The 288,358-nt window shown below is 37.8% G+C and overlaps 3 long non-coding RNA genes across 6 annotated transcripts; 1 reads left to right on the forward strand and 2 right to left on the reverse strand.

Annotated features, from left to right (window-relative positions):
- Window positions 1-49,628: 49,628 nt before the first annotated feature.
- Window positions 49,629-224,278, reverse strand: LOC309861294. Of its 2 annotated transcripts, XR_014309847.1 has the most exons (4): window positions 224,206-224,278; window positions 52,738-52,857; window positions 51,096-51,221; window positions 49,629-49,925 (listed from the first exon to the last, which is right to left on the reverse strand). It is a non-coding gene; the product is annotated as an uncharacterized lncRNA (long non-coding RNA). The 2 variants fall into 2 exon arrangements; XR_014309846.1 differs by lacking the exon at window positions 51,096-51,221.
- LOC309861297 lies at window positions 206,973-212,803 on the forward strand. Of its 3 annotated transcripts, XR_014309851.1 has the most exons (4): window positions 206,973-207,036; window positions 209,411-209,530; window positions 211,039-211,164; window positions 212,333-212,803. It is a non-coding gene; the product is annotated as an uncharacterized lncRNA (long non-coding RNA). The 3 variants fall into 3 exon arrangements; XR_014309852.1 differs by lacking the exon at window positions 206,973-207,036 and having other exon boundaries at window positions 209,391-209,530; XR_014309853.1 differs by lacking the exon at window positions 206,973-207,036 and having other exon boundaries at window positions 209,391-209,530; window positions 211,051-211,164.
- Window positions 224,279-260,861: 36,583 nt separating the features above from the next.
- Window positions 260,862-265,815, reverse strand: LOC309861293. Its single transcript, XR_014309845.1, has 2 exons — window positions 265,731-265,815; window positions 260,862-261,929 (listed from the first exon to the last, which is right to left on the reverse strand). It is a non-coding gene; the product is annotated as an uncharacterized lncRNA (long non-coding RNA).
- Window positions 265,816-288,358: the final 22,543 nt, after the last annotated feature.

Here is a 288,358-nt window from a genome sequence, read left to right on the forward strand (position 1 = left end):
CAAAACATGGCAGAAGTATTGTCCTAAGATATTATTTTTTTCCATATGCTCCTGATTCCAGACATGACAAGTTATTTTTTAAAATTTTTTTTATAAAAGATTTTATTTATTTATTTGACAGACATTACAAGTAGGCAGAGTCAGACAGAAAAAGAGAGAGGAGGAAGCAGGCTCCCTGCTGAGCTGAAAGCCCGATGTGGGACTCGATCCAAGGATCCTGGGATCATGACCTGAGCCGAAGGCAGAGGCTTTAACACACTGAGCCACCCAGGCGCCCCCATGACAAGTTATTTTTGATAGATATATATACAATGTATTTTCCAGTTATAAGAAAAATGGTTCTGCTATTTTTAACCTTTTTTATTAATTACATAATATTTTTAATTAAAATTTTATTTTTTAATGTTTTACTTTTCTTTTCTTTTATAAAGATTTTATTTATTTATTTGACAGACAGAGATCACAAGTAAGCAGAGAGGCAGGCAGAGAGAGAGAGAGAGAGAGAGAGGGAAGCAGGCTCCCTGTGGAGCAGAGAGCCCAATGCAGGGCTCAATCCCAGGACCCTGAGATCATGACCCGAGGGGAAGGCAGCAGCCCAACCCACTGAGCCACCCAGTTTAACCATTTAAAAAACGGTAATTTTCTCATTGTGTCTTCCCCTCACATTGCTTTATTTTGAATAAAAAATTTCACAATAAACATAACTGATGCTTTCCTTCTGATGGTCCCTCTGTTGGTCATATTGTATATGAGCCATGACAATTAGTTTTACAAAATTTATTGATGTTTGTTGATATGTTTTATCATAACTAATTTTCCCTCCCTTATCTAGATTCCCCAGGTTTCAGACAGGTGGACCTTTCAATAAAACATACCCAAGGGATGTATCAAGTACTTCTTAGACATTCTCTCAGATCCTTGAGGTCTCAATTTGCCTAGGGATTTGCAATAGGTTCTGCCAGAGGCACCACTGTGACAACTGATGTCCATGGTCAAGAGGTCACTGGTTTCCAAGTTTATCTATACAATTAATGCATTCCAGCAAGTTCTTTTTTTTTTAATATTAACAAACTTATTTTAAAGTTTATATGCAGAGGCAAAGACTCACAATAGTCAACATAGTGTTGAAGGAGAACAAAGACTGAAAACTGACTTCAAAGTTTAGCATAACAATGGGGCGCCTGGGTGGCTCAGTGGGTTAAGCCTCTGCCTTTGGCTCAGGTCATGATCCCAGGGGCCTGGGATCTAGTCCCGCATTGGGCTCTCTGCTCAGCAGGAAGCCTGCTTCTCCTCATCTCTCTCTATGTCTATCTCTCTGCCTATTTGTGATCTCTCTCTATGTCAAATAAATAAATAAAATCTTAAAAAAAGTTTACCATAACAATAATTGTACACAAGATATTGTAATACCACAGAAAGACTAGATTAAAGCAACAGAATATATATTAGCAATTATATTTTATATTTAATAAAAAAGCAAAAGCAATACGAGAGAGCAAATTCCAATCTTTGAAACAAATGGTTCTTGAGTAATGGTGAAGCTAAATGTAAAAACATAAAATAAAATTAAATAAAATAATGAAATAAAATAAATCCAGGCAGATATCATACACTCTTCACAAAAATTATCTCAGATTGGATTATAAACCTAAACATGAAACATGTAGAAGATAATATGCAAGAAAATTTAAATGACCTTGGTTTTTGCAGTAACCTTAGCTACAAAAGCACAAGCACTGAATTTAAAAATGTCTACTCTGTGAAACACAATTCCAGGAGAATGAAAAGGCAAAGCACAGACTATGAGTAAAAATTTGCAAAATACACATCTGGCAAAGGACTGTTGATCAAAAATACACAAAGACCCCTTAAAACTCAACAATGGGGGAAAAACCTGATTAAAAATGAGCCAAAGACCTTAGCAGATACCTCACAAAAGTAAATATTACAGATGGCAAATAAGCATATAAAAAGATGCTTCACATCATATGTCATCAGGAAAATGTAAATTAAAACAAAAAAGAGACACCAGTACATACCCAGAATCCAGAGCACTGACAACAGAACATGAAATGTTGGTGAGGATGTGGAGCAACAGGAATGTTCTTCCATGTCTATTGAGAATAAAGAATGGAAAACAACTTGGCAGTTTCTTACAAAACTAAACATATTTTTGCCAGATGATTCAGCAGTAGCAGTTCTTGGTATTTATCCAAAGAAGATGAAATCTATACCCACAAAGATGTCTATAGTAGTTTTATTCATAACTGACAAAAGCATGGAAGCAACCAAGATATCCTTCCATAGGTGAAAGGTCAAATAAAGTGTAGTACATGCAAACAATGGAATATTATTTAATGCTAGAGAAATGAATTACCAAGCCATGAAAAGATATGGATATAACTATTTAATAAATATTTGATTTTAGGCTTCTACCAGTCTATCAATAGTATTAGTATATTTTAACAGTGAATGCTCAGCATTCATGAATTTACCTAATAAAATATTTTGGGTTCAATATTTTAAATACTTCATCCTCTATGATTATATTCCCAATAATTTGAATTGGGGTAAATAAACCTTAATTTTTTGTAACTTGTTTCTTATTGCAAAAGAGCTCAATGAAATTTTAGAAAATAAAAATTTACAAAAAAAAAGTTTAGTTAACTATTGCCAAATAATTTAAAACTTTATCTTATATTCAAATACATATATTTTTCTAAATTGATTTATATGCTACTAAAACCAAAAACTTTTAGTGATACTAGATTTCATATCATGCAATCAATGCCAGAAATCCATCTGGCAATGATTTGTCTTAAATAGAGTTAAGATGGGTGTTATTACAATGCAAGATGGAAACAAAGATAGTATAACAATTGGTGTTACATAACTTTGCCATTTTGATCAAGTTACTAATCTACAAAAGGCTTTTATCAGTGACAGACTTGGGAATTTAACAAAACTTTTAAACTAGCATGTGCGACTCATTCCTAGAAAACAACACAATCAATAACACTTTATTTAGATTAAATCATGACTATTTCTGCATTTGAATAAAAAAGGTAGCAACCCCAATAAGTTAATTGAACATGAAAAGTTGAAATGCTATAATTATCCTAAGGAATTAAATGATCCAGTCATGCATTACAAAAAAAAGGATATAAATTACCAATATGTTTGTATAATTGTAATGTACAACTGCCCATTATCGTTCAATAGTGTAGGATTGTACAGGAACTCTATAAAAGAACTCCACTTCTAAACTGTGAAAAATATGTTCCCTTTCCCCCTATATATAACTATTAAGCCATTCATTTAGCTTTTAAAATATCCACTTAATACAGGGTTTTTTCACATTTGAATAGGCAGCAGGGCCCTATTCTTATGCTTACATCTGAAGGATAGACTTCTAGCATAAGAGGTAAAGCCCATAAAAAAGCCCAATAATAACAACAAAATACAGTTTAGTGAGCCCTTACAATCTGCCAGCTACCTTTCTGAGAATACTTCAATTAATAAAACATATAAAATACCTGACCACAAAGAGCTTACATTCTTTTGAAATATAATAGTGAAATAAACCAATAATAGAGGGGTACCTCGGTGGCTCAGTCCATTGAGTGACTGCCTTTGGCTTGGGTCATGATCTCAGGGTCCTGGGATGTAACTCCCCAGCAGGATTTCTAGGCAGTGGGGTGTTTTCTTCTTCCTCTGCGCACTCTCCCAATTCTCTCTCTCTATGTCTCAAATAAGAAAATAAACCAGTAATAGAATAATGATTGATGGTTGATGGTGATAAGTGTTACAAAGAAATACAAGAAAGGTAAAAGCCATTGGAAAATGCTGGGATGAAAGTTAATTTTATTTTGTGTTGGGTGGTTATATCTCATTTATGAGATGTTATTTGCACCAAGACCCAGGAAGTGAAGGAAAGTGTTATACAAATATTAAAGGAAAAGTTTGCTCTAGGCAGAGCAAGTAAGTATATAGGCTTTGTGTGAACAGCTTGTCTGTTACTTTTGAGGAAATGCAAGGAGGCCAATGAGGAGTTCATAGTGGTGGGAAGAGGAAGAACGTATTGATGTATGACCTTCTAGTACATTGAAACGCCTTCAGTTTTTATTTAATATGAAAAGGGAAGATACCAAAAGACTTTCAACAGCAGAATAAAATCATCTGACTTGATTTTTAGGTTAAATTGCTGTACCAAAATAAATTTGCAGGGAGAATGGAGTGCAGTATGTGTGGAAGTGGGGTTATCAATCAAGTCAATAATTCAGGAACATATGATGGTGTTTTTAGCATGCTGGGTGGTAATAGAAGTGGTGAGGTATGGTTTTCATTTTGTATATACTTTGATGGTGAATATTCTGGTGAACAGGATGAGGTATGTGCAGGACAGACATTATCAACATTTATTTTACCTGCACAAACAGAAGGGTGGAGTCTTCATTCCCTGATATGGAGAGAATTCTGAGTTCAAATGTTCTTTCTCATTAAATGGCATAGTGATGATGAGGATTTAGTCAGACAGTGAAAGAGAGCAGTAAGCATAGTGTTAAGCGGTAAGACAATATAATACATTTGAACATCAAAAAACGTTGTGTTGGATCATCTGTTTATGTGAGTAAATAAATAAATAAAGCTTCCTGGGGTTCGGATAGAGGTAAAGAAGACTGCTATATGATCCAAAGGGGCACGTGCTCCAAATGTTTATCCAAATGTTTATAGCAGTTATATCCACAATAGCCAAACTATGGAAAGAACCTAGATGTCCATCAACAAATGATATATATATATTGGAATACTATATATATATATATATATATATATATTGGAATACTATGCTGCCATCAAAAGAAATGAAATCTTGCCATTTGCGTTGACATGGATGGAACTACAGGGTATTATGCTTAGCAAAATAAGTCATCCGGAGAAAGACACTATCATATAATCTCCCTGATATGAGGAAATGGAGGTGTAATGTGGGGGTTTGGGGGGACAGGAAAAGAGTAAATGAAACAAGATGGGATCGGGAGGGAGACAAACCATAAGAGACTCTTAATCTCACAAAACAAAGTGAGAGTTGCTGGGGGGGGGTGGAGGGTAGGGAGAGGGTGGTGGGGTTATGAACATTGGGGAGGGTATGTGCTGTGGCGAGTGCTGTGAAATGTGTAAAACTGGGCGATTCACAGACCTGTACCCCTGGTGCAAATAATACATTATATGTTAATTTAAAAAAAAAGAAGAAGAAGAAGACTACTATAAATCAAATGCTATGGTTTTCAGTGAAGAGTGTGTAATCAGGCTTATTTTATTAAAATAACCAAGTAAAATGATGGTCGAAAATTGGAATAACAGAAAACATAAAAATCAGAGATTTTATAAAGAGATATGGGACAGTGTAGAGAATATAGTCAATGATATTATAATAGTGTTATATGGTGACAGATGGTGGCTATATTTGTAGTGATCATAGAATAATGTATGGAGATATTGAAAACCTGAAACCAATGTAACACTGAATATCTACTATACTCAAATAAAAAAATAGTAAAAATAAAACATTTTAATTTAAAAAGATAAAAAGAGGGACAAGAATTTGAAAAGTGAATTTCAAAAAGAGTAAAGATGAGGCTAAGACATACTCTGAACTTTGAGGAAAACACCATTTTGAAAATTCTTCCCATTTTGAGAAAACTCAAATGAATCAATACCATGAAAGAACCCATTTTAACTGAGAGATGTAATGAATGCTCAAGAAATAATTTTATGGCAGGATAATTCTTCCCTATGAAACAGCATACAGAAACCAGGGGAAATACCTGGAAGCAAAATAAACTATACTGAAAATAAGAATTAGGAAAAAGATAAGTGATGAAAGATAAGAAAATTAGACCTGCGACAGAGACCTAGTGAAGAGAATTTTTAGCTTGTGGTTTAATGTTTTTGAGGATAATCTAGAGTTCATAACTGCTTTGAGGGAGGCTGGATGTAGGCAGTTTAGGCAGACCCCTAAGACAGGCCTACTTTGGGCAGGTGGTGTTGGAGGAGGCCATTGGGCTGGACAAAGACAAATCCAACCATTTGACTAAAGTGTCTGTGAAGATGTTGAAGTCAGATGCAACAGAGAAAGACCTGTCAAACCTAATCTCAGAAATGGAGATGATGAAGATGATTGGACAGCAAAAGGACCCCATCAACCTGCCGGGTCCTGCACACAGGACGGTCCCTCGTACACTATCATGGAATATGCCTCCGAAGACAACATACAGGAGTACCTGCAGGTGCAGAGGCCTCCTGACCTGGAGTACTGTTACAATATCAGCCACAATGCAGCAGAGCAACTCTCCTCCAAGGACCTGGTATCCTGTGCCTACCAGGTAGCCTGAGGCATGGAGTACCTTGCCTCCAAGAAGTGCATACACCAAGACCTGGCCACCAGGGAAGTGCTGGTGACAAAGGACAACATGATGAAGATTTCAGACTTCAGCCTTGCCAGAGATATCAGCACATCAGTTACTATAAAAAGACAACCAACAGTGGACTGCCTGTGAAGTGGATGGTCCCTAAGGCCATGTTTGACCAGATCTACATCCACCAGAGTGACTTCTGGTCTTTTGGAGTGATCCTGTGCAAAATTTTCACTCTGCAAGCCTCCCATATCCTGGAGTGCCTGTGGAGGTGGTTTTCAAGCTGCTGAAGGAGTCATTTGATGGATAAGCCAATAATTGCACCAGAGAGTTATACACAATAATGAGGGGTGGCTGGCATGTGGTACCTTCAAGCTGCTGGTAGAAGACCTGGATCATACTGTGGCCTTGACCTCCAACCAGGAGTACCCGGACCTGTCCTTGGCCCTGGAAAAATACTGTCTATGCTTTCCCAACACCCAAAGCTCCACCTGCTCCTCAGAGAAGAATTCCACCTTCTCTCATGTGCCGTTGCCCAGGGAGGCCTATCTGCCCTGACACCCAGCCCAGCTTGCCAATGGTGGACTCAAATGACTAGTATCCCTATTACTCCTGTCCAGATTCCGTCATAAGCTGTAACCCTTACCCCCCACACTCCCTCAAGACTCACTGCCTTCTCCTTTGTCCCTTTCCTACTGGCAGGAGCCAGCTGCCTACCTGAGGCCTTCACCCCTTGAAGTTCACCTCTCTTCCCCTTCTTCTTCTTCCTCCTTACAACCTGCTCATGAAAGAAAGGAACAGAGAGGCAGGTACCTGCTCGTGGCTACTTCCATACCTCCCATATGTTGGACCAAGACCCCTCCCTGTCATCTGGTACTGCCTGGACATCGAGGGAGTTGGAGATGAGGCATGCCAGTGAAAGCTGTCAGAGCTTTCCTGTTTTGGTTTTGTCTGCTTAGCATAACATGTAAGACTGAGTTCTGGTGGCAGGGACCTAGCCCTTGGGGCTATAGCACGAGCGAGGGGAGGTCAATTGCTCTAGGCCTTGGCTAAGAGCAACCCCTGCTCCAGAGATATGGTGCCAAGGCCTTATTAATTTTGATACTAATTTGCTTTGCTGACCAAATACCTGGTATCAAAAGATGGGAAGGCAAAGACTGGAAGCAGTGTTGTGACCATGGGGTCCAGCCCCAAACTATGAAGAAAACACAAAGTGTATAAATCTGAGTAAGTATATATTTAAACACCTTTTTAAATAGGTTGTTATCAAAGATTTTATCAATGGGTAATATGCTCCTCGTGGCTGGGAAGCATCAATTACCATATATTAAAAACAAAGAAAAGAGCTGTCTGGGTGGCTTCCTCCATAAGTGTCCCTTCTTTTCAGGTCATGATCCCAGGGTCCTGGGATGGAGCCCCACATCAGGCTCTCTGCTCAGTGGGAAACCTGCTTCTCCTTTTCCCTCTGCCCTGCTTATAGTTCCTCTTCCTGTCTCTCTGTCTTTCAAATAAATAAAATATTAAAAAAAAAAAACAAGAAAGAAACAAAATGTTTTTAAAAGGTCTTTTTTAAAAAATTTTCTAGGGGTGTCTGGATGACTCAGTTGTTTAAGCAGATATTTGCCTTTGGCTGAGGTCATGATTCCAGTGTACAGGGATCCAGCCCTGCATGGGACTACTTACACCCCAAGGAGCTTGCTTCTTCCTCTCCCTTTGCATGTGATTCCCCCTGCTTGTGTGCTCCTTCTTTCTCTCTTTCTCTCTCTCTCTCTCTCTCTCTCTCTCTGTCTCTTGCTGTCAATAAACAAAATAAAATCTTTTACTAAATAAATAAATAAATTTCTAAACCTACTCTCAGTTTAGGTCCCTGAATAAAAATTGCTACTGCTTCATTAAAAAAAAAAAAAAGATAATTTAGCAAGATGCATCCAGAGTTAAAAAGTTGTTTTGTTTCTTTGTCAGGATTAAATATAGAAGTGCTTTAAAAAGTAAAAGAAAAATATGCTATATTAACACAAATCACACTATAACTTTGGTGGTTATATCAAGATAATGAAAAGTGATTTTAAACCAAATTTCATTATCATCAGACATAAAGATCAAGTCAAAATTACAGAAGAGTAAAAGGATGAATTCATCAGGGTGTATAATAATTCTTGACCTTTAGTACTTAATAACAGATTTGGGGGAATATAGGGAAAAATTAAAAACAAAAATCATAACTTCTACCTTAGAAGAGAAATGGAAAAAAATTTCAAAACCCTTATTTTAATATTATATAGACAAGTGGTCATCAAATTGGTATGATATGTAAGACTCGAACAAAATTATCAACTAACTAGATATGCTTGATATTACAGAACACTCCCAACAACCGCAGACTACATATATCTTAAGCCATGATTTTCTTTGCAAAGGTCAACATTGATAATGTTCTAGTCATACCTCCGTGTCCCAGGAAAGAAGTAACAAATTTCTTGAAAGACACAGCTATCAAAGCTCCATTGAGAAACCGTAAAGATGGAGAAGGGATTTGCAAATTATATATCTGATAATGGACATCTACTCTGATTATTAAAAAATGAATAAAAATAAAAAACCTTACTAATAACCAAGCAGAGTATCCAATATTACATGTGAAGAAAATTATTGAAGAGACATGTCACCAAAAGGATATGGATGGCTTATAAGCACATGACAAATTTCTCAACATTTAGACATTAAAGAAATACAAATTAAAATCATAATGAGACATGCTTACATATCTATTAGAATGGCTAAAATTATAAAGGCTAATGGTACATAGTCTGAGCTAGATTGAGATGCAACAAAAAAATCTAAACTGGTGTTGGCCTATATCATGATACCACCACTTTGGAAAATAGTTTGAAAATTTTTTTAAATGCAAAATATGTTGCAGTTACACAAATAGCCATTTTACTTCTAGGCATTTAACCAAGAGAAACAAACCCTATGTTCACACAAGGACTTGTATATGAATTTCATAGCAGCTTTATTTTTAAGAATTGAAAACAGTGGAAATGTTCATCAATGTCCATCAATAGAGCAAAGACAAATTATGATCTATTCATTAAAGAGATTACTATTCAACATCCAAATGAACTATTTACAATTGGAGATTCTCAAAGTAATGATGCTGAGAAAAGAAAAGCCAGGCAATGGATAGTATATACTGTGTGATTCCATGACTATAAAAAATCTAGAAAATACAAATTTATATATAGTCACAGTCATCAAATATATTGGTGTGATTTTAGTGCCTTCTTCTGTGCTCCCATAGCTTCCTACACTTGGATCTCCGAGCATTTGTTACACCATGTGAAAATATGAACTCTTTTTCTTTATTCTGTCTTACTAGAATAAGAATCCTTGAAATTTTATGGACATTTGAACTCTCAGTTATTAGCAGAAATTCTATCACACAGTAAGTTTCCAAATATAAAAGCCAGAGTTTTACAATGACTTCTAAGCTTTTACATGATCTAGCCACTCATTTAACCTCTGTGACCTCTTTCCCTGCTACTCTTCAGTCACTCACAGTGGCCTCCTTGCTATTTCTCAGATATGCCAGGCATGATCCAATCTTATGGCCTTCAAGATAGCCAATTCCTTTGTCTGGAGTGACCTTATTGCTGATAGTTCTGGGCAAATTCATCACCTTTCCATACCTTTGTTCAAATGTCAGCTTCATTGTAACTACCCTGATCTTCCTATTAAAAATTTTAACTCCCCATCCCCTGCCTAGCAACTTTGATTTTTCTCACCCTGATCTAATTTTTCTTTTCCCCCATTGTACTCATCTTTTTTGAATGCACTATGCAATTTTTATTAAGGTTTATAGATTTTAATTGTCTCACCCATTAAAATAAAAGTTCTACAAAGCCAAGTATTTCATTTACCAGTGTAGTCTCATGTAATATCTGCCATATAATAGGTTCAGTAGACAACTGGTAAATTTCAAAATAAATTAATGTTGAGAGTATACTGAATTTCATAATTCCTTTCAATATTTTTTTCCAAAAAATAAACTATGTAAAACATACCTTAAATTTAATTTCAAAATATTTTATAGCATATAATGGACAATATACATAAGCCTTAAAGAAACAATCATATGAATAACCATTTCATACCTACTTAAAAATTGCATAATACCACACTCCTAGATCCTCTCTGAACGCTCTAAAATCACCCTTCAAAGGAAATACATTTTAAAAATAACAGAATTTTTGTCAAGTAATTTAATAAAATAAAAGTTTCATTCATCTATGTAGATCATAATAAATGTTTTTAATAAGCATGATTATAACTCTGAAGTGTGCTAAAATTAAACCACCTGCTAAGGGTGAGAGAACAAAAATAAACATCATTTTTCCAAATAAGAGGAATTTATTACCTTTGAATCAAAGCATGTGGATTTGTTCAAACTGGCAATAAAAAAATATGGAGACACAAACCATAGAAAGTCATATTTTAGATTTCTAAAAGACTTCGAAGTGAAGAGTATACATTTTTTAAATGCTACATAATGCTACATAATGACAAGATGACAGGTTTGACAAATAGCATTTTAAAAGCTCTACTCATAATGGAACAGAAGGTGTCATTTCCCTATAATTTTATATATGTCATTAATTTACTATATCTGGATACAACATATTACCAAACAGATGTTCATCAAAGACTAAATCATTTTTAATGGAACATAATAATTTGAACCTACATCTATTAATCATTTTTTTCGATCTAACATTTATAGTCTCGCTAAACATTTTATCAGTTGTCGACAAAATTAAAAAAAAATAGGATAAAAAGTCGTGTTTGGAAAAGTAGATTTTTTTTCAAATTTGCATTTAAATGAAAATATTTGCTGATATTTTTAAAACTTTAAATGTAATTTTATATATATCTGACCTATCAGATGATATAAAATTTTTGGAGAAAATATGACATATTTTTTGATCTTGGTTGAAGGTATTAATAAAGAGCAACTGTTTGTATTATTTGTATTGTGATATCTTAGTTAATAAACATGAATAACTGGTATAAAATATGTTTTTTTTTAAATTTTATTTATTTACTTGACAGAGATCACAGGAAGACAGAGAGGCAGCCAGAGAGAGAGGAAAGGATGCAGGCTCCCTGGTGAGAAGAGAGCCCACTGTGGGACTCAATCCCAGGAACCTGGAATCATGCCCTGAGCCGAAGGCAGAGATTTTAACCCACTGAGCCACCCAGGCGCCCTAAATTATGTTTTTTTTTTTTTTTTTTTATATATAGAATTATAGTTCTTGCCAAAATATGGAACTAGCTGGAACTGAATGCCTCCTTCAAAGTCAGCTCTGGAGAAATTATGCAAGTGTAATATGGAATTTTTTCAGATATTAACCAAAAACAAAGAAATGATGATAAATTCCTTAAAGACTCAAAGTTGCTCTTGACTGGTGTGTTTCAAGCTCTATTCCTGTTTTGAAGACAGGTTTTAACAGGCCTGTCACTCTAGAAATCAGCTGGATGTCTAGAGGCTATCACAACTGTACAAAAACCTTGAAAGTGTAAAGATATGAAAATTCTTTGGAGAGATTAGCTCCCTAAGGCATTATTCCTCCACACATTTTCCTCCAATCAATTAAGACTGATGGATGAGGGGCACCTGAGTGGCTCTCTCATCACGTGGGTGGTGGGTTAAGCCTCTGCCTTCATCTCAAGTCATGGTCTCTGGGTCCTGGGATCCAGCCCCACATTGGGCTCTGCTCAAAAGGAAGCCTGATTCCCTCCCTGCTTGCCTGCCTCTCTGCTTACTTGTGATCCCTCTCTCTCTCACTTTCTCTCTCTCTGAGTCCAATAAATAAATAAAATCTTAAAAAAAGGCTGATGGATGATAAATTATGAAAAGTGCTCCCTCCAAATGATGCTGCTTCATAAGGATTTAAGAATTTAAAATTGTAAGAATTTAAAATTGAAACTTGATCGTAGGATTTATCTTATAGAATAACATCAAGTGAAGGCAGTTATTAGTTCTGAAGTATTTGTGATTCTGAATTCTTGGCCTCATTAGTAAATTTATTTTTAAATTTTCCCATGGAGTGGTGATTGACCTTCAGTCTTTCATTGATGTACATCATTGCGTCATATGAGATGTGTGTGCCCAGAACTATATATAATCTTCTTTGTATTTCACTGGAGATGGCATTTCTGAGTTTTGTTCAATTGAATTTGGACAGATGTTTTAATAGTCACTTCTAGAGTTGGCCCTGGAGAAATCTTCCTTTTTTTCTCTTCCCGATTCTCTGAAAAACCATGGATAATTCACATTATCACAGTGATATCACAATTCAAGTTTTTCCAAACACTATAGCTGCAAAATAGAAGGAAGCTACTCAGAAGGTAATACTATTCTGAATGATTGAGAAAGAAAACATTATTATAATTAGGCTACCAGGTTTCAATGTATTTTATTGTTGCTTAGAAAATCCTAGCATACCCAGACTTTACAGAGATTTGATGATCCTAAGAGGAGCTAAACTCATGGACCAAAATAACTATGCACATAAAAAGTACAATTACTTACCTAAAAAAGATGATGTGGTTAACTTTATATGGCAATCCAAGTGTTATTGGAACAGGAATTTAAAAAATAGCTTAGGGGCGCCTATGTGGTGCAGAAAATTAAGCCACTGCCTTCAGCTCAGGTCATGATCTCAGGGTCCTGGGATCAAGTCCTGCATCAGGCTCTCTGCTCAGCAGGGAGACTTTCTCTCTCTCTCTCTCTCTCTCTCTCTCTGTCTCTCTCTACCTGCCCTCCATCTACTTGTGATCTCTCTCTGTCAAATAAATAAATAAATAAAATCTTAAAAAAAAAAAAAAGAATGACGGTACTTTTAAAAAATAGCTTAAAAGGGGCGCCTGGGTGGCTCAGTGGGTTAAGCCGCTGCCTTCGGTTCAGGTCATGATCTCAGGGTCCTGGGATCAAGCCCCACATCGGGCTTTCTGCTCACCAGGTTGCCTGCTTCCCTTCCTCTCTCTCTGCCCGCCTCTCTGCCTACTTGTGATCTCTCACTGTCAAATAAATAAATAAAATATTTGTAAAAATAGCTTAAAAGTATATGATAAAATAATTATATACATATACAAAGAAAAGAAAGATACTATACTGTGAATATAAATTAAGTGAAAATTGTTGAAATAAAGAATACAATAAATGGAGTCTAAGATGAATATAGCTGTAAAATGAATAAATGAGTTGGGAAAAACAAACAAACAAACCAATTAATGACTTCTGCCCAAATGCAGCAGAAGAGAAAAAAAAATAAAGAAAATATTTAAATAAGTACTGAGATAAAATTTGGAGAATTAAAGAAAGATAAAAGATACCAGACTTAAAATGATGCCAAACATGAGAAATCAGAAACAAAACAAAACAAAAACCACACACACCAAAAAACACTCATATACATTATGGTGAGTTTTAAGAATATCAAAAACAGAGAAGAGCATAAATGATGCCCAAGAGAAGAACAGATCACCTAAAATGTCCAAGAATAATACTGACAGCAGAATTCTCAATAGTAATAGCATATAAAGGAGACAGCTGGGTGTTTGTAAAGATGGAAGAGATATTTGAAACTAGATATTATACATCAAGCCAAATTATTGATTAAATTTGAGAGCACAGTAAAAATACAATGAAGCATGTTAGGTCTTAGAACATTTATCACACAGAGACACACATTTTAGAAAACTTCCTTGGAGGACAGCTCAATTTAGATAGAGAAAACAGAATTATGTACTCAAAGGCACATTTTGAAAGAAGGATTGAATATAGTCTGCACTGCAAATATTCCTTAATCGTATGTTCTGAATTTCCTAAATTTAAGAAGTATTTGTTGAAATATTTATCTTTAAGCCCTAGGAGACTTTTTCTTGGATTCTGGAAAATCAGTCCATTTGGATACAAATCTTTGTGTCACTGATGGAAATTTTGATAGCCCTTAACTGTGGAATGCCTAATGTATTGTTACAGCAATTGTGATTTGCCAATACATGGGTGATGTGTGTGTGTTGTGTGTGTTTATTTTTATTTTTGATGGTTTTACTCTTCTATGAGATTTTTAAGTAGACCTAATTTTAATAAATTGTGATTTGTTGAAATTTATCTGAGGTTATATATAATAAAATGAAATTTGTGTGAACTAAAGAAATGCGTCTCCATTTTTTAGTTTTAACAGTAGACTGGTCTTTAAAAATTGTCCAAAGAAGTACATTATATTCATTATTAAATTTGATAATATACAATAAAGTATTTATGGTCCTATGGAACCATATCAAATTCTACTATTAATTCATATTAATAATTACCATAAGAAGAGAAAGGGATATTTTTCAAAAGGAAAATTAGCGTATTTTTCAGAATATGATATAGTATTATTCACTGAACAGAGGGAACAAATGTCAAAGTTAAACACAGTTTACAGAATGTTTTAACATAAATTGAAATTTAAATCTGACCAAATTTCACAGTTTTGAGTAAAATGATAGCACTTTATATCCTTGAAAAGTGGTAAGTGACCCAAAACATTGCTTAGAAAAACAAATTTAACACTACACTAGTCTGAGATGGTTAAGTTATGGTACAACTTGCCATTGTGTATCATCAAATGGTATATTTTTTTCTTTTGATCTTGTCATTATATTTTATTTTAGCCATTCTGGTAAGTGTGTAGTGATATCTCAGTGTCATTTTAATTGCATTTCCTTGATGTCTAATTATGTCAAAATATATTATTTTGATGTTTAATGTTCTGAGCTTTCTCAGTTCAAGACCATGAAGCCACTTAGGAAAAATACAATTGCAGATGCACTCATAGACCAACTCTTATTTAGAAATAAGAAGAAACATTACTACCCATTCCAACAAAAAATAGATTTGTTATGCAGTAGGGATTTTATAAATTGCCTGACACAACTTACATATTAAGATGAAATGGGACAGGCGGCTTCTTGCAGCTATATACAACATCATATTAATTTCAATTCTCAGTATAATTTTTCCAAGGTATACACAGAATATATATTTAATGTAAATTGTGAACATTTTAAACTCTGTATATGGAAATTAATCAATTTTAAGTTTATAACAATCAAAATTAACGGAAGTTTATTTTAAATTAGTTAGCTTTCTCTGCATTGCAAGACAGAATAATCAAGAAATGGTAAGAAAAAGATTATCTCTGTAAAACTACCGGGGGTGCATTATAAGGTGTTCAGTAACCGATCAAACTCACAATTTGGATTGAATGGCAAGTGATTTTTAAAATCTAGAACTCATAATCAATTTTTTTTTCTTCATTGTGTCTTAATAAATTACTGTGTTCATTTGCATGGAAGTGAAGAAAAATGCATGACATTTCATCTCAACACTAACAGTTTTAACTGGCAACTCTGAATGTACTTTACAGCAGTGTAACAAAGTAAAGATCAATGATGTTTCATGAAATATTTGTTATAATTCTCAAGGAGATAGGGAGTTTGTGCAAAAATGCAAATCACTTTGTGACTAAACACATTGCTTATTTCAGCTAAATTTAAGAAAATATGCTAAGACTCTCTCAAAAAATGAAGCGATGATTTAGGTTTTCCTTCAAACTCCTTACCTAATCCTGAACCAACAGCACATAGTTCAAAGAGCAAATAATTTGAGCAGCTCCAATTTACACGTGTCCTAACAATGCTTAATTGAGTGGAATTTCTGTCCAATTATGTTAATTAGATGTAGTGAAAGACAAACATTCAAAAAGATCATCCTTAATTTATATAGATTGCCAAACTCTGCATTTTCTGAATGACGCCCAGGAACGTATTTTCAAAATCAAACAAACAATGCCAGAACCACTATTAGGTCATCTCTAGGCAGAAAGTGACTCAGAGCCTACATTACTCTCTCCCTGAAAGTATACTGTAGGCACTGAAACTACTACCCTGAGTCTGTGCTATCAAATTCCTTAAGTTAGAACGTTTTAAAACCTGTCTGTGTGGGAGTATTTCATTTACAGATAGAGATTTGGTTGTTTATACATTTTCATACTTGATTTTTAGGGTGTAATAACTATGTTTTAAAATTCATGGTGGTTTTGAATACTGTTGGATAATTGTTGTAAAATGGTATATCCATTCCTCCTAGGAAACAGAAATTATAGAAGGGTAGTGCTTTTCAGATCTGACATCTTTGAGTCATTGCAGTTTCAGTATAAATGCAATAGGAAAAGTGACATTCATGTTTATGAAATTTTCTATAAATAAATTAGAATGTACTGGAGGCCTGATATAAAGTGGGATGCCTAAACTTCAGTAATATCTTGTTTTCAATTCAAAATAAATTTTATTTTTTATTTTTTTATAATGTCCCTCAATTTCAGATAAGCACCCCCCTAAGGTCCACTCCATTTTTTAAAAGATTTTATTTATTTTATTTGACAGATAGAGATCACAAGTAGGCAGAGAGGCAGGCAGAGAGAGGGAAGAGGAAGCAGGCTCCCTGCTAGGCAGAGAGCTCTATGCGGGGCTCGATCCCAGGACCCTGGGATCATGACCTGAGCCAAAGGCAGAGGCTTTAACCCACTGAGCCACCCAGGCGCCCCCAAAATAAATTTTAAATTGAATTATGCACCTCTAAGTTCAGAGACAATAAACATCAACCAACACAATTAATAAGTTCTAATTCTTGAAATTTCGGGAACATTGATAGTCTTATCTCCTGGAAGAACAACAGATAAAATTTTTGGTCATGGATTCTTGCTAAAATATCACTTTCCCAAAGAAAATTAATGTTATGAATTTTCATTGATTGTTATTGATCATGAAGAATATAACAACCACGATAAAAAGAGTAGGAAAAACATGATATCTCATCTGTAAGGGCATGTGGAAAGTAGGAAATGCTAATAAAAATAACTACCATTATTTCCTAAGTTAACATATAACAGAACAAAAATATTTCAAAACAATATTTTCTAGGCTCATTCTGATAACTCTTTTCTACATTCAAATTTAAAGGTTGAGGCATGTGATATATATTTCACAAAAAACATCCCAAGGAATTCGTTAAAAAAAAAAAAACTCTTAATAAAGGACAAATCCAAAGGAATTTCTTTTCTAATTTAATTAACAAATTATCAATGGACTTCCCTATTTCATCACAGTGTATCAGGCACCAATAATATTTTTTAATCGTCATACCTGATGCAATAGTTACCATCTTTCAGACATACTGATCACGAACAAGCAAAGAAACAAGAGCACCATAGCTTAAGATCTACCTGCATAAATATAGGACTACTTCAGACAATCTCTTCACCACAATATAGCAATGAATAGAAATCATACATGCTCTGTAAAGGACATAGAGATGAGATAGAAGGGGATGGGTGTTAATATATGCAGAATCTTTATTAATTACATTGTAAAACATTATATGGAAAAACAGAATACAATTTTAGAAATACCCAGGTCACCATCATTGTTTTATTTTTATATGTGTAGATAAAGAGTTTAATAAACAATCCATGACTATTCAACTTCTTATATTTTGAAAATTTTAGCAAAATAACAAACCTAGCAACTAGAAAATTGTATCTATCTGCAAAATACAGCTTTGCCAGCATGGTAGAGGAAAAGCAAAACAAAATAAGTAAGAAGAGTTTAACATTTCACAAGAGTTTTACTTTTATTTTTTTATTTATTATTTTTTATTTTTCATTTATTATTTGCTTCTATTTTCTACTTTATTTTAATGAAAATGTCATGACGATAACATAAGAGCAGAATTAAACCAACATGAGAAATTATTTTTTCATAAGTTATAATAAACTAGCTTGGTGATTAATTCAAAAATTATATTACAAACTTAAGTGTTCTTGCAGTAAGTATCACTGCATAAACAAAGGAGTCAGGAGTCATAAACTAATGATGATTCTAAATGTTATTTAGAGAGACATTCTGTTCTTAATATATTTCAAATATTCTACACAAGGCAAAGTGGATCCAAGTAATCTGTAGGCAAAATAAGATTTTAGAGAAGTATATATTTACAACAGTATTAGAAAAATATTACCTTTATGTAAGGCATCATCCTGGACTTTGTGGAAAACACACAAAGGAGTAAGAAGTGGTCCTTCAAGAAACATATACAATATCAAGGTTTAACATGAAGCAGCATGTTTTCTCTAAGTAAAAAAACATTGTACCAACTGACTTTACTGAAACTTTATATTTATTGCTCTCGTTTTAGGTCATAGTGTCCTACTGCATGCAGGCTGCTATAACACACATGATATAGACTGAATAGCTTATAAAGAACAGGAATTTATTTCTCACAGTTCTAGAACTGAGAAGTTCAAGATTAAGGAATGGGCAGATCCAGGGAGAGCCCACTTCCTCATAGATGGCTATCTTCTCACTGTAAACGTACATGATGAATGAATCAAGAGAACTCTCTGGGGTCTCCTTTAAAAGGACTGTAATCCCTGAACCCTCCTACACTGTTGGTGGGAATGCAAGCTGGTGCAACCTCTCTGGAAAACAGCATGGAGGTTCCTCAAAATGTTGAAAATAGAACTGCCCTATGACCCAGCAATTGCACTATTGGGTATTTACCCTAAAGATACAAACGTAGTGATCCAAAGGGGCACGTGTACTCGAATGTTTATAGCAGCAATGTCCACAATAGCCAAACTATGGAAAGAACCTAGATGTCCATCAACAGATGAATGGATCAAGAAGATGTGGTATATATACACAATGGAATACTATGCAGCCATCAAAAGAAATGAAATCTTGCCATTTGCGACAACATGGATGGAACTAGAGCATATCATGCTTAGCGAAATAAGTCAAGCGGAGAAAGACAACTATCATATGATCTCCTTGATATGAGGAAGTGGTGATGCAACATGGGGGCTTAAGTGGGTACGAGAAGAATAAATGAAAGAAGATGGGATTGGGAGGGAGACAAACCATAAGTGACTCTTAATCTCACAAAACAAACTGAGGGTTGCTGGGGGGAGGGGGTTTGGGAGAAGGGGGTGGTATTATGGACATTGGGGAGGGTATGTGTTTTGGTGAGTGCTGTGAAGTGTGTAAACCTGGTGATTCACAGACCTGTACCCCTGGGGATAAAAATATATGTTTATAAAAAATAAAAAATTATATATAAAAAAAAAAAGGACTGTAATCCCACTTATGACCCAATCACCTCCCAAAGGCCCCTATGTTTTAGTACTATCACTTCCAGAGTTAGATTTCATAATATGATTTTGGGAGACATAAACATTCACACCATAGTATATAGAAACAAAAAAAGACACAAAAACAACAAACAACAAAAATTATTTTAACTACCTATTATTTTCAACTACATAAAATTTTAATTTGTTTCTATATAATATTAAATAACTCATTTGAGTGATTCACTTATATCCAATGCATCTGAGTGCATTGGATATAAATTTGCTTACCCAACATATCCAGCAGCATATTTCTTCAGACTATCCCATTCCCCACCTTACAGGATTTACCACAATTAGAAGACAGGGGATAGAGGATAGATAGATAGATGTATACATAAACACACTTGTACATACAATTATGCATATTTTTCCTGTTAATGATACTCATACAAATAAAATTTAAGCTCAAGGAAACCTGTCTTGTGTGTTACTTAATATCCAGTTTTTAGTCAACATCCAAAAACAAATAATCCAATAAAAACATGGATAGAAGACATGAACAAGTGTTTGCCCAAAGAACACATTCAAATGTTCAGTAGATACATGAAAAGATGTCCATCATTATGTATCATCAGGAAATTGCAAAGCAAAACTAGAAAGAGATACAACCTCACACCTGTCAGAATGGCTAAAATCAACACTACAAGAAACAAAAGGTGTTGGAGGGGATGTGAAAAAGTAACACTTGTGGGGGCTGCCTGGGTGGCTCAGTGGGTTAAGCCTCTGCCTTCAGCTCAGGTCATGATCTCAGGGTCCTGGGATCAAGTCCCACATCGGGCTCTCTGCCAGGCATGAAGCCTGCTCCCTCCTCTCTCTCTCTACTTGTGATCTCTCTCTGTCAAATGAATAAAATCTTAAAAAAAAAAAGAAAAAGTAACAATTGTGAACTGTTGGTGGTGATGAAAACTGATACAACCATATTTGAAAACAGGATGGAATTTCCATAAAATTTAAAAATAGAAGTCCTTTGTGATCCAACAATCCTGTTGGTGTGTATTTACCCAATGAATATAAGAAAACTTATTCAAAGGGATGCTAGCACCCCTATGTTTATAGCAGCATTATTTATAAAGCTAAGATATGGAAAGAGCCCAAGTATCCATCAATTGATGAATAAATAAAGAATAAGTGGTATGTATATACGATGGAATATTATTCTGCCATAAAAAAGACTGAAATCTTGCCATTTGCAATAACATGGATGGAACTAGACAGTATAATGCTAAAAGTGAAATAAGTCAGTCAGAGAAAGACAAATACCTTTACTCATATATGGAATAAAAGAAACAAAACAAACAAGCAAAGGGGAAAATAATAAGACATAGAAAGAGAAACAAAGCAAGAAACATACATTTCATTACGGAGAACAAACTGATGGTTACTTGAGGGGATCTGAAAGGAGTGATGGATTAAATAAGTGATGGGGGTTAATTAGAGCACTTGTCATTATGAGCACTGAGTGCTATATGTTATATTGTACACATGAAACTAATACAACCATATATGTTAAGTAACTGGATTTCAAATGAAAACTTTTTTTAAAATCCCAGTTTTTAGCTCACATTCTGGCTTACAAAAGGGATTTAGTCAGGAATTTGAAGATTAGTTAATGAACAAATAAGGGGTGAACAGGCAGTTGTTAGATAAAAATACTATCCTTTCTGGCACGATCTTATACATTTTATCTAGAATTATTTTTAGCACTTTAGACTCTTCCTATTTTATTTTGAGTCATTAAACAAAAATTTCCTCGAAGGACCTTAGACTCCATCCAATTTGAGCAACAGTGTGAGAGAGGAAATGGTGTCCCGGAGGAAAAAAGAAAAAAGATGAAACTACTTTTGTTTACTAGTGAATGCATAGTTCTTCCACAGAAGAAGCTCTAAATGGTCATGGCTCCAGCTTTATATGTGTTCAGTCATATGTTCAGAAGTAGGTAACACTATCAAAAATATAAAGCATCTGAGATTATTTTCCCTTATTTGAAAGCTGGTGTATGAGTCTGCCGTGGTTTCTTGGGTGTTGATAGAAGACGCAGACTCATGGTTAAGAAATAATATAGTTTATTATTCACAGCAATAGAGGTAGCCAGAATATTAACAGTATTTGTGTGTGTGTGTGTGTGTGTGTGTGTGTGTGTGTGTGTGTGTGTGTAGGGGTACGAGTTATATACCAGTTCTGAGCCTCAGTTCCCACAAGAAGAATCAAAACAGAGGCAGATAATATTTGCAAACACAACAGGTCAAGTTAAAAAAAAAGATACTATTTCTGCCTTCCAAGTATATTCAATACAACCATCTTCAAAGAATGGGCTAGAACAAATAATAAATGCAGAAATGTAAGCAACCAATTGAAAAGTGTCTCCCAAGAAACACACTTTGAGAGTCTTCATTTGACAAAAATACTGTAGGATATTACATGGATCAGGTGCATTGAACACTGGAAGGTTAAAATTACAAGGGACAAAATATTTTTAAGCAGTTATGGCATCCAGTAGCGTTCAATTAGGTTTTATAAGATTGAGGAAAGAAGCCATCAAAACCTGGGCCCAGGGGCGCCTGGGTAGCTCAGAGGTTAAGCCTCTGCCTTCGGCTCAGCTAATGATCTCAGGGTCCTGGGATCGAGCTCTGCATCAGGCTCTCTGTTCAGCAGGGAGCCTGCTTCCCCCTCTCTCTCTGCCTCTCTGCCTACTTGTGGTCTCTGTAAAATAAATAAATAAAATCTTAAAACAAAAGAAAACAAAACAAAACAAAAAACCTGGGCCCAATTTTCCCAAAAGTATGATTCTGATTCTAGTCTCTATGATGTTATCCCTTGAAGACAATGTCTCTAATTGAGTTGAATGAGTTTACTAAAGAGCATACCCCTACTTGTTGTAGGAGATGAACAATATGCAAGAGGCAAAATACCACATGGAAGCCACCTTGTCTTCAGTGGAATATAGAATCAGTTCCTTTGGGATGAATTTGTTCCACATTTGACTTCCCGCTTAAGGGAAAATAAGAGTGCCTTCTAATAGATTTTAAAAAGGAAATGACAACGGAAGCTTATACAAGATTATAAAATGGGAAATTTCATTTAGATAAGCAATAATTTCAAAGTCATCTTCTTAATATTACAGACTCGTCACATAATTATAATTTTATTTTGGTATTATATGGTCATTTCAAATATAGTAAATATAAAGAATTTACCTCTGTAATTATAGCGAGTCTGGTCGTAGTTTAATGGCAACAAAACTTCAATTTAGAAGTATGGTCTACCAATTATTAATACATTTGGAAATGGTGTGTCATCTTCACTCCACTTGTCTCACTAAAACAGTGAGCCAAAAAAGTAGGTCCAAGCTGTTTACTATGGTCAAAATGGGTTGCTTTTGCACTTGGTAAAGAAGCAGTCATATTTTAGAAGAAGAAACTGAGGCTATTAATATTTTCAACTTATTTTCAAAAAAGGAAAGAAAGGATAATCTAAGCTAAAGCCAAAATCTTACACAAGGTGGCAGGAGAATGATCTTTTCCCAGATAAAGGGTTTTTCAACTTAGCCATGTTAGGAGGAAGAAGGGATGAGACATTGTGGACTTGACTAACGTTGGTACACTGTTCAAAAAGTTTTCAAAATAATGTGTATTATTTTTCTTCTTTTAGTTGAGACAAAAAACAAACAAACAAACAAACAAAACCACTAAAGAGCTTACTCTTAAAAGGAGGTAAACAAGAACTAGCAAAGATTGAGTGCTAGGTATTGTCCCCCTCATTTTTTTTTAAATTATGTTATGTTAGTTACCATACAATACATCATTAGTTTTTGAAGTAGTGTTCCATGATTCATTGTTTGTGTAAAACACCCAGTGCCCCATGCAATATGTGCCCTCCTTAATACCCATCACCAGGCTCACCCATCCCCACATCCTTCTCATCTTTAAAACCCTCAGTTTGTTTCTTGGGGTCCATAGTTTTTCATGTTTCATTTCCCCCTTCAATCCCCCCACATCATTTTTCCTTTCCTTCTCCTAATGTCCTCCATGATATTCCTTAGGTTCCGCAAATAAGTGAAACCATATGATGATTGACTTTCTCTGCTTGACTTATTTCACTTAACATAATCTCCTCCAGTCCCATCCATGTTGATGCAAAAGTTGGGTATTCATCCTTTCTGATGGCTGAGTGATATTCCATTGTATCCATAGATCACATCTTCTTTATCCGTTTGTTGAAGGGGATCTTGGCTCTTTCAACAGAATGGCTATTGTGGACATTGCTGCTATGAACACTGGAGTGCATATGGCCCTTCTTTCCAGTAAAATAGAGCTAGCCTATGACCCAGCGATTGCACTACTGAGTATTGACCCTAAAGATACAGATGTAGTGAAAAGAATTAGGTATTGTTAAAGCACAAATGCAGGGGATAGAAGTTATGGTACAGAAGAGGGAAGGGCAACCATATGGCAGAGTAGAATAAAGTAGCTCAGGAAGAAATTAGTCATATCCAGATATTGTAAGGCATGTGGGGTTGGCAGGGAGAGCATGAGAAATCATGAGAGAAGAGAGAGAGAATGGAACAGGCAGAAGAGGTTTATAACATTTCAACATCTAAGGTAAGCATATGCAAAGCAGAATAGGGGAAGAAATAAAAGTTTTTATAAAACTCAATACATAAGGAATAACGTGGAGGACACTGGGAGATGGAGAGAAGTGTGCTGGGGGAAATCGGAGGGAGAGACAAACCATGAGAGACTGTGGACTCTGAGAAACAAACTGAGGGTTTTGAAGAGGAGGGGGGCAGGTGGTTGGGTGAGCCCAGTGGTGGGTATTAAGGAGGGAATTTATTACATGAAGCACTGGGTGTGGTGAATAAACAATGAATTCTGGATCACTGAAAATAAATTTAAGAAAAAAAAAGACTGACTACAGACATGGACCTCAGTGTAACACAGATATGGAACTCACTGTAATACCAGCCACTTCCCACCAACACACACAGACTATGATAATAAAAAATAATAATGCAATTAAGAAAATTGCCTGCCAAATAATTTTTCCTCTTTTTTATTTTTATGATTATTATTTTTATTTTATTTTTAAAGTTTTTATTTAAATTCCAGTTAGTTAAAATAAGGTTAATATTAGTTTCAGGTGTACAATATAACGATTCAACACTGCCATACAATGGCTTAAATAAAAAAATGAAAAGAAAATTTTATTAAGGTTTTATTTTTAAAAACCTCTACACCCTAGGTGGATTTCAAATGTACAACCCCAAGATCAAGAGTTACATATTTTACTGACTGATCCAGCCAGGCATCCCAACAAATAAAAATTTTATAAAATTCTTGAGTTTGTGGGAGTCTCATTTGCTCAGTCAGATAAGTGTCTGCCTTTGGCTCAGATCATGATCTCAAGAGTCCTGGGATCGAGCCCCATATTGCTCATGCTCTCTCTCTCTCTGGCTTTTGCTCTTAAATAAATAAATAACATATTTTTTTAAAAAAATTGTTGAGTTTGTTTAACTAGTTTTAAACTAGTAGACAGAGGTGAAGATAAAGTATGATGTCATGGCAGGGAAAAATACAACTTACACGTTTTAAAAATAAAATATGCAATGCAAGTTGCATCACTTCTTTTATCACCACACTGGGACTTTCCCTACTGAGTTGTTGTAATGTAAGGACCTATTTTATATTTTTATATTTTAGCAAGAGGCTTTCATTGAGGTTAACCCTTAAACTGCCCTTGCTCCCCTTCCCCCAGGGGATTCACTTAAAAAAAAGTCCTGGAAATCAGCTCCAGGTAACAAAGCTCATATACAAGGGTGGGTCAGGCCAGGTGGAGACATCAATCAGCGGGATGGGGGGCGGTGTTTGCCTATTGTCTCCCTAGATACTAAGGAGTATGCCCCACTCCTCTGCCCTTTGGGAACCTTTTTGGCACCAATCCTAATCAAGGTGTAATAGGCTGGGTCAAATGTCTATACTAGGGTAAATTGAACCTCAATTGGTCACCTAGCCTCACTGTGGAGTTTCCTGTGTGTGTTAAAATCTCATTGGTCACCTGTGCGTGGCCAGACCTGACTGCATGGCCTTCGCCCTTAAAAGCTAGACTGTGAAACAGCGAAGGGATGCCTTCTGTCATAAGAGGTGTGGCCCCGAACGTTCGGTTAGATTCCTGATGCTTGGCATGAAATAAAGCTTTGCTTGACCTTTGCTTTACATCAGTCTCGCTCCTTTAATCAGAGACCCATTATTGGGGCATAACAGTATTAATCTTATAGTTATAAGTCCACAATGCATCCATCATCCATTCTACCCCTTAACATTCCCCTTTAGACAGACCCATGATCTAGAACAAGCCTTATTTTATAGTGCCTTGTAGGAGATTTTTGCTGCTGCCTAAATTGCCTACTTTCCTCTCACCATTACCACGGAAATTGGGTCCACTGAAACAAAGGGGTAGTGTAAGAAATTAACAACTTTCATAAATCTCTTTAAATAATAAAGAATAAGATAGTGATACCTTTTTTTCTGCCACATAACCAATTCTTGCAAGAATAAGGTCATATAAGAGAATTTACAACACATGCTAGCATTATCCTACTGGACCCAGATCATTTGTATGTTTCTCTGTCTCTGAGAAATGTAGTTATTTACATGACTGAAACCTACAAATTGTTTGATATGACTACTAATATCACCTACATTATTTTAAAGCCTGTTTAAGCCTTCTGAAATACATAGGTTTTGTAAACACTTATTAAGCATCTTGTATATATCAAACACTTTAAAAATCTCTGCTTTAAAAACAAAACACAAAACAACTCTACCTCAATGGAACTTTGAGTCTGAAAAAGATACAGGCAATATACAATGCAACAGATAGAATAATTACATATTTGATTATATACTCCGAGGATGTCACATTAACTTGATATGAAAATGATGAGAAGGATCTGGATTTCTTGTCAAAATTTTTTGCCTTAAAAAGAAATTGATATTTAGGGAAAGTTGTTACTGAAAGAGGTCCTGTATCAACCAAAAATGTTAAACCATGATCTGACTAAATTTTCCAGTTGTGATCATTGCTTTGTTTAGCTGTCTTATATTAAGACTGAATTTAGTAATTCAGTCTCAGATTTCAGTAAGTCTTTTTTTTAAAGATTTTATTTATTTATTAGAGAGAGAGAGGGAGGGGCAGAGGGAGAGGAAGAACCAGACTCCTTGCTGAGCAGGCAGCTGATGCAGGACTGGATCCTAGTACCCTGGCATCATGACCTAAGCTGAAGGAAGACACTTATCCAACTGAGCCACCCAGGCACTCTAGACTGTAAACTTCTTAAAGGTAAAAGAGTTTATTCTTCTAGTAGTTCCACAGACATTTCTAACATCCATAAGAAAGCATGTACTGATATAAAATGCCAGCAAATCAAATTATTTAAAAAAGAAAGAAAGAAAGAAAAGATATATCTGGATAAAGAGAAAAACAGAAAATCTAATAATACATTGAATTATTAGAGCAAAGAGTGGAGGAAGAGAAAATAAATATGAAATAGAGATTTCCACTAAAAGAAAAAAATTGAATAAGGCAGGAGTTTTAGAAAATTATTATGACAGACTTGAGAAAAAAATAAAATAGGAATTTTTAGAAAATAGCAATGAATGAAAAGGTAAATTGTTCCTACCTCTATAATATTAGCTGTTTGTTGTTGTTGTTGTTGCTAATTTACCTATTTAAGCTAATAAACAAAGAAAGGTTTCATTTAGCCATAAGGTTTCTATATATATATATATTTTGTTTTCCATTTAGGGATAAGGTATATATATATATATATATATATATATATATATATTTTAATTGTTAGAAAATGTGTCACAGAAAGTGTTTAAACTTTAAGATACAGATGCAACATGTAACGAACTACATTGTTTGAACGTCTAATTTGTAAATGCTGTTAGAGGAAACTTGGTGGAAATGTCCTTATGTGGTTGTGTTTCTGGAACTAAGTATATTTATTAATAAGAAATAGTTTAAGATTATGAAATGACCAGGAGTGGACAATTTTCCTAATCCTATCAGCTCTTTTCAGCTCTTTTATTAGCCCCCTTCAGGAATATCATCTTTATTTATCTAATTAAATTTTATATTAATGTGCTTTTGACTTTTGGCCTTTCTCTTCCTTCTGTTCTTTTTTTTTCCCCTAAATTACATGTTTCTGTTTAACAGCTACTATCAATTCTTTGATATGAATTCTCAACATCAATTTACTAACTCTGGAGATGAAGCAGCATCAATATTTAGAAGCAAAGAATACAAAGCCTTGGGCATCAGGATGGCTCAGTCCGTTAAGCATCTGCCTTCGGCTCTGGTGGTGATCCCAGGGTCTTGGGATGGAACCCCAGGTTGAACTTTCTGCTCAGCTGGGAGCCTACTTCTCCCTCTCCCTCTGCCTGCAGCTCCCTTTGCTTGCGTTCTCCCTCTCTATGTCAACTAAATAAAATAAAATAAAATAAAATAATGTCAATAATACATTTATTTATTTATTAAAATGCAATTATTACACAATACATAATGTATTGCATAATTATAATAATGATTAAATAATTTATTAAATATTGATATTAAATATATCAATTGAATTAAATAAATACTTTTTAGAATTTAAAATATTTCAAATTTAGATTATTAAATATTAAATCATTAATTTAATAAATAAATATCTAAACATAATTAAATAAAATAATTTATTTATTAAAATGAATAAAATAATGTTGTCCTTATCTGAGCATGTATTCTTAAATAGTCTAAAAAAAACCATCTAATAAAGTCTAAATACATTGAGTTCAGATATTTATACAAGTTAACCCAGACACTCAACCCACAGACAGCTTCCAAACATTTGTTTTTATCTACTACTCAAAATACGATTGTAAAGTATTTATTTATAACTTTGACATAGCAAGGAAACTTGGAGGAAAAGGAGACATTGTCTTTTAATATTTGAAACTTATTTTGTTGATTTAAAAAAAACCTTAACACATGAGCATTTCTTCTTAAATAACACTGTGAAGTTTCTGAGTCGCATTCTATTAAAAGTGCTGATAAAATGGCCTCAGTTACTCATTTAAATTATCAGCTGAATGGGTAACAAATGAAGTAGAGAGCTTTGTAATTATTTATGAATGTATTGCTTGTGGATGGAGTGCCACATAGAGTTACCTCTCTTTTTGGCTTTGTTTTGTGAGCAGCAGTGGAATCTATGAATGAGATTAAACATAAGGACATTCACAGAAATTCTTAATGAACTTCTGGGGAAGGGCAATAAGTGCAAGGAAAAACTGCAGCAAGACTAATTACAAATTTCAAGTGGTCATCGCTTAATTATAGAAGCTTTTAAGTTCAAGTAATAAATCTTTTTTATGAGCCTATCATATTGTATTAATTACCAAGTACTGCACTCTTGGACACTTATCTTTTCACATATTTCTTATTCTTGGTACTTAAAATTACCCTTATGATTGATAAGTAAATGGATTTTACTGACAATGCATTTATTTACATAAATAAATAATGCTGTTTATACATATAAAAACAATTGGATATGTGTATGTGTTCAATGAAATTTTTTTTTCAAATTAACATCTTAATTCTACCACATTGGTTACAAATAGATATAGACTTTATAGATTCATCAAATATTTTATTCTCAAATTTATATCTCCTTTGTGAAGTAAATGAATCTGTATATATTAAATATAATCCTATCACATGTAACAGTTACTAGTGCATCCCAGGACATATATAGGTCAGGGCCTACTCAAGGCATCACGGATAACTGGATTTAACTTTCTATCCTAGGAGTCTTCTGTATATTTCTGTAGCTTTTTTACTACAAAGAGGAGGAAGAATTCTTTTGCTAAAAGCTTCCAAATGACTATGTGAGTAGATTATTTGTAGACCAGTGATATAATATTATAGTTTAATATGTAAAGCATGATAAAATAAAATGCTATTGCCATATTTAATTTGTTCAGTAAAGCATTCATTTAGTTATGAAGCATTAATTTTCTTTTTTTTAAGATTTTATGTATTTATTTGACAGACAGTGATCACAAGTAGACAGAGAGGCAGGCAGAGAGAAAGGAAGGAAAGCAGGGGCCCTGCTGAGCAGAGAGCCTGATGTGGGGCTCTATCCCAGGACTCTGGGATCATGACCTGAGCAGAAGGCAGAGGCTTTAACGCACTGAGCCACCCAGGAGCCCCAAGCATTCATTTTCTTTATATAGAAGAGATAGAACAATATTATATAGTAGAAAATACAGTAAATAATCCAGAAACCTTGATCATTTTGTTTTGGCAATTTTAGAACATAAAATTAGCTAAAGCTCAAGTGCAAGTTATATTTGTATCATAGGAGGAAAAGTTAATTAAAAGTTTGTTTATTACCATAGTTTAACACTTCAACAAAATAACAAGTCAAAAATTAATGAATATATGAACTATACAATAAAAACAATAATCTTGAGTGTAAAGGGAAAGTATCTATAGGGTTTGTTCAGTTCCATGCTCATCAGCTTAATAGGCTTTCTCATATTGCTTCCTTCACCACATTTATTTGTCTAATGAAGTTTTCAAGAGTTAAAGACAGTGATAGGTTCATGGCTGGAGAGAATGTACAGAATCTAAGATAGTTCAGCAGTGCTTATTATTTAAGAGAAAGACAGCATGGGAGGTGAGGGGTGGAAGGAAAGGGATAAGAAGAGAGAATCTTAAGCAACCTCCTCGCCCAGCACAGAGCCTATAGGGGCTTCATATCATCTCCCTGAGATAACAACCTGAGCTGAAATCAAGAGTCAGATGCTTATCTAATTGAGTCACCCAAGTGCACCATTTTTCCCGTGCATCTTTATTTTCATCTCTTTCTGTAACTGAGATTCCCTTCAAAATCAGGACTTGCATACACAACCTAAATAATTATGTTGGGATTTGATCACGTGGAAGAGGAGAGAATGAGAAGAGCTAAGTGGTCCAGGAGAAACATATATGAGTTCAGACTGAGTGGATTATGATTGTGGACAACTGAGCATCAATCCTAATGCACAGAATACATCTCAGAATTATTTTTCTGAAACAAGAAAGAACCTGTTTAACCCACTGGCTTCTGCATCCTATCCACAGTGGTTAAAATTCATCCCAGAAGTAATTAATGTCCCTGACTTTACTATTACTGGGCATGATAGAGGAGCTCGGTGGCCTTGGTCAGTGTCCCACCTAATGAAAGGCAGAGCAGATTCAGGCAAAAAAAATTATTAGTTCTTTCCAAATTAGATTTAATGGGATTCTATTTTTCATTCATGAATTCATTTTACATTTTATATTTTATCCATTTTTCTAAGCTTTGGCCAATATTCACTGCATTTTTGAATAGCTTTTATCTATTATTGTAAATTATTTTTCTGCTACATGTGCTTAGTCATGGTTATCCATTTCTTCTTCCAAGTTTTTCAGATATGTGATATCAATTTCCAAATAAATTATTTAAAATGTTTATTTTTTATACTAAACTTCTATGAAAAACATTGATATATGTATTATGGCATATTGTTCACCTTTAAACTTTTTTTTTAAAATGTGAATGTGCCTTGGCAAATATATATTGTTTCTTTTTATGTTTATGTAGATTCTTCATAATTTTCCCAAGTTCATTGGCTTATGGCTTATATTTTTTTAATAATTTTCCTACTGCCAATTAATAGATTTTTTCCATGACATTGTCTAAGTTGCTATTGCCATTATAAGTACAAAGCATCTGGAAATCTATACCCCTGTCCAGTTTCCTCAAATCACTCATTATTTTCAGGATCTAGTTGGATGTTCTTACAGGTTCCAGGTGGACAAGCTTTTGAACTGGTGCTAATTATGATTTCTGTTTCTGGCTTCCTGCATTTACCAGCTTAGGGATCATTTTTAACAATTATGATAAAATGAGGCATCATATTCTTATTCTCAACTTTATTAATAATGATATTAGTGTAACATGTCCTACAAGACAATAATAGATACATGTAAAATAATTTCATTGACCAAAAATGTGGTGGAAAATGTAAATAAAACACAGTAGCAACCAACTACTCATTTCAAGTTGAGCAATTTTAATCCCCCTTTATCTCCCTGTCTCTTTAATTTCCTGTAGCACATTCCTACAAAGTATTTTAAGGTGTTTTATATGCACATACATAGAGATCATCATGGAGTCTAAATCTAATAATTCTTTGTCAGTTTTAAATATTTTAAGTATTGTTCGTTCCTATGTCAGTTGTCTATTAACTTTTTCTCCACACTGTACTTAATTGCAAGGAAATATTTAATTTTAATATAAATTAATTAATCGCTTTAACAAATATGTTTACCTTATGGATTAATCTTTGATGCTTATTTTTTAATTTTTTTAACTTTTAAAATTTTATTTATTGAGAGAGAGAAAGAGAGAGAACAAGCGCAAGTAGGGGAAGCTGCAGAGGGAGAGGGAAAAGAAGAAGCAGGTTCCCCACCAAGCAGGGAGTCAAGTTCAGTCTCAGGGCCTTGGGATCATGATCTGAGGTGAAGGCAGAGGCTTAGCTGACTGAGCCACTGAGTCTAACTGTTATCTTTGATATTTAAGGAAATACTTTATCATCTCTAATTGATCCCCCTATGTCACAAATACAGCTTTCTCTATGGTGCTATTAATTTTATTGTCTTAAAATTAGACTCTTTTTCTAGAAGCATTTTTAATCAGTCTCTTAGGTCTATAATTTAGTTTTTATACATTTCATTTAGTATTTTATTTTATCTTCATCGTCTCTGAGTATTTCTGACCAGTACTCATTGGTCAAATCTTTCTTATTAATCTATTCCAAAAATTTGTTTGTTTCTATAATATTTTGTTATTACTGCTGTCGTTCTTAGGTTTTGCCTTTATATTCTTTTTGTTTTGTTCTGTTGTTTTATGCTTTGGTGTTTTTGTTGTATTGTTTTGTTTTTCTTTTGAATTAATAAAATTAAACCTTTAGATTTCCTTCATACCTTTAATTATTGTCACTTATTTTCACAAATGATATTACCATAGTACAGTAATTCTAAATATTACTGAATTAGCTGTATTATTTCTTTTTAGGTATCAAGTTAACTTCCAGGTACATGGACTTATATTTTGGTCATTATATTCTAGTTTTATTGCTTTATCATTGGAAAATATAGCCTGATACTTAACTCTAGGGAACGATGTGGGAGAGCTAGGTTCTTGTCTCTTGGAGTCAAAGAAGGAATCTCGTGGGCAATGGAGAGTGAGTAAGTGACAGAAGTTTATCAAGTGAATATATAGAAAAAGCTCTCACAACTAAGAGGGGTCCCCACACAGTTAACAATGAGTGCCTTCCAGGTTTATTTTTTATAAAAAGGTAACCAGGCAACTTTAAACCTTTTAACATCTCTATCAATAACTGCTGCAATGGCTTACCTCCTTTTTAGGGTCTGGTTATTCTTTTTTGGTTACAGGTGTTTATCATAGAGACACCCACCCCACATGACCCACCCCATACACCTAGGGCAGGGTGGTCCTCCATCCCACATGCGTAGATGAAGGTGCTCTTCCCTGGGGTAGGGTGGTCCAATTTATCTCTTTACTCTGGTTTTCCCACACCACATTTTGGGGATTTTCTGAGAGCCTGTTCACAAAGTTCCCTATGGATCTCTTCCTCCCTAGCCCCACCTGTCCGTTACTCATTTTGAGAGTTGATATTACCAAAGTACTGTAATTCTAAAAATTTCTGAATTAGCTGTATTATTTCTTTTTAGGTATGAATTTAACTTCCAATTATATAAATTTAATATTTTGGTCATTGTTTTCTAATTTTATTGCCTTATTCTTCGAAAATAAAGCCTGATATTTAACTCTAGGAATTTATTGGCTTATACTTCTGGCCTAAATAATGGCCTGTTTGTGTAAATGTTCAACTTATGCTTATATACCTACTGAAGACTATTGTTTTGGGGGTCAGGATGGCTACATTTATTAATAGATCAGGACTATTAGATTCTCTAAATTTTGATGTCTCAATTTAATCTAATTAAATTATCAGTTAATGAAAGAAGTTAAATTTTTTATGTACTACTGCATCTAAACTTATGAAAGACTTTTGCTATACTTAGACAAGTATGTCATCCTGTTTTTATACCAAGTCTTACATTACAAAAAATCATACTATCTGAAATATTATTTATTATTATTATTATTATTATTATTATTTTTAAAGATTGTATTCATTGGGGTACCTGAGTGGCTCAGTCAGTTAAGTGTCTATCTATAGCTCAGGTCATAATACCCGGGTCCTGGGATAGAGCCCCGCAGGGGGTTCCCTGCTCAGTGGGGTGCTTCTCCCTCTCCCTCTGTTATTCCCCCTGCTGTGTGCATGTTTTCCTTTTCTCACTCTCTCTCAAATAAATAAGTAAAATTTAAAGATTATCTCTCTCAAATAAATAAGTCAAATTATTTTTCTCAATGGGAGGGAGAAGCAGACTTTCCACTGAGCAGGGAGCCTGATGCAGGGCTCAATACTAGGACCCTGGGATCATGACCTGAGCTGAAGGCAGACACTGGACTAAATCACCCAGGCACTCCAGTTGTTTATTTATTTATTTATTTTTACTATGCATATGTTTTATCTCTCTTTTCTTCAAGTCTTTTTTTCGATCTTTATACTTTTTTCATAAAAACTGAATGATTTCAAGATGACTTGGTCATCCTCTTTTCCCCCATCCCATAGGTCATAGAGTACATTTTAACTGTTAAAATAATATTAGTATTTAAGTGCTGCCTACACAAATTAAGGCAAATTATCGGTGGTCTGTATTCCTGAAAATATTTTTTTATAATGCCTTCCTATTCCAATGACATTTTATAAGGATCTAAATGTTTACATTTGTGATTATTTTTTTCAAGATAATAAAGCTATTACTTCATTCTTTTTTATATCTGATGTTATTTAAAAAAAATTTCTGCCAGTCTGATTCTTGTTTCTTTATTAATGAATTATTTTTTTTCTCTCTAACACTTTTGATTTTTTTTTTTTTTTGTCTTTGGTATGTATGCCCTAGTTTGGGATTCATAGAGTCAACTATAGTTATGAATAATTTCTTTATTTCCTTGTTTTTAAGTTTTAATCCAGTGTCTTGACTATTTTATTCTAGAGAAATAGATGTACATTAATATTCAAATATTTCTTTCCTTTTTCTTCTTTCATTTAATAAAAGTCATTTATTTTTTTTTATTTAAAAAATATTTATTTATTTATTTGGAATAGAGAGAGAGGGTCATGAAGAGTGGCTGATTATATACTTTCAATTTGGGAGGAGGTTAGGGATAGCACAAGCCTCCAAGGTATTTTATAAACAAGGTTTCCAGGACCTTGAGGGGGCTAGCTATTGTTAGGGAAAGGTCATTTATTACTATTTAGTAAAGACTCAGGGAAGAGACTCTTCTGATGTGTATCAGTGGGTATATGCTTGGGAGATGATTGCCAATGTATATCTTGATTGCCAATGTATATCTTGAGGGCAGGGGTGTGGAGTAGAGATAAAGAAGTTTCCAAAGTAATTTTTACATGTGAAAGTAGATTTTCAGTATCCGGGGGGTGGGGGGTGGACTAAGAATGCTTTTTGCCCTGAGTGGATGTGTCCACATGGAAGCAGCTGAGTCCCCAGAGGAACTTCAAGGACTTGTCAACAGGCTATGAGTAGTAAGGAAATCTAATTTTTTCTCTAGCTTTGGTTCCACACACATCACCTACATCTTACACCTCTTTTATATTGATAATTTTAATGCTTTGCTGGTATCCAGATGACTATATTCTTAAGTGACTTCTTATCTCTATTGAATCCATTATGTATTCTATCCATTGTATTCTTAATCCAACTAGATTACATATATTTAATCTATTAGTACCACTAGGTTCTTATTCTTGTTTTTATTTCAAAATCTTTCCTTATTTCCTTACATTATTTATTGGGTATATATTAAATCCCTGATATACTCACTTATTATATTTAAGCTGTCAACCTTATTCTTATTTTGAGGTAGCTATATCTTTTGGGGTTTTAGGACATCATACCAACAATGCCAAATAATTTTCAGACAACAGCAGGATCTCCACGAATTCAACTAAATTCTGACACTATCTACCTGAACATAGCGTAAGATTTCATCAGTTAAGGGATCACTCCTCCAAGACTATCTCCAATCCCACCTCAGATGCCAGTCTCACTGTAGACCCCAGGTTATTACCTGTGCTTGTGACTGAGCAACTATAGGTTGGAGGTCCCAGTGGCCTACTTCTTACGTTCTTTTAATTTGCTACAGGGACTCACAAAACTCAGAAAAGTACTTACTTTATGTTTGCCAGCTTATTAAAAGATATAACAGATAATTTAAATCAATAGATAGAAAAAGAAGTGCACAGGGCAAGGTATAGAGAATGGGCACAGAGCTTCTATTACCTTCTGTAAGACTGCCACTCTTCCTGCCTTCTCATACATTTAACAAACTAAAAGCTTTCTGAACCCAGTCCTTTCAGGTTTTCTGGGGAGACTTCATGACAGAGTCATGACTGACTAAATCAGTGTCATTTGTTGATCTAATCTCCAGCTCCTCTTCCCTCCCCAGATAATCCTGAATTGGGAGGAAGGGGAGGCATTTTGGGCAAAAAGTTATGAAGGCTTCCACCAAGTGATTGGTCCTTCAGGCAAACAGCCCTTGCCTTGAGTGAGGTCTGGAGGTCACCTCATTAACATAACAAAACACACCTCTCTCACCCTGATTTATCACAGGAAATTCCAAGAGTTTTAGGAGCTGTGAGTCAGTAGCCATGGTTGAAAACCAAATATTCAGATGACCAAAATATATTTCTTGTAAACCATTATATTACACTCATGCTTAAGTATTAAATTATGTAATCTTTTAAACTAATATTTTTCTAAGAGTATAAACTGTTCTGTCAGTAATCTGGATTGGGGAGTGATGTATTGCCAAATTTCTGTCGTATCAATCAAGGAAGTCAAAGAGAAACAACAGGAGAGCCCCTTAGGCCAGGAAGTTCAATGTAACAATGTTGACTACTACTCCCTTTTCTTGATTTTCTTTTTAAACAAGCAAATCATCTCTTCAGAGTTGCAGTTTAAAGCCAAGAACATGCGGAATTGGGAGAAAAAAAATAGTTAGATTTGGAGACTTGCAGAGGTAGAATCAGAGTAGTGAAAGCCATTACAGTAACTGAACTAACTGAAGTCAGTCTTTGGTGAATCACAGAAACAGGTGGAGTTGTCAAACAAAGGAATCTTTGTTTACAACATACTAGGAGATCACAGGGAATAAGTTCCAAAGCCTTGACTGTTTGAACAGGAGAGACATTTTTATTTAGTATTTAAGATGAATACTCAGAAGGGAGAGTTTTATTATCCCGTGTATGGTTGGTCATAAGGTTGTGGATGCATGCACATCCACATATGTATTTGTGCAATATGTATTGCATGTTCACCTGAATGAAGCTTGTATTCCACCGAGGGCAGAAACTTCAACGTTAGAATAAAGCAGAGGTAACTGTTGGACAAGGGAAAGGGACTCTGCAGCCTTCAAGAGCAGATATAAACTAGATGGGGTCTTGGGCTCATTTTCTGGGACAAGGAATGCAAGGCCTTGTTTACTTTTGAAATAGCACTAGGAGTTTTACCACTGATTTATTGTCTCAATAGCTTACGCTATTTCCTGGTCTGGTGGTGACTGTTAGTTTTCCCATTGCCTTGTTCCCTCAAAATCCTTAACTAGTGAGGTTTTTGCATTTCTTTGTAAGAACCTCCCAGGAAGTTTTGGAAGAAGTGTGCTTGGGCAAGTACACAGGTGGGGTATAGATCATTGAAAATAGTTGGGGACAAAAATGACTTTTCTTATGTCAGGAAAACTATATCTCATCTTTAATATTCTGGGAACCTCTAACTATTTCTGCTGATGTTACCAGCTGGCATCTGAGATGTTACTGATTTTTCTCTTGAACCTAAGGAAAAGGAAATGTAGAAAGCAAAAGACAAAACTTTAAAATCTATCCTGCAACTCATCAATTCACTGCAACCACCTATCTTTCTTTTTCTCTTTTTCTCTCTTTCTCTTTTACTCTCACTTTCTCTCTCACATACGCACAACACACGCAAATCAAATTAAAAAAATTTTTAATTTTCTCTATTCCATTTTAATATACTTGAGGCATGATCATTTTCTTAAGAAATAAAAGAAAAAAAAATCTAGGATTCCATCATTGTGTGTGATTAAAGTATTGAGGAATTTACTTCCAATAGCACTTATAAAAACATATTTTATTTAAGTAATATTATATAATCAGGTGCCTGCATTTTTCTTATTCTCCAACTAGTTTTATATGGCAATTAATATTTTGTCAATCAATATTCCCCTATATCTGAATATGTGGGCAGTGAGAGATGAGTTAGAGGCAAGGATGGTGAACACTCCCAACAACTGCAGACTCCATATATCTTAAGCCATGATTTTCTTTGCAAAGGTCAACATTGATAATGTTCTAGTCATACCTCAGTGTACCAGGAATGAAGTAGCATATTTCTTGAAAGACACAGCTATCAAAGCTACATTGAGAAACTGTAAAGATGGAGAAGGGATTTGCAAATTATATATCTGATAATGGACATCTACTCTGATTATTAAAAAATGAATAAAAATAAAAAACCTTACTAATAACCAAGCAGAGTATCCAATATTACATGTGAAGAAAATTATTGAAGAGACATGTCACCAAAAGGATATGGATGGCTTATAAGCACATGACAAATTTCTCAACATTTAGACATTAAAGAAATACAAATTAAAATCATAATGAGACATGCTTACATATCTATTAGAATGGCTAAAATTATAAAGGCTAATGGTACATAGTCTGAGCTAGATTGAGATGCAACAAAAAAATCTAAACTGGTGTTGGCCTATATCATGATACCACCACTTTGGAAAATAGTTTGAAAATTTTTTAAATGCAAAATATGTTGCAGTTACACAAATAGCCATTTTACTTCTAGGCATTTAACCAAGAGAAACAAATCCTATGTTCACACAAGGACTTGTATATGAATTTCATAGCAGCTTTATTTTTAAGAATTGAAAACAGTGGAAATGTTCATCAATGTCCATCAATAGAGCAAAGACAAATTATGATCTATTCATTAAAGAGATTACTATTCAACATCCAAATGAACTATTTACAATTGGAGATTCTCAAAGTAATGATGCTGAGAAAAGAAAAGCCAGGCAATGAATAGTATATACTGTGTCATTCCATGACTATAAAAAATCTAGAAAATACAAATTTATATATAGTCACAGTCATCAAATATATTGGTGAGATTTTAGTGCCTTCTTCTGTGCTCCCATAGCTTCCTACACTTGGATCTCCGAGCATTTGTTACACCATGTGAAAATATGAACTCTTTTTCTTTATTCTGTCTTACTAGAACAAGAATCCTTGAAATTTTATGGACATTTGAACTATCAGTTATTAGCAGAAATTCTATCACACAGTAAGTTTCAAAATAGAAAAAGCCAGAGTTTTACAATGACTTCTAAGCTTTTACATGATCTAGCCACTCATTTAACCTCTGTGACCTCTTTCCCTGCTACTCTTCAGTCACGCACAGTGGCCTCCTTGCTATTCCTCAGATATGCCAGGCATGATCCAACCTTATGGCCTTCAAGATAGCCAATTCCTTTGTCTGGAGTGACCTTATTGCTGAAAGTTCTGGGCAAATTCATCACCTTTCCATACCCTTGTTCAATTGTCAGCGTCATTGTAACTACCCTGATCTGGATACTCACAACCTGGAACAGAGGGTCTTGGAGATCCCAGCACATGAGGAATGATGAGAGGGTAAAATGATAGGAGGTGTCCTTTGGAAGGACTGTCTCCTTGACTTTAAAAGGGAGAACTCAAATCGGTAGGTAAAATCTTTTTGGCTACAAAGAGGGCCAAGGCCTCCTAAGGTCAAGGTCTCCTCGTCACTTGCAAAGATGTGGAAGAACATACTCAGACATTTCAAAAATGTCCTCATGTCCATCGGTTCCCACTCTGGAATTCTATCAATAAGGTGAGAGTTCGGGGCGCCTGGGTGCCTCAGTGGGTTAGGCCGCTGCCTTCGGCTCAGGTCATGATCTCAGGGTCCTGGGATCGAGTCCCGCATCGGGCTCTCTGCTCAGCAGGGAGCCTGCTTCCCTTCCTCTCTCTCTGCCTGCCTCTTCATCTACTTGTGATTTCTGTCAAATAAATAAATAAAATATTAAAAAAAATAAGGTGAGAGTTCCTCTATTTGAAAAAAAGATCTAAAAAGACTTCCCTTTCTCATGTAATTTCTGTAACCTCCAGGACACACCCACCTCCCCCTTCCAGCTCTGTAATGAAGCCACAGCTGGTGCCAATTTGTGGAACTCCTTAAAGGCTATTCTCCCTTATATACCCTCGGACCAAGTTCCCATGCTCCCTCACCTAATTTCCTGCACTCACCTCCCACCTGGTGTGTTCACACCTGCAAGTGCCTTTTACCAACCCCTTTGCCAAAAGGCAGCCAGAGTGACCTTTGAAAGACCTACCAGTTCCTGGCATTTGTCTCCATAGAAATCTGCACTGATCTTCTAACAAATTCTCAGTCCTCCAAAGGCACCCATAATCCTCCCATCAGTCTCTTCATACCCATCCAACTGACTGATGCCTGTTCTGCCCTTCAACCACACTGCCTCCCTCTTCCTGTGGAGACCCCTCCTGGCGCCTGCCTCCAAGCACAGGTGATTCCCATTGATGGGAAGACAATCTTCCTCTCCCCCATCTCCCCATTCCAGTTACTCCCACTTATTCTTGAGCTCACAAGCCCCATGGTACACACTCTCCATGCAGCCTGCTCTCTCTTTTCTAGCACTGGCCTCCGTTTCTAGCTGTGGTTGTGTCATGGATGTCCCTCCCCAGCCAGCCTCCAAGCTCTCCTTCCCTTTAGCTCCAACACCTGACACAGTGCCTGGCACGTAGTAAGCCCTGGCTAGCTACTAAGAGCCTCACTGAGGGACTGAAAGCATTTTAAAAATGTCACCACGTAGGCTCCAAACTGTAGGCAGAAAAAGCTTTGCCTGGATTGACATTTTAGACACGTATTTATCAAGTTGGATGTGTTCACTGACTTTACCTTGTAAAATTAAAAAAAAAAAAGGACCTCTGTATCGCTTCACATCTAACGAAGGCACATGTATACTATTAGACCACGTTATGAGCTTAATGGAAGGAGACAAGATGTTTTCGCTAAGAAAATGTATAAGACTGTTGAGGTCAAGTGGGAGGAAACAGTCCGTTTGTTGGAGCATTGCTATCTTACTCTATCACAGCCACTAATAAAAATCTGACACGGGGTGAGTCAGAATTGTCTGTCGGAGATGAGTTAGATCTGGCTCATGTTCCTACAGACATGAAAGCCAGGAACGAAGAAGGAGGCTTTGAAAGCCTGGGTTGAGGAGGCGGTGTGGTTCACTGCGATGAGCTAAGTGCCCAGGGCCACCAGCAGTCACGGGGGCCTGTGTCCTTCCTTTGTTCTGGGGTCCCTCTTGCACCATGTGGTGAGGCTGGTGGCTGGGAGCAGCTCAGGACAGGACCCGGTGGCATCTTACCTCTTCCACCCTCCTGTGGGCTCCAGTGGGCTCCAGTAGGTCCCAGGGGACAGCCTGCCTTCCTTGCAAAGCCCAGTAGCACTGGGAGCAGAAACTGGGACCAAAGAGTGAGCACCCTGTTTGACAAGCTGGACCAGCCACCTCTTCTTCAGATGCAGGGGGAGCCCTGGCATGCTGACTCCTCCCTTCTCCCTTTCCCCTTTCCTGTCTTCCTCCCTCTTCCCTTCCCCTCTCTCCTTCCCTGGTGGTGCCCTTTCCCAATGCCCACTTCATCCCTTTTCCTTTCTACATACCTGTCTTCTAGAGTTTCTTCTCTTTCCTCCCCATTACTTCCCTTCATCTGAATCTCCTCTTTTGTCCCTTTGTCCCAGCTCTCTGCTCCTCCTCCCCTTCCCTGGCCCCTGTTCAGCTCCATCCGGACTGCAGGCAGAGCTGGACTAACATGCTCACTTGGTAGCTCAGCCACCCCCCAGAGCCACCTTCCTGACCCCCTGGTCCCTTCTCCACTTGTTCAGATATTGCTCTGAAGTCTGAGGAGGACAGAGCGGGGCTCCCACAGAATCAGGCCAGAGGAGCAACCAAACCATGTGTCCACACTGTCCCCCAGCACTGCTGCTCTGAGAGCTTTAGGAGTCCACAACAGGGTTAGGATTTAGGGGCTTATTCAGAACCTGGAGTGAAAACAACCATAGGTCAAAAGAAAAGCTATGGCCCCCACACAAAAATAATTATCACAAATGAAAACTATGTTAACTCTGAAGTCCCAAAGTCAAATAATTGCCTTGAATCTGTGACTAGAAAGCACCCAAGAAGCCATTGGGCGGAGAGGGGAAGCAGGCGGCGGGAACAGGACAGAGCGGCCTCGGGGGCTAGGCTGGAGCGTGTGAGCGCACGGGTGGCCAGTCGGGTGTGTCCTGCAGTTCGACTGGGCCGCAGCTCAGCTCCGCGGCACTGCGCGCCCCTCCTCCGCCAGCCCCTCCACCTCCTCCCAGACTCTCCGCCGACACGTACTCCGCAAGCTCACTTCCCGCCTCCGCAATTAGCAAAGCCCTTTCTCGGGCCTCCCCGGCCTCGCCTCCTGCCCCCCTTCCTCCTGAGTGCTCCGCGAGCTCACTTCCCGCTTTGGAAGTTAGCAAAGCCCCTTCTCTGCGCTGCCCCCGCCCCCCTTTCTCCTGTGGCCCCGGCCCGGGCTGGGGTGCAGGGCGAAGCCCTGGCGGGCTGCGAGTGTTGCCAGCACCGGCACTGGGCAGCCTCCTAGCCTGGCTCCCTGAGCTGGTGTCCGCGCGCCGCCTGGCTGCGAAAAGATCATCAGTCCTAAATGCCGGCTGCACTCTTGGGTCAGTTTGCTGGATTCCAGATTGCGCCCAAAGCCAGGAACCAGCTTCCCCAGCACAAGCCTGGGCTGAGATGCCTGCCCGGGATCTGTCTGAGCATTCTCCTTGTCTCCAGGCAGGGATGGCACTTCGACCTGGATGATTGGGTTTTTTGTTTGTTTTTTGGTTTTTGGTTATTACATGACCTCCAGGGTAGGTGCTCCACAAAGTGAGTGAAAACAGGACGTCTGATATATACGCATATGGCCATTCTAGAAAAATAGCATGGGGTTCTCTCGGAAAAGCGGCATTGGTCCTTGCACTATAGTTTAATAGAAAAGGGATTATGCACCAAGTTACTTAAATGAGCATAGGTTGAAATTGTTTACTGAGAGTAAATATTTTTAATAGTTATATTTTAACTAAATCATCAATCATAAATCTATTACACGAATGTTACAGACAATTTAAATGCAAGAGCACTGTCTTCAGGGTTTTAAATAATCCGTGTCTGTCTTGGCACATGAGCATGCAAAGATAAGAAATGGTTTGTCAAAGATCATATAATAGCTTTTACTAATTCTATTTATTTGACAGACAGAGATCACAAGTAGGCAGAGAGGCAGGCAGAGAGAAAGATGGGGAAGCAGGCTTCCCGCCAAGCAGAGAGCCTGATGAAGGGTTAGATCCCAGGACCCTGAGATCATGACCTGAGCCCAAGGCAGAGGCTTAACACGCGGAGCCACCCAGGCGCCCCCAGATGAAATACATTTCTGACTTAGAAACTTCAGATAGAATTTTTTAGTCCATGAAGACAACTGAAGAAAATGTGTCATCCCTAAACCTAACCTTAACCCCTAACAACGCTGAAACCTAAGCTGACCTTAAAGCCCAAACTAGAACCCTGAATCCCAAACCTGAAATGGAACCCAAAGCCTGTACCTGAGCCCTGGATCCAAGCCCTGAGCCACGAACCCAAACCCTAAACCAGACCTCCAAGTCATGAACCCTGAACCCAAATCTCAGCATGAAGCCAAACCCCAAATTTGACCTTGAACTTTATCCCATAAGCCCTGAGTCTTAAAGCCTAAATCATAAACTTAAAGCCCTAAACTATAACTCTGTTTTCTTGTCCTTCACTCTAAATCCTCACCCTAACACTAAACCCAAAGCCTGATCTAGAACTCTGACTAAAACCTGAACCTGAACCCAAATTCAAATCCTTCACCACACTTTGCTTATGTACTTGCCATTGATGGATATTTGCAGTTTCTACCTTTTGATTCTTGTGAACATTGTTTGGGTTGGGGGCTAGGGTTAGGGTCTTGGATTAGGGTAGGGTCCAGGCTTGAGACCAAGTTGAGGTCAGAGTGTGGGTCTGCATCAGGGCCATGTTCAGTGCCACTGTTTGGGTCAAGGACTGTTGTAATTCCACATTGTTTCCAATTCAATGTTCCTTAGCTATTTGGGGGGAAGTTGGGGGGTATTGGGCTTCATGCAGCTTGAATTTCCGGAATGAAATGGCATCAGCTGGACGCCGGGAGGGAGCTGGACCTTCCACTGAAGGGTGAGATCCCACAGTCCTGCACTGCCTTCCACCGCATGCAGAGGGCGCCAGACCCCAGCTCCCGCCCTGAGCCCAGATGCTCAGCCACAGCTGGGACTGGAGCCCCGCCTCTTCAGGACCCACTGTGGAGACTTCTGGAGAATGTGGGGCGCCTCCCACCCTGACAGGACAAGCTGAGGAGGGTGTGGCTCTGCATCTACACTGACCGGACCCATTGTGGAGGACACGCCCACACTGGCAGCAGTCCAACCTCCTAAGGACCAAACGCTGGAGGAGGTGAGGAGAAGCTGCCTGAGTGGACTGTCAAGGGGTTTGTGGTCTCAGGACCCCACAGAGGAAGGGCGCCCTGTGTAGACACTGGGGCTTCCGTCGTTTTGTGTGAGGAGACGTGGCCTCCTGCTGTGCTGTGCGCGGGGCTGTGTGGTCCCCCCTTTCTGGGCTCCGGTGCTCCTCGGTCCTTGTCTGTGTTTGTGTGCTCGCGGATTTGGTTCCTAGGGCACCTCAGATGGTCTGCAGTCAGGGAGCGTCCGCCTGCTTCGGTGCTTGTGTTCCCCCCACCTCAGCCCTGCAGGGTCCTTCCCGTGTCCACACCCACTCCAGGCTTGCGCCGAGTCCAGAAATTCGGGAGCCAGAGTGAGGACTCTGTAGACGGTTTTGGGGAGAGTAGGTATTTTCCCAGTGTGGGTTCTTCCCTGAGCACAGTGCCTCCCCATCTCCGTGTGTCCCCCTCCCTGTCTGTCGTCATTGTTGCAGGGCTGTCAGAGGACAGGTCTGTCACCTTCTTGGTTCAGGGGCCTCCCGGGTATCTTGCTGTCTTGGATGCAGGTGTAAAAGAGATCGTTCTCCGTAGTCTCTTTCTGATGGTTCCTTCCGAGCACGTAGGAGTGCCACTAATTTGTGCATATTGATTTTGTTTCTTGCAAGTTCTTGAATTTATTAGTTCGATTTGCCTTAAACTCAATCTGCCAGTTATTTGACCAGCAGCATGGGTTTATTTGGGAAGAGCAGAGAATGGCAGTCTGGGCTGAGCAAGCTACGGTCCCATCACAGGCAAGTGTGAGAAACAAAGGAGAGGAACATTATTTCACAGAGGAGGAAGAAGTTGGGAAGGGTGCTTGAAGGAAAGTCCCCTGGAGAAAGGCAGGGTGATGGAGAATTCTCACCAGCTGAGCTGCAAAGCTCCTACAAAAAGTCAGGAGATGAACCTCCAGCTTCCCCTGTGTGGCCTGGAATTGGTGAGTCTCTCCTGTGGGGGATTGCAATGTGGGGTCTGTAATAGGCACTGAGCACCAGGCGCCCCCTTCCAGCCTCAACTTCAGGCATCCCCAGTCCACTTTACTGGGGCTTCACTTCCTGCTTTTGCACATTTCTAACCAGCTTGTGGTGGAATGTTGTGGAAAACTGAAATTCCAAATCCACTGCTTCTACTGCACCTGAGATACAGGGGCCCATGATTTAATCCTCCCACGAGTCTCATGCTAACATGTGTCCTCTCCATGTTGGGTGACCTGGATCTGTGAGGGCTTGGCCTCCATCCCAAAGTCTGATGTTCTCTCTGCTTCCGTGTCGTCGTGCTAACATGGATGTTTGGAAGAGTCATTTCCTCTGCGGTGATTTCAAAGTGCAGTCAGCTTGTTATAGCAGCACAAATACGTGCTGTCTCCATACTCATATTCCCCAGCCATCATTTCTTTACCACGTTTGCCACTTCACACGGGATGCTTCAGTGTGTTTGATCCCACACCAGGACAATGTCCTGCAGAACCACCACATAACCTGAAATGAGGAGATCATTACAGAACCCATCCAAGGGTTAGTGTTAGGGACCAGGGACATGGCAGGACTGACCTGAAGACCCCATGGAGAGCTGTCTGGGTGGCTGAGTTGACAGTGTAGGTGAGGGTGAGTGTCTGGCTCTGGCTTTGTGTCCAGGAGTCAGCTCTGGGTGGGTGTGTCCTCAGCTGGGCATGCAGATTTCTGCTCCTCTGAATCCTTTCTGGAGTTCCAAATGGCACAGTTTCGTTCTGGGCGGCAGTCTGAGTCCTCTCGGATTGCCCAGGTGTCCCCAAATTGTAGGGCACCTACTACAAGGCCTTTGGGGTCAGAATCCTGAGAACCAAACCAAAGGTTATGGTTAGGGCCCACCACATGGCAGGCCCGATCTGCCAGCACTCTGTCCATCTTTCTGGGGGAGGGGGCAGTTGAGGGATTTGTTCAGGGTGAGTGTCAAGCTCCAGGTTTGCATCCAGGGGCCTGCTGAATATGGGGGTGTCCAGAGGTAGGAATGCAGATTTCAGTTCCTCTGAATCCTTTCTGGAGTTCCAAATGGCATGGTTCCTTTCAGGGTGGCACGATGAATCCTATGGTGTTCCTCACTGTCCCCAAACTCTGAGGCTTTGGAGCCAGGCCGTCGGGGACAGACCTCTCAGGACAGAATCTAGGCTTAAGAGTTTGTGTCTATGGGCATGGATGCACTGATCTGAAAGCACTGTGGCGAGGATCACAGGGGTCTGAGTTGAGAGCATGGTTCAGGATCAGTATCAAGGTCTGGGTTTGTGTCCAGGGGACCGCTGAATGTGGGAGTGGTCTCAGATGTCCAAGATGATTTCCGCTACTCTAAATCCTTTCCAGCATTCCAAATAGCCTGGTTTCCTTCTGGGTGGCAAGCTGAAATCTCTGGGATTTCTCAGGACTTGCCCTTGCCCTTGCCCTTGCAAGGGCAAGATACTTTTTACAGTAAAAGAATTCACCAGATGAGCTGAACAGCAGAAAAGACACAGCTCAGGAGTAAATCAGTGAACAGGAATATCATGCCAAAAACTTCTTTGAGAACACACTACAGAGCAAGGGAAGATAGGAGAGAAAGCTGAGATATAAAGGACAAACCCTCCAACTTTCCAACATCATTCCCTACTTGTTTATTTCCATTGCTGTCATCTCCTTCCCAGTCAAAAATAAGTCACCTGAGCCATCCTTTTTTCTTCCTGAGTTTGAGGCACTGCAAAGCCCACCAGAGGGGCCAAGGGCACCCCTGTACCTGCTGAGCTGAGCCCATTTGTACCCCAACAGTGTGAAGGTACCTGCCTGGCCCTCTGGTGCTCCATAGTCTGTGGCAGTCCTTCCTTCTGGACCCTGTTTTTCTGCTCTTCCTTTTTTAAACCCTGGTCTCAAACTAGGGTTTGCTTCTGGAGGAGGAACTCACGGAGATGAGGCTCAGGAGGGCCTCTCTGCCTGGCATCTCCGTGTGAGGAGGGCACAGCCAAAAGATTTTGTCCAGGGACTTGCAAAATGCAGAGAGGCAGATTTCTTTTCTCTCTTTCTCTCTCTCTCTAGCCTCATACCAACCAGGAGTTCTTAGAACTTTCTTCAGTGACTTCTAGGTGTAGCTTGGCCACTATTTCCACAGAAAGGCCACTTGAGCATGATCAAACACATGTATAAGCAATTACATTAAAAAAAAAAACAATAAGCCAATGCACACAGACCTTTGACAGCAGCACAGGACGCTCAAGGGACCAGAGTCCCTACCTTGGGCAATAGTGGTAGAGGCCGGGTTCTGCCACGCAGGTCCCTAGACCTTTGGCAGTTTCCACGATTGCAAATCCAGACATGCAGAATCCTGAGGGACAACCTACTAACTGCAAAAGAGCAAAAATTCATCAGGATTCAGAGAGTGGAAATCCATTTGTACTGGAAAAGAAAGAAGTAGGCTTGCTGTGAATCCAGCAGGGAGGACAGGCATAGATAAAGGCTGGTGTATGGGTCACGGAAACTATTGCTTCTCAAGGGTCATGCTGTCTCTGTAAAATGCTATGAGGACTCTCTCTTGGGGAACTCCTGCTTTCCTACCAGTGACGCCCCCAGATTCTGCTTTGCTAGTCCCATGGATTCCTGGGGATACACAGTTGATAAGCTACGCTGTCCTCATGACAACACTTGCTCATGGACTGAATGTTTCTGTCTTGTCCCAATTCAGATGTTGAAGCCCTAACCATCAAGAAGTGCCATCAGGAGGTATGGGCTTTGAGAGGTGATGAGGTCATGAGATTGGAACACTTGTGAATGAGATAAAAGCACTTCTGAGAAAAGACCCGAGAGATTGTTCTGCCAGCTGTCATCCATGCAAGGCCACAACAGAAATATGGGCATCTATAGATAACGAAGCAGTCTCTTGCTAGATATCAGATCTCTCACGATCTTGCTTTTGGACTTCTCAGTCTCTAGAAATGCAAGGAATAGTACATGCTTTGCTGTTTCAGCCACCCAGTCTGTCATCATTTGTTGCAGCAACTTGAACTGAATAAGGCAGAGCCCAAGTCCTGGTTAATCCCTGCTTCTACTCATTTCCCCTCAGAAAGAGCTTCTAATCCAGAATTGACCCCTGCTTTCCATACACGTGCTTCAGACTCCGTCTGTGAGAGCCCAGACTTTGTAAAAGACTCCTCCCTCATGGCAACCAGCATTCTGTGACTCCTGAGGAATGTCCTCCCTGACTGTATTGAGCCAATCAATCTGATTTTGATTCTGGAGTCCCAGGATCAAGGACTGCATCAGGCTCCCAGCTTCATGGGGAGTCCGCTTCTCCCTCTGACCTTCTCCCCTCTCACGCTCTCTCTCTCTCTCTCACTCTCTCTCTCTCTCAAATAAATAAATAAAAATCTTTTAAAAATCTGATTTTAACAAACCATAAGCTTGTTCTTGATGGGCTTTGGAAGATTAGGCATTAGCCCTTTGGAGAAAGTTCTGAATGGCTGCTTCATGAAGGGGTGAACTGTGTCCCCAAAGTCTCTTTTTGCTGCCTTCTAATCACAGATGCTGAGACAAATCCTCCCAGGTGCTGGTTTTTCAAAGCACTTAATGCTTTGGCTTTGAAGTTCCTCACTTGACAGTTCTGCTTTATTCAGTTTGTGACAAAACAGCCAATTGGAGGTGCATGCAAAGTGCACTGATAAAGTTAATATCAGGGAACAATTTTTTGAGTGTCAAGCATGTGCATGTGTGTGCACACACATATCCATGTGCTAAGCATTATGGTAAATGTCTGACAAGAACTAAAACATCAAAAAGTCAGGATACCCCATTAGCTGTTATTTTTATTATTCCTACATCCTAAACTATGAAAAACAGGGTCAGAGAATAAGAAGTGGCAAAAAGAATCAAGATTTGAGGCAGTTCGATTTCACAGCCTGCCTTGATCAATAGGCATGTACACCTGTGTCTAGTTTCAGCTCTGTGTAACCTTGCCATAACCTTGGATAAGCCATTCATCTCTCAAGTTTGGGTTCTTGGTCCAAAGAGGGAAGGGGCACAGGTTGAGTACCTCCAGTGGGACTTCCTGGCAGGCTTGTTCATCCAAGCATTCCTGTTTCAGTTTGAGTAATTGAATCCAGTCTTTGTTTTACCGAAGGCCAAGCTTGTCCATTGTGTCCATGCCACCAGCCAACAGCATTTGTCCATGCCATGTAACACCTGAGCAACATTCATAGGAATGGGGGGAGAAAAAGATGTCCACAGGTGTTGACAGATGTTCTGCATGGAGGGACAGGAGCTGGGGCCATCACCTGCTGTTTCTAGTGGCCTTCTCTGTCGAGTTAAAATAAATGGCAATTATATGCAATGACAGGGATGAAAGTAGAGGGTATTATGCCAAGCGAAATAAGTCAGTCAGAGAAAGACAATTATCATATGATTTCACTCATATGTGGAGTTTAAGAAACAAAACAGAATCATAGGGGAGTAAAGGAAAAAAATAAAACAAGATGAAGTCAAAGAGGGAGACAAACCAGAAGAGACTTTAAAAAAAAGATTTTTATTTACTTATTTGACAAACAGAGATTACAAGTAGGCAGAGAGGCAGGAAGAGAGAGAGAGGAGGATGGAGACTCCCCAGGGAGCAGAGAGCCTGATGTGGGGCTCGATCCCAGGACCCTGAGATCATAACCTGAGTTGAAGGCATAGGTTAACCCACTGAGCCAGTCAGGTACCCCTCAGAAGCGACTCTTAATCACAGTAAACAAACTGAGGGTTCTTGGAGGCGAGGGGGATGGGTGGATGGGGTAAGTGGGTGATGGACATTAAGGAAGGCATGTGATACAGTGAGCACTGGGTGTTATAAAAGACTGATGAATCACTAACCTGTATGTCTGAAACTAGTATTATATGTTAATTAATTGTATTTAGATTAAAATTTTCTTTAAAAATAATTTTAAAATAAAATTAATAACAATCAAATAATGATCAGAGTTTTCCAGCAGGGAGTATCAGATCTAGATGTCAGTTAAATTTAAGGGGCTTGCCGAAGTTTAGGAGAGTCATGCTAGGTCATTTTCCTGTGTGGGGAAGTCTTCAGGGGCAGTTCCAAAGACAAAGAATATTAATATTTCTCCTTCCCCCATTCCTCCTAGAGCCAAAGATGTTTCCTCCACTCACCCACTGGCCCTGTATGTAGGTGTTGCTTTCTCTCTACCAATCAAAAAATCAGTGAGTAACTATAACTTCACCTTTTCCAATATCCCTCTAACCCCGACCTTTTGTCTTTAATGGCCATGGGCAACAGGGACAAAGACATTTTTTAAAAACTTACAGAGATCTATTATGCTCTACTACCTTGGCCCGCATGGGCCACTGCAAAGGGATTCTGTGAACCGTGTACTCAGATGAATGGTCATTATCTTCAAAAAGGCAGGGGCAGTGATAGACACAGGAATCAAAAAAGCAAGAGTTAATGGACCATCAGAATAATGGAGTACCAACACTTTTTTGTCCTTGGCTTGAATCCTCAAGGTCCAGTTTCTCAACAGAATTTTCATTTTGGTCTCATCTGACTCACTTGTCCACCCCTGGGCCAGTTGGCAGTTATACTGAGAACTGGAAATTTTCCTTAGAAGAGAGAAAGAGTATTTGTCAGGTAAACCAAGGAAATGTCCATTATAGGAAGTTAGGCCTTTTGTCATGGTACTCCATTAGCACCCTCCTGACTGTTAAAGAAAAACAAATTTGTGACACCCATTAAAGACTGTAAGGAAGATTTTATTCAAGGGATGCTACTACAATGGGATTTTATGGTATGGGAGAGAAATCTGGCTCAGCTCAGACGAATGGAGATTTACAGCTAAAGAGCATGGTGGGGGTCACTGAATGTAAAATTAAGATGGAACATCAAGGGTAAGGATGAAGGGATTCTGGCTAAACCATCTGGACAGTAATATTGTTGAAGGATGGCTAGGGTCATAAACTATTGAGATCAGGGGATAAAAATTTTTTTTAAAAGACTTATTAATACATTTTAGAGAGAGGGAGCAGGGGTAGGGGTAGAGGGAGAGGGAAAGAGAATTTTAATCAGACTATTCACTGAGCATAGAGCCTTAGGTGAGGCTTAATCTCAGGACCGTGAGATCATGACCAGAGCAGAAACCAAGAGTCAAACGTTCAACCAGCTGCACCAACCAGGTGCCCTGGGAATAAGGGATTTGATCAGATATTAAGCGTTATAGATACTGAAGCACCTGGGTGGCTTAGTTGGTTAAATCTCTGGCTTTGGCTTAGGTCATGATCTGATCCCAGGATCAAGCCTGGCATTGGGCTTCCTGTTCAGTGGGGAGTCTGTTTCTCTCTCTCCCTCTGCTATTCCCCCTGCTCAGGCTCTCTCTCTGTCAAAATAAAGAAATATTTTAAAAAAGTGGTAAGATACCAGGGGTGAGAGATAAGGAATTTGATCTGATATCAAGAGTAAGATAGGAGATTGCTGAAAAATTGACTAAGCAGATTTCTTGCTAAAATTGGGCTAAGTGGGCGGAGCCTGAGGTCAAGGCTGGACAGAAAGAGGACTCAGAAGAACTTGACTCCAGTCTGGTCAAGGAGAAAATCTTCATCATCCATGACCATTGTATTTTCTGCAGTCACACATTTTACTAATTCTTTTATCAGACATTCAGTGAACGAGAAACATGAACACAGCTGCAATAATATAACAAATGTAAGCGCTCTAGCAGAGACAAAGGCAGTATAGGAATCCACCTCATCAGATTTAGAATATGCATGACTCCATGACTGAATTACTACCACTGCTTGACTGTTGAGATTAAGATGTAGTACAGAGGATTAGAGGGAAGGGAGGGAAATCTGAATGGGAGTCATCAGAAAGGGAGACAAACCATGAGGCACCTTTAACTATAGGAAACAAACTGAGAGTTGCTGGGGGGAGAGGGGAGTGGGAGACATGGAGTAACTGGGTGATAGGCATTAAGGAGGACACGTGATGTGATGAGCACCAAGGGTTATCCACAACTGATGAGTTACTAAATTCTCTGAAACCAATGATGTACTATCTAATGGCTATTTGAATTTAAATATCTAAAAAAGACACTCAAAAAAAAAAAGATGTAGCATAACTCACAATATCCTTTGAGTGGAAGAATGTGCGGACTTTCCACACCTCTGCTGTCCAAGTCCCATGGCTAGTAGCCTCATGTGGCTAATGACCACTTAAAAGGTGGCCAGTTCAAAAGGAGAAATGCTGTAAAAGCAGAATAAACACTGGCTTTCAAAGACATATTGTAACCAAAGGTCAGAGAGTATTGCCACCCTCACATCACAAACATCACATGACTTCTACAGCTAATGAGAGTTGGACCCAAGATGGGAGAGGTCAACCTGAAAGTCCATGATGTCAGAAAGAACATGGGGAGGAAAGAGTCACAATCCTGGAGTTGATGGGCTGAGGACTGTCAGAATGCCTTTTTTTTTTTTTTTTTGTGATTCTGTATATAGACAAGGAGAATTCACTGGAGATGACATCTGTATGCCTCACATTTTCAAGGGAAAATTATGAAAACGCATACAGACCCACAGCCGTAGTTTAATTATGTTTGAAATGTGTTCAGAACTACTCCAGTCAGTAAATTGCATATTTTCACATTTAGCTTCTCAATTTTCTCTTCGGCACCTCCCATTCTTGAAATCCCAACACAAATCCCATTTCTTGCCTAAGGACCATAAACTACCTCACTATCAAATGATACAGTTCATTCATTCATTTGATTCATTCAAAGCAACCTAATCTTGAGTGATGTCTTAGGCGCTCTTCTAGGGACTGGTGACACGGTGAACAAAATAGGTAAAGATCTCACTTTCATGGAGCCTATCTGGTATTACGGGAAAATCTTTCCTTATCAACATGAAAAGACTTATTATGGACGTTGCTTAGAATTTCAGTTTTTTTTTTTCTTGACAGTATCTAAGATGATCATCTTTGAGGTGGTTCTCCTGAAAATACCTTTGGGGGTTACTGACTTGACTTTCTGAGTCAGACACATTCCTAAAGACAGGGGTCACAGGAAAAGTGACAACTGTCACTCTTGCAGTAAGAACAGGGATCACAATGCTTGAAACAGAGATATGCTGCTCAGCTGTCAGAAAGTCCACAAGGCTCCAAATGTGTGAGGCCAACTAAGGGAACCTGTAACTCAGAGGTTATCATCCTGAGAGCAATGGGAAATTCCTCTAGTTAAGGACTCTCCTTGACGGAAGCTTGACAATGGCCTTGATTTACTTACTATGATGTTTAGGTAATTATACACATTAAGAAAAGTGCACAAGGCACTTACATTTCCATGATACCATCAAAGATGTTGTTTTATTAAAATGTTACATCTAGAGCTGTAACATATAGAGTAGTTAAGTCAATCACTATGTGGTACAGTTGAGACTATTGTAACAGCCATACTTCCATAAAAAAGAAAAATTTTTTGTGGTTTCTGATCTAGGAATCAGCCAGTGAATAATTCTATATCAGTGTCCAGTTACCGGGCTAAACATGTAATCGATTTATATTTCTGAGGGTAAGCCGAATGGTGATCACTGAGCCAGCTGTGTTCTAGTAACTACTCATTTACCCAACATAACAGATATAAGAAGGTAAAAGGCTTCTAAGGAGACTGGTTACTTATATTTTGAACCACATTTTGGCAGGTATTTCTTGCAACTTGTGCTTAGTGGTAAGATTTCTGATATTTACTTTCTCCTTCCTTTGGCAAGTCAAGTTAGTTAAAAAGTAATTAGAGTTGAGTCCATTGTTTTTCTTAAATGTTTACAGAGATATAGAACTCTCAAGTTTCTTTACTAGACAGGATTAGATCACATTAGTGATAAAGATCAGAATGATTTACATTGCTAAAACGAGAACTTCCTGACAGTTTGGAGAAAGCTCATTTTTATAACCAACATATTGGCTGGGCTAGAGATTAATGAGTGCTATGGGTGGGGTGATGAAAGTGATATATTCAATGACCTGTGGAATTTGTTCTGGAATTTCCCCACTCCTCTGGTCAGCAGAGCGTCTTCTTCAGTACCCAGCACTGCCCATAACTGCATTCAGAAAATCACTCTCCAAAAATGGTTATTTGTTTTGCCTTTTTTATAATTTTTTAAAACATTTTGATTTATTTACTTGTCAGAGAGAGAGAATGACAGAACAATTAGGGGGAGCAGCAGAGGGATGGGGAGAAGCAAGCTTCCTGCTTGGTGGGATTGCACAAGGGCGTAAGAAGACAGAATGGGAAGGGGACAAGGAGAATAGTGGGTTTAAGATTCTTGGGAACAGAGCCCACATCTATTTCTATGTTTATCTCACTTCTCTAAACCCAGGTCACAGCACAGTGCCTGCAGCAGAGTCATGGAAGTGCTCCAGAACTGATAACTATTGCTATTTATACTACTAAAATTCCTCCACAAAGGGCCAAGTGTCATAGCTTCTCCCAGTTACCCACACTGAACGCAATGAAGAATCAAACTATCGGGTATAGGATGGCGAGGGGCATGTAACAGGACCCAGGTCACAGGAGCCATATTGTATTGCAGGACCAGGGGCCTTACCAGTGACTAGGTATTCACTCCTCTTGAGAGGCTAGCTCCTTGGATCTCCCTCTTCAATCCTCTGAACCCATGTCTGGCATCAGTAACAAAAGTAAACATAACGTATCGCCCTCGTTTATTTTTTACTATTATTTGTTACAGAGGAAGAGAGAGATCACAAGCAAGGGAAGCAGCAGGCGGAGGGAAGGCAGGCCCCCCACTAGAGCCTGGTATGGGATCCAATCCCAGGACCCTGGGATCATGACCTGAACCAAAGTTAGATGCTTAACTGAGTAAGCTACCCCGGCGTCCCTTTTTGTCCTTCTTTAAAATTTAATGTATTCTCTCTCCCTCTCTCTTTGTCCCCACTCTGTCACTCATACTCACACAATCACAGAGTCACAGACAATAGCAAGGTATTTCCCATTCTAATTCGCTAAGGCACTATGAGCTTAAGCTCAACAGAATCACTTTGCCAGCTGCTGCTCTACCGTGTCCTGATCCCTTCTCTATCCCCAAGCACGATCTGTAACTCAAGTGTTATGGTGGTGGCTCTTTCTGCCCTCCCTCCACAAGGCTGTCATCAGCACACTCTTCCCCGGCACTGGCTGCCTTTGGTCTACTGGTATGCCCTCTCCTAGAGCTTTTCCACTCTCCCTGAGGGGAAGACAACCCTTACTTCTCCCCTGTGGCTGTCACGTGTCTGCTCTATATTGTGACGATCAGCCCGATTAAGAGATTGGGAACTAAAAGACCAGCTTCTGCTTATGGATAAAACTAACTCTGGGGCTTGGGACACATGACAGCAGCACATGGTGGTAGAACTGGGATTGTTAGGGAGTTAATCTGCATTTTCAGATCTGGTCAGCAGCAGAACAAAGAGGACACCCCAGATCTCCTATCTCCCAGAACAGTACTCTTCAAGTAACTTACAGCACCATCCTTCTCCAGCTTTGGAAGTGGCACTTTTCCAACCCCAAAGTCTTGATTCTAGGCAGCACTCCGAGAGATACTCCCTCGAGAATCACCCCTGGCTGGAAGTAGTGGTTGGCCAAGGCCTCCCAAATATCTTCCCTTCAGAGTTGCGCTTGCATCAAACTCAAAACTGTGGCACGTACGGGACTTTCCTGTCGGCCTCTAGCTCTAATGACCTATTGGACTTCAGAGGTGCTCTTTTATACCCACTTACCTTATAACATCAACATGTGACTCCTCTGGAATTCTCTCCATGGTTTTTTTCCTGTACTAATTGTTATGGACTGAATTGTGTCCCCACAAAAGTCATATGAAGAATTTCTAATCTCCAGTGTGACTGCATCTGGAGATAGGGCCTATCTAGAAGGAGGTACTGAAGGCTTGGTGAGGTCACAGGAGTCCTAATCTGCTAGGACTGGTGTCCTCATAAGGGGGAAACACATGAAAGCACTCCCCCTAACTCCCCTCTGGGGGCCCACAGAGAAGAGGCCATCTGAGAGCACAGTTGAAAAGATAGTGATCTATAGACCAACAAGAAAAGGCTCACTGGAGACAAACCTTGCTGGCACCTTGATCTGGAACTTCTGGCCTCCAGATCTGTGAGAAAATACATTTCTGCCATTTAAGCCCTCCAGCCTGTGTTTGGTATAGCAGCCTGAGTAGACCAAAATATACTAATAAAGCCTACTTTCAAGCTTGGGAAAAACTTTCTATACACTGTGCTCCATGCTTTTGGGTCTAACCCTTCTCTCCATAGCCATTGCTAATATTTGAGCAAGAGAAGTCATAAATACTAGGAATGTTGGAATTGGATAGGGGATCCATAACCATCTAACTCAGTATCCCCAGCTATGAAGAATTAACACACACACACACACACACACACACACACACACACACTACAAACATGGTTATCCCACTTAATTACATTGGTGATTTCTTGATACCCAAGCCCACATGCCAGCTCCCCTTCGGAGTACTAACCTCACTATCTCCCTGTGACCTACCCACCTCCATGCAGACCTAGGACCTTATACCTCAACTCCTGCCAAGCTAAAGACAAAAGTTTATGATTCAGTGACTCATCCTCCTCTTCTTTCTAAAAAACAAAACAAAACAAAACCCACTGCTTCCTGGAAACCTTTCAGATTTTTAAAAATTTTTAAAAATTTTTTACTTCTTTTCAGCGTAACAGTAACCAGTGTTTTTGCACCACACCCAGTGCTCCATGCAATACGTGCCCTCCCCAGTACCCACCACCTCGTTCCCCCTACCTCCCCCCCACCCCTTCTAAATACTCAGATTTTCAGAGTCCATAGTCTCATGTTTCACCTCCCCTTCCAATTTCCATCAACTCCCTTCTCCTCTCCATCTCCCCTTGTCCTCCATGCCATTTGTTATGCTCCACAAATAAGGGAAACCCTATGATCATTGACTCTCTCTGCTTGACTTATTTCACTCAGCATAATCTCTTCCAGTCCCATCCATGTTGCTACAAAAGTTGGGTATTCATCCTTCTTTCAGATGTTTTTTTACCTCTATAATCTACTGGAGGATAACAATGTACCAGAACCCTTGAGTGACCATTAATGCCTATTGGTCACATCGTGTATGCTATGGAGGACCCTATTTTGTGTTCTTAACAATCATGGCTTCGACTCGTAGCTGAAGGTGGGCTTTAACTGGAGTCTATTGTGCAAATACCTGAAGCAGGAAGTCCCCTGCCCAGTGAATGAGGCATGCAGACTTCCAGAGGTCTTGAGGTCCTCTCTTCAAATATACACATTCACTTTGAGAAATCAGGATTCCCACCCAAACGAGAGACAAAAGAAAAGAAAAAAAGTAACAAAAGAAAAGAAGAAGAGAGAGAGAGAGAGACAGGAAAGAAAGGGAAGATGAAAAATAAGGTTCAGCCCAGATGGGCCCCAAGGTAAGATTAATTAAGTAGACAAACAAAAAGAGATAAAAAGACTGATACAAGTATATGACAAGAGAAAAAAAATATATATGCAAATAAAGAAAGAACCTCGTCAAAAAGAACAACAAGTGTAAAATTTATATGCTATCAGGACAAACACAAAAACCACAGAAACACTGGTGGAAGAAGATGGGAGAGTTCTTATAAATTCTCAGTGTGTGCGAGGAAGGTTGTTTTGATTCTTCCTGGATATCTTTGTTAAAGGACTCAACTTTCCTAAGATAAAGGGTATTAAAAATTGGTTTACCTATTGGGGTAGTATTGATTGGGGAAAGGGGATTACTTTGAAGTTTAACTCTATATGAATATTAGAGGATAAAACTAAAAAGGAATAAACTAGACTAAACTAAAATTTAAAAAAAGGAATTCAAAAAATTAAAATGCAAAGAAAAACATAGGTGTATGTATCAAAAAGTTAGGTTAGAAGGGTATTTGGAATTTGATGTACTGTACAACTCACTGTGATGGTAAATATGTTAAAAAAAATACCTATGTGTAAAAAAAAATTTAAAAATGAACCGGAATAGTGGGAACAGGTGAACAATACAAGTTTTCCTATGAAGTAGTGGTTGTTCTCTTGTAGTCCTTTTTTTTTTTCTTTCTTGGTTTGTTTTCTCGGGGAGGGGCCTGCCACGAAGGTTGTCAGTCAATTATGAGTGTCTGCCTTCGGCTCAGGTCATGATCCCAGGATCCTGGGATCGAGTCCATCTTCAGTCTCTGCTCAGCAGAGAGCCTGCTTGTAACTCTCCCTTTGACTGAAGCTCTGCCTACTTGTGCTCTCTCTGTCAAATAAATAAATAAAATTTTTTTTAAAAACTGAAAGAGCTTCTCAGTCACTCTTTCCTACTATCCCCATTTGTACATAAGGAAAGGCAGTGCAAACCTGGAGAAAGGAGCCCAGAATAAAAATGAAAGAAAGAAAGAAAAGAGAGAAAGAAAGAAAGAGAGAAAGAAAGAAAATGAAAGGGGAACTGGCTGAGAGACTATAACCAAAGCTTCACCAAAGTATAGCCTTCCAGGAAGTAGAAAATGGGATGATTGCTTCCAGCTTGGAGAGTAAGGGAGCTTGGGTAAAAGAAACAAGCAAAATCCCAATGATTACGAGGCTCTGGAGGAATGGGGTGGGATACCCAGGTGACCAGTAGGTTACAAACCCTGATTCTACCCATTTTCATTAAAAAGAAAAAAAAATACCCCGCAGTTCATCCTCTTCATGCCCCTCCCTCCTGCAAAGAGACTACAAAGCAGTGACTCTCGAGGTACATAAAAATGAGTGAGACATAAACCAACAATCACAAATGTTTCAGAAAAATCAAGCCACGTAAAAAAAGAACAGCTTTAATATGTTTTATCCTTTCTTTCAAGAGAGAATATATACCTAAGGGGGGGAAAAAGTGTTAGACATTAACATCAATGTAATAAAATTAATCATATGGATAAGACAGAATATCTTATCATGAAATGAGAGCTGGCAGTTATAAAAATAATTAACCGATATCTTGGAAATACAAATAGCAACAGAAGTAAAAAGAAACCTTTCAAAGAGATGGGTTGAATAGCAGAATGAGCACTGCTTAAAACCAAACCAGAGAGATGGAATATCAAGCTAAGGAGTTCCATAAGAAGGCAACCCAAGGAAGAAAAAGAAAAAACCTCTGAGTGACAGGTAAGGAATTACAGAAGACAGACCTAAAAGTTCCAGTAGAAGTCTACAGACATCCCATTGGTTTGTTATCCTTCCTGCTTATCTTCTCAGCCAAAAGTAAAGCACCTCAGCGCCATTGGACTTTTTCCCAGTTATTGTTGGCTTCTGGCTCAGAGGCTCAAAGTTCTGGTTTGAGCCCCAGTTTTCCCCCAGGATTTCCCTACCAGCACCTGTGACTTTTTCAGACAGCCTCCTCAGGAAGCCCAGGACAACCAGCAGCTTCAGCGCTACCCAGTCCCTAGCACTGTGCCTCCTAAGCTAACACTTCGCTACACTCTACCCGTCAAGAGCAGGTCCGAGGCGACACCCCAGGACTCCAATGAGTCCAGCTGCCAGATGCCAATCCAGCGATGAGAAAGCTCCTGAGCTCCAGAAAGCCACATGGGGACGCTGAGCCCCAAGGCCCCTGCATCATGGTTCTGCCCCTCCACGCAGACCCCGCCCCTTTATCAGCCAGGCTCTGTTGGAATGCGGGGCCTTGTGGGAGTTGTGGTCCCCCTAGGTTCTCCAGCCTCCTGCGGGAAGGTGGGGCTGGCAGCTGGAAGAACCCGGGAACCACAGCTGCGAAGGATGCCTCTGCCTCCCTGGAAACTCAGGCTCTATGGTGGCCAATTAGGCAGGACTACCTGAGTCTCCAAAACAAAGAGCAGGAGCAGGCTGGGCGCCTTCCCCTAGGCCCGCCGCCCTCCCGCCCTCCCACTCTCTCACACTCCCTCACTCCCACGAGCACCCTCTCAGTTTTGGAACTTGATGAGGTAGCAGGAAGCTGACTGAGGACAAAGCAAAAGCTGGCACCTTGCACCCCCTCTACACCCGCTCCCCTCTGTAATATGTGTAACATTCCTCAGGCACCCCTGACCCCCATAAACGAGAAACAAAGAGTTAACTTGCAGAGCTCACAATCCTGCAAGACAGGCATCTCCCAACTATCTAGATGTTAATGGCTTGGTAAAAGACAACTCCTCTTTAGCACAGGAAAACTCCCTTGAAACCTCCCTTTCCCTTACCTTCCACCAACCACAGATTACTTAAACTGCAGCTCTTCCTGCCCACATGTTCTGTCCCAATGCCTCAATAAACCACCCTTTTGCAGCAAATATGTCTCAAGAATTCTTTCTTGGTCATCAGCTCCAGACCTCAGCCCACTGAATCTTGACATTAAAGAAATACAAATTAAAATCATAATGTGACATTCTTACATATCTATTAGAATGGCTAAAATTATAAAGGCTAATTGTAATTGGTCTGAGCTAGATTGGGAAGCAACAAAAAATCTAAACTGTTGTTGGCTTATATCATGATACCACCATTTTGGAAAATAGTTTGAAAAATTTTTTAAATGCAAAATATGTTGCAGTTACACAAATAGCCATTTTACTTCTAGGCATTTAACCAAGAGAAACAAACCCTATGTTCATACCAAGACTTGTATATGAATTTCATAGCAGCTTTATTTTTAAGAATTGAAAACAGTGGGGCGCCTGGGTGGCTCAGTGGGTTAAGCCGCTGCCTTCGGTTCAGGTCATGATCTCAGGGTCCTGGGATCAAGTCCCGCATTGGGCTCTCTGCTCAGCAGGGAGCCTGCTTCCCTCTCTCTCTCTCTCTCAGCCTGCCTCTCCATCTACTTGTGATTTCTCTCTGTCAAATAAATAAATAAAATCTTTAAAAAAAAAGAATTGAAAACAGTGGATTGTTCATCAATGTCCATCAATAGAGCAAAGACAAATTATGATCTATTCATTAAAGAGATTACTATTCAACATCAAAATGAACTCTTTACAATTGGAGATTCTCAAAGTAATGATGCTGAGAAATGAAAAGCCAGGTAATGAATAGTATATACTGTGTGATTGCATGACTATAAAAAATCTAGAAAATACAAATTTACATATAGTCACAGTCATCAAATATATTGGTGAGATTTTAGTGCCTTCTTCTGTGCTCCCATAGCTTCCTACACTTGGATCTCCGAGCTTTTGTAACATCATGTAAAAATATGAACTCTTTTTCTTTATTCTTTCTTACTAGAATAAGAATCCTTGAAATTTTATGGACATTTGAACTCTCAGTTATTAGCAGAAATTCTATCACACAGTAAGTTTCCAAATATAAAAGCCAGAGTTTTACAATGAAGATTAAGCTTTTACATGATCTAGCCACTCATTTAACCTCTGTGACCTCTTTCCCTGCTACTCTTCAGTCACGCACAGTGGCCTCCTTGCTATTCCTCAGATATGCCAGGCATGATCCAACCTTATGGCCTTCAAGATAGCCAATTCCTTTGTCTGGAGTGACCTTATTGCTGATAGTTCTGGGCAAATTCATCACCTTTCCATACCTTTGTTCAATTGTCAGCTTCATTGTAACTACCCTGATCTTCCTATTAAAAATTTTAACTCACCAACCTCTGCCTAGCAACCTTGATTTTTCTCACCCTGATCGAATTTTTCTTTATCCCCATTGTACTCATCATTTTTGAATGCACTGTGCAATTTTTATTAAGGTTTATAGCTTTTAATTGTCTCACCCATTAAAATAAAAGTTCTACAAAGCCAAGTATTTCATTTACCAGTGTAGTCTGAAGTAATGTCTGCTATATAATACATTCAATAGACAATTGGTAAATTTCAGAATAAATTAATGTTGAGAGTATACTGAATTTCATAAGTCATTTCAATAATTTTTTCCAAAAAATAAACTATGTAAAACATACCTTAAATTTACTTTCAAAATATTTTATAGCATATAATGGACAATATACATAAGCCTTAAAGAAACAATCATATAAATAACCATTTCAAACCTACTTAAAACTGCATAATATCACACTCCTAGATCCTCTCTGAACGCTCTAAAATAACCCTTCAAAGGAAATACATTTTTAAAAATAACAGATTTTTTTTTCAAGTAATTTAAAAAAATAAAAGTTTAATTCATCTCTGTAGATCATAATAAATGTTTTAAATAAGCATGAAATTATAACTCTGAAGTGTGCTGAAATGAAACCACCTGCTAAGGGTGAGAGAAGAAAAATAAACATCATTTTTCCAAATAAGAGGAATTTATTACCTTTGAATCAAAGCATGTGGATTTGTTCAAACTGGCAATAAAGGAATATGGAGACACAAACCATAAGAAGTCATATTTTAGATTTCTAAAAAGCTTCGAAGTGAAGAGTATATATTCACTTCTCACTTATTGCTCCTACATATTCATGAATTTGAGAGAAAAAATTGGCCCTGTGTGTCTTAGCAACTAATGGGATATATTTTGATATTTACATGCTTACACATATTATGTGTTATAGTCTTCTCTTTTACAAGCTGTAAAAAGGTTAACCCCTTTTCTGCAGAGATCTGAAAATGTGAAACAGTGCCTGAGTATCTGAATTCATCTCATTCGAATTTCTTGCAGGTCTAAGACCTATTGTTTTTCACTTGACTGCCTCCTTTTTCATCTGTCAATTGGTTACAAATTCTGGTACTGAAAAGAATACATTGGGGCTGGTGGCTCAGTGGGTTAAAGCCTCTGCCTTCAGTTCAGGTCATGACCTCAGGATTCTGGGATCGAGCTTCACATCGGGCCATAATGTAAAGACAGAGAGTTTATATGGGAGCCCTTTGGGTACTCTGGTGGATGAATGCTTTCAAATTAGTTTTTCGTGGACATGGGGAGTTAGAGACGAGATGGGAGGTGGGGGAAATTGGAAGGGGAGCTGAACCATGAGAGACTATGGACTCTGAAAAACAATCTGAGGGTTTTGAAGGGGCGGGGGGTTGGGAGGTTGGGGTACCAGGTGGTGGGTATTATAGAGGGCACTGCTTGCATGGAACACTGGGTGTGGTGCAAAAAGAATGAATACTGTCATGCTGAAAATAAATAAAAAATAAATTAAAAAAATATTAGTTTTTTGTAAACTACAAAAAAAAAGAAAAGCGCTCCCATTTATAGCGTATATTTTATGGTTCACAAAGCACATTCCAACAATAAAAATAATGATGGGTTACCGTTACAATTCATAGAAAAAGAGATACAGGGAAATTGAATGAAAGGGAATAACAAAGTAGGTTCATAAGTCAATCTTCCTTGTAAAAAAATTAACCTGAAAGTGCGTTTCTGCCACCTCTCTCCTGTGTGATATGAAAAAGAATGACCACGAAACATGAATTATAGTTCAGGGTTTTGAAAAGCATAATATCTTTATACCAACACTTGAGCTTTTATTTATTTATTTATTGCTAACAAGATAGCTCGATTTGATATGCGGTTCCTGACAACCAACTTCAGAAATAATTCCATCTTCATGAGAAGTCAGAAAGAACCACAAACCAAACCCCAAAATAGATTCAAAGTGAAAATACTCCTTAAAAAATTTCCCTTCCTGAGGCACTGGAGTGGCTCAGTGAGTTAAAGCCTCTGTGTTTGGCTCAGGTCATGATCCTAGGGTCCTGGGATTGAGCCCCATGTCTGGATCTCTGCTCAGTGGGGAGCCTGCTTCCACCACTCTCTCTCTCTCTCTCTCTCTCTCTGTCTGCTCTCTGCCTACTTGTGATCTTTCTGTCAAATAAATAAATAAATAAAATCTTTAAAAAAAATTTCCCTTCCTATAAGAAGCAGACCAAACCACTAACAAATTCCCCAGAAAGCTCATCTAAAAGGTTGTACTTTCTTCAGACACCCAGCAGGACCTTCTTCTCTGGGCCTGGTATTTCTTCAATGGCCTATTCCAGAGAATAAGACACTAAACTACTGAGCGCCATGGGCCTCAGAACCGCGAAAGAGATGATGAGGGGCACAAAGCATGCCTCTGGTCACCAAGAGGGTATGGAAACGTTTGCTGCTTTTCTGCATTTTTCAAAGCTGAGTTTTTAGCTGGAGGTTGCTCCTTTATAATAAATTGCTGATACTGTATAGTAAAAGCTATTATATGATCTTTTAAAAACCATTTCCTATCTTTGCATTCTCATGTGCCAAGACAGACACGGATTATTTAAAACCCTGAAGAGAGTGCTCTTGCATTTAAATTGCCTGCAACCTTTGTGTAATAGATTTACGATTGATGATACATTTAGTTAAAATATAACTATTTAAAATATTTACTCTCAGTAAACGATTTCAACCTATGCTCACTTAAGTAACTTGGTGCATAATCCCTTTTCTATCAACCCATAGTGCAAGGACCAATGCCGTGTTTCCAAGAGAACCCCAAGCTATTTTTCTAGAATGGCAATATGCGTATATATCAGGTGTCTTGTTTTCACTCCCTTTGTGGAGCACCTACCCTGGAGGTCATGTAATAACCAATGACCTAAAAACAATCAAAAAACCCAAACATCCAGGTTGAAGTGCCATCCAAGCCTGGAGACGAAGAGACTGCTCAGACACATCCTGGGCAGGCATCTCAGCCCAGGCCTTTGCTGGGGAAGCTGGTTCCTATCTTTGGGCGTAATCTGGAATCCAGCAAACTGACCCAAGAGTGCAGCCGGTGATTAGGACTGATGATCTTTTCGCAGCCAGGCTGTGCCCAGACACCCGCTCAGGGAGCCAGGCTAGGAGGCTGCCCAGCGCCAGCGCTGGCAATGCTCTGAGCTGGTTGGGGCTTCGCCCGCACCCCAGCCTGGGCCCTGGCTCAGGAGGGAGGGGGGCGGGGGCGGCACAGAGAAGGGGCTTTGCTAATTTGGAGGCGGGAAGTGAGCTCGCGTAGGTCCGGATGGAGAGTTTGGGAGGAAGTGGAGGGGCTGGTAGAGGAGGGGCCCGCAGCGCCAGGGTGCTGTGCTGCGGCCCAGTCGGGACTGCAGGACTCACCTTACTTGATGCCTGTGCGCTCCCGCGCTCCAGCCTAGCCCCCGAGGCCGCGCTGTCCCGATCCCGCCACCTGCTGCCCCTCCCCGCACCTTGGCTACTCCGGAGGATCCTCTGCTCACATGTAAAGTGACACCGCACCACGCCCTTACCTGGAGCAGAAAACGCGGGCCATGAGCAGGGGGTGGGTGGGTGTCGGGGCCCAGCCTCCCGCGAACCCCAGGGCACTGGGACCACCCCGGACGCCGCACCGTACCCAGTCCGCAAGGGCTCCGGCCACGGATGGCGCCGCACGAGGTACCCCCACAAATCCCCCCACCGGGTCAGCGGGCAGGCTAGCCCCCACCGGCACCACCATGCGCGTGTCAGAGCCTCCTGCCATTCCCAGGGCACCCAGAACGCAGAGAGTGAGGCCTTGGGTGCTTTCTAGTGACAGATTCAAGGCAATTCTTCGACTTTGGGACTTCAGAGTTAACAGTTTTCATTTGTGATTATTATTTTTGAGTGGGGGCCATAGCTTTTATTTTGACCTATGGTTCTTTCCTCTCCTGGTTCTGAAGAAGCCCCTAAATCCTAACCCTGTTGAGGACTCCGAAAGCTCTCAGAGCAGCAGTGCTGGGGGACAGTGTGGACACATGGTTTGGTTTCTCCTCTGGCCTGATTCTGTGGCAGCCCCGCTCTGTCCTCCTCAGACTTCAGAGCAATATCTGAACAAGTGGAGAAGGGACCAGGGGGTCAGGAAGGTGGGCACGGAAGAGTGACTTCTCTGGAGGGTGGCTGAGCTACCAAGTGAGCATGTTAGTCCAGCTCTGCCTGCAGTCCGGATGGAGCTGAACAGGGGCCAGGGAAGGGGAGGAGGAGCAGAGAGCTGGGACAAAGGGACCAAAGAGGAGATTCAGATGAAGGGAAGTAATGGGGAGGAAAGAGAAGAAACTCTAGAAGACAGGTATGTAGAAAGGAAAAGGGATGAAGTGGGCATTGGGAAAGGGCACCACCAGGGAAGGAGAGAGGGGAAGGGAAGAGGGAGGAAGACAGGAAAGGGGAAAGGGAGAAGGGAGGAGTCAGCATGCCAGGGCTCCCCCTGCATCTGAAGAAGAGGTGGCTGGTCCAGCTTGTCAAACAGGGTGCTCACTCTTTGGTCCCAGTTTCTGCTCCCAGTGCTACTGGGCTTTGCAAGGAAGGCAGGCTGTCCCCTGGGACCTACTGGAGCCCACTGGAGCCCACAGGAGGGTGGAAGAGGTAAGATGCCACCGGGTCCTGTCCTGAGCTGCTCCCAGCCACCAGCCTCACCACATGGTGCAAGAGGGACCCCAGAACAAAGGAAGGACACAGGCCCCCGTGACTGCCGGTGGCCCTGGGCAATTAGCTCATCGCAGTGAACCACACCGCCTCCTCAACCCAGGCTTTCAAAGCCTCCTTCTTCGTTCCTGGCTTTCATGTCTGTAGGAACATGAGCCAGATCTAACTCATCTCTGACAGACAATTCTGACTCACCCCGTGTCAGATTTTTATTAGTGGCTGTGATAGAGTAAGATAGCAATGCTCCAACAAACGGGCTGTTTCCTCCCACTTGACCTCAACAGTCTTATACATTTTCTTAGCGAAAACATCTTGTCTCCTTCCATTAAGCTCATAACGTGGTCTAATAGTATACATGTGCCTTCGTTAGATGTGAAGCGATACAGAGGTCCTTCTTTTTTTTTTTTTTAATTTTACAAGGTAAAGTCAGTGAACACATCAAACTTGACGAATACGTCTCTAAAATGTCAATCCAGGCAAAGCTTTTTCTGCCTACAGTTTGGAGCCTACGTGGTGACATTTTTAAAATGCTTTCAGTCCCTCAGTGAGGCTCTTAGTAGCTAGCCAGGGCTTACTACGTGCCAGGCACTGTGTCAGGTGTTGGAGCTAAAGGGAAGGAGAGCTTGGAGGCTGGCTGGGGAGGGACATCCATGACACAACCACAGCTAGAAACGGAGGCCAGTGCTAGAAAAGAGAGAGCAGGCTGCATGGAGAGTGTGTACCATGGGGCTTGTGAGATCACGAATAAGTGGGAGTAACTGGAGTGGCGAGATGGGGGAGAGGAAGATTGTCTTCCCATCAATGGGAATCACCTGTGCTTGGAGGCAGGCGCCAGGAGGGGTCTCCACAGGAAGAGGGAGGCAGGGTGTTTGCAGGGCAGAGAGATGGGGCAGAACAGGCATCAGTCAGTTGGAGGGGTATGAAGAGACTGATGGGAGGATTATGGGTGCCTTTGGAGGACTGAGAATTTGTTAGAAGATCAGTGCAGATTTCTATGGAGACAAATGCCAGGAACTGATAGGTCTTTGAAAGGTCACTCTGACTGCCTTTTGGCAAAGGGGTTGGTAAAAGGCACTTGCAGGTGTGAACACACCAGGTGGGAGGTGAGTGCAGGAAATCAGATGAGGGAGCATGGGAACTTGGTCCAGGGGTATATAAGGGATAATAGCCTTTAAGGAGTTCCACAAATTAGCACCAGCTGAGGCTTCATTACAGAGCTGGAAGGGGGAGGTGGGTGTGTCCTGGAGGTTACAGAAATTACATGAGAAAGGGAAGTCTTTTTAGATCCTTTTTTTAACTAGAGGAACTCTCACCTTATTGATAGAATTAGAGAGTGGGAACCGATGGACATGAGGACATCTTTGAAATATATGAATATGTTCTTCCACATCTTTGCAAGTGACGAGGAGACCTTGACCTTAGGAGGCCTCGGCCCTCTTTGTAGCCAAAAAGATTTCACCTACATATTTGGGTTCTCCCTTTTAAAGTCAAGGAGACAGTCCTTCCAAAGGACACCTCCTATCATTTTACCCTCTCATCATTCCTGCTGGGATCTCTGAGCCCCTCTGTTCCAGGTTGTGAGTATCCACTTGGGCCGGGCTGGGCTTGCCAAGAACACCACCACAGGAAATCTAGAGCCTGTAGTGCTATTAATAACATCATCTAAGACTGTATTTGCTGCCCTCATGGCCTCTTCCCACCATGACTCACTGAAGCTTTTTACACATTGTATCCATTAAGCTATAGTTCCCAAAGCTCATCTTCTCTAGTGCCATTAATTTTTAGGGGACCAGGCAAACCTTAAACTTGTCCCCCTTAATTGGATCCCTGTGCCCCCACAATCTCTTTGGATGCCTTTCACCATGATCCTTGAATGAGCTCTGAGACCACTGCTGGTACCTAACACTTCTTGGCACCTTGTCTGTTAGGTTCTTGGTATAGCAGGTGCCTACGGAGGTGAGTGGGGATGGGAGTGGGAGGATTTCTCCCTTCACTTCCCTTTTTGTTTTTTCAAATAATGGGTTTTGAGGGGGAGGGAAAGGTTAACCAGACCATTTATCTTCCATCTCCCATTGATAAAATGTTTACCACTCCCCACTGGAAGAATTTAGATCTTTCGTTTGAATCTCCAGGAAAATCTCCCAAACCCAGACCACCACCATGTGGTTTCAGCCATCTTCTGATTCACCTCCAGATTGTCTCCTCCTAACTGCTCAAGCCACAGGTGAAGGGCGAAATGTTCAATGCCCAAGCAATTAAGTGGGAAACACGTTTATCTAAGCAATTGCATGCAGCTCTGTATCTGCATACAGGGGTTCTCTCCCAAGCCTTTCCAACCTCAGCAAAACAAGACAAAGCCCCAGCGATCAGGGGTATATATCATTCATTCATTCCTGTGTTCAACACTCATGGAACATCCCCACCAAGACAGTGGGAGAGCAAGGACTGGAGAAATCTTGGAAGCTGAAGTCTGAAGAGGATTTCAAATTCAATTCAGAGATGAAAGAAACATCTGGATTCTGTCCTCAGGTACATGCAGTATTCTGAACTGAGGCTAGAACCAGAGACCATTCTAATGAAAGGCCTCTACAGGTGGGCTCTCACAGGTGGGCTCCAACTCAGTTTCGTGTATATTCATTCATGAAATAGCTCTTCGGGTCAACATGCAGAAGAAAACCATTTAATAATCTGACAATGAAGAGAGGAAAGGGAAGCCAGAAGGCATGTGAATGGGGAGAGAGGGAAGATCAAGAGCAGAAAACCAAGAATCCCTCCCTGCCCTCCTTGCTGCCAGGGAGGTCTGAGGGAGTAGTTTCCACCTGGGATCCCAAGTCCAGAACAAAGACAGCGGGGCCAAGGTGGGGGAGGGAAAGGGGTCCTCAGCACGCTAGCGTGGGGGTGCAGAACAATGGGGGCTAGCACGCCCGCTGGCGGGGGGCACCTCGCAAGGCGCTGTCCCCAGCCCGAGCCCATGTGGACCCGGGTTTGGAGCAGCTTCTGGGGTGGTCCCGGTGCCCTGGGGTTCTCGGGAGGCTGGGCCTCGACAACCCCCCTCCCTGCCCCCAGGTCGTGTCCCGCGCTTTCTGCTCCAGGTGAAGGCGCAGCTCAGTGTCACTTTACTGTGCACAGAGGGTGGTCCAGAGAAGCCTTGGGGCGGGGAGGGGCAGCAGGCAGCAGGAGGGGGACAGGGAGGCCTCACGCGGGAACTCCCAGGTGGCGAGTCCGGTGGGTTCTGCAGTCCCGACTGGGCCTCAGCACAGCAAAGGGGCGCTGCGCGCCCCTCCTCCGCCAGCCCCTCCACCTCCTCCAGACTCTCCACCACATTCTCCATGAGCTCACTTCCCACTTCGGCAATTAGCAAAGCCCCTTCTGACAGCCACCCTCGACCCGCCTCCGTCCCCCTCCCTCCTGAGTCCTCCAGGAGCTCAGTTCCCTTTTTGGCTATTAGCAAAGCCCCTTCTCTGCGCCACCCCCACCCCCCTCCCTCCTGAGGCCCAGTCCTGGGCTGGGGCGCAGGGCGAAGCCCTGGGGGGCTGCAAGCATTGCCAGTGCCAGCGCTATTCAGACACCTAGCCTGGCTCCCTGAGCTGGTGTCAGCGCATGGCCTGGATGCGAAAAGATCATCAGTCCTGTTAACACTGGCTGCACTCTGGGATCAGTTTGCTGGCTTCCTGATTGCGCCCAAAGACAAAAACCAGCAAAGGCCTGGGCTGAGATGCCTGACCAGGATTTGTTTGAGCAGTCTACACATCTCCAGGCAGAGATGGCACTTCAACCTGGATGTTTGGGTGTTTTGTTTTTTTTTTTTTTGGTCTTTGGTTATTACATGACCTCCAGGGTAGGTGCTCCTCAAAGGGCGTGAAAACAGGATGCCTGATATATACGCATATGGCCATTCTAGAAAAATAGCTTGGCTTTCTCTCGGAAACACGGGATTGGTCCTTGCACTATGGGTTGATAGAAAAGGGATTATGCACCAAGTTACTTAAGTGAGCATAGGTTGAAATCGTTTACTGAGAGTAAATATTTTAAATAGTTATATTTTAACTAAATCTATCATCAATCATATATCTATTATACAAGGGTTGCAGGCAATTTAAATGCAAGAGCACTCTCTTCAGGGTTTTAAATAATCCGTGTCTGTCTTGGCACATGAGAATGCAAAGATAGGAAATGGTTTGTAAAAGATCAAATAATAGCTTTTTCTATACGGTTATCAGCAATTTATCATAAAGGAGCGGCAACCAGCTAAAAATTCAGCTTTGAAAAATGCAGAAAAGCAGCAAACGTTTCCATACCCTCTTGGTGACCAGAGGCATGCTTTGTGCCCCTCATCATCTCTTTCGCGGTTCTGAGGCCCAAGGCGCTCAGTAGTTTAGTGTCTTATTCTCTGGAATAGGCCATTGAAGAAATACCAGGCCCAGAGAATAAGGTCCTGCTGGGTGTCTGAAGAAAGTACAACCTTTTAGATGAAGCTTTCTGGAAAATTTGTTAGAGGTTTGGTCTGCTCTGAAAGGAAGGGAAATATTTTTTAAAAGATTTTATTTATTGATTTATTTGACAGACAGAGTTCACAAGTAGGCAGAGTGCAGGCAGAGAGAGAGAGGTGGAAGCAGGCTCCCCGCTGAGCAGAGACTCAGACATGGGGCTCAATCCCAGGGCCCTAGGATCATGACTTGAGCCAAACACAGAGGCTTTAACTCACTGAGCCACTCCAGTGCCTCAGGAGAGAAATTTTTTTAAGAGTATTTTCTCTTTGAATCTATTTTGATGTTTGGTTTGTGGTTCTTTCTGACTTCTCATGAAGATGGAATTATTTCTGAGGTTGGTTGTCAGGAACCGCATATCAAATCGAGGATCTTGTTAGCAATAAATAAATCAATAAAAGCTCAAGTGTTGGTATAAAGCTATTGTGCTTTTCAAAACCCCAAACTATAATTCATGTATCGTGGTCATTCTTTATCATATCACACAGGACAGAGGTGGCATAAATGCACTTTCAGGTTAATTTTTTTACAAGGAAGATTGACTTATGAACCTTCTTTGTTATTCCCTTTCATTCAATTTCCCTGTATCTCCTTTTCTATGAATTGTAACGGTAACCAGTCATTATTTTTATTGTTGCCACGTGCTTTGTGAACCATAAAGTGTATGCTATAATGGGAGTGCAATTCTTTTTTTTGTAGTTTACAAAAAACTAATATTTTTTTAATTTATTTTTTATTTATTTTCAGCATGACAGTATTCATTCTTTTTGCACCACACCCAGTGTTCCATGCAAGCAGTGCCCTCTATAATACCCACCACCTGGTACCCCAACCTCCCAACCCCCAGCCCCTTCAAAACCCTCAGATTGTTTTTCTGAGTCCATAGTCTCTCATGGTTCAGCTCCCCTTCCGATTTCCCCCACCTCCCTTCTCCTCTCTAACTCCCATGTCCATGATAAACTAATTTAAAAACATTCATCCACCAGAGTACCCAAAGGATTCCCATGTAAACTTTGTAATTACATTATGTCCCGATGTGGAGCTCGATGCCAGGATCCTGAGATCATGACCTGAACTGAAGGCAGAGGCTTTAACCCACTGAGCCATCAGCCCCAATGTATTCTCTTCAGTACCAGAATTTGTAACCAATTGACAGATGAAAAATGAGACAGTAATGTGAAAAGCAATAGGTCTTAGACCTGCAAGAAATTCGAATGAGATGAATTCAGCTACTCAGGCACTGTTTCACATTTTCAGATCTCTGCAGAAAAGGGGTTAACCTTAATACAGCATGTAAAAGAGAAGACTATAACACATAATATGTGTAAGCATGTAAATATCAAAATATATCCCATTAGTTGCTAAGACACACAGGGCCTATTTTTTTCTCTCAAATTCATGAATATGTAGGAGCAATAAGTGAGAAGTGAATGTATACTCTTCACTTCGAAGTCTTTTAGAAATCTAAAACATGACTTTCTATGGTTTGTGTCTCCATATTCCTTTATTGCCAGTTTGAACAAATCCACATGCTTTGATTCAAAGGTAATAAATTCCTCTTATTTGGAAAAATGATGTTTATTTTTCTTCTCTCACCCTTAGCAGGTGGTTTCATTTCAGCACACTTCAGAGTTATAATTTCATGCTTATTAAAAACATTTATTATGATCTACATAGATGAATGAAACTTTTATTTTATTAAATTATTTGACAAGAAATCTGTTATTTTTAAAAATGTATTTCCTTTGAAGGGTTATTTTAGAGCGTTCAGAGAGGATCTAGGAGTGTGGTATTATGCAGTTTTAAGTAGGTTTGAAATGGTTATTTATATGATTGTTTCTTTAAGGCTTATGTATATTGTCCATTATATGCTATAAAATATTTTGAAAGTAAAATTAAGGTATGTTTTACATAGTTTATTTTTTGGAAAAAATTATTGAAATGACTTATAAAATTCAGTATACTCTCAACATTAATTTATTCTGAAATTTACCAATTGTCTATTGAACCTATTATATGGCAGATATTATTTAAAACTACACTGGTAAATGAAATACTTGGCTTTGTAGAACTTTTATTTTAATGGGTGAGACAATTAAAAGCTATAAACCTTAATAAAAATTGCATAGTGCATTCAAAAATGATGAGTACAATGGGGAAAAAGAAAAATTCGATCAGGGTGAGAAAAATCAACGCTGGTAGGCAGGGGTTGGTGAGTTAAAATTTTTAATAGGAAGAACAGGGTAGTTACAATGAAGCTGACAATTGAACAAAGATATGGAAAGGTGATGAATTTGCCCAGAACTATCAGCAATAAGGTCACTCCAGACAAAGGAATTGGCTATCTTGAAGGCCATAAGGTTGGATCGTGCCTTGCATATCTGAGGAATAGCAAGGAGGCCACTTTGAGTGACTGAAGAGTAGCAGAGAAAGAGGTCACAGAGGTTAAATGAGTGGCTAGATCATGTAAAAGCTTATAATTTTAGCCATTCTAATAGATATGTAAGCATGTCTGATTATGATTTCAATTTGTATTTCTTTAATGGCTAAATGTTGAGAAATTTGTCATGTGCTTATAAGCCATCCATATCCTTTTGGTGGACATGTCTCTTCCATTATTTCCTTCACATGTAAAATTGGACACTCTGTTTGGTTATTAGTAAGGTTTTTTAATTTTTATTCATTTTTTAATAATCAGAGGAGATGTCCATTATCAGATATATAATTTGCAAATCCCTTCTCCATCTTTACGGTTTCTCAATGGAGCTTTGATAGCTGTGCCTTTCAAGAAATATGCTACTTCTTTCCTGGGACACGGAGGTATGACTAGAACATTATCAATGTTGACCTTTGCATAGAAAATCATGGCTTAAGATATATGTAGTCTGCAGTTGTTGGGAGTCTTCATCATCCTTGCCTCTAACTCATCTCTCACTGCCCACACATTCAGATATAGGGGAATATTGATTGACAAAATATTAATTGCCAAATAACACTAGTTGGAGAATAAGAAAAATGCAGGCACCTGATTATATAATATTACTTAAATAAAATATGTTTTTATAAGTTCTATTGGAAGTAAATTCCTCAATACTTTAATCACACAGAATGATGGAATCCTAGATATTTTTTTCTTGTATTTACTAAGAAAATGATCATGCCTCAAGTATATTAAAAGGGAAGAGGGAAAATTAAAAATTGTTTTAAGTTGATTTGCGTGTGTTGTGTGTATGTGAGAGAGAAAGTGAGAGAGAAAGAGAGAGAAAAGGAGAAAGGGAAAAACAGAGAGGTGGCTGCAGTGAATTTATGAGTTGCAGGATAGGTTTTAACGTTTTGTCTTTTGCTTTCTATATTTCGTTTTTCTTAGGTTCAAGAGAACAATCAGTAATATCTCAGATGCCTGCTGGTAATATCAGCAGAAAGTGTTAGAGGTTCCCAGAAAATTAAAGGTGAGATATAGTTTTCCTGACATAAGAAAAGTCATTTTTTGTCCCCAGCTATTTTCAATGATCTATACCCCACCTGTGTACTTGCCCAAGCACACTTCTTCCAAAACTTCCTGGGAGGTTCTTACAAAGAAATGCAAAAACCTCACTAGTTAAGGATTTTGAGGGAACAAGGCAATGGGAAAACTAACAGTCACCACCAGACCAGGAAATAGCCTAAGCTATTGAGACAATAAATCAGTGGTAAAACTCCTAGTGCTATTTCATAAGTAATCAATGCCTTGCATTCCTTGTCCCAAAAAATGAGCCCAAGACCCCATCTAGTTTATATCTGCTCTTGAAGGCTGCAGAGTCCCTTTCCCTTGTCCAACAGTTACCTCTGCTTTATTCTAACGTTGAAATTTCTGCCCTCGGTGGAATACAAGCTTCATTCAGGTGAACATGCAATACATATTGCACAAATACATATGTGGATGTGCATGCATCCACAACCTTATGACCAACCATACACGGGATAATAAAACTCTCCCTTCTGAGTATTCATTTTAAATACGAAATAAAAATGTCTCTCCTGTTCAAACAGTCAAGGCTTTGGAACTTATTCCCTGTGATATCCTTGTATGTTGTAAACAAAGATTCCTTTGTTTGACAACTCCATCTGTTTCTGTGATTCACCAAAGACTGACCTCAGTTAGTTCAGTTACTGTAATGGCTTTCACTACTCTGATTCTACCTCTGCAAGTCTCCAAATCTAACTATTTTTTTCTCCCAATTCTGCATGTTCTTGGCTTTAAACTGCAACTCTGAAGAGGTGATTTGCTTGTTTAAAAAGAAAATCAAGAAAATGGAGTAGTAGTCAACATTGTTACTTTGAACTTCCTGCCCTAAGGGGCTGTCCTGTTGTTACTCTTTGACTTCCTGGATTGAAAGGACAGAAATTTGGCAATACACCACTCCCCAATCCAGATTACTGACAGAACAGTTTATACTCTTAGAAAAATAGTAGTTTAAAAGGTCACATAATTAAATACTTAAGCATGTATTGTAATATAGTGGTTTACAAGAAATATATTTTGGTCATCTGCATATTTGGTTTTCAACCATGGCTACTGACTCACAGCTCCTAAAACTCTTGGAATTTCCTGTGATAAGGGTGAGAGAGGTGTGTTTTGTTATGATAATGAAGTGACCTTCAGACCTCACAAAAGGCAAGGGCTCTTTGCCTGAAGGACCAACCACTTGGTGAAAGCCTTGATAACTTTTTGACCAACATGCCTCCCCTTCCTCCCAATTCAGGATTATCTGGGGAGGGAAGAGGAGCTGGAGATTAGATCAGCAAATGACAATGATTTAGTCAGTCATGACTCTGTCATGAAGCCTGCACATAAAACCTGAGGACTGGGTTCAGAAAGCTTTTAGGTTGATAAATGTATGAAAAGGCAGGAAGAGTGGCAGTCTTACAGAAGGTAATAGATGCTCTGTGCCCATTCACCATACTTTGCCCTGTGCACTTCTTTTTCTATCTATTGATTTAAATCTTCTATTATATCTTTTAATAAGCTGGCAAACATAAAGTAAGTACTTTTCTGAGTTTTGTGAGTCCCTGTAGCAAATTAAAAGAACGTAAGAAGTAGGCCACTGGGACCTCCCACCTGTAGTTTCTCAGTCACAAGCACAGGTAATAACCTGGGGCATAAAGTGAGACTGGCATCTGAGGTGGGGTTGGAGATAGTCTTGGAGGACTGATCCCTTAACTGATGAAATCTTACGCTATGTTCAGGTAGATAGTTTCAGAATTTAGTTGAATTCATGGAGATCCTGCTGTTGTCTGAAAATTATTTGGCATTGTTGGTATGATGTCCTAAAACCCAAAAAGATATAGCTACCTCAAAATAAGAATAAGGTTGACAGCTTATATATAATAAGTGAGTATATCAGGGATTTATAAGATACCCAATAAATAATGTAAGGAAATAAGGAAAGATTTTAAAATAAAAACAAGAATAAGAACCTAGTGGTACTAATAGATTAAATATATGTAATCTAGTTGAATTAAGAATACAATGGATAGAATACATAATGGATTCAATAGAGATAAGAAGTCACTTAAGGATATAGTCATCTGGATACCAGCAAAGCATTAAAATTATCAATATAAAAGAGGTGTAAGATGTAGGTGATGTGTGTGGAACCAAAGCTAGAGAAAAAATTAGATTTCCTTACTACTCATAGCGTGTTGACAAGTCCTTGAAGTTCCTCTGGGAACTCAGCTGCTTCCATGTGGACACATCCACTCAGGGCAAAAAGCATTCTTAGTCCACCCCCCCCCCCCGATACTGAAAATCTACTTTTGAAAGACCCCTGCCCTGGAAAGTCCCCTCCCCTAGAAGATAGGATAACTAACCGCTTGTTTGCTTTTCTGTGAACCGCTGGCTTTTAGGCGTAGATTAGGTTATTAATTGCATGATTAATTGCTCTCTTGCCCTTCTGTAACTGCTTGGCTTATAGAAATAATAGGGACGCCATGATGGCATTCATACCTTCCCCCTTCTTGTTCCCCCTTCCCGCCTCTCTACTCCTGCTCGCGGGCCCTCAGAACCAATCAGCCTGTTCCCCTTCCCGCCTCTCTCTTCGCGTGCGCGGGTCCCCAAAGCCAATCAGCATACTCCATGTATGCCTTTTTCAAAAGTTCTAACTGTCAACCAATCAGTTGCGCCCCACCCAAAACTTGTTTGTACCTGTCTATAAAAACTCGGCACCACCCCAGCCGGGTGTGCTCAGCTAGCAGGAGCTGCTGACCACCCGCAGGCGTGCGCTGACCACCCGCAGGCGCCTGCATAACAATAAAGAACCTCTTGCTGATTGCATCCAGTGGCAGTGTTGGATTCTTGGGTAAGGGGATCCATGGGTCTTTTACTTTCACATATAAAAATTACTTTGGAAACTTCTTTATCTCAACTCCCCACCCCTGCCCTCCAGATATACATTGGCAATCATCTCCCAAGCATATACCCACTGATACACATCAGAAGAGTCTCTTCCTTGAGTTTTTACTAAATAGTAATAAATGACCTTTCCCTAACAATAGCTAGCCCCCTCAAGGTCCTGGAAACCTTGTTTATAAAATACCTTGGAGGCTTGTGCTATCCCTAACCTCCTACCAAATTAAAAGTATATAATCATCCACTCTTCATGACCCTCTCTCTCTACTCCAAATAAATACATATATATTTTTTAAATAAAATAAAATAAATGACTTTTATTAAATGAAAGAAGAGAAAGGAAAGAAATATTTGAATATTAATGTACATCTATTTCTCAAGCATAAAATAGTCAAGACACTGGATTAAAACTTACATACAAGGAAAGAAACAAAATATTCATAACTATAGTTGACTCTATGAATCCCAAACTAGGGCATACATACCAAAGACAAAAAAAAAAAAAAAGTCAAAAGTGTTAGAGAGAAAAAAAATAATTCATTAATAAAGAAACAAGAATCAGACTGACAGAAATTTTTTAAATAACATCAGATATAAAAAAGAATGAAGTAATAGCTTTATTATCTTGAAAAAAATAATCACAAATGTAAACATTTAGATCCTTATAAAATGTCATTGGAATAGGAAGGCATAATAAAAAAAAATATTTTCAGGAATACAGACCACAGATAATTTGCCTTAATTTGTGTAGGCAGCACTTAAATACTAATGTTATTTTAACAGTTAAAATGTACTCTATGACCTATGGGGTGGGGGAAAAGAGGATGACCAAGTCATCTTGAAATAATTCAGTTTTATGAAAAAAGTAAAAAGATCGAAAAAAAGACTTGAAGAAAAGAGAGATAAAACATATGCATAGTAAAAATAAATAAATAAATAAACAACTGGAGTGCCTGCGTGACTTAGTCGGTTCAAGTGTCTGCCTTCAGCTCAGGTGATGATCCCAGGGTCCTGGTATTGAGCCCTGCATCAGGCTCCCTGCTCAGTGGAGAGTCTGCTTCTCCCTCCCATTGAGAAAAATAATTTGACTTATTTATTTGAGAGAGATAATCTTTAAATGTTACTTACTTATTTGAGAGAGAGTTAGAAAAGAAAAACATGCACACAGCAGGGGAAATAACAGAGGGAGAGGGAGAAGCACCCCACTGAGCAGGGAACCGCCTGAGGGGCTCTATCCCAGGACCCAGGTATTATGACCTGAGCTATAGGTAGACACTTAACTGACTGAGCCACTCAGGTAACCCAATGAATACAATCTTTAAAAATAATAATAATAATAATAATAAAAAATAATATTTCAGATAGTATTATTTTTTTAAATGTAAGACTTGGTATAAAAACAGGATGACATACTTGTCTAAGTATAGCAAAAGTCTTTCAGAAGTTTAGATGCAGTAGTACATAAAAAATTTAACTTCTTTCATTAACTGATAATTTAATCGGATTAAATTAAGAGACATCAAAATTTAGAGAATCTAATAGTCCTGATCTATTAATAAATGTAGCCATCCTGACCCCAAAACAATAGTCTTCAGTAAGTATATAAGCATAAGTTGAACATTTACACAAACAGGCCATTATTTAGGCCACAAGTATAAGCCAATAAATTCCTAGAGTTAAATATCAGGCTATATTTTCGAAGAATAAGGCAATAAAATTAGAAAACAATGACCAAAATATTAAATTCATATAATTGGAAGTTAACTTCATACCTAAAAAGAAATAATACAGCTAATTCAGAAATTTTTAGAATTACAGTACTTTGGTAATATCAACTCTCAAAATGAGTAACGGACAGGTGGGCCTAGGGAGGAAGAGATCCATAGGGAATTTTGTGAACAGGCTCTCAGAAATCCCCAAAATGTGGTGTGGGAACACCAGAGTAAAGAGATAAATTGGACCACCCTACCCCAGGGAAGAGCACCCTGATCTAGGCATGTGGGATGGAGGACCACCCTGCCCTAGGTGTATGGGGTGGGTCATGTGGGGTGGGTGTCTCTATGATAAACACCTGTAACCAAAAAAGAATAATCAGACCCTAAAAAGGAGGTAAGCCATTGCAGCAGTTATTGATAGAGATGTTAAAAGGATTAAAGTTGCCTGGTTACCTTTTTATAAAAAATAAACCTGGAAGGCACTCATTGTTAACTGTGTGGGGACCCCTCTTAGTTGTGATAGCTTTTTCTATATATTCACTTGGTAAACTGCTGTCACTTACTCACTCTCCATTGCCCACGAGATTCCTTCTTTGAATCCAAGAGACAAGAACCTAGCTCTCCCACATCATTCCCTATAGTTAAGTATCAGGCTATATTTTCCAATGATAAGGCAATAAAACTAGAATATAATGACCAAAATATTAAGTCCATGCACCTGGAAGTTAACTTGATACCTAAAAATAAATAATACAGCTAATTCAGAAATATTTAGAATTACTGTACTATGGTAATATCATTTGTGAAAATAAGAGACAATAATTAAAGGTATGAAGGAAATCTAAAGGTTTAATTGTATTAATTCAAAAGAAAAACAAAACAATACAACAAAAACACCAAAGCATAAAACAACAAAACAAAACAAAAAGAATATAAAGGCAAAACCTAAGAATGACAGCAGTAATAACAAAATATTATAGAAACAAACACATTTTTGGAATAGATTAATAAGAAAGATTTGACCAATGAGTACTGGTCAGAAATACTCAGAGACGATGAAGATAAAATAAAATACTAAATGAAATGTATAAAAACTAAATTATAGACCTAAGAGACTGATTAAAAATGCTTCTAGAGTCTAATTTTAAGACAATAAAATTAATAGCACCATAGAGAAAACTGTATTTGTGACATAGGGGATCAATTAGAGATGATAAAGTATTTCCTTAAATATCAAAGATAACAATTAGACTCAGTGGCTCAGTCAGCTAAGCCTTTGCCTTCACCTCAGATCATGATCCCAAGGCCCTGAGACTGAGCTTGACTCCATGCTTGGTGAGGAACCTGCTTCTTCTTTTCCCTCTCCCTCTGCAGCTTCCCCTGCTTGCGCTCGTTCTCTCTCTCTCTCTCTGTCTCAATAAATAAAATTTTAAAAGTTAAAAAAAATAAGAAATAAGCATCAAAGATTAATCCATAAGGTAAACATATTTATTAAAGTGATTAATTAATTTATATTAAAATTAAATATTTCCTTGAAATTAAGTACAGTGTGGAGAAAAAGTTAATAGACAACTGACATAGGAATGAACAATACTTAAAATATTTAAAACTGATAAGGAATTATTAGATTTAGACTCCATGATGATCTCTATGTATGTGCATATAAAACACCTTAAAATACTTTGTAGGAATGTGCTACAGGAAATTAAAGAGACAGGGAGATAAAGGGGGAAAAAATTGCTCAACTTGAAATGACTAGTTTGTTGCCACTGTGTTTTATTTACATTTTCCACCACTTTTTTGGTCAATGAAATTATTTTACATGTATCTATTATTGTCTTGTAGGACATGTTACACTAATATCATTATTAATGAAGTTGAGAATAAGAATATGATGCCTCATTTCATCATAATTGTTAAAAATGATCCCTAAGCTGGTAAATGCAGGAAGCCAGAAACAGAAATCATAATTAGCACCAGTTCAAAAGCTTGTCCACCTGGAACCTGTAAGAACATCCAACTAGATCCTGAAAATAATGAGTGATTTGAGGAAACTGGACAGGGGTATAGATTTCCAGATGCTTTTTACTTATAATGGCAATAGCAACTTAGACAATGTAATGGAAAAAAAATCTATTAATCGGCAGTAGGAAAATTATTAAAAAATATAATCCATAAGCCAATGAACTTGGGAAAATTATGAAGAATCTACATAAACATTAAAAGAAACAATATATATTTGCCAAAGCACATTCACATTTAAAAAAATAAGTTAAAAGGGGAACAATATGCCATAATACATATATCAATGTTTTTCATAGAAGTTTAGTATAAAAAATAAACATTTTAAATAATTTATTTGGAAATTGATATCACATATCTGAAAAACTTGGAAGAAGAAATGGATAACCATGACTAAACACATGTAGCAGAAAAAATGATTTAAAATAATAGATAAAAGGTATTCAAAAATGCAGTGAATATTGGCCAAAGCTTAGAAAAATGGATAAAATATAAAATGTAAAATGAATTCATGAATGAAAAATAGAATCCCATTAAATCTAATTTGGAAAGAACTAATAATTGTTTTTTTGCCAGAATCTGCTCTGCCTTTCATTAGGTGGGACACTGACCAAGCCCACTGAGCTCCTCTATCATGCCCAGTAATAGTAAAGTCAGGGACATTAATTACTTCTGGGATGAATTTTAACCACTGTGGATAGGATGCAGAAGCCAGTGGGTTAAACAGATTCTTTCTTGTTTCAGGAAAATAATTCTGAGATGTATTCTGTGCATTAGGATTCATGATCAGTTGTCCACGATCATAATCCACTCAGTCTGAACTCATATATGTTTCTCCTGGACCACTTAGCTCTTCTCATTCTCTCCTCTTCCACGTGATCAAATCCCAAAATAATTATTTCGGTTGTGTATGCAAGCAAGTCCTGACTTTGAAGGGAAACTCAGTTACAGAAAGAGATGAAAATAAAGATACAGGAAAAAAAATCGTGCACTTGGGTGACTCAATTAGATGAGCATCTGACTCTTTATTTCAGCTCAGGTTGTTATCTCAGGGCGATGAGATGAAGCCCCTATAGGCTCTGTGCTGGGCAAGGAGGTTGCTTAAGATTCTCTCTTCTTATCCCTTTCCTTCCACCCCTCACCTCCCATGCTGTCTTTCTCTTAAATAATAAGCACTGCTGAACTATCTTAGATTCTGTACCTTCTCTGCAGCCATGAACCTTTCACTGTCTTTAACTCTTGAAAACTTCATTAGACAAATTAATGTGGTGAAGGAAGCAATATGAGAAAGCCTATTAAGCTGATGAGCATGGAACTGAACAAACCCTATAGATACTTTCCCTTTGATTTCTAGCCTATCAATACCTACAGTGAGTCACATACACTCAAGATTATTGTTTTTATTTATACTTCATATATTCATTAATTTTTGACTCGTTATCATTTTGTTGAAGTGTTAAACTATGGTAATAAACAAACTTTTAATTAACTTTTCCTCCTATGTTACAAATATAACTTGCACTTGAGATTTAGCTAATTTTATGTTCTAAAATTGCCAAAACAAAATGATCAAGGTTTCTAGATTATTTACTGTATTTTCTACTATATAATATTGTTCTATCTCTTCTGTATAAAGAAAATGAATGCTTGGGGCTCCTGGGTGGCTCAGTGCGTTAAAGCCTCTGCCTTCTGCTCAGGTCATGATCCCAGAGTCCTGGGATAGAGCCCCACATCAGGCTCTCTGCTCAGCAGGGACCCTGTTTCCCTTCTTTCTCTCTGCCTGCCTCTCTTTCTACTTGTGATCTCTGTCTGTCAAATAAATACATAAAATCTTTAAAAAAAGAAAATTAATGCTTCATAACTAAATGAATGCTTTACTGAACAAATTAAATATGGCAATAGCATTTTATTTTATCATGCTTTACATATTAAACTATAATATTATATCACTGGTCTACAAGTAATCTACTCACATAGTCATTTGGAAGCTTTTAGCAAAAGAATTCTTCCTCCTGATTTTAGTATAAAAGCCACAGAAATATACAGAAGACTCCTAGGATAGAAAGTTAAATCCAGTTATTCGTGATGCCTTGAGTAGTCCCTGACATATGTATGTCCTGGAATGCACTAGTAACTGTTACATGTGATAGTATTATATTTAATATATACAGTTTCATTTACTTCAAAAAGGAGATATAAATTTGAGAATAAAATATTTGATGAATCTATAAAGTCTATATCTATTTAAAACCAATTTGGTAGAATTAAGATGTTAATTTGAAAAAAAATTTCATTGAACACATACACATATCCAATTGCTTTTATATGTATAAACAGCATTATTTATTTATGTAAATAAATGCATTGTCAGTAAAATCCATTTACTTATCAATCATAAGGGTAATTTTAAGTACCAAGAATAAGAAATATGTGAAAAGATAAGTGTCCAAGAGTGCAGTTCTTGGTAATTAATACAATATGATAGGCTCATAAAAAAGATTACTTGAACTTAAAAGCTTCTATAATTAAGCGATGACCACTTGAAATTTTTAATTAGTCTTGCTGCAGTTTTTCCTTGCACTTATTGCCCTTCTCCAGAAGTTCATTAAGAATTTCTGTGAATGTCCTTATGTTTAACCTCATTCATAGATTCCACTGCTGCTCACAAAACAAAGCCAAAAAGAGAGGTAACTCTATGTGGCACTCCATCCACAAGCAATACATTCATAAATAATTACAAAGCTCTCTACTTCAATTGTTACCCATTCAGCTGATAATTTAAATGAGTAACTGAGGCCATTTTATCAGCACTTTTAATAGAATGCGACTCAGAAACTTCACAGTGTTATTTAAGAAGAAATGCTCATGTGTTAAGGTTTTTTTTTTAAATCAACAAAATAACTTTCAAATATTAAAAGCAAATGTCTCCTTTTCCTTCAAGTTTCCTTGCTATGTCAAAGTTATAAATAAATGCTTTACAATCATATTTTGAGTAGTAGATAAAAACAAATGTTTTGAAACTGTCTGTGGGTTGAGTGTCTGGCTTAACTTGTATAAATATCTGAACTCAATGTCTTTAGACTTTATTAGATGGGTTTTTTTAGACTATTTAAAAATACATGCTCAGATAATGACAACATTATTTTATTCATTTTAATAAATAAATTATTTTATTGAATTATGTTTAGATATTTATTTATTAAATTAATGATTTAATATTTAATAATCTAAATTTGAAATATTTTAAATTCTAAAAAGTTTTTATTTAATTCAATTGATATATTTAATATCAATATTTAATAAATTATTTAATCATTATTATAATTATGCAATACATTATGTATTGTGTAATAATTGCATTTTAATAAATAAATAAATGTATTATTGACATTATTTTATTTTATTTTATTTTATTTAGTTGACAAAGAGAGGGAGAACTCAAGCAAAGGGAGCTGCAGGCAGAGGGAGAGGGAGAAGTAGGCTCCCAGCTGAGCAGAAAGTTCAACCTGGGGTTCCATCCCACGACCCTGGGATCTCCACCAGAGTCGAAGGCAGATGCTTAACGGACTGAGCCATCCTGATACCCAAGGCTTTGTATTCTTTGCTTCTAAATATTGATGCTGCTTCATCTCCAGAGTTAGTAAATTGATGTTGAGAATTCATATCAAAGAATTGATAGTAGCTGTTAAACAGAAACATGTAATTTAGGGGAAAAAAAAAGAACAGAAGGAAGAGAAAGGCCAAAAGTCAAAAGCACATTAATATAAAATTTAATTAGATAAATAAAGATGATATTCCTGAAGGGGGCTAATAAAAGAGCTGAAAAGAGCTGATAGGATTAGGAAAATTGTCCACTCCTGGTCATTTCATAATCTTAAACTATTTCTTATTAATAAATATACTTAGTTCCAGAAACACAACCACATAAGGACATTTCCACCAAGTTTCCTCTAACAGCATTTACAAATTAGACGTTCAAACAATGTAGTTCGTTACATGTTGCATCTGTATCTTAAAGTTTAAACACTTTCTGTGACACATTTTCTAACAATTTAAATTAAAAAAAAAATATATATATATATATACATACCTTATCCCTAAAGGGAAAAGAAAATATATATATTTAGAAACCTTATGGCTAAATGAAACCTTTCTTTGTTTATTAGCTTAAATAGGTAAATTAGCAACAACAACAACAACAAATAGCTAATATTATAGAGGTAGGAACAATTTACCTTTTCATTCATTGCTATTTTCTAAAAATTCCTATTTTATTTTTTTCTCAAGTCTGTCATAATAATTTTCTAAATCTCCTGCCTTATTCAATTTTTTTCTTTTAGTGGAAATCTCTATTTCATATTTATTTTCTCTTCCTCCACTCTTTGCTCTAATAATTCAATGTATTATTAGATTTTCTGTTTTTCTCTTTATCCAGATATATCTTTTCTTTCTTTCTTTCTTTCTTTTTAAATAATTTGATTTGCTGGCATTTTATTTTATTTATTTTTAAAGATTTTATTTATTTGACAGACAGAGATCACAATTAGACGGAGAGGCAGGCAGAGGGAGAGAGAGACAGAGAAGCAGGCTCCCTGCTGAGCAGAGAGACTGATGCAGGACTCGATCCTAGGACCCTGAGATCATGACCTGAGCCGAAGGCAGCGGCCTAACCCACTGAGCCACCCAGGTGCTCCGATTTGCTGGCATTTTACATCAGTACATGCTTTCTTATGGATGTTAGAAATGTCTGTGGAACTACTAGAAGAATAAACTCTTTTACCTTTAAAAAGTTTACAGTCTAGAGTGCCTGGGTGACTCAGTTGGTTAAGTGTCTTCCTTCAGCTTAGGTCATGATGCCAGGGTAATAGGATCTAGTCCTGCATCAGCTGCCTGCTCAGCAAGGAGTCTGGTTCTTCCTCTCCCTCGGCCCCTCCCTCTCTCTCTCTAATAAATAAATAAAATCTTTAAAAAAAAAAAAGGCTTACTGAAATCTGAGACTGAATTACTAAATTCAGTCTTAATAAAAGACAGCTAAACAAAGCAATGATCACAACTGGAAAATTTAGTCAGATCATGGATTAACATTTTTGGTTGATACAGGACCTCTTTCAGTAACAACTTTCCCTAAATATCAATTTCTTTTTAAGGCAAAAAATTTTGACAAGAAATCCAGATCCTTCTCATCATTTTCATATCAAGTTAATGTGACATCCTCGGAGTATATAATCAAATATGTAATTATTCTATCTGTTGCCTTGTATATTGCCTGTATCTTTTTCAGACTCAAAGTTCCATTGAGGTAGAGTTGTTTTGTGTTTTGTTTTTAAAGCAGAGATTTTTAAAGTGTTTGATATATACAAGATGCTTAATAAGTGTTTACAAAACCTATGTATTTCAGAAGGCTTAAACAGGCTTTAAAATAATGTAGGTGATATTAGTAGTCATATCAAACAATTTGTAGGTTTCAGTCATGTAAATAACTACATTTCTCAGAGACAGAGAAACATACAAATGATCTGGGTCCAGTAGGATAAAGCTAGCATGTGTTGTAAATTCTCTTATATGACCTTATTCTTGCAAGAATTAGTTATGTGGCAGAAAAAAAGGTATCACTATCTTATGCTTTATTATTTAAAGAGATTTATGAAAGTTGTTAATTTCTTACACTACCCCTTTGTTTCAGTGGACCCAATTTCCGTGGTAATGGTGAGAGGAAAGTAGGCAATTTAGGCAGCAGCCAAAATCTCCTACAAGGCACTATAAAATAAGGCTTGTTCTAGATCATGGGTCTGTCCAAAGGGGAATGTTAAGGGATAGAATGGATGATGGATGCATTGTGGACTTATAACTATAAGATTAATACTGTTATGCCCCAATAATGGGTCTCTGATTAAAGGAGCGAGACTGATGTAAAGCAAAGGTCAAGCAAAGCTTTATTTCATGCCAAGCATCAGGAATCTAACCGAACATTCGGGGCCACACCTCTTATGACAGAAGGCATCCCTTCGCTGTTTCACAGTCTAGCTTTTAAGGGCGAAGGCCATGCAGTCAGGTCTGGCCACGCACAGGTGACCAATGAGATTTTAACACACACAGGAAACTCCACAGTGAGGCTAGGTGACCAATTGAGGTTCAATTTACCCTAGTATAAACATTTGACCCAGCCTATTACACCTTGATTAGGATTGGTGCCAAAAAGGTTCCCAAAGGGCAGAGGAGTGGGGCATACTCCTTAGTATCTAGGGAGACAATAGGCAAACACCGCCCCCCATCCCGCTGATTGATGTCTCCACCTGGCCTGACCCACCCTTGTATATGGGCTTTGTTACCTGGAGCTGATTTCCAGGACTTGTTTTTAAGTGAATCCCCTGGGGGAAGGGGAGCAAGGGCAGTTTAAGGGTTAACCTCAATAAAAGCCTCTTGCTAAAATATAAAAATATAAAATAGGTCCTTACATTACAACAACTCAGTAGGGAAAGTCCCAGTGTGGTGATAAAAGAAGTGATGTAACTTGCATTGCACATTTTATTTTTAAAACTTGTAAGTTGTATTTTTCCCTGCCATGACATCATACTTTATCTTCATCTCTTTCTACTAGTTTAAAACTAGGTAAACAAACTCAACAATTTTTTAAAAATATATTTTATTCATTTATTTAAGAGCAAAAGCCAGAGAGAGAGAGAGAGAGAGAGAGCATGAGCAATATGGGGCTCGATCCCAGGACTCTTGAGATCATGATCTGAGCCAAAGGCAGACACTTAACTGACTGAGCAAATGAGACTCCCACAAACTCAACAATTTTATAAAATTTTTATTTGTTGGGGTGCCTGGCTGGATCAGTCAGTAAAATATGTAACTCTTGATCTTGGGGTTGTACATTTGAAATCCACCTAGGGTGTAGAGGTTTTTAAAAATAAAACCTTAAAAAAATTTGTTTTTCATTTTTTTATTTAAGCCATTGTATGGCAGTGTTGATCACTATATTGTACACCTGAAACTAATATTAACCTTATTTTAACGAACTGGAATTTAAATAAAAACTTTAAAAATAAAATAAAAATAATAATCATAAAAATAAAAAAGAGGAAAAATTATTTGGCAGGCAATTTTCTCAATTGCATTATTATTTTTTATTATCATAGTCTGTGTGTGTCGGTGGGAAGTGGCTGGTATTACAGTGAGTTCCATATCTGTGTTACACTAAGGTCCATGTCTGTAGTCAGTCTTTTTTTTTCTTTTAATTTATTTTCAGTGATCCAGAATTCATTGTTTATGCACCACACCTAGTGCTTCATGTAATAAATTCCCTCCTTAATACCCACCACTGGGCTCACCCAACCACCTGCCACCCTCCTCTTCAAAACCCTCAGTTTGTTTCTCAGAGTCCACAGTCTCTCAAGATTTGTCACTCCCTCCGATTTCCCCCAGCACACGTCTCTCCATCTCCCAGTGTCCTCCACGTTATTCCTTATGTATTGAGTCTTATAAAAACTTTTATTTCTTCCCCTATTCTGCTTTGCCTATGCTTACCTTAGATGTTAAAATGTTATAAACCTCTCCTGCCTGGTCCATTTTCTCTCTCTTCTCTCATGATTTCTCATGCTCTCCCTGCCAACCCCACATGCCTTACAATATCTGGATATGACTAATTTCTTCCTGAGCTACTTTATTCTACTCTGCCAATGGTTGCCCTTCCCTCTTCTGTACCATAACTTCTATCCCCTGCATTTGTGCTTTAACAATACCTAATTCTTTTCACTACATCTGTATCTTTAGGGTCAATACTCAGTAGTGCAATCGCTGGGTCATAGGCTAGCTCTATTTTACTGGAAAGAAGGGCCATATGCACCCCAGCGTTCATAGCAGCAATGTCCACAATAGCCATTCTGTTGAAAGAGCCAAGATCCCCTTCAACAGACAAACGGATAAAGAAGATGTGATCTATGGATACAATGGAATATCACTCAGCCATCAGAAAGGATGAATACCCAACTTTAGCATCAACATGGATGGGACTGGAGGAGATTATGTTAAGTGAAATAAGTCAAGCAGAGAAAGTCAATCATCATATGGTTTCACTTATTTGCGGAACCTAAGGAATAGCATGGAGGACATTAGGAGAAGGAAAGGAAAAATGAAGTGGGGGGATTGGAGGGGGAAATGAAACATGAAAAAATATGGACCCCAAGAAACAAACTGAGGGTTTTAAAGATGAGAAGGATGTGGGGATGGGTGAGCCTGGTGATGGGTATTAAGGAGGGCACATATTGCATGGGGCACTGGGTGTTTTACACAAACAATGAATAATGGAACACTACTTCAAAAACTAATGATGTATTGTATGGTAACTAACATAACATAATTTTAAAAAAATGAGGGGGACAATACCTAGCACTCAATCTTTGCTAGTTCTTGTTTACCTCCTTTTAAGAGTAAGCTCATTAGTGGTTTTTTGTTTGTTTGTTTGTTTTTTGTCTCAACTAAAAGAAGAAAAATAATACACATTATTTTGAAACCTTTTTCAACAGTGTACAAACGTTAGTCAAGTCCACAATGTCTCATCCCTTCTTCCTCCTAACATGGCTAAGTTGAAAAACCCTTTATCTGGGAAAAGATCATTCTCCTGCCATCTTGTGTAAGATTTTGGCTTTAGCTTAGATTATCCTTTCTTTCCTTTTCTGAAAATAAGTTGAAAATATTAATAGCCTCAATTTCTTCTTCCAAAATATGACTGCTTCTTTACCAAGTGCAAAAGCAACCCATTTTGACCATAGTAAACAGCTTGGACCTACTTTTTTGGCTCACTGTTTTAGTGAGACAAGTGGATTGAAATGACACACCATTTCCAAATGTATTAATAATTGGTACACCATACTTCTAAATTGAAGTTTTGTTGCCATTAAACTACGACCTGACTCGCTATAATTACAGAGGTAAATTCTTTATATTTACTATATTTAAAATGACCATATAATACCAAAATAAAATTATAATTATGTGACGAGTCTGTAATATTAAGAAGATGACTTTGAAATTATTGCTTATCTAAATGAAATTTCCCATTTTATAATTTTGTATAAGCTTCCGTTGTCATTTTCTATTTAAAATTTATCAGAAGGCACTCTTATTTTCCCTTAAGTGGGAAGTCAAATGTGGAACAAATTCAACCCAAAGGAACTGATTATATATTCCACTGAAGACCAGGTGGCTTCCATGTGGCATTTTGCCTCTTGCATATTGTTCATCTCCTACAACAAGTGGGGGTATGCTCTTTAGTAAACTAATTCAACTCAATTAGAGACATTGTCTTCAAGGGATAACATCATAGAGACTAGAATCAGAATCATACTTTTGGGAAAATGGGCCCAGGGTTTTTAGTTTTGTTTTGTTTTAAGATTTTATTTATTTATTTGACAGACAGAGACCACAAGTAGGCAGAGAGGCAGAGAGAGAGGGGGAAGCAGGCTCCCTGCTGAACAGAGAGCCTGATGCAGAGCTTGATCCCAGGACCCTGAGATCATGGCCTGAGCCGAAGGCAGAGGCATAACCCACTGAGCTACCCAGGCGCCCCTGGGCCCAGGTTTTGATGGGTTCTTTCCTCAATCTTATAAAACCTATTTGAACGCTACTGGATGCCAGAACTGCTTAAAAATATTTGGTCCCTTGTAATTTTAACCTTCCAGTATTCAATGCACCTGATCCATGTAATATCCTATAGTATTTTTGTCAAATGAAGACTCTCAAAGTGTGTTTCTTGGGAGACACTTTTCAATTGGTTGCTTACATTTCTGCATTTATTATTTGTTCTAGACCATCCTTTGAAGATGGTTGTATTGAATAGACTTGGAAGACAGAAATAGTATCTTTTTTTTAAACTTAACCTGTCCTACCGCTTAACACTATGCTTACTGCTCTCTTTCACTGTCTGACTAAATCCTCATCATCACTATGCCATTTAATGAGAACGAACATTTGAACTCAGAGTTCTGTCCATATCAGGCAATGAAGACTCCACCCTTCTGTTTGTGCAGGTAAAATAAATGTTGATATTGTCTGTCCTGCACCTACCCCATCCTGTTCACCAGAATATTCACCATCAAAATATATACAAAATGAAAACCATTTCTCACCACTTCTATTACCACCCAGCATGCTAAAAACACCATCATATGTTCCTGAATTATTGACTTGATTGATAACCCCACTTCCAAACATACTGCACTCCTTTCTCCCTGCAAATTTATTTTGGTACAGCAATTTAACCTAAAAATCAAGTCAGATAATTTTATTCTGCTGTTGAAAGTCCTTTGGTATCTTCCCCTTTCATATTAAATAAAACCTGAATGCGTTTCAATGTACTTGAAGGTCATACATCAATACGTTCTTCCTCTCCCCACCACTATGAACTCTTCATTGGCCTCCTTGCATTTCCTCAAAATTAACAGACAAGCTGTTCACACAAAGTCTACTTACTTGCTCTGCATAGAGCAAACTTTTCCTTTAATATTTGTATAACACTCTCCTTCACTTCCTGGGTCTTTGTGCAAATAACATCTCATAAATGAGATATAACCACCCAACACAAAATAAAATTAACTTTCATCCCAGCATTCTCCAATGGCTTTTACCTTTCTTGTATTTCTTTGTAACACTTATCACCATCAACCATCAATCATTATTCTATTACTGGTTTATTTTCTTATTTGAGACAGAGAGAGAGAATTGGGAGGGTGCTCAGAGGAAGAAGAAAACACCCTACTGCCTAGAAAGCCTGCCGGGGAGTTACATCCCAGGACCCTGAGATCATGACCCAAGCCAAAGGCAGTCACTCAATGGACTGAGCCACCGAGGTGCCCCTCTATTATTGGTTTATTTCACTATTATATTTCAAAAGAGTGTAAGCTCTTTGTGGTCAGGTATTTTATATGTTTTATTAATTGAAGTATTCTCAGAAAGGTAGCTGGCAGATTGTAAGGGCTCACTAAATTGTATTTTGTTGTTATTATTGGGCTCCTTTATGGGCTTTACCTCTTATGCTAGAAGTCTATCCTTCTGATGTAAGCAATAAGAATAGGGCTCTGCTGCCTGTTCAAATGTGTAAAAAGACTGTATTAAGTGGATATTTTAAAAGCTAAATGAATGGCTTAATAGTTGTATATAGGGGGAAAGGGAACATATTTTCCACAGTTTAGAAGTGGAGTTCTTTTATAGAGTTCATGTACAAGCCTACACTATTGAACGATAATGGGCAGTGGTACATTACAATTATTCAAACACTTTGGTAATTTATATCCTTTTTTTTTTTAAATTCATGACTGGATCATTTAATTCCTTAGGAGCATTATAGCATTTCAACTTTTCATGTTCAATAAAGTTATTGGGGTTGCAACCTTTTTTATTCAAATGGAGAAATAGTCATGATTTAATCTAAATAAAGTGTTATTGATTGTGTTGTTTTCTAGGAATGAGTCGCACATGCTAGTTTAAAAGTTTTGTTAAATTCCCAAGTCTGTCACTGATAAAAGCCTTTTGTAGATTAGGAACTTGATCAAAACGGAAAAGTTATGTAACACCAATTGTTATACTATCTTTGCTTCCATCTTGCATTGTAATAACACCCATCTTAACTCTATTTAAGAAAAATCATTGCCAGATGGATTTCTGGCATTGATTGCATGATATGAATTCTAGTATAACTAAACGTTTTTGGTTTTAGTAGCATATAAATCAATTTAGTAAAACATATGTATTTGAATATAAGATAAAGTTTTAAATTATTTGGCAATAGTAAACTCAACTTTTCTTTGTAAATTTTTATTTTCTAAAATTTCATTGAGCTCTTTTGCAATAAGAAACAAGTTACAAAAAATTAAGGTTTATTTACCCCAATTCAAAATTCTTAGGAATATAATCATAGCGGTTGAAGTATTTAAAATATTAAATCCAAAATATTTTATTAGGTAAATTCATGAATGCTGAGCATTCACTGTTAAAATATACTAATACTATTGATAGACTGGTAGAAGCCTAAAATCAAATATTTATTAAATAGTTATATCCATACCTTTTCATGGCTTGGTAATTCATTTCTCTAGCATTAAATAATATTCCATTGTTTGCATGTACTACACTTTATTTGACCTTTCACCTATGGAAGGATATCTTGGTTGCTTCCAAGCTTTTGTCAGTTATGAATAAAACTACAATAGACATCTTTGTGGGTATAGATTTCATCTTCTTTGGATAAATACCAAGAACTGCTACTGCTGAATCATCTGGCAAGAATATGTTTAGTTTTGTAAGAAACTGCCAAGTTGTTTTCCATTCTTTATTCTCAATAGACATGGAAGAACATTCCTGTTGCTCCACATCCTCACCAACATTTCGTGTTCTGTTGTCAGTGCTCTGGATTCTGGGTATGTACTGGTGTCTCTTTTTTGTTGTAATTTGCATTTATCTGATGACATATGATGTGAAGCATCTTTTTATATGCTTATTTGCCATCTGTAATATTTACTTTTGTGAGGTAGCTGCTAAGGTCTTTGGCTCATTTTTAATCATGTTTTTCCCCCATTGTAGAGTTTTAAGGGGTCTTTGTGTATTTTTGATTAACAGTCCTTAGCCAGATGTGTATTTTGCAAATATTTTCTCATAGTCTGTGATTTGCCTTTTCATTCTCCTGGAATTGTGTTTCACAGAGTAGACATTTTTAAATTCAGTGCTTGTGCTTTCGTAGCTAAAGTTTTTGCCCAAACCAAGGTCATTAAAATATTCTTTTATATTACCTTCTACATGTTTCATGTTTAGGTTTATAATCCAATCTGAGTTAATTTTTGTGAAGAGTGTATGATATCTGCCTGGATTTATTTTATTTCATTATTTTATTTTATTTTATGTTTTACATTTAGCTTCACCTTTACTCCAGAACCATTTGTGTAAAAGATTGTATTTTGCTCTCTTGTATTGCTTTTGCTTTTATATTGAATATAAAACAATAATTGATAATATATATTCTGTTGCTTTAATCTAGTCTTTCTGTGGTATTACAATATCTTGCTTACAATTATCGTTATGGTAAATTTTTTTAAAGATTTTTCTTATTTATTTGACAGAGAGAGAGATCACAAATAGGCAGAGAGACAGACAGAGAGAGAGATGAGAAGAAACAGGCTCCCTGCTGAGCAGAGAGCCCAATGCGGGACTCAATCCCAGGCCCCTGGGATCATGATCTGAGCTGAAGGCAGAGGCTTAACCCACTGAGCCACCCAGGTGCCATATCGTTATGGTAAACTTTGAAGTCAGTCCTCAGTCTTTGTTCTCCTTCAACACTATGTTGACTATTGTGAGTCTTTGCCTCTCCATATAAATTTTAAAATAAGTTTGTTAATATTAAAAAAAAGAACTTGCTGGAATGCATTAATTGTATAGATAAACTTGTAAACCAGTGACCTCTTGAGCTTAGCAGGAGATAGACCATGGACATCAGTTGTCACAGTGGTGCCTCTGGCAGAACCTATTGCAAATCCCTAGGCAAATTGAGACCTCAAGGATCTGAGAGAATGTCTAAGAACTACTTGATACATCCCTTGGGTATGGTTTATTGAAGGGTCCACCTGTCTGAAAGCTGGGGAATCTAGATAAGGGAGGGAAAATTAGTTATGATAAAACATATCAACAAACATCAATAAATTTTGTAAAACTAATTGTCATGGCTCATATACAATGTGACCAAAGAGGGACCATCAGAAGGAAAGTATCAGTCATGTTTATTGTGAAATTTTTTATTCAAAATAAAGCAATGTGAGGGGAAGACACAATGAGAAAATTACCATTTTTTAAATGGTTAAACTTCTTACAAAATGGAATAGGTTTTATATTCTAAGTAGTATATTGAAAAGTAAAACATTGGGGCGCCTGGGTGGCTCAGTGGGTTGGGCTGCTGCCTTCGGCTCAGGTCATGATCTCAGGGTCCTGGGATTGAGCCCTGCATCGGGCTCTCTGCTCCACAGGGAGCCTGCTTCCCTCACTCTCTCTCTCTCTCTCTGCCTGCGTCTCTGCCTACTTGGATTCTGTCTGTCAAATAAATAAATAAATTCTTTAAAAAAGAAAAGAAAAGTAAAACATTAAAAAATAAAATTTTAATTAAAAACATTATGTAATTTTAAAAAAAGGTTAAAAATAGCAGAACCATTTTTCTTATAACTGGAAAATACATTGTATATATATCTATCAAAAATAACTTGTCATGGGGGCGCCTGGGTGGCTCAGTGTGTTAAACCCCTGCCTTCGGCTCAGGTCATGATCCCCGGGTCCTGGGACCGAGCCCCAAATCAGGCTCTCTGCTCAGCAGGGAGCCTGCTTCCTCCACTCTCTCTGCCTGCCTCTCTGCCTGCTTGTCATCTCTCTCTCAAATAAATAAATAAAATCTTAAAAAAAAGAAATTGAATTGATGTCTGACTATCTTATAGGTTTGCTAAAAATCAGTGACTTTGTGTTCACGTGTGGCTATGCAGGAATTTTTAAGTTTCTCTAAGAAGTTATTAGAGTTGATTATATAATGGCAGTAAAGGATGGGGAAAAGCAAAGTACAAACCCCATAAATACAAAGACAATGAGTATGAGAAAAGAGTAATAGATAAGAAGAATCAATGCATTTGAGGAAAATCAAATTGAAATACACAATAATTGTTGATTTTTTTAGATGGAGAAAACAAAACTAGCTTGCAAGAAGGAAATAACAGAAGGAATGTTGTGATTTGATACAGAATCCTGGAAAAGGCAGTAATGTGGAATAAAGAAGTAGGGAGAGGATATCAGGTAATTTGGATAGGAAGGAGTTAGGAGATAATTGCTTGATAAATTTTATATGGCCCACTTAAATGCACAGATTTCTCTTCTTTAATTTATATGGAGAACAGGGTGTCCTTTCAGAGCAGCAGAGTTGTACTTTTTCAGACTGAAAACCTGAAAATCTCAGGAATCAGTTGCTTAAGCACAGCTGAGAGGACATATTTCAATTAAGATTTACATTTTGCTGTAGGTAGTAGACTTTCAAAAGTGGCTTAATCATATTTTTTCACTTAACAAGAAGACTACAGAGAGTGTTTTCTGGTGTTGGTTCAGAGTCTTAAGAAAGTCAAGTGAAGTATCTTAGAGGTTTTCATGGCTTTTTATTCACAGTTGAAAAAATTGCTGTTGGTGTTCTTACTATTAAGCCCACATTTCTGGCAGAAACACGTAAAAGAGAATGATATCTTGTACGACTGTTACTTTGTCATATGGTTACAATGTAACTAGAAAAGAGACAATAAAATATTTGATGTTGTTTTAAGTTTCCTTGCTGTCAATCCCTCAGTGCTTTCTGATATCAAAGGAAAAAGTAGATAGATATTGACCTGGCAACTATCAACACCTGTCAGTCTCTCTTGGAGAACCAATATTTCTATAATCTCTTCTTCCCAGTAAAAAAAAAAAATAAAATATATTCATAACCCACACTGTGCCACCTCAAGTTACTGCACCAAGATAAAATTACAATGATTTTCAGTTGTTCCAAATGGACAGAATAACCTTCCTTATGATATCATGTCTTATAAGATAGATAATTGGCTTGCTACCAATATACCCAGATGTGACTGTGGAAGAGACAGGAAAAAAATAATAATATTTATTTATTCCTTGGGTTGACCCTGTTTACACAGATGCATTACTATTAGAAAAGGTTGGTTTGGGACATTGGAATGAATTTACTTAATGTGTCTGTATGTAATTGTGTTGGGGGAAACTTTTAATATCTTCAAAAATTATTAAATTCTTTCTTATACTCTTTTGTTAATTTTCACATGTTAACAAAGCCAACGTTTTTGTCTAGCAGACAAGATCTTAAATCCTAACAAAACTCAATTTTTTCCTTTTTCTTTTAAATTTGAGAGCCTCATGTTCTCTCACGCTGCTTTAAATACAACTCAAAAATAAAAAAGGAGCTAAAAGGGCAGTAAGACCAGACTTTTTATTTTATTTTATTTATCTTATTTTTAATTAAAAAGGAAATATTGTATTTATTTATTTGAGAAAGAGAGAGAGCATGATTGGGGCAGGGGGATTGTAGCTGCAGAGAGAGACTGAGAACTATACTCCCTAATGAGCAGGAAGCCCAATATGGGGCTCGATCCCAGGATCCTGACTGAGATCATGACCAGAGACAAAGGCAGATACATGTGCAAAATCCCTTTTTTTCCTGGGAAACAGTACTTTACAGGAGATGTTTGAAAAAGTACTGGGGAATCAACTTTAATCGGAGATACAAAAATTTAATTGAATTTTGTGAACCTACAGGGATCTAAATGATGGGAATCCCAGCCCGTTTAGGTTGTGGACCACAGAGTATTCTTCTCTGTAATATCTTATTTTCTTCCATGTCTACTAACTCTAGTCCAAGTTCACTGATCTCTTTTTAGATAGTGCAAAACATGGCAAAGAATACCAAACAAGTGCCCAATATTCTACATTTATTACATCATTTCTAACATATAGAAGTGTGTTATCAAGGCTGGTTCTGTGAACGAACCTAGTTATGCTAAAGTGTGTTTTGTTCTCCAAGAAATTAAATGCATGATTATCACACAATTATAAAATACTTGTGTCAAGAATTTTTATTCAAAAATTAATAAGAGAAGCAGATATTAAAACTAGTTCACATGGTTATTTGGGATATAAGCACAGTTGTGCAGCAGAGGTGCTCTGGGCCCATAATTTGGGTTATAGAATTTATGTTTTCTAATGAAAAATCACTAACTTGCATTATTGTTAACAAGAATCTTGTGCATTACCATCAGTTTTCTACATTATAACCTCTTGCTCTACAGTTTGTCAATAACTTTGTCAGTAGCAAGCTAATAAACGGGGTGACTCCAATGGATTGAGATAATCTCTAGAGTTTCTGCTACATAATGCACAGGACTCCATTGAAAGGACACCTAAGAATTTATTTTGCCCAAAAATTTGATCATTTTTTTCACTGTCCTTACCTATTTTCCAAACCTAGTCCTTTTGCTTCACCTTTCAGTCTACGGACAACCCTGTATCTGACTGACTTGTTAATTCTGGGAATGTCTTGCAGATTAATTTGCTTGCTAGAGGTGGTTCCTCTAATTGATGTCTAAGAACCCTAATTAGTTAAGAAAACTTTTTTTTAACATTTTCATTGCTATTTATTATTACTATTATTATTGCTAATATCTCTATTATAAATAATTCACAAGGGCATCTTTCTGACAAAAGACAAAGAGCTGGCTACTAGTAGAAAAAGTACATTTGACTCTGTCAGTGAAAGTGGTAAAGGGATTTGAGAAAATAAGGCAAAGCACTGGAATTATGTGTTAAAACTTTAAATATTATAGACACATTTACTTATTTCTAATACTGTTGTTGCTTATAATTAAATCAGATATTTTCCATGAACCACGTATTACAGCAAATATATAGTTTATACAGATTAAATTTTCATCAAAAGGGAAGCCTGGGTGGCTCAGTTGGTTAAGCAGCTGCCTTTGGCTCAGGTCATGATCCCAGTGTCCTGCGATCGAGTCCCGCATCAGGCTCCTTGCTTGGCCAGGAGCCTGCATCTCCCTCTGCCTCTGCCTGCCATTCTGTCTGCCTGTGCTTGCACTCTCGCCCACTCTCTCTGATAAAGAAATAAAATCTTAAAATAAATAAATAAATTTTCATCGAAAAATTGTGAGTGTATTTTATTGTAGGATCATGATTAGCATTTTGCTGATAAGAAAAGTGAAATTTAGAAAAGAATGTCTCTTCTAATCCCTCATACAATATCTGGCCTAGATAGAAATATATACTATCACAATTGAGGAAGATAATTGAGATTTCTTAAAATGATAAACTTTACTGTATAGGGTTTTTTAAAAGTTTGCCACAGATTCAGATTCTTTTAAAATATATATCTATTTTGTGTAAAGAGAATGCACTGAGAAGTAAAAAGAAAGTGATATATCAGTGCTACCAACTAATGGCTATAATGTCATCACCTTATTTATGAACAATGAAACAGTGTGCAAAATTTAAATAAATTTAAATAAATTCCTATTTATTTTATATATTTATATATTTAAATAAATTCCTATTTATTTATTATTAAAGAAATTCCTCTAACAAACAGTATGTTTTGAAGGTTGCTAGCAGGAAAGTGTTGTACTACATGGAAGTAATCAGAAAATGTGATCTAAAATTCTGCTTTCAAGGGCGCCTGGGTGGCTCAGTGGGTTAAAATTCTGCTTTCAAGAAGCTATAACAGTAAGTACTGAGCATTAGCTATTATATGCTATGGATGAATAACTTAAATCTACATTTGAAACTAATGGTACACTATATGTTAACTAATTGAATTTTAAAAAGTTAATTTAAAAAACCACTGTTTTATAAAACAATATTCCCAACAGGCTCTTTTGCTTTAAAATACTCACTTTGTAATGAGTCATTACTTTTGTCTAGCCAATTCTTACATCACTGTTTATCCCTTCCCTGCTTTATCCCATCCCAGTATCAATAAAGGCTCACTTGGGTTACCTAGACGCCATGAGAAAGCTTGTAATAGATCTGGCTGGTTTTCACCAGCAATTTGACCACCATGTGCACAGGGAAGTCTATTGATAAAGGCTTTATTGCAATAAGTTGCAAATACATGGATGATTTTGAATTCTCTTTCTTGAGGTCTTGTTTCGTGATAATAAATTTAGGGTGGCTTATTGGAATGGATGTTATTAACATATCTTCATAGTTATAAGTACATGGAATAGTAAAATAGATTAATGAATGTGGCATTACTGACAACTGTCCTCATTTTGAAATCAAATTACAGTGTACTAAGATGAGGAAGCAAAGCAGATTTAGGATTATGAGTGAACTAATTTAAAAAAGTCTTAGGGGTATGATCAGACTATTGGGTAATTCAGTAGAAAGATGTCAACTGATTGAGATTCTGTTTCCCTGATTTCAGAGATAAGTTAAGATAAATAAGTAACACGAGGAGACTAGGAAAACAAACATAAGTGATAATTTTGTGCCAGGGTGTGTATACATCTGTTTATCTTCTTGCTTTACCACTAAGGTTGCTCCTAGAGGAGAGTTTAAATATGTGTTGGAGCTAATCTCTGTGGATTGCACAAGAAACCACATCCTACAGCTCTCCCTGAAACACCCCTTATGATTTCAATGTAATTTGGTTTTTGCATTTTTAGAAATTACAAAATACTTTGCAAACTCATCTACTTTATTACCACCACACGTGAGTCAGCTGACTTCACATTTTAACACAGTGACAGTCACAGAGGAATGGAGGAATGAGTAGAGTTATCAATATATGTGCATTTAAGAAGTATGACAGGATAGCAGCTATTTCCAGGAACCAAAACATGGGTCAGCAGCTGTGCAGGAAAAGTGATGGAATAAATGACTCATTTCAGAGGAGTTCTATAAAATATTAGTTCTATAATGTATCTTCAGCACCCAATTACCCGCTTCTTTCTCAAAATAAGGATTTACAGTTAAGGTCTCATTTATGATTTGACTGGTGGGGTCTGAATCATGTTTACTATTGTTTTGACTATTACTTGAAACCTATAGTAGTACTTGGGATATATATTGTGTATTCTGTGAACATGTGCTATTTTTAGATTAGATAATTTCTGTCTCAAACCCCTGTTAGTTTGTTTTTGTTTATTTGATAGTGGTTTCAGTAAATGGATATATCTGAAAAATTGCAAAGCCACTATTAAAATAAGTTATTATTATATATAGCATGGAATCGCACATTCCTCCTTTGAATCCGACAGAGCTTCACATTATCCTTAACAATTTGGGGGAAACATGCTATTATTTTTCTTTTTAAAATTTCTCCTGTTAGGCTGTGATGGTCATCATCAGCAGTGACTCCTCTGAAGGCTTTGTCAAAAGAGTTGAAAAAATTGGAAAGGTGTGAATGAAGCTGTTTGCTGAATATAAAGAGCATTGAAGTACAATTCACACTCTTACTTCTCCTTCTATGCTTTCAGAGGTTTGACATTTGATAATTTTGCTTCTAGAAGAGATGCCCTATATAATTCTTACTTTAAGGATCAAGTTGCTTTTATAATTTTTTTATTATTCAACCATTCAAGTATTTCCATTTAAATTAAATTCAATACCATTTAAAAAAAAATCAAAAATGCAGCCTGTATTCAATTCCTGGGATAAGTGATTTTAGAAAGCTTTGTGTTATTGAACTTAAAGGGTTTTTCTGTAGTTTTAACTCTTTCTTTCTGTGATTTTTCCCATTAGTCACGTAAGTGACTGCAATATAACAGACATTGAGGATAAGGAAGGACTGAATAGAACAATCCTTGGCCTCATGAAGTTGAGAATCTAGCAAGGGTGTCAAACAATTCAATCATTCAGAGACAATTTATTGAGTGCCTGGCCTAAGATGAGCACAACAAAACCCCAGCCCAGAGGAATCATTTTAATGGGAGAGATAAATAATTGGTAAGCCAACTTAAAAAAAATCGTACTGGTTTTTCTTTAATAGTGATGCATATTTGAACTAAATAAGCACATTTTAAAAAGAGCAGTGATTGAGAAGAGGTTTTTGAACTGAGTGGTCCGAAAGGGCCTCCATGAGAAAGTCTGTTTTGAACAGATTTCTGAATAATATCAGCTAGGAAGCGGCATAAAAATCTCAGGGATGGGTGATTTTTCCAGCCAAAAAACTGTAAAGGCTCCAAAGTCACAATAGAGCTATATGTTTCTCTAATCAAGTAACTTCTGACAAAGAATGAGAAGAAATAACTAACCCAGGTTTGAAAGAAAAGGGACAGACTTTCTATGGAATCCATATTTTATTAAATCTCTAAAGTACAAAAATACAATAGAGCAAAATTCTTGTCACACTGATATACCTAATGAAAGTTCATAAACAAGGTGTGTGTAGCAAAGATTGTGTGGGAATGTTGGTAAGAACAGTGGGGAAGAGTCATCCCTGAACATGTTTTTAATTGAAGCAATTCTTGGGTTGTTTTAAAGGGTAAATTGGAGTTTGCTTAAGTGATTAGAGAAGGATGCCTCAACTTATGGAAGTTCAAAGCCATAAAGATGTGATAAACTACTGCAGACATTTTTATGTATATTTGTTGTTGCTTCTAGTAATGGTGATCTAAAAACTCCTACTTAAGACAACTAAAAATCCAGACAAAATAGCTTTTAAAATTAAAAAAATCAGAATGATTATAAAAATTAAGTGTGAGATTACTGGGCCAAAATACGAAATACAATGAGAGCCTAGAGATATATGCCCTGAAGCCATTTTAGCTATGAGAGCATTTGAAACTGCTAAAACACACTGAGCTGTGTTGTTAATAGACTCTTGATACTAGAGAAACAAAATTCAAAATCCAGCAGCAATCAAATTTGAGGGCTTTGGTACAACCCAAATTTAAGTTGAGATCCCCAAAGCACAAGGAGAAGCAGAAATAAGACTATAGCCTACCTTGCCTTCTGTGTAAACTGAGAAAGTCAATCACAGAATTTGGAGTATGATTGTCTTGTAAAGTCTCAGATATAAGAGAAAATCCTGCCAAGGTGGACCATACCATTATTATAGCTCTTAATTATCCCTACTCAATAAGAGTTTCAAATATAATGTCTTGAACATAGCAAAATGTAACAGAGCACACAAAGAAAAACCATTAACAAGATTTGATAGACAAAATGAAATTAAGTATGATGTTAAAATGATCAATAAAGATTGTAAAATGTCTTGATTACTCTGCTCAAAGAAATGAGATAGGAAGCAAATTGAACAAAAAAGTGAAACTAAAAATGATATTGAGAAAGGTTTTATAAATGAACCAAATGGATACTCTAGAACTTTAAAAATATGACAGCTAATTTAAGATACCGCAGGGGGGCCTGGGTGGCTCACTTAATTAAACCTCCAATTCTTTTTCCTTTTTTTTTTTTTAACAACTTAATTTTATTTTATTTCTTTTATTTTGGCTCAGGTCATGATGTCAGGGTTGTGAAATAGAGCCCAGAGTTGGACTCTTGCTGAGCCTGGAGCCTGAACAAGATTCTTTTCCCTTCTTTTTCTATCCCTCCCTGCGCTCTCCCTGCTCGCTCTCTCTTGCTTGCAAATAAATAGATAGATAGATAGATACATAATAGACAAAGCAAAATAAAAGCAGCTCATGAAAATAAATATAAAGATTTTGAAATGAAAACAAGTCCAAAATAAAATAGAGAAGACATACACAGCTAAAAGTTCATTCAGAAAATTTACTATTAAAGAAGTCAGTATGACACAATGTTAAGATATCAAAAGATTTGAGCATGAACTTTACAGAAAGGGTAATCCAAATGGCCACTCATATATAAAAACTTTTTATCTCTATTATGATTCTGGAATTAAAATAAATTAAATTAAAAATAAATTAAAACCTAAAATGATATACTATTACACACTTACCATATTGGGCAACAGTAAAATTGTCTTGCAAGAATGTGAAAGAATGAAAGTGCCCATAATAAAAACATTTGAGGTAAGTTGGACAATATTCAGAAAACTTAAAAATAAAAATAAAAATTTGGTCCATTCCTAGAAATACAACATGGAACTAAATGAATATTTTCACCAGGATATTCAAACAGTTGATTATAGCTATTTCATTCATAACAGCAGATCAGTAGTGGTCTATTTGCACAATGTTACATTAAATAAGAGAGAATATTAACAAACTGGGAGGAGGGGCTAGGTTGTTATCATAAACAGATCTTCTATGGTGCTGATTATGTTCTATTTCTCAAAATCTTTAAGTTAAAAAAGTTTTCAAATTTATATCTAGATAGATAGATGATAGATAGATATCCCAGAAGCTGCAATGCTAGGCTAAGACCAGGCTTTAAAGGGCTTTTCTATACTCTACTAAATACTTGAAACCATTCACCATATCATAGCTCAGTGTTCAAATCTCCATTTGTTTCCTCAGTTTCCTAATATTTATCTTAAGGTGACCTGATCCAGACTTTTGATCACCTTTGTCTAAATATTTCCATTTTAACAAAGTCCTTTTGAACACTGAGAGACTAAAACTTAGAAAAATACTCTGATTGTTATCTCACTAGAGTGGAAAATATATAGTTACCCATTAACTAATGATATGCATATCTACATTAGATCCATGACATTTTTAATTCTTGGGAGCTTTTGGTTAAATGAATTTTTTAAGCTTCCTTTAAATGAAGCTTTAAGCCATCACCACATGAATAAAATTAAAGAACTAAATGAAAACAGGCCAAGTATTTACAGAGTAATAGAATGTGCAGTGGAAAGAGTACAATTCTGAAATCATAAAGCCTAAATTAGTGTGATGCATCTTTACTAGCCATGTAATCATAAACCAGTTATCTAAATGTGTTAGCCTCAGTTTTTTCACCCATGAAATGGTGATGATAATACTTATTATGCAGGGTTGTTGTGTGGATGTGATGAAGCATGGAGCATGAGAGACTCATATTCCATGCTAAAATGATAGCTATTTTTATACTTATAATAATTATAGTAATACTAATTAAATTGTTCAAAATGGTAATATTCATTTATATGGAGGCATTGTATTAACTATTCATAGACACATTTACCAAAATAAATTTCATTTTACTTTACCCCCTCTGAGGATATATATTTTCTAATTCAATATGAATCTCATTATGAATAATAATTATCATAATAAATATGCTGATTTTTCTTCTATTTATTTTTAGGGAGGTATCCTTTACTGTTGAACATAAAGAAATTTATGCAAGTCTGTTTTATTCAAAATTTGAATGCTGCTTTCTTATGAAACTAGATTATAGAGTTGTATGAAATAAATTCATGCAGTTAGGACATTTATGTTTGGAAGACTGGGTGGTCAGTTTAGTATTTCAAAAGAAGATTTTAAATTTAAACCTTAAAACTGAGCTCTTTCAGCCTTATTTATAGACCATCCTTCATGCTTCATAAGTACTCCTTCATTGTAAACTAAGTAATAGTTTTAGTCACAGTGTACCTAACGAAAATGGATTTTATATTCTATTATTTCAGAGTTAGTTCCAGTTTCTACTTCCTTACTTCCTTTTTTGAAAAATAGATTCATTCTACAAAATGTTTTTTCCAGGTTTATTGAAAAAAAATCCACATATTATAATTTGTAAATTTAAGATATGATTTCTTATAACATTGCAAACTTTTAACATTGTGTAAATTTTGTACAATTTGATAAATTGGTATATATCTTTATTGCAATATAATCTACATAAAAATGTTAATACATCTACTATCTCGTATAGTTGCCACTGTTATTTATGCATGTATCGTAAGGAATTTTAAGATCTACTCTCTTAGCAACTTTTATGTATATAGTATGGTAGAGATAAACTTCAGAGGTCTTGTGGGTTTTGTTCCAGACTGCCTCAATAAAGTGATTATCTCAATAAACTAAGTCAAATTATTATTATTTTTTTTTTGGTTTCCCAGTGCATATAAAAAATTATGTTTCCCAGTGCATATAAAAAATAAACACTATATTGTACTGTTCAAAAGCATTATGTTTTTTAAAAAAACAATGTATATACCTTAAGTAAACTAGTTCTGAGTTTTCAGTGGATCATTACTGCTCACAGATCACCATAACAAATACAATAATAATGAAAAAACTTGAAATATTGCAAGAATTACCAACATGTGACAGAGAGACACAAAATGATCAAATTTTGTTAGAAAAATGGTGGCAGCAGACCTCTTTTATACAAGATTGCTATAAACTTTCAACTAGTAAGAATGTGATATATGCACAGTTTAATAAAGGGAAGCACAATAAAAAAAGTATGTATATTTTATTAACTATGATCATCATGCTGTACATTAGATCCCAAGAACTTTTTCATATTATAGTTGCAAGTTTGCACCCTTTGACCACCTTAATCCACCCAGGTTCACCCCTTGTCAACTCAACTCTAAGTTTCCATTAGTTTGCCTTTTCCTCAGATTCTGTATGTAAGGGATATCATAATACATAAATTTAAAAAATATATAAAATCTTTGAAATATTTCACTTAGTATAATACCTTCAAGATCCATCCATGCTACAAATCAAAACCACAATGAGATATCACCTCACACCAGTCAGAATGGCTAAAATCAACAAGTCAGGAAATGACAGATGCTGGCGAGGATGTGGAGAAAGGGGAACCCTCCTACACTGTTGGTGGGAATGCAAGCTGGTGAAGCCACTCTGGAAAACAGCATGGAGGTTCCTCAGAATGTTGAAAATAGAACTGCCCTATGACCCAGCAATTGCACTATTGGGTATTTACCCTAAAGATACAAATGTAGTGATCCAAAGGGGCACATGCACCCGAATGTTTATAGCAGCAATGTCCACAATAGCCAAACTATGGAAAGAACCTAGATGTTCATCCACAGATGAATGGCTCAAGAAGATGTGGTATATATACACAATGGAATACTATGCAGCCATCAAAAGAAATGAAATCTTGCCATTTGCGACAACATGGATGGAACTAGAGCGTATCATGGTTAGCAAAATAAGTCAAGCAGAGAAAGACAACTATCATATGATCTCCCTGATATGAGGAAGTGGTGATGCAACATGGAGGCTTAAGTGGGTAGGAGAAGAATAAATGAAACAAGATGGGATTGGGAGGAAGACAAAACATAAGTGACTCTTAATCTCACAAAACAAACTGAGGGTTGCTGGGGGGAGGGGGTTTGGGAGAAGGGGGTGGGATTATGGACATTGGGGAGGGTATGTGCTTTGGTGAGTGCTGTGAAGTGTGTAAACCTGGTGATTCACAGACCTGTACCCCTGGGGATAAAAATATATGTTTATAAAAAATAAAAAGTTAAAAAAAAATAAAAAAATAAAGTGTTTGATGAAGAAAAAAAAAAAAAAAGATCCATCCATGCTGTTGTAAATGGCAGTATTTCTTAAATTTTCATGGTTATGTAATATTCCATAGTATATATTTACCATACTTATTTTATTCATTCATCCATTAATGGATACTGAAGTTATTTACATCTCTTGCTTAGAGTTAATAATTTTATAATAAACATAAGAGTGCTGATATGTCTTTGAACAGTGACTTTGTATCCTTTAGATATGTACCTAGAAGTGGGATTACTGAATCATATGGTAATTTTACTTTTAATAATATGAATAATCTCCATACTGTTTTCCATATAAATGTATATCCCTATCACAGTGCATAAGTTCCCCATTTTCCCCAATATTTACCAAAATTTGTTAGTTTCAATTTTTTGGTAGTATATATTCTAATAGGTAGTAATATCTTGCTGTGTTTTTCAGAGGTAAACAACAACAACAACAACATAATGACTTTGCCCTGAGTTTTTACGTTGAGCACTTTTTAATGCTTCTGTTGGTCATTTATATAATTTTTTAGAAAAAAAAAGTCTATTGAGATCGTTTTGATATTTTTTTATTATATATTCTTTTTTATTTGTATCTGTTGGTTATTAACCTCTTTTCAGATATAAGATTTGTAAGTATTTTCTTACATTCTGTGGATTGTGTTTTCTTTCTCTCTCTCTCTTTTTTTTTGGCAATGCAGAAACTTTAGCTTGATGTAATACCATTTATTTATTTTTGCTTTTTTACTTGTGTTTTTGGTCTGGTATCCAAAAAACTATTGGCAAGACCAATGTCAAGGAGAATTTTTCCTATGTTTTCCTTTAGGAAATTTAGTTTCATGCATCACCTTTAAGTCTTTAATCTATTTCAAGTTAAGTCTTATGAGTGATATAAGGTTCCAGTTTCATACTGTTTATGTGACTATTCAGTTTTAGATATCATTTTTTTTAAAGATTTTATTTATTTATTTGACAGAGAGAGATCACAAGTAGGCAGAGAGGCAGGCAGAGAGAGAGGAGGAAGCAGGTTCCCCGTTGAGCAGAGAGCCTGATGCAGGACCCGATCCCAGGACCCTGAGATCAAGACCTGAGCTGAAGGCAGCGGCTTAACCCACTGAGCCCCCCAGGCGCCCTTAAATATCATTTATGGAACAGACTATCTTTACCCATTACATATGTTGGCCCCTGCCAAATATTAGGTGACTGTATGAAAGGATTTATTTCTAGACTCTCAATTCTGTTCTACTTGTTTATTGATCTGTTTTTATGCCAGTATACTTTATTGTTGGAGCATGAGGGCTTTGTAGTATAGTTTCAAATCAAGAAGTGTAATTTCTCTTCTTCATTCTTTCTCAGAATTGCTTGGATTATTTGTTGTCTTTTATGGTCTCATATAAATTTTAGGATTCTTTACTTACTTCTGTAAAAAATAATATTGGATTTTTTTAAGATTTTTAATTTATTAATTTGACAGAGAGAGATGACAAGCAGGCAGAGAAGCAGGCAGAGAGAGAAGAGGAAGCAGGCTTCCTGCTGAGCAGAGAGCCTGATGTGGGGCTCCATCCCAGGACCCTGGGATCATGACCTGAGCCAAAGGCAGCGGCTTAACCCACTGAGCCACCCAGGCGCCCCTAACATTGGATTTTTGATAGGAAATGGATTTACACATGGTTTTCGGTAGTATGGACATTTTAACAATGTTAATTCTTACCATTCATAAATATGAGCTATCTTTCCATTTGTGTCTCCTTCAATTTCTTTTTCAATGTCATAGTTTATGGAGTACAGATCTTTCATCTTCTTACTTAAATCTATTCCTAAGTATTTTATTATTTTTGATGCTATTGTGAATTAGATTGTTTTCTTTATTTTTTCAGATAGTTCATCATTAGAGTGTTAAAATGCTCCTGTCTTGTGCTTACTTTGGCAGCACATATACTAAAATTGGAATGATGCAGAGAAGATGAGCGTGATTAGTGAACAAGGATGACATGAAAAACTGGGAAGCATTCCATAGTAAAAAAAAATGAAACAAAACAAAATTCTTGTCTTTTATATATTGATCTTGTATATGGCAGCTTTACTAAATTTGTTTATTCAAATTTTATTGTGAAGCTTTTAGGATTTTTTAACATGTAATTTCATGTTATCCAAAAAAAGAAAATTTTACTTCTTCTTCTTCTTCTTCTTCTTTTTTTTTTTTTTTGGAGTCTCTTATTTCTTTGTGTCCCTTGTTTCTATGGCTAGGACATCCAGTACTATGTCAAATGAGACTAGTGAAAGTGGATACACTTGTCTTTTTTCTGATCTTTAAGGGGAAAACTTTCAAACATTTTTGATTGAATATGAGATTAGCTCTGGACTTGCAATATGTGTTTTTTCTTTAACGGAATTTTTAAATTATTTTTTAAAATTTTTTATAAACATATAATGTGTTTTTATCCCTAGGGGTACAGGTCTGTGAATCACCAGGTTTACACATTTCACAGCACTCACCATCACTCACCATAGCACCTGCCCTCCCCAATGTCCATACCCCCACCATCCTCTCCCAACACACCTCCCCCCCAGCAACCCTCAGTCTGTTTTGTGAGATTCAGTCTTTTATGGTTTGTCTCCCTCCCAATCCCATCTTCTTTTATTTTTCTTTTCGTACGCCTGAAACCGCCTATGTTGCATCTCCACTTCATCATATCAGGGAGATCATATGATAGTTGTCTTTCTCAGATTGATTTATTTCGCCAAGCATAATACCCTCTAGTTCCATCCACGTCATCACAAATAGCAGGATTTCATTTCTTTTGATGGCTGCATAGTATTCCATTGTACATATATACCACATCTTATTTATTGATTCATCTGTTGAAGGACATTTAGGTTCTTTCCATGGTTTAACTATTGTGGACATTGCTGCTATAAACATTTGGGTGCATGTGCCCCTTCAGAATGCCACGTTTGTATCTGTAGGGTATATACCCAGTACTACAAGCACTGGGTCATAGGGTAGCTGTATTTTCAGGTTTTTGAGGCACCTCCACGCTGTTTTCCAGAGTGGTTGCACCAGCTTGCATTCCCACGTACAGTGTAGGAGGGTTGCCCTTTCTCCACATCCTCGCCAGCATCTGTCATTGACTGACTTGTTCATTTTAGCCATTCTGAAAGGTGTGAGGTGGTATCTCATTCTGGTTTTGATTTGTATTTTCCTGATGCCGACTGATGTGGAGCATTTTTTCATGTGTCTGTTGGCCATTTGGATGTATTCTTTGCAGAAATGTCTGTTCATGTCCTCTGCCCATTTCTTCATTGGATTATTTGTTCTTAGGGTGTTGAGTTTGATAAGCTCTTTATAGATTTTGGATACTGGCCCTTTATCTGGTATGTCATTTGCAAATATCTTCTCCCAGATAACTTCTGACAGTCCTCTTTTGGCTTTGTTAACTGTTTCCTTTGCTGTGCAAAAGCTTTTTGATCTGATGAAATCCCAATAGTTCATTCTTGCCCTTGCTTCCCTTGCCTTTGGTGATGTTCCTAGGAAGAAGTTGCTGCTGCTGAGGTCAAAGAGGTTGTTACCTGTTCTCTCCTCAAGGATTTTGATGGATTCCTTTCTCACATTATGCTTCATCATCCATTTCCAGTCCACTTTCATGTATGGTGTAAGGAAATGGTCCAATTTCATTTTTCTGCATGTGGCTGTTTATTTTCCAACACCATTTGTTGAAGAGGCTGTCTTTTTTCCTTTGGACATTCCTTCCTGCTTTGTTGAAGATTAGTTGAGGGTGTATTTCTGGGCTCTCTATTCTGTTCCATTGACCTATGTCTGTTTTGGGGACAGTTCCTTACTAACTTGGTGATGACAACTTTGTAATAGAGGTTGAGGTCTGGAATTGTGATGGTAACAACTTTGGCTTTCTTTTTCAATATTCCTCTGGCTATTCGAGGTATTTTCTGGTTCCATATATATTTTAGGATTATTTGTCCCATTTCATTGGAAAAAATGGATGGGATTTTGATAGGGATTGCATTAAATGTGTAGATTGATTTAGGTAGCATAGACATTTTTACAATATTTGTTCTTCCAATACAGGAGCATGGAACATTTTTTCATTTCATTGTGTCTTCTTCAATTTCTTTCATGAGTACTTTAGAGTTTTCTGAGTACAGATTCTTTGTCTCTTTGGTTAGGGTTATTCCTAGGTATCTTAGGGTTTGGGGTGCAATTTTAAATGGGATTCACTCCTTAATTTATATTTCTTCAGTCTTGTTGGCTTAAAAAAATGCAACCTATTTCTTTGCATTGATTTTATATACTGACACTTTACAGAATTCCTATACAAGTTATAGCAGATTTGGAGTGGAGTCCTTTAAGTTTTCCACATACAGTATCATATCATCTGAAAACAGGGATAGTTTGACTTCTCTTTTGCCAATTTGGCAAAATTTGGATGCCTTTAATTCCTTTTTGTTGTCTAATTGCTGAGGCTAGGACTTCTTGTACGATGTTGAATAGCAGTGGTGATAACAGACATCCCTGCCATGTTCCTGACCTCAGCGGAAAAGTATTCAGTTTTTCTCCATTGAGAATGATATTTGCAGTGGGTTTTTCATAGATGGCTTTGATAATATTGATAATATGTGCCCTCTATCCCTACACTTTGAAGAGTTTTAATCAGGAAGGGATACCGCACCTTGTCAAATGCTTTTTCAGCATCTATGGAGAGTATCATATGGTCCTTGTTCTTTCTTTTATTGATGTGTAGTATCACATTGATTGATTTGCAGATGTTGAACCAACCTTGTAGCCCTGGAATAAATCCCACTTGGTCGTTGTGAATAATCCTTTTAATGTACTGTTGAATACTATTGGCTAGTATTTTGGTGAGAATTTTCGCATCTGTGTTCATCAAGGATATTGGTCTGTAGTTCTCTTTTTTGATGGGATCCTTGTCTGGTTTTGGGATCAAGGTGATGCTGGCCTCAGTAAAAAAGAGTTTGGAAGTTTTCCTTCCATTTCTATTTTTTTTTTGGAACTGTATCATGAGAATAGGAATTAATTCTTCTTTAAATGTTTGGTAGAATTCCCCTGGGAAGCCATCTGGCCCGGGGCTTTTGTTTGTTTGGAGATTTTTGATGACTGTTTCAATCTCTGTACTGGTTATGGGTCTGTTCAGGTTTTCTATTTCTTCCTGGTTCAGTTGGGGTAGTTTATATGTCTCTAGGAATGTATCCATTTCTTCCAGATTGTTGAATTTGTTGGCGTAGAGTTGCTCATAGTATGTTCTTATAATTGTTTGTATTTCTTTGTTGTTGGTTGGGATCTCTCCTCTTTCATTCATGATTTTATTTATTTGGGTTCTTTCTCTTTTCTTTTTGATAAGTCTGGAAAGGGGTTTATCAATCTTATTAATTCTTTCAAAGAACCAGCTCCTAGTTTCGTTGATTTGTTCTATTTTTTTGTTGTTGTTTTTGGTTTTTTGTGGTTTTTGTTTCTTTGTTTATTTGTTTCTATTTCATTGATTTCTGCTCTGATCTTTATTATTTCTCTTCTCCTACTGGGTTTAGGCTTTTCTTGTTGTTCTTTCTACAACTCCTTTACCTAAAGGGTAGGGTTATGTTGTGTATTTGAGATCTGAGAGAGAAGTGTGGTTGCACACGTCTGTCCCTGCACTCGGCAGGAGCAAGTCTGGGAAAGGCGCAGCACGCTGCCCCCAGAGAAGAGAAGGAGCCGTTGGCCTTGTGGTGGGGAAAAGGTCGGGAAGCAGGATAGCCTGCCGTGGCAAGAACAGCAGGCCGGTGGCAAGACAAGTGTCACCCGCCCTCTGTGCAGAGAGACGAAGCCTGGCTGCTAAGGAGACATGAGGGGACGACAAGGGCAGGGATGCGTGCTCCACTCTGAGGAAGGAGTCTGGGCAGAATGCAGGCCTGTCCTGTGCCTCTGGTCCCAAGGGGACAGCATCTCCTTGACCACCTGTCCGTAGGGCAGACTTGGGCTTGCTACCAGGTGCCATACCCGGAACTCGCAGAAACAGCTCCCTCGAGAAACGGGCAGTCAGATGCCATCTTCCTCCAAGATGTGAGAGCGTCTTTGGTGGCAGGGGGTTTGCCGAGGAAGGAGTGGGGACAATCCCCCAAAGCTCCCCATTCCAGTGAACGGGCGGTGTTCAGGGATCCTGTCGCCTCTCCTCTCCTGTGGGGAAGGCACTGGCCTTGTCCGCGAGTCCGCCTGAGGGCCAGTGCCTAAGGCCAAGTGTTGCCTACACCTGGAGATGGTAGTGTGTATTGAGTGCCATCCTAGGCCACACACGCTGCTGCAGGGTTGTGGCTGTGTCTGCTTAGTTCAGCCTGGCAGAGTGAACCCAGGGCGCCAAAATGGAGCCTGGGAAAGCAAGGCCCAAGAGGGACCAGCTCTTCCGCAGCTTTTCTTCCCTGCTGCGACAGAGTGAACCCCAAAGCCTTGCTGAGGAAGCAGCAGCGAAGTGCGGTTCGCGCCAAGCTGAAAACCTCTGCGAAAGCATAGCAGTTGCTGGGAAATTAGAGTCGGTTCTGTGGGCTGCTTTTGTTGCTTGCCTTAGCCTACTATTCGCAGCACGATGGGAGAAGCCCGCATAGAGCGAAAGCCTCTTTGCCGGGGCATCCCCTCTGGGAAAGCACAGCATTCTTTGGGAAATCAGAGTCGGGTCTGTGGGATGCTGCCTGCTTCTTGCCGAAGCTAGTCTCCACTGCACGGTGTAATAAACATGCATGGAGTGAAATCCTCTTTGCCTGGGCATCCCCTCTGCCTGAGAGAGAACCGTGGTTTCACCTGTGGAAAGAGCCTTAAGGAAAGGGACATGTCTGCCACTGGGCTCCCCAGGAGCCTGTCTGTGGAAAGTGCAGCACACTGCCCCAAAAGAAGAGAAGGAGCCCTTGGCCTAGTGGTCAGGAAACGGTCGCGAAGCTGGAGAGCCGGCCCAGGCAGGAACAGCGGGCCGGTGGCAAGACAAGTGTCACCCGCTCCCTGTGTAGAGAGAAGGAGCTTGGCTGCTAAGGAGACAGGAGGGGACGATTGGGCAGGGGAGCGTGCCCCAATCTGAGGAAGGAGTCTGGGCAGAAGGAAGGCCTTTCCTGTGCCTCTGGTCCCAAGCGGAAAGCATCTCCTTGGCCACCTGTCCAGAGGGCAGACGTGGGCTTGCCACCAAGCTCCCGGCCCTAAACTCGCAGATACACCTCCTGGAGGAACGTGCATTCAGATGCCATCTTCCTCCAGGATGTGGCAGCATTGGCAGAGGCAGGGGGTGTCCTGGGGAAACGGACAGTTACACATTACTCCCCACGGGCGGAGTGCAGTGATCCTCTCACATCTCCTCAAGGATGTGGAATGCACTGGCCTAGTCCCCTGTCCACCTGAACACCAGAACGAAAGGGCAGGCCTTGCCTACTCTGAGAGATGGCATTGTGAGCAGAGTGCCATCCTAGGCCACGCACGCTGCTGCAGGGTCAAGGCTGTGTCTGCTTATTTCGGCTTGGCAGGATGAACCCAGGATTTGAACTTGGAGCCTGGGATAGCAAGGCCCAAGGGGCACCAGCTCTCACGCAGCTCTTCTTCCCTGACGCAACTGAAGCCTTGCTGAGGAAGCAGCAGTGACGTGATGTTTGCTCCAAGCCAAAGCCTCTGCGAAAGCACAGCATTCACTGAGAAATCAGAGTGGGTTCTGCAGGCTCTGCTGCTGCTTGCCTGAGCCCAGTCTCACAGTGGGAGAAACCCGCATACAGCGAAAGACTCTTTGTCCTGGCATCTCCTCTGGGAAAGCACAGCATTCGTTGGGAAATCAGAATCGGATGTGTGGGATGCTGCAGCTGAATGCCTGAGCTAGTCTCCGCAGCATGGTGGAAGATACCCGCATGGAGCGAAATCCTCTTTGCCTTAGCACCCCTTTGCCTAAGAGAGAAGCATGGTTGCACATCTGAAAGGGCCTTAAGGAAAGGGACACGTCTGTCACCACGCTCCCCAGGAACAAGTCTGGGGAAGGCTCAGCACGCCGCCCCTGGGGAAGAGAAGGAGCCCCTGGCCTTGGGGTCGGGAAACCTTCAGGAAGCAGGAGAGCCTGCCTTGGCAGGAACAGCAGGCCAGTGGCAAGACAATTGTCACCCGCTCCCTGTGCAGAGAGATCAAAGCCTGGCTGCTTAAGAGACATGAGGGGACAACTAGGTCAGGGGCGTGTGCTCCACTCTGAGTAAGGAGTCTGGGCAGAAGGCAGGCCTGTCCTGTGCCTCTGGTCCCAAGGGGACAGCATCTCCATGGCCACCTGTCCCAAGGGCAGACTTGGGCTAGCTACCTGGCGCCATACCCGGAACTCACAGAAACAGCTCACTTGAGAAACGCGCAGTCAGATGCCATCTTCCTCCAAGATGTGACAGCGTTTTCCGTGGCAGGGGGTGTGCCTGGAAAAGAGTAGGGACAATCCCCGAAAGCTCCCCATTCCAGTAACGGGCAGTGTTCAGGGATCCTGTCGCCTCTCCTCTCCTGAGAGGAAGGCACAGACCTAGTCCGCGAGTCCGCCTGAGTGCCAGAGCAAAAGGCAAAGCCTTACCTATGCCAGGAGATGGTAATAGGCATAGAGTGCCATGCTAGGCCACGCACACTGCTGCAGGGTGGAGACTGTGTCTACTTAGTTCCGCTTAGCAAGGTGAACCCCTGGCATGAACTTGGAGCCCGAGAAAGCAAGGCCCAAGAGGAACCAGCTCTCCCGCAGCTCTTCGTCCCTGACGCGACTGAATCCTTGCTGAGGAAGCAGCGGCGAAGTGCTGTTCGCTCTAAGCCAAAGCCTCTGCGAAAGCACAGCATGCGCTGAGAAATGTTGGGCAGGCTGCTGCTGCTTGCCTGAGCCCAGTCTCGCGGTGGGAGAAACCCCGCATACAGCAAAAGCCTCTTTGCCTGGTCATCTCCCCTGGGAAAGCACTGCTTTCCTTGGGAAATCAGAGTTGGGTTTGGGGATGCTGCTGCTTGCCTCAGCTAGTCTCCGTAGCATGGTGGAAGATATCTGCATGGAGCGAAATACTCTTTGCACTAGCATCCCCTCTGCCTGAGAGAGAAGCGTGGTTGCACACTTCTGTCACTGCGCTCCCCAGGAGCAAGTGTGGAGAAGGCACAGCACCCCACCCCTGGAGAAGAGAAGGAGCCATTGGCCTTGGGGTTGGGAAAATTGAACAGCCACATGTAGAAAAATGAAATTGGACCATTTCCTTACACCATACATGAAAAAACACTGGAAATGGATGAAGAAGCATAATGTGAGAAAGGAATCCATCAAAATCCTTGAGGAGAGAACAGGTAGCAACCTCTTTGGCCTCAGCAGCAGCAACTTCTTCCTAGGAACATCGCCAAAGGCAAGGGAAGCAAGTGCAAGAATGAACTATTGGGATTTCATCAGATCAAAAAGGTTTTGCCCAGCAAAGGAAACAGTTAACAAAGCCAAAAGAGGACTGTCAGAAGTTATCTGGGAGAAGATATTTGCAAATGACATACCAGATAAAGGGCCAGTATCCAAAATCTATAAAGAGCTTATCAAACTCAACACCCTAAGAACAAATAATCCAATGAAGAAATGGGCAGAGGACATGAACAGACATTTCTGCAAAGAATACATCCAAATGGCCAACAGACACATGAAAAAATGCTCCACATCAGTCGGCATCAGGAAAATACAAATCAAAACCAGAATGAGATACCACCTCACACCTTTCAGAATGGCTAAAATGAACAAGTCAGTCAATGACAGATGCTGGCGAGGATGTGGAGAAAGGGCAACCCTCCTACACTGTACGTGGGAATGCAAGCTGGTGCAACCACTCTGGAAAACAGCGTGGAGGTGCCTCAAAAACCTGAAAATACAGCTACCCTATGACCCAGTGCTTGTAGTACTGGGTATATACCCTACAGATACAAACGTGGCATTCTGAAGGGGCACATGCACCCAAATGTTTATAGCAGCAATGTCCACAATAGTTAAACCATGGAAAGAACCTAAATGTCCTTCAACAGATGAATCAATAAATAAGATGTGGTATATATGTACAATGGAATACTATGCAGCCATCAAAAGAAATGAAATCCTGCTATTTGTGATGACGTGGATGGAACTAGAGGGTATTATGCTTGGCGAAATAAATCAATCTGAGAAAGACAACTATCATATGATCTCCCTGATATGATGAAGTGGAGATGCAACATAGGCGGTTTCAGGCGTACGAAAAGAAAAATAAAAGAAGATGGGATTGGGAGGGAGACAAACCATAAAAGACTGAATCTCACAAAACAGACTGAGGGTTGCTGGGGGGGAGGTGTGTTGGGAGAGGATGGTGGGGGTATGGACATTGGGGAGGGCAGGTGCTATGGTGAGTGATGGTGAGTGCTGTGAAATGTGTAAACCTGGTGATTCACAGACCTGTACCCCTAGGGATAAAAACACATTATATGTTTATAAAAAATTTCAAAAAATAATTTAAAAAATCCATTAAAGAAAAAACACATATTGCAAGCCCAGAGCTAATCTCATATTCAATCAAAAACGTTTGAAAGTTTTCCCCTTAAAGATCAGAAAAAAGACAAGTGTATCCACTTTCACTAGTCTCATTTGACATAGTACTGGATGTCCTAGCCATAGAAACAAGGGACACAAAGAAATAAGAGACTCCAAAAAAAAAAAAAAAAAAGAAGAAGAAGAAGTAAAATTTTCTTTTTTTGGATAACATGAAATTACATCTTAAAAAATCCTAAAAACTTCACAATAAAATTTGAATAAACAAATTTAGTAAAGCTGCCATATACAAGATCAATATATAAAAGACAAGAATTTTGTTTTGTTTCATTTTTTTTACTATGGAATGCTTCCCAGTTTTTCATGTCATCCTTGTTCACTAATCACGCTCATCTTCTCTGCATCATTCCAATTTTAGTATATGTGCTGCCAAAGTAAGCACAAGACAGGAGCATTTTAACACTCTAATGATGAACTATATGAAAAAATAAAGAAAACAATCTAATTCACAATAGCATCAAAAATAATAAAATACTTAGGAATAGATTTAAGTAAGAAGATGAAAGATCTGTACTCCATAAACTATGACATTGAAAAAGAAATTGAAGGAGACACAAATGGAAAGATAGCTCATATTTATGAATGGTAAGAATTAACATTGTTAAAATGTCCATACTACCGAAAACCATGTGTAAATCCATTTCCTATCAAAAATCCAATGTTAGGGGCGCCTGGGTGGCTCAGTGGGTTAAGCCGCTGCCTTTGGCTCAGGTCATGATCCCAGGGTCCTGGGATGGAGCCCCACATCAGGCTCTCTGCTCAGCAGGAAGCCTGCTTCCTCTTCTCTCTCTGCCTGCCTCTCTGCCTGCTTGTCATCTATCTCTGTCAAATTAATAAATTAAAAATCTTAAAAAAATCCAATATTATTTTTTACAGAAGTAAGTAAAGAATCCTAAAATTTATATGAGACCATAAAAGACAACAAATAATCCAAGCAATTCTGAGAAAGAATGAAGAAGAGAAATTACACTTCTTGATTTGAAACTATACTACAAAGCCCTCATGCTCCAAACAATAAAGTATACTGGCATAAAAACAGACCAATAAACAAGTAGAACAGAATTGCGAGTCCAAAAATATATCCTTTCATACAGTCACTTAATATTTGACAGGGACCAACATATGTAATGGGTAAAGATAGTCTGTTCAATAAATGATATTTAAAACTGAATAGTCACATAAACAGTATGAAACTGGAACCTTATATCACTCATAAGACTTAACTTGATATAGATTAAAGACTTAAAGGTGATGCATGAAACTAAATTTCCTAAAGGAAAACATAGGAAAAATTCTCCTTGACATTGGTCTTGCCAATAGTTTTTTGGATACCAGACCAAAAACACAAGTAAAAAAAGCAAAAATAAATAAATGGTATTACATCAAGCTAAAGTTTCTGCATTGCCAAAAAAAAGAGAGAGAGAGAAAGAAAACACAATCCACAGAATGTAAGAAAATACTTACAAATCTTATATCTGAAAAGAGGTTAATAACCAACAGATACAAATAGAAAATATATATAATTAAAAAATAGCAAAATGATCTCAATAGACGTTTTTTTTTTTTTTCAAAAAAGTTATATAAATGACCAACAGAAGCATTAAAAACTGCTCAACGTAAAAAACTCAGGGCAAAGTCATTATGTTGTTGTTGTTGTTGTTTACCTCTGAAAAACACAGCAAGATATTACTACCTATTAGAATATATACTACCAAAAAATTGAAACTAACAAATTTTGGTAAATATTGGGGAAAATGGGGAACTTATGCACTGTGATAGGGATATAAATTTGTATGGAAAACAGTATGGAGATTATTCATATTATTAAAAGTAAAATTACCATATGATTCAGTAATCCCACCTCTAGGTATATATCTAAAGGAAACAAAGTCACTGTTCAAAGACATATCTGCACTCTTATGTTTATTATAAAATTATTAACTCTAAGCAAGAGATCAAAATAACTTCAGTATCCATTAATGGATGAATGAATAAAATAAGTATGGTAAATATATACTATGGAATACTACTTAACCATGAAAAATTAAGAAATACTGCCATTTACAACAGCATGGATGGATCTTGAAGGCATTATACTAAGTGAAATATTTCAAAGATTTTATATATTTTTTAAATTTATGTATTATGATATCCCTTACATACAGTATCTGAGGAAAAGGCAAACTAATGGAAACTTAGAGTTGAGTTGACAAGGGGTGAACCTGGGGTGGAGTAAGGTGGTCAAAGGGTGCAAACTTGCATCTATAATATGAAAAAGTTCTGGGGATCTAATGTACAGCATGATGATCATAGTTAATAAAATATACATACTTTTTTTTATTGTGCTTCCCTTTATTAAACTGTGCATATATCACATTCTTACTAGTTGAAAGTTTATAGCAATCTTGTATAAAAGAGGTCTGCTGCCACCATTTTTCTAACAACATTTGTTCATTTTGTGTCCCTCTGTCACATGTTGGTAATTCTTACAATATTTCAAGTTTTTTCATTATTATTGTATTTGTTATGGTGATCTGTGAGCAGTAATGATGACCCACTGGAAACTCAGAACTAGTTTACTTAAGGTATATACATTGTTTTTCTTTAAAAACATAATGCTTTTGAACAGTACAGTATAGTGTTTATTTTTTATATGCACTGGGAAACATAATTTTTTATATGCACTGGGAAACCAAAAAAAAAATAATAATAATTTGACTTAGTTTATTGAGATAATCACTTTATTGAGGCAGTCTGGAACAAAACCCACAAGACCTCTGAAGTTTATCTCTACTATACTATATACATAAAAGTTGCTAAGAGAGTAGATCTTAAAATTCCTTACGATACATGCATAAATAACAGTGGCAACTATACGAGATAGTAGATGTATTAACATTTTTATGTAGATTATATTACAATGAAGATGTATACCAATTTATCAAATTGTACAAAATTTACACAATGTTAAAAGTTTGCAATGTTATAAGAAATCATTTCTTAAATTTACAAATTATAATATGTCGATTTTTTTCAATAAAGCTGCAAAAAACTTTTTGTAGAATTAATCTATTTTTCAAAAAAGGAAGTAAGGAAGTAGAAACTGCAACTAACTCTGAAATAATAGAATATAAAATCCGTTTTCATTATATACACTGTGACAAAAACTATTACTTAGTTTACAATGAAGGAGTACTTATGAAGCATGAAGGATGGTCTATAAATAAGGCTGAAAGAGCTCAGTTTTAAGGTTTAAATTTAAAATCTTCTTTTGAAATACTAAACTGACCACCCAGTCTTCCAAACATAAATGTCTTAACTGCATGAATTTATTTCATACAACTCTATAATCTAGTTTCATAAGAAAGCAGCATTCAAATTTTGAATAAAACAGACTTGCATAAATTTCTTTATGTTCAACAGTAAAGGATACCTCCCTAAAAATAAATAAAAGAAAAATCAGCATATTTATTATGATAATTATTATTCATAATGTGATTCATATTGAATTAGGGAATATATATCCTCAGAGGGGGTAAAGTAAAATAAAATTTATTTTGGTAAATGTGTCTATGAATAGTTAATACAATGCCTCCATATAAATGAATATTACCATTTTGAACAATTTAATTAGTATTACTATAATTATTATAAGTATAAAAATAGCTATCATTTTAGCATGGAATATGAGTCTCTCATGCTCCATGCTTCATCACATCCACACAACAACCCTGCATAATAAGTATTATCATCACCATTTCATGGGTGAAAAAACTGAGGCTAACACATTTAGATAACTGGTTTATGATTACATGGCTAGTAAAGATGCATCACACTAATTTAGGCTTTATGATTTCAGAATTGTACTCTTTCCACTGCACATTCTATTACTCTGTAAATACTTGGCCTGTTTTCATTTAGTTCTTTAATTTTATTCATGTGGTGATGGCTTAAAGCTTCATTTAAAGGAAGCTTAAAAAATTCATTTAACCAAAAGCTCCCAAGAATTAAAAATGTCATGGATCTAATGTAGACATGCATATCATTAGTTAATGGGTAACTATATATTTTCCACTCTAGTGAGATAACAATCAGAGTATTTTTCTAAGTTTTAGTCTCTCAGTGTTCAAAAGGACTTTGTTAAAATGGAAATATTTAGACAAAGGTGATCAAAAGTCTGGATCAGGTCACCTTAAGATAAATATTAGGAAACTGAGGAAACAAATGGAGATTTGAACACTGAGCTATGATATGGTGAATGGTTTCAAGTATTTAGTAGAGTATAGAAAAGCCCTTTAAAGCCTGGTCTTAGCCTAGCATTGCAGCTTCTGGGATATCTATCTATCATCTATCTATCTAGATATAAATTTGAAAACTTTTTTAACTTAAAGATTTTGAGAAATAGAACATAATCAGCACCATAGAAGATCTGTTTATGATAACAACCTAGCCCCTCCTCCCAGTTTGTTAATATTCTCTCTTATTTAATGTAACATTGTGCAAATAGACCACTACTGATCTGCTGTTATGAATGAAATAGCTATAATCATCTGTTTGAATATCCTGGTGAAAATATTCATTTAGTTCCATGTTGTATTTCTAAGAATAAACCAAATTTTTATTTTTATTTTTAAGTTTTCTGAATATTGTCCAACTTACCTCAAATGTTTTTATTATGGGCACTTTCATTCTTTCACATCCTTGCAAGACAATTTTATTGTTGCCCATTATGGTAAGTGTGTAATAGTATGTCATTTTAGGTTTCTTTGTAAGAACCTCCCAGGAAGTTTTGGAAGAAGTGTTCTTAGGCAAGTACACAGCCGGGATATAGATCATTGAAAATAGCTGGGGACAAAAAATGACTTTTCTTATGTCAGGAAAACTATATCTCATCTTTAATTTTCTGGGAACCTCTAACTCTTTCTGCTGATGTTACCAGTAGGCATCTGAGATATTCCTGATTGTTCTCTTGAACCTAAGGAAAAGGAAATGTAGAAAGCAAAAGACAAAACTTTAAAATCCATCCTGCAACTCATCAATTCACTGCAGCCACCTCTCTGTCTTTTCCTTTCTCCTTTTCTCTTTCTCTCTCACTTTCTCACATACGCACAATACACGCAAATCATCTTAAAACAATTTTTAATTTTCCCTCTTCCATTTTAATATACTTGAGGCATGATCATTTACTTAGGAAATACAAGAAAAAAATATCAAGGATTCCATCATTCTGTGTGATTAAAGTATTGAGGAATTTACTTCCAATAGCACTTATAAAAACATATTTTATTTAAGTAATATTATATAATCAGGTGCCTGCATTTTTCTTATTCTCCAACTAGTGTTATTTGGCAATTAATATTTTGTCAATCAATATTCCCCTATATCTGAATGTGTGGGCAGTGAGAGATGAGTTAGAGGCAAGGATGGTGAACACTTCCAACAACTGCAGACTACATATATCCTAAGCCATGAATTTCTTTGCAAAGGTCAACATTGATAATGTTCTAGTCATACCTCCGTGTACCAGGAAAGAAGTAGCATATTTCTTGAAAGACACAGCTATCAAAGCTCCATTGAGAAACCGTAAAGATGGAGAAGGGATTTGCAAATTATATATCTGATAATGGACATCTACTCTGATTATTAAAAAATGAATAAAAATAAAAAACCTTACTAATAACCAAACAGAGTATCCAATTTTACATGTGAAGGAAATAATGGAAGAGACATGTCACCAAAAGGATATGGATGGCTTATAAGCACATGACAAATTTCTCAACATTTAGACATTAAAGAAATACAAATTAAAATCATAATGAGACATGCTTACATATCTATTAGAATGGCTAAAATTATAAAGGCTAATTGTACTTGGTCTGAGCTAGATTGAGATGCAACAAAAAAATCTAAACTGGTGTTGGCCTATATCATGATACCACCACTTTGGAAAATAGTCTGAAAATTTTTTTAAATTCAAAATATGTTTCAGTTACACAAATAGCCATTTTACTTCTAGGCATTTAACCAAGAGAAACAAACCCTATGTTCACACAAGGACTTGTATATGAATTTTATAGCAGCTTTATTTTTAAGAATTGAAAACAGTGGAAATGTTCATCAATGTCCATCAATAGAGCAAAGACAAATTATGATCTATTCATTAAAGAGATTACTATTCAACATCAAAATGAACTATTTACAATTGGAGATTCTCAAAGTAATGATGCTGAGAAAAGAAAAGCCAGGCAATGAATAGTATATACTGTGTCATTCCATGACTATAAAAAATCTAGAAAATATAAATTTATATATAGTCACAGTCATCAAATGTATTGGTGAGATTTTAGTGCCTTCTTCTGGGCTCCCATAGCTTCCTACACTTGGATCTCTGAGCTTATGTTACGCCATGTGAAAATATGAACTCTTTTTCTTTATTCTTTCTTACTAGAATAAGAATCCTTGAAATTTTATGGACATTTGAACTCTCAGTTATTAGCAGAAATTCTATCACACAGTAAGTTTCCAAATATAAAAGCCAGAGTTTTACAATGACTCCGAAGCTTTTACATGATCTAGCCACTCATTTAACCTCTGTGACCTCTTTCCCTGCTACTCTTCAGTCACGCACATTGGGCTCCTTGCTATTCCTCAGATATTCCAGGCATGATCCAACCTTATGGCCTACAAGATAGCCAATTCCTTTGTCTGGAGTGACCTTATTGCTGATAGCTCTGGGCAAATTCATCACCTTTCCATACCTTTGTTCAATTGTCAGCTTCATGGTAACTACCCTGATCTTCCTATTAAAAATTTTAACTCCCGAACCCCTGCCTAGCAACCTTGATTTTTCTCACCCTGATCGAATTTTTTTTCCCCATTGTACTCATCATTTTTGAATGCACTGTGCAATTTTTATTAAGGTTTATAGCTTTTAATTGCCTCACCCATTAAAATAAAAGTTCTACAAAGCCAAGTATTTCATTTACCAGTGTAGTCTGAAGTAATATCTGCCATATAGTACGTTCAATAGACAATTGGTAAATTTCTTAATAAATTAATGTTGAGAGTATACTGAATTTCATAAGTCATTTCAATAATTTTTTCCAGAAAATAAACTACGTAAAACATGCCTTAAATTTACTTTCAAAATATTTTATAGCATATTTTCGCAGAGGTTTTCAGCTTGGCGCGAACTGCACTTTGCTGCTGCGTCCTCAGCAAGGCTTTGGTCGTTTGCTCTGTCGCTGCAGTGAAGAAGAGCCGCGGGAGAGCTGGTGCCTCTTGGGCCTTGCTTTCCTGGGCTCCAACTTCACGCCCGGGGTTCACATTGCTAAGCCAAACTAAGCAGACACAGTCACCACCCTGCAGCAGCGTGTGGCCTAGCATGGCACTCATGCCTATTACCATCTCCTGGCATAGGTAAGGCTTTGCCTTTTGCTCTGGCGCTCAGGCAGAATCGGGTTCTAGGCCAGTGCCTTCACCACAGGAGAGAGGAGGCGACAGGATCCCTGCACACGGCCCGTGCACTGGGATGGGGAACTGTAGGGGACTGTCTCCACTGCTTCCCCGGCACACAACCTGCCACCCACAAGCCTGCCACATCTTGGTGGAAGTCGGCATCTGACAGCCAGTTTCTCCATGGGGTTTTTTCTGCGAGTTCCGGGTATGGCACCTGGTGGCAAGCCCAAGTCTGCTCTTGGGAGGCGAGAATTCTACAACTGAACCACCAATGCCAATTCTGCCCTTGGGACAGGTGGCCAAGGAGATGCTGTCCCCCTTGGGACCAGAGGCACAGGACAGGCCTTCTTTCTGCCCAGACTCCTTCCTCACAGTGGAGCTCCCGCCCCTGCCCTAGTTGTCCCCTCATGTCTCCTTAGCAGCCAGGCTTCCATCTCTCTGCACATGGAGTGGGTTACACTTGCCTTGCCACCTTCCTGCTGTTCGTGACATGGCAGGCTATCCTGCTTCCTGAGCGTTTCCCGACCCCAAGGCCAAGGGCTCCTTCTCTTCCCCGGGGGCGACGTGCTTCTTCTTCCCCACACTTGCTCCTGGGGAGCGCAGTGACAGAAGTGTGCAACCATGCTTCTCTCTCAGGCAGAGGGGATGCTAGGGCAAAGAGTATTTCCCTCCATGCGGGTATCTTCCACCGTGCTGCGGAGACTAGCTCAGGCAAGCAGCAGCAGCATTCCCAAACCCAAGTCTGATTTCCCAACAAATGCTGTGCTTTCCCAGGGGAGATGCCCAGGCAAAGAGGCTTTCGCTGTATGCGGGGTTTCTCCCACCGCGAGACTGGGCTCAGGCAAGCAGCAGCAGCCCACAGAACATTTCTCAGCGCATACTGTGCTTTCCCAGAGGCTTTGGCTTGGAGCGAACAGCACTTTGCCGCTGCTTCCTCAGCAAGGCTTCAGTCGCGTCAGGGAAGAAGAGCTGCGGGAGAGCTGGTGCCTCTTGGGCCTTGCTTTCGCGGGCTCAATGTTCGCGTCCTGGCTTCACCCTGCCAGGCCGAACAAAGCAGACACAGCCACAACGTGCAGTAGCGAGCGTAGCCTAAGATGGCACTCTATGCACAATACCATCTCCCGGGGTAGGCATCGCTTGGCCTTTTACTCTGGCGCTCAGGCGGACTCGCGGACTAGGCCAGTGCTTTCCCCACAGGAAAGGAGAGGTGACAGGATCCCTGCACACCGCCCTTGCACTGAAAAGGAGCTTTGGGGGACTGTCCCCACTCCTTCCCCTTAAACCCCGTCCCTCCTCCAAGCTTCCACATCCTGGAGGAAGACGGCATCTGATGGCCAGTATTTTCTGGGAGTTGTTTCTCGAGTTCAGGGTAGGCGCCTGGTGGCAAGCCCATGTCTCCACCATGGACAGGTGGCCAAGGAGCTGCTGTCTCCTTGGGCCCAAAGGCTCAGGATGGGCATTCTTTCTGCCCAGACTTCTTCCTCAGAGTGGAGCCCTTTTCCCTGCCCTAATCTTGCCCTCGTGTCTCCTTAGTAGCCAGGATTCCATCACTCTGCAGTGACAGACGTGTCCCTTTCCTTAAGGCTCTTTCCACAGGCGCCACCGCGGTTCTCTCTCAGGCAGAGGGGATGCCCAGGCAAAGAGGATTTCGCTCCATGCGGATTTATTACACCGTGCAGTGGAGACTAGCTTGGGCAAGCAGCAGGCAGCATCCCACAGACCCGACTCTGATTTCCCAAAGAATGCTGTGCTTTCCCAGAGGGGATGCCCCGGCAAAGAGGCTTTTGCTCTCTGCGGGTTTCTCCCATCGTCCTGCGAATACTAGGCTAAGGCAAGCAACAAAAGCAGTCCACAGAACCGACTCTGATTTCCCAGCGACTGCTATGCTTTCGCAGAGGTTTTCAACTTTGCGCGAACCGCACTTTGCTGCTGCTTCCTCAGCAAGGCTTTGGTCCTTCGCTCTGTCGCGGCAGGGAAGAAGAGCTGCGGGAGAGCTGGTTCCTCTTGGGCCTTGCTTTCCCAGGCTCCAAGTTCGCACCCGGGGTTCACCTTGCTAAGCCGAACTAAGCAGACACAGTCACAACCCTGCAGCAGCGTGCATGGCCTAGCATGGCACTCTATGCCTATTACCATCTCCTGGCATAGGTAAGGCTTTGCCTTTTGCTCTGGCGCTCAGGCAGACTCAGGGCCTAGTCCAGTGCCTTCACCACAGGAGAGAGGAGGCGACAGGATCCCTGCACACGGCCTGTGCACTGGAATGGGGAACTGTAGGGGACTGTCTCCACTCCTTCCCCGGCACACCCCCTGCCACCCACAACGCTGCCACATCTTGGTGGAAGACGGCATATGATTGCTTGTTTCTCCATTGGGTTGTTTCTGCGAGTTCCGGGTATGGCACCTGGTGGCAAGCCCACGTCAGCCCTTGGGAGGCGAGAATTCTACCACTGAACCACCAATGCCCAAGTCTGCCCTTGGGACAGGTGGCCAAGGAGATGCAGTCCCCTTGGGACCAGAGGCACAGGACAGGTCTTCTTTCTGCCCAGACTCCTTCCTCAGAGTGGAGCTTGCGCCCCTGCCCTAGTCGTCCCCTCATATCTCCTTAGCAGCCAGGCTTCCATCTCTCCGCACAGGGAGCAGGTAACATTTGTCTTGCCACTGGCCTGCTATTCGTGCCACTGCAGGCTATCCTGCTTCCCAAGCGTTTGCCAACCCCAAGGCCAACGGCTCCTTCTTTTCTCTGGGGTCATCATGCTGCGCCTTCCCCAGACTTACTCCTGAGGTGTGCAGGGACAGTCTTATGCAACCACGCTTCTCTCTCAGATCTCAAATACACAACATAACCCTACACCTAAACGAGTTGCAGAAAGAACAACAAGGAAAGCCTAAACCCAGCAGGAGAAGAGGAATAATAAAGATCAGAGCAGAAATCAATGAAATAGAAACAAATAAACAAAGAAACAAAAACCACAAAAACCACCACAAACAAAATAAACAATAGAACAAATCAACGAAACTAGGAGCTGGTTCTTTGAAAGAATTAATAAAATTGATAAAACCCTTTCCAGACTTATCAAAAAGAAAAGAGAAAGAACCCAAATAAATAAAATCATGAATGAAAGAGGAGAGATCCCAACCAACAACAAAGAAATACAAACAATTATAAGAACATACTATGAGAAACTCTACGCCAACAAATTCAACAATCTGGAAGAAATGGATACATTCCTAGAGATATATAAACTACCACAACTGAACCAGGAAGAAATAGAAAACCTGAACAGACCCATAACCAGTACGGAGATTGAAACAGTCATCAAAAATCTCCAAACAAACAAAAGCCCCGGGCCAGATGGCTTCCCAGGGGAATTCTACCAAACATTTAAAGAAAAATTAATTCCTATTCTCATGATACTGTTCCAAAAAAATAGAAATAGAAGGAAAACTTCCAAACTCTTTTTTACTGGGGCCAGCATCACCATGATCCCAAAACCAGACAAGGATCCCACCAAAAAAGAGAACTACAGACCAATATCCTTGATGAACACAGATGCGAAAATTCTCACCAAAATACTAGCCAATAGTATTCAACAGTACATTAAAAGGATTATTCACCTCGATCAAGTGGGATTTATTCCAGGGCTACAAGGTTGGTTCAACATCTGCAAATCAATCAATGTGATACTACACATCAATAAAAGAAAGAACAAGGACCATATGATACTCTCCATAGATGCTGAAAAAGCATTTGACAAGGTGCAGTATCCCTTCCTGATTAAAACTCTTCAAAGTGTAGGGATAGAGGGCACATATTATCAATATTATCAAAGCCATCTATGAAAATCCCACTGCAAATATCATTCTCAATGGAGAAAAACTGAATACTTTTCCGCTGAGGTCAGGAACATGGCAGGGATGTCTGTTATCACCACTGCTATTCAACATCGTACACGAAGTCCTAGCCTCAGCAATTATACAACAAAAAGGAATTAAAGGCATCCAAATTTTGCCAAATTGGCAAAAGAGAAGTCAAACTATCCCTGTTTTCAGATGATATGATACTGTATGTGGAAAACTTAAAGGACTCCATTCCAAATCTGCTATAACTTGTATAGGAATTCTGTAAAGTGTCAGGATATAAAATCAATGCACAGAAATTGGTTGCATTTTTTTAAACCAACAAGATTTAAGAAATAGAACTTAAGGAGTGAATCCCATGTACAATTGCACCCCAAACTCTAAGATACCTAGGAATAATCCTAACCAAAGAGACAAAGAATCTATACTCAGAAAACTCTAAAGTACTCATGAAAGAAATTGAAGAAGACACAATGAAATGGAAAAATGTTCCATGCTCCTGTATTGGAAGAACAAATATTGTAAAAATGTCTATGCTACCTAAATCAATCTACACAATTAATGCATTCCCTATCAAAATCCCATCCATTTTTTTCAAAGAAATGGGACAAAAAATCCTAAAATATATATGGAACCAGAAAATACCTCGAATAGCCAGAGGAATATTGAAAAAGAAAGCCAAAGTTGTTACCATCACAATTCCAGACCTCAAACTCTATTACAAAGTTGTCATCATCAAGATAGTAGGGAACTGTCCCCAAAACAGACATAGATCAATGGAACAGAATAGAGAGCCCAGAAATACATCCTCAACTCTATGGTCAACTAATCGTCAACAAAGCAGGAAGGAATGTCCAATGGAAAAAAGACAGCCTCTTCAACAAATGGTGTTGGGAAATTTGAACAGCCACATGCAGAAAAATGAAATTGGACCATTTCCTTACACCATACATGAAAAAAAACTGGAAATGGATGAAGAAGCATAATGTGAGAAAGGAATCCATCAAAATCCTTGAGGAGAGAAAAGGTAGCAACCTCTTTGACCTCAGCAGCAGCAACTTCTTCCTTGGAATATCGCCAAAGGCAAGGGAAGCAAGGGCAAGAATGAACTATTGGGATTTCATCAGATCAAAAAGCTTTTGCACAGCAAAGGAAACAGTTAACAAAGCCAAAAGAGGACTGTCAGAAGTTATCTGGGAGAAGATATTTGCAAATGACATACCAGATAAAGGGCCAGTATCCAAAATCTATAAAGAGCTTATCAAACTCAACACCCTAAGAACAAATAATCCAATGAAGAAATGGGCAGAGGACATGAACAGACATTTCTGCAAAGAATACATCCAAATGGCCAACAGACACATGAAAAAATGCTCCACATCAGTCGGCATCAGGAAAATACAAATCAAAACCAGAATGAGATACCACCTCACACCTTTCAGAATGGCTAAAATGAACAAGTCAGTCAATGACAGATGCTGGTGAGGATGTGGAGAAAGGGCAACCCTCCTACACTGTACGTGGGAATGCAAGCTGGTGCAACCACTCTGGAAAACAGCGTGGAGGTGCCTCAAAAACCTGAAAATACAGCTACCCTATGACCCAGTGCTTGTAGTACTGGGTATATACCCTACAGATACAAACGTGGCATTCCGAAGGGGCACATGCACCCAAATGTTTATAGCAGCAATGTCCACAATAGTTAAACCATGGAAAGAACCTAAATGTCCTCCAACAGATGAATCAATAAAAAAGTTGTGGTATATATGTACAATGGAATACTATGCAGCCATCAAAAGAAATGAAACCCTGCTATTTGTGATGACGTGGATGGAACTAGAGGGTATTATGCTTGGCGAAATAAATCAATCTGAGAAAGACAACTATCATATGATCTCCCTGATATGATGAAGTGGAGATGCAACATAGGCGGTTTCAGGCGTACGAAAAGAAAAATAAAAGAAGATGGGATTGGGAGGGAGAAAAACCATAAAAGACTGAATCTCACAAAACAGACTGAGGGTTGCTGGGGAGGAGGTGTGTTGGGAGAGGATGGTGGGGGTATGGACATTGGGGAGGGCAGGTGCTATGTGAGTGATGGTGAGTGCTGTGAAATGTGTAAACCTGGTGATTCACAGACCTGTACCCCTAAGGATAAAAACATATTATATGTTTATAAAAAATTTTAAAAAATAATTTAAAAAATCCATTAAAGAAAAAACACATATTGCAAGCCCAGAGCTAATCTCATATTCAATCAAAAACGTTTGAAAGTTTTCCCCTTAAAGATCAGAAAAAAGACAAGTGTGTCCACTTTCACTAGTCTCATTTGACATAGTGCTGGATGTCCTAGCCAGAGAAACAAGGAACACAAAGAAATAAGAGACTACAAAAAAAAAAAGAAGAAGTAAAATTTTCTTTTTTTGGATAACATGAAATTATATGTTAAAAAACCAAAAAATTCACAAAAAATTTTGAATAAACAAATTTAGTAAAGCTGCCAAATACAAGATCAATATATAAAAGACAAGAATTTTATTCTGTTTCATTTTTTTTACTATGGAATGCTTCCCAGTTTTTCATGTTATCCTTGTTCAGTGATCACGCTCATCTTCTCTGCATCATTCCAATTTTAGTATATGTGCTGCCAAAGTAAGCACAAGACAGGAGCATTTTAACACTCTAATGATGAACTATATGAAAAAATAAAGAAAACAATCTAATTCACAATAGCATCAAAACTAATAAAATACTTAGGAATAGATTTAAATAAAAAGATGAAATATCTGTACTCCATAAACTATGTCATTGAAAAAGAAATTGAAGGAGACACAAATGGAAAGATAGCTCATATTTATGAATGGTAAGAATTAACATTGTTAAAATGTCCATACTACCGAAAACCATGTGTAAATCCAATTCCTATCAAAAATCCAATGTTAGGGGCGCCTGGGTGGCTCAGTGGGTTAAGCTGCTGCCTTCGGCTCAGGTCATGATCCCAGGGTCCTGGGATGGAGCCCCGCATCAGGCTCTCGGCTCAGCAAGAAGCCTGCTTACTCTTCTCTCTCTACCTGCCTCTCTGCCTGCTTGTCATCTCTCTCTGTCAAATAAATAAATTAAAAATCTTAAAAAAATCCAATATTATTTTTTTACAGAAGTAAGTAAAGAATCCTAAAATTTATATGAGACCATAAAAGACAACAAATAATCCAAGCAATTCTGAGAAAGAATGAAGAAGAGAAATTACACTTCTTGATTTGAAACTATACTACAAAGCCCTCATGCTCCAAACAATAAAGTATACTGGCATAAAAACAGACCAATAAACAAGTAGAACAGAATTGCGAGTCCAAAAATATATCCTTTCATACAGTCACCTAATATTTGACAGGGGCCAACATATGTAATGGGTAAAGATAGTCTGTTCAATAAATGATATTTAAAACTGAATAGTCACATAAACAGTATGAAATTGGAACCTTATATCACTCATAAGACTTAACTTGAAATAGATTAAAGACTTAAAGGTGATGCATGAAACTAAATTTCCTAAAGGAAAACATAGGAAAAATTCTCCTTGACATTGGTCTTGCCAATAGTTTTTTGGATACCAGACCAAAAACACAAGTAAAAAAAGCAAAAATAAATAAATGGTATTACATCAAGCTAAGTTTCTGCATTGCCAAAAAAAGAGAGAGAGAGAGGAAGAAAACACAATCCACAGAATGTAAGAAAATACTTACAAATCTTATATATGAAAAGAGGTTAATAACCAACAGATACAAATAGAAAAAAATATATAATAAAAAAATAGCAAAAGGATCTCAATAGACTTTTTTTTTTCAAAAAAGTTATATAAATGACCAACAGGAGCATTAAAAAGTGCTCAATGTAAAAAACACAGGGCAAAGTCATTATGTTGTTGTTGTTGTTTACCTCTGAAAAACACAGCAAGATATTACTACCTATTAGAATATATACTACCAAAAAAAATAAAACTAACAAATTTTGGTAAATATTGGGGAAAATGGGGAACTTATGCACTGTGATAGGGATATAAATTTGTATGAAAAACAGTATGGAGATTATTCATATTATTAAAAGTAAAATTACCATATGATTCAGTAATCCCACTTCTAGGTATATATCTAAAGGAAACGAAGTCACTGTTCAAAGACATATCTGCACTCTTATGTTTATTATAAAATTATTAACTCTAAGCAAGAGATGGAAATAACTTCAGTATCCATTAATGGATGAATGAATAACATAAGTATGGTAAATATATACTATGGAATACTACTTAACCATGAAAAATTAAGGAATACTGCCATTTACAACAGCATGGATGGATCTTGAAGTTATTATACTAAGTGAAATATTTCAAAGATTTTATATATTTTTTAATTTATGTATTATGATATCTCTTACATACAGAATCTGAGGAAAAGGCAAACTAATCCAAACTTAGAGTTGAGTTGACAAGGTGTGAACCTGGGGTGGAGTAAGGTGGTCAAAGGGTGCAAACTTTTTTTTTTTTTAAAGATTTTATTTATTTGACAGACAGAGATCACAAGTAGGCAGAGGAGGCAGAGATAGAGAGGAGGAAGCAGGCTCCCTGCCGAGCAGAGAGCCCGATGCGGGACTCGATCCCAGGACCCTGAGATCATGACCTGAGCCGAAGGCAGTGGCTTAACCCACTGAGCCACCCAGGTTCCCCAAAAGGTGCAAACTTGCAACTATAATATGAAAATGTTCTGGGGATCTAATGTACAGCATGATGATCATAGTTAATAAAATATACATACTTTTTTTTATTGTGCTTCCCTTTATTAAACTTTGCATATATCACATTCTTACAAGTTGAAAGTTTATAGCAATCTTGTATAAAAGAGGTCTGCTGCCACCATCTTTCTAAGAACATTTGTTCATTTTGTGTCTCTCTGTCACATGTTGGTAATTCTTACAATATTTCAAGTTTTTTCATTATTATTGTATTTGTTATGGTGATCTGTGATCAGTAATTATGACCCACTGGAAACTCAGAACTAGTTTACTTAATGTATATACATTGTTTTTCTTTAAAAACATAATGCTTTTGAAGAGTACAGTATAGTGTTTATTTTTTATATGCACTGGGAAACATAATTTTTTATATGCACTGGGAAACCAAAAAAAAATAATAATATGACTTAGTTTATTGAGATAATCACTTTATTGAGGCACTCTGGAACAAAACCCACAAGACTTCTGAAGTTTATCTCTACTATACTATATACATAAAAGTTACTAAGAGAGTAGATCTTAAAGTTCCTTACAATACATGCATAAATAACAGTGGCAACTATACGAGATAATAGATGTATTAACATTTTTATGTAGATTATATTACAATAAAGATGTATACCAATTTATCAAATTGTACAAAATTTACACAATGTTAAAAGTTTGCAATGTTATAAGAAATCATTTCTTAAATTTACAAATTATAATATGTGGATTTTTTTTCAATAAAGCTGGAAAAAACTTTTTGTAGAATTAATGTATTTTTCAAAAAAGGAAGTAAGGAAGTAGAAACTGCAACTAACTCTGAAATAATAGAATATAAAATCCATTTTCGTTAGGTACACTGTGACTAAAACTATTACTTAGTTTACAATGAAGGAGTACTTATGAAGCATGAAGGATGGTCTATAAATAAGGCTGAAAGAGCTCAGTTTTAAGGTTTAAATTTAAAATCATCTTTTGAAATACTAAACTGACCACCCAGTCTTCCAAACATAAATATCTTAACTGCATGAATTTATTTCATACAACTCTATAATCTAGTTTCCTAAGAAAGCAGCATGCAAATTTTGAATAAGACAGACTTGCTTAAGTTGCTTTATGTTCAAGAGTAAAGGATACCTCCCTAAAAATAAATAGAAGAAAAATCAGCATATTTATTATGATAATTATTATTCATAATGAGATTCATATTGAATTAGAAAATATATATCCTCAGAGGGGGTAAAGTAAAATAAAATTTATTTTGGTAAATGTGTCTATGAATAGTCAATACAATGCCTCCATATAAATGAATATTACCATTTTGAACAATTTAATTACTATTATTAGAATTATTATAAGTATAAAAATAGCTATCATTTTAGCATGGAATATGAGTCTCTCATGCTCCATGCTTCATCACATCCACAAAACAACTCTGCATAATAAGTATATCATCACCATTTCATGGGTGAAAAAACTGAGGCTAACACATTTAGATAACTGGTTTATGATTACATGGCTAGTAAAGATGCATCATACTAATTTAGGATTTATGATTTCGGAATTTTACTCTTTCCACTGAACATTCTATTACTCTGTAAATACTTGGCCTGTTTTCATTTAGTTCTTTAATTTTATTCAAGTGGTGATAGCTTAAAGCTTCATTTAAAGGAAGCTTAAAAAATTCATTTAACCAAAAGCTCCCAAGAATTAAAAAAGTCATGGATCTAATGTAGATATGCATATCATTAGTTAATGGGTAACTATATATTTTCCACTCTAGTGAGATAACAATCAGAGTATTTTTCTAAGTTTTAGTCTCTCAGTGTTCAAAAGGACTTTGTTAAAATAGAAATATTTATACAAAGGTGATCAAAAGTCTGGATCAGGTCACCTTAAGATAAATATTAGGAAACTGAGGAAACAAATGGAAATTTGAAAACTGAGCTATGATATAATGAATGGTTTCAAGTATTTAGTAGAGTATAGAAAAGCCCTTTAAAGCCTGGTCTTAGCTTAGCATTGCAGCTTCTGGGATATCTATCTATCTATCATCTATCTATCTAGATATAAATTTGAAAACTTTTTTAACTTAAAGATTTTGAGAAATAGAACATAATCAGCACCATAGAAGATCTGTTTATGATAACAACCAAGCCCCCCCTCCTAGTTTGTTAATATTCTCTCTTATTTAATGTAACATTGTGCAAACAGACCACTACTGATCTGCCGTTATAAATGAAATGTCTATAATCATCTATTTGTATATCCTGGTAAAAATATTCATTTAGTTCCATGTTGTATTTCTAGGAATGGACCAAATTTTTATTTTTATTTTTAAGTTTTCTGAATATTGTCCAACTTACCTCAAATGTTTTCATTATGGGCACTTTCATTCTTTCACATTCTTGCAAGACAATTTTACTGTTGCCCAAAATGGTAAGTGTGTAATAGTGTTTCATTTTAGGTTTTAATTTATTTTTATTTTCATTTAATTAATTCCAGATTCATAATAAAGATAAACAGTTTTTATATATGAGTGGCCATTTGGATTACTCTTTCTGTAAAGTTCATGCTCAAATCTTTTTATATCTTAACATTGTGTCATACTGACTTCTTTAATAGTAGATTATCTAAATGAACTTTTAGCTGTGTAGGTCTTCTCTATTTTATTTTGAACTTGTTTTCATTTCAAAATCCTTATATTTATTTTCATAATCTACTTTTATTTTGCTTTGTCTATTATCCATCTATCTATCTATCATCTATCTATCTATTTATTTGCAACAAGAGAGAGCGAGCAAGTGAGAGCGCAGGGTGGGATAGAAAAAGAAGGGAAAAGAATCTTGAGCAGGCTCCAGGCTCAGCACAGAGCCCAACTCTGGGCTCTATTTCACAACCCTGACATCATGACCTGAGCCAAAATGAAAGAAATAAAATAAAATTAAGGTTTTAAAAAAAAAAAGGAAAAAGAATTGGAGGTTTAATTAAGTGAGCCACCCAGGCACCCCTGTGGTATTTAAATTAGCTGTCATATCTTTAAAGTTCTAGAGTATCCATTTGGTTCATTTATAAAACCTTTCTCAATATCATTTTTAGTTCCAGTTTTTTGTTCAATTTGCTTCCCCTCTCATTTCTTTGAGCAGAGTAATCAAGCCATTTTACAATCTTTATTGATCATTTTAACATCATACTTAATCCCATTTTGTCTATCAAATCTTGTTAATGGTTTTTCTTTGGGTGCTCTGTTACATTTTGCTATGTTCAAGACATTATATTTGAAACTCTTATTGAGTAGGGATAATTAAGAGCTATAATAATGGTATGGTCCACCTTGGCAGGATTTTCTCTTATATCTGAGACTCTACAAGACAATCATACTCCAAATTCAGTGATTGACTTTCTCAGTTTACACAGAAGGCAAGGTAGGCTATAGTCTTATTTCTGCTTCTCCTTGTGCTTTGGGGATCTCAACTTAAATTTGGGTTGTACCAAAGCCCTCAAATTTGATTGCTGCTGGATTTTGAATTTTGTTTCTCTAGTATCAAGAGTCTATTAACAACACAGCTCAGTGTGTTTTAGCAATTTCAAATGCTCTCATAGCTAAAATGGCTTCAGGGCATATATCTCTAGGCTTTCATTGTATTTTGTATTTTGGCCCAGTAATCCCACATGTAATTTTTATAATCATTCTGATTTTTTTAATTTTAAAAGCTATTTTGTCTGGATTTTTAGTTGTCTTAAGTAGAATTTTTTAGATCACCATTACTAGAAGCAACAACAAATATACATGAAAATATCTGCAGTAGTTTATCACATCTTTATGGCTTTGAACTTCCATAAGCTGAGGCATCCTTCTCTAATCACTTAGGCTAACTCCAATTTACCCTTTAAAACAACACAAGAATTGCTTCATTTAATAACATGTTCAGGGATGACTCTTCCCCACTGTTCTTACCAACATTCCCACACAATCTTTGCTACCCACACCTTGTTATGAACTATCATTAGGTTTATCAGCGTGACCGAAATTTTGCTCTATTGTATTTTTGTCCTTTAGTGCTTTAATTAAATATGAATTGCATAGAAAGGCTGTCCCTTTTCTTTCAAACCTGGGTTAGTTATTTCTTCTCATTCTTTGTCAGAAGTTACTTAATTAGAGAAACTTATAGCTCTATTGTGACTTTGGAGGCTTTAAAGTTTTTTGACTGGAAAAATTACCCATCCCTGAGATTTTTACGCAGCTTCCTAGCTGATATTATTCAGAAATCTGTTCAAAACAGACTTTTTCAGGGAGGCCCTTTTGGACCACTCAGTTCAAAAACCTCTTCTCAATCACTGCTCTTTTTAAAATGTGCTTATTTAGTTCAAATATGCATCACTATTAAAGAAAAACTAGTACAATTTTTTTTTTTTAAAGTGGGCTTGCCTATTATCTACCTCTCCGATTAAAATGATTCCTCTGGGCTGGGGTTTTGTTGTGCTCATCTTAGGCCAGGCACTCAATAAATTGTCTCTGAATGATTGAATTGTTTGACTCCCTTGCTAGATTCTCAACTTCATGAGGGCAAGGATTGTTCTATTCAGTCCTTCTTTATCCTCAATGTCTGTTATATTGCAGTCACTTACGTGACTAATAGGAAAAATCACAAAAAGAAAGAGTTAAAACTACAGAAAAACCCTGTAGGTTCAATAACACAAAGCTTTCTAAAATTATTTAGCCCAGGAATTGAATACTGGCTGCACTTTTGTTTTTTTTTTTAAATGGTATTGAATTTAATTTAAATGGAAATACATGAATGGCAGAATATTAAAAAAATTATAAAATTAAATTGCACCTTAAAGTAAGAATTATATAGGGCATCTCTTCTAGAAGCAAAATTTTCAAATGTCAAACATCTGAAAGCATAGAAGGAGAATAAGAGTGTGAATTGTACTTCAATGCTCTTTTCTTTATATTCAGCAAACAGCTTCATTCACACCTTTCCAATTTTTTCAACTCTTTTGACAAAGCCTTCAGAGGAGTTACTGCTGATGACAACCATCACAGCCTAACAGGAGAAATTTTATAAAGAAACATAATAGCACGTTTTTCCCAAAATTTTAAGGATATGGTGAAGCTCTGTCAGATTCAAAGGAGGAATGTGCAATTCCATGCTATATATAATAATAACTTATTTTAATAGTGGCTTGGAATTTTTTAGATATATCCATTTACTGTGACCACTATCAAATAAACAAAAACAAACAAATTAACAGGGGTTCTAGACAGAAATTATCTAATCTAAAAATAGCACATGTTCACAGAATACACAACATATATCCCAAGTACTACTATAGGTTTCAAGTAATAGTAAAAACAATAGTAAACATGATTCAGACCCTACCAGTCAAATCATAAATGAGACCTTAACTGTAAATCCTTATCTTTAGATCAAAGCGGGTAATTGGGTGCTGAAGATACATTATAAAACTAATATGTTATAGAACTCTTCTGAAATGAGTCATTTATTCCGTCACTTTTCCTGCACAGCTGCTGACCCATGTTTTGGTTCCTGGAAATAGCTGCTACCCTGTCATACTTCTTAAAAGCACATATATTGATAACCCTACTCATTCCTCCATTCCTCTGTGACTGTCACTGTGTTAAAATGTGGAGTTAGCTGACTCACTTGTGGTGGTAATAAAGTAGATGAGTTTGCAAAGTATTTTGTAATTTCTAAAAATGCAAAAACCAAATTACATTGAAATCATAAGGGGTGTTTCAGGGAGAGCTGTAGGATGTGTTTTCTTGTGCAATCCACAGAGATTAGCTCCAACACATATTTAAACTCTCCTCTAGGAGCAACCTTAGTGGTAAAGCAAGAAGATAAACAGATGTATACACACCCTGGCACAAAATTATCACTTATGTTTGGCTTCCTAGTCTCCTCGTGTTACGTATTTATCTTAACTTCTCTCTGAAATCAGGGAACACAGAATCTCAATCAGTTGACTTTTTTCTACTGAATTACCCAATAGTGTGATCATACCCCTAAGACTTTTTAAAATTAGTTCACTCATAATCCCAAATCTGATTTGCTTCCTCATCTTAGTACACTGTAATTTGATTTCAAAATGAGGACAGTTGTCAGTAATGCCACATTCATTAATCTATTTTACAATTCCATGTACTTATAACTATGAAGATATGTTAATAACATCCATTGCAATAAGCCTCGCTAAATTTATTATCATGAAACAAGAAAGAGAATTCAAAATCATCCACGTATTTGCAACTTATTGCTATAAAGCCTTTATTAATAGACTTCCCTGTGCACATGGTGGTCAAATTGCTGGTGAAAACCAGCCAGATCTATTACAAGCTTTCTCATGGCTTCTAGGTAACCCAAGTGAGCCTATATTGATACTGGGAAGGGATAAAGCAGGGAAGGGATAAACAGTGATGTAAGAATTGGCTAGACAAAAGTAATGACTCTCATTACAAAGTGAGTATTTTAAAGCAAAAGAGCCTGTTGGGAATATTGTTTTATAAAATAGTGGTTTTTTAAATTAACTTTTTAAAATTCAATTAGTTAACATATAGTGTACCATTAGTTTCCAATGTAGATTTCAGTTATTCATCCATAGCATATAATAGCTAATGCTCAGTATTTACAGTTATAGCTTCTTGAAAGCAGAATTTTAACCTACTGAGCCACCCAGGCGCCCTTGAAAGCAGAATTTTAGATCATATTTTCTGATTACTTCCATGTAGTACAACACTTTCCTCCTAGCAACCTTCAAAACACACTGTTGTTAGAGGAATTTCTTTAATAATAAATAAATAGGAATTTATTTAAATTTATAAATATATAAAATAAATAGGAATTTATTTAAATTTTGCACACTGTTTTATTGTTCATAAATAAGTTGATGGTATTATAGCCATTAGTTGGTAGCACTGATATATCACTTTCTTTTTACTTCTCAGTGCATTCTCTTTACACAAAATAGATATATATTTTAAAAGAATCTGAATCTGTGGCAAACTTTTAAAAAACCCTATACAGTAAAGTTTATCATTTTAAGTAATCTCAATTATCTTCCTCAATTGTGATAGTATATCCTTCTATCTAGGCCAGATATTGTATGAGGGATTTGAAGAGACATACTTTTCTAAATTTCACTTTTCTCATCTGCAAAATGCTGATCATGATCCTACAATAAAATACACTTACAATTTTTTGATGAAAATTTATTTATTTATTTTAATATTTTATTTCTTTATCAGAGAGAGTGGGCGAGAGAGCAAGCACAGGCAGACAGAATGGCAGGCAGAGCCAGAGGGAGAAGCAGGCTCCCGGCCAAGCAAGGAGCCCGATGCGGGACTTGATCCCAGGACGCTGGGATCATGACCTGAGCCAAAGGCAGCTGTTTAACCAACTGAGCCACCCAGGCGTCCCTTTTGATAAAAATTTAATCTGTATAAACAATATATTTGCTGTAATGCGTGGTTCATGGAAAATATCTTATTTAATTATAAGCAACAACAGTATTAGAAATTAAGTAAATGTGTCTATAATATTTAAAGTTTTAATACATAATTCCCGTGCTTTGCCTTATTTTCTCAAATCCCTTTACCACTTTCTCTTACAGAGTCAAATGTACTTTTTCTACTAGTAGCCAGCTCTTTGTCTTTTGTCAGAAAGATGCCCTTGTTAATTATTTATAATAGAGATATTAGCAATAATAATAATGATAATAATAATAATAAATAGCAATGAAAATGTTAAAAAAAAGTTTTCTTAACTAATTAGGGTTCTTAGACATCTATTAGAGGAACCACATCTGGAAAGCAAATTAATCTGCAAGACATTCTCAGAATTAACAAGTCAGTCAGATACAGGGTTGTCTGCAGACTGAAAGGTGAAGCAAAAGGTCTAGGTTTGGAAAATAGGTAAGGATAGTGAAAAAAATGATCAAATTTTTGGGCAAAATAAATTCATAGGTGTCCTTTCAATGGAGTCCTGGGCATGATGTAGCAGAAATTCTGGAGATTATCTCAATCCATTGGAGTCACCCCGTTTATTAGCTTGCTATTGACAAAGTTATTTACAAACTGTAGAGCAAGAGGTTATAATGTAGAAAACTGATGGTAATGCACAAGATTCTTGTTAACAATAATGCAAGTTAGTGATTTTTCATTAGAAAACATAAATTCTATAACCCAAATTATGGGCCCAGAGCACCTCTGCTGCACAACTGTGCTTATATCCCAAATAACCATGTGAACTAGTTTTAATATCTGCTTCTCTAATTAATTTTTGAATAAAAATTCTTGACACAAGTATTTTATAATTGTGTGATAATCATGCATTTAATTTCTTGGAGAACAAAACACACTTTAGCATAACTAGGTTCGTTCACAGAACCAGCCTTGATAACACACTTCTATATGTTAGAAATGATGTAATAAATGTAGAATATTGGGCACTTGTTTGGTATTCTTTGCCATGATTTGCACTATCTAAAAAGAGATCAGTGAACTTGGACTGGAGTTAGTAGACATGTAAGAAAATAAGATATTACAGAGAAGAATACTCTGTGGTCCACAACCTAAACGGGCTGGGATTCCCATCATTTGGATCCCTGTAGCTTTACAAAAGTCAATTAAATTTTTGTATCTCCGATTAAAGTTGATTCCCCAGTACTTTTTCAAACATCTCTTGTCAAGTATTGTTTCCCAGAAAAAAAGGGATTTTGCACATGTATCTGCCTTTGTCTCTGGTCATGATCTCAGTCAGGATCCTGGGATCGAGCCCCATATTGGGCTTCCTGCTCATTAGGGAGTATAGTTCTCAGTCTCTCTCTGCAGCTACATCCCCCTGCCCCTCTCATGCTCTCTCTCTCTCTCTCAAATAAATAAATACAATCTTTAATTTTTTAATTAAAAATAAGATAAATAAAATAAAATAAAAGTCTGGTCTTACTGCTCCATTTAGCTCCTTTTTTTTTTTTTTGAGTTGTATTTAAAGCAGCATGAGAGAACATGAGGCTCTCAAACTTAAAAAAAAAGGAAAAAATTGAGTTTTGTTAGGATTTAAGATCTTGTCTGCTAGACAAAAATGTTGGCTTTGTTAACATGTGAAAATTAACAAAAGAGAATAATATAGCATTTAATAATTTTTGTAGATATTAAAAATTTTCTCCAACCCAATTACATACCTACCCATTAAGTAAATTCATTCCAATGTCCCAAACTAACCTTTTCTAATAGTAATGCATCTGTGTAAACAGGGTCAACCCAAGGAATAAATAAATATTATTATTTTTTTCCTGTCTCTTCCACAGTCACATCTGGGTATATTGGTAGCAAGCCAATTATCTATCTTATAAGACATGATATCATAAGGAAGGGTATTCTGTCCATTTGGAACAACTGAAAATCATGTAATTTTATCTTGGTGCAGTAACTTGAGATGGCACAGTGTGTGTTATGTATATATTTTATTTTTATTTACTGGGAAAAAGAGATTATAGAAATATTGGTTCTCCAAGAGAGACTGACAGGTGTTGATAGTTGCCATGTCAATATCCATCTATTTTTCCTTTAGCACTGAGGGATTGACAACAAGGAAACTTAAAAAAACATCAAATATATTATTGTCTCTTTTCTAGTTACATTGTAACCATATGACAAAGTATCAGTCTTACAAGATATATCATTCTCTTTTACCTCTATCTTTCTGCCAGAAATGTGGGCTTAATAGTGAGAACTCCAACAGCAATTTTTGCAACTGTGAATAAAAAGCCATGAAAACCTCTAAGATAGTTCACTTCACTTTCTTAAGACTCTGAACCAACACGGGAAAGCACTCTCTGTAGTCTTCTTCTTAAGTGAAAAAATATGATTAAACCATTTTTGACAGTCTACTACCTACAGCATAATGTAAATCTTAATTGAAATATGTCCTCTCAGCTGTGCTTAAGCAACTGAGTCCTGAGCTTTTCAGGTTTTCAGTCTGAAAGAGTACACCTCTGGTGCTCTGAAAGGGAAGAGAAAGGACTCCCTGTTCTCCATATAAATTAAAGAAGAGAAATCTGTGCATTTAAGTGGGCCATATAAAATGTATCAAGCAATTATCTCCTATCTCCTTCCTATCCAAATTACCTGATATGCTCTCCCTACTCCTTTATTCCACGTTACGGCCTTTTCCAGGATTCTGTCTCACATCACAACATGTCTTCTGTTATTTCCTTCTTGCAAGCTAGTTTTGTTTTCTCCATCTAAAAAAATCAACAATCATTGTGTATTTCAATTTCCATTTTCCTCAAATGCATTGATTCTTCTTATCTATTACTCTTTTCTCATACTCAGTGTCTTTGTCTTTATGGGGTTTGTACTTTGCTTTTCCCCATCCTTTACTGCCATTATATAATCAAATCTAATAACTTCTTAGAGAAAGTTAAAAATTCCTGCATAGCCACACGTGAACACAAAGTCACTGATTTTTAGCAAACCTATAAGATAATCAGACATCAATTCAATTTCTTTTTTTTTAAGATTTTATTTATTTATTTGACAGAGAGAGATGACAAGCAGGCAGAGAGGCAGGCAGAGAGAGTGGAGGAAGCAGGCTCCCTGCTGAGCAGAGGGCCTGATTTGGGGCTCGGACCCAGATACCCAGGGATCATGACCTGAGCCGAAGACAGTGGCTTAACCCACTGAGCCACCCAGGCGTCCCTCCATTCAATTTAGTAACTGAGTCTCAAATGCATCCTGAGTTCTAAACTAAACCTAAGTTCTACTTCTTACACGTTGTTATATGACCAAATTCTTTCAGTTCAGTATTTTGTAACATTTAAATATTAATCAATTGATGCTTTGTTTGTGTATTTCTATGAAAATAATTTGAATACTGCAGATTTATTGTTATATTTATAGACTTATAATTAAAGTTTCATCAGTTGAAGTTTTTGGAAATTTCAGATATAATGATTAACCAAAAATGATACTGCCTCAAATCCCTCTGATATCAAGGCCCAACACCTGATTATAGCCAAACCTGTGGTGGATAGTTCCATGGGAAATTGCAGTTACTTAACACTGATAGCATCTCATGTTCTCTCTCTCATTTTAGAATGTCTCCAACACAACCCAAAAGTGTAGGAGAGTTAATGTCCTCTGAGGACAGCTCTCAGTGAAGTGGAAATAAGAACCATAGGTAAAATTGACAATTTTCAGGTTTTCATGAGGATAACGTAAAGAAGTTTCTCAGGACATTTCAGGAAAAGCAAGCCTTCATTTTCTATCCACAAGAATTATACCAACAATGTACCTCTTTGACAAAGTTGCTTCTTCACTGTATCACTTTCCCATTCTTTTCTACCTTGGATAATCTCCCAGATAATCTAACAGTACTGAAATCCTTTGTCCTTTGCTCTCAGGATAAATGGAGCCAAAAGACTTAGATTAATATAAAGTTCTGAATGGGATCCCAGAGCTATTTCTGTCCAGATTTTCATAAACATAGGGACCTTTGAATTATCAGGCTATAAATAAGTTCTAAATGGAGGGGGCAAAAGCAAAAAGTAGAAATTTTTATGTTTGATTTTTAATCATGATTAATTGACTTTATTGATTATTAAAAATACTAACATTCTAAAATTGTGGATCTTTGTAAAACAATGCCATAATGTAAGAAATAAGTTGCATAGTCCTGTTGAGAATATTAAACCAAGTGTTCAGGTGCCATCTAATTTCTTGTTTAATCCAGAACTTTGGTGTGCATTATCTTGAGGAATAGGATTTTGAAGTCCAGACAGACTAACAGAAAACTGATCCAAATGTGTGTGTTTATATTTCTGCTTTTGTTGTAAAAATCAAAGAGTGATTGCTGGTTTAAAATGGTAAAACTAATAATGTTCATGGACTCTATAATAAATTTTCTAATTGTATTGGAAGAATCCAATAAACATAGAATTAATTGATTTGCAAATCCTCAAAGAGCTACAGGATCAGGTAGTGGTATGTTCTGATTCAACAGCATCATAATGCAGCATTTTTTATGTGTGGCTAATGGATATTTTCATGAATGTTTGCTAGCTAGTCAGCCAATACAGAGAAATATTAGGTAGGGTAATTACTCACAGTTGTGTTTAATAAAATGAGAGAAAATTATCAAATGACACTAATAATAATAATCCTATCACAGGCTAAATAATTCAATGATAATTACAAAGTATTAATCTAGCTTTCTTCCCTGATTATGACTCTTCTCTCCTTTATCATAATGGGAGTAGCAGATTGTCTGCAAGGAATTGTGAAAACCCAGCAGTGACTTTGGCAGTTAAGGCCTCCCATCAATTTTGATAGGTTAAAATGATTCTGGTTGGTCTTGAGCAAATGTGTCAATTTTTTTTTTCTGTGTGTGTCATAAAAGAAAGAAGCAATAGTAAATTCTTGCTGTTATTCCATGGAGCCAATAAAATCATACTGGCAACAAGAGGCTGTTGACACCGTAAGTGTAGTTAACTGTCTTGAAATATTAGGTCTGGAAATAAAATTCCAATATTTCACATAACCTCTTTTTTTTAAAGAAAAAAAAAACAAAACAGAACAACTCTACTGCTTACATTTAGGGCCCTGCTATTGTGTAACTATTTTTGAACATGTCTACTGTAAGTGTATATATATATATAAATATTTTCCGTGCAATAAATTCATTTAGAGATAAATTTGGATTGCAAATTATTTGGGGGGAGGCATGGTATTTGTGGCTAGTCTTACAAGTAAAAAGGACTAAAAGAAAGAAGAAAAACATTTTTTATTACAGCATATTTACATCTGTCCAAAGTACTTATTTACTATAATACTGACTAATGTATAATACTGTACACAAAGAAAGAAGTTAAATGAGTTATAATTCAGTCTAAGTATAGCTGGCCATTTTAAAACTTACCACTGAATCTTTCTGGTATGAAATGTGATATCTGGCAATCTGGCCCAGTTCATTACATCAGGTCATTTGTATGTTCTTATTACCATTTTGATAGCATAGCACATTTTATAACCCAGTCATTTTACAATGGAACTATGATGCATGTATTTTCAAAAGTATAGACATACATGAAGCTATGAGGTCAAAAATGATGAATGTTCGTAGTACCATATAGACTCAACAAATAAAAGTGTCCAAGGCTCTGAGTGAGATTGATGAATATTGTATAAGATTAGGCCAACATGTGGTTTTGATATAAATAATCTCTTCTTAAATTAGAATTACAGTCATTGAGTACAGTGTTGAAAATGGCAGATAGATTTTAGCTATCTTTGCTCACTAGGGAAAATGGAAAAATGTTTAGCTTGGTCAGTTTTTCACTTAACTTCTGAAAAATCTTACGTTTGAGAGAACCCTTCTGAAATAAGAATTCTTGAAGACATAACCCCTTTGGCACAAGTTTTCAAGAAACTTGTTTGATGTTGTAGACAATTATATGGCACACGTACTGTTCTAGATTTTTCATGCCAATAATATGTAAGCCATACCAAGGCTACATATACATATGGAGATGTTCCTCAGCTTACAAGGGGGCTATGTACAGAGAAACACATAAAAAATTGAAAATGCATTTAATACCCCTAAAGTATCAAATATCATAGCTTACCTTAAGCTTATTTAAACATACTCAGAACACTTACATTTGCCTGCATTTGGGCAAAATCATCTTAAGCAAAGCCTATTTTATAAGAAAGTATCAAATATCACATGCAATTTATTAAATATTACACTAAAAAAAAGAAGATTGGTTATATATAGAATGCTGGTAAGAATATCAGGTGTTCACCCCTGTAATCTTCTAGCTGTCTGGGAGCTGTGGCTCACTGCCGATGCCCAGCATCACAAGATGGCACCATACCACATGTCACTGGCCCTTTTTATAAAGACCCAAATTCAAAATTCAAAGTACAGTTTCTACTGAATCACTTTCACTTTCACATCATTGCCAAATATATCATAATTTGAATCATTGTAAATCAGGAGCCATCTGATTTGAAAGTTAAATCACAGTCACCCATATACACACAATAAAAGGCCTTCATGTAGGGCCATCTATGGATCTCTAAACAACATAACATGACATATCAACAGCAAAAAATGGATGTGAAGGGGACAATTGCTTTGCGTCAGTATTCTGAGCAGTAACATACATGGCCTCACTCACCTAGCAGAACTCCAGAGCTAGCTGATTGCAAGGAATTTTACAAATGTTTGCTGAACAGCTTAAGCACTATTATTTTTAAATTAGCGTGCATATCTGTTTTCTAAAGATATGTTAATTTATTTTATTGACTTATTACAAAACCAAATAATTTCCTCTTATTTAAGTGGCAGGTAAATAGAATTCTTTTTAATTGAAATCAAATGGCTTTTTAGGGAAAATATACTAAAAATTCTGAAACTTGTATTGCTTATGAATCTTTTATTGGAATCCTTATCAAGTTGTATTTTTCAAGTTTTTCCTAAATAATCTTCAGTGAATTGAAAATATTTTTTGGATTTTATTCAAGGCTATTAACACACAATTTCACTTTGTTAAATATAGTGCTAAAATTTCAACCAAAACGTTGTGTCTTTTTTTTTTCCACTACCACATCCTCCATCTACTGACTGGATTCTCTCCCCAACTAGCACATATATACCATTGTCTATCTTTAGGATAAGTAAGGGTCATCTTTTGTCTTTATTCTATTCCTCGAATGCTTCTAAACTTATTGAATTTTAATATAGTCACACCATAAGCATCACATATTGGATTCCCCTTTAAATAGTAAACAGTGCACAACCAGAGCATACCTTCAAAGCTATCAATATACTTACTCTGATATATTATTTTTGTATTTTTGTAAATTAAAATAATTAAATTATAGAACAAGAGTTTCAGGTGGTAGGTGTTGTAAGTTTTACCCAAACTGACTTTTGTCAAACTCGTTTTTGTCATCATATATGTCAAGTAGTTTTCTCGGGTTTATTTTTAGAATATCCTTGTATAATGAATATTTACACTGATATCTAGTATAAAAATCTTGCAATTTATTTTAGAGACATTAAGATATTGAAAATCAATCTATTTCTTTAATTCATTGAAGACATTTTTGGCTTGTTTCCAGTACTTTCTTACTGGTTAAAAAATGAATTTGAAGTAATCTGAATTTCATTATTATATGGCACTTTCCCTTTGATGAATACAAAGACGATATTCTATATTAGCTATCTGAGAAGAATTTATTTTTGTAATTTTATTTATTTGTGAGAGAGAGTGAGAGAGAGCACAAGCAGGGGGAGCAGCAGGGTGAGGGAGAAGCAAACTCCCGGCTAAGCAGAACTGAGTCCCAGGACCCTAAGATCATGACCTGAGCTAAAGGCTCAGGTGTTTAACTGACTGACCCACCCAGGTGTCCCAATCTGAGAAGAGTTCTGTATGTTATTCCTATTAATATGCAGTTTAAAGTCTAGGTAATTAACTTAATATTTTAGTGGCTGTTGCATAGATAGCACTATGTTCCAGGCAGAGAGTAAGAAAGAAATATTAAATCAACCATATTCTATGCATTCTAAATGAAAATAATTAATCAATCCTAATAAATCCTTCTATTTATGGAATATCAACTTATAAGCTTTCCTCCATATGAACAATGCCAAATACCAGAATAAAGGGTCATCTAATACAAATAAAGGATAGAATTAAAGAATTCTGGTAAGCCATTTAATTTTGAAAAATGGTGTTATATTGTTGCTGAGTTGTGGTTTTCAGTTACATAATATCTGATAAGTGTAAAAGGAACATGAGTGTTACGTGAGATGAGAAATGGTATATAATTAAGATATTTTTAAAAGTACAGATAAATACAAATTTGTAAACATAGCATTATGGAGGAATAAAAATAAATGATATCTACACGCTCTAAAGTGAATAAATCTTGGAAAGCTAATAGAGAAGTAAAACAAGGACAGTGCAAAAAGTATTGTACATTTTTATGAAGTTCAAACAAATTCTGTGAAACCATAGATGGACTTAAAGATACTATTATGTATCAAATATTGTAAAAATTAAGCAAGTAAATAGCAAACATAAAATAACCAAAGCATACAAACTTGGGTAGATACAATAGGTGTGATCATGTTCTACTTCATAAAGAGATGAGTTAATAGATAAATAGAAGTAACTAGACTTTTTAAAAGTTAATAAAACTTTGCCTGTTATTTCTTAGTAATATAAAATATATGGTTTTCTAACAAAAACGTTTATCTTAAAAATATTTAAAAATAAATTTCAGGCTACTCATAAGGTTATATTTACTTTTCCACTGAAGGAAAAGCTGGTTGTTGCAGTTGTAGTTGTTTATTTGTTTTAGTCTCCTCCTAGTTTTTATTATTATAATGTGGAATGGGGAATGTTAGATTGAAAAGTGAATTATTTTATAGACAAACATAATTACTTGATTCATCTCCTGGTACAGCAGATGGAACTCTTGAAAATATGCCCTTTTGCCTTATGGAAGAGTAACAGTTATGCTTACTTCTGAAACATACTTGGTGGTGGCCCTAAATAGTGACACCATAGTAAACATTTTGAATATTTGCAATTAATTTTTATAGTCATAGGGCTCCAAAAGGCACTGCTGGTATCTTAGCAGGTATTTCAATAAAGCTAAAAGTTGCCTGACTGTTTAAATATATTAACAAGGCACAAAACATGGCAGAAGTATTGTCCTAAGATATTATTTTTTTCCATATGCTCCTGATTCCAGACATGACAAGTTATTTTTTAAAATATTTTTTATAAAAGATTTTATTTATTTATTTGACAGAGATCACAAGTAGGCAGAGTCAGGCAGAGAGAAAGAGGAGGAAGCAGGCTCCCTGCTGAGCTGAAAGCCCGATGTGGGACTCGATCCAAGGATCCTGGGATCATGACCTGAGCCGACGGCAGAGGCTTTAACCCACTGAGCGACCCAGGCGCCCCCATGACAAGTTATTTTTGATAGATATATATACAATGTATTTTCCAGTTATAAGAAAAATGGTTCTGCTATTTTTAACCTTTTTTTAAAATTACATAATATTTTTAATTATAATTTTATTTTTTAATGTTTTAATTTTCTTATCTTTTGTAGAGATTTTATTTATTTATTTGACAGACAGAGATCACAGGTAGGCAGAGAGGCAGGCAGAGAGAGAGAAAGAGGGAATCAGGCTCCCTGCGGAGCAGAGAGCCCGATGCGGGGCTCAATACCAGGACCCTGAGATCATGACCCAAGTCGAAAGCAGCAGCCCAACCCACTGAGCCACCCAGGCGCCCCAATGTTTTAATTTTCAATATACTACTTAGAATATAAAACCTATTCCATTTTGTAAGAAGTTTAACCATTTAAAAAATGGTAATTTTCTTATTGTGTCTTCCCCTCACATTGCTTTATTTTGAATAAAAAATTTCACAATAAACATGACTGATACTTTCCTTCTGATGGTTCCTCTGTTGGTCATATTGTATATGAGCCATGACAATTAGTTTTACAAAATTTATTGATGTTTGTTGATATGTTTTATCATAACTAATTTTCCCTTTCTTATCTAGATTCCCCAGCTTTCAGACAGTGGACACTACAATAAACCATACCCAAGGGATGTATCAAGTACTTCTTAGACATTCTCTCAGATACTTGAGGTCTCATTTTGCCTAGGGATTTGCAATAGGTTCTGCCAGAAGCACCACTGTTACAACTGATGTCCATGGTCTATCTCCTGCTAAGCTCAAGAGGTCACTGGTTTCCAAGTTTATCTATACATTTAATGCATTCCAGCAAGTTCTTTTTTTTTAATATTAACAAACTTATTTTGAAGTTTATATGGAGAGGCAAAGACTCACAATAGTCAACATAGTGTTGAAGGAGAACAAAGACTGAGGACTGACTTCAAAGTTTACCATAACGATGGGGCACCTGGTTGGCTCAATGGGTTAAGCCTCTGCCTTTAGCTCAGGTCATGATCCCAGGGGCCTGGATCGAGTCCCGCATTGGGCTCTCTGCTCAGCAGGGAGACTGCTTCTCCTCATCTCTCTCTCTGTCTTTCTGCCTCTTTGTGATCTCTCTCTCTGTCAAATAAATAAATAAAATCTTAAAAAAAAGTTTACCATAACGATAATTGTAAGCAAGATATTGAAATACCACAGAAAGACTAGATTAAAGCAACATAATATATATTATCAATTATATTTTATATATAATATAAAAGCAAAAGCAATACAACGAGCAAAATACAATCTTTTACACAAATGGTTCTGGAGTAATGATGAAGCTAAATGTAAAAATATAAAATAAAATAAAATAAAATAAAATAAAATAATAAAATAAATCCAGGCAGATATCATACACTCTTCACAAAAATTAACTCAGATTGGATTATAAACCTAAACATGAAACATGTAGAAGGTAATATAGAAGAAAATTTAAATGACCTTGGTTTGGGCAATAACTTTAGCTACAAATGCACAAGCACTGAATTTAAAAATGTCTACTCTGTGAAACACAATGCCAAAAGAATGAAAAGGCAAAGCACAGACTATGAGAACAAATTTGCAAAATACACATCTGGCTAAGGACTGTTAATCAAAAATACACAAAGACCCCTTAAAACTCAACAATGGGGGGCAAACCTGATTAAATATGAGCCAAAGACCCTAGCAGATACCTCACAAAAGAAAATGTTACAGATGGCAAATAAGCATATAAAAAGATGCTTCACATCATATGTCATCAGGAAAATGCAAATTAAAACAAAAAAGAGACACCAGTACATACCCAGAATCCAGAGCACTGACAACAGAACACGAAATGTTGGTGAGGATGTGGAGCAAAAGGAATGTTATTCCATGTCTATTGAGAATAAAGAATGGAAAACAACTTGGCAGTTTCTTACAAAACTAAACATATTCTTGCCAGATGATTCAGCAGTAGCAGTTCTTGGTATTTATCCAAAGAAGATGAAATCTATACCCACAAAGATGTCTATAGTAGTTTTAGTCATAACTGACAAAAGCTTGGAAGCAACCAAGATATCCTTCCATAGGTGAAAGGTCAAATAAAGTGTAGTACATGCAAACAATGGAATATTATTTAATGCTAGAGAAATGAATTACCAAGCCATGAAAAGATATGGATATAACTATTTAATAAATATTTGATTTTAGGCTTCTACCAGTCAATCAATGGTATTAGTATATTTTAACAGTGAATGCTCAGCATTCATGAATTTACCTAATAAAATAATTTGGTTTCAATATTTTAAATAATTCAACCTCTATGATTATATTCCTAAGAATTTTGAATTGGGGTAAATAAACCTTAATTTTTTGTAACTTGTTTCTTATTGCAAAAGAGCTCAATGAAATTTTAGAAAATAAAAATTCACAAAAAAAGTTGAGTTTACTATTGCCAAATAATTTAAAACTTTATCTTATATTCAAATACATATATTTTTCTAAATTGATTTATATGCTACTAAAACCAAAAACTTTTAGTGATACTAGATTTCATATCATGCAATCAATGCCAGAAATCCATCTGGCAATGATTTGTCTTAAATAGAGTTAAGATGGGTGTTATTACAATTCAAGATGGAAACAAAAATAGTATAACAATTGGTGTTACATAACTTTGCCATTTTGATCAAGTTACTAATCTACAAAAGGCTTTTATCAGTGACAGACTTGGGAATTTAATCTACAAAAGGCTTTTATCAGTGACAGACTTGGGAATTTAACAAAACTTTTAAACTAGCATGTGCGACTCATTCCTAGAAAACAACACAATCAATAACACTTTATTTAGATTAAATCATGACTATTTATCCATTTGAATAAAAAAGCTAGCAACCCCAATAAGTTTATTGAACAGGAAAATTTGAAATGCTATAATGTTCCTAAGGAATTAAATGATCCAGTCATGAATTACAAAAAAAGGATATAAATTACCAGTTTGTATGATTGTAATGTACAGAATAAAATTATCTGACTTGATTTTTAGGTTAAATTGCTGTACCAAAATAAATTTGCAGGGAGAAAGGAGTGCAGTATGTGTGGAAGTGGGGTTATCAATCAAGTCAATAATTCAGGAACATATGATGGTGTTTTTAGCATGCTGGGTGGTAATAGAAGTGGTGAGGTATGGTTTTCATTTTGTATATATTTTGATGGTGAATATTCTGGTGAACAGGATGGGGTATGCGCAGGACAGACAGTATCAACATTTATTTTACCTGCACAAACAGAAGGGTGGAGTCTTCATTCCCTCAAATGGAGAGAATTCTGATTCAAATGTTCTTTCTCATTAAATGGCATAGTGATGATGAGGATTTAGTCAGACAGTGAAAGAGAGCAGTAAGCATAGTGTTAAGCGGTAAGACATTATAATACATTTGAACATTAAAAAAAAAAAGGTTGTGTTGAATCATCTGTTTATGTGAGTAAATAAATAAATAAATAAAGCTTCCTGGGGTTCTGATAGAGGTAAAGAAGACTGCTATATGATCCAAAGGGGCACGTGCACCAAATGTTTATAGCAGCAATATCCACAATAGCCAAACTATGGAAAGAACCTAGATGTCCATCAACAAATGAATGGTATATATATATATATATATATATATATATATATATATATATATATATATATATATAATGGAATACAATGCAGCCATCAAAAGAAATGAAATCTTGCCATTTGCAATGACATGGATGGAACTAGAGGTTATTATGCTTAGCAAAATAAGTCAACCAGAGAAAGAGACTATCATATGATCTCCCTGATATGAGGAAATGGAGGTGCAATGTGGGGGGTTTGGGGGACAGGAAAAGAGTAAATAAAACAAGATGGGATCGGGAGGGAGACAAACCATAAGAGACTCTTATTCTCACAAAACAAACTGAGAGTTGCTGGGGGGGAGGAGAGGGTAGGGAGAGGGTGGTGGGGTTATGAATATTGGGGAGGGTATGTGCTGTGGTGAGTGCTGTGAAGTATGTAAACCTGGCGATTCAGACCTGTACCCCTGGGGCAAATAATACATTATATGTTAATTTAAAAAAAAATAAGAAGAATACTACTATAAATCAAATGCTATGGTTTTCAGCAAAGAGTGTGTAATAAGGCTTATTTTATTAAAGTATCCAAGTAAAATGATGGTCGAAAATTGGAATAACAGAAAACAAAAAAATTCAGGGATTTTAAAAAGAGATATGGGACAGTGTAGAGAATATAGTCAGTGATATTATAATAGTGTTATATGGTGACAGATGGTGGCTATATTTGACCAATGTATGGAGATACTGAAAAGCTGAAACCAATGTAACACTGAATATCAACTATACTCAAATTAAAAAATTAAAAAATAGTAAAAATAAATATTTTAATATAAAAAGATAAAAAGAGGGACAAGAATTTGAAAAGTGAATTTCAAAAATAGTAAAGATGAGGCTAAGACATACTCTGAACCTTGAGGAAAACACCATTTTGAAAATTCTTCCCATTTTGAGAAAACTCAAATGAACCAATACCATAAAAGAACCCATTTTAACTGAGAGATGTAATGAATGCTCAAGAAATAATTTTATGACAGGACAATTCTTCCCTATGAAAAAGCATACAGAAACCAGGGGAAACACCTGGAAGCAAAATAAACTATACTGAAAATAAGAATTAGGAAAAAGATAAATGATGAAAGATAAGAAAATTAGACCTGCGACAGAGACCTAGTGAAGAGAATTTTTAGCTTGTGGTTTAATGTTTTTGAGGATAATCTAGAGTTCATAACTTCCTTGAGGCAGGCTGGTTGTAGGCAGTTTAGGCAGACCCCTAAGACAGGCCTACTTTGGGCAGGTGGTGTTGGAGGAGGCCATTGGGCTGGACAAAGACAAATCCAACCATTTGACTAAAGTGTCTGTGAAGATGTTGAAGTCAGATGCAACAGAGAAAGACCTGTCAAACCTAATCTCAGAAATGGAGATGATGAAGATGATTGGACAGCACAAGGACCCCATCACCCTGCTGGGTCCTGCACACAGGACGGTCCCTCATACACTATCATGGAATATGCCTCCAAAGACAACATTCAGGAGTACCTGCAGGCCCAGAGGCCTCCTGACCTGGAGTACTGTTACAATATCAGCCACAATGCAGCAGAGCAACTCTCCTCCAAGGACCTGGTACCCTGTGTCTACCAGATAGCCTGAGGCATGGAGTACCTTGCCTCCAAGAAGTGCATACACCAAGACCTGGCCACCAGGGAAGTGCTGGTGACAAAGGACAACATGATGAAGATCTCAGACTTCAGCCTTGCCAGAGATATCACCACATCAGTTACTATAAAAAGACAACCAACAGTGGACTGCCTGTGAAGTGGATGGTCCCTAAGGCCATGTTTGACCAGATCTACATCCACCAGAGTGACTTCTGTTCTTTTGGGATGATCCTGCGCAAAATTTTCACTCTGGAAGCCTCCCATATCCTGGAGTGCCTGTGGAGGTGGTTTTCAAGCTGCTGAAGGAGTCATTTGATGGATAAGCCAATAAGTGCACCAGAGAGTTATACACAATAATGAGGGGTGGCTGGCATGTGGTACCTTCAAGCTGCTGGTAGAAGACCTGGATCATACTGTGGCCTTGACCTCCAACCAGGAGTACCCGGACCTGTCCTTGGCCCTGGAACAATACTGTCTATGCTTTCCCAACACCAAAACTCCACCTGCTCCTCAGAGAAGAATTTCACCTTCACGCATGTGACGTTGCCCAGGGAGGCCTATCTGCCCTGACACCCAGCCCAGCTTGCCAATGGTGGACTCAAATGACTAGTATCCCTATTACTCCTGTCCAGATTCCGTCATAAGCTGTAACCCTTACCCGCCACCCTCCCTGCAAGACTCACTGCCTTCTCCTTTGTCCCTTTCCTACTGGCAGGAGCCAGCTGCCTACCTGAGGCCTTCACCCATTGAAGTCCACCTCTCTTCCCCTTCCTCTTTCTCATCCTTACAACCTGCTCATGAAAGAAAGGAACAGAGAGGCAGGTTCCTGCTCGTGGCTACTTCCTTCCCTCCCGTATGTTGGACCAAGACCCCTCCCTGTCATCTGGTACTGCCTGGACGTCGAGGGAGTTGGAGATGAGGCATGCCAGTGAAAGCTGTCGGAGCTTTCCTGTTTTGGTTTTGTCTGCTTAGCATAACATGTAAGACTGAGTTCTGGTGGCAGGGACCTAGCCCTTGGGGCTATAGTACTAGCGAGGGGAGGTCAACAGCTCTGGGCCTTGGCTAAGAGCAACCCCTGCTCCAGAGATATGGTGCCAAGGGTTTATTAATTTTGATACTAATTTGCTTTGCTGACCAAATACCTGGTATCAAAAGATGGGAAGGCAAAGACTGGAAGCAGTGTTGTGACCATGGGGTCCAGCCCCAAACTATGAAGAAAACACAAAGTGTATAAATCTGGGTAAGTATATATTTACACACCTTTTTAAATAGGTTGTTATCAAAGATTTAATCAATGGGTAATATGTTCCTCGTGGCTGGGAAGCATCAGTTGCCATATATTAAAAACAAAGAAAAGAGGTGTCTGGGTGGCTTCCTCCATAAGTGTCCCTTCTTTTCAGGTCATGATCCCAGGTTCCTGGGATGGAGCCCCACATCAGGCTCTCTGCTCAGTGGGAAACCTGCTTCTCCTTTCCCTCTGCCCTGCTTATAGTTCCTCTTCCTGTCTCTCTGTCTGTTAAATAAATAAAATATTAAAAAAAACAAGAAAGAAACAAAATGTTTTTAAAAGGTATTTTTTTAAAAATTTTCTAGGGGTGTCTGGATGACTCAGTTGTTTAAGCAGATGTTTGCCTTTGGCTGAGGTCATGATTCCAGTGTACAGGGATCCAGCCCTGCATGGGACTACTTGCACCCCAAGGAGCTTGCTTCTTCCTCTACTTTTGCACGTGATTCCCCCTGCTTGTGTGCTTCTTCTCTCTCCCTCTCTATCTCTCTCTCTCTTGCTGTCAATAAACAAAATAAAATATTTTACTAAATAAATAAATAAATAAATTTCTAAACGTACTTTTAGTTTAGGTCCCTTAACAAAAGTTGCTACTGCTTCATTTAAAAAAAAAAAGATAATTTAGAAAGATGCTTCCAGAGTTAAAAAGCAGTTTTGTTTCTTTGTCAGGATTAAATATAGAAGTGCTTTAAAAAGAAAAAGAAAAAATATGCTATATTAACAGTAATAACACTATAACTTTGGTGGTTATATCAAGATAATGAAAAGTGATTTTAAAGCAAAATTCATTATCAGACATAAAGATCAAGTCAAAATTACAGAAGATTAAAAGGATGAATTCATCAGGGAGTATAATAATTTTTGACTTTTAATACTTAATAACAGATTGGGGGATATATAGGGAAAAACTAAGAACAAAAATCATAACTTTTACCTTAGAAGAGAAATGGAAAAGTATTTCAACACTCTTATTTTAACATTATATAGACAAATGGTCATCAAATTGGTATGATATGTAAGACTTGAACAAAATTAACAACTAACTAAATATGCTTGATATTACAGAATACTCCCAACAACCACAGATTACATATACCATAAGCCATGATTTTCTTTGCAAAGGTCAACATTGATAATGTTCTAGTCATACCTCCGTGTCCCAGGAAAGAAGTAGCATATTTCTTGAAAGACACAGCTATCAAAGCTCCATTGAGAAACCGTAAAGATGGAGAAGGGATTTGCAAATTATATATCTGATAATGGACATCTACTCTGATTATTAAAAAATGAATAAAAATAAAAAACCTTACTTTTACCAAACAGTATCCAATTTTACATGTGAAGGAATTAATGGAAGAGACATGACACCAAAAAGATATGGATGGCTTATAAGCACATGACAAATTTCTCAACATTTAGACATTAAAGAAATACAAATTAAAATCATAATGAGACATGCTTACATATCTATTAGAATGGCTAAAATTATAAAGGCTAATTGTACTTGGTCTGAGCGAGATTGGGAAGCAACAAAAAATCTAAACTGTTGTTGGCATATATCATGATACCACCACTTTGGAAAATAGTTTGAAAATTTTTTTAAATGCAAAATTTGTTGCAGTTACACAAATAGCCATTTTACTTCTAGGTATTTAACCAAGAGAAACAAACCCTATGTTCATACAAGGACTTGTATATGAATTTCATAGCAGCTTTATTTTTAAGAATTGAAAACAGTGAAAATGTTCATCAATGTCCATCAATAGAGCAAAGACAAATTATGATCTATTCATTAAAGAGATTACTATTCAACATCAAAATGAACTATTTACAATTGGAGATTCTCAAAGTAATGATTCTGAGAAAAGAAAAGCCAGGCAATGAATAGTATATACTGTGTGATTCCATGACTATAAAAAAATCTAGAAAATACAAATTTATATATAGTCACAGTCATCACATATATTGGTGAGATTTTAGTGTCTTCTTCTGTGCTCCCATAGCTTCCTACACTTGGATCTCTGAGTATTTGTTACACCATGTGAAAATATGAACTCTTTCTCTTTATTCTGTCTTACTAGAATAAGAATCCTTGAAATTTTATGGACATTTGAACTCTCAGTTATTAGCAGAAATTCTATCACACAGTAAGTTTCCAAATATAAAAGCCAGAGTTTTACAATGACTTCTAAGCTTTTACATGATCTAGCCACTCATTTAACCTCTGTGACCTCTTTCCCTGCTACTCTTCAGTCACTCACAGTGGCCTCCTTGCTATTCCTCAGATATGCCAGGCATGATCCACCTTATGGCCTTCAAGATAGCCAATTCCTTTGTCTGGAATGACCTTATTGCTGATGGTTCTTGGCAAATTCATCACCTTTCCATACCTTTGTTCAATTGTCAGCTTCATTGTAACTAACCTGATATTCCTATTAAAATTTTAACTCCCCATCCCCTGCCTAGCAACCTTGATTTTTCTCACCCTGATCGAATTTTTCTTTTTCCCCATTGTACTCATCATTTTTGAATGCACTATGCAATTTTTATTAAGGTTTATAGCTTTTAATTGTCTCACCCATTAAAATAAAAGTTCTACAAAGCCAAGTATTTCATTTACCAGTGTAGTCTGAAGTAATATCTGCTATATAATAGGTTCAGTAGACAACTGGTAAATTTCAAAATAAATTAATGTTGAGAGTATACTGAATTTCATAAGTGATTTCAATAATTTTTTTCAAAAAAATAAACTATGTAAAACACACTTTAAATTTCCTTTCAAATTATTTTATAGCATATAATGGACAATATACATAAGCCTTAAAGAAACAATCATATAAATAACCATTTCATACCTACTTAAAAATTGCATAATACCACACTCCTAGATCCTCTCTGAACGCTCTAAAATAACCCTTCAAAGGAAATACATTTTTAAAAATAACAGATCTTTTGGCAAATAATTTAATAAAATAAAAGTTTCATTCATCTATGTAGATCATAATAAATGTTTTTAATAAGCATGAAATTATAACTCTGAAGTGTGCTAAAATGAAATCACCTGCTAAGGGTGAGAGAAGAAAAATAAACATCATTTTTCCAAATAAGAGGAATTTATTACCTTTGAATCAAAGCATGTGGATTTGTTCAAACTGGCAATAAAGGAATATGGAAACACAAACCATAGAAAGTCATATTTTAGATTTCTAAAAGACTTCGAACTGAAGAGTATACATTTTTTAAATGCTACATAATGCTACATAATGACAAGATGACAGGTTGTGACAAATAGCATTTGAAAAGCTCTACTCATAATGGAACGGTAGGGGTCATTTCCCTATAATTTTATATATGTCTTTAATTTACTATATCTTCATACAACATATTACCAAACAGATGTTCATCAAAGACTAAATCATTGTTAATGGAACATAATAATTTGAACCTACATCTATTAATTTTTTTTTCGATCTAACATTTATAGACTCGCTAAACATTTTATCAGTTGTCGACAAAAAAAAAATAGGATAAAAAGTCGTGTTTTGAAAAGTAGATTTTTTTTTCAAATTTGCATTTAAATAAAAATATTTGCTGATATTTTTAAAACTTTAAATGTAATTTTATATATATCTGACATATCAGATGATATAAAATTTTTGGAGAAAATATGACATATTTTTTGATCTTGGTTGAAGGTATTAATAAAGAGCAACTGTTTGTATAATTTGTATTGTGATATCTTAGTTAATAAACATGAATAACTGGTATAAAATATGTTTTGTTAAAATTTTTATTTATTTACCTGACAGAGATCACAGGAAGGCAGAGAGGCTGCCAGAGAGAGAGGAATGGAAGCAGGCTCCCTGCTGAGAAGAGAGCCCACTGTGGGACTCAATCCCAGGAACTTGGAATCATGTCCTGAGCCGAAGGCAAAGATTTTAACCCACTGAGCCACCCAGGCGCCCTAAAATATGTTTTTTTATATATAGAATTATAGTTCTTGCCAAAATATGGAACTAGCTGGACATGAATGCCTACTTCAAAGTAAGCTCTGGAGAAATTATGCAAGTGTAATATGGAACTATTTCAGATATTAAGAAAAAACAAAGAAATTATGATAAATTCCTTAAAAGACTCAAAGTTGCTCTTGACTGGTATGTTTCAAGCTCTATTTCTGGTTTGAAGACAGGTTTATACAGGCCTGTCACTCTAGAAATCAGCTGGATGTTTAGAGGCTATCAGAACTGTACAAAAACCTTGAAGGGGTAAAGACTTGAAAATTCTTTAGAGAGATTAGCTCCCTAAGGCATTATTCCTCCACACATTTTCCTCCAATCAATTAAGACTGATGGATGAGGGGCACCTGAGTGGCTCTCTCATCACGTGGGTGGTGGGTTAAGCCTCTGCCTTCATCTCAAGTCATGGTCTCTGGGTCCTGGGATCCAGCCCCACATTGGGCTCTGCTCAAAAGGAAGCCTGCTTCCCTCCCTGCTTGCCTGCTTCTCTGCTTACTTGTGATCTCTCTCTCTCTCTCTTTCTCTCTCTCTGTGTCCAATAAATAAATAAAATCTTCAAAAAAAGGCTGATGGATGATAAATTATGAAAACTGCTCCCTCAAAATGATGCTTCTTCATAAGGATATAAGAATTTAAAATTGTAAGAATTTAAAATTGAAACTTGATCGTAGGATTTATCTTATAGAATAACATCAAGTGAAGGCAGTTATTATTAGTTCTGAAGTATTTGTGATTCTGAATTCTTGGCCTCATTAGTAAATTTATTTTTAAATTTTCCCATGGAGTGGTGATTGGCCTTCAGTCTTCCATTGATGTACATCATTGCGTCAAATGAGATGTGTGTGCCCAGAACTATATCATCTTTGTATTTCACTGGAGATGGCATTTCTGAGTTTTGTTCAATTGAATTTGGACAGATGTTTTAATAGTCACTTCTAGAGTTGGCCCTGGAGAATATCTTCCTTTTTTCTCTTCCTGATTCTCTGAATAACCCTGACTAATTCACATTATCACAGTGATATCACAATTCAAGTTTTTCGAAACACTATAGCTGCAAAATAGAAGGAAGCTACTCAGAAGGTAACACTATTGTGAATGATTGAGAAAGAAAACATTATTATAATTAAACTACCAGGTTTCAATGTATTTTATTGTTGCTTAGAAAATTCTAGCATACCCAGACTTTACAGAGATTTGATGATCCTAAGAGGAGCTGAACTCATGGACCAAAATAACTATGCACATAAAAAGTACAATTACTTACCTAAAAAAGATGATGTGGTTAACTTTATATGGCAATCCAAGTGTTATTGGAACAGGAATTTAAAAAATAGCTTAGGGGCCCCTAGGTGGCGCAGTGGATTAAGCCACTGCCTTCAGCTCAGGTCATGATCTCAGGGTCCTGGGATCAAGACCTGCATCAGGCTCTCTGCTCAGCAGGGAGTCTCCTTCTCTCTCTCTCTCTCTCTCTCTCTCTCTCTCTCTCTCTGCCTGCCCTCCGTCTACTTGTGATCTCTCTCTGTCAAATAAATAAATAAAGAAAATCTTAAAAAAAAATGACTGTACTTTTAAAAAATAGCTTACAAGGGGCGCCTGGGTGGCTCACTGTGTTAAGCCTCTGCCTTTGGTTCAGGTCATGATCTCAGGGTCCTGGGATCAAGCCCCACATCGGGCTTTCTGCTCACCAGGTTGCCTGCTTCCCTTCCTCTCTCTCTGCCCGCCTCCCTGCCTACTTGTGATCTCTCACAGTCAAATAAATAAATAAAATATTTTAAAAAATAGCGTAAATGTATATGATAAAATAATTATATACATATACAAAGAAAAGAAAGATACTATACTGTGAATATAAATTAAGTGAAAATTGTTGAAATAAAGAATACAATAAATGGAGTCTAAGATGAATATAGCTGTAAAATGAATAAATGAGTTGGGAAAAACAAACAAACAAACCAATTAATGACTTCTGCCCAAATGCAGCAGAAGAGAAAAAAAAAATAAAGAAAATATTTAAATAAGTACTGAGATAAATTTTGGAGAATTAAAGAAAGATAAAAGATACCAGACTTAAAATGATAACAAACATGAGAAATCAGAAACAAAACAAAACAAAAACCACACACACCAAAAAACACTCATATACATTATGGTGAGTTTTAAGAATATCAAAAACAGAGAAGAGCATAAATGATGCCCAAGAGAAGAACAGATCACCTAAAATGTACAAGAATAATACTGACAGCAGAATTCTCAATAGTAATAGCATATAAAGGAGACAGCTGGGTGTTTCTTTAGATGGAAAAGATAATTGAAACTAGATATTATACATCAAGCCAAATTATTGATTAAATTTGAGAGCACAGTAAAAATACAATGAAGGTCTTAGAACATTTATCACACAGAGACACATATTTTAGAAAACTTCCTTGGAGGACAGCTCAATTTAGATAGAGAAAACAGAATTATGTACTCAAAGGCACATTTTGAAGGAAGGATTGAATATAGTCTGCACTGCAAATATTCTTTAATGTATGTTCTGAATTTCCTAAATTTAAGAAGAATTGGTTCTAATATTTATTTTTAAATAAACCCTAGGAGACTTTTTCTTGGATTCTGGAAAATCAGTCCATTTGGATACAAATCTTTGTGTCACTGATGGAAATTTTGATAGCCCTTAACTGTGGAATGCCTAATGTATTGTTACAGCAATTGTGATTTGCCAATACATGGCTGATGTGTGTGTGTTGTGTGTGTTTATTTTTATTTTTGATGGTTTTACTCTTCTATGAGATTTTTAAGTAGACATAATTTTAATAAATTGTGATTTGTTGAAATTTATCTGAGGTTATATATAATAAAATGAAATTTGTTTGAACTAAAGAAGTGTGTCTCCATTTTTTGGTTTTAAGAGTAGACTGGTCTTTAAAAATTGTCCAAAGAAGTACATTCTATTCATTATTAAATTTGATAATATACAATAAAGTATTTATGGTCCTATGGAACCATATCAAATTCTACTATTAATTCATATTAATAATTACCATAAGAGGAAAAAGGGATATTTTTCAAAAGGAAAATTAGCGTATTTTTCAGAATATGATATAGTGTTATTCACTGAACAGAGGGAACAAATGTCAAAGTTTAACACAGTTTACAGAATGTTTTAACATAAATTGAAATTTAAATCTGACCAAATTTCACAGTTTTAAGTAAAATGATAGCACTTTATATCCAAGAAAAGTGGTAAGTGACCCAAAACATTGCTTAGAAAAACAAATTTAACACTACACTATGTTAAGTTATGGTACAACTTGCCATTGTGTATCATCAAATGGTATATTTTTTTCTTTTGGTCTTGTCATTATATTTTATTTTAGCCATTCTGGTAAGTGTGTTGTGATATCTCAGTGTCATTTTAATTGCATTTCCTTGATGTCTAATTATGTCAAAATATATTATTTTGATTTTTAATGTTCTGAGCTTTCTCAGTTCAAGATCATGAAGCCACTTAGGAAAAATACAGTTGCTGATGCACTCATAGACCAACTCTTATTTAGAAATAAGAAGAAACATTACTACCCACTCCAACAAAAAATAGATTTGTTATGCAGTAGGGATTTTATAAATTACCTGACACAACTTACATATTAAGATGAAATGGGACAGGCGGCTTCTTGCAGCTATATACAATATCATTTTAATTTCAATTCTCAGTATAATTTTTCCAAGGTATACACAGAATATATATTTAATGTAAATTGTGAACATTTTAAACTCTGTATATGGAAATTAATCAATTTTAAGTTTATAACAATCAAAATTAACGGAAGTTTATTTTAAATTAGTTAGCTTTCTCTGCATTGCAAGACAGAATAATCAAGAATTGGTAAGAAAAAAATAATCTCCGTAAAACTACCGGGGGTGCATTATAAAGTGTTCAGTAACCGATCAAACTCACAATTTGGATTGAATGGCAAGTGATTTTTAAAATCTAGAACTCATAGTCAATTTTTTTTTCTTCATTGTGTCTTAATAAATTACTGTGTTCATTTGCATGGAAGTGAAGAAAAATGCATGACATTTCATCTCAACACTAACACTTTTAACTGGCAACTCTGAATGTACTTTACAGCAGTGTAACAAAGTAAAGATCAATGATGTTTCATGAAATATTTGTTATAATTCTCAAGGAGATAGGGAGTTTATGCAAAAATAAAATCACTTTGCGACTAAACACATTGCTTATTTCAGCTAATTTTAAGAAAATATGCTAAGACTCTCTCAAAAAAGGAAGCAATGATTTAGGTTTTCCTTCAAACTCCTTATCTAATCCTGAACCAACAGCACATAGTTCAAAGAGCAACTAATTTGAGCAGCTCTAATTTACACGTGTCCTAACAATGCTTAATTTAGTGGAATTTCTGTCCAATTATGTTAATTAGATGTAGTGAAAGACAAACATTCAAAAAGATCATCCTTAATTTATATAGATTGCCAAACTCTGCATTTTCTGAATGACGCCCAGGAACGTATTTTCAAAATCAAACAAACAATGCCAGAACCACTATTAGGTCATCTCTAGGCAGAAAGTGACTCAGAGCCTACATTACTCTCTCCCTGAAAGTATACTGTAGGCACTGAAACTACTACCTTGAGTCTGTGCTATCAAATTCCTTAAGTTAGAACGTTTTAAAACCCGTCTGTGTGTGAGTATTTCATTTACAGATAGAGATTTGGTTGTTTATACATTTTCATACTTGATTTTTAGGGTGTAATAACTATGTTTTAAAATTCATGGTGGTTTTGAATACTGTTGGATAATTGTGCTAAAATTGTATATCCATTCCTCCTAGGAAACAGAAATTATAAAAAGGTAGTGCTTTTCAGATCTGACATCTTTGAGTCATTGCAGTTTCAGTATAAATGCAATAGGAAAAGTGGCATTCATGTTTATGATATTTTCTATAAATAAATTAGAATGTACTGGAGGCCTGATATAAAGTGGGATGCCTAAACTTCTGTAAGATCTTGTTTTCAATTCAAAATAAATTTTATTTTTAATTTTTTTTATAATGTCCCTCAATTTCAGATAAGCACCCCCCTAAGGTCCACTCCATTTTTTAAAAGATTTTATTTATTTTATTTGACAGATAGAGATCACAAGTAGGCAGAGAGGCAGGCAGAGAGAGAGGTAAGAGGAAGCAGGCTCCCTGCTAGGCAGAGAGCTCTATGCGGGGCTCGATCCCAGGACCCTGGGATCATGACCTGAGCCAAAGGCAGAGGCTTTAACCCACTGAGCCACCCAGGCGCCCCCAAAATAAATTTTAAATTAAATTATGCACCTCTAAGTTCAGAGACAATAAACATCAACCAACACAATTAATAAGTTCTATTTCTTGAAACTTCGGGAACATTGATAGTCTCATCTCTTGGAAGAACAACAGATAAAATTTTTGGTCATGGATTCTTGCTAAAATATCACTTTCCCAAAGAAAATTAATGTTATGAATTTTCATTGATTGTTATTGATCATGAAGAATATAACAGCCATGATAAAAAGAGTAGGAAAAACATGATATCTTATCTGTAAGGGCATGTGGAAAGTAGGAAATGCTAATAAAAATAACTACCATTATTTCCTAAGTTAACATAATATAACAGAACAAAAATATTTCATAACAATATTATCTAGGCTCATTCTGATAACTCTTTTCTACATTCAAATTTAAAGGTTGAGGCATGTGATATATATTACACAAAAAACATCCCAAGGAATTCGTTAAAAAAAAAAAACTCTTAATAAAGGACAAAACCAAAGGAATTTCTTTTCTAATTTAATTAACAAATTATGAATCGACTTCCCTATTTCATCACAGTGTATCAGGCACCAATAATATTTTTTAATCGTCATACCTGATGCAATAGTTACCATCTTTCAGACATACTGATCACGAACAAGCAAAGAAACAAGAGCACCATAGCTTAAGATCTACCTGCATAAATATAGGACTACTTCAGACAATCTCTTCACCACAACATAGCAATGAATAGAAATCATACATGCTCTGTAATGGACATACAGATGAGATAGAAGGGGATGGGTGTTAATATATGCAGAATCTTTATTAATTACATTGTAAAACATTATATGGAAAAACAGAATACAATTTTAGAAATACCCAGGTCACCATCATTGTTTTATTTTTATATGTGTAGATAAGGAGTTTAATAAACAATCCATGACTATTCACCTTCTTATATTTTGAAAATTTTAGCAAAAGTAACAAACCTAGCAACTAGAAAATTGTATCTATCTGCAAAATACAGCTTTGCCAGCATGGTAGAGGAAAAGCAAAACAAAATAAGTAAGAAAAGTTTAACATTTCACAAGAGTTTTACTTTTATTTTTTTCATTATTATTTTTTATTTTTCATTTATTATTTGCTTCTATTTTCTACTTTATTTTAATGAAAATGTCATGACGATAACATAAGAGCAGAATTAAACCAACATGAGAAATTATTTTTTCATAAGTTATAATAAACTAGCTTGGTGATTAATTCAAAAATTATATTACAAACTTCAGTGTTCTTGCAGTAAGTATCACTGCATAAACAAACGAGTCAGGAGTCATAAACTAATGATGATTCTAAATGTTATTTAGAGAGACATTCTGTTCCTAATATATTTCAAATATTCTACACAAGGCAAAGTGGATCCAAGTAATCTGTAGGCAAAATAAGATTTTAGAGAAGTATATATTTCCAACAGTATTTATAAAATATTACCTTTATGTAAGGCATCATCCTGGACTTTGTGGAAAACACACAAAGGAGTAAGAAGTGCTCCTTCAAGAAACATATACAATATCAAGGTTTAAATGAAGCAGCATGTCTTCTCTAAGTAAAAAAACATTGTACCAACTGACTTTACTGAAACTTTATATTTATTGCTCTCGTTTTAGGTCATAGTGTCCTTCTGCATGCAGGATGCTATAACGGACATGATATAGACTGAATAGCTTATAAAGAAAAGGAATTTATTTCTCATAGTTCTAGAACTGAGAAGTTCAAGATTAGGGAATGGGCAGATCCAGGGAGAGCCCACTTCCTCATAGATGGCTATCTTCTCACTGTAAACGTACATGATGAATGAATCAAGAGAACTCTCTGGCGTCTCCTTTAAAAGGACTGTAATCCCACTTATGACCTAATCACCTCCCAAAGGCCCCTATGTTTTAATACTATCACTTCCAGAGTTAGATTTCATAATATGATTTTGGGAGACATAAACATTCACACCATAGTATATAGAAACAAAAAAAGACACAAAAACAACAAACAACAAAAATTATTTTAACTACCTATTATTTTCAACTACATAAAATTTTAATTTGTTTCTATATAATATTAAATAACTCATTTGAGAGATTCATTTATATCCAATGCATCGGAGTGCAATTAAATTTGCTTACCCAACATATCCAGCAGCATATTTCTTCGGACTATCCCATTCCCCACCTTACAGGATTTACCACAATTAGAAGACAGGGGATAGAGGATAGATAGATAGATGTATACATAAACACACTTGTACGTACACATATGCATATTTTTTCCTGTTAATGATACTCATGCAAATAAAATTTAAGCTCAAGGAAACCTGTCTTGTGTGTTACTTAGTATCCAGTTTTTAGTCAACATCCAAAAACAAATAATCCAATAAAAACATGGATAGAAGACATGAACAAGTGTTTCCCCAAAGAACACATTCAAATGTTCAGTAGATACATGAAAAGATGTCCATCATCATGTATCATCAGGAAATTGCAAAGCAAAACTAGAAAGAGATACCACCTCACACCTGTCAGAATGGCTAAAATCAATACTACAAGAAACAAAAGGTGTTGGAGAGGATGTGAAAAAGTAACACTTGTGGGGGCTTCCTGGGTGGCTCAGTGGGTTAAGCCTCTGCCTTCAGCTCAGGTCATGATCTCAGGGTCCTGGGATCAAGTCCCACATCGGGCTCTCTGCCAGGCATGGAGCCTGTTCCCTCCTCTCTCTCTCTACTTGTGATCTCTCTCTGTCAAATTAATAAAATCTAAAAAAAAAAGAAAAAGTAACAATTGTGAACTGTTGGTGGTGATGCAAACTGATACAGCCATATTTGAAAACAGGATGGAATTTCCATAAAATTTTAAAATAGAAGTCCTTGTGATCCAACAATCCTGTTGGTGTGTATTTACCCAATGAATATAAGAAAACTTATTCAAAGGGATGCTAGCACCCCTATGTTTATAGTAGCATTATTTATAAAGCTAAGATATGGAAAGAGCCCAAGTATCCATCAATTGATGAATAAATAAAGAATAAATGGTATGTATATACAATGGAATATTTTTCCTCCATAAGAAAAGACTGAAATCTTGCCATTTGCAATAACATGGATGGAACTAGACAGTATAATGCTAAAAGTGAAATAAGTCAGTCAGAGAAATACAAATACCTTTATTCATATATGGAATAAAAGAAACAAAACAAACAAGCAAAGGGGAAAATAATAAGACATAGAAAGAGAAACAAACAAGAAACAGACATTTCATTACAGAGAACAAACTGATGGTTACTTGAGGGGATCTGAAAGGAGTGATGGATTAAATAAGTGATGGGGGTTAATTAGAGCACTTGTCATTATGAGCACTGAGTGCTATATGTTATATTGTACACATGAAACTAATACAACCATATATGTTCACTAACCGGATTTTCAATGAAAACTTTTTTAAAACCCCAGTTTTTAGCTCACATTCTGGCTTACAAAAGGGATTTAGTCAGGAATTTGGAGATTAGTTAATGAACAAATAAGGGGTGAACAGGCAGTTGTTAGATAAAATTACTATCCTTTCTGGCATGATCTTATACCTTTTGTCTAGAATTATTTTTAGCAATTTAGACTCTTCCTATTTTATTCTGAGTCATTAAACAAAAATTTCCTCAAAGGACCTTAGACTCCATCCAATTTGAGCAACAGTGTGAGAGAGGAAATGGTGTCCAGGAGGAAAAAAAAAAAAAAAAAGATGAAACTACTTTTGTTTACAAGTGAATGCATAGTTCTTCCACAGAAGAAGCTCTAAATGGTCATGGCTCCAGCTTTATATGTGTTCAGTCATATGTTCAGAAGTAGGTAACACTATCAAAAACTATAAAGCATCTGAGATTATTTTCCCTTATTTGAAAGCTGGTGTATGAGTCTGCCGTGGTTTCTTGGGTGTTGATAGAAGACGCAGACTCATGGTTAAGAAATAATATAGTTTATTATTCACAGCAATAGAGGTAGCCAGAATATTAACAGTATTTGTGTGTGTGTGTGTGTGTGTGTGTGTGTGTGTGTGTAGGGGTGGGAGTTATATATCAGTTCTGAGCCTCAGTTCCCACAAGAAGAATCAAAACAGAGGCAGATAATATTTGCAAACACAACAGGTTAAGTTAAAAAAAAGATATTATTTCTGTCTTCCAAGTCTATTCAATACAACCATCTTCAAAGGATGGTCTAGAACAAATAATAAATGCAGAAATGTTAGCAATCAATTGAAAAGTGTCTCCCAAGAAACACACTTTGAGAGTCTTCATTTGACAAAAATACTATAGGATATTACATGGATCAGGTGCATTGAATACTGGAGGGTTAAAATTACAAGGGACCAAATATTTTTAAGCAATTCTGACATCCAGTAGAGTTCAAATAGGTTTTATAAGATTGAGGAAAGAAGCCATCAAAACCTGGGCCCAGGGGCGCCTGGGTAGCTCAGTGGGTTATGCCTCTGCCTTCGGCTCAGGCCATGATCTCAGGGTCTTGGGATCAAGCTCTGCATCAGGCTCTCTGTTCAGCAGGGAGCCTGCTTCCCCCTCTCTCTCTGCCTCTCTGCCTACTTGTGGTCTCTGTAAAATAAATAAATAAAATCATAAAACAAAACAAAACAAAACAAAAAACCTGGGCCCAATTTTCCCAAAAGTATGATTCTGATTCTAGTCTCTATGATCTTGTCCCTTGAAGACAATGTCTCTAATTGAGTTGAATTCGTTTACTAAAGAGCATACCCCCACTTGTTGTAGGAGATGAACAATATGCAAGAGGCAAAATGCCACATGGAAGCCACCTGGTCTTCAGTGGAATATAGAATCAGTTCCTTTGGGATGAATTTGTTCCACATTTGACTTCCCACTTAAGGGAAAATAAGAGTGCCTTCTAATAGATTTTAAATAGGAAATGAAAGCGGAAGCTTATACAAGATTATAAAATGGGAAATTTCATTTAGATAAGCAATAATTTCAAAGTCATCTTCTTAATATTACAGACTCTTCACATAATCATAATTTTATTTTGGTATTATATGGTCATTTCAAATATAGTAAATATAAGGAATTTACCTCTGTAATTATAGCGAGTCTGGTCGTAGTTTAATGGCAACAAAATTTCAATTTAGAAGATTGGTCTACCAATTATTAATACATTTGGAAATGGTTTGTAATCTTCACTCCACTTGTCTCACTAAAACAGTTAGCCAAAAAAAGTAGGTACAAGCTGTTTACTATGTTCAAAATGGGTTGCTTTTTCACTTGGTAAAGAAGCAGTCCTATTTTGGAAGAGGAAACTGAGGCTATTAATATTTTCAACTTATTTTCAGAAAAGGAAAGAAAGGATAATCTAAGCTAAAGACAAAATCTTACACAAGGTGGCAGAAGAATGATCTTTTCCCAGATAAAGGGTTTTTAAACTTAGCCATGTTAGGAGGAAGAAGAGATGAGACACTGTGGACTTGACTAACGTTTGTACACTGTTCAAATTTTACAAAATAATGGGTATTGGGCGCCTGGGTGGCTCAGTTGGTTAAGCCCCTGCCTTCAGCTCAGGTCATGATCTCAGGGTCCTGGGATCAAGTCCCGCATCGGGCTCTCTGCTCAGCGGGGAGCCTGCTTCCTCCTCTCTCTTTCTGCCTGCCTCTCTGCCTACTTGTAATCTCTCTCTTTCAAATAAATAAATAAATAAAATATTTAAAAATATAATGTGTATTATTTTTCTTCTTTTAGTTGAGACAACAAACAAACAAACAAACAAAAAACCACTAATGAGCTTACTCTTAAAAGGAGGTAAACAAGAAACTAGCCAAGATTGAGTGTTAGGTATTGTCCCCCTCCTTTTTTTTTAAATTATGTTATGTTAGTTACCATACAATACATCATTAGTTTTTGAAGTAGTGTTCCATGATTCATTGTTTGTGTAAAACACCCAGTGCCCCATGCAATATGTGCCCTCCTTAATACCCATCACCAGGCTCAACCATCCCCACATCCTTCTCATCTTTAAAACCCTCAGTTTGTTTCTTGTTGTCCATAGTTTTTCATGTTTCATTTCCCCCTCCAATCCCCCCACTTTATTTTTCCTTTCCTTCTCCTAATGTCCTCCATGCTATTCCTTAGGTTCCACAAATAAGTGAAACCATATGATGATTGACTTTCTCTGCTTGACTTATTTCACTTAGCATAATCTCCTCCAGTCCCATTCATGTTGATGCAAAAGTTGGGTATTCATCCTTTCTGATGTGGAATATCTGAGTGATATTCCATTGTATCCATAGATCACATCTTCTTTATCCGTTTGTCTGTTGAAGGGGATCTTGGCTCTTTCAACAGAATGGCTATTGTGGACATTGCTGCTATGAACACTGGGGTGCATATGGCCCTTCTTTCCAGTAAAATAGAGCTAGCCTATGACCCAGCAATTGCACTACTGAGTATTGACCTCAAAGATACAGATGTAGTGAAAAGAATTAGGTATTATTAAAGCACAAATGCAGGGGATAGAAGTTATGGTACAGAAGAGGGAAGGGCAACCATATGGCAGAGTAGAATAAAGTAGCTCAGGAAGAAATTAGTCATATCCAGATATTGTAAGGCATGTGGGGTTGGCAGGGAGAGCATGAGAAATCATGAGAGAAGAGAGAGAGAATGGAACAGGCAGGAGAGGTTTATAACATTTCAACATCTAAGGTAAGCATATGCAAAGCAGAATAGGGAAAGAAATAAAAGTTTTTATAAGACTCAATACATAAGGAATAACGTGGAGGACACTGGGAGATGGAGAGAAGTGTGCTGGGGGAAATAGGAGGGAGAGACAAACCATGAGAGACTGTGGACTCTGAGAAACAAACTGAGGGTCTTGAAGAGGAGGGTGGCAGGTGGTTGGGTGAGCCCAGTGGTGGGTATTAAGGAGGGAATTTATTACATGAAGCACTGGGTGTGGTGCATAAACAATGAATTCTGGATCACTGAAAATAAATTAAAAGAAAAAAAAGGACTGACTATAGACATGGACCTCAGTGTAACACAGATATGGAACTCACTGTAACACCAGCCACTTCCCACCGACACACACAGACTATGATAATAATAAATAATGTAATTAAGAAAATTGCCTGCCAAATAATTTTTCCTCTTTTTTATTTTTATGATTATGATTTTTATTTTATTTTTAAAGTTTTTAATTAAATTCCAGTTCGTTAAAATAAGGTTAATATTAGTTTCAGGTGTACAATATAGTGATCAACACTGCCATACAATGGCTTAAATAAAAAAATGAAAAACAAATTTTTTAAGGTTTTATTTTTAAAAACCTCTACACCCAAGTTGGATTTCAAACATACAACCCCAAGATCAAGAGTTACATATTTTACTGAGTGATCCAGCCAGGCACCCCAACAAATAATAATTTTATAAAATTGTTGAGTTTGTGGGAGTCTCATTTGCCCATTCAGTTAAGTGTCTGGCTTTGGTTCAGATCATGATCTCAAGAGTTCTGGGATTGAGCCCCATATTGCTCATGCTCTTACTCTCTCTCTCTCTCTCTGGCTTTTGCTCTTAAATAAATATATAAAATTTTAAAAAAAAATTGTTGAGTTTGTGTAACTAGTTTTAAACTAGTAGACAGAGATGAAGATAAAGTATGATGTCATGGCATGGAAAAATACAACTTACACGTTTAAAAAAAATGTGCAATGCAAGTTACATCACTTCTTTTATCACCACACTGGGACTTTCCCTACTGAGTTGCTGTAATGTAAGGACCTATTTTATATTTTTATATTTTAGCAAGAGGCTTTCATTGAGGTTAACCCTTAAACTGTCCTTGCTCCCCTTCCCCCAGGGGATTCACTTAAAAACAAGTCCTAGAAATCAACTCCAGGTAACAAAGCCCATATACAAGGGTGGGTCAGGCCAGGTGGAGACATCAATCAGCAGAAGGGGGGGGCGGTGTTTGCATATTGTCTCCCTAGATACTAAGGAGTATGCCCCACTCCTCTGCCATTTGGGAACCTTTTTGGCACCAATCCTAATCAAAGTGTAAAAGGCTGGGTCAAATGTCTATACTAGGGTAAATTGAACCTCAATTGGTCACCTAGCCTCACTGTGGAGTTTCCTGTGTGTGTAAAAATCTCATTGGTCACCTGTGCGTGGCCAGGCCTGACTGCATGGCCTTTGCCCTTAAAAGCTAGACTGTGAAACAGTGAAGGGTTGCCTTCTCTCATAAGAGGTGTGGCCCCAAACGTTCGGTTAGATTCCTGATGCTTGCCATGAAATAAAGCTTTGCTTGACCTTCCCCTTACATCAGTCTTGCTCCCTTAATCATAGACCCATTATTGGGGCATAACAGTATTAATCTTATAGTTATAAGTCCACAATGCATCCATCATCCATTCTACCCCTTACCATTCCCCTTTGGACAGACCCATGATCTAGAACAAGCCTTATTTTACAGTGCCTTGTAGGAGATTTTTGCTGCTGCCTAAATTGCCTACTTTCCTCTCACCATTACCACGGAAATTGGGTCCACTGAAACAAAGGGGTAGTGTAAGAAATTAACAACTTCTATAAATCTCTTTAAATAATAAAGTATAAGATAGTGATACCTTTTTTTCTGCCACATAACCAATTCTTGCAAGAATAAGGTCATATAAGAGAATTTACAACACATGCTAGCATTATCCTACTGGACCCAGATCATTTGTATGTTTCTCTGTCTCTGAGAAATGTAGTTATTTACATGACTGAAACCTACAAATTGTTTGATATGACTACTAATATCACCTACATTATTTTAAAGCCTGTTTAAGCCTTCTGAAATACATAGGTTTTGTAAACACTTATTAAGCATCTTGTATATATCAAACACTTTAAAAATCTCTGCTTTAAAAACAAAACACAAAACAACTCTACCTCAATGGAACTTTGAGTCTGAAAAAGATACAGGCAATATACAAGGCAACAGATAGAATAATTACATATTTGATTATATACTCCGAGGATGTCACATTAAATTGATATGAAAATGATGAGAAGGATCTGGAATTCTTGTCAAAACTTTTTGCCTTAAAAAGAAATTGATAGGACGCCTGGGTGGCTCAGTGGGTTAAGCCGCTGCCTTCGGCTCAGGTCATGAACTCACGGTCCTGGGATCCAGTCCCACGTCTGGCTCTCTGCTAGGCAGGGAGTCTGCTTCCTTCTCTCTCTCTCTGCCTGCCTCTCTGTCTACTTGTGATCTCTGTCTGTCAAATAAATAAATAAAATCTTAAAAAAAAAGAAATTTATATTTAGGGAAAGTTGTTACTGAAAGAGGTCCTGTATCAACCAAAAATGTTAAACCATGATCTGACTAAATTTTCCAGTTGTGATCATTGCTTTGTTTAGCTGTCTTATATTAAGACTGAATTTAGTAATTCAGTCTCCGATTTCAGTAAGTCTTTTTTTATAAAGATTTTATTTATTTATTAGAGAGAGAGAGGAAGGGTCAGAGGGAGAGGAAGAACCAGACTCCTTGCTGAGCAGGCAGCTGATGCAGGACTGGATCCTAGTACCCTGGCATCATGACCTAAGCTGAAGGAAGACACTTAACCAACTGAGCCACCCAGGCACTCTAGACTGTAAACTTCTTAAAGGTTAAAAAGTTTATTCTTCTAGTAGTTCCACAGACATTTCTAACATCCATAAGAAAGCATGTACTGATGTAAAATGCCAGCAAATCAAATTATTTAAAAAAGAAAGAAAGAAAGAAAAGATATATCTGGATAAAGAGAAAAACAGAAAATCTAATAATACATTGAATTATTAGAGCAAAGAGTGGAGGAAGAGAAAATAAATAGAAAATAAATATGAAATAGAGATTTCCACTAAAAGAAAAAAATTGAATAAGGCAGGAGATTTAGAAAATTATTATGACAGACTTGAGAAAAAAATAAAATAGGAATTTTTAGAAAATAGCAATGAATGAAAAGGTAAATTGTTCCTACCTCTATAATATTAGCTGTTTGTTGTTGTTGTTGTTGCTAAATTGCCTATTTAAGCTAATAAACAAAGAAAGGTTTCATTTAGCCATAAGGTTTCTATATATATATATATTTTTCCATTTAGGGATAAGGTATATATATATATATATATATATATATATATATTTTAATTGTTAGAAAATGTGTCACAGAAAGTGTTTAAAATTTAAGATACAGATGCAACATGTAACGAACTACATTGTTTGAACGTCTAATTTGTAAATGCTGTTAGAGGAAACTTGGTGTAAATATCCTTATGTGGCTGTGTTTCTGGAACTAGGTATATTTATTAATAAGGAATAGTTTAAAATTATGAAATGACCAGGAGTGGACAATTTTCCTAATCCTATCAGCTCTTTGCAGCTCTTAATCTAGCCCCCTTCATGAATATCAGCTTTATTTATCTAATTAAATTTTATATTAATGTGCTTTTGACTTTTGGCCTTTCTCTTCCTTCTGTTTTTTTTTTCCCCTAAATTACATGTTTCTGTTTAACAGCTACTATCAATTATTTGATATGAATTCTCAACATCAATTTTTAACTACAGAGATGAAGCAGCATCAATATTTAGAAGCAAAGAATACAAAGCCTTGGGCATCTGGATGGCTCAGTCAGTTAAGCATCTGCTTTTGACTCAGGTGGTGATCCCAGGGTCATGGTATGGAACCTCAGGTTGAACATTCTGCTCAACTGGGAGCCTACTTCTCCCTCTGCCTGCAGCTCCCTTTGCTTGTGTTCTCCCTCTCTTTGTCAACTAAATAAAATAAAATAAAATAAAATAATGTCAATAATACATTTATTTATTTATTAAAATGCAATTATTACACAATACATAATGTATTGCATAATTATAATAATGATTAAATAATTTATTAAATATTGATATTAAATATATCAATTGAATTAAATAAATATTTTTTAGAATTTAAAATATTTCAAATTTAGATTATTAAATATTAAAACATTAAATAAATAAATAAATATTTACACATGATTAAATAAAATAATTTATTTATTAAAATAAATAAAATAATGTTGTCATTATCTGAGCATGTATTTTAAATAGTCTAAAAAAAACCATCTAATAAAGTCTATATACATTGAGTTTAGATATTTATACAAGTTAACCCAGACACTCAACCCACAGACAGTTTCCAAAAATTTGTTTTTATCTTCTACTCAAAATACGATTGTAATGTATTTATTATTAACTTTGACATAGCAAGGAAACTTGGAGGAAAAGGAGACATTTGCTTTTAATATTTGAAAATTATTTTGTTGATTTAAAAAAAATAAAAACCTTAACACATGAGCATTTCTTCTTAAATAACACTGTGAAGTTTCTGAGTCGCATTCTATTAAAGGTGCTGATAAAATGGCCTCAGTTACTCATTTAATTTATCAGCTGAATGGGTAACAAGTGAATTAGAGAGCTTTTTAATTATTTATGAATGTATTGCTTGTGGATGGAGTGCCACATAGAGTTACCTCTCTTTTTGGCTTTGTTTTGTAAGCAGCAGTGGAATCTATGAATGAGATTAAACATAAGGACATTCACAGAAATTCTTAATGAACTTCTGGAGAAGGGCAATAAGTGCAAGGAAAAACTGCAGCAAGACTAATTACAAATTTCAAGTGGTCATCGCTTAATTATAGAAGCTTTTAAGTTCAAGTAATATATCTTTTTTATGAGCCTATCATATTGTATTAATTACCACAAAATGCACTCTTGAACACTTATCTTTTCACATATTTCTTATTCTTGGTACTTAAAATTACCCTTATGATTGATAAGTAAATGGACTTTACTGACAATGCATTTATTTACAAAAATAAATAATGTTGTTTATATATATAAAAACAATTGAATATGTGTATGTGTTCAATAAAATTATATTTTCAAATTAACATCTTAATTCTACCACATTGGTTACAAATAGATATAGACTTTATAGATTCATCAAATATTTTATTCTCAAATTTATATCTCCTTTGTGAAGTAAATGAAACTGTATATATTAAATATAATCCTATCACATGTAACAGTTACTAGTGCATCCCAGGACATACATAGGTCAGGTCCTACTCAAGGCATCATGGATAACTGGATTTAACTTTCTATCCTAGGAGTCTTCTGTATATTTCTGTGGCTTTTTTACTACAATCAGGAGGAAGACTTCTTTTGCTTAAAGCTTCCAAATGACTATGTGAGTAGATTATTTGTAGACCAGTGACATAATATTATAGTTTAATATGTAAAGCATGATAAAATAAAATGCTATTGCCATATTTAATTTGTTCAGTAAAGCATTCATTTAGTTATCAAGCATTCATTTCTTTTTAAGATTTTATTTATTTATTTGACAGACAGAGATCACAAGTAGACAGAGAGGCAGGCAGAGAGAAAGGAAGGGAAGCAGGGTCCCTGCTGAGCAGAGAGCCTGATGTGGGGCTCTATCCCAGGACTCTGGGATCATGACCTGAGCAGAAGGCAGAGGCTTTAACGCACTGAGCCACCCAGGAGCCCCAAGCATTCATTTTCTTTATACAGAAGAGGTAGAACAATATTATATAGTAGAAAATACAGTAAATAATCTAGAAACCTTGATCATTTTGTTTTGGCAATTTTAGAACATAAAATTAGCTAAAGCTCAAGTGCAAGTTATATTTGTATCATAGGAGGAAAAGTTAATTAAAAGTTTGCTTATTACCATAGTTTAACACTTCAACAAAATGATACACGAGTCAAAAATTAATGAATATATGAAGTATACAATAAAAACAATAATCTTGAGTGTATGTGACTCACTGTAGGTATTGATAGGCTAGAAATCAAAGGGAAAGGATCTATAGGGTTTGTTTAGTTTTATGCTCCTCAGCTTAATAGGCTTTCCCATATTGCTTCCTTCACCACATTAATTTGTCTAATGAAGTTTTCAAGAGTTAAAGACAGTGATAGGTTCATGGCTGGAGAGAAGGTACAGAATCTAAGATAGTTCAGCAGTGCTTATTATTTAAGAGAAAGACAGCATGGGAGGTGAGGGGTGGAAGGAAAGGGATAAGAAGAGAGAATCTTAAGCAACCTCCTCGCCCAGCACAGAGCCTATAGGGGCTTCATCTCATCGCCCTGAGATAACAACCTGAGCTGAAATCAAGAGTCAGATGCTTATCTAATTGAGTCACCCAAGTGCCCAATTTTTTTCCCTGTATCTTTATTTTCATCTCTTTATGTAACTGAGTTTCCCTTCAAAATCAGGACTTGCATACACAACCTAAATAATTATGTTGGGATTTGATCACGTGGAAGAGGAGAGAATGAGAAGAGCTAAGTGGTCCAGGAGAAACATATATGAGTTCAGACTGAGTGGATTATGATTGTGGACAACTGATCATCAATCCTAATGCACAGAATACATCTCAGAATTATTTTCCTGAAACAAGAAAGAATCTGTTTAACCCACTGGCTTCTGCATCCTATCCACAGTTGTTAAAAGTCATCCCAGAAGTAATTAATGTCCCTGACTTTACTATTACTGGGCTTGAGAGAGGAGCTCAGTGGGCTTGGTCAGTGTCCCACCTAATGAAAGGCAGAGCAGATTCAGGCAAAAAAAAATTATTAGTTCTTTCCAAATTAGATTTAATGGGATTCTATTTTTCATTCATGAATTCATTTTACATTTTATATTTTATCCATTTTTCTAAGCTTTGGCCAATATTCACTGCATTTTTGAATACCTTTTATCTATTGTAAATCATTTTTCTGCTACATGTGTTTAGTCATGGTTATCCATTTCTTCTTCCAAGTTTTTCAGATATATGATATCAATTTCCAAATAAATTATTTAAAATGTTTATTTTTTATACTAAACTTTTATGAAAAACATTGATATATGTATTATGGCATATTGTTCCCCTTTTGACTTATTTTTTAAATTGTGAATGTGCCTTGGCAAATATATATTGTTTCTTTTTATGTTTATGTAGATTCTTCATAATTTTCCCAAGTTCATTGACTTATGGTTTCTATTTTTTTATAATTTTCCTACTGCCAATTAATAGATTTTTTTCCATTACATTTTCTAAGTTGCTATTGCCATTATAAGTAAAAAGCAACTGGAAATCTATATCCCTGTCCAGTTTCCTCAAATCACTCATTATTTTCAGGATCTAGTTAGATTTTCTTACAGGTTCCAGGTGGACAAGCTTTTGAACTGGTGCTAATTATTATTTGTTTGTTTCTGGCTTCCTGCATTTACCAGCTTAGAAATCATTTTTAACAATTATGATGAAATGAGGCATCATATTCTTATTCTCAACTTCATTAATAATGATATTAGTGTAACATGTCCTACAAGACAATAATAGGTACATGTAAAATAATTTCAGTGACCAAAAAAGTGGTGGAAAATGTAAATAAAACACAGTGGCAAACAACTAGTCATTTCAAGTTGAGCTATTTTTTCCCCCTTTATCTCCCTGTGTCTTTAATTTCCTGTAGCATATTCCTACAAAGTATTTTAAGGTGTTTTATATGCACATACATAGAGTTCATCATGGAGTCTAAATCTAATAATTCCTTGTCAGTTTTAAATATTTTAAGTATTGTTCATTCCTATGTCAGTTATCTATTAACTTTTTCTCCACACTGTACTTAATTGCAAGGAAATATTTAATTTTAATATAAATTAATTAATCACTTTAATAAATATGTTTACCTTATGGATTAATCTTTGATGCTTATTTCTTAATTTTTTTAACTTTTAAAATGTTATTTATTGAGAAAGAGAGAGAGAACAAGCGCAAGCAGGGGATGCTGCAGAGGGAGAGGGAAAAGAAGAAGCAGGTTCCCCACCAAGCAGGGAGTCAAGCTCAGTCTCTGGGCCTTGGGATCATGATCTGAGGTGAAGGCAGAGGCTTAGCTGACTGAGCCACTGAGTCTAATTGATATCTTTGATATTTAAGAAAATACTTTATCATCTCTAATTGATCCCCCTATGTCACAAATACAGTTTTCTCTATGGTGCTATTAATTTTATTGTCTTAAAATTAGACTCTTTTTCTAGAAGCATTTTTAATCAGGCTCTTAGGTCTATAATTTAGTTTTTATACATTTCATTTAGTATTTTATTTTATCTTCATCATCTCTGAGTATTCCTGACCAGTACTCATTGGTCAAATCTTTCTTATTAATCTATTCCAAAAATTTGTTTGTTTCTATAATATTTTGTTATTACTGCTGTCATTCTTAGGTTTTGCCTTTATATTCTTTTTGTTTTGTTTTGTTGTTTTATGCTTTGGTGTTTTTGTTGTATTGTTTTGTTTTTCTTTTGAATTAATACAATTAAACCTTTAGATTTCCTTCATACCTTTAATTATTGTCGCTTATTTTCACAAATGATATTACCATAGTACAGTAATTCTAAATATTTCTGAATTAGCTGTATTATTTCTTTTTCGGTATCAAGTTTACATCCAGGTACATGGACTTAATATTTTGGTCATTATATTCTAGTTTTATTGCCTTATAATTGGAAAATATAGCCTGATACTTAACTCTAGGGAACGATGTGGGAGAGCTAGGTTCTTGTCTCTTGGAGTCAAAGAAGGAATCTCATGGGCAATGGAGAGTGAGGAAGTGACAGAAGTTTATCAAGTGAATATATAGAAAAAGCTCTCACAACTAAGAGGGGTCCCCACACAGTTAACAATGAGTGCCTTCCAGGTTTATTTTTTATAAAAAGGTAACCAGGCAACTTTAATCCTTTTAACATCTCTATCAATAACTCCTGCAATGGCTTACCTCCTTTTGAGGGTCTGATTATTCTTTTTTGGTTATAGGTGTTTATCATAGAGACACCCACCCCACATGATCCACCCCATACACCTAGGGCAGGGTGGTCCTCCATCCCTCATGCCTAGATCAGGGTGCTCTTCCCTGGGGTAGGGTGGTCCAATTTATCTCTTTACTCTGGTTTTCCCACACCACATTTTGGGGATTTTCTGAGAGCCTGTTCACAAAGTTCCCTATGGATCTCTTCCTCCCTAGCCCCACCTGTCCGTTACTCATTTTGAGAGTTGATATTATCAAAGTACTGTAATTCTAAAAATTTCTGAATTAGCCATATTATTTCTTTTTAGGTATGAAGTTAACTTCCAATTATATGAATTTAATATTTTGGTCATTGTTTTCTAATTTTATTGCCTTATTATTGGAAGATATAGCCTGATATTTAACTCTAGGAATTTATTGGCATATACTTCTGGCCTATATAATGGCCTATTTGTGTAAATGTTTAACTTATGCTTATATACTTACTGAAGACTATTGTTTTGGTGTCAGGATGGCTACATTTATTAATAGATCAGGACTATTAGATTCTCTAAATTTTGATGTCTCTTAATTTAATCTAATTAAATTATCAGTTAATGAAAGAAGTTAAATTTTTTATGTACTACTGCATCTAAACTTATCAAAGTCTTTTGCTATACTTAGACAAGTATGTCATCCTGTTTTTATACCAAGTCTTACATTACAAAAAATCATACTATCTGAAATATTATTTATTATTATTATTATTGTTGTTGTTGTTGTTGTTGTTGTTGTTGTTTTTAAGGATTGTATTCATTGGGGTACCTGAGTGGCTCAGTCAGTTAAGTGTCTACCTATAGCTCAGGTCATAATACTGGGGTCCTGGGATAGAGCCCCACAGGGGGTTCCCAGCTCAGTGGGTGTTTCTCCCTCTCCCTCTGTTATTCCCCCTGCTGTGTGAATGTTTTTCTTTTCTCACTCTCTCTCAAATAAATAAGTAAAATTTAAAGATTATCTCTCTCAAATAAATAAGTCAATTTTTTTTTCTCAATGGGAGGGAGAAGCAGACTCTCCACTGAGCAGGGAGCCTGATGCAGGGCTCAATACCAGGACCCTGGGATCATCATCTGAGTTGAAGGCAGACACTTGAACCGACTAAGTCACCCAGGCACTCCAGTTGTTTATTTATTTATTTATTTTTATTATGCATATGTTTTTTCTCTCTTTTCTTCAAGTCTTTTTTTCTATCTTTTTACTTTTTTCATAAAACTGAATTTTTTCAGATGACTTGGTCATCCTCTTTTCCCCCACCCCATAGGTCATAGAGTACATTTTAATTGTTAAAATAATATTAGTATTTAAGTGTTGCCTACACAAATTAAGGCAAATTATCTGTGGTCTGTATTCCTGAAAATAATTTTTTTTATTATGCCTTCCTCTCCCAATGACATTTTATAAGGATCTAAATGTTTACATTTGTGATTATTTTTTCAAGATAATAAAGCTATTACTTCATTCTTTTTTATATCTGATGTTATTTAAAAAAATTCTCTCAGTCTGATTCTTATTTCTTTATTAATGAATTATTTTTTTACTCTCTAACACTTTTGATTTTTTTTTTGTCTTTGGTATGTATGCCCTAGTTTGGGATTCATAGAGTCAACTATAGTTATGAATATTTTCTTTCTTTTCTTGTATGTAATTTTAATCCAGTGTCTTGACTATTTTATGCTTGAGAAATAGATGTACATTAATATTCAAATATTTCTTTCATTTTTCTTCTTTCATTTAATAAAAGTCATTTATTTTATTTTAATTAAAAATTATTTATTTATTTATTTGGAGTAGAGAGAGAGGGTCATGAAGAGTGGCTGATTATATACTTTCAATTTGGGAGGAGGTTAGGGATAGCACAGGCCCCAAGGTATTTTATAAACAAGGTTTCCAGGACCTCGAGGGGGCTAGCTATTGTTAGGGAAAGGTCATTTATTACTATTTAGTAAAAACTCAGGGAAGAGACTCTTCTGATATGTATCAGTGGGTATATGCTTGGGAGATGATTGCCAATGTATATTTTGAGGGCAGGGGTGGGGAGTAGAAATAAAGAAGTTTCCAAAGTAATTTTTAAATGTGAAAGTAGATTTTCAGTATGGGGGGGGGGGTGGACTAAGAATGCATTTTGCCCTGAATGGATGTGTCCACATGGAAGCAGCTGAGTCCCCAGAGGAACTTCAAGGACTTGTCAACAGGCTATGAGTAGTAAGGAAATCTAATTTTTTCTCTAGCTTCTGTTCCACACAAATCACCTACATCTTACACCTCTTTTATATTAATAATTTTAATGCTTTGCTGGTATCCAGATGACTATATCCTTACATGACTTCTTATCTCTATTGAATCCATTACGTATTCTATCCATTGTATTCTTAATTCAACTAGATTACATATATTTAATCTATTAGTACCACTAGGTTCTTATTCTTGTTTTTATTTCAAAATCTTTCCTTATTTCCTTACATTATTTATTGGGTATATTTTAAATCCCTGATAGACTCACTTATTATATTTAAGCTGTCAACCTTATTCTTATTTTGAGGTAGCTATATCTTTTTGGGTTTTAGGACATCATACCAACAATGCCAAATAATTTTCAGACAACAGCAGGATCTCCACGAATTCAACTAAATTCTGACACTATCTACCTGAACTTAGCTTAAGATTTCATCAGTTAAGGGATCAGTCCTCCAAGACTATCTCCAACCCCACCTCAGATGCCAGTCTCACTGTAGGCCCCAGGTTATTACCTGTGCTTGTGACTGAGCAACTACAGGTTGGAGGTCCCAGTGGGATACTTCTTACGTTCTTTTAATTTGCTACAGGGACTCACAAAACTCAGAAAAGTACTTACTTTATGTTTGCCAGCTTATTAAAAGATATAATAGAAGATTTAAATCAATAGATAGATAAAGAAGTGCACAGGGCAAGGTATGGAGAATGGGCACAGAGCTTCTATTACCTTCTGTAAGACTGCCACTCTTCCTGCCTTTTCATACATTTAACAAACTAAAAGCTTTCTGAACCCAGTCCTTTCAGGTTTTCTGTGGAGGCTTCATGACAGAGTCATGACTGACTAAATCATTGTCATTTGCTGATCTAATCTCCAGCTCCTCTTCCCTCCCTAGATAATCCTGAATTGGGAGGAAGGGGAGGCATGTTGGGCAAAAAGTCATGAAGGCTTTCACCAAGTGGTTGGTCCTTCAGGCAAACAGCCCTTGCCTTGAGTGAGGTCTGAAGGTCACTTCATTAACATAACAAAACACACCTCTCTCATCCTTATCACAGGAATTTCCAAGAGTTTTAGGAGCTGTGAGTCAGTAGCCATGGTTGAAAACCAAATATTCAGATGACCAAAATATGTTTCCTGTAAACCACTATATTACACTACATGCTTAATTATTTAATTATGTGACCTTTTAAACTAATATTTTTCTAAGAGTATAAACTGTTCTGTCAGTAATCTGGATTGGGGAGTGATGTATTGCCAAATTTCTGTCGTTTTAGTCCAGGAAGTCAAAGAGAAACAACAAGAGAGCCCCTTAGGGCAGGAAATTCAAAGTAACAATGTTGACTACTACTCCCTTTTCTTGATTTTCTTTTTAAACAAGCAATTCATCTCTTCAGAGTTGCAGTTTAAAGCCAAGAACATGCGGAATTGAGAGGAAAAAATAGTTAGATTTGGAGACTTGCAGAGGTAGAATCAGAGTAGTGAAAGCCATTACAGTAACTGAACTAACTGAGGTCAGTCTTTGGTGAATCACAGAAACAGGTGGAGTTGTCAAACAAAGGAATCTTTGTTTACATCATACAAGGTGATCACAGGGCATAAGTTCCAAAGCCTTGACTGTTTGAACAGGAGAGACATTTTTATTTAGTATTTAAGATGAACACTCAGAAGGGAGAGTTTTATTATCCCGTGTATGGTTGGTCATAAGGTTGTGGATGCATGCACATCCACATATGTATTTGTGCAATATGTATTGCATGTTCACCTGAATGAAGCTTGTATTCCACCGAGGGCAGAAACTTCAACGTTAGAATAAAGCAGAGGTAACTGTTGGACAAGGGAAAGGGACTCTGCAGTCTTCAAGAGCAGATATAAACTAGATGGGGTCTTGGGCTCATTTTCTGGGACAAGGAATGCAAGGCCTTGATTACTTTTGAAATAGCACTAGGAGTTTCACCACTGATTTATTGTCTCAATAGCTTAGGCTATTTCCTGGTCTGGTGGTGACTGTTAGTTTTCCCATTGCCTTGTTCCCTCAAAATCCTTAACTAGTGAGGTTTTTGCATTTCTTTGTAAGAACCTCCCAGGAAGTTTTGGAAGAAGTTTGCTTGGGCAAGTACACAGGTGGGGTATAGATCATTGAAAATAGCTGGGGACAAAAAAGGACTTTTCTTATGTCAGGAAAACTATATCTCACCTTTAATTTTCTGGGAACCTCTAACTCTTTCTCCTGTTGTTACCAGCAGGCTTCTGAGATATTACTGATTGTTCTCTTGAACCTAAGGAAAAAGAAATGTAGAAAGCACAAAAAAAAAAAAAACACGTTAAAATCTATCCTGCAACTTATCAATTCACTGCAGCCACCTCTCTGTCTTTCCCTTTCTCCTTTTCTCTCTTTCTCTTTCTCTCTCACTTTCTCTCTTACATACGCACAACACATGCAAATCAACTTAAAAAAAATTTTAATTTTCCCTCTTCCATTTTAATATACATGAGGCATGATCATTTTTTAGGAAATACAAGAAAAAAAATAGGATTCCATCATTCTGTGTGATTAAAGTATTGAGGAATTTACTTCCAATAGTAAATACTTATAAAAACATATTTTATTTAAGTAATATTATATAATCAGGTGCGTGCATTTTTCTTATTCACCAACTAGTGTTATTTGGCAATTAATATTTTGTTAATCAATATTCCCCTATATCTGAATGTGTGGTCAATCAGAGATGAGTTAGAGGCAAGGATGGTGAACACTCCCAACAACTGCAGACTACATATATCTTAAGCCATGATTTTCTTTGCAAAGTTCAACATTGATAATGTTCTAGTCATACCTCCATGTACCAGGAAAGAAGTAGCATATTTCTTGAAAGGCACAGCTATCAAAGCTCCATTGAGAAACCGTAAAGATGGAGAAGGGATTTGCAAATTATATATCTGATAATGGACATCTACTCTGATTATTAAAAAATGAATAAAAATAAAAAACCTTACTAATAAACAAACAGAGTATCCAATTTTACATGTGAAGGAAATAATGGAAAAGACATGTCACCAAAAGTATATGGATGGCTTATAAGCACATGACAAATTTCTCAACATTTAGACATTAAAGAAATACAAATTAAAATCATAATGAGACATGGTTACATATATATTAGAATGGCTAAAATTATAAGCTTTTACATGATCTAGCCACTCATTTAACCTCTGTGACCTCTTTCCCTGCTACTCTTCAGTCACTCACAGTGGCCTCCTTGCTATTCCTCAGATATGCCAGGCACGATCCAACCTTATGGCCTTCAAGATAGCCAATTCCTTTGTCTGGAGTGACCTTATTGCGGATAGTTCTGGGCAAATTCATCACCTTTCCATACCTTTGTTCAATTGTCAGCTTCATTGTAACTACCCTGATCTTCCTATTAAAAATTTTAACTCCCCAACCCCTGCCTAGCAACCTTGATTTTTCTCACCCTGATCGAATTTTTCTTTTTCCCCATTGTACTCATCATTTTTGAATGCACTATGCAATTTTTATTAAGGTTTATAGATTTTAATTGTCTCACCCATTAAAATAAAATTTCTACAAAGCCAAGTATTTCATTTAATTGTGTAGTCTGAAAAAATATCTGCCATATAATAGGTTCAATAGACAATTGGCAAATTTCAGAATAAATTAATGTTGAGAGTATACTGAATTTCATAAGTCATTTCAATAATTTTTTCCAAAAAATAAACTATGTAAATCATACCTTAAATTTACTTTCAAAATATTTTATAGCATATAATGGACAATATACATAAGCCTTAAAGAAACAATCATATAAATAACCATTTCAACCTACTTAAAAACTGCATAATACCACACTCCTAGGTCCTCTCTGAACGCTCTAAAATAACCCCTCAAAGGAAATACATTTTTAAAAATAACAGATTTTTTGTCAAATAATTTAATAAAAGTTTCATTCATCTCTATAGATCATAATAAATGTTTTTAATAAGCATGAAATTATGACTCTGAAGTGTGCTAAAATGAAACCACCTGCTAAGGGTGAGAGAACAAAATAAACATCATTTTTCCAAATAAGAGGAATTTATTACCTTTGAATCAAAGCATGTGGATTTGTTCAAACTGGCAATAAAGGAATCTGGAGACACAAACCATAGAAAGTCATATTTTAGATTTTTAAAAGACTTCGAATTGAAGAGTATACATTCACTTCTCACTTACTGCTCCTACATATTCATGAATTTGAGAGAAAAAATAGGCCCTGTGTGTCTTAGCAACTAATGGGATATATTTTGATATTTACATGCTTACACATATTATGTGTTATAGTCTTCTCTTTTACATGCTGTAAAAAGATTAACCCCTTTTCTGCAGAGATCTGAAAATGTGAAACAGTGCCTGAGTAGCTGAATTCATCTAATTCGAATTTCTTACAGGTGTAAGACTTATTGTTTTTCACTTGACTGCCTCCTTTTTCATCTGTCAATTGTTTACAAATTCTGGTACTGAAGAGAAAACATTGGGGCTGGTGGCTCAGTGGGTTAAAGCCTCTGCCTTCAGTTCAGGTCATGATCTCAGGATCCTGGGATCAAGCTCCACATGGGGACATAATGTAATGACAGATAGTTTATATGGTAGCCCTTTGGGTACTCTGGTGGATCAATGTTTTTAAATTAGTTTTTCATGGACATGGGGAGTTAGAGAGGAGAAGGGAGGTGGGGGAAATCGGAAGGGGAGCTGAACCATGAGAGACTATGGACTCATAAAAAGAATCTGAGGGTTTTGAAGGGGCCGGGGGTTGGGAGGTTGGGGTACCAGGTGGTGGGTATTATACAGGGCACTGCTTGCATGGAGCACTGGGTGTGGTGCAAAAAGAATGACTACTGTTATGCTGAAAATAAATAAAAAATAAATTAAAAAATATGAGTTTTTGTAAACTACAAAAAAAAAAAAAAGAAATGCACTCCCATTTATAGCGTACACTATATGGTTCACAAAGCACGTGGCAACAATAAAAATAATGATTGGTTACCGTTACAATTCATAGAAAAGCCGATACAGGGAAATTGAATGAAAGGGAATAACAAAGAAGGTTCATAAGTCCATCTTCCTTGTAAAAAAATTAACCAGAAAGTGCATTTATGCCACCTCTCTCCTGTGTGATATGATAAAGAATGACCACGATACATAAATTATAGTTCGGCGTTTTGAAAAGCATAATAGCTTTATACCAACACTTGAGCTTTTATTTATTTATTTATTGCTAACAAGATAGCTCAATTTGATATGCGGTTCCTGACAACCAACCTCAGAAATAATTCCATCTTCATGAGAAGTCAGAAAGAACCACAAACCAAACCACAAAATAGATTCAAAGAGAAAATACTCTTTTAAAAATTTCCCTCCTGGGGCACTGGAGTGGCTCAATGAGTTAAAGCCTCTGCGTTTGGCTCAGGTCATGATCCTAGGGTCCTGGGATTGAGCCCCATGTCTGGATCTCTGCTCAGCGGGGAGCCTGCTTCCACCTCTCTCTCTCTGCCTGCACACTGCCTACTTGTGATCTCTGTCTGTCAAATAAATCAACAAATAAAACCTTTAAAAAAAATTTCCCTTCCTTTCAGAGCAGACCAAACCTCTAACAAATTTTCCAGAAAGCTTCATCTAAAAGGTTGTACTTTCTTCAGACACCCAGCAGGACCTTCTTCTCTGGGCTTGGTATTTCTTCAATGGCCTATTCAGGAGAATAAGACACTAAACTACTAAGCACCAAGGGCCTCAGAACCGCGAAAGAGATGATGAGGGGCACAAAGCATGCCTCTGGTCACCAAGAGGTTATGGAAACGTTTGCTGCTTTTCTGCATTTTTCAAAGCTGAGTTTTTAGCTGGAGGCCGCTCCTTTATGATAAATTGCTGATACCGTATAGTAAAAGCTATTATATGATCTTTTACAAACCATTTCCTATCTTTGCATTCTCATGTGCCAAGACAGACACGGATTATTTAAAACCCTGAAGAAAGTGCTCTTGCATTCAAATTGCCTGTAACCCTTGTATAATAGATTTATGATTGATGATAGATTTAGTTAAAATATAACTATTTAAAATATTTACTCTCAGTAAACGATTTCAACCAATGCTCATTTAAGTTACTTGGTGCATAATCCCTTTTCTATCAAACCATAGTGCAAGGACCAATGCCGTGTTTCCGAGAGAACGCCATGCTATTTTTCTAGAATGGCCATATGCGTATATATCAGGCATCCTGTTTTCACTCCCTTTGTGGAGCACCTACCCTGGAGGTCATGTAATAACCAAAGACCAAAAAAAAAAAACAAACAAAACACCCAAACATCCAGGTCGAAGTGCCATCCCTGCCTGGAGATGAGTGGACTGCTCAAACAGAATCTGGGCAGTCATCTCAGCCCAGGCCTTTGCTTGGGAAGCTGGTTCTTGTCTTTGGGTGCAATCAGGAAGCCAGCAAAGTGACCCCAGATTGCAGCCAGGGTTAACAGGACTGATGATCTTTTCGCAGCCAGGCCACGCGCTGACACCAGCTCAGGGAGCCAGGCTAGGAGGCTGACCAGCGCTGGCACTGGCAATGCTTGCAGCCCCCCAGGGCTTCGTCCCCCGCCCCAGTCCCGGGCCTGGACCTCAGGAGGGAGGGGGGCGGGGGCAGCGCAGAGAAGGGGCTTTGCTAATAGCCAAAGCGGGAAGTGAGCTCCTGGAGGACTCAGGAGGGAGGGGGGCGGGTGAGGGTCGAGGGCGGCTGTCAGAAGGGGCTTTTCGAATTGCCGAATGGGGAAGTGAGCTCACAGAGGATGTGGTGGAGAGTCTGGGAGGAGGTGGAGGGGCTGGCGGAGGAGGGGCACACAGCACCGCGGTGCTGTGCTGAGGCCCAGTCGGGACTGCAGGACCCACAGGACTCGCCCCCCCCCCCCCGTGCCCTCACTTGTGAGGCCTCCCTGTCCCCCTCCTGCTGCCTGCTGCCCTCCCCGCCCCAAGGCTTCTCTGGACCACCCTCTGTGCACAGGTAAAGTGACAACACGCCGGGCCCTCACCTGGAGCAGAAAGCAAAGGACGCGACCTGGGGGCGGGGAGGGGGGTTGTCGAGGCCCAGCCTCCCGAGAACCCCAGGGCACCGGGACCACCCCAGACGCTGCTCCGAACCTGGGTCCGCATGGGGCCGGGCTGGGGACAGTGCCTTGCGAGGTGCCCCCCACCAGCGGGCACACTAGCCCCCATCGTTCGGCACCCCCACGCGAGCGTGCTGAGGACCCCCTTCCCTCCACCGCCGTGGCCCCGCTGCTTTTGTTCTGGACTTGGGATCCCAGGTGGAAACTAGTCCTCAGACCTCCCTGGCAGCAAGGAGGGCAGGGAGGGATGCTTGGTTTTCTGCCCTGGCTCTTCCTCTCTCCCCATTCACATGCCTTCTGGCTTCCCTTTCCTCTCCTCATTGTCAGTTTTATTAAATGGTTTTCTTCTGCATGTTGACCCGAAGAGCTATTTCATGAATGAATATACAGGAAACTGAGTTGGAGCCCACCTGTGAAAGCCCACCTGTAGAGGCCTTACATTAGAATGGTCTCTGGTTCTAGCCTCAGTTCAGAATGTACCTGAGGACAGAGTCCAGATGTTTCTTTCATCTCTGACTTGAATTTGAAATCCTCTTCAGACTTCAGCTTCCAGGATTTCTCCAGTCCTTGCTCTCCCACTGTCTTGGTGGGGATGTTCCTTGAGTGTTGAACACAGGAATGAATGAATGATATATACTCCAGATCACTGGGGCTTTGTCTTGTTTTGCTGAGGTTGGAAAGGCTTGGGAGAGACTCCCTGTATGCAGATACAGAGCTGCATGCAATTGCTTAGATAAACGTGTTCCCCACTTAATTGCTTGAGCATTTCGCCCTTCACCTGTGGCTTGAGCAGTTAGGAGGAGACAATCTGAAGGTGAATCAGAAGATGGCTGAATCCCCATGGTGGTGGTCTGGGTTTGGGAGATTTTCCTGGAGATTCAAACGAAAGATCTAAATTCTTCCAGTGGGGAGTGGTAAACATTTTATCGATGGGAGATGGAAGATAAATTGTCTGGTTAACCTTTCCCTCCCCCTCAAAACCCATTATTTGAAAAAACAAAAAGGGAAGTGAAGGGAGAAATCCTCCCACTCCCATCCCCACTCACCTCCATAGCCACCTCCTCTTCCAAGAACCTAACAGACAAGGTGCCAAGAAGTGTTAGGTACCAGCAGTGGTCTCAGATCTCATTCAAGGATTATGGTGAAAGGCATCCAAAGAGATTGTGGGGGCACAGGGATCCAATTAAGGGGGACAAGTTTAAGGTTTGCCTGGTCCCCTAAAAATTAATGGCACTAGAGAAGATGAGCTTTGGGACTATAGCTTAATGGATACAATGTGTAAAAAGCTTCAATGAGTCATGGTGGGAAGAGGCCATGAGGGCAGCAAATACAGTCTTAGATGATGTTATTAATAGCACTACAGGCTCTAGATTTCCTGTGTTGGTGTTCTTGGCAAGACCAGCCCGGCCCAAGTGGATACTCACAACCTGGGACAGAGGGTCTTGGAGATCCCAGCACGTGAGGAATGATGAGAGGGTGAAATGATAGGAGGTGTCCTTTGGAAATACTGTCTCCTTGACTTTAAAAGGGAGAACCCAAATCTGTAGGTGAAATCTTTTTGGCTACAAAGAGGGCCGAGGCCTCCTAAGGTCAAGGTCTCCTTGTCACTTGCAAAGATGTCAAAGAATATATTCAGACATTTCAAAGATGTCCTCATGTCCATCGGTTCCCACTCTGGAATTCTATCAATAAGGTGAAAGTTCCTCTAGTTGAAAAAAAGATCTAAAAAGATTTCCCTTTCTCATGTAATTTCTGTAACCTCCAGGACACACCCACCTCCCCCTTCCAGCTCTGTAATTAAGCCACAGCTGGTGCCAATTTGTGGAACTCCTTAAAGGCTATGCTCCCTTATATACCCCAGACCAAGTTCCCATGCTCCCTCACCTGATTTCCTGCACTCACCTCCCACCTGGTGTGTTCACACCTGCAAGGGCCTTTTACCAACCCCTTTGCCAAAAGGCAGCCAGAGTGACCTTTCAAAGACCTACCAGTTCCTGGTATTTGTCTCCATAGAAATCTGCACTGATCTTCTAACAAATTCTCAGTCCTCCAAAGGCACCCATAATCCTCCCATCAGTCTCTTCATACCCCTCCAACTGACTGATGCCTGTTCTGCCCCATCTCTCTGCCATTCAACCACACTGCCTCCCTCTTTCTGTGGAGACCCCTCCTGGTGCCTGCCGCCAAGCACAGGTGATTCCCATTGATGGGAAGACCCTCTTCCTCTCCCCCATCTCCCCATTCCAGTTACTCCCACTTATTTGTGAGCTCACAAGCCCCACGGTACACACTCTCCATGCAGCCTGCTCTCTCTTTTCTAGCACTGGCCTCCGTTTCTAGCTGTGGTTGTGTCATGGATGTCCCTCCCCAGCCAGCCTCCAAGCTCTCCTTCCCTTTAGCTCCAACACCTGACACAGTGCCTGGCATGTAGTATGCCCTGGTTAGCTTCTAAGAGCCTCACTGAGGGACTGAAAGCATTTTTAAAATGTCACCACATAGGCTCCAAACTGTAGGCAGAAAAAGCTTTGCCTGGATTGACATTTTAGAGACATATTCGTCAAGTTGGATGTGTTCACTGACTTTACCTTGTAAAATTAAAAAAAAAAAAAAGGACCTCTGTATGGCTTCACATCTAACGAAGTCACATGTATACTATTAGACCACCTTATGAGCTTAATGGAAGGAGACAAGATGTTTTCGCTAAGAAAATGTTGAGGTCAAGTGGAAGGAAACAGTCCGTTTGTTGGAGCATTGCTATCTTACTCTATCACAGCCACTAATAAAAATCTGACACGGGGTGAGTCAGAATTGTCTGTCGGAGATGAGTTAGATCTGGCTCATGTTCCTACAGACATGAAAGCCAGGAACGAAGAAGGAGGATTGAAAGCCTGGGTTGAGAAGGCGGTGTGGTTCACTGCGATGACCTAAGTGCCCAGGGCCACTGGCAGTCACGGGGGCCTGTGTCCTTCCATTGTTCTGGGGTCCCTCTTGCACCATGTGTTGAGGCTGGTGGCTGGGAGCAGCTCAGGACAGGACCCGGTGGCATCTTACCTCTCCCACCCTCCTGTGGGCTCCAGTGGGCTCCATTAGGTCCCAGGGGACAGCCTGCCTTCCTTGCAAAGCCCAGTAGCACTGGGAGCAGAAACTGGGGCCAAATAGTGAGCACCCTGTTTGACAAGCTGGACCAGCCACCTCTTCTTCAGATGCAGGGGGAGCCCTGGCATGCTGACTCCTCCCTTCTCCCTTTCCCCTTTCCTGTCTTCCTCACTCTTCCCTTCCCCTCTCTCCTTCCCTGGTGGTGCCCTTTCCCAATGCCCACTTCATCCCTTTTCCTTTCTACATGCCTGTCTTCTAGAGTTTCTTCTCTTTCCTCCCCATTACTTCCCTTCATCTGAATCTCCTCTTTGGTCCCTTTGTCCCAGTTCTCTGCTCCTCCTCCCCTTCCCTGGCCCCTGTTCAGCTCCATCCCGACTGCAGGCAGAGCTGGACTAACATGCTCACTTGCTAGCTCAGCCACCCTCCAGAGAAGTCACTCTTCGGTGGCCACCTTCCTGACCCCCTGGTCCCTTTTCCACTTGTTCAGATATTGCTCTGAAGTCTGAGGAGGACAGAGCGGGGCTGCCACAGAATAAGGCCAGAGGAGAAACCAAACCATGTGTCCACTCTGTCCCCCAGCACTGCTGCTCTGAGAGCTTTCAGAGTCCTCAAAAGGGTTAGGATTTAGGGGCTTCTTCAGAACCAGGAGTGAAACCAACCATAGGTCAAAAGAAAAGCTATGGCCCCCACACAAAAATAATAATCACAAATGAAAACTATGTTAACTCTGAAGTCCCTAAGTCGAAGAATTGCATTGAATCTGTGACTAGAAAGCACCCAAGGCCTCACTCCCTGGGTTCTGGGTGCCCTGGGAATGGCAGGAGGCTCTGACATGCGAGTGGTGGTGGTGCCAAATGATGGGGGCTAGCCCGCCCGCTGTCCGGGTGGGGGGGCGGGTAGGGGTACCTCCTGCGTCACTGTCCCTGGCCGGACCCCTTGCGGACTGGTTGCGGCGCGGCGTCCGGGGTGGTCCTGGTGCCCTGGGGTTCCCGGGAGGCTGGGCACCGACCCCCCCCCCCGCTCGTGGTCCCCGTTTTCTGCTCCAGGTGAGGGCGCGTGCGGTGTCACTTTACCTGTGAGCAGAGGGTCCTCTGGAGTAGCCAAGGGGTGGGGAGGGGCAACAGGCGACGGGATCGGGACAGCGCGGCCTCAGGGGCTAGGCTGGTGCGCGGGAGCGCACAGGCAGCGAGTAAGGTGAGTCCTGCAGTCCCGACTGTGCCACAGCACAGCACCATGGCATTGTGCGCCCCTCCTCCGCCAGCCCCTCCACCTCCTCCCAAACTCTCCATCCCGTCCTCGGCGAGCTCACTTCCGGCCTCCCAATTAGCAAAGCCCCTTCTCCCGTCCGCCCCCTACCCGCCCCCGACCGGCCAGCGCCGCCCTCCCTCCTGAGTATTCAGCGAGCTCACTTCCCGCTTTGGAAATTAGCAAAGCCCCTTCTCTGCGCCGCCCCCACCCCCCTCCCTCCTGAGCCAGGGCCCAGGCTGGGGTGCAGGCGAAGCCCGACCTGCTCAGAGCATTGCCAGCGCTGGCGCAAGGCAGCCTCCTAGCCTGGCTCCCTGAGCGGGTGTCTGGGCGCAGCCTGGCTGTGAAAAGATCATCAGTCCTAATCGCTGGCTGCACTCTTGGGTCAGTTTGCTGGATTCCAGATTACGCCCAAAGACAGGAACCAACTTCCCCAGCACAGGCCTGGGCTGAGATGCCTGCCCAGGAAGTGTCTGAGCATTCTCTTCATCTCCAGGCATGGATGGCACTTCAACCTGGATGTTTGGGTTTTTTTATTGTTTTTTGGTCATTGGTTATTACATGACCTCCAGGGTAGGTGCTCCACAAAGGGAGTGAAAACAGGACGCCTGATATATACGCATATGGCCATTCTAGAAAAATAGCTTGGGGTTCTCTTGGAAACGCGGCATTGGTCCTTGCACTATGGTTTGATAGAAAAGGGATTATGCACCAAGTTACTTAAATGAGCATAGGTTGAAATAGTTTACTGAGATAAGTATGTAAAATAGTTATATTTAACTAAATCTATCATCAATCATAAATCTATTACACGAAAGTTACAGGCAATTTAAATGCAAGAGCACTCTCTTCAGGGTTTTAAATAATCCGTGTCTGTCTTGGCACATGAGAATGCAAAGATAGGAAATGGTTTGTAAAAGATCATATAATAGCTTTTACTATACGGTATCAGCAATTTATCATAAAGGAGCGGCCTCCAGCTAAAAACTCAGCTTTGAAAAATGCAGAAAAGCAGCAAACGTTTCCATAGCCTCTTGGTGACCAGAGGCATGCTTTGTGCCCCTCATCATCTCTTTCGTGGTTCTGAGGCCCATGGCGCTCCGTAGTTTAGTGTCTTATTCTATGGAATAGGCCATTGAAGAAACACCAGGCCCAGAGAAGAAGGTCCTGCTGGGTGTCTGAAGAAAGTACCATTTTTTAGATGAAGCTTTCTGGGGAATCTGTTAGTGGTTCGGTCTGCTTCTTATAGGAAGGGAAATTTTTTTTTTAAATTTTATTTATTGATTTATTTGACAGACAGATCACAAGTAGGCAGAGAGCAGGCAGAGAGAGAGAGAGAGGTGGAAGCAGGCTCCCTGCTGAGCAGAGATCCAGACATGGGGCTCAATCCCAGGACCCTAGGATCATGACCTGAGCCAAACGCAGAGGCTTTAACTCACTGAGTCAATCCAGTGCCCCAGGAATGGAAATTTTTTAAGGAGTATTTTCACTTTGAATCTATTTTGAGGTTTGGTTTTTGGTTCTTTCTGACTTCTCATGAAGATGGAATTATTTCTGAAGTTGGTTGTCAGGAACCGCATATCAAATCGAGCTATCTTGTTAGCAATAAATAAATAAATAAAAGCTCAAGTGTTGGTATAAAGCTATTATGCTTTTCAAAACCCCGAACTATAATTCATGTATTGTGGTCCTTCTTTATCATATCACACAGGAGAGAGGTGGCAGAAATGCACTTTCAGGTTAATTTTTTTGCAAGGAAGATTGACTTATGAACCTACTTTGTTATTCCCTTTCATTCAATTTCCCTGTACCTCCTTTTCTATAAATTGTAACGGAAACCAGTCATTATTTTTATTGTTGCCACGTGCTTTGTGAACCATAAAGTATACGCTATAAATGGGAGCACTTTTCTTTATTTTTTTTGTAGTTTACGAAAAACTATGTTTTTTAATTTATTTTTTATTTATTTTCAGCATAACAGTATTCATTCTATTGCACCACACCCAGTGCTCCATGCAAGCAGTGCCCTGTATAATACCCACCACCTGGTACCCCAACCTCCCAAACCCCGGCCCCTTCAAAACCCTCAGATTCTTTTTCTGAGTCCATAGTCTCCAATGGTTCAGCTCCCCTTCCGATTTCCCCCACCTCCCTTCTCCTCTCTAACTCCCCATGTCCATGAAAAACTAATTTAAAAACATTGATCCACCAGAGTACCCAAAGGGCTACCATGTAAACTTTGTCGTTACATTATGTCCCGATGTGGAGCTTGATCCCAGGATCCTGAGATCATGACCTGAACTGAAGGCAGAGGCTTTAACCCACTGAGCCACCAGCCCCAATGTTTTCTCTTCAGTACCAGAATTTGCAACCAATTGACAGATGAAAAAGGAGGCAGTCAAGTGAAAAACAATATGTCTTAGACCTGCAAGAAATTCGAATTAGATGAATTCAGCTACTCAGGCACTGTTTCACATTTTCAGATCTCTGCAGAAAATGGGTTAACCTTTTTACAGCATGTAAAAGAGAAGACTATAACACATAATATGTGTAAGCATGTAAATATCAAAATATATCCCATTAGTTGCTAAGACACACAGGGCCTATTTTTTCTCTCAAATTCATGAATATGTAGGAGCAGTAAGTGAGAAGTGAATGTATACTCTTCACTTTGAAGTCTTTTAGAAATCTAAAATATGACATTCTATGGTTTGTGTCTCCATATTCCTTATTGACATTTTGAACAAATCCACATGCTTTGATTCAAAGGTAATAAATTCCTCTTATTTGGAAAAATGATGTTTATTTTTCTCTCACCCTTAGCAGGTGGTTTCATTTTAGCACACTTCAGAGTAATAATTTCATGCTTATTAAAAACATTTATTATGATCTACATAGATGAATAAAAATTTTATTTTATTAAATTACTTGACAAAAAATCTGTTATTTTTAAAAATGTATTTCCTTTGAAGGGTTATTTTAGAGCGTTCAGAGTGGATCTCGGAGTGTGGTATTATGCAGTTTAAATAGGTCTGAAATGGTTATTTATATGATTGTTTATTTAAGGCTTATGTATATTGTCCACTATATGCTATAAAATATTTTGAAAGTAAATTTAAAATATGTTTTACATAGTTTATTTTTTGGAAAAAATTATTGAAATGACTTATGAAATTCAGTATACTCTCAACATTAATTTATTCTGAAATTTACCAATTGTCTATTGAACCTATTATATGGCAGATATTCAGACTACACTGGTAAATGAAATACTTGGCTTTGTAGAACTTTTATATAATGGGTGAGACAATTAAAAGCTATAAACTAATAAAAATTGCATAGTTCATTCATAAATGATGAGTACAATGGGGAAAAAGGAAAATTCAATCAGGGTGAGAAAAATCAAGGTTGCTAGGCAGGGGTTGGGGAGTTAAAATTTTTAATAGGAAGATCAGGGTAGTTACAATGAAGCTGACAATTGAACAAAGGTATGGAAAGGTGATGAATTTGCCCAGAACTATCTGCAATAAGGTCACTCCAGACAAAGGAATTGGCTATCTTGAAGGCCATAAGGTTGGATCGTGCCTGGCATATCTGAGGAATAGCAAGGAGGCCACTGTGAGTGACTGAAGAGTAGCAGGGAAAGAGGTCACAGAGGTTAAATGAGTGGCTAGATCATGTAAAAGCTTAAAAGTCATTGTAAAACTCTGGCTTTTATATTTGGAAACTTACTGTGTGATAGAATTTCTGCTAATAACTGAGAGTTCAAATGTCCATAAAATTTCAAGGATTCTTATTGTAGTAAGACAGAATAAAGAAAAAGAGTTCATATTTTCACATGGTGTAACAAATGCTCGGAGATCCAAGTGTAGGAAGCTATGGAGCACAGCAGAAGGCACTAAAATCTCACCAATATATTTGATGACTGTGACTATATATAAATTTGTATTTTCTAGATTTTTTATAGTCATGGAATCACACAGTATATACTATTCATTGCCTGGCTTTTCTTTTCTCAGCATCATTACTTTGAGAATCTCCAATTGTAAATAGTTCAATTTGATGTTGAATAGTAATCTCTTTAATGAATAGATCATAATTTGTCTTTGCTCTATTGATGGACATTGATGAACATTTCCACTGTTTTCAATTCTTAAAAATAAACCTGCTATGAAATTCATATACAAGTCCTTGTATGAACATAGGTTTTGTTTCTCTTGGTTAAATGCCTAGAAGTAAAATGGCTATTTGTGTATCTGCAACATATTTTGCATTTAAAAAAAATTTCCAAACTATTTCCCAAAGTGGTGGTATCATGATATATGCCAACAACAGTTTAGATTTTTTGTTGCTTCTCAATCTAGCTCAGACCAAGTACAATTAGCCTTTATAATTTTAGCCATTCTAATAGGTATGTAAGCATGTCTCATTATGATTTTAATTTGTATTTCTTTAATGTCGAGGTTCAGTGGGCTGAGGTCCGGAGCTGATGACCAAGAAAGAATTCTTGAGACATATTTGCTGCAAAAGGGTGGTTTATTGAGGCATTGGGACAGCACCTGTGGGCAGGAAGAGTTGCAGGTTAAGTAATCTGTGGTTGGTGGAAGGTAAGGGAAAGGGAGGTTTCATGGGAGTTTTCATATGCTAAAGAGGAGTTGTCTTTTACCAAGCCATTAACATCAAGATAGTTGGGAGATGCCTGTCTTGCAGGATTGTGAGCTCTGTAAGTTAACTCTTTGTTTCTCATTTATGGCGGTCAGGGGTGCCTGAGGAATGTTACACATATTACAGAGGGGAGCGGGTGGAGAGGGGGTGCAAGGTGCCAGCTTTTTCTTTGTCCTCAGTCAGCCTCCTGCTCCCTCATCAAGTTCCAAACCTGAGAGGGGGCTCGGGGGAGTGAAGGAATTTGAGAGAGTGGGAGGGCGGGAGGGCAGCGGGCCTAGGGGAAATTGCCCAGCCTGTTCCTGCTCTTTGTTTTGGAGACTCACGTGGTCCTGCCTAATTGGCCGCCATAGAGCCTGAGTTCCCAGGGAGGCAGAGGCATCCTTCGCAGCTGTGGTTCCCGGGTTCTTCCAGCTGCCAGCCCCACCTTCCCGCACGAGGTTGGAGAACCTATGGGGTCCACAACTCCCACAAGGCCCCGCACTTCAACAGAGCCTGGCTGATAAAGAAGCGGGGTCTGCGTGGAGGGGCGGGACCATGATGCAGGGGCCTTGGGGCTCAGCATCCCCATGTGGCTTTCTGGAGCTCAGGAGCTTTCTCATCGCTGGATTGGCCTCTGGTATCTGGACTCATTGGAGTCCTGGGGCGTCGCCTCAGACCGGCTCTTGACGGGTAGAGTGTAACGAAGTGTTAGCTTAGGAGGCACAATGCTAGGGACTGGGTAGCGCTGAAGCTGCTGGTTGTCCTGGGCTTCCTGAGGAGGCTGTCTGAAAAAGTCACAGGTGCTGGTAGGGGAATCCTGGGGGAAAACTGGGGCCCAAACCAGCACTTTGAGCCTCTGAGCCAGAAGCCAACAATAACTGGGAAAAAGTCCAACGGCGCTGAGGTGCTTTACTTTTGGCTGAGAAGATAAGCAGGAAGGATAACAAACCAATGGGATGTCTGTAGACTTCTACTGGAACTTTTAGGTCTGTCTTCTGTAATTCCTTACCTGTCACTCAGAGGTCTTTTCTTTTTCTTCCTTGGGTTGCCTTCTTAGAGAATTCCTTACCTTGATATTCCATCTCTCTGGTTTGGTTTTAAGCAGTGCTCATTCTGCTATTCAACCCATCTCTTTGAAAGGTTTCTTTTTACTTCTGTTGCTATTTGTATTTCCAAGATATCGGTTAATTATTTTTATAACTGCCTGCTCTCATTTCATGATAAGATATTCTGGCTTATCCATATGATTAATTTAATTACATTGATGTTAATGTCGAACACTTCCCCCCCCCCTTAGGTGCATATTCTCTCTTGAAAGAAAGGATAAAACATATTAAAGCTGTTCTTTTTTTCCGTGGCTTGATTTTTCTGAAACATTTGTGATTGTTGGTTTATGTCTCACTCATTTTTATGTAACTCGAGAGTCACTGCTTTGTACTCTCTTTGCAGGAGGGAGGGGCATGAAGAGGATGAACTGCGGGGTATTTTTTTTTTTCTTTTTAATGAAAATGGGTAGAATCAGGGTTTGTAACCTACTGGTCACCTGGGTACCCCACCCCATTCCTCCAGAGCCTCGTAATCATTGGGATTTTGCTTGTTTCTTTTACCCAAGCTCCCTTACTCTCCAAGCTGGAAACAAAGATCCCATTTTCTACTTCCTGGAAGGCTATACTTTGGTGAAGCTTTGGTTCTAGTCTCTCAGCCTGTTCCCCTTTCATTTTCTTTCTTTCTTTCTTTCTCTCTTTTCTTTTTTTCTTTCATTTTTATTCTGGGCTCCTCCCTCCAGGTTTGCACTGCCTTTCCTTATGTACAAATGGGGATAGTAGGAAAGAGTGACTGAGAAGCTCTTCCAGTTTTTTAAAAAGATTTTATTTATTTATTTGACAAGGGAGCACAAGTAGGCAGAGCTTCAGGCAAAGGGAGAGTTACAAGCAGGCTCTCTGCTGAGCAGAGAGACTGAAGATGGACTCGATCCCAGGATCCTGGGATCATGACCTGAGCTGAAGGCAGACACTCATAATTGACTGACAACCCTCGTGGCAGGCCCTTCCCCGAGAAAACAAACCAAGAAAGGAAAAATAAAGGACTACAAGAGAACAACCACTACTTCATAGGAAAACTTGTATTGTTCACCTGTTCCCACTATTATGGTTCATTTTTTTTTACACATAGATAATTGTTTTAACATATTTACCATCACAGCGAGTTGTACAGTACATCAAATTCCAAATACCTTTCTAACCTTACTTTTTGATACATACACCTATGTTTTTCTTTGCATTTTAATTTTCTGAATTTCTTTTTTTAAATTTTAGTTTAGTCTAGTTTATTCCTTTTTAGTTTTATCCTCTAATATTCATATAGAGTTAAACTTCAAAGTAATCCCCTTTCCCCAATCAATACTAACCCTATAGGTAAACCAATTTGTAATAACCTTTATCTTAGGAAAGTTGAGTCCTTTAAAAAAGATAAAGATACATCCAGGAAGAATCAAAACAACCTTCCTCGCACACACTGAGAATTTATAAGAACTCTCCCATCTTCTTCCACCAGTGTTTCTGTGTTTTTTGTGTTTGTCCTGATAGCATATAAATTTTACACTTGTGGTTCTTTTTGACGAGGTTCTTTCTTTATTTGCATATATATATATATTTTTTTCTCTTGTCATATACTTCTATCAGTCTTTTTATCTCTTTTTGTTTGTCTACTTCATTAATCTTACCTTGGGGCCCATCTGGGCTGAACCTTATTTTTCATCTTCCCTTTCTTTCCTGTGTCTCTCTCTCTTTTTTCTTCTTTTCTTTTGATACTTTTTTTCTTTTCTTTTGTCTCTCGTTTGGGTGGGAATCCTGATTTCTCAAAGTGAATGTGTATATTTGAAGAGAGGACCTCAAGAGCTCTGGAAGTCTGCATGCCTCATTCACTGGGCAGGGGACTTCCTGCTTCAGGTATTTGCACAATAGACTCCAGTTAAAGCCCACCTTCAGCTACGAGTCGAAGCCATGATTGTTAAGAACACAGAATAGGGTCCTCTATAGCATACACGATGTGACCAATAGGCATTAATGGTCACTCAAGGGTTCTAGTACATTGTTATCCTCCAGTAGATTATAGAGGTAAAAAACATCTGAAAGAAGAATGAATACCCAACTTTTGTAGCAACATGGACAGGACTGGAAGAGATTATGCTGAGTGAAATAAGTCAAGCAGAGAGAGTCAATGATCATAGGGTTTCCCTTATTTGTGGAGCATAACAAATAGCATGGAGGACAAGGGGAGATGGAGAGGAGAAGGGAGTTGAGGGAAATTGGAAGGGGAGGTGAAACATGAGACTATGGACTCTGAAAAACAATCTGAGGATTTAGAAGGGGTGGGGGGAGGTAGGGGGAACGAGGTGATGGGTACTGGGGAGGGCACGTATTGCATGGAGCACTGGGTGTGGTGCAAAAACACTGGATACTGTTACGCTGAAAAAAAATAAAAAAATTTAAAAAATTTTTTAAAAATCTGAAAGGTTCCCAGGAAGCAGTGGGTTTTGTTTTGTTTTGTTTTGTTTTTTAGAAAGAAGAGGAGGATGGATCACTAGACTTTTAGAGGTCATGAATAAAGCAGGAGAGATAGGAACTGAATCATAAACTTTTGTCGTTAGCTTGGCAGGAGTTGAGGTATAAGGTCCTATGGCTGCATGGAGGTGGGTAGGTCACAGGGAGATAGTGAGGTTAGTACTCCGAAGGGGAGCTGGCATGTGGGCTTGGGTATCAAGAAATCACCAATGTAATTAAGTTGGATAACCATGTTTGTAGTGTGTGTGTGTGTGTCTGTGTTTTAATTCTTCATAGCTGGGGATACTGAGTTAGATGGTTATGGATCCCCTATCCAATTCCAACATTCCTAGTATTTATGACTTCTCTGGCTCAAATATTAGCAATGGCTATGGAGAGAAGGGTTAGACCCAAAAGCATGGAGCACAGTGTATAGAAAGTTTCCCACAAGCTTGAAAGAAGGCTTTATCGGTATATTTTTGTCTACTCAGGCTGCTATACCAAACACAGGCTGGAGGGCTTAAATGGCAGAAATGTATTTTCTCACAGATCTGGAGGCCAGAAGTTCCAGATCAAGGTGCCAGCAAGTTGGTCTCCAGTGAGCCTTTTCTTGTTGGTCTATAGATCACTATCTTTTCAACTGTGCCCTCAGATGACCTCTTCTCTGTGGGCCCCCAGAGGGGAGGTAGGGGGAGTGCTTTCATGTGTTTCCCCCTTATGAGGACACCAGTCCTAGCAGATTAGGACTCCTGTGACCTCACCAAGCCTTCAGTACCTCCTTCTAGGTAGGCCCTATCTCCAGATGCAGTCACACTAGAGATGAGGAATTCTTCATATGACTTTTGTGGGGACACAATTCAGTCCATAACAATTAGTACAGGATAAAAACCATGGAGAGAATTCTAGAGGAGTCACACGTTGATGTTATAAGGTAAGTGGGTATAAAAGAGCACCTCTGAAGTCCAATAGGTCATTAGAGCTAGAGGCCGACAGGAAAGTCCCGTACGTGCCACAGTTTTGAGTTTGATGCAAGCGCAACTCTGAAGGGAAGATATTTGGGAGGCCTTGGCCAACCACTACTTCCAGCCAGGGGTGATTCTCGAGGGAGTATCTCTCGGATTTCTGCCTAGAATCAAGACTTTGGGGTTGGAAAAGTGTCACTTCCAAATCTAGAGAAGGATGGTGCTGTAAGTTACTTGAAGAGTACTGTTCTGGGAGATAGGAGATCTGGGGTGTCCTCTTTGTTCTGCTGCTGACCAGATGTGAAAATGCAGATTAACTCCCTAACCATCTCAGTTCTACCACCATGTGCTGCTGTCATGTGTCCCAAGCCCCAGAGTTAGTTTTATCCATAAGCAGAAGCCGGTCTTTTAGTTCCCAATCTCTTAATTGGGCTGAACGTCACAATATAGAGCGGACACGTGACAGCCACAGGGGAGAAGTAAGGGTTGTCTTCCCCTCAGGGAGAGTTGAAAAGCTCTAGGAGTGGGCATACCAGTAGACCAAAGGCAGCCAGTGCCGGGGAGTGGAGCCACGGGGAAGAGTGTGCTGATGACATCCTTGAGGAGGGAGGGCAGAAAGAGCCACCACCATGACACTTGAGTTACAGATCGAGCTTGGGGATAGAGAAGGGATCAGGATACGGTAGAGCAGCAGCTGGCAAAGTGATTCTGTTGAGCTTAAGCTCATAGTGCCTTAGCGAATTAGAATGGGAAATACCTTGCTATTGTCTGTGACTCTGTGATTGTGTGAGTATGAGTGACAGAGTGGGGACAAAGAGAGAGGGAGAGAGAATACATTAAATTTTAAAGAAGGACAATAAGGGACGCCTGGGTAGCTTACTCAGTTAAGCATATACCTTTGGTTCAGGTCATGATCCCAGGGTACTGGGATTGGATCCCATACCAGGCTCTAGTAGGGGGCCTGCCTTCCCTCTGATTGCTGCTCCCCTTGCTTGTGATCTCTCTCTTCCTCTGTAACAAATAATAGTAAAAAATAAACGAGGGCGATACGTTATGTTTACTTTTGTTACTGATGCCAGACATGGGTTCAGAGTATTGAAGAGGGAGATCCAAGGACCTAGCCTCTCAAGAGGAGTGAATACCTAGTCACTGGTAAGACCCCTGGTCCTGCAATACAATATGGCTCCTGTGATCTGGGTCCTGTTAAATGCCCCTCGCCATCCTTAATCCGATAGTTTGATTCTTCATTGCGTTCAGTGTGGGGAACTGGGAGAAGCTATGACACTTGGCCCTTTGTGGAGGAATTTTAGTAGTATAAATAGCAATAGTTATCAGTTCTGGAGCACTTCCATGACTCTGCTGCAGGCACTGTGCTGTGACCTGGGTTTAGAGCAGTGAGATAAACATAGAAATAGATGTGGGCTCTGTTCCCAAGAATCTGAAACCCACTATTCTCCTTGTCCCCTTCACATTCTGTCTTCTTCAGCCCTTGTGCAATCCCACCAAGCAGGAAGCTAGCTTCTCTCCATCCCTCTGCTGCTTTCCCTGATTGTGTTCTCATTCTCTCTCTCTGACAAGTAAATAAATCAAATGATTTAAAAAATTATAAAAAAGGCAAAACAAATAACCATTTTTGGAGAGTGATTTTCAGAATGCAGTTATGTGCAGTGCTGGGTACTGAAGAAGTCGCTCTGCTGACCAGAGGATTGGGGAAATTACAGAACAAATTCCACAGGTCATTGAATATATCACTTTCATCACCCCACCCATAGAACTCATTAATCTCTATCACAGCCAATATGTTGGTTTTAAAAATGAGCTTTCTCCAAACTGACAGGAAGTTCTCATTTTAGCAATGTAAATCATTCTGATCTTTATCACTAATGTGATCTAATCCTGTCTAGTAAAGAAACTTGAGAGTTCTATATCTCTGTAAACATTTAAGAAAAACAATGGACTCAACTCTAATTACTTTTTAACTAACTTGACTTGCCAAAGGAAGGAGAAAGTAAATATCAGAAATCTTACCACTAAGCACAAGTTGCAAGTTATACCTGCCAAAATGTGGTTCAAAATATAAGTAACCAGCCTCCTTAGAAGCCTTTTACCTTCTTATATCTGTTATGTTGGGTAAATGAGTAGTTACTAGAACACAGCTGGCTCAGTGATCACAATTCGGCTTACCCTCAGAAATATAAATAGATTACATGTTTAGCCCGGTAACTGGACACTGATATAGAATTATTCACTGGCTGATTCCTAGATCAGAAACCACAAAAAAAATTTTCTTTTTTATGGAAGTATGGCTGTTACAATAGTCTCACCTGTACCGCATAGTGATTGACTTATCTACTCTATACGTTACAGCACTAGATGTAACATTTTAATAAAACAACAATATCTTTGATGGTATCATGGAAATGTAAGTGCCTTGTGCACTTTTCTTAATGTGTATAATTACCTAAACATCATAGTAAGTAAATCAAGGCCTTTGTCAAGCTTCCGTCAAGGAGAGTCCTTAACTAGAGGGATTTCCCATTGCTCTCAGGATGATAACCTCTGAGTTACAGGTTCCATTAGTTGGCCACACACATTTGGAGCCTTGTGGACTTTCTGACAGCTGAGCAGCATATCTCTGTTTCAAGCATTGTGATCCCTGTTCTTACTGCAAGAGTGACAGTTGTCACTTTTCCTGTGACCCCTGTCTTTAGGAAAGTGTGTGACTCAGAAAGTCAAGTCAGTACCCCCCAAAGGTATTTTCAGGAGAACCACCTCAAAGATGATCACCTGAGATACTGTCAAGAAAAAAAAAAAAAAACCTGAAATTCTAAGCAACATCCATAATAAGTCTTTTCATGTTGATATGGAAAGATTTTCCCCTAAATACCAGATAGGCTCCATGAAAGTGAGATCTTTACCTATTTTGTTCACCGTGTCACCAGTCCCTAGAAAAGCGCCTAAGACATCACTCAAGATTAGGTTGCTTTGAATGAATCAAATGAATGAATGAACTGTAGCCTTTAATAGTGAGGTAGTTTATGGTCCTTAGGCAAGAGATGGGATTTGTGTTGGGATTTCAAGAATGGGAGGTGCCGAAGAGAAAACTGAGAAGCTAAATGTGAAAATATGCAATTTACTGACTGGAGTAGTTCTGAATACATTTCAAACATAATTAAACTATGGCTTTTGGACTATATGCGTTTTTATAATTTTCCCTTGAAAATGTGAGGCATACAGATGTCATCTCCAGTGAATTCTCCTTGTCCGTATACAGAATCACCAAAAAAAAAAAAAAAAAAAAAAAAAGGCATTCTGACAGTCCTAAGCCCATCCACTCCAGGATTGTGACTCTTTCTTTCCCATGTTCTTTCTGACATCATGGATTTCAGGTTGACCTCTCCCATCTTGGGTCCCACTCTCATTAGCTGTAGAAGTCATGCGATGTTTGTGATGTGAGGGTGGCAATACTCTCTGATATTTGGTTACAATATGTCTTTGAAAGCCAGTGTTTATTCTGCTTTTACAGCATTTCTCCATTTGAACTGGCCACCTTTTAAGTGGTCATTAGCCACATGTGGCTACTAGCCATGGGACTTGGACAGCAGAGGTGTGGAAAGTCCGCACATTCTTCCACTCAAAGGATATTGTGAGTTATGCTACATCTATTTTTTTAAGTGTCTTTTTTAGATATTTAAATTCATTTAGCCATTAGAGTGTACATCACTGGTTTCAGAGAATTTACTAACTCATCAGTTGTGGATAACCCTTGGATCTCATCACATCACGTGTCCTCCTTAATGCTATCACCCAGTTACTCCATGTCTCCCACTCCCCTCCCACCCTCAGCAACTCTCAGTTTGTTTCCTATAGTTAAAGGTGCCTCATGGTTTGTCTCCCTTTCTGATGACTCCCATTCAGATTTCCCTCCCTTCCCTCTAATCCTCTGTACTACATCTTAATCTCAACAGTCAAGCAGTGGTAGTAATTCAGTCATGGAGTCATGCATATTCTAAATCTGATGAGGTGGATTCCTATACTGCCTTTGTGTCTGCTAGAGCACTTACATTTGTTATATTATTGCTGCTGTGTTCATGTTTCTCGTTCACTGAATGTCTGATAAAAGAATTAGTAAAATGTGTGACTGCAAAAAATACAATGGTCATGGATGATGAAGATTTTCTCCTTGACCAGACTGGAGTCAAGTTCCTCTGAGTCCTCTTTCTGTCCAGCCCACTTAGCCCAGTTTTAGCAAGAAATCTGCTTAGTCAATTTTTCAGCAATCTCTTTTCCTACTCTTGATATCTGATCAAATTCCTTATCTCTCAACCCTGGTATCTTACCACTTTTTTTTTTCAAGATTTATTTATTTTGACGGAGAGAGAGCCTTAGCAGGGGGAATAGCAGAGGGAGAGAGAGAGAAACAGACTCCCCACTGAACAGGAAGCCCAATGCCAGGCTTGATCCTGGGATCAGATCATGACCTAAGCCAAAGCCAGAGATTTAACCAACTAAGCCACCCAGGTGCTTCAGTATCTATAATGCTTAATATCTGAACAAATCCCTTATTCCCAGAGCACCTGGTTGGTGCAGCTGGTTGAACGTTTGACTCTTGGTTTCTGCTCTGGTCATGATCTCACGGTCCTGAGATTAAGCCTCACCTCAGGCTCTATGCTCAGTGAAGAGTCTGATTAAAATTCTCTTTCCCTCTCCCTCTACCCCTACCCCTGCTCCCTCTCTCTAAAATGTATTAATAAATCTTTTTAAAAAAATTTTTTATCCCCTGATCTCAATAGTTTATGACCCTAGCCATCCTTCAACAATATTACTGTCCAGATGGTTTAGCCAGAATCCCTTCATCCTTACCCTTGATGTTCCATCTTAATTTTACATTCAGTGACCCCCACAATGTCTTTTAGCTGTAAATCTTCATTTGTCTGAGCTGAGCCAGATTTCTCTCTCATACTATAAAATAAAATCCCATTGTAGTAGCATCCCTTGAATAAAATCTTCCTTACTGTCTTTAATGGGTGTCACAATTTTTTTTTTTCTTTAACAGTCAGGAGGGTGCTAATGGAGTACCATGACAAAAGGCCTAACTTCCTATAATGGACATTTCCTTGGTTTACCTGACAAATACTCTTTTTCTCTTCTAAGGAAAATTTCTAGTTCTCAGTATAACTGCCAACTGGCCCAGGGGTGGACAAGTGAGTCAGATGAGACCAAAATGAAAATTCTGTTGAGACACTGGACCTTGAGGATTCAAGCCAATGACAAAAAAGTGTTGGTACTCCATTATTCTGATGGTCCATTAACTCTTGCTTTTTTGATTCCTGTGTCTATCACTGCCCCTGCCTTTTTGAAGATAATGACCTTTCATTCATCTGAGTACATGGTTCACAGAATCCCTTTGCAGTGGCCCATGCAGGCCAAGATAGTAGAGCATAACAGATCTCTGTAAGTTTTTAAAAAATGTCTTTGTCCCTGTTGCCCATGGCCATTAAAGACAAAAGGTCGGGGGTAGGGGGATACTGGAAAAGGTGAAGTTATAGTTACTCACTGATTTTTTGATTGGTAGAGAGAAAGCAACATACAGGGCCAGTGGGTGAGTGGACGAAACATCTTTGGCTCTAGGAGGAATGGGTGAAGGAGAAATATTAATAATCTTTGTCTTTGGAACTGCCCTGAAGACATCCTCACACAGGAAAATGACCTAGCGTGACTCTACTAAACTTCGGCAAGCCCCTTAAATTTAACTGACATCTAGATCTGATACTCCCTGCTGGATAACTCTGATCATTATTTGGTTGTTCCTTATTTTATTTTAAAATTATTTTTAAAGAAAATTTTAATCTAAATACAATTAATTAACATAGAATACTAGTTTCAGACATACAGGTTAGTGATTCATCAGTCTTTTATAACACCCAGTGCTCACTATATCACATGCCTTCCTTAATGTCCATCACCCAGTTACCCCATCCACCCATCCCCCTCCCCTCCAAGAACCCTCAGTTTGTTTACTGTGATTAAGAGTCTCTCCTGAGGGGTACCAGGCTGGCTCAGTGGGTTAAAGCCTCTGCCTTCAAATTAGGTTATGATCTCAGGATCCTGGGATCGAGCCCCACATCAGGCTCTCTGCTCCCTGGGGACTCTGCATCCTCCTCTCTCTCTCTTCCTGCCTCTCTGCCTACTTGTGATCTCTGTTTGTCAAATAAGTAAGTAAAAATATATTTTTTAAGTCTCTTCTGGTTTGTCTCCCTCTTTGACTTCATCTTGTTTTACTTTTTCCCTTTACTCCCCTATGATTCTGTTTTGTTTCTTAAACTCCACATATGAGTGAGATCATATGATAATTGTCTTTCTCTGACTGACTTATTTCGCTTGGAATAATACCCTCTACTTTCATCCCTGTCATTGCAAATAATTGCCATTTATTTTAACTCGACAGAGAAGGCCACTAGAAACAGCAGGTGATGGCCCCAGCTCCTATCCCTCCATGCAGAACATCTGTCAACACCTGTGGACATCTTTTCCTCCCACCATTCCTATGAATGTTGCTCAGTTGTTACATGGCATGGACAAATGCTGTTGGCTGGTGGCATGGACACACTGGACAAGCTTGGCCTTCGGTAAAACAAAGACTGGATTCAATTACTCAAACTGAAACAGGAATGCTTGGATGAACAAGCCTGCCAGGAAGTCCCCCTGGAGGTACTCAACCTGTGCCCCTTCCCTCTTTGGACCAAGAACCCGAACTTGAGAGATGAATGGCTTATCCAAGGTTATGGCAAGGTTACACAGAGCTGAAACTAGACACAGGTGTACATGCCTATTGATCAAGGCTGGCTCTGAAATCGAACTGCCTCAAATCTTGATTCTTTTTGCCACTTCTTATTCTCTGACCCTGTTTTTCATAGTTTAGGATGTAGGAATAATAAAAATATTAACTAATGGGGTATCCTGTCTTTTTGATGTTTTAGTTCTTCTCAGACATTTACCATAATGCTTAGCACATGGATATGTGTGTGCACACACATGCACATGCATGACACTCAAAAAATTGTTCCCTGATATTACCTTTATCAGTACACTTTGCATCCACCACCAATTGGCTGTTTTGTCACAAACTGATTAAAGCAGAACTGTCAAGTGAGGAACTTCAAAGCCAAAGCATTAAGTGCTTTGAAAAACCAGCACCTGGGAGGATTTGTCTCAGCATCTGTGATTAGAAGGCAGCAAAAAGAGACTTTTGGGACACAGTTCACCCGTTCATGAAGCAGCCATTCAGAACTTTCTCCGAAGGGCTAATGCCTAATCTTCCAAAGACCATCAAGAACAAGCTTATGGTCTGTTAAAATCAGATTTTTAAAATATTTTTATTTATTTATTTGAGAGAGAGAGAGAGTGAGAGAGAGAGTATGAGAGGGGAGAAGGTCAGAGGGAGAAGCGGACTCCCCATGAAGCTGGGAGCCTGATACAGTCCTTGATCCTGGGACTCCAGAATCAAAATCAGATTGATTGACTCAATACAGTCAGGGAGGACATTCCTCAGGAGTCACAGAATGCTGGTTGCCATGCGGGATTAGTCTTTTACAAAGTCTGGGCTCTCACAGAAGGAGTCTGAAGCACGTGTATGGAAAGCAGGGGTCAGTTCTGGATTAGAAGCTCTTTCTGAGGGTAAATGAGTAGAAGCAGGGATTAACCAGGACTTGGGCTCTGCCTTATTCAGTTCAAGTTGCTGCAACAAAAGATGACAGACTGGGTGGCTGAAACAGCAAAGCATGTACTATTCCTTGCAGTTCTAGAGACTGAGAGTTCCAAAAGCAAGATCGTGGGAGATCTGATATCTAGCAAGGGACTGCTTCATTATCTATAGATGCCCATATTTCTGTTGTAGCCTTGCATGGATGACAGCTGGCAGAACAATCTCTCGGGTCTTTTCTCAGAAGTGCTTTTATCTCATTCACAAGTGTTCCAATCTCCTGACCTCATCACCTCTCAAAGCCCATACCTCCTGATGGCACTCCTTGAGGGTCAGGGCTTCAACATCTGAATTGGGACAAGACACAAACATTCAGTCCATGAGCAAGTGTTGTCATGAGGACAGCGTAGCTTATCAACTGGGTATCCCCATGGGACTAGCAAAGCAGAATCTTGGGGCGTCACTGGTAGGAAAGCAGGAGTTCCCCAAGAGAGAGTCCTCATAGCATTTTACAGAGACAGCATGACCCTTGAGAAACAATAGTTTCCGTAACCCATACACCAGCCTTTATCTATGCCTGTCCTCCCTGCTGGATTCACAGCAAGCCTACTTCTTTCTTTTCCAGTACAAATGGATTTCCACTCTCTGAATCCTGATGAATTTTTGCTCTTTTGCAGTTAGTAGGTTGTCCCTCAGGATTCTGCATGTCTGGATTTGCAATCGTGGAAACTGCCAAAGGTCTAGGGACCTGCGTGGCAGAACCCGGCCTCTACCACTATTGCCCAAGGTAGGGACTCTGGTCCCTTGAGCGTCCTGTGCTGCTGTCAAAGGTCTGTGTGCATTGGCTTATTGTTTTTTTTTTAATGTAATTGCTTATACATGTGTTTGATCATGCTCAAGTGGCCTTTCTGTGGAAATAGTGGCCAAGCTACACCTAGAAGTCACTGAAGAAAGTTCTAAGAACTGGTTGGTATGAGGCTAGAGAGAGAGAGAAAGAGAGAAAAGAAATCTGCCTCTCTGCATTTTGCAAGTCCCTGGACAAAATCTTTTGGCTGTGCCCTCCTCACACGGAGATGCCAGGCAGAGAGGCCCTCCTGAGCCTCATCTCCGTGAGTTCCTCCTCCAGAAGCAAACCCTAGTTTGAGACCAGGGTTTAAAAAAGGAAGAGCAGAAAAACAGGGTCCAGAAGGAAGGACTGCCACAGACTATGGAGCACCAGAGGGCCAGGCAGGTACCTTCACACTGTTGGGGTACAAATGGGCTCAGCTCAGCAGGTACAGGGGTGCCCTTGGCCCCTCTGGTGGGCTTTGCAGTGCCTCAAACTCAGGAAGAAAAAAGGATGGCTCAGGTGACTTATTTTTGACTGGGAAGGAGATGACAGCAATGGAAATAAACAAGTAGGGAATGATGTTGGAAAGTTGGAGGGTTTGTCCTTTATATCTCAGCTTTCTCTCCTATCTTCCCTTGCTCTGTAGTGTGTTCTCAAAGAAGTTTTTGGCATGATATTCCTGTTCACTGATTTACTCCTGAGCTGTGTCTTTTCTGCTGTTCAGCTCATCTGGTGAATTCTTTTACTGTAAAAAGTATCTTGCCCTTGCAAGGGCAAGGGCAAGGGCAAGTCCTGAGAAATCCCAGAGATTTCAGCTTGCCACCCAGAAGGAAACCAGGCTATTTGGAATGCTGGAAAGGATTTAGAGTAGCGGAAATCATCTTGGACATCTGAGACCACTCCCACATTCAGCGGTCCCCTGGACACAAACCCAGACCTTGATACTGATCCTGAACCATGCTCTCAACTCAGACCCCTGTGATCCTCGCCACAGTGCTTTCAGATCAGTGCATCCATGCCCATAGACACAAACTCTTAAGCCTAGATTCTGTCCTGAGAGGTCTGTCCCCGACGGCCTGGCTCCAAAGCCTCAGAGTTTGGGGACAGTGAGGAACACCATAGGATTCATCGTGCCACCCTGAAAGGAACCATGCCATTTGGAACTCCAGAAAGGATTCAGAGGAACTGAAATCTGCATTCCTACCTCTGGACACCCCCATATTCAGCAGGCCCCTGGATGCAAACCTGGAGCTTGACACTCACCCTGAACAAATCCCTCAACTGCCCCCTCCCCCAGAAAGATGGACAGAGTGCTGGCAGATCGGGCCTGCCATGTGGTGGGCCCTAACCATAACCTTTGGTTTGGTTCTCAGGATTCTGACCCCAAAGGCCTTGTAGTAGGTGCCCTACAATTTGGGGACACCTGGGCAATCCGAGAGGACTCAGACTGCCGCCCAGAACGAAACTGTGCCATTTGGAACTCCAGAAAGGATTCAGAGGAGCAGAAATCTGCATGCCCAGCTGAGGACACACCCACCCAGAGCTGACTCCTGGACACAAAGCCAGAGCCAGACACTCACCCTCACCTACACTGTCAACTCAGCCACCCAGACAGCTCTCCATGGGGTCTTCAGGTCAGTCCTGCCATGTCCCTGGTCCCTAACACTAACCCTTGGATGGGTTCTGTAATGATCTCCTCATTTCAGGTTATGTGGTGGTTCTGCAGGACATTGTCCTGGTGTGGGATCAAACACACTGAAGCATCCCGTGTGAAGTGGCAAACGTGGTAAAGAAATGATGGCTGGGGAATATGAGTATGGAGACAGCACGTATTTGTGCTGCTATAACAAGCTGACTGCACTTTGAAATCACCGCAGAGGAAATGACTCTTCCAAACATCCATGTTAGCACGACGACACGGAAGCAGAGAGAACATCAGACTTTGGGATGGAGGCCAAGCCCTCACAGATCCAGGTCACCCAACATGGAGAGGACACATGTTAGCATGAGACTCGTGGGAGGATTAAATCATGGGCCCCTGTATCTCAGGTGCAGTAGAAGCAGTGGATTTGGAATTTCAGTTTTCCACAACATTCCACCACAAGCTGGTTAGAAATGTGCAAAAGCAGGAAGTGAAGCCCCAGTAAAGTGGACTGGGGATGCCTGAAGTTGAGGCTGGAAGGGGGCGCCTGGTGCTCAGTGCCTATTACAGACCCCACATTGCAATCCCCCACAGGAGAGACTCACCAATTCCAGGCCACACAGGGGAAGCTGGAGGTTCATCTCCTGACTTTTTGTAGGAGCTTTGCAGCTCAGCTGGTGAGAATTCTCCATCACCCTGCCTTTCTCCAGGGGACTTTCCTTCAAGCACCCTTCCCAACTTCTTCCTCCTCTGTGAAATAATGTTCCTCTCCTTTGTTTCTCACACTTGCCTGTGATGGGACCGTAGCTTGCTCAGCCCAGACTGCCATTCTCTGCTCTTCCCAAATAAACCCATGCTGCTGGTCAAATAACTGGCAGATTGAGTTTAAGGCAAATCGAACTAATAAATTCAAGAACTTGCAAGAAACAAAATCAATATGCACAAATTAGTGGCACTCCTACGTGCTCGGAAGGAACCATCAGAAAGAGACTACGGAGAACGATCTCTTTTACACCTGCATCCAAGACAGCAAGATACCCGGGAGGCCCCTGAACCAAGAAGGTGACAGACCTGTCCTCTGACAGCCCTGCAACAATGACGACAGACAGGGAGGGGGACACACGGAGATGGGGAGGCACTGTGCTCAGGGAAGAACCCACACTGGGAAAATACCTACTCTCCCCAAAACCGTCTACAGAGTCCTCACTCTGGCTCCCGAATTTCTGGACTCGGCGCAAGCCTGGAGTGGGTGTGGACACGGGAAGGACCCTGCAGGGCTGAGGTGGGGGGAACACAAGCACCGAAGCAGGCGGACGCTCCCTGACTGCAGACCATCTGAGGTGCCCTAGGAACCAAATCCGCGAGCACACAAACACAGACAAGGACCGAGGAGCACCGGAGCCCAGAAAGGGGGGACCACACAGCCCCGCGCACAGCACAGCAGGAGGCCACGTCTCCTCACACAAAACGACGGAAGCCCCAGTGTCTACACAGGGCGCCCTTCCTCTGTGGGGTCCTGAGACCACAAACCCCTTGACAGTCCACTCAGGCAGCTTCTCCTCACCTCCTCCAGCGTTTGGTCCTTAGGAGGTTGGACTGCTGCCAGTGTGGGCGTGTCCTCCACAATGGGTCCGGTCAGTGTAGATGCAGAGCCACACCCTCCTCAGCTTGTCCTGTCAGGGTGGGAGGCGCCCCACATTCTCCAGAAGTCTCCACAGTGGGTCCTGAAGAGGCGGGGCTCCAGTCCCAGCTGTGGCTGAGCATCTGGGCTCAGGGCGGGAGCTGGGGTCTGGCGCCCTCTGCATGCGGTGGAAGGCAGTGCAGGACTGTGGGATCTCACCCTTCAGTGGAAGGTCCAGCTCCCTCCCGGCGTCCAGCTGATGCCATTTCATTCCGGAAATTCAAGCTGCATGGAGCCCAATACCCCCCAACTTCCCCCCAAATAGCTAAGGAACATTGAATTGGAAACAATGTGGAATTACAACAGTCCTTGACCCAAACAGTGGCACTGAACATGGCCCTGATGCAGACCCACACTCTGACCTCAACTTGGTCTCAAGCCTGGACCCTACCCTAATCCAAGACCCTAACCCTAGCCCCCAACCCAAACAATGTTCACAAGAATCAAAAGGTAGAAACTGCAAATATCCATCAATGGCAAGTACATAAGCAAAGTGTGGTGAAGGATTTGAATTTGGGTTCAGGTTCAGGTTTTAGTCAGAGTTCTAGATCAGGCTTTGGGTTTAGTGTTAGGGTGAGGATTTAGAGTGAAGGACAAGAAAACAGAGTTATAGTTTAGGGCTTTAAGTTTATGATTTAGGCTTTAAGACTCAGGGCTTATGGGATAAAGTTCAAGGTCAAATTTGGGGTTTGGCTTCATGCTGAGATTTGGGTTCAGGGTTCATGACTTGGAGGTCTGGTTTAGGGTTTGGGTTCGTGGCTCAGGGCTTGGATCCAGGGCTCAGGTACAGGCTTTGGGTTCCATTTCAGGTTTGGGATTCAGGGTTCTAGTTTGGGCTTTAAGGTCAGCTTAGGTTTCAGCGTTGTTAGGGGTTAAGGTTAGGTTTAGGGATGACACATTTTCTTCAGTTGTCTTCATGGACAAAAAAATTCTATCTGAAGTTTCTAAGTCAGAAATGTATTTCATCTGGGGGCGCCTGGGTGGCTCCGCGTGTTAAGCCTCTGCCTTGGGCTCAGGTCATGATCTCAGGGTCCTGGGATCTAACCCTTCATCAGGCTCTCTGCTTGGCGGGAAGCCTGCTTCCCCATCTTTCTCTCTGCCTGCCTCTCTGCCTACTTGTGATCTCTGTCTGTCAAATAAATAGAATTAGTAAAAGGTATTATATGATCTTTTACAAACCATTTCCTATCTTTGCATGCTCATGTGCAAAGACAGACACGGATTATTTAAAACCCTGAAGACAGTGCTCTTGCATTTAAATTGCCTGTAACATTCGTGTAATAGATTTATGATTGATGATAGATTTAGTTAAATATAACTATTTTACATATTGACTCTCAGTAAATGATTTCAACCTATGCTCATTTAAGTAACTTGGTGCATAATCCTTTTTCTATTAAACCATAGTGCAAGGACCAATTCCGCTTTTCCGAGAGAACCCCAAGCTATTTTTCTAGAATGGCCCTTTGCGTATATATCAGACGTCCTGTTTTCACTCCCTTTGTGGAGCACCTACCCTGGAGGTCATGTAATAACCAAAAACCAAAAAACAAACAAAAAACCCAAACATCCAGGTCAAGTGCCATCCCTGCCTGGAGACGTGGAGACTGTTCAGACAGTTCCCGGGCAGGCATCTCAGCCCACGCCTGTGCTGGGGAAGCTGGTTCCTCGCTTTGGGCGCAATCTGGAAGCCAGCAAACTGACCCAAAAGTGCACCCGGCGTTTAGGACTGATGATCTTTTCGCAGCCAGGCGGCACGCGGACACCCGCTCAGGGAGCCAGGCTAGGAGGCTGCCCAGCGCCAGCGCTGGCAACGCTCGCAGCCCAGCCCGGGCCGGGCCTCAGGAGGGTGGGGGGCGGGGCGGCGCAGAGAAGGGGTTTTGTTAATTTCCAAAGCGGGATGTGAGCTTGCGGAGGACTCAGGAGGGAGGGGGGCGGGGGCGAGGCGGGGGCGGCCTGGAGAGAGGGCTTTGCTAATTGCGGAGGCGGTAAGTGAGCTTGCGGAGTACGCCGCGGTGGAGAGTCTGGGAGGAGGTGGAGGGGCTGGCGGAGGAGGGGCGCGCAGCGCCGCGGAGCTGAGCTGCGGCCCAGTCGAACTGCAGGATACACCGGACTTGCCACCCGTGCGCTCCCGCGCTCCAGCCTAGCCCGTTCCCGCCGCCTGCTTCCCCTCCCCGCCCCATGGCTTCTCCTGAGGACCCTCTGCTCACAGATAAAGTGACACCGTGCCGCGCCCTCACCTGGGGCAGAAAACGCGGGCCCCGAGGGGGGGGTATCAAGACCCAGCCTCCCGCGAACCCCAGGGCACCGGGACCACCCCGGACTCCGCGTCACACCCAGTCCGCAAGGGGTCGGTCGGGGGACAGCGCTGCACGAGGTACCCCGCCCCCCCCCCCCCCCCCGCAAGCGGGCGGGCTAGCCCCCATCGTTCAGCACCCCCATGCGCTTGTCAGAGCCTCCTGCCATTCCCAGGGCATCTGGAACGCAGAGAGTGAGGCCTTGGGTGCTTTCTAGTCACAGATTCAAGGCAATTCTTTGACTTTGGGACTTCAGAGTTAACATAGTTTTCATTTGTGATAATTATTTTTGTGTGGGGGCCATAGCTTTTCTTTTGACCTATGGTTGTTTTCACTCCAGGTTCTGAAGAAGCCCCTAAATCCTACCCTGTTGTGGACTCCTAAAGCTCTCAGAGCAGCAGTGCTGGGGGACAGTGTGGACACATGGTTTGGTTTCTCCTCTGGCCTGATTCTGTCAGAGCAATATCTGAACAAGTGGAGAAGAAACCAGGGGGTCAGGAAGATAGCCACCAAAGAGTGACTTCTCTGGAGGGTGGCTGAGCTAGCAAGTGAGCATGTTAGTCCAGCTCTGCCTGCAGTCGGGATGGAGCTGAACAGGGGCCAGGGAAGGGGAGGAGGAGCAGAGAGCTGGGACAAAGGGACCAAAGAGGAGATTCAGATTAAGGGAAGTAATGGGGAGGAAAGAGAAGAAACTCTAGAAGACAGGCATGTAGAAAGGAAAAGGGATGAAGTGGGCATTGGGAAAGGGCACCACCAGGGAAGGAGAGAGGGGAAGGGAAGAGGGAGGAAGACAGGAAAAGGGAAATGAAGAAGGGAGGAGACAGCATACCAGGGATCCCCCTGCATCTGAAGAAGAGGTGGCTGCTCCAGCTTGTCAAACAGGGTGCTCAATCTTTGGTCCCAGTTTCTGATCCCAGTGCTACTGGTCTTTGCAAGGAAGGAAGGCTGCCCCTGGGACCTACTGGAGCCCACTGGAGCCCACAGGAGTGTGGGAGAGGTAAGATTCCACCGGGTCCTGTCCTGAGCTGCTCCCAGCCACCAGCCTCACCACATGTTGCAATAGGGCCCCAGCACAAAGGAAAGACACAGGCCTCCGTGACTGCTGGTGGCCCTGGGCACTTAGCTCATTGCAATAAACCACACCGCCTCCTCAACCCAGGCTTTCAATCCTCCTTCTTCGTTCCTGTCTTTCATGTCTGTAGGAACATGAGCCAGATCTAACTCATCTCCGACAGACAATTCTGACTCACCCCGTGTCAGATTTTTATTAGTGGCTGTGATAGAGTAAGATAGCAATGCTCCAACAAACGGACTGTTTCCTCCCACTTGACCTCAACAGTCTTATACATTTTCTTAGTGAAAACATCTTGTCTCCTTCCACTAAGCTCATAACGTAGTCTAATAGTGTACATGTGCCTTCGTTAGATGTGAAGCGATACAGAGGTCCTTTTTTTTTTTTTTTTAAATTTTACAAGGTAAAGTCAGTGAACACATCCAACTTGATGAATATGTCTCTAAAATGTCAATCCAGGCAAGCTTTTTCTGCCTACAGTTTGGAGCCTACGTGGTGACATTTTAAAAATGCTTTCAGTCCCTCTGTGAGGCTCTTAGAAGCTAATCAGGGCATACTACATGCTAGGCACTGTGTCAGGTGTTGGAGCTAAAGGGAGGTAGAGCTTGGAGGCTGGCTGGGGAGGGACATCCATGACACAACCACAGCTAGAAACGGAGGCCAGTGCTAGAAAAGAGAGAGCAGGCTGCATGGAGAGTGTGTACCGTGGGGCTTGTGAGCTCACGAATAAGTGGGAGTAACTGGAGTGGGGAGATGGGGGAGAGGAAGAGGGTCTTCCCATCAATGGGAATCACCTGTGCTTGGAGGCAGGTGCCAGGAGGGGTCTCCACAGAAAGAGGGAGGCAGTGTGGTTGAATGGCAGAGAGATGGGGCAGAACAGGCATCAGTCAGTTGGAGGGGTATGAAGAGACTGATGGGAGGATTATGGGTGCCTTTGGAGGACTGAGAATTTGTTAGAAGATCAGTGCAGATTTCTATGGAGACAAATGCCAGGAACTGGTAGGTCTTTGAAAGGTCACTCTGGCTGCCTTTTGGCAAAGGGGTTGGTAAAAGGCACTTGCAGGTGTGAACACACCAGGTGGGAGGTGAGTGCAGGAAATCAGGGGAGGGAGCATGGGAACTTGGTCGGGGTATATAAGGGAGAATAGCCTTTAAGGAGTTCCACAAATTGGCACCAGCTGTGGCTTCATTACAGAGCTGGAAGGGGGAGGTGGGTGTGTCCTGGAGGTTACAGAAATTACATGAGAAAGGGAAATCTTTTTAGATCTTTTTTTCAACTAGAAGAACTCTCACCTTATTGATAGAATTCCAGAGTGGGAACCTATGGACATGAGGACATCCTTGAAATGTCTGAATATGTTCTTCCACGTCTTTGCAAGTGACGAGGAGACCTTGACCTTAGGAGGCCTCGGCCCTCTTTGTAGCCAAAAAGATTTCACCTACAGATTTGGGTTCTCTCTTTTAAAGTCAAGGAGACAGTACTTCCAAAGGACACCTCCTATCATTTTACCCTCTCATCATTTCTCACGTGCTGGGATCTCCAAGACCCTCTGTCCCAGGTTGTGAGTATCCACTTGGGCCGGGCTGGTCTTGCCAAGAACACCACCACAGGAAATCTAGAGCCTGTAGTGCTATTAATAACATCATCTAAGACTGTATTTGCTGCCCTCATGGCCTCTTCCCACCATGACTCATTGAAGCTTTTTACACATTGTATCCATTAAGCTATAGTTCCCAAAGCTCATCTTCTCTAGTGCCATTAATTTTTAGGGGACCAGGCAAACCTTAAACTTGTCCCCCTTAATTGGATCCCTGTGCCCCCACAATCTCTTTGGATGCCTTTCTCCATGATCCTTGAATGAGATCTGAGACCACTGCTGGTACCTAACACTTCTTGGCACCTTGTCTGTTAGGTTCTTGGAAGAGGAGGTGGCTATGGAGGTGAGTGGGGATGGGAGTGGGAGGATTTCTCCCTTCACTTCCCTTTTTGTTTTTTCAAATAATGGGTTTTGAGGGGGAGGGAAAGGTTAACCAGACCATTTATTTTCCATCTCCCATCGATAAAATGTTTACCACTCCCCACTGGAAGAATTTAGATCTTTCGTTTGAATCTCCAGGAAAATCTCCCAAACCCAGACCACCACCATGTGGATTCAGCCATCTTCTGATTCACCTCCAGATTGTCTCCTCCTAACTGCTCAAGCCACAGGTGAAGGGCGAAATGTTCAATGCCCAAGCAATTAAGTGGGGAACACGTTTATCTAAGCAATTGCATGCAGCTCTGTATCTGCATACAGGGAGTCTCTCCCAAGCCTTTCCAACCTCAGCAAAACAAGTCATAGCCCCAGCGATCTGGCGTATATATCATTCATTCATTCCTGTGTTCAACACTCATGGCACATCCCCACCAAGACAGTGGGAGAGCAAGGACTGGAGAAATCCTGGAAGCTGAAGTCTGAGGAGGATTTCAAATTCAAATCAGAGATGAAAGAAACATCTGGACTCGGTCCTCAGGTACATGCAGTATTCTGAACTGAGGCTAGAACCAGAGACCATTCTAATGAAAGGCCTCTACAGGTGGGCTCTCACAGGTGGGCTCCAACTCAGTTTCAGCTATTCATGAAATAGCTCTTCGGGTCAACATGCAGAAGTAAACCATTTAATAAAACTGACAATGAGGAGAGGAAAGGGAAGCCAGAAGGCATGTGAATGGGGAGAGAGGAAGAGCCAGGGCAGAAAACCAAGAATCCCTCCCTGCCCTCGTTACTACCAAAGAGGTCTGAGGGACAACTTTCCACCTGGGATCCCAAGTCCAGAACAAAAGCAGCGGGGCCACGGCGGGGGAGGGAAGGGGGTCCTCAGCACGCTCGCGTGGGGGTGCTGAACAATGGGGGCTAGCGCGCCCGCTGGTCAGGGGCACCTCGCAAGGCGCTGTCCCCAGCCCGACCCCATGCGGACCTGGGTTTGCACAGCATCCGGGGTTGTCCCGGTGCCCTGGGGTTCGCGGGAGGCTGGGCCTCGACAACCCCCCTCCCCGCCCCCAGGTCCTGTCCAGTGCTTTCTGCTCCAGGTGAGGGCGCAGTATGTTGTCACTTTACCTGTGCATAGAGGGTGGTCCAGAGAAGCCTTGGGGCAGGGAGGGGCAGCAGGCAGCGGGAGCAGGAAAAGGCGGGACAGCACGGCCTCATGGGGGGGCACCCCGGCGGCCAGTCCTGTGGGTCCTGCAGTCCAGACAGGAGTCAGCACAGCACCGCATTGCTGCGCGCCCCTCCTCCGCCAGCCCCTCCACCTCCTCCCAGACTCTTCTACACATCCTCCAGGAGCTCACTTCCCGCTTTGGCAATTAGCAAAGCCCGTTCTCTGCTCCGCGCCCGCCCCCCTCCCTCCTCCCTCCTGAGGCCCGGCCCAGGCTGGGGAGCAGGGCGAAGACCCGGCTGGCTGGGAGCATTGATAGCAGGGCAGTGTGCAGCCTGCTAGCCTGGCTCCCTGAGCAGGTGTCCGCTCCGGCCTGGCTGCGAAAAGATCATCGGTCCTGTTAACCCTGGCTGCACTCTCGGGTCAGTTTGCTGGCTTCCTGATTGCGCCCAAAGCCAGGAACCAGCTTCCCCAGCACAGGTCTGGGCTGAGATGCCAGCCCAGGATCTGTCTGAGAAGTCTCCTTGTCTCCAGGCAGGGATGGCACTTCAACCTGGATGTTTGGGTTTTTTGTTTGTTTTTTTGGTCATTGGTTGATACATGACCTCCAGGGTAGGTGCTCCACAAAGGGAGTGAAAACAGGACGCCTGATATATACGCATATGGCCACTTTAGAAAAATAGCTTGGTGTTCTGTAGGAAACGCAGCATTGGTCCTTGCACTATTGTTTAATAGAAAAGTGATTATGCACCAAGTTACTTAAATGAGCATAGGTTGAAATCGTTTACTGAGAGTTAATATGTAAAATAGTTATATTTAACTAAATCTATCATCAATCATAAATCTATTACACAAAGGTTACAGGCAATTTAAATGCAAGAGCACTCTCTTCAGGGTTTTAAATAATCCGTGTCTGTCTTGGCACATGAGAATGCAAAGATAGGAAATGGTTGGTAAAAGTTCACATAATAGCTTTTACTATACGGTATCAGCAATTTATCATAAAGGAGCGGCCTCCAGCTAAAAACTCAGCATTGAAAAATGCAGAAAAGCAGCAAATGTTTCCATAACCTCTTGGTGACCAGAGGCATGCTTTGTGCCCCTCATCATCTCTTTCGTGGTTCTGAGGCCCATGGCGCTCAGTAGTTTAGTGTCTTATTCTATGGAATAGGCCATTGAAGAAACACCAGGCCCAGAGAAGAAGGTCCTGCTGGGTGTCTGAAGAAAGTACCACCTTTTAGATGAAGCTTTCTGGGAAATTTGTTAGTGGTTTGGTTTGCATCTGATAGGAAGGGAAATTTTTTTTAAAGATTTTATTTATTTATTTATTTGACAGACAGATCACAAGTAGGCAGAGAGCAGGCAGAGAGAGAGAGAGAGAGGTGGAAGCAGGCTCCCCACTGAGCAGAGAGCCAGACATGGTACAAACGCAGAGGCTTTAACTCACTGAGCCACTCCAGTGCCCCAGGAAGTGAAATTTTTTAAAGAGTATTTTCTCTTTGAATCTATTTTGAGGTTTGGTTTGTGGTTCTTTCTGACTTCTCATGAAGATGGAATTATTTCTGAGGTTGGTTGTCAGGAACCGCATATCAAATTGAGCTATCTTGTTAGCAATAAATAAATAAATCAATAAAAGCTCAAGTGTTGGAATAAAGCTATTATGCTTTTCAAAACCCCGAACTATAATTCATGTATCGTGGTCCTTCTTTATCATATCACACAGGAGAGAGGTGGCAGAAACGCACTTTCAGGTTAATTTTTTTGCAAGGAAGTTTGACTTATGAACCTACTATGTTATTCCCTTTCATTCAATTTCCCTGTACCTCCTTTTCTATAAATTGTAAAGGTAACCCATCATTATTTTTATTGTTGCCACGTGCTTTGTGAACCATAAGGTGTACGCTATAAGTGGGAGCGCTTTCCTTTTTTTTTTTTTTTTTTGTGGTTTACGGAAAACTCATATTTTTTAATTTATTTTTTATTTATTTTCAGCATAACAGTATTCATTCTTTTTGCACCACACCCAGTGCTCCATGCAAGCAGTGCCCTCTATAATACCCACCACCTGGTACCCCAACCTCCCAAACCCCGCCCCTTCAAAACCCTCAGATTGTTTTTCAGAGTCCATAGTCTCTCATGGTTCAGCTCCCCTTCCAATTTCCCCCACTTCCCTTCTCGTCTCTAACTCCCCATGTCCATGAAAAACTAATTTAAAAACATTCATCCACCAGAGTACCCAAAGGGCTACCATATAAACTATCTGTCATTACATTATGTCCTGATGTGGAGCTCGATCCCAGGATCCTGAGATCATGACCTGAACTGAAGTCAGAGGCTTTAACCCACTGAGCCACCAGCCCCAATGTATTCTCTTCAGTACCAGAATTTGCAACCAATTGGCAGATGAAAAAGGAGGCAGTCAAGTGAAAAACAATAGGTCTTAGACCTGCAAGAAATTCGAATGAGATGAATTCAGCTACTCAGGCACTGTTTCACATTTTCAGATCTCTGCAGAAAAGGGGTTAACCTTAATAAAGCATGTAAAAGAGAAGACTATAACACATAATATGTGTAAGCATGTAAATATCAAAATATATCCCATTAGTAGCTAAGACACACAGGGCCTATTTTTTCTCTCAAATTCATGAATATGTAGGAGCAATAAGTGAGAAGTGAATGTATACTCTTCACTTTGAAGTCTTTTAGAAATCTAAAATATGACTTTCTATGGTTTGTGTCTCCATATTCCTTTATTGCCAGTTTGAACAAATCCACATGCTTTGATTCAAAGGTAATAAATTCCTCTTATTTGGAAAAATGATGTTTATTTTTCTTCTCTCACCCTTAGCAGGTGCTTTCATTTTAGCACACTTCAGAGTTATAATTTCATGCTTATTAAAAAAAATATTATAATCTATATAGATGAATGAAACTTTTATTAAATTATTTGACAAAAAATCTGTTATTTTTAAAAATGTGTTTCCTTTGAAGGGTTATTTTAGAGCGTTCAGAGAGGATCTAGGAGTGTGGTATTATGCAGTTTTTAGATAGGTCTGAAATGGTTATTTATATGATTGTTTCTTTAAGGCTTATGTATATTGTCCACTATATGCTATAAAATATTTTGAAAGTAAATTTAAGGTATGTTTTACATAGTTTATTTTTTGGAAAAAATTATTGAAATGATTTATGAAATTCAGTATACTCTCAAAATTAATTTATTCTGAAATTTACCAAATGTCTATTGAACCTATTATATGGCAGATATTACTTCAGACTACACTGGTAAATGAAATACTTGGCTTTGTATAACTTTTATTTTAATGGGTGAGACAATTAAAAGCAATAAACCTTAATAAAAATTGCATAGTGCATTCAAAAATGATGAGTACAATCGGAAAAAAGAAAAATTCGATCTGGGTGAGAAAAATCAAGGTTGCTAGGCAGGGGTTGGGGAGTTAAAAATTTTAATAGGAAGATCAGGGTAGTTACAATGAAGCTGACAATTGAACAAAGGTATGGAAAGGTGATGAATTTGCCCAGAACCATCAGCAATAAGGTCACTCCAGACAAAGGAATTGGCTATCTTGAAGGCCATAAGGTTGGATCGTGCCTGGCATATCTGAGGAATAGCAAGGAGGCCACTGTGAGTGACTGAAGAGTAGCAGGGAAAGAGGTCACAGAGGTTAAATGAATGGCTAGATCATGTAAAAGCTTAGAAATCATTGTAAAACTCTGGCTTTTATATTTGGAAACTTACTGTGTGATAGAATTTCTGCTAATAACTGAGAGTTCAAATGTCCATAAAATTTCAAGGATTCTTATTGTAGTAAGACAGAATAAAGAAAAAGAGTTCATATTTTCACATGGTGTAACAAATGCTCGGAGATCCAAGTGTAGGAAGCTATGGAGCACAGCAGAAGGCACTAAAATCTCACCAATATATTTGATGACTGTGACTATATATAAATTTGTATTTTCTAGATTTTTTATAGTCATGGAATCACACAGTATATACTATTCATCGCCTGGCTTTTCTTTTCTCAGCATCATTACTTTGAGAATCTCCAATTGTAAATAGTTCATTTGGATGTTGAATAGTAATCTCTTTAATGAATAGATCATAATTTGTATTTGCTCTATTGATGGACATTGATGAACATTTCCACTGTTTTCAATTCTTAAAAAATTAAGCCGCTATGAAATTCATATTCAAGTCCTAGTATGAACATAGGGTTTGTTTCTCTTGGTTAAATGCCTAGAAGTAAAATGGCTATTTGTGTAACTGAAACATATTTTGCATTTAAAATAATTCAAACTATTTTCCAAAGTGGTGGTATTATGATATATGCCAACAACAGTTTAGATTTTTTGTTGCTTCTCAATCTAGCTCAGACCAAGTACATTTGGCCTTTATAATTTTAGCCATTCTAATAGATATGTAAGCATGTCTCATTATGATAATTTGTATTTCTTTAATGTCTAAATGTTGAGAAATTTGTCATGTGCTTTTAAGCCATCTATATCCTTTTGGTGACATCTCTCTTCCATTATTAACTTCACATGTAAAATTGGATATTCTGTTTGGTTATTAGTAAGGTTTTTTATTTTTATTCATTTGTTAATAATCAGAGTAGATGTCCATTATCAGATATATAATTTGCAAATCCCTTCTCCATCTTTACGGTTTCTCAATGGAACTTTGATAGCTGTGTCTTTCAAGAAATATGCTACTTCTTTCCTGGTACACGGAGGTATGACTAGAACATTATCAGTGTTGACCTTTGCAAAGAAAATCATGGCTTAAGATGTATGTCGTCTTCAGTTGTTGGGAGTGTTCACCATCCTTGCCTCTAATTCATCTCTCACTGCCCACACATTCAGATATAGGGGAATATTGATTGACAAATTATTAATTGCCAAATAACACTAGTTGGAGAATAAGAAAAATGCAGGCACCTGATTATATAATATTACTTAAATAAAATGTGTTTTTATAAGTGCTATTGGAAGTAAATTCCTCAATACTTTAATCACACAGAATGATGGAATCCTAAATTTTTTTTTCTTGTATTTCCTAAGAAAATGACCATGCCTCAAGTATATTGAAATAGAAAAGGGAAAATTAAAAATTGTTTTAAGTTGATTTGCGTGTGTTGTCCGTATGTGAGAGAGAAAGTGAAAGAGAAAGAGAAAGAAAGAAAAGGAGAAAGGGAAAGACAGAGAGGTGGCTGCAGTGTATTGATGATTTGCAGGATAGATTTTAAAGTTTTTCTTTTGCTATCTACATTTCCTTTTCCTTAGGTTCAAGAGAACAATCAGTAACATCTCAGATGCCTGCTGATAACATCAGCAGAAAGAGTTAGAGGTTCCCAGAAAATTAAAGATGAGATATAGTTTTCCTGACATAAGAAAAGTCCTTTTTTGTCCCCAGCTATTTTCAATGATCTATACCCCACCTGTGTACTTGCCCAAGCACACTTCTTTCAAAACTTCCTGGGAGGTTCTTACAAAGAAATGCAAAAACCTTACTAGTTAAGGATTTTGAGGGAACAAGGCAATGGGAAAACTAACAGTCACCACCAGACCAGGAAATAGCCTAAGCTATTGAGACAATAAATCAGTGGTGAAACTCCTAGTTCTATTTCAAAAGTAATCAAGGCCTTGCATTCCTTGTCCCAGAAAATGAGCCCAAGACCCCATCTAGTTTATATCTGCTCTTGAAGGCTGCAGAGTCCCTTTCCCTTGTCCAACAGTTACCTCTGCTTTATTCTAACGTTGAAGTTTCTGCCCTCGGTGGAATACAAGCTTCATTCAGGTGAACATGCAATACATATTGCACAAATACATATGTGGATGTGCATGCATCCACAACCTTATGACCAACCATACACGGGATAATAAAACTCTCCCTTCTGAGTATTCATCTTAAATACGAAATAAAAATGTCTCTCCTGTTCAAACAGTCAAGGCTTTGAAACTTATTCCTGTGATCTCCTTGTATGTTGTAAACAAAGATTCCTTTGTTTGACAACTCCACCTGTTTCTGTGATTCACCAAAGACTGACCTCAGTTAGTTCAGTTACTGTAATGGCTTTCACTACTCTGATTCTACCTCTGCAAGTCTCCAAATCTAACTATTATTTTCTCCCAATTCCGCATGTTCTTGGCTTTAAACTGCAACTCTGAAGAGATGATTTGCTTGTTTAAAAAGAAAATCAAGAAAAGGGAGTAGTAGTCAACATTGTTACTTTGAATTTCCTGCCCTAAGGGGCTCTCTTGTTGTTTCTCTTTGACTTCCTGGACTAAAACGACAGAAATTTGGCAATACATCACTCCCCAATCCAGATTACTGACAGAACAGTTTATACTCTTAGAAAAATATTAGTTTAAAAGGTCACATAATTAAATACTTAAGCATTTAGTGCAATATAGTGGTTTACAAGAAATATATTTTGGTCATCTAAATATTTGGTTTTCAACCATGGCTACTGACTCACAGCTCCTAAAACTCTTGGAATTTCCTGTGATAAGGGTGAGAGAGCTGTGTTTTGTTATGTTAATGAAGTGACCTTCAGACCTCACTCAAGGCAAGGGCTGTTTGCCTGAAGGACCAACCACTTGGTGAAAGCCTTCATAACTTTTTGCCCAAAATGCCTCCCCTTCCACCCAATTCAGGATTATCTCTGGAGGGAAGGGGAGCTGGAGATTAGATCAGCAAATGACAATGATTTAGTCAGTCATGACTCTGTCATGAAGCCTCCACAGAAAACCTGAAAGGACTGGGTTCAGAAAGCTTTTAGTTTGTTAAATGTATGAAAAGGCAGGAAGAGTGGCAGTCTTACAGAAGGTAATAGAAGCTCTGTGCCCATTCTCCATACCTTGCCCTGTGCACTTCTTTTTCTATCTATTGATTTAAATCTTCTATTATATCTTTTAATAAGCTGGCAAACATAAAGTAAGTACTTTTCTGAGTTTTGTGAGTCCCTGTAGCAAATTAAAAGAACGTAAGAAGTAGGCCACTGGGACCTCCAACCTGTAGTTGCTCAGTCACAAGCACAGGTAATAACCTGGGGCCAACAGTGAGACTGGCATCTGAGGTGGGGTTGGAGATAGTCTTGGAGAACTGATCCATTAACTGATGAAATCTTACGCTATGTTCAGGTAGATAGTGTCAGAATTTAGTTGAATTCGTGGAGATCCTGCTGTTGTCTGAAAATTATTTGGCATTGTTGGTATGATGTCCTAAAACCCAAAAAGATGTAGCTACCTCAAAATAAGAATAAGGTTGACAGCTTAAATATAATAAGTGAGTATATCAGGGATTTAAAATATACCCAATAAATAATGTAAGGAAATATAAAAAGATTTTGAAATAAAAACAAGAATAAGAACCTAGTGGTACTAATAGATTAAATATATGTAATCTAGTTGAATTAAGAATACAATGGATAGAATACGTAATGGATTCAATAGAGATAAGAAGTCACTTAAGGATATAGTCATCTGGATACCAGCAAAGCATTAAAATTTTCAATATAAAAGAGGTGTAAGATGTAGGTGATGTGTGTGGAACAAAAGCTAGAGAAAAAATTAGATTTCCTTACTACTCATAGCCTGTTGACAAGTCCTTGAAGTTCCTCTGGGGACTCAGCTGCTTCCATGTGGAAACATCCACTCAGGGAAAAAGGCATTCTTAGTCCACCCCCCAATACTGAAAATCTACTTTCACATTTAAAAGTTACTTTGGAAACTTCTTTACCTCTACTCCACACCCCTGCCCTCAAGATATACATTGGCAATAATCTCCCAAGCATATACCCACTGATACACATCAGAAGAGTCTCTTCCCTGAGTTTTTACTAAATAGTAATAAATGACCTTTCCGTAACAATAGCTAGCCCCCTCAAGGTCCTGGAAACCTTGTTTATAAAATACCTTAAAGGCTTGTGCTATCCCTAACCTCCTCCCAAATTAAAAGTATATAATCAGCCACTCTTCATGACCCTCTCTCTCTACTCCAAATAAATAAATAAATAATTTTTAAATAAAATAAAATAAATGACTTTTATTAAATGAAAGAAGAAAAAGGAAAGAAATATTTGAATATTAATGTACATCTATTTCTCAAGCATAAAATAGTCAAGACACTGAATTAAAATTTACATACAAGAAATGAAAGAAAATATTCATAACTATAGTTGACTCTATGAATCCCAAACTAGGGCATACTTACCAAAGACAAAAAAAAAAAAAATCAAAAGTGTTAGAGAGAAAAAAAATAATTCATTAATAAAGAAATAGGAATCAGACTGACAGAAATTTTTAAAATAACATCAGATATAAAAAAGAATGAAGTAATAGCTTTATTATCTTGAAAAAAATAATCACAAATGTAAACATTTAGATCCTTATAAAATGTCATTGGGAGAGGAAGGCATAATAAAAAAAATTATTTTCAGGAATACAGACCACAGATAATTTGCCTTAATTTGTGTAGGCAGCACTTAAATACTAATATTATTTTAACAGTTAAAATGTACTCTATGACCTATGGGGTGGGGGAAAAGAGGATGACCAAGTCATCTGAAAAAATTCAGTTTTATGAAAAAAGTAAAAAGATCGAAAAAAAGACTTGAAGAAAAGAGAGAAAAAACATATGCATAATAAAAATAAATAAATAAATAAACAACTGGAGTGCCTGGGTGAATTAGTCGGTTCAAGTGTCTGCCTTCAGCTCAGATGATGATCCCAGGGTCCTGGTATTGAGCCCTGCATCAGGCTCCCTGCTCAGTGGAGAGTCTGCTTCTCCCTCCCATTGAGAAAAAAAAATTGACTTATTTATTTGAGAGAGATAATCTTAAAAATTTACTTATTTATTTTAGAGAGAGTGAGAAAAGAAAAACATTCACACAGCAGGGGGAATAACAGAGGGAGAGGGAGAAACACCCACTGAGCTGGGAACCCCCTGTGGGGCTCTATCCCAGGACCCCGGTATTATGACCTGAGCTATAGGTAGACACTTAACTGACTGAGCCACTCAGGTACCCCAATAAATACAATCCTTAAAAACAACAACAACAACAACAACAACAACAATAATAATAATAATAAATAATATTTCAGATAGTATTATTTTTTTTAATGTAAGACTTGGTATAAAAACAGGATGACATACTTGTCTAAGTATAGCAAAAGACTTTGATAAGTTTAGATGCAGTAGTACATAAAAATTAACTTCTTTCATTAACTGATAATTTAATTAGATTAAATTAAGAGACATCAAAATTTAGAGAATCTAATAGTCCTGATCTATTAATAAATGTAGCCATCCTGACCCCAAAACAATAGTCTTCAGTAAGTATATAAGCATAAGTTGAACATTTACACAAACAGGCCATTATTTAGGCCAGAAATATAAACCTATAAATTCCTAGAGTTAAATATCAGGCTATATTTTCCAAGAATAAGGCAATAAAATTAGAAAACAATGACCAAAATATTAAATTCATATAATTGGAAGTTAACTTCATACCTAAAAAGAAATAATACAGCTAATTCAGAAATTTTTAGAATTACAGTACTTTGGTAATATCAACTCTCAAAATGAGTAACGGACAGGTGGGGATAGGGAGGAAGAGATCCATAGGGAGCTTTGTGAACAGGCTCTCAGAAAATCCCCAAAATGTGGTGTGGGAAAACCAGAGTAAAGAGATAAATTGGGGGCGCCTGGGTGGCTCAGTGGGTTAAGCCTCTGCCTTCAGCTCAGGTCATGATCCCAGGGTCCTGGGATCGAGCCCCACATTGAGCTCTCTGCTCAGCAGGGAGCCTGCTTCTCCCTCTCTCTCTACCTGCCTCTCTGCCTACTTGTGATCTCTCTCTCTGTCAAATAAATAAATAAAATCTTTAAAAAAATGCAGTGAATATTGGCCAAAGCTTAGAAAAATGGATAAAATATAAAATGTAAAATGAATTCATGAATGAAAAATAAAATCCCATTAAATCAAATTTGGAAAGAACTAATAAATTTTTTTTGCCTGAATCTGCTCTGCATTTCATTAGGTGGGACACTGACCAAGCCCACTGAGCTCCTCTCTCATGCCCAGTAATAGTAAAGTCAGGGACATTAATTACTTCTGGGATGAATTTTAACCACTGTGGATAGGATGCAGAAGCCAGTGGGTTAAACAGATTCTTTCTTGTTTCAGGAAAATAATTCTGAGATGTATTCTGTGCATTAGGATTGATGCTCAGTTGTCCACAATCATAATCCACTCAGTCTAAACTCATATATGTTTCTCCTGGACCACTTAGCTCTTCTCATTCTCTCCTCTTCCACGTGATCAAATCCCAACATAATTATTTAGGTTGTGTATGCAAGTCCTTATTTTGAAGGGAAACTCAGTTACAGAAACAGATGAAAATAAAGATACAGCGAAAAAAATGGTGCACTTGGGTGACTCAATTAGATAAGCATCTGACTCTTGATTTCAGCTCAGGTTGTTATCTCAGGTCGATGAGATGAAGCCCCTATAGGCTCTGTGCTAGGCAAGGAGGTTGCTTAAGATTCTCTCTTCTTATCCCTTTCCTTCCACCCCTCACCTCACATGCTGTATATTTCTGTGGCTTTTTTACTACAATCAGGAGGAAGAATTATTTGCTAAAAGCTTCCAAATGACTATGTTTCTCTTAAATAATAAGCACTGCTGAACTATCTTAGATTCTGTACCTTCTCTCCAGCCATGAACCTATCACTGTCTTTAACTCTTGAAAACTTTATTAGAAAAATTAATGTGGTGAAGGAAGCAATATGAGAAAGCCTATTAAGCTGATGAGCATGGAACTGAACAAACCCTATAGATACTTTCCCTTTACACTCAAGATTTTTGTTTTTTTTTGTATACTTCATATATTCATTAATTTTTGACTCGTTATCATTTTGTTGAAGTGTTAAACTATGGTAATAAGCAAACTTTTAATTAACTTTTCCTCCTATGATACAAATATATCTTGCACTTGAGCTTTAGCTAATTTTATGTTCTAAAATTGCCAAAACAAAATGATCAAGGTTTCTACATTATTTACTGTATTTTCTACTATATAATATTTTTCTATATCTTCTGTATAAAGAAAATGAATGCTTGGGGCTCCTGGGTGGCTCAGTGCGTTAAAGCCACTGCCTTCTGCTCAGGTCATGATCCCAGAGTCCTGGGATAGAGGCCCACATCAGGCTCTCTGCTCAGCAGGGACCCTGCTTCCCTTCCTTTCTCTCTGCCTGCCTCTATGTCTACTTGTGATCTCTGTCTGTCAAATAAATAAATAAAATCTTTAAAAAAAGAAAATGAATGCTTGATAACTAAATGAATGCTTTACTGAACAAATTAAATATGGCAATAGCATTTTATTTTATCATGCTTTACATATTAAACTATAATATTATATCACTGGTCTACAAATAATCTACTCACATAGTCATTTGGAAGCTTTTAGCAAATAATTCTTCCTCCTGATTGTAGTAAAAAAGCCACAGAAATATACAGAACACTCCTAGGATAGAAAGTTAAATCCAGTTATCCGTGATGCCTTGAATAGGACCTGACCTATGTATGTCCTGGGATGCACTAGTAACTGTTACATGTGATAGGATTATATTTAATATATACAGATTCATTTACTTCACAAAGGAGATATAAATTTGAGAATAAAATATTTGATGAATCTATAAAGTCTATATCTAATTGTAACCAATGTGGTAGAATTAAGATGTTAATTTGAAAAAAAAATTTCATTGAACACATACACATATCCAATTGTTTTTATATGTATAAACAGCATTATTTATTTATGTAAATAAATGCATTGTCAGTAAAATCCATTTACTTATCAATCATAAGGGTAATTTTAAGTACCAAGAATAAGAAATATGTGAAAAGATAAGTGTTCAAGAGTGCAGTTTGTGGTAATTAATACAATATGATAGGCTCATAAAAAAGATATATTACTTGAACTTAAAAGCTTCTATAATTAAGCGATGACCACTTGAAATTTGTAATTAGTCTTGCTGCAGTTTTTCCTTGCACTTATTGCCCTTCCCCAGAAGTTCATTAAGAATTTCTGTGAATGTCCTTATGTTTAATCTCATTCATAGATTCCACTGCTGCTCACAAAACAAAGCCAAAAAGAGAGGTACCTCTATGTGGCACTCCATCCACAAGCAATACATTCATAAATAATTAAAAAGCTCTCTACTTCATTTGTTACCCATTCAGCTGATAATTTAAATGAGTAACTGAGGCCATTTTATCAGCACTTTTAATAGAATGCGACTCAGCAACTGCACAGTGTTATTTAAGAAGAAATGCTCATGTGTTAAGTTTTTTTTTAAATCAACAAAATAATTTTCAAATATTAAAAGCAAATGTCTCCTTTTCCTCCAAGTTTCGTTGCTATGTCAAAGTTATAAATAAATACTTTACAATCGTATTTTAAATAGTAGATAAAAACAAATGTTTTGAAACTGTCTGTGGATTGAGTGTCTGGGTTAACTTGTATAAATATCTGAACTCAATGTATTTAGACTTAATTAGATGGTTTTTTTTAGACTATTTAAAAATATATGCTCAGATAATGACAACATTATTTTATTCATTTTAATAAATAAATTATTTTAATTAATTATGTTTAGATATTTCTTTATTAAATTAATGATTTAATATTTAATAATCTAAATTTGAAATATTTTAAATTCTAAAAAATATTTATTTAATTCAATTGATATATTTAATATCAATATTTAATAAATTATTTAATCATTATTATAATTATGCAATACATTATGTATTGTGTAATAATTGCATTTTAATAAATAAATAAATAAATGTATTATTGACATTATTTTATTTTATTTAGTTGACAAAGAGAGGGAGAACGCAAGCAAAGGGAGCTGCAGGCAGAGGGAGAGGGAGAAGTAGGCTCCCAGCTGAGCAGAAAGTTTAACCTGGGGTTCCATCCCACGACCCTGGGATCACCACCAGAGTCGAAGGCAGATGCTTAACTGACTGAGCCATCCAGATGCCCAAGGCTTTGTATTCTTCGCTTCTAAATATTGATGCTGCTTCATCTCTGGAGTTAGTAAATTGATGTTGAGAATTCATATCAAAGAATTGATGGTAGATGTTAAACAGAAACATGTAATTTAGGGGAAAAAAAAGAACAGAAGGAAGAGAAAGGCCAAAAGTCAAAAGCTCATTAATATACAATTTAATTAGATAAATAAAGCTGATATTCCTGAAGGGGGCTAATAAAAGAGCTGCAAAGAGCTGATAGGATTAGGAAAATTGTCCACTCCTGGTCATTTCATAATTTTAAACTATTCCTTATTAATAATTATACTTAGTTCCAGAAACACAACCACATAAGGACATTTCCACCAAGTTTCCTCTAACAGCATTTACAAATTAGACGTTCAAACAATGTAGTTCGTTACATGTTGCATCTGTATCTTAAAGTTTAAACACTTTCTATGACACATTTTCTAACAATTAAATTAAAATATATATATACACATATTTATGTATACATATATATCTTATCCTTAAATGGAAAAAAAATATATATATATAGAAACCTTATGGCTAAATGAAACCTTTCTTTGTTTATTAGCTTAAATAGGTAAATTAGCAACAACAACAACAAACAGCTAATATTATAGAGGTAGGAACAATTTACCTTTTCATTCATTGCTATTTTCTAAAAATTCCTATTTTATTTTTTTCTCAAGTCTGTCATAATAATTTTCTAAATCTCCTGCCTTATTCAATTTTTTTCTTTTAGTGGAAATCTCTATTTCATATTTATTTTCTCTTCCTCCACTCTTTGCTCTAATAATTCAATGTATTATTAGATTTTCTGTTTTTCTCTTTATCCAGATATATCTTTTCTTTCTTTCTTTCTTTCTTTTTAAATAATTTGATTTGCTGGCATTTTACATCAGTACATGCTTTCTTATGGATGTTAGAAATGTCTGTGGAACTACTAGAAGAATAAACTCTTTTACCTTTAAGAAGTTTACAGTCTAGAGTGCCTGGGTGGCTCAGTTGGTTAAGTGTCTTCCTTCAGCGTAGGTCATGATGCCAGGGTACTAGGATCCAGTCCTGCATCAGCTGCCTGCTCAGCAAGGAGTCTGGTTCTTCCTCTTTCTCTGCCCCTCCCTCTCTCGCTCTAATAAATAAATAAAATCTTTAAAAAAAAGACTTACTGAAATCTGAGACTGAATTACTAAATTCAGTCTTAATATAAGACAGCTAAACAAAGCAATGATCACAACTGGAAAATTTAGTCAGATCATGGTTTAACATTTTTGGTTGATACAGGACCTCTTTCAGTAGCAATGTTCCCTAAATATGAATTTCTTTTTAAGGCAAAAAGTTTTGACAAGAAATCCAGATCATTCTCATCATTTTCATATCAATTTAATATGACATCCTCAGAGTATATAATCAAATATGTAATTATTCTATCTGTTGCCTTGTATATTGCCTGTATCTTTTTCAGACTCAAAGTTCCATTGAGGTAGAGTTTTTTTGCGTTTTGTTTTTAAAGCAGAGATTTTTAAAGTGTTTGATATATACAAGATGCTTAATAAGTGTTTACAAAACCTATGTATTTCAGAAGCCTTAAACAGGCTTTAAAATAATGTAGGTGATATTAGTAGTCATATCAAACAATTTGTAGGTTTCAGTCATGTAAATAACTACATTTCTCAGAGACAGAGAAACATACAAATGATCTGGGTCCAGTAGGATAATGCTAGCATGTGTTGTAAATTCTCTTATATGACCTTATTCTTGCAAGAATTGGTTATGTGGCAGAAAAAAAGGTATCACTATCTTATACTTTATTATTTAAAGAGATTTATAGAAGTTGTTAATTTCTTACACTACCCCTTTGTTTCAGTGGACCCAATTTCCGTGGTAATGGTGAGAGGAAAGTAGGCAATTTAGGCAGCAGCCAAAATCTCCTACAAGGCACTATAAAATAAGGCTTGTTCTAGATCATGGGTCTGTCCAAAGGGGAATGTTAAGGGGTAGAATGGATGATGGATGCATTGTGGACTTATAACTATAAGATTAATACTGTTATGCCCCAATAATGGGTCTATGATTAAAGGAGCGAGACTGATGTAAAGCGAAGGTCAAGCCAAGCTTTATTTCATGCCAAGCATCAGGAATCTAACCGAACGTTCGGGGCCACAACTCTTATGAGAGAAGGCAACCCTTCGCTGTTTCACAGTCTAGCTTTTAAGGGCAAAGGCCATGCAGTCAGGCCTGGCCACGCACAGGTGACCAATGAAATTTTAACACACACAGGAAACTCCACAGTGAGGCTAGGTGACCAATTGAGGTTCAGTTTACCCTAGTATAGACATTTGACCCAACCTATTACTTGATTAGGATTGGTGCCAAAAAGGTTCCCAAAGGGTGGAGGAGTGGGGCATACTCCTTAGTATCTAGGGAGACAATATGTAAACACCGCCCCCCCCTCATGCTGATTGATGTCTCCACCTGGCCTGACCCTCCTTTGCATATGGGCTTTGTTACCTGGAGCTGATTTCCAGGACTTGTTTTTAAGTGAATCCCCTGGGGGAAGGGGAGCAAGGGCAGTTTAAGGGTTAACCTCAATGAAAGCCTCTTGCTAAAATATAAAAATATAAAATAGTTCCTTACATTACAACAACTCAGTAGGGAAAGTCCCAGTGTGGTGATAAAAGAAGTGATGTAACTTGCATTGCACATTTTATTTTTAAAACGTGTAAGTTGTATTTTTCCATGCCATGACATCATACTTTATCTTCGTCTCTGTCTACTTGTTTAAAACTAGTTAAACAAATTCAACAATTTTTTAAAAATATATTTTATTTATTCATTTAAGAGCAAAAGCCAGAGAGAGAGAGGGAGAGAGAGAGAGAGAGAAAGAGAGAGAGCGCATGAGCAATATGGGGCTCAAAACCAGGAATCTTGAGATCATGATCTGAGCCAAAGGCAGACACTTAACTGACTGAGCAAATGAGACTTCAAACTCAACAATTTTATAAAATTTTTATTTGTTGGGATGCCTGGCTGGATCAGTCAGTAAAATATGTAACTCTTGATCTTGGGGTTGTACATTTGAAATCCACCTTGGGTGTAGAGGATTTTAAAAATAAAATCTTAAAAAAATTGTTTTTCATTTTTTTATTTAAGCCATTGTATGGCAGTGTTGATCACTATATTGTACACCTGAAACTAATATTAACCTTATTTTAACTAAATCGAATTTAAATAAAAACTTTAAAAATAAAATAAAAATAATAATCATAAAAATAAAAAAAGGAAAAATTATTTGGCAGGCAATTTTCTTATTTGCATTATTATTTATTATTATCATAGTCTGTGTGTGTCGGTGGGAAGTGGCTGGTATTACAGTGAGTTCCATATCTGTGTTACACTGAGGTCCATGTCTGTAGTCAGTCTATTTTTTTTTCTTTTAATTTATTTTCAGTGATCCAAAATTCATTGTTTATGCACCACACCCAGTGTTTCATGTAATAAATTCCCTCCTTTATACCCACCACTGGGCTCACCCAACCACCTGCCACCCTGCTCTTCAAAACCCTCAGTTTGTTTCTCAGAGTCCACAGTCTCTCATAGTTTGTCTCTCCCTCCGATTTCCCCCAGCACACTTCTCTCCATCTCCCAGTGTCCTCCACGTTATTCCTTATGTATTGAGTCTTATAAAAACTTTTATTTCTTTCCCTATTCTTCTTTGCATATGCTTACCTTAGATGTTAAAATGTTATAAACCTCTCCTGCCTGGTCCATTTTCTCTCTCTTCTCTCATGATTTCTCATGCTCTCCCTGCCAACCCCACATGCCTTACAATATCTGGATATGACTAATTTCTTCCTGAGCTACTTTATTCTACTCTGCCATATGGTTGCCCTTCCCTCTTCTGTTCCATAACTTCTATCCCCTGCATTTGTGCTTTAACAATACCTAATTCTTTTCACTACATCTGTATCTTTAGGGTCAATACTCAGTAGTGCAATCGCTGGGTCATAGGCTAGCTCTATTTTACTGGAAAGAAGGGCCATATGCACCCCAGTGTTCATAGCAGCAATGTCCACAATAGCCATTCTGTTGAAAGAGCCAAGATCCCCTTCAACAGACTAACGGATAAAGAAGAGGTGATCTATGGATACAATGGAATATCACTCAGCCATAAGAAAGGATGAATACCCAACTTTTGCATCAACATGAATGGGACTGGAGGAGATTATGTTAAGTGAAATAAGTCAAGCAGAAAAAGTCAATCATCATATGGTTTTATTTGTGGAACCTAAGGAATAGCATGGAGGACATTAGGAGAAGGAAAGGAAAAATGTAGTGGGGTGATTGGAGGGGGAAATGAAACATGAAAAACTATGGACTCCAAGAAACAAACTGAGGGTTTGAAAGATGAGAAGGATGTGAGGATGGGTGAGCCTGGTGATGGGTATTAAGGAGGGCACATATTGCATGGGGCACTGGGTGTTTTACACAAACAATGAATCATGGAACACTACTTCAAAAACTAATGATGTATTGTATGGTAACTAACATAACATAATTAAAAAAAAAAGGAGGGGGACAATACCTAACACTCAATCTTTGCTAGTTTCTTGTTTACCTCCTTTTAAGAGTAAGCTCATTAGTGGTTTTTTGTTTGTTTGTTTTTTGTCTCAACTAAAAGAAGAAAGATAATACACATTATTTTGAAAACTTTTTGAACAGTGTACAAACGTTAGTCAAGTCCACAATGTCTCATCCCTTCTTCCTCCTAACATGGCTAAGTTGAAAAACCCTTTATCTGGAAAAAGATCATTCTCCTGCCACCTTATGTAAGATTTTGGCTTTAGCTTAGATTAACCTTTCTTTCCTTTTCTGAAAATAAGTTGAAAATATTAATAGCCTCAGTTTCTTCTTCCAAAATATGACTGCATCTTTACCAAGTGCAAAAGCAACCCATTTTGACCATAGTAAACAGCTTGGACCTACTTTTTTGGCTCACTGTTTTAGTGAGACAAGTGGAGTGAAGATGACACACCATTTCCAAATGTATTAATAATTGGTAGACCATACTTCTAAATTGAAGTTTTGTTGCCATTAAACTACGACCAGACACGCTATAATTACAGAGGTAAATTCTTTATATTTACTATATTTGAAATGACCATATAATACCAAAATAAAATTATGATTATGTGAAGAGTCTGTAATATTAAGAAGATGACTTTGAAATTATTGCTTATCTAAATGAAATTTCCCATTTTATAATCTTGTATAAGCTTCCGTTGTCATTTCCTATTTAAAATCTATTAGAAGGCACTCTTATTTTCCCTTAAGTGGGAAGTCAAATGTGGAACAAATTCATCCCAAAGGAACTAATTCTATATTCCACCCTAGTCCAGGTGGCTTCCATGTGGCATTTTGCCTCTTGCATATTGTTCATCTCCTACAACAAGTGAGGGTATGCTCTTTAGTAAACTCATTCAACTCAATTAGAGACATTGTCTTCAAGGGATAACATCATAGAGACTAGAATCAGAATCATACTTTTGGGGAAATTGGGCCCAGGTTTTTTGTTTTGTTTTGTTTTGTTTTAAGATTTTATTTATTTATTTGACAGACAGAGACCACAAGTAGGCAGAGAGGCAGAGAGAGAGCGGGAAGAAGGTTCCCTGCCGAACAGAGAGCCTGATGCAGAGCTTGATCCCAGGACCCTGAGATCATGGCCTGAGCCAAAGGCAGAGGCTTAACCAACTGAGCTACCCAGGCGCCCCTGGGCCCAGGTTTTGATGGCTTCTTTCCTCAATCTCATAAAACCTATTTGAACTCTACTGGATGCCAGCACTGCTTAAAAATATTTGGTCCCTTGTGATTTTAACCTTCCAGTATTCAATGCACTTGATCCATGTAATATCCTATAGTATTTTTGTCAAATGAAGACTCTCAAAGTGTGTTTCTTGGGAGACACTTTTCAATTGGTTGATTACATTTCTGCATTTATTATTTGTTCTAGCCCATCCTTTGAATATGGTTGTATTGAATAGACTTGGAAGACAGAAATAGTATCTTCTTTTGTAAGCCAGAATGTGAGCTAAAAACTGGGATTTTAAAAAAAGTTTCCATTTGAAATCCAGTTACTTAACATATATGGTTGTATTAGTTTCATGTTTACAATATAACATATAGCACTCAGTGCTCATCATGACAAGTGCTCTAATTAACCCCCATCACTTATTTAATCCATCACTCCTTTCAGATCCCCTCAAGTAACCATCAGTTTGTTCTCCGTAATGAAATGTCTGTTTCTTGCTTTGTTTCTCTTTCTATGTCTTATTATTTTCCCCTTTGCTTGTTTGTTTTGGTTCTTTTATTCCAGGTTTGACGGCTTTATTTGTCTTTCTCTGACTGACTTATTTCACTTTTAGCATTATACTGTCTACTTCCATCCATGTTATTGCAAATGGCAAGATTTCAGTCTTTTTTTATGGCAGAATAATATTCCATTGTATATACATACCACTTATTCTTTATTTATTCATCAATTGATGGATACTTGGGCTCTTTCCATATCTTAGCTTTATAAATAATGCTGCTATAAACATAGGGGTGCTAGCATCCCTTTGAATAAGTTTTCTTATATTCATTGAGTAAATACACACCAACAGGATTGTTGGATCTAAAAGGACTTCTATTTTTAAATTTTATGGAAATTCCATACTGTTTTCAAATATGGCTGTATCAGTTTGCATCACCACCAACAGTTCACAGTTGTTACTTTTTCTTTTTTTTTTTTAAGATTTTATTCATTTGACAGAGAGAGATCACAAGTAGAGAGAGAGAGAGGAGGGAGCAGGCTCCATGCCTGGCAGAGAGCCCGATGTGGGACTTGATCCCAGGACCCTGAGATCATGACCTGAGCTGAAGGCAGAGGCTTAACCCACTAAGCCACCCAGGCAGCCCCCACAAGTGTTACTTTTTCACATCCTCTCCAACACTTTTTGTTTCTTGTAGTGTTGATTTTAGCCATTCTGACAGGTGTGAGGTGGTATCTCTTTCTAGTTTTGCTTTGCAATTTCCTGATGATACATGATGATGGACATCTTTTCATGTATCTACTGAACATTTGAATGTGTTCTTTGGGGAAACACTTGTTCATGTCTTCTATCCATGTTTTTATTGGATTATTTGTTTTTGGATGTTGACTCAAAACTGGATATTAAGTAACACACAAGACAGGTTTCCTTGAGCTTAAATTTTATTTGCATGAGTAACATTAACAGGAAAAGTATGCATATGTGTATGTACAAGTGTTTTTATGTATACATCTATCTATCTATCCTCTATCCCCTGTCTTCTAATTGTGGTAAATCCTGTAAGGTGGGGAATGGGATAGTCTGAAGAAATATGCTGCTGGATATGTTGGGTAAGCAAATTTAATTGCACTCAGATGCATTGGATATAAGTGAATCACTCAAATGAGTTATGTAATATTATATAGAAACAAATTAAAATTTTATGTAGTTGAAAATAATAGGTAGTTAAAATAATTTTTGTTGTTTGTTGTTTTTGTGTCTTTTTTTGTTTCTATATACTATGGTGTGAAAGTTTATGTCTCCCAAAATCATATTATGAAATCTAACTCTGGAAGTGATAGTATTAAAACATAGGGGCCTTTGGGAGGTGATTAGGTCATAAGTGGGATTACAGTCCTTTTAATGGAGACGCCAGAGAGTTCTCTTGATTCATTCATCATGTACGTTTACAGTGAGAAGATAGCCATCTATGAGGAAGTGGGCTCTCCCTGGATCTGCCCATTCCTTAATCTTGAACTTTTCAGTTCTAGAACTGTGAGAAATAAATTCCTTTTCTTTATAAGCTATTCAGTCTATATCATGTCCGTTATAGCAGCCTGCATGCAGAAGGACACTATAACCTAAAACTAGAGCAATAAATATAAAGTTTCAGTAAAGTCAGTTGGTACAATGTTTTTTTACTTAGAGAAGACATGCTGCTTCATTTAAACCTTGATATTGTATATGTTTCTTGAAGGAGCACTTCTTACTCCTTTGTGTGTTTTCCACAAAGTCCAGGATGATGCCTTACATAAAGGTAATATTTTATAAATACTGTTGGAAATATATACTTCTCTAAAATCTTATTTTGCCTACAGATTACTTGGATCCACTTTGCCTTGTGTAGAATATTTGAAATATATTAAGAACAGAAAGTCTCTCTAAATAACATTTAGAATCATCATTAGTTTATGACTCCTGACACGTTTGTTTATGCAGTGATACTTACTGCAAGAACACTGAAGTTTGTAATATAATTTTTGAATTAATCACCAAGCTAGTTTATTATAACTTATGAAAAAATAATTTCTCATGTTGGTTTAATTCTGCTCTTATGTTATCGTCATGACATTTTCATTAAAATAAAGTAGAAAATAGAAGCAAATAATAAATGAAAAATAAAAAATAATAATGAAAAAAATAAAAGTAAAACTCTTGTGAAATGTTAAACTTTTCTTACTTATTTTGTTTTGCTTTTCCTCTACCATGCTGGCAAAGCTGTATTTTGCACATAGATACAATTTTCTAGTTGCTAGGTTTGTTACTTTTGCTAAAATTTTCAAAATATAAGAAGTTGAATAGTAATGGATTGTTTATTAAACAATTAACTACACATATAAAAATAAAACAATTATGGTGATCTGGGTATTTCTAAAATTGTATTCTGTTTTTCCATATTATGATTTCAATGTAATTAATAAAGATTCTGCATATATTAACACCCATCCCCTTCTATCTCATCTGTATGTCCATTACAGAGCATGTATGATTTCTATTCATTGCTATGTTGTGGTGAAGAGATTGTCTGAAGTAGTCCTATATTTATGCAGGTAGATCTTAAGCTACGGTGCTCTTGTTTCTTTGCTTGTTCGTGATCAGTATGTCTGAAAGATGGTAACTATTGCATCAGGTATGACGATTAAAAAATATTATTGGTGCCTGATACACTGTGATGAAATAGGGAAGTCGATTTACAATTTGTTAATTAAATTATAAAAGAAATTCCTTTGGATTTGTCCTTTATTAAGAGTTTTTTTTTTTTTTAACGAATTCCTTGGGATGTTTTTTGTGTAATATATATCACATGCCTCAACCTTTAAATTTGAATGTAGAAAAGAGTTATCAGAATGAGCCTAGAAAATATTGTTATGAAATATTTTTGTTCTTTTATATTATGTTAACTTAGGAAATAATGGTAGTTATTTTTATTAGCATTTCCTACTTTCCACATCTGTATGTGATATCATGTTTTTCCTACTCTTTTTATCGTGGCTGTTATATTCTTCATGATCAATAACAATCAATGAAAATTCATAACATTGATTTTCTTTGGGAAAGTGATATTTTAGCAAGAATCCATGACCAAAAATTTTATCTGTTGTTCTTCCAGGATATGAGACTATCAATGTTCCCGAAATTTCAAGAAATAGAACTTATTAATTGTGTTGGTTGATGTTTATAGTCTCTGAACTTAGAGGTGCACAATTCAATTTAAAATTTATTTTGGGGGAGCCTGGGTGGCTCAGTGGGTTAAAGTCTCTGCCTTTGGCTCAGGTCATGATCCCAGGGTCCTGGGATCGAGCCCCGCATCGTGCTCTCTGCCTAGCAGGGAGCCTGCTTCCTCTTCCCTCTCTCTGCCTGCCTCTCTGCCTACTTGAGATCTCTATCTGTCAAATAAAATAAATAAACAATTTTAAAAAATGGAGTGGAGCTTAGGGGGGTGCTTTTCTGAAATTGAGGGACATTATAAAAAATAAAAAATAAAATTTATTTTGAATTGAAAACAAGATCTTACAGAAGTTTAGGCATCCCACTTTATATCAGGCCTCCAGTACATTCTAATTTATTTATAGAAAATATCATAAACATGAATGTCACTTTTCCTACTGCATTTATACTGAAACTGCAATGACTCAAAGATGTCAGATCTGAAAAGCACTACCTTTTTATAATTTCTGTTTCCTAGGAGGAATGGATATACCATTTTAGCACAATTATCCAACAGTATTCAAAACCACCATGAATTTTAAAACATAGATATTACACCCTAAAAATCAATTATGAACATGTATAAACAACCAAATCTCTATCTGTAAATGAAATACTCCCACACAGACAGGTTTTAAAACTTTCTAACTTAAGGAATTTGATAGCACAGACTCAGGGTAGTAGTTTCAGTGCCTACAGTATACTTTCAGGGAGAGAGTAATGTAGTCTCTGAGTCACTCTCTCCCTAGAGATGACCCAATAGTGGTTCTGGCATTGTTTGTTTGTTTTTGAAAATACATTCCTGGGTGTCATTCAGAAAATGCAGAGTTTGGCAATCTATATAAATTAAGGATGATCTTTTTGAATGTTTGTCTTTCACTATATCAAATTAACATAATTGGACAGAAAATCCACTAAATTAAGCATTGTTAGGAAATGTGTGAATTGGAGCTGCTCAAATTAGTTGCTCTTTGAACTATGTGCTGTTGGTTCAGGATTAGATAAGGAGTTTGAAGGAAAACCTAAATCATTGCTTCCTTTTTTGAGAGAGTCTTAGCATATTTTCTTAAAATTAGCTGAAATAAGCAATGTGTTTAGTCACAAAGTGATTTGCATTTTTGCACAAACTCCCTATCTCCTTGAGAATTATAACAAATATTTCATGAAACATCATTGATCTTTACTTTGTTACACTGCTGTAAAGGACATTCAGAGTTGCCAGTTAAAAGTGTTAATGTTGAGATGAAATGTCATGCATTTTTCTTCACTTCTATGCAAATGAACACAGTAATTTATTAAGACACAATGAAGAAAAAAAAATTGACTATGAGTTCCAGATTTTAAAAATCACTTGCCATTCAATCCAAATTGTGAGTTTGACCGGTTACCGAACACTTTATAATGCACCCCCGGTAATTTTACAGAGATTATTTTTTTCTTACCAATTCTTGATTATTCTGTCTTGCAATGCAGAGAAAGCTAACTAATTTAAAATAAACTTCCATTAATTTTGATTGTTATAAACTTAAAATTGATTAATTTCCATATACAGAGTTTAAAATGTTCACAATTTACATTAAATATATATTCTGTGTATACCTTGGAAAAATTATACTGAAAATTGAAATTAAAATGATGTTGTATATAGCTGCAAGAAGCCGCCTGTCCCATTTCACCTTACTATGTAAGTTGTGTCAGGTAATTTATAAAATCCCTACTGCATAACAAATCTATTTTTTGTTGGAATGGGTAGTAATGTTTCTTCTTATTTCTAAATAAGAGTTGGTCTATTAGTGCATCTGCAACTGTATTTTTCCTAAGTGGCTTCATGGTCTTGAACTGAGAAAGCTCAGAACATTAAACATCAAAATAATATATTTTGACATAATTAGACATCAAGGAAGTGCAATTAAAATGACACTGAGATATCACTACACACTTACCAGAATGGCTAAAATAAAAGATAATGACAAGACCAAAAGAAAAAAATATACCATTTGATGATACACAATGGCAAGTTGTACCATAACTTAACCATCTCAGACTAGTGTAGTGTTAAATTTATTTTTCTAAGCAATATTTTGGGTCACTTACCACTTTTCAAGGATATAAAGTGCTATCATTTTACTTAAAACTGTGAAATTTGGTCAGATTTAAATTTCAATTTATGTTAAAACATTCTGTAAACTGTGTTAAACTTTGACAATTGTTCCCTCAGTTCAGTGAATAACACTATATCATATTCTGAAAAATGCGCTATTTTTCCTTTTGAAAAATATCCCTTTTTCCTCTTATGGTAATTATTAATATGAATTAATAGTAGAATTTGATATGGTTCCACAGGACCATAAATACTTTATTGTATATTATCAAATTTAATAATGAATAGAATGTACTTCTTTGGACAATTTTTAAAGACCAGTCTACTCTTAAAACCAAAAAATGGAGACACACTTCTTTAGTTCACACAAATTTCATTTTATTATATATAACCTCAGATAAATTTCAACAAATCATAATTTATTAAAATTATGTCTAATTAAAAATCTCATAGAAGAGTAAAACCATCAAAAATAAAAATAAACACACCCAACACACACACATCACCCATGTATTGGCAAATCACAATTGCTGTAACAATACATTAGGCATTCCACAGTTAAGGGCTATCAAAATTTCCATCAGTGACACAAAGATTTGTATCCAAATGGACTGATTTTCCAGAATCCAAGAAAAAGTCTCCTAGAGTTTATTTAAAGATAAATATTTGAACCAATACTTCTTAAATTTAGGAAACTCAGAACATACGATTAAAGAACATTTGAAGTGCAGACTATATTCAATCCTTCCTTCAAAATGTGCCTTTGAGTACATAATTCTGTTTTCTCTATCTAAATTGAGCTGTCCTCCAAGGAAGTTTTCTAAAATGTGTGTCTCTGTGTGATAAATGTTCTAAGACCTACATGCTTCATTGTATTTTTACTGTGCTCTCAAATTTAATCAATAATTTGGCTTGATGTATAATATCTAGTTTCAAATATCTCTTCCATCTTTACAAACACCCAGCTGTCTCCTTTATATGCTATTACTATTGAGAATTCTGCTGTCAGTATTATTCTTGTACATTTTAGGTGATCTGTTCTTCTCTTGGGCATCATTTATGCTCTTCTCTCTTTTTGATATTCTTAAAACTCACCATAATGTATATGAGTGGTTTTTGGTGTGTGTGGTTTTTGTTTTGTTTTGTTTCTGATTTCTCATGTTTGGCATCATTTTAAGTCTGGTATCTTTTATCTTTCTTTAATTCTCCAAAATTTATCTCAGTACTTATTTAAATATTTTCTTTATTTTTTTTTCTCTTCTGCTGCATTTGGGCAGAAGTCATTAATTGGTTTGTTTGTTTGTTTTTCCCAACTCATTTATTCATTTTACAGCTATATTCATCTTAGTCTCCATTTATTGTATTCTTATTTCAACAATTTTCACTTAATGTATATTCACAGTATAGTATCTTTCTGTTCTTTGTATATGTATATCATTATTTTATCATATACTTTTAAGCTATTTTTTAAAATATTTTATTTATTTATTTGACAGTGAGAGATCACAAGTAGGCAGAGAGGTGGGCAGAGAGAGAGGAAGGGAAGCAGGCTACCTGGTGAGCAGAAAGCCCGATGTGGGGCTTGATCCCAGGACCCTGAGATCATGACCTGAACCGAAGGCAGCGGCTTAACACACTGAGCCACCCAGGCGCCCCTTTTAAGCTATTTTTTAAAAGTACCGTCATTCTTTTTTTTTTTTTAAGATTTTATTTATTTATTTGACAGAGAGAGATTACAAGTAGATGGAAGGCAGGCAGAGAGAGAGAGAGAGAGAAGCAGACTCCCTGCTGAGCAGAGAGCCTGATGCAGGACTTGATCCCAGGACCCTGAGATCATGACCTGAACATAAGGCAGTGGCTTAATCCTCTGCACCACTTAGGCGCCCCTAAGCTAATTTTTTTTTAATTCCTGTTCCAATAACACTTGGATTGCCATATAAAGTTAACCACATCATCTTTTTTAGGTAAGTAATTGTACTTTTTATGTGCATAGTTATTTTGGTCCATGAGTTCAGCTCCTCTTAGGATCATCAAATTTCTGTAAAGTCTGGGTATGCTAGGATTTTCTAAGCAACAATAAAATACATTGAAACCTGGTAGCTTAATTATAATAATGTTTTCTTTCTCAATCATTCAGAATAGTATTACCTTCTGAGTAGCTTCCTTATATTTTGCAGCTATAGTGTTTGGAAAAACTTGAATTGTGATATCACTGTGATAATGTGAATTAGTCAGGGTTATTCAGAGAATCAGGAAGAGAAAAAAGGAAGATATTCTCCAGGGCCAACTCTAGAAGTGACTATTAAAACATCTGTCCAAATTCAATTGTACAAAACTCAGAAATGCCATCTCCAGTGAAATACAAAGATGATATAGTTCTGGGCACACACATCTCATTTGACGCAATGATGTACATCAATGGAAGACTGAAGGCCAATCACCACTCCATGGGAAAATTTAAAAATAAATTTACTAATGAGGCCAAGAATTCAGAATCACAAATACTTCAGAACTAATAATAACTGCCTTCACTTGATGTTATTCTATAAGATAAATCCTACGATTAAGTTTCAATTTTAAATTCTTACAATTTAAAATTCTTAAATCCTTATGAAGAAGCATCATTTGGAGGGAGCAGTTTTCATAATTTATCATCCATCAGCCTTTTTTAAGATTTTATTTATTTATTGGACACAGAGAGAGAAAAAGTGAGAGAGAGAGAGAGAGAGAGAGATCACAAGTAAGCAGAGAGGCAGGCAAGCAGGGAGGGAAGCAGGCTTCCTTTTGAGCAGAGCCCGATGTGGGGCTGGATCCCAGGACCCAGAGACCATGACTTGAGATGAAGGCAGAGGCTTAACCCACCACCCACGTGATGAGAGAGCCACTCAGGTGCCCCTCATCCATCAGTCTTAATTGATTGGAGGAAAATGTGTGGAGGAATAATGCCTTAGGGAGCTAATCTCTCCAAAGAATTTTCAAGTCTTTACCCCTTCAAGGTTTTTGTACAGTTCTGATAGCCTCTAAACATCCAGCTGATTTCTAGAGTGACAGGCCTGTTAAAACCTGTCTTCAAACCAGGAATAGAGCTTGAAACATACCAGTCAAGAGCAACTTTGAGTCTTTAAGGAATTTATCATCATTTCTTTGTTTTTGGTTAATATCTGAAATAGTTCCATATTACACTTGCATAATTTCTCCAGAGCTGACTTTGAAGGAGGCATTCAGTTCCAGCTAGTTCCATATTTTGGCAAGAACTATAATTCTATATAAAAATATATATTTTAGGGCACCTGGGTGGCTCAGTGGGTTAAAATCTCTTCCTTTGGCTCAGGACATGATTCCAGGTTCCTGGGATTGAGTCCCACAGTGGGCTCTCTTCTCAGCAGGGAGCCTGCTTCCATTCCTCTCTCTCTGGCTGCCTCTCTGCCTTCCTGTGATCTCTGTCAAGTAAATAAATAAAATTTAAAAAAAACATATTTTATACCAGTTATTCATGTTTATTAACTAAGATATCACAATACAAATAATACAAACAGTTGCTCTTTATTAATACCTTCAACCAAGATCAAAAAATATGTCATATGTTCTCCAAAAATTTTATATCATCTGATAGGTCAGATGTATATAAAATTACATTTAAAGTTTTAAAAATAACAGCAAATATTTTCATTTAAATGCAAATTTGAAAAAAAAACTACTTTTCCAAACACGACTTTTTATCCTATATTTTTAAATTTTGTCGACAACTGATAAAATGTTTAGCGAGACTATAAATGTTAGATCGAAAAAAATGATTAATAGATGTAGGTTCAAATTATTATGTTCCATTAACAATGATTTAGTCTTTGATGAACATCTGTTTGGTAATATTTTGTATCCAAATATAGTAAATTAATGACATATATAAAATTATAGGGAAATGACACCTTTTGTTCCATTATGAGTAGAGCTTTTAAAATGCTATTTGTCACAACCTGTCATCTTGTCATTATGTAGCATTATGTAGCATTTAAAAAATGTATAGTCTTCACTTCGAAGTCTTTTAGAAATCTAAAATATGACTTTCTATGGTTTGTGTTTCAATATTTTTTTATTGCCAGTTTGAACAAATCCACATGCTTTGATTCAAAGGTAATAAATTCCTCTTATTTGGAAAAATGATGTTTATATTTGTTCTCTCACCCTTAGCAGGTGGTTTCATTTTAGCACACTTCAGAGTTATAATTTCATGCTTATTAAAAACATTTCTTATGACCTACATAGATGAATGAAACTTTTATTTTATTAAATTATTTGACAAAAAAATCTGTTATTTTTAAAAATGTATTTCCTTTGAAGGGTTATTTTAGAGCGTTCAGAGAGGACCTAGGAGTGTGGTATTATGCAATTTTTAAGTAGGTCTGAAATGGTTATTTATATGATTTTTTCTTTAAGGCTTATGTATATTGTCCATTATATGCTATAAAATATTTTGAAAGTAAATTTAAAGTATGTTTTACATAGTTTATTTCTTTGAAAAAATTATTGAAATGACTTATGAAATTCAGTATAGTCTCAACATTAATTTATTTTGAAATTTACCAGTTGTCTACTGAACCTATTATATGGCAGATATTACTTCAGACTACACTGGTAAATGAAATACTTCGCTTTGTAGAACTTTTATTTTCATGGGTGAGACAATTAAAAGCTATAAACCTTAATAAAAATTGCATAGTGCATTCAAAAATGATGAGTACAATGAGGAAAACGAAAAATTCGATCAGGGTGAGAAAAATCAAGGTTGCTAGGCAGGGGATGGGGAGTTAAAATTGTTAATAGGAAGATCAGGGTAGTTACAATGAAGCTAACAGTTGAACAAAGGTATGGAAAGGTGATGAATTTGCCCAGAACTATCAGCAATAAGGTCACTCCAGACAAAGGAATTGGCTATCTTGAAGGCCATAAGGTTGGATCATGCCTGGCATATCTGAGGAATAGCAAGGAGGCCACTGTGAGTGACTGAAGAGTAGCAGGGAAAGAGGTCACAGAGGTTAAATGAGTGGCTAGATCATGTAAAAGCTTAGAAGTCATTGTAAAACTCTGGCTTTTATATTTGGAAACTTACTGTGTGATAGAATTTCTGCTAATAACTGAGAGTTCAAATGTCCATAAAATTTCAAGGATTCTTATTCTAGTAAGACAGAATAAAGAAAAAGAGTTCATATTTTCTCATGGTGTAACAAATGCTCGGAGATCCAAGTGTAGGAAGCTATGGGAGCACAGAAGGAGACACTAAAATCTCACCAATATATTTGATGACTGTGACTATATATAAATTTGTATTTTCTAGATTTTTTATAGTCATGGAATCACACAGTATATACTATGCATTGCCTGGCTTTTCTTTTCTCAGCATCATTACTTTGAGAATCTCCAATTGTAAATAGTTCATTTGGATGTTGAATAGTAATCTCTTTAATGAATAGATCATAATTTGTCTTTGCTCTATTGATGGACATAGATGAACATTTCCACTGTTTTCAATTCTTAAAAATAAAGATGCTATGAAATTCATATAAAAGTCCTTGTATGAACATAGGGTTTGTTTCTCTTGGTTAAATGCCTAGAAGTAAAATGGCTATCTGTGTAACTGCAACATATTTTGCATTTAAAAAAATTTTCAAACTATTTTCCAAAGTGGTTGCATCATGATATATGCCAACAACAGTTTAGATTTTTTGTTGCTTCCCAATCTAGCTCAGAGAAATAACATTAGCCTTTAAAATTTTAGCCATTCTAATAGGTAAGTAAGCATGTCTCATTATGATTTTAATTTGTATTTCCTTAATGTCTAAATGTTGAGAATTTGTCATGTGCTTATAAGCCATCCATATTTTTTTGGTGACATGTCTCTTCAATAATTTTCTTCACATGTAAAATTGGATACTCTGTTTGGTTATTAGTAAGGTTTTTTATTTTTATTCATTTTTTAATAACAGAGTAGATGTCGATTATCAGATATATAATTTGCAAATCCCTTCTCAATCTTTACGGTTTCTCAATGGAGCTTTGATAACTGTGTCTTTCAAGAAATATGCTACTTCTTTCCTGGGACACGGAAGTATGACTAGAACATTATCAATGTTGACCTTTGCAAAGAAAATCATGGCTTAAGATATATGTAGTCTGCGGTTGTTGGAGTGTTCTGTAATATCAAGCATATCTAGTTAGTTGATAATTTTGTTCGAGTCTTACATATCATACCAAATTGATGACCATTTGTCTATATAATCTTAATATAAGGGTGTTGAAATTCTTTTCCATTTCTCTTCTAAGGTAGAAGTTATGATTTTTGTTCTTAGTTTTTCCCTATATACCCCCTAATCTGTTATTAAGTATTAAAAGTCAAGAATTATTATACTCCCTGATGAATTCATCCTTTTACTCTTCTGTAATTTTGACTTGATCTTTATGTCTGATAATGAAATTTGCTTTAAAATCACTTTTCATATCTTGATATAACCACCAAAGTTATAGTGTGATTTGTGTTAATATAGCATATTTTTTCTTTTACTTTTTAAAGCACTTCTCTATTTAATCCTGACAAAGAAACAAAACAACTTTTTAACTCTGGAAACATCTTTCTAAATTTTCTTTTTTTTTAATGAAGCAGAAGCAATTTTTGTTAAGGGACCTAAACTGAAAGTAGGTTTAGAAATTTATTTATTTATTTAGTAAAAGATTTTATTTTGTTTATTGACAGCAAGAGAGAGAGAGAGAGAGAGAGAAAGAAGAAGCACACAAGCAGGTGGAATCACATGCAAATGGAGAGAAAGAAGCAAGCTCCTTGGTGTGCAAGTAGTCCCATGCAGGACTGGATCACTGTACACTGGAATCATGACCTCAGCCAAGGCAAACATCTGCTTAAAAAACTGAGTCATCAAGGCACCCCTAGAAAATTTAAAAAAAAAAGACCTTTTATAAATATTTTGATTATTTCTTGTTTTTTTTTTAATATTTTATTTATTTCACAGACAGAGAGAAAGGAAGAGGAACTATAAGCAGGGCAGAGGGAAAAGGAGAAGCAGGTTTCCCACTGAGCAGAGAGCCTGATGTGGGGCTCCATCCCAGGACCTGGGATCATGACCTGAAAAGAAGGGACACTAATGGAGGAAGCCACCCAGACACCTCTTTTCTTTGTTTTTAATATATGGCAACTGATGCTTCCAAGCCACGGGGAGCATATTACCCGTTGATTAAATCTTTGATAACAACCTATTTAAAAATGTGTGTAAATATATACTTACCCAGATTTATACACTTTGTGTTTTCTTCATAGTTTGGGGCTGGACCCCATGGTCACAACACTGCTTCCAGTCTTTGCCTTCCCATCTTTTGATACCAGGTATTTGGTCAGCAAAGCAATTTAGTATCAAAATTAATAAGCCCTTGGCACCATATCTCTGGAGAAGGGGTTGCTCTTAGCCAAGGCCCAGAGCAGTTGACCTCCACTCGCTAGTGCTATGGCCCCAAGGACTAGGTCCCTGCCACCAGAACTCAGTCTTACATGTTATGCTAAGCAGACAAAACCAAAACAGGAAAGCTCCGACAGCTTTCACTGGCATGCCTCATCTCCAACTCCCTCGATGTCCAGGCAGTACCAGATGACAGGGAAGGGTCTTGGTCCAACATACGGGAGGGAAGGAAGTAGCCACGAGCAGGTACCTGCCTCTCTGTTCCTTTCTTTCATGAGCAGGTTGTAAGGAGGAGGAAGAGGAAGGGGAAGAGAGGTGAACTTCAAGGGTTGAAAGCCTCAGGTAGGCAGCTGGCTCCTGCCAGTAGGAAAGAGACAAAGGAGAAGGCAGTGAGTCTTGCAGGGAGGGTGGGGGGAAAGGGTTAAAACTTATGACGGAATCTGGACAGGAGTAATAGGGGTACTAGTCATTTGAGTCCACCATTGGCAAGCTGGGCTGGGTGTCAGGGCAGATAGGCCTCCCTAGGCAACGTCACATGCGTGAAGGTGAAATTCTTCTCTGAGGAGCAGGTGGAGTTTTGGTGTTGGGAAAGCATAGACAGTATTGTTCCAGGGCCAAGGACAGGTCCAGGTACTCCTGGTTGGAGGTCAAGGCCACAGTATGATCCAGGTCTTCTACCAGCAGCTTGAAGGTACCATATGCCAGCCACCCCTCATTATTGTGTATAACTCTCTGGTGCACTTATTGGCTTATCCATCAAATGACTCCTTCAGCAGCTTGAAAACCACCTCCACAGGCACTCCAGGATATGGGAGGCTTCCAGAGTGAAAATTTTGCACAGGATCACTCCAAAAGACCAGAAGTCACTCTGGTGGATGTAGATCTGGTCAAACATGGCCTTAGGGACCATCCACTTCACAGGCAGTCCACTGTTGGATGTCTTTTTATAGTAACTGATGTGGTGATATCTCTGGCAAGGCTGAAGTCTGAGATCTTCATCATCTTGTCCTTTGTCACCAGCACTTCCCTGGTGGCCAGGTCTTGGTGTATGCACTTCTTGGAGGCAAGGTACTCCATGCCTCAGGCTACCTGGTAGGCACAGGATACCAGGTCCTTGGAGGAGAGTTGCTCTGCTGCATTGTGGCTGATATTGTAACAGTACTCCAGGTCAGGAGGCCTCTGGGCCTGCAGGTACTCCTGTATGTTGTCTTTGGAGGCATATTCCATGAGAGTGTACGAAGGACCGTCCTGTGTGCAGCACCCAGCAGGTTGATGGTGTCCTTGTGCTGTCCATTCATCTTCATCATCTCCATTTTTGAGATTAGGTTTGACAGGTCTTTCTCTGTTGCATCTGACTTCAACATCTTCACAGACACTTTAGTCAGATGGTTGGATTTGTCTTTGTCCAGCTCAATGGCCTCCTCCAACACCACCTGCCCAAAGTAGGCCTGTCTTAGGGGTCTGCCTAAACTGCCTACAACCAGCCTGCCTCAAGGCAGTTATGAACTCTAGATTATCCTCAAAAACATTAAACCACAAGCTAAAAATTCTCTTCACTAGTTCTCTGTCGCAGGTCAAATTTCTTATCTTTCATCATTTATCTTTTTCCTAATTCTTATTTTCAGTATAGTTTATTTTGCTTCCAGGTATTTCCCCTGGTTTCTGTATGCTGTTTCATAGGGAAGAATTATCCTGTCATAAAATTATTTCTTGAGCATTCATTACATCTCTCAGTTAAAATGGGTTTTTTCATGGTATTGATTCATTTGAGATTTCTCAAAATGAAAAGAATTTTCAAAATGGTGTTTCCCTCAAAGTTCAGAGTATGTCTTAGCCTCATCTTTACTCTTTTTGAAATTCACTTTTCAAATTCTTGTCCCTCTTTTTATCTTTTTAAATTAAAATGTTTTATTTTTACTATTTTTTTATTTGAGTATAGTAGATATTCAGTGTTACATTGGTTTCAGGTTTTCGATATCTCCATACGTTATTCTATAATCACTACAAATATAGCCACCATCTGTCACCATATAACACTATTATAATATCATTGACTATATTCTCTACACTGTCCCATATCTCTTTATAAAATCTCTGATTTTTATGTTTTCTGTTATTCCAATTTTCGACCATCATTTTACTTGGTTATTTTAATAAAATAAGCCTGATTACACACTCTTCACTGAAAACCATAACATTTGATTTATAGTAGTCTTCTTCTTCTTCTTTTTTTTTAAATTAACATATAATGTATTATTTGCACCAGGGGTACAGGTCTGTGAATCGCCCAGTTTTACACATTTCACAGCACTCACCACAGCACATACCCTCCCCAATGTTCATAACCCCACCACCCTCTCCCTACCCTCCCCACCCCCTCAGCAACTCTCAGTTTGTTTTGTGAGATTAAGAGTCTCTTATGGTTTGTCTCCCTCCCGATCCCATCTTGTTTCATTTACTCTTTTCCTGTCCCCCAAACCCCCCACATTGCACCTCCATTTCCTCATATCAGGGAGATCATATGATAGTGTCTTTCTCTGGTTGACTTATTTTGCTAAGCATAATACCCTCTAGTTCCATCCATGTCAACGCAAATGGCAAAATTTCATTTCTTTTGATGGCTGCATAGTATTCCATCATTATATATATATATATATATATATATATATATATATATATATACCATTCATTTGTTGGTGGACATCTAGGTTCTTTCCATAGTTTGGCTATTGTGGATATTACTGCTATAAACATTTGGTGCACGTGCCCCTTTGGATCATATAGCAGTCTTCTTTACCTCTACTCGAACCCCAGGAAGCTTTATTTATTTATTTACTCACATAAACCGATGATCCAACACAACGTTTTTTGATGTTCTAATGTATTATAATGTCTTACCACTTAACACTATGCTTACTGCTTTCTTTCACTGTCTGACTAAATCCTCATCATCACTATGCCATTTAATGAGAACGAACATTTGAACTCAGAGTTCTCTCCATATCAGGGAATGAAGACTTCACCCTTCTGTTTGTGCAGGTAAAATAAATGTTGATATTGTCTGTCCTGCACATACCCCATCCTGTTCACCAGAATATTCCCCATCAAAGTATATACAAAATGAAAACCATACCTCACCACTTCTATTACCACCCAGCATGCTAAAAACACCATCATATGTTCCTGAATTATTGACTTGATTGATAACCCCACTTCCACACATACTGCACTCCTTTCTCCCTGCAAATTTATTTTGGTACAGCAATTTAACCTAAAAATCAAGTCAGATGATTTTATTCTGCTGTTGAAAGTCTTTTGGTATCTTCCCCTTTCATATTAAATAAAACCTGAAGGCGTTTCAATGTACTAGAGCGTCATACATCAATACGTTCTTCCTCTCCCCACCACTATGAAATCCTCATTGGCCTCCTTGCTTTTCCTCAAAAGTAACAGACAAGCTGTTCACACAAAGTCTATATACTTACTTGCTCTGCCTAGAGCAATCTTTTCCTTTAATATTTGTATAACACTCTCCTTCACTTCCTGGGTCTTTGTGCAAATAACATCTCATAAATGAGATATAACCACCCAACTCAGAATAAAATTAACTTTCATCCAAGCATTCTCCAATGGCTTATACCTTTCTTGTATTTCTTTGTAACACTTATCACCATCAACCATCAATCATTATTCTATTACTGGTTTATTTTCTTATTTGAGACAGAGAGAGAGAGAATTGGGAGGGTGCACAGAGGAAGAAGAAAACAGTGCCTAGAAAGCCTGCTGGGGAGTTACATCCCAGGACCCTGAGATCATGACCCAAACCAAAGGCAGTCACTCAATGGACTTTGCCACCGAGGTGCCCCTCTATTATTGGTTTATTTCACTATTATATTTCAAAAGAATGTAATCACTTTGTGGTCAGGTATTTTATATGTTTTATTAATTGAAGTATTCTCATAAAGGTAGCTGGCCGATTGTAAGGGCTCACTAAACTGTATTTTGTTGTTATTATTGGGCTCCTTTATGGGCTTAACCTCTTAGGCTAGAAGTGTATCCTTCAGATGTAAGCATAAGAATAGGGCCCTGCTGCCTATTCAAATGTGTAAAAAGCCTGTATTAAGTGGATATTTTAAAAACTAAATGAATGGCTTAATAGTTATATATAGGGGGAAAGGGAACATATTTTCCACAGTATAGAAGTGGAGTTCTTTTATAGAGTTTCTGTACAAGCCTACACTATTGAACGATAATGGGCAGTTGTACATTACAATTATACAAACATTTTGGTAATTTATATCCTTTTTTTGTAATGCATGACTGGATCATTTAATTCCTTAGGTGCATTATAGCATTTCAACTTTTCATGTGAAAGACCCTCGCTCCACACCCAAGAAGCAGACACCAAGCCTCCACTGGATGCAAGTTGCAAGAGGTTTATTGGTTACACAGGCGCCTGCGGACGCATCAGCCTTTGTGGGCTGAGCGCGCCGGGATAGATTGGGGAGCAGATTATATAGGGCAAGGCTTGGGGTGGCGGGAAGCGAGCTTACAGAAGCAGATGCTTGGTTACAGGAATGTGATTGGTTAACTTAAATCAAGCATTGTCAGGCGCTGGGTTTAAGGCATGGACACAACGGTTTGTTCTGGTGGGCCTTGGCTCAGCACTCTGGAAAGTCCCAGGTACACTCTATTCCTCATTTGTCTTTTCTTTTGACAGACCGGGTGATCACAGACAATAGACATCCTGGTATGTGTTGCCATCCAGCTATGGGAACAATCAAGCCTTCAGCAAGGGGATAGGGGGTGCTTTGGGGACATCAGGTTACTTAAACAAGCCTTTAGCAAGGGGAGAGGGGTCTTTCATTTCCCCCTTTTTCTTTATCATGGATAGAATCTTATATCCATTTGCTTTGTTTATGAAGTAAGTCAGTTTGAGATCCGGTCTGTTTAATTAGTTGATATTGCTGTGTCAGTACCATTGTCCAGATTACTGACAAGGGATCTTTTACAAACTGTAAGAGTTTATTTAAGATACAAGGGCCGATTGAAAATTGGGCTATTGATAAGGTAATTTCTTTGTTGTAATCTCAAGGACATTTGCAAACCAAGGGAGGCTCCTGTCTTGCAGGATTGTGATCTCAGCAAGTCAACTATTTATCATTTTATGGCAGTTAGGGGTGCCTGAGGAATGCTACACATATGGAGGGGAGTGGGTGAAGGGGGGATGCAAGGCGCCAGCTTTAAAAGACCCTTAAATTTTTAAGGTGGTTGAAGGTGGAAGGTCTCATCTTCTATAACTTCTTCGTGCTGAATAGGGGCGTAGAGCTGTCCCTACTTACTGGGGTCAATATTGATCAGGGTAGGAATGTATAAGGGAGTTTCAAAAGGTGGAGGTAGTTGAATCCAGCGCTGACAGTAAAGAGGTGTCCTTGTGCGCGACAAGGATCATCTGTCGTGGTGTAGTCATTGTAGCAATGGAGTCTCGGCACCAAGTAGAGAAACATGGAACAAAGCAACATGTTAAGGTTAATAAGGCGATAAGAATGAGAAGCCTGTGGGCGCCTGGGTGGCTCAGTGGGTTGAGCCGCTGCCTTCGGCTCAGGTCATGATCTCAGGGTCCTGGGATCGAGTCCCGCATCAGGCTCTCTGCTCAGCAGGGAGCCTGCTTCCCTCTCTCTCTCTCTGCCTGCCTCTCTGCTTGCCTCTCTGTCTACTGTGATCTCTCTCTGTCAAATAAATAAATAAAAACTTAAAAAAAAAAAAAAAAGAATGAGAAGCCTGAATAGGAGATTCGGCCATAGTCCTCCTTTAAACCAGGAACTTAACCATTTACAGAAAGAGAGAGAAGGATCTTGTAGGCCTTAATTTGGGTATTCATATCTTTTATTAGTCCTGTGACATTTTTGTGATAGTCTGGGATGTACACACAATATTCTGTCTTGATAATTGCACATGTGCTACCCTGGGCTGCTGTCAGGACATCTAAGGCCATCCTATTTTGTAGGACTGCCTTGCGTATCTGTGACACTTTGGTATTAAGCTGGGAGATGCTATTTAGTGAATTATTGAGTGTCTTTGTAGTATATTTATTAAGGACTTCTACATGCCACATGACATCCCCTAGTCCCGCAGATGGAACAAAAATACAATTTAAAAACAGATCATGTTCATCTTTGTTTTAAGTTGGGGAGATTAGCAGGAGTTGTAATGGTTTAGTAATGCGCCCATGATTCCAGGAAAATCCCCTTTCCTTCCAAATAGCTCTATGGGCATGTGGTACCAGGAAGGCATATTTGGAGTCAGTATAAATGTTAATTCTTAGGCTTTGGCAATTGCAAAGTGCTAGTGAGCACTATGGCACATCTAACTTTTCTTCTTCTTTCTATGAAAACTATTTTCATCAGAAAACCAACTGTCATTCATAATTTTAACAGGGGCATCTTAAACCTGGCCATATAGAATAACCTAGATTAATAATCTCTGAACATTTTTGCTCTATATAGAAAGAAGTACAGTGGTCAGGTTCAGGCATACAGGTAACTAAGTTTAAAGTTTGACAAATTTTAAGTTTTATTTCTGGCATCTCTGTTAGTGTAGCCCAGTATTTAATATGTCGGCCTCCATCATCCATTGGTAGCCTTTGGCTACTAAGACAAATCTGGACCTGATGTGACATTATTACAGTTAGGGACTGTCCCATAGTGAGCTTTGAGGCTTTTTTTTATGAGGGCTGTTTTAGGTTTTGCTAAAGCATCTGTTTGCAATTTCACCTCAACGGAGGTGGCCTCTAGATAAATATGACTAAGGGATGAAACCAATAAGAAGACCTTTGAGTCGTCCAACCTTAACAATATCCTGATTACAGAGGATCATTGTCAAGTGGGAGAAGAGTGCGGTATGCTGGATTTTAGGCAATTTCATTATTCCAGTTGTTTAATCATGTGCCATGGGGTCTGCTAATATCCCCACAAAATAATAAGATTGACTAAAGAAGCTATTGTACAACTTCTCTGAAGTTTACCTCAAATTGTTTAGCTTAGGTAAACAAACATTTAAAGACAATCAAATCTAGAATTTAACATCCATAAAGGTGTGTTATTAAAACAGAATTTTTCTCTCTAAAATAACCCTCATTTACAGAGATAGCCAAATCAGGACTAATTTACTTGTGAAACAAGTTCATTTTTAACAAACTTGGCCTATTATTTTACATAAGCTCAGCAAGAACAATGAGTGTGATCAATAGATCTTTTAGCATCTGCTTTGCTGGAACTTTTAATAAGGAATCTCTAGGTTGAACTTTTAGTAGCCTCTCCGGGCCAGAAGCCAAGCCCTGTACTGGCCATCAGGCATGCCTGCAATACCTGTCGATTTGGGCGAATTTCTCAGTGGGCGAATTCCTCTTCTGAGACCGCACCTACCAAGGAGTGACATTCTTTACTCACCTGGTGAGGCTGCTGGGAACTCTGTAAGCAAGGTATCAGGCCAACAGTCCCAAGGGGCTTTATGGCTCCAGATTTTATAAAGTCAACCTTAGTTCCTTTAAACTGTCTGGTCATATCCGAGTCTTTTTAAATATGACATTCCAGTCAAAGCCTTGGTAAAGTAACCCGTGTTTCCAATTCTTTCCTGTTACAAGGAGAACAGATTCTTATTGGACTTATGCAAATGACTGATTGCCATGGAAGAATGCTTACTTACTGAGACCTTTTGGTTTCAGAGGGTTTAGATAGAGAGAAAAGCTTGAATGCTTTGAGCTCTTTTATAAATTAGCACTTTTACATCTCTATAAGTTACAGATAACTAGGAGGAAGTATCCCTAGTCTGGAAGAGCAAACATTAGAGAGAACCAGCAATGTTTAAAGTAAGACAAAATATTAAGAGATATAACATTATAATTTTTTTTTTTTTTTAGTTTATTTAGTCCCATGTTACCAAATCTGGTGAATGCGGCTTTAGTCAGTTTTGGAAATTTTTACCCATTTCAAGTTTTAGGATTTTCAAGTATATCAAATATCTGTATTTGTCCTGAAAGTCCTTTATAGGAATCTCCTTGAAGATAAAACTCATTTTTCAAGAGAATTAAAACAATTATAAATGACAAAAACCCAGTATGGATATGGTTAAAGCTAAAGAGACATGGGAGTTTACAATTTAGCTGCAAGGAAATCAGGTTATTTTTGTGATATATAACATTTCCATAATTACAGTATCAAGCGGTGATCTTTCAAAACATTAAAACTTTAGGAAGTGCATAGAATCTCTAGAATAATTATAGTATTTTCCCAAATGTGATCCAAGGTTTATCATTGGTTCAGTAGTATTTTATGAGCAACTTCATATATCAAGGAAAAGCCTGAGTTAAAGAGATTTTACAATTTAAATCTTGTCAACATTTGCTAAGATCTTAGAAAGTTTTGAAGCACATGCCTAAATATAATAGGGAGGTTGAACACCTGATAAAACAAAACATAGAAACTGGTTTTCCTGGGCAGGCAAAAAGAAAATCATTTACATTCTCATAACAGGAGATTAATTAATCTAAGAAAGCTTTGTCCTTTGAACAGAGAATTTCAGTCTTGTACTAATGTAATGTACCTTTAAAACCCATTCATTTAGTCTATCTTAGTTCGTCCTGACTATCTACAACTTTTCTTTGTATTCAGGTTTTGTAAGTTTTTCTTACATATTTCCTATTTTCTTATATATAGAGTTTTCCTTATTTCCATTAGTCTCAGTTATACTAAGCAGAACTTTGTATTCTTAGAAACACCTTTAGTTATTAACTAATTGTGAACTGTTACAATAGAATTCTTCAGGTGGCAAATTTATGAATCAGTTAAGTGGCAAACAATTTTACCAACAAATTTAAATACTCTTAGTTTCTTTGCAGTAAGAAGTCAAAAGCACAAACCTACAACCAGTAATTAATGACCTAGCATTTTATCCTGCTTGGTTAAGACCTAGATGTCCATAATTTAATTTCATTTGTCATCCAAGCAAAACTTTAAAGTTTTCAGATTATCAAAGACTTTGAAAGCTACTTCAGCAATTACCCTTTAGAACTTTGAGACAGACTATTAACCATCAGTTTAGTCATTTCTTTGCTAACAAATTTTAATAAATAACATGAGTTTATTTGACTTTCAGTAAACTTTGAAGTTTTACATTTACTGTTGATAACTTAAAAGACATGTCTTATTTTAATTAAATCAACAAACTTAACTTAGTTCCAACATTGATTTACGTTCCATCTGGACCCACTCCACTTTGAATGTTTACCTGAGACATGGTTGGGAAGATCTGGAGTGAGGGGGTGTTAGGTCCAGGGGGTGCTCTTCTTGCTCCTTGACAGTGAAGAGAGAAGGAGCTCTGGTGCATGATCTAGAGGCCAGTCATGCAGGCTGCACACACATTGGTACAGAAATAGGAGAAGAGGGAAACAGAAGAAACAAAGTGCTGCCAGGAGGCAGAGAAAGGATTCCCAGTTTTGGAGCTCCTAAGCCCCAACAGAAGAGCAGATGCCATGCTTTTTCATTAGCCAGGGGTGAGGGGTTAGGCAGTCTAAGTCGGGCCAGAGAACACAGGGAAACCTCCCCGAAACAAAGAATTTCGGCAGCTGCTTGGGAATATTCCCTATAGTCTCTGTCTCGAGTCAGACCAACCCCAGTTGGCTCCAGTTATAGCCATCAACACAGAAAGTGAGTAAGGGAGAAGCTCCCACATCTATTAGGAGAAACAGAGAGAAATAAAGTCAGAGTCCCCTTTGCTAGGGATGGCCCAGCAACCTGGGATTACTAAAAGAAGGCTTATTTACATAATTATCATCAATATGTCAGGAGGAAATTTACTAGCTGACTCATTGAATCTGGTTTTAGCTCTTAATACCTATCTCTTATATTCCCTCCCAATATGTACGATGTTGCAGACAAGGGGAGGGGGACCTTTCAGATGCTGTCCTGCTCGCGTCCCTCACGGGAATTTAGGAGCGTCTTAGCTAAGGTCTATCCGTATAAACCCCGGACCAGGCTACTCCATGGAGTAGATGACCGTTATGCCATATGACGCTCCGCGAGACTCAGGGTGCAGCCCAGTCACACTGCGTAGCCGAAGGCGGTGGAGCCACACAAACATTCATACAGTCAGGCATTCCTCAGATTCAAACAGGTTAGACACCCTCCCTTTAAACAAGATGTAACCTTTATGACCAGTGTAAGGAACATATAACCACATTTAAAGACATTAATAGGACAATTTAGACATTAGACATAGGAGACAACAACAACAACTACAAAAAACAACAGCTAACTGATTCAGATGGTCAGGAGGACCCTTCCTGACTCACAGACGGTCAGGAGGAGCACAGAGGCTCCTTCCTGACTCATAGACGGTCAGGAGGAGCACAGAGGCTCCTTCCGGACTCACAGACAGTCAGGAGGAGCACGGAGGCTCCTTCTTGACTCACAGACGGTCAGGAGTAGCACAGAGGCTCCTCCTAACTCATAGACCCCCGAGGCGTTCCCCGGCGTGGCAGGGGAGGAGTCTGAGTTCGTCAACTCCTTCTCCAGCTGCCCACAAACAAAGATCAACTACGTAGTTGCTGAAAGGTTGTAGCACAAGAACATGAAAACAGACAAACAGAGAGACAGAGACACAGATGCTGGCCAGTTTACCTCCCGGTGGGGATTGGCCGGGGTCTTGGGTGGGATTCCAAGAGATCTCGGTGGAACCTCCAAATGAAAGACCCTCAATCCACACCCAAGAAGCAGACACCAAGCCTCCACTGGATGCAAGTTGCAAGAGGTTTATTGTTTACACAGGCGCCTGCGGACGCATCAGCCTTTGTGGGCTGAGTGCGCCGGGATAGATTGGGGAGCAGATTATATAGGGCAAGGCTTGGGGTGGCAGGAAGCGAGCTTACAGAAGCAGATGCTTGGTTACAGGAATCTGATTGGTTAACTTAAATCAAGCATTGTCAGGCGCTGGGTTTAAGGCATAGACACAACGGTTTGTTCTGGTGGGCCTTGGCTCAGCACTCTGGAAAGTTCCAGGTACACTCTATTCCTCATTTGTCTTTTCTTTTGACAGACCGGGTGATCACAGACAATAGACATTCTGGTATGTGTTGCCATCCAGCTATGGGAACAATCAAGCCTTCAGCAAGGGGATATGGGATGCTTTGGGGACATCAGGTTACTTAAACAAGTCTTTAGCAAGGGGAGAGGGGTCTTTCACATGTTCAATAAACTTATTGGGGTTGCTACCTTTTTTATTCAAATGGAGAAATAGTCATGATTTAATCTAAATAAAGTGTTATTGATTTTGTTGTTTTCTAGGAATGAGTCGCACATGCTAGTTTAAAAATTTTGTTAAATTCCCAAGTCTGTCACTGATAAAAGCCTTTTGTAGATTAGTAACTTGATCAAAACGGAAAAGTTATGTAACACCAATTGTTATACTATCTTTGTTTCCATCTTGCATTGTAATAAAACCCATCTTAACTCTATTTAAGACAAATCATTGCCAGATGGATTTCTGGCATTGATTGCATGATATTAAATCTAGTATAACTAAAAGTTTGTGTTTTTAATAACATATAAATCAATTTAGAAAAACATATGTATTTGAATATAAGATAAAGTTTTAAATTATTTGGCAATAGTAAACTAAACTTTTTTTTGTAAATTTTTATTTTCTAAAATTTTATTGAGCTCTTTTGCAATAAGAAACAAGTTACAAAAATAAGGTTTATTTACCCCAATTCAAAATTATTGGGAATATAATCATAGAGGTTGAAGTATTTAAAATATTGAACCCAAAATATTTTCTTAGGTAAATTCATGAATGCTGAGCATTCACTGTTAAAATATACTAATACTATTGATAGACTGGTAGAAGCCTAAAATCAAATATTTATTAAATAGTTATATCCATATCTTTTCATGGCTTGGTAATTCATTTCTCTAGCATTAAATAATATTCCATTGTTTGCATGTACTACACTTTATTTGACCTTTCACCTATGGAAGGATATCTTGGTTGCTTCCAAGCTTTTGTCAGTTATGAAAAAAACTACTATAGACATCTTTGTGGGTATAGATTTCATTTTATTTGGAATAATACCAAGAACTGCTACTGCTGAATCATTTGGCAAGAATATGTTTAGTTTTGTAAGAAACTGCCAAGTTGTTTTCCATTCTTTATTCTCAATAGACATGGAAGAACATTCCTGTTGCTCCAAATCCTCACCAACATTTCGTGTTCTGCTGTCAGTGCTCTGAATTCTGGGTATGTACTGGTGTCTCTTTTTTGTTTTAATTTGCATTTTTCTGATGACATATGATGTGAAGCATCTTTTTATATGCTTATTTGCCATCTGTAATATTTTCTTTTGTGAGGTATCAGCTAAGGTCATTGGCTCATTTTTAATCAGGTTTTTTCCCCATTGTTGAGTTTTAAGGGGTCTTTGTGTATTTTTGATTAACAGTCCTTTGCCAGATGTGTATTTTGCAAATTTGTTCTCATAGTCTGTGCTTTGCCTTTTCATTCTCTTGGCATTGTGTTTCACATAGTAGACATTTTTAAATTCAGTGCTTGTGCTTTTGTAGCTAAAGTTACTGCCAAAACCATTTAAAATTTCTTGTATATTATCTTCTATATGTTTCATGTTTAGGTTTATAATCCAATCTGAGTTAATTTTTGTGAAGAGTGTATGATATCTGCTGGATTTATTTTATTTCATTATTTTATTTAATTTTATTTTATATTTTTACATTTAGCTTCACCATTACTCCAGAACCATTTGTTTAAAAGATTTAATTTGCTCTCTTGTATTGCTTTTGCTTTTTTATTAAATATAAAATATAATTGCTAATATATATTCTGTTGCTCTAATCTAGTCTTTCTGTGGTATTACAATATCTTGCTTACAATTATCATTATGGTAAACTTTTTTTAAGATTTTATTTATTTATTTATTTATTTATTTATTTATTTTTAATATTTTATTTATTTATTTGACAGAGAGAGAGATCACAAATAGGCAGAGAGACAGACAGAGAGAGAAAGGAGGAGAAGCAGGCTCCCTGCTGAGCAGAGAGCCCAATACGGGACTCCATCCCAGGCCCCTGGGATCATGACCTGAACCAAAGGCAGAGGCTTAACCCACTGAGCCACCCAGGTGCCCCATTGTTATGGTAAACTTTGAAGTCAGTCCTCAGTCTTTGTTCTCCTTCAACACTATGTTGACTATTGTGAGTCTTTACCTCTCCATATAAACTTTAAAATAAGTTTGTTAATATTAAAAAAAAAAGAACTTGCTGGAATGCATTAATTGTATAGATAAACTTGGAATCCAGTGACCTCTTGAGCTTAGCAGGAGATAGACCATGGACATCAGTTGTTACAATGGTGCCTCTGGCAGAACCTATTGCAAATCCCTAGGCAAAATGAGACCTCAAGGATCTGAGAGAATGTCTAAGAAGTACTTGATACATCCCTTGGGTATGTTTTATTGAAAGGTCCACCTGTCTGAAAGCTGGGGAATCTAGATAAGGGAGGGAAAATTAGTTATGATAAAACATATCAACAAACATCAATAAATTTTGTAAAACTAATTGTCATGGCTCATATACAATATGACCAACAGAGGGACCATCAGAAGGAAAGCATCAGTTATGTTTATTGTGAAATTTTTTATTCAAAATAAAGCAATGTGAGGGGAAGACACAATGAGAAAATTACCATTTTTTAAATGGTTAAACTTCTTACAAAATGGATAGGTTTTATATTCTAAGTAGTATATTGAAAAGTAAAACATTGGGGCACCTGTGTGGCTCAGTGGGTTGGGCTGCTGCCTTTGGCTTTGGTCATGATCTCAGCGTCCTGGGATTGAGCCCTGCATCGGGCTCTCTGCTCCACAGGAAGCCTGCTTCCCTCTCTCTCTCTCTCTCTCTCTCTGCCTGCCTCTCTGCCTACTTGTGATCTCTGTCTGTCAAATAAATAAATAAAATCTTTATAAAAGAAAAGAAAAGTAAAACATTAAAAAATAAAATTTTTATTAAAAAATTATGTAATTTAAAAAAAAGGTTAAAAATAGCAGAACCATTTTTCTTATAACTGGAAAATACATTGTATATATATCTATCAAAAATAACTTGTCATGGGGGCGCCTGGGTGGCTCAGTGTGTTAAAGCCTCTGCCTTCGGCTCAGGTCATGATCCCAGGATCCTTGGATCGAGTCCCACATCGGGCTCTCAGTTCAGCAGGGAGCCTGCTTCCTCCTCTTTCTCTCTGCCTGACTCTGCCTACTTGTGATCTCTGTCAAATAAATGAATAAAATCTTTTATAAAAATTTTTTAAAAAATAACTTGTCATGTCTGGAATCAGGAGCATATGGAAAAAAATAATATCTGAGGACAATACTTCTGCCATGTTTTGTGCCTTGTTAATATTTTTAAACATTCAGGCAACTTTTAGCTTTATTGAAATACCTGCTAAGTTACCAGCAGTGCATTTTGGAGCCCTATGACTATAAAAATTAATTGCAAATATTCAAAATGTTTACTATGGTGTCACTATTTAGGGCCATCACCAAGTATGTTTGAGAAGTAAGCATAACTGTTACTCTTCCATAAGGCAAAAGGGCATATTTTCAGGAGTTCCATCTGCTGTACCAGGAGGTGAATCAAGTAATGATGTTTGTCTATAAAATAATTCACTTTTCAATCTAACATTCCTCATTCCACATTATAATAATAAAAACTAGCAGGAGACTAAAACAAACAAGCAACTACAACTACAACAACCAGGTTTTCCTTCAGTGGAAAAGTAAATATAACCTTATGAGTAGCCTGAAATTTATTTTTAAATATTTTTAAGATAAACATTTTTGTTAGAAAACCATATATTTTATATTACTAAGAAATAACAGGCAAAGTTTTATTAACTTCTAAAATGTCTAGTTACTTCTATTTATCTATTAACTCATCTCTTTATGAAGTAGAACATGATCACACCTATTGTATCTACCCAAGTTTGTATGCTTTGGTTATCTTATGTTTGCTATTTCCTTCCTTAATTTTTACAATATTTGATACATAATAGTTTCTTTAAGTCCATCAATGGTTTCACAGAATTTGTTTGAATTTCATAAAAATGTACCATACTTTTTGCACTGTCCGTGTTTTACTTCTCTATTAGCTTTCCAAGATTCATTCACTTTAGAGTGTTTAGCTATCATTTATTTTTATTCCTCCATAATGCTATGTTTACAAATTTGTATTCATCTGTACTTTTAAAAATATCTTAATTATATACCATTTCTCATCTCACGTAACACTCATGTTCCTTCTACACTTATCAGATATTATTTAACTGAAAACCACAACTCAGCAACAATATAACCCCATTTTTCAAAATTAAATGGCTTACCAGAATTCTTTAATTCTATCCTTTATTTGTATTAGATGACCCTTTATTCTGGTATTTGGCATTGTTCATATGGAGGAAAGCTTATAAGTTGATATTCCATAAATAGAAGGATTTATTATGATTGATTAATTATTTTCATTTAGAATGCATAGAATATGGTTGATTTACGATTTCTTTCTTACTCTCTGCCTGGAACATAGTGCTATCTATGTAATAGCCACTAAAATATTAAGTTAATCACCTAGACTTTAAACTGCATATTAATAGGAATAACATACAGAACTCTTCTCAGATTGGGACACCTGGGTGGCTCAGACAGTTAAACGCCTGAGTCTTTAACTCAGGTCATGATCTTAGGGTCCTGGGACTCAGTTCTGCAAGAGATTCCCTGCTTAGCCAGGAGTTTGCTTCTCCCTCACCCTATTGCTCTCCCTTCTTGTGCTCTCTCTCATTCTCTCTCTTACAAATAAATAAAATTAAAAAAATAAATTGTTCTCAGATAGCTAATATAGAATATTGTCTTTGTATTCATCAAAGGGAAAGTGCCATATAATAAGGAAATTCAGAGTACTTCAAATTCATTTTTTAACCAGTAAGATAGTACTGGAAACAGGCCAAAAATGTATTCAATGAATTAAAGAAATAGATTGATTTTCAATATCTTAATGTTTCTAAAATAAATTGCAAGATTTTTATACTAGATATCAGTGTAAATATTCATTAAAGAAGGATATTCTAAAAATAAACCCGAGAAAACTACTTGACATATATGATGACAAAAACGAGTTTGACAAAATTGAGTTTTGGGTAAAACTTACAACACCTACCACCTGAAACTCTTGTTCTATAATTTAATTATTTTAATTTACAAAAATACAAAATATTATATCAGAGTAAGTATATTGATATCTTTGAAGGTATGCTCCGGTTGTGCACTGTTTACTATTTAAAGGGGAATCCAATATGTGATGCTTATGGTGTGACTATATTAAAATTCAACAAGTTCAGAAGCATACGAGGAATAGAATAAAGACAAAAGATGACCCTTACTTATCCTAAAGATAGACAATGGTATATATGTGCTAGTTGGGGAGAGAATCCAGTCAGTAGATGGAGGATGTGGTAGTGGAAAAAAAAAGACACAACGTTTTGGTTGAAAGTTTAGTACTATATTTAACAAAGTGAAATTATGTGTTAATAGCCTTGAATAAAATCCAAAAAATATTTTCAATTAACTGAAGATTATTTAGGAAAAACTTGAAAAATACAACTTGATAAGGATTCCAATAAAAGATTCATAAGCAATACAAGTTTCAGAATTTTTAGTATATTTTCCCTAAAAAGCCATTTGATTTCAATTAAAAAGAATTCTATTTACCTGCCACTTAAATAAGAGGAAGTTATTTGGTTTTGTAATAAGTCAATAAAATAAATTAACATATCTTTCGAAAACAGATATGCACACTAATTTAAAATAATAGTGCTTAAGCTGATCAGCAAACATTTGTAAAATCCCTTGCCATCAGCTAGCTCTGGAGTTCTGCTAGGTGAGTAAGGCCATATATGTTACTGCTCAGAGTACTGACGCAAAGCAATTGTCCCCATCACATCCATTTTTTGCTGTTGATATGTCATGCTATGTTGTTTAGAGATCCATAGATGGCCCTACATGAAGGCCTTTTTTTTGTGTGTATATGGGTGACTGTGATTGAACTTTCACATAAGATGGCTCCTGATTTACAATGATTCAACTTATGATATATTTGGCAATGATGTGAAAGTGAAAGTGATTCAGTAGAAACTGTACTTTGAATTTTGAATTTGGGTCTTTATAAAAAGGACCAGTGACTTGTGGTATGTTGCCATCTTGTGATGCTGGGCAGCATCAGTGAGCCACAGCTCCCAGTCAGCTAGAAGATTACAGGGGTGAACACCTGATATTCTTACAAGCATTCTATATATAACCATTCTTCTTTTTTTTTAGTGTAATATTTAATAAATTGCATGTGATATTTGATACTTTGTTATAAAATAGGCTTTCCTTAAGATGATTTTGCCCAAATGCAGGCAAATGTAAGTGTTCGGAGTATGTTTAAATAAGCTTAAGGTAAGATATGATATTTGATAGTTTAGGGGTATTAAATGCATTTTCAATTTTTTATGTGTTTCTCTGTACATAGCCCCCTTGTAAGCTGAGGAACATCCTTATATGTATATGTAGCCTTGGTATGGCTAACATATTATTGGCATGAAACATCTAGAACAGTACGTGTGCCATATAATTGTCTACAACTTCAAACAAGTTTCTTGAAAACTTGTGCCAAAGGGGTTATGTCTTTAAGGATTCTTATTTCAAAAGGGTTCTCTCAAACGTAAGATTTTTCAGAAGTTAAGTGAAAAATCTGACAAAACTAAACATTTTTCCATTTTCCCTAGTGAGCAAAGATAGCTAAAATCTATCTGCCATTTTCAACACTGTAGTCAACGATTGTAATTCTAATTTAAGAAGAGATTATTTATATCAAAACCACATGTTGGCCTAATCTTATACAATATTCATCAATCTCACTCAGAGCCTTGGACACTTTTATTTGTTGAGTCTATATGGTACTATGAACATTCATCATTTTTGACCTCATAGCTTCATGTATGTCTATACTTTTGAAAATACATGCATCATAGTTCCATTGTAAAATGTCTGGGTTATAAAATGTGCTATGCTATCAAAATGGTAATAAGAACATACAAATGACCTGATGTAATGAACTGGACCAGATTGCCAGATATCACATTTCATACCAGAAAGATTCAGTGCTAATTTTTAAAATGGCCAGCTATACTTCGACTGAATTATAACTCATTTAACTTCTTTCTTTGTGTACAGTATTATACATTAGTCAGTATTATAGTAAATAAGTACTTTGGACAGATGTAAATATGCTGTAATAAAAAATGTTTTTCTTCTTTCTTTTAGTCCTTTATAATTGTAAGACTAGCCACAAATTCCATGCCTCCCCCCAAATAATTTGCAATCCAAATTTATCTCTAAATGAATTTATTGCACAGAAAATAATATATATATATATACTTACAGTAGACATGTTCAAAAATAGTTACACAATAGCAGGGCCCTAAAGTTAAGAAGTATAGTTGTTTTGTTTTGTTTTGTTTTGTTTGTTTAAAAAAGAGAGGTTATGTGAAATATTGGAATTTTATTTCCAGACCTAGTATTTCAAGACAGTTAACTACACTTACGGTGTCAACAGCCTCTTGTTGGCAGTGCGATTTTATTGGCGCCATGGAATAACAGCAAGATTTTACTATTGCTTCTTTAATTTATGACACACACAGAAAAAAAAAATTGACACATTTGCTCAAGACCAACCAGAATCATTTTAACCTATCAAAATTGATGGGAGGCCTTCACTGCCAAAGTCACTGCTGGGTTTTCACAATTCCTTGCAGACAATCTGCTACTCCCATTATGATAAAGGAGAGAAGAGTCATAATCAGGGAAGAAAGCTAGATTAATACTTGTAATTATCATTGAATTATTTAGCCTGCTATAGGATTATTATTATTAGTGTCATTTGATAATTTTCTCTCATTTTATTAAACACAACTGTGAGTAATTACCCTACCTAATATTTCTCTGTATTGGCTGACTAGCTAGCAAACATTCATGAAAATATCCATTAGCCACACATATAAAATGCTGCATTATGATGCTGTTGAATCAGAACATACCACTACCTGATCCTGTAGCTCTTTGAGGATTTGCAAATCAATTAATTCTATGTTTATTGGATTCTTCCCATACAATTAGAAAATTTATAATAGAGTCCATGAACATTATTAGTTTTACCATTTTAAACCAGCAATCACACTTTGATTTTTACGACCAAAGCAGAAATATAAACACACACATTTGGATCAGTTTTCTGTTAGTCTGTCTGGACTTCAAAATCCTATTCCTCAAGATAATGAACACCAAAGTTCTGGATTAAACAAGAAATTAGATGGCACCTGAACACTTGGTTTAATATTCTCAACAGGACTATGCAACTTATTTCTTACATTATGACATTGTTTTACAAAGATCCACAATTTTAGAATGTTAGTATTTTTAATAATCAATAAAGTCAATTAATCATGATTAAAAATCAAACATAAAAATTTCTACTTTTTGCTTTTGCCCCCTCCATTTAGAACTTATTTATAGCCTGATAATTCAAAGGTCCCTATGTTTATGAAAATCTGGACAGAAATAGCTCTGGGATCCCATTCATACCTTGATATTAATCTAAGACTTTTGGCTCCATTTATCCTGAGAGCAAAGAGTAGGACAAAGGGTTTGAGTACTGTTAGTTTCTCTGGGAGATTATCCAAGGTAGAAAAGAATGGGAAAGTGATACAGTGAAGAAGCAACTTTGTTAAAGAGATACATTGTTGATATAATTGTTGTGGATAGAAAATGAAGGCTTGCTTTTACTGAAAGGTCCTGAGAAACTTCTTTACTTTGTCCTCAGGAAGACCTGAAAACTGACAACTTAACCTATGGTTCTTATTTCCACTTCACTGAGAGCTGTCCTCAGAGGACATTAACTCCCCTACACATTTGGGTTGTGTTGGAGACATTCTAAAATGAGAGAGAGAACATGAGATGCTATCAGTGTTAAGTAACTGCAATTTCCCATGGAACTATCCACCACAGGTTTGGCTATAATCAGGTGTTGGGCCTTGATATCAGAGGGATTTGAGGCAGTATCATTTTAGGTTAATCATTATATCTGAAATTTCCAAAAACTTCAACTGATGAAACTTTGATTATAAGTCTATAAATATAAAAATAAATCTACAGTATTTAAATTATTTTCATAGAAATACACAAACAAAGCATCAATTGATTAATATTTAAATGTTACAAAATACTGAACTGAAAGGATTTGGTCATATAACAACGTGTAAGAAGTAGAACTTAGTTTTAGGTTAGAACTCAGGATGCATTTGAGACTCAGTTACAAAATTGAATGGAGGGACGCCTGGGTGGCTCAGTGGGTTAAGCCACTGTCTTCGGCTCAGGTCATGATCCCCGGGTCCTGGGACCGAGCCCCAAATCAGGCTCTCTGCTCAGCAGGGAGCCTGCTTCCTCCACTCTCTCTGCCTGCCTCTCTGCCTGCTTGTCATCTCTCTCTGTCAAATAAATTAATAAAATATTTAAAAAAAAGAAATTGAATGGATGTCTGACTATCTTATAGGTTTGCTAAAAATCAGTGACTTTGTGTTCACGTGTGGCTATGCAGGAATTTTTAACTTTCTCTAAGAAGTTATTAGATTTGATTATATAATGGCAGTAAAGGATGGGGAAAAGCAAAGTACAAACCCCATTATCGCCCTCGCCCCGCAAGGACGACAAGAACCCTGGTTCGGATGCATCTTCTCCCTCTTCTCCCTCTTCTCCCTCTTCTCCCCGCAAGTCTACACACTTATATACGCTTACATGACCAATCAGCGAGCAGGGTACAGGAGGTAGCGAATCACGCTGTGCACCTAAACGAACAACTTCGCTAGCAACCAATGCTGTTTACTTCCTCTTTGGGCGTTCCGCTTAGTCCCACGAGGCAATCCTAACCTGGCAACTAGCCAGGCGCCATCTTTTAATGGCGGAGGCCGCCCTGGCCAGGGGCCTGCCTCCGACATCTCCCCCTTTTTTCTTTTATGGCAGGGATCGTGCCTGTCTTAGGTTGTCAGTGGCAGGGAATATCCTTACCCGTCATCAGACGGCAGATATCAATGATCTGCGTCCTGTCTTAGGTTGGTATATTTCCCCCACCAATCTTACCCGTCGTTGACTACCGATCCAGCATACTTAGCCACACTTGGGGGGATGTTCCAGCCTCGATGGCTAACAAGGCCTGCACCATGGCTTGCTGTTGCCTAGGTTGCTGTCGCCTCCAAATACTAGCAGAATCAGGCCCACTACGAGGATTATCATCAGACCAATTATGCTAGCCCATTGTTTCGTAAAGGTTAACACATCTTGGAATGTTTTGATTATCTCTGGGAGGGTTGCAAGCTCAACTCTGGTGTTATTTATCCTTGTTATGCCTAGTACCAGGTGCTGAGTATAGTTTTGGAATTCTGTGGACTAATTCCCCCGCAAGTATTGGGAGAGCTGTCGGGAGACATTCTGTAAGTTACTCATATTAGTATAGACTATGGGAGTTACACAAATTGCCGGGAAGGGTACTATACATCCCAGTCCCAATAGGGCCCCCCATATGTCCACTTGTTCTTGAACCAAATCCACTCTCTGGTTGACTATCCGGATTTCTGCTTGCAGATGTGCATTGATCTGAGTCTATGTTTGAAGGGCAGCCGCCGTTCCTTCTGCAAGGGTGTTCACAGCTTCCGCAGTGGGTATAGTTGCAGCAAGCGAGACTGCTGCTGCCGTGGCAGCTGTTGTAGATATAGCCCATGCTGTCACAATGGTGGCTGTGATACCAAAATCTCTCTTCTTTCTGGATAGCACCACCGGTAACTTGTCCTCTGGAATGGAAACTGGGATAGGAACATGGGTAGGGATACGCATAATCACAGCCAGCTTGAAGGCCCAAACATTCCAGCACTGGGAAAGACAGCAATTCTTAGTGCAATTCAATGTATCATTCAGCTCACTAGCATTTGTTACGAGGAAAAACGGTGGCGAGACCCATATGGGAGTGGGCTGATAAGTAATATTATTTGGACAAGACACATTAACTGTTGTCTCAAAGGTACTAGAGTCATTTTGTTTATAAGAACAGTTGAGGAATTTGCCACCATTTAACATGGACACTGCTGAGATATCAGTACATGCTCCTAGCAAGTTACAGACCTGCCATGCATCAAAGGGAGAGGAGGGATTGCCTTGCTTAGGATTTTGAAAGGAATAATTGTACCCTGTAAAGGTATTATTTGTATAAGTAGGAAAGCGTGGAGGGAATGTAAAGCTATGCATTTCATTGATGTAAACTGAGCGCAAGGTACTCTGACATCTAGACCACTACGGTGGCCATACCCTGTTATTGGTGCACCTGGGCAAATTAAAAGGTTGATATGGCCCCGAGGCATTAATAGGTTTCACAGGGGCCAAACCCTGGATCACAGGTGGTCCCATTGAGGTATGTTTAGCAAGCCTTCATCTAGGAACCATGGAGCCGCCTTTTCCACTGTATTCAAAAAGGCCCGAGCAGTTTTTGATTTTACGTGGACGTTAAAGACTCGTGGCTAAATTCCGGCTCTAAGGCCGCCCCACTTCCTATTGCGGACTTGCTAAATCCCGGCTCTAAGGCCGCCCCGCTTCTTATTGCGGACTCGCTAAATCCCGGCTCTAAGGCCGCCCCGCTTCTTATTGCGGACTTGTACAAGTTAATCCCGGCTCAAGGCCGCCCCGCTTCTTATTGCGGACTTGTACAAGTTAATCCCGGCTCAAGGCCGCCCCGCTTCTTATTGCGGACTTGTACAAGTTAATCCCGGCTCAAGGCCGCCCCGCTTCTTATTGCGGACTTGTACAAGTTAATCCCGGCTCAAGGCCACCCCGCTTCTTATTGCGGACTTGTACAAGTTAATCCCACCACCTTTGTCGTGGTTTTACCCCGCTTACCTGCGGATTTCTCCCTTGCAAGGTTTTTCTATTTTACTCCCCGCTTTACCACGGAATTCCCACTTTTGAACGTGGCTAATGTCCCCGCTTACCTGAAGACCTTTACTCCCCGCTTTCCTGCGGATTACCTTACAAGATTCCTTTATTTATTTCCCGGGTGCCGGCGCCATTTATCGCCCTCGCCCCGCAAGGACGACAAGAACCCTGGTTCAGATGCATCTTCTCCCTCTTCTTGCTCTTCTCCCTCTTCTCCCCGCAAGTCTACACACTTATATACGCTTACATGACCAATCAGCGAGCAGGGTACAGGAGGTAGCGAATCACGCTGTGCACCTAAACGAACAACTTCGCTAGCAACCAATGCTGTTTACTTCCTCTTTGGGCGTTCCGCTTAGTCCCACGAGGCAATCCTAACCTGGCAACTAGCCAGGCGCCATCTTTTAATGGCGGAGGCCGCCCTGGCCAGGGGCCTGCCTCCGACACCCCATAAAGACAAAGACACTGAGTATGAGAAAAGAGTAATAGATAAGAAGAATCAATGCATTTGAGGAAAATGGGAATTGAAATACACAATGATTGTTGATTTTTTTAGATGGAGAAAACAAAACTAGCTTGCAAGAAGGAAATAACAGAAGACATGTTGTGATGTGAGACAGAATCCTGGAAAAGGCAGTAACGTGGAATAAAGGAGTAGGGAGAGCATATCAGGTAATTTGGATAGGAAGGAGTTAGGAGATAATTGCTTGATAAATTTTGTATGGCCCACTTAAATGCACAGATTTCTCTTCTTTAATTTATATGGAGAACAGGGTGTCCTTTCTCTTCCCTTTCAGAGCACCAGAGGTGTACTCTTTCAGACTGAAAACCTGAAAAGCTCAGGACTCAGTTGCTTAAGCACACCTGAGAGGACATATTTCAATTAAGATTTACATTTTGCTGTAGGTAGTAGACTGTCAAAAGTGGTTTAATCATATTTTTTCACTTAACAAGAAGACTACAGAGAGTGTTTTCTGGTGTTGGTTCAGAGTCTTAAGAAAGTCAAGTGAAGTATCTTAGAGGTTTTCGTGGCTTTTTATTCACAGTTGCAAAAATTGCTGTTGGAGTTCTCACTATTAAGCCCACATTTCTGGCAGAAAGATAGAGGTAAAAGAGAATGATATCTTGTACGACTGACTTTGTCATATGGTTACAATGTAACTAGAAAAGAGACAATAAAATATTTGATGTTGATTTAAGTTTCCTTGTTGTCAATCCCTCCGTGCTTTCTGATTTTAAAGGAAAAAGTAGATGGATATTGACCTGGCAACTATCAACACCTGTCAGTCTCTCTTGGAGAACCAATATCTCTATATTCTCTTCTTCCCAGTAAAAAAAAAAATAAAATATATTCATAACGCACACTGTGCCATCTCAAGTTACTGCACCAAGATAAAATTACAATGATTTTCAGTTGTTCCAAATGGACAGAATACCCTTCCTTATGATATCATGTCTTATAAGATAGATAATTGGCTTGCTACCAAGATACCCAGATGTGACTGTGGAAGAGACAGGTAAAAAATAATAATATTTATTTATTCCTTGGGTTGACCCTGTTTACACAGATGCATTACTATTAGAAAAGGTTGGTTTGGGACATTGGAATGAATTTACTTAATGGGTCTGTATGTAATTGGGTTGGAGGAAATTTTTAATTTCTACAAAAATTATTAAATGCTATCTTACTCTCTTTTGTTAATTTTCAAATGTTAACAAAGCCAACGTTTTTGTCTAGCAGACAAGATCTTAAATCCTAACAAAACTCAATTTTTTCCTTTTTTTTTTAAGTTTGAGAGCCTCATATTCTCTCATGCTGCTTTAAATACAACTCAAAAAAAAAAAAGGAGCTAAATGGGGCAGTAAGACCACTTTTTATTTTATTTAATTTTATTTATCTTATTTCTAATTAAAAAATTAAAGATTGTATTTATTTATTTGAGAGAGAGAGAGAGAGCATGAGTGGGGCAGGGAGATGTAGCTGCAGAGAGAGACTGAGAAGTATAGTCCCTAATGAGCAGGAAGCCCGATATGGGGCTTGATCCCAGGATCCTGACTGAGATCATGACCAGAGACAAAGGCAGATACATGTGCAAAATCCCTTTTTTTCTGGGAAACAATACTTTACAAGAGATGTTTGAAAAAGTACTGGGGAATCAACTTTAATCAGAGATACAAAAATTTAATAGACTTTTGTAAAGCTACAGGGATCCAAATGATGGGAATCCCAGCCCGTTTAGGTTGTGGACCACAGAGTATTCTTCTCTGTAATATCTTATTTTCTTCCATGTCTACTAACTCCAGTCCAAGTTCACTGATCTCTTTTTAGATAGTGCAAAACATGGCAAAGAATACCAAACAAGTGCCCAATATTCTACATTTATTACATCATTTCTAACATATAGAAGTGTGTTATCAAGGCTGGTTCTGTGAACGAACCTAGTTATGCTAAAGTGTGTTTTGTTCTCCAAGAAATTAAATGCATGATTATCACACAATTATAAAATACTTGTGTCAAGAATTTTTATTCAAAAATTAATTAGAGAAGCAGATATTAAAACTAGTTCACATGGTTATTTGGGATATAAGCAGAGTTGTGCAGCAGAGGTGCTCTGGGCCCATAATTTGGGTTATAGAATTTATGTTTTCTAATGAAAAATCACTAACTTGCATTATTGTTAACAAGAATCTTGTGCATTACCATCAGTTTTCTACATTATAACCTCTTGCTCTACAGTTTGTAAATAACTTTGTCAATAGCAAGCTAATAAACGGGGTGACTCCAATGGATTGAGATAATCTCCAGAGTTTCTGCTACATAATGCCCAGGACTCCATTGAAAGGACACCTAAGAATTTATTTTGCCCCAAAATTTGATCATTTGTTTCACTGTCCTTACCTATTTTCCAAACCTAGTCCTTTTGCTTCACCTTTCAGTCTACGGACAACCCTGTATCTGACTGACTTGTTAATTCTGGGAATGTCTTGCAGATTAATTTGCTTGCCAGAGGTGGTTCCTCTAATTGATGTCTAAGAACCCTAACTGGTTAAGAAAATTTTTTTTTAACATTTTCATTGCTATTTATTATTACTATTATTATTGCTAATATCTCTATTATAAATAATTCTCAAGGGCATCTTTCTGACAAAAGACAAAAAGCTGGCTACTAGTAGAAAAAGTACATTTGACTCTGTCAGTGAAAGTGGTAAAGGGATTTGAGAAAATAAGGCAAAGCACTGGAATTATGTGTTAAAACTTTATATATTATAGACACATTTACTTAGTTTCTAATACTGTTGTTGCTTATAAATAAATAAGATGTTTTCCATGAACCACGCATTACTGCAAATATATTGGTTATACAGATTAAATTTTCATCAAAAGGGACGCCTGGGTGGCTCAGTTTGTTGAGCAGCTGCCTTTGGCTCAGGTCATGATCCCAGCATCCTGCGATCGAGTCCCGCATCAGGCTCCTTGCTTGGCCGGGAGCCTGCTTCTTCTTCTACCTCTGCCTGCCATTCTGTCTGCCTGTTCTTGCTCTCTCGCCCACTCTTTTTGATAAAGAAATAAAATCTAAAAATAAATAAATAAATTTTTATCAAAAATTTGTAAGTGTAATTTGTTGTAGGATCATTATCAGCATTTTGCAGATGAGAAAATTGAAATTTAGAAAAGTATGTCTCTTCAAATCCCTCATACAATATCTGCCCTAGATAGAAGGATATACTATCACAATTGAGGAAGATAATTGAGATTACTTAAAATGATAAACTTTACTGTATAGGGTTTTATAAAAGTTTGCCACAGATTCAGATTCTTTTAAAATATATATCTATTTTGTGTAAAGAGAATGCACTGAGAAGTAAAAAGAAAGTGATATATCAGTGCTACCAACTAATGGCTATAATACCATCAACTTATTTATGAACAATGAAACAGTGTGCAAAATTTAAATAAATTCCTATTTATTTATTATTAAAGAAATTCCTCTAAAAACAGTATGTTTTGAAGGTTACTAGCAGGAAAGTGTTTTACTACATGGAAGTATTCAGAAAATGTGATATAAAATTCTGTTTTCAAGGGCACCTGGGTGGCTCAGTGGGTTAAAATTCTACTTTCAAGATGCTATAACATTAATTACTGAGCATTAGCTATTATAGGCTATGGATGAATAACTGAAATCTACATTGGAAACTTATGGTACACTATATGTTAACTAATTGAATTTTAAAATGTTAATTTAAAAAAACACTATTTTATAAAACAATATTCCCAACAGGCTCTTTTGCTTTAAAATACTCACTTTGTAATGAGAGTCATTACTTTTGTCTAGCCAATTCTTACATCACTGTTTATCCCTTCCCTGCTTTATCCCTTCCCAGTATCAATAAAGGCTCACTTGGGTTACCTAGAAGCCATGAGAAAGCTTGTAATAGATCTGGCTGGTTTTCACCAGCAATTTGACCACCATGTGCACAGGGAAGTCTATTGATAAAGGCTTTATTGCAATAAGTTGCAAATACATGGATGATTTTGAATTCTCTTTCTTGAGGTCTTGTGGTAATAAATAATAAATTTAGGGTGGCTTATTGGAATGGATGTTATTAACATATCTTCATAGTTATAAGTACATGGAATTGTAAAATAGTTTAATGAATGTGGCATTACTGACAACTGTCCTCATTTTGAAATCAAATTACAGTGTACTACGATGAGGAAGCAAAGCAGATTTGGGATTATGAGTGAACTAATTTAAAAAAGTCTAAGGGGTATGATCAGACTATTGGGTAATTCAGTAGAAAAATGTCAACTGATTGAGATTCTGTGTTTCTTGATTTCAGAAAGAAGTTAAGATAAATAAGTAACACGAGGAGACTAGGAAGCCAAACATAAGTGATAATTTTGTGCCAGGGTGTGTATACATCTGTTTATCTTCTTGCTTTACCACTAAGGTTGCTCCTAGAGGAGAGTTTAAATATGTGCTGGAGCTAATCTCTGTGGATTACACAAGAAACCACATCCTACAGCTCTCCCTGAAACAAGCCTTATTATTTCATTGTAATTTGGTTTTTGCATTTTTAGAAATTACAAAATACTTTGCAAACTCATCTACTTTATTACCACCACAAGTGAGTCAGCTAACTCCACACTTTAACACAGTGACAGTCACAGAGGAATGGAGGAATGAGTAGAGTTATCAATATATGTGCTTTTAAGAAGTATGACAGGGTAGCAGCTATTTCCAGGAACCAAAACATGGGTCAGCAGCTTTGCAGGAAAAGAGATGGAATAAATGACTCATTTCAGAGGAGTTCTATAACATATTAGTTCTATAATGTATCTTCAGCACCCAATTACCCGCTTCTATCTAAAGATAATGATTTAGAGTTACGGTCTCATTTATGATTTGACTGGTAGGGTCTGAATCATTTTTACTATTGTTTTGACTATTACTTGAAACCTATAGTAGTAATTGGGATATATGTTGTTTATTCTGTGAACATGTGCTATTTTTAGATTAGATAATTTCTGTCTCAAACCCCTGTTAATTTGTTTGTTTTTGTTTATTTGATAGTAGTTTCAGTAAATGGATATATCTGAAAAATTGCAAAGCCACTATTAAAATAAGTTATTATTATATATAGCATGGAATTGCACATTCCTCCTTTGAATCCGACAGAGCTTCACCATATCCTTAACAATTTGGGAAAAACGTGCTATTATGTTTCTTTATAAAATTTCTCCTGTTAGGCTGTGATGGTTGTCATCAACAGTAACTCCTCTGAAGGCTTTGTCAAAAGAGTTGAAAAAATTGGAAAGGTGTGAATGAAGCTGTTTGCTGAATATAAAGAAAAGTGCATTGAAGTACAATTCATACTCTTACTTCTCCTTCTATGCTTTCAGATGTTTGACATTTGAAAATTTTGCTTCTAGAAGGATGCCCTATATAATTCTTACTTTAAGGAGCAAGTTGCTTTTATAATTTTTTTATTATTCTACCATTCAAGTATTTCCATTTAAATTAAATTCGATACCATTTAAAAAAAATCAAAAGTGCAGCCCGTATTCAATTCCTGGCCTAAGTGATTTTAGAAAGCTTTGTGTTATTGAACTTACAGGGTTTTTCTGTAGTGTTAACTCTTTCTTTCTGTGATTTTTCCCATTAGTCACGTAAGTGACTGCAATATAACAGACATTGAGGATAAAGAAGGACTGAATAGAACAATCCTTGGCCTCATGAAGTTGAGAATCTAGCAAGGGAGTCAAACAATTCAATCATTCAGAGACAATTTATTGAGTGCCTGGCCTAAGATGAGCACAACAAAACCCCAGCCCAGAGGAATCATTTTAATGGGAGAGATAGATAATAGGTAAGCCAACTTAAAAAAAAATCGTACTGGTTGTTCTTTAATAGTGATGCATATTTGAACTAAATAAGCACATTTTTAAAAGAGCAGTGATTGAGAAGAGGTTTTTGAACTGAGCGGTCTGAAAGGGCCTCCCTGAAAAAGTCTGTTTTGAACAGATTTCTGAATAATATCAGCTAGGAAGCTGCATAAAAATCTCAGGGATGGGTGATTTTTCCAGTCAAAAAACTTTAAAGGCTCCAAAGTAACAATAAAGCTATAAGTTTCTCTAATCAAGTAACTTCTGACAAAGAATGAAAAGAAATAACTAACCCAGGTTTGAAAGAAAAGGGACAGACTTTCTATAGAATTCATATTTAATTAAAGCTCTAAAGGACAAAAATACATTAGAGAAAGTTCATAAACAAAGAGCGAGCAAGTGAGAGCGCAGGGATGTATAGAAAAAGAAGGGAAAAGAATCTTAAGCAGGCTCCAGACTCAGCACAGAGCCCAACTATGGGCTCTATTTCACAACCCTGACATCATGACCTGAGCCAAAATGAAAGAAATAAAATAAAATTAAGGTGTTAAAAAAAAAGGAAAAAGAATTGGAGGTTTAATTAAGTGAGCCACCCAGGCACACCTGTGGTATCTTAAATTAGCTGGCATATCTTTAAAGTTCTAGAGTATCCATTTGATTCATTTATAAAACCTTTCTCAATATCATTTTTAGTTTCAAATTTTGTTCAATTTGCTTCCCCTCTCATTTCTTTGAGCAGAGTAATCAAGCCATTTTACAATCTTTATTGATCATTTTAACATCATATTTAATCCCATTTTGTCTATCAAATCTTGTTAATTGTTTTTCTTTGTGTGCTCTGTTACATTTTGCTATGTTCAAGACATTATATTTGAAACTCTTATTGAGTAGGGATAATTAAGAGCTATAATAATGCTATGGTCCTCCTTGGCAGGATTTTCTCTTATATCTGAGACTCTACAAGACAATCATACTCCAAATTCAGTGATTGACTTTCTCAGTTTACACAGAAGGCAAGGTAGGCTATAGTCTTATTTCTGCTTCTCCTTGTGCTTTGGGGATCTCAACTTAAATTTGGGTTGTACCAAAGCCCTCAAATTTGATTGCTGCTGGATTTTGAATTTTGTTTCTCTAGTATCAAGAGTCTATTAACAACACAGCTCAGTGTGTTTTAGCAGTTTCAAATGCTCTCATAGCTAAAATGGCTTCAGGGCATATATCTCTAGGCTCTCATTGCATTTCGTATTTTGGCCCAGTAATCCCACACTTAATTTTTATAATCATTCTGATATTTTTAATTTTAAAAGCTATTTTGTCTGGATTTTTAGTTGTCTTAAGTAGGAGTTTTTAGATCACCATTACTAGAAGCAACAACAAATATACATGAAAATATCTGCAGTAGTTTATCACATCTTTATGGCTTTGAACTTCCATAAGCTGAGGCATCCTTCTCTAATCACTTAAGCAAACTCCAATTTACCCTTTAAAACAACCCAAGAATTGCTTCATTTAAGAACATGTTCAGGGATGACTCTTCCCCACTGTTCTTAGCAACATTCCCACACAGTCTTTGCTACCCACACTTTGTTTATGAACTTTCATTAGGTATATCAGCATAACCAGAATTTTTCTCTATTGTATTTTTGTCCTTTAGAGCTTTAATTAAATATGAATTCCATAGAAAGTCTGTCCCTTTTCTTTCAAACCTGGTTTAGTTATTTCTTCTCATTCTTTGTCAGAAGTTACTTGATTAGAGAAACTTATAGCTCTATTGTGACTTTGGAGCCTTTACAATTTTTTGGCTGGAAAAATCACCCATCCCTGAGATTTTTACGCAGCTTCCTAGCTGATATTATTCAGAAATCTGTTCAAAAGACATTTTCAGGGAGGCCATTTCGGACCACTCAGTTCAAAAACCTCTTCTCAATCACTGCTCTTTTTAAAATGTGCTTATTTAGTTCAAATATGCATCACTATTAAAGAACAACCAGTACGATTTTTTTTAAGTTGGCTTACCTATTATCTATCTCTCCCATTAAAATGATTCCTCTGGGCTGGGTTTTGTTGTGCTCATCTTAGGCCAGGCACTCAACAAATTGTCTCTGAATGATTGAATTGTTTGACTCCCTTGCTAGATTCTCAACTTCATGAGGCCAAGGATTGTTCTATTCAGTCCTTCTTTATCCTCAATGTCTGTTATATTGCAGTCACTTACGTGACTAATGGGAAAAATCACAGAAAGAAAGAGTTAAAACTACAGACAAACCCTGTAGGTTCAATAACACAAAGCTTTCTAAAATTATTTAGCCCAGGAATTGAATATAGGCTGCACTTTTGATTTTTTTTAAATGGTATTGAATTTAGTTTAAATGGAAACACTTGAATGATAGAATAATAAAAAAATTATAA

This window comes from Mustela nivalis (assembly GCF_964662115.1).
Source record: "Mustela nivalis genome assembly, chromosome: 3".
NCBI classification, from domain to species: domain Eukaryota; kingdom Metazoa; phylum Chordata; class Mammalia; order Carnivora; family Mustelidae; genus Mustela; species Mustela nivalis.